Here is a 288,358-nt window from a genome sequence, read left to right as displayed (position 1 = left end):
GCCTGCTTCTGGCGCCGTCTCAAGCAGACGGCACTGGATGCGGATCTGGAAGTTGGACATGATGCTCCAACTGAAGGGGTAAAGGTGACCGTGACGCACATTCTGTTGCGGGACAAATTTTTGGAAGGCATCGATACTGAAATTCGGGAAAGGCTGGTTCTGGCCCGACCCGAATATAATGAGATGTCTATCCCTGCTATCCTTTCCACTCTTGCGGCAATAGAGAGGGAAATGGATAGAAGAAAACAGGACAAGGCCAAAGTTCTTATGTCCCAGACCCCACACGAAAAACCAAGGGATCTGGGTCACAGGAAGGATAGGCCCCCTCCCAGGTGCTTCCAGTGCCACCAAACGGGGCACATGAGGAGGAGCTGTCCCCAATTACCTAAAGGTCGGTGGCAGTTCATTCCTGATGAGTCCTCCGCCCCTGTGACCACCATGGTAAGTAACTCCTATGAATCCTCATAGGAAGTTGACAAATCGGTGTCGGCCCAGGTCCATCTTTTTCTAGAGGAATTAAAATATCCCCTCCCTTGCCTCACCGACACCAGTGCAGCAAGAACCGTCTTGCAAAAACAGGACATCCAAGGCAAGGTACCCCTCTCAGGGGAAAGCCCTCCTAACCCCTGCTAACCTCACTATCAAACGATGCACTATTCTTAACCCAGCTTCTCTTCTTCCTGTGTCGGAAGATGAGAAGGGGGGGGGGGGACAGCAACGACAGTGCTGAATTTTGCATTGCAACCCGACTAACAATACTAACACCTCTTCTGCTAACATGTCTTCTTTGTCCACTACTAACCTCTCTTCCAAAGGACACGACTGCATTTCTTTGGTGGAACTGGAGTCAGCGGCGACACACCTCGTATCACCCCGAGAGTAGCGGTAAGGTTGAACGTCTCAACGGAATCCTTAAAAACAGGATCTCCAAAATCATGGCCGATATCCAAAAACCTTGGCCTGAGTGTCCCCCCATTGCCCTCTATTCCATCCGGAATGCCCCTCGGCAACCACATGGGCTGTCACCCTACGAGGTGTTGTTTGGGGGACCTCCCAAAACAGGGTTGTACTTTCCTCAACAGTTGTCGCCTTTGCATTCACAACTAACAGGTTACGTGCAATCTCTGCAACGGGAGCTGCAGAAGATACACCACTGGGTTTGCAAATTGCTCCTGGATCCAAATGCAATAACGGGTGTTCTTTCTATTGAGCCAGGTGATTGGGTCATCCTAAAGAAACATCAAAGAACCGGACTTGAGCCACGGTTCACCGGACCATACCAAGTCCAGCTGACGACACCTACCTCACTCAAGCTCGAGGGAAGAGACAACTGGGTGCACGCAAGCCACTGCAAGAAGCTTTTCAGCTACACCAGAGAATGAGGGGTGTCATTTTCCTTTTTCTTTTTGTTTGTATGTCTTACATGTGTGTGAACGGAGGAAAAGACAGCAGATACCCCAACCTTTTATTTAAAATGCATCTGTGTTTAGCCAGAACCGCCAACAAAACCAACTGTTGGGTATGCTCTAAGCCCCCACCCAGTCATCACATGTCCGCAATGGCCGCTGTTCATGCCCTATATGACATCCGCGTTGGCATGAAAAAGCAAGGGACCCCTGGTCAGCCCCCACATAGACATTTGTCTGTGGAACTTAATGACACATTTTTAGCAAGTAACATCAGTTTTAGCACCAATATTAGCTCTAGCTCCTGTAGGGCCCTTGTCAGTCCATTATGAGTAACTGGACAGCTAGCCAGCCCTCAGGTGTGCTTTAACATCAGCTTTGGCACAGGTAACAAGTTTGTTGGGACTACCACCTGTGAGGGAGGTATAACTGTCAATCTGACTAACCAGACTTCCCTTCTGAGTAACCACACTGACCGACCAGACCACGTTTGTTGGAAGGACGGATGTGATGTGCAGACTGAGGGAGCAATCCCCCAGTCTGTGCAACTGTTGCTCAGTACCAGAGGCCGAACGAGGAACTCCTCCTGCTCTTCTCTGACAGGTCCATACTATTTTCTGTGTGGTTCGGCAGCCTATAGAACATTTCCCCAGAACGCAAAAGGTTCGTGTGCCCTCATAAAGCTAGTCCCCGCATCCTATGTAGTGATGGATCATGAAGAGTTGATGGTCCACAAGAAGGTAAGGATGGCAGAGACAGTTCGCAGGTAGCTGTTCTCTGAGGGCGACCAAGCATGGGCTTGGTTCCCCTCATGGACAGGTTGGGGAATAGAACTTATGAAGCGCCTGAACAATTTTTCTGTCATCGTGGATAGTATGTTTAACGAGACCGTAGAGGCTGTCAGAGAAATTGCCCAAGAACAACGGCAGATGGGAATTTTAGTGCTTCAGGAGAAGATGGCCCTTGATTACCTTTTAGCCGCCAAAGGGGGGTTCTGTGAGTTCATTGGAGAGGATTGTTGTACTTGGATAGAAGACACTGATGACAAGGTCCAGGCCCATATGGACAAAGTTAGTGAACTACAGGGAAAAGCTAGAGCTATAGCTAGTGAGGGTTGGAATCCGTTCAAGGGTTTGGGAGGATTGGGAGATTTCCTGTTCTCCATCGGATCTTGGTTGAAGGAAGTGGGAGTGTATGTCCTGATGCTTCTCTTTTTCCTCTGCCTCTTATATGCCGCGGTGAGATGTTCCTGTTGCCTCATCGACCGTGTAAACCAAGCTCGGGCAGATGACCACATCTCCATACCCGCTCCTGGGATTCCACTCCAACCACTGATTGGAGGAAGACCTCACCAACCAACCACCTTCTCTGCAGATTACGTCCTGGCTTCCCTCTAATTTATCTCCCTGAAGACCACATTCTCCAAGACCTCCAAGCAAGCTTCAAGCCTCATCATGCTTTGTGTCTGCGATTTGGAAAAATGTCTGGGCCGAGACCAGCCTTGTGTGGCCCCGTCTGCAGGGGCAATTTGAGAATCTGTTGCTGGATCTCCCCAGACCACCGTGGGATCACAAGCCTTATTCTTTTACAAAGAGTTTTATTGAGGGTTAAGCAGAGAAAAAAAAACAGACATTCGAAATACAAGTTCAATGACCAACAATTATAAATTGTACTGGGCAAGTGGAAGCCTTTTCAAAGTATACATTGATAGGTGCATAAACTGAAATGTTTACATAAGAGTCTTTTAGAAAAGGGTGTGGGAAGGAAATGGGAAGGGAACAATAAGTAAACCATTGTAGTTCACCGACAATAAAGACTCTATAAGAAATTGTTTTACCGCATTAACATTATAGAAAACATGAGAGGCACAGAAAAAAAAAAAACCCCTCCAGAGAATGATACATGTTCTAAACCTTGGATGCGTAAAGAGATCTAGGTTGCAAAAATAGTATTGCACAAACACAAACCGTAAAATATGTTTAAAGGCAGATTGGGCAGCAGGATAAAAGAAGACAAACAGTGGGAAGACACAGACAACTACAAATAAAAAAAAAAAAAAAAAAAAAAAAAAAAGGGGGAAGGAGGGCTCCGGGGCGATCACAGCAGACTCCATTCTTATATCGACAGAAGGGACTGATCAAATCTTGAAGGTTGAGCTATATCCAACCAGGGACGCCAAATCTGCAGAAATTTTGTATGGGTATCCAACAATATGGCCGTCAGTTTCTCATTAACCATTATGAAGTTCATCCAATTTTTGACTGCCTCAAAACTAAGGAGAGGAGTTTTCCAAGCTCTCGCAATTGTCAATTTAGTTGCCATAAATAAGTGTGATGCCAGCTGCCGCTCAGAACGGAGGAGGCCCTCCAGTGGTTTAAATAGAAGCGCTTCATATGGGTTACGCTTAATGTCCGTGCAAAGAAGGGCATACACCCTAATCCATAGTCGACTTACTTTAGGGCAAGTCCACCAGATATGGGCCATAGTGCCTAATTGTTGGCATCCCCGAAAACAGACCGGAGAATATGAAGGGATAAAACTAGCTAGACGAGCAGGCGTATAGTACCATCGGTAAAGAATTTTGTAAGCATTCTCAAGGATAATGACATTCCTGGAACATTTGGATATTGCTTGGGTCATGGTCTGCCAATCCTGTTGATCCAAGGACCCTCCTAATTCAGACTGCCAGCGCTGGTGATAGGAGCGAATCGGAGGGGTTCTAGAGGATATAATAGCGGAATAAATCAAGGAGATCAAACCCGGGGCATGAGGTCTATGTCTACACTGGCTTTCAAAGGGGGACAGATGGTAAGGACCCGGGAGCGCGCGTATTAGTGTATTAATAAAGTGACAAAGTTGAAGGTAACCAAAATGTTCCCGTAAAGGGATGTTATAAGAAGAGCGTAAAGTTTCGAAGGTAATTATTTTAGTGGGAGATAGAAGCGAGTGAACGTCATAAAAACCATGTGTCTGCCACCAGGCAAACTGTCTAGGATTATCCCTTCCCGGAGGAAATAATGGGTTATGGAATAGACGTAACAACGGCAAGTGAGGGGAAATGAGGCCAGCGGAGTATTTAATAGAATCCCAAAGACGTAACGAAAACGTCAGCGTCGGGCTAAGGGTAGATGGACGTTGCGAGATAGGAAGCCATGGCAGGGAAGAGAGCGGTATCGGGTGAGAGTCCATCATATCCACAACAGCCCACAAGGGGAAGTGGTGAGATGCATGAACATGGGCCAGAGGGGCAATGTTAGCCGCCAAATAGTAGGACTGGAGATTCGGAACAGATAACCCACCCACACTCCGTCGTGCAAATAAGATATGTTTGCTAATTCTGGGTCGAGAGGAGCTCCAAATAAAAGACAAAAGTTTTCGCTGATGAGTACGAAGTATATGCGAAGGTACTGGGACCGGTAAAACACGAAATAGGTATAATAGTTTAGGAAGATAGGTCATACGTATCGCATTAATTCTGCCGAACCATGATAACGGAAAATGAGACCAAGATGACAATAGCTCGGACAGCTCATGAAAGACAGTGGGAAAGTTAGCCTGGTACAGTCCTTCATATGTCGGGGTAAGCTTAATTCCTAGATATGGTAAGGCGGAAAACCATTGAAAAGGGAACGTTTGTTTCAAAGTCAACAAGAGTGATGGTGGGAGGGTGACCGACATAGCTCTTGATTTGGCAGGATTGACATGTTGTTGTGGTGGTTTATGTAAGGATATATATTACTTATAAAGGGCGTGTCCCTTTCCCTTAGATGAAATATTACAGTGCCTCCAGCCGTTAAAATACGGCAAATATTTAGTAAACCAATAATTTGGACACTTTGATAATTTGATCACCACTTATTATTATACCTTGAATTCTTTTAGCCAATATGATTTCGTACCATACACACAAAATTTGCCTTATAATAGATAAATATAAAAATTTATTTATGTACAAAAATTATATATACATTAACACAAAACGCAAAAGACTGGTGATAAATGAATATTGGTACACACAATCAAAAATATATCCTACCAATGTAAGACACACTAATAATGTCTCTAACTAATTACATCAATCACAAATTTTAAATGATATGATATTTATTAAATTTATTAATAATTAATAATTTCGAATATCTCAAAGGTTATATTCTCGCACGCCGTGGCCATAGGATTGCAAGAAGTAAGCCCTTGATATGTGATACTCTGGTTATTAATATTCAATAAATTATGAAATATGGAAAAATTTATAATATGGCAATAAACAATTTTTTTTTAACAGTAACACAGTATCTAACTACAGATATCTAACTACCCAATATTGTTGTAATACACTAAGGTAATTTTATGATTCTACACAACAGAGAAAGTAATTAATACCAAATCAAATAAACATCTCACCACACCCGGACGTCAGACTAGGCAACTCTCCCGTGGATTTAGCTGGCAGTGGAACGCCTTTAGACTGATATATAGGCAAGTGATAGATTCAATAGGGGAGAATGTAGGAAGTTATAAGTTTAGAGGTTTAAAGTTTTAAGAAGTTTGAAAAGATGGAAGAGTAATTATTTCAGCAGAGATCTTCTTCAGATGTCAGGTCTTTCCATGAGGTCTTTATGAGGGTCTTTTTTTTTCTTAAAGCACATGGGCTTTTATATCCACTAGTCCATTGTTCTAAGATACCTTCCCACCAGGCTTCCTGATTGGCTAGTTGAGAAATGTGTGTACATAAGCTATTTCTCACCTGCCCGCCAGGTGGCGGTCATGTATCACAGAACAATGTGAGCATTTGAGATGACTCATACCTTGGGTGGAATCTTCAGGTAATTTCAGGAATAAAATATACGGCTCTTTCCAGATATAGCAGTGATCATACCTATGATATTCTAAATAGGGACCATGGAATATAGGTGTATATTCAGTTATTCCTACTCGAAATATCATCCTGTTTGTTTCCTGATAAGACATGTAACTAATGCTAGTTTATAATACATCTTACTTCCCATCATCTCAATACTCAAGTTAGTGATATATAGTTCCCATTGCTGAGTATTTAGTGGTGTTTAAAGTCTATGACATCTTATTTATAATCTGTTTTTGTAGTACATTTTTGTCATGATATACAGTGAACTTTTTAAACTTAAATGTCCTGAATTTCACCCCTTTGTTTCAGAATCAACATTTCCTCTGTGTAGGGAAAAAAAATTCTCTATTTGCCTGGCCCTTGTATTGGACTCATGGTAAACATCTGTTAATGCCTTCACCCTTGGTGAACAATAGTATATGGTAATAGTTTCAGAGGTCTGTTGGTTCATCACACTCTACAAGGTTTGGGTAAGCTCTCAGACAATCAGTTTGGTTCCTCTATTGTCATGTCCAGACCTTGTATATGTTTACCTGCTTATTGAAGTCTGAATAATGGTGTTTGATCACCTGTAGAACTTCAAAATAGTATTGTCTCTAGGAGGAAAGAAAAACAATCCCTTCACCCATTCTCTCCAGTTCTTTAACTAGAATTCTTGGTGGTTCAACCAAGACAAAATTAACTCTTAACATCCGGTTATGCTGAGCTGTTTGCCATATACTATTATGTCTTGATAAAAGTCATATTTTTGAGACATGATCCAAAAGCCCACAACAAAATCCCCCTTTGTTTTTGGGGTATAGGCACGCGTAGAGGGGTGTCTGTATCGAAAAACATGAGTGGGACTTTTGGGTTAGAGTGATCGTTCGTCTTCTCCGGTGAAGTGAATGAACTAATAAAAAAAAAATTTTTTTTTTTTTTTTTTATAATAAAATGGCAGCGGTGATGCTGGTTGGTCCTCAACTTGACTCGGCGTCTTTAGATGGATACTTCCGATGACGATCCTGGTCTTGTGATGAGGCCGGCCTGGCCTGGCACATCCACCTTGGGGTCCATGGGTCCACCGCACGACAGGTCTCTTAGACGGTCTCCTAGGCGGGTCTTTTCCTCTGGACTGGCCCTTGGTGGCCTGGGACATCAGGTTATCGTCTCCGGATCGATCTCTGGCATCTGGTCTTTCCCACAGGACATTATAGCTTCCTTCTAGGGTCCGGTCATTGACACCTCCGATCGCCGGTCTGGTCATAGTCTGGGCCTTCCTTTCTAAATTATTAAAATGAACAGTTTAAGTATGGGATATACATAAAATTATGTTACTGGATCCTGTAAGGCAAAAGATGAATTATATGTTTAAAGGAAATTTAATAATGATCTCAATATCTCCAGATAGGAATTGGTGAGTTCAGTCTTCCAACAACTGCAATTGAGACTTCGGATGGCAAGCACGTAATTGGTTGATGTGCACCCATCTATCACTGATTTCACCATACCGGGTAACCTGCAATTTATATGCGACCGGAGAGATTTTATCAATGATAGAGAACGGACCTTTCCAAGATGGAAGGAATTTCCGTTCCTTGATCTGGTCTCTTGCAAAGTTGTATAGATAGACCTTGTCACCAATCTCATATTCCTTCTTGGAGGTTTTGAGATCATAGTATGTCTTAGCACTAGTTGCAGCTCTTTCCAAATTTCGCTGGGCAAAGGCAAAAGCATATTGCAGATGTTTACGTAAATCCTCTATGTACTGGTGTGTGGTGGTAGCATTGATCAAATTTTGATCTGTAGTGCGATACAATAAGTGCTGGGGCAGTACCATCCGTCTACCTGTCATCAGTTCAAAAGATGACATTTTTGTAACTGTATTCGGAGTAGCCCTCAACGCCATCAGGACCAGCGGGAGCTTGACATCCCAATCTTTGCCTGTTTCCTTAACAAATTTCTTAAGGACATTAACGATGGTCTGATTGTATCGTTCTACACCACCACTAGAGGCTGGCCGATAGGCGATATGCAATTTCCTTTTAACCCCCAAAATTTTCCACAATTTGGCCATCACTTCGCTAGTGAAGTGCGATCCTCTATCAGACTCTATCCTCTGAGGTAAACCAAAACGTGAAAATACATGATTTATTAGCAATGCAGCACATGTCTCGGAGCTATTATTTGGTGCTGGTATACATTCGACATACTTGGTGAATAAACATGTAACTGTTAACATATACCGATTTCCTCGTGAAGATTTTGTTACTGGCCCAATAAAATCCATCTGAAGGTCTGACCAAGGCATACATATCCCCCTCTTCTGGAGAGGTGCTCTGTGAGTTGGCTTGGTAGGTTGAAATTGGGGACATATTAGGCAACCTTGGCAGTATTCCTTCACATCACGTAACATATGAGGCCAGTAGGCATAATCCCGCAGGATCTCATACGTGATCTTTTCCCCACGATGACCGGAAGTGGGAGCATCATGGGCATGCTGTAGCATCAGACCTCTAAATTTAAGTGGGACGACCCATTGTTGTACGCCACCCTTTGAGGTTCGTATCAACAATCCCTGGTATAAAGAGAATTGGGATTTGGATTTCATTAAGATACGTAAATCCTCCTTCCCACTATATACTTCCTTATTTATGGGATTTTGGTTGGGATTTTCTATATGACTATAAAACAAGCCAATTATTGGGTCTTCTTTTTGGGCAGTAATTAAATCCTCACTAGGAGAATCGTGACTCCACTGTAATGCATTCGGATCACCAGCTGTTCTGGCCTGTTGCCTGGTGACAGCTTCAACCTGTACGGTACCTAAAAATTGATCAATGTCTAACAGTTCACCGGTGATTGCCCCTTCCTTGGCTAGAGAATCGGCCAGATCGTTCCCTTCCTTCTCGGCACCTAGAACCTTGGAGTGGCCTTTGGTCTTCTTGAAGTGCAGGGTGAGATCATTGGACCTTACCAGTTCATCGATGTGACAAAAGAGCTTACCATGTTTCACGGGTTTGTGATTACTCTTGTTCATGTTGTTTCGCTTCCACCTAGGGAAATACTCCACAAAACTATTCCTGACATAATTGGAATCGATTATGATGGCACACTCTCTGATGTTGAACTCTATAGCCATCTCAACTGCTCTAAGAATTGCAGTAAGTTCAGCAACCTGACTGCTCTTTGGTCCAAGTTTGTATCCCACAGAAATTGGGGTGACACCTTGGGTCCAAACGATTCCAATACCTGCCACTAGTTGGAGCTGTTCCCCATCCTTGTGATGAAAAGCACAACCATCCACATATACACACGGCAGCTGTTTACAGTATTCTTCATCGTAAACCTTGTAGGGAGAGAACAGTTGTTCTTCCAGAAAGTCAGTGTCCGGGCCCTCCATAGCAGGCGTAGTTGCGGAACAATCATGGAGCTCGGCTAGGCCCTGGGCTACTGGACTTTCCTTGTTCTGTTTGTACCGAATTTCAAGAGGCCACCCTTGCAAAGACAAAGTCCAAGCAGTGATGCGGCTATTAGACACATTTCCTCCCTTGATACGTTCACTCTTTAAATACTGTAAAGGCTGGTGTGCCGTTTCAACAATGATTCTCTCTCCCTGAATGTAACTGCGAAAATTCTGTAATGCCCACACGGTGGACAATAGAGCTTTTTCACAGTCACTGAACTTTACTTCAACCGGGGACAAAGTTTTACTGGCATAGGCAATCACCTTACTGACATCAGCACGTTTCTGGTAAAGAACAGAACTCATACTTACCTGCGTAAACCCTGTCTCTAGATAGAAATTTTTACCCCCTTCGGGATATCCGAGACACGGGGCTTGTGTGAGACGTTCCTTTAATTCCTTCATGGCGTCCTCCTGTTTCTTACCCCACGACCATTCGACATCCTTCTTCAGTAGGTGAAGCAGTGGCTTGCTTATCTCGGCGTAATTATCAATAAACTTACGCGAGTAGTTTACCATACCTAGGAATGATCTCAATTCTTTAAGGTTAATAGGGACTTTACAATTCAGAACCGCCTCAACTTTCTTCTTCTGTGGGTTCAAACCTTCAGCAGTAACTTCATGGCCTAGGAAGTTTACCTTCGTGCGACACCACTGGGCTTTTTGTAAGGACAGTTTAACTCCTGCTGCTTTTAATTGGCCCAGGACATGCCGAAGTTCTGTAATGTGTTTGGCCATATCAGTACTTTTGATCAGGATATCGTCCACATATGCCAACGTCCCCCTTTCGAAGGCGTCTGGCATGGCCTTGTGCATGAACACAGCAAATTCATGTCCGGAATTTATGAATCCGAAAGGCATTCTCACCCAACAATATTGTCGATTCCCAAAACTGAAGGCCAGTTTGTATTGGTCTTCCTCACTCACCTTTATGGTCCAATACCCCTGTGCACAATCCAAGGCTGTGAAAACTTGGGATCCTTGGAGCTGGGCTAGACATTGGTCTATGTATGGGACAGGCCATCCTGACATGTACACACGTTTGTTCAGCTGACGGAGATCAGCGCACAAACGCCATTGTCCATTGGGTTTTAAAATACCCAGGATCGGGTGGTTGTAGGAGCTGTGGATGGGCCTAATTATACCCCTTTCATGTAACTTCCTGATAATCTCAGCTAGAGATTCATAGGAAGCTAATGGTAACCTATACTGTCTTACAAATACTGGTGGGGCATCTGGATCTGTTTGGATCCTAGCGATGTGTAGGTCAGTAGTCCCACAATCGTAAGAATCCTTGGCAAAGATCTCTTGGAATTCAAGGAGAAGCTCTCGGAGCAATTGTCGGTCGAGATCACTGGCACACGCGTCGGTGATGGCCACCATCTCTTCCACTAACTCCTTGAATCCAGGAAAGCTTTCCGGCTGACCTATCTCATATGCCTCTTCAAGTTTCGTGGTGAGGTCATTGGGTATGTGATGTGTGTGTGTGTTCTCCTGCCATCCAGGTTCTTTGGGGTACTCTTGTTCTTTGATTGGGTGATCAAAGACAATTGATGTCTCTTCGACTCGACAGGTGCCATCTTTAGAATCGAATGGATAAATGGACTCTATGGTGAAAATACCCTCTGGTAATGAATGGAATGTTTGTTCAATTAATTGTTCCTCCGACAAATATTCATCGGGGATGAGTCCAATCACCTGGTTAGTAACCCCAAAGGTATAATATTCAGTCTCTACCGCTAGACCAATAAGGGTCTCTTTGGGTAAGACGATGTCCTGATTGGACAGATTATGTATGTAAATGTACATCAGGGATTGATGTGTGTTGACTAGGGGCGTGTGTGTAATGTTCAGTCCCTCCCCCTGCATTTTATGGGAGAGGCATACCAATGCATCTGACCCCTTCAGTCTATGTCCCTTTTTAACTTGGATGGGGAGTATGAAGTTATTTATGCCCTTAGGAATTTTAATCTTTTGGGCTACCTGGACTTCAACAGCATAAGGCATCTGTTGCTGGGATTTTAAAGCTAAGTCCAGATTTTGGTATTTTTCGGGGTCCCCCTTTAGTCGACTCCATAAACAGTCATTAATTAGGTCGACTTGCATTGCAAAGCGATGTAATACATCGTTGCCAAAATAAATTTTAGTTTGGGGATTATCCAAGACTAGGAACACATGGGTGGCTGTTTTGTTTCCTACAGTGACGTTTAAGAGACACCTAGCCATTGAATTGTGATCATCAGAGTCATCAAGGGAGTCTGAAATCCAATGACGCTGAGGTGTGGAGAAACGGATCATTTCCATTTCGGTTAGGTGTTTTATCAGCCCATGGCTTACAAAGCTGTGTTCCTGTCTCAAATCTAGCTTGGCATATTTTGACCTATTAAGACCATTTATCCGGATGGGGATAAACAAGTCGCTGTTAACCCTTTCAATACCTGTCAAGAATTGGGTGTGATCTCCCCCTTTTCTTGGTTTATCCTCCTGATGAAAAGATATCGTAAGGATGTCATCTTGGAGGGAAATATCTTTTATTTTCTCTTGGGGAATTCTAAAAATGTGTTCCTCATCTCTTCTGATAGGGTTATGGTCATCAGGTTTGATAACCGTTACATCAGGAAGTTGGCTGTTCCTGAAATGGATTTCTAATGATCCAGGCCTTTCTTCCACCAGGTGGCAGTGTTGTCGGGAATGGGGAGTTTTAAGTTTCCCATATTTAATTGGGGTATTTACCTGTGACCACAGGACTTGGTTCACACAGTCAACTATGGTGTTCAGCCTTTTTAGGAAGTCCATCCCAATTATCATGTGGTGCTGGGAGATACTGGCAATGATGATGGGGTGTCTCAGTTCCTTATTACCCAGTTTCAATTTAAGCCAGGCGGTACCCATGACTTGTAACGGGTCTCCACCTACACCAATCAATGAGCTGTCAAAACTTTTAAGTCTCGGCTTGGTGGGCATGACATTCGCCACTTTGTCAAAATGTTCCTGTGACATGATGGTTGCTTGGGATCCAGTGTCTATTAAACCGACAATCGAAAGATCACTGGCATCCTGCACCTGCACCGTGGCATAATATCTCCCATCAGATTCAGTCAACTCACACATGAAATTGGTGTGGTTGAAGATCTGTGGGCCCTTCAATAACCTATGACTAGCTCTTATCTCACCGCATGTGGTGGACACATCACCCTTATCCTCCCTGGTGGGATTCTTGGACTGTCTCAAGACAGAAGCACAACTAGAAGTTGGTGCTCCGTCTGGCTTGTCAATCCTGATGACTTCCGATGCCGCGACTATATTAGGGGCAATAGATGGACACTGAAAAGCAGGAGAATCATTAATAACCAACAAATGGTCCCCCTTTGCCTGAGAACTAGATTCTCTATTAGTAGGCGTGTCAGGGACGGGGCACACATCTCCTGTCATTTGACTCAGTGTCCTCCCCTGTTGGTTTAAGGCTTGGTTGCCTGTTAATTCTGTGACCCTTGGTTGGTCACAGGAGCTGCTCCTAAAAAAGGATTGGATGGAAATTGAGTGACAAGCCTGTCCATTTGTTCAGCCATTTTGCTGACCTGTGCCTCTATTTGTCCAATACGCTCAGAGGAGTCATTCTGTTGATTCTCCCTTTTCCTATACTTGCGCTTGTATTTTGGACGAGACTGGTAGTGAGACTCAGAGTCAGAACTACTGCTCTGGTCCCGACGCCATTGTTCTCTCTGAGGTTTTGGGGTCTCCCTGTTATTAAAGGGAGCCTGGAGTACTGTATCCCCCCTTTGAGCTTGAGGGTGTTCTTGGCGTGGAGGAAATCTTTGGAAGTTGGAGCTCTTATTAAAATTGGGGTTCTTATTATAATTATGGTTCCTGTTGAAATTGGGGTTCCCATAAAAATTCCCATGTTGGTTTTGGCGAGGATAATAGAACCTCTGAGGATACCATTGACTCCTTTGATTCTCCTCACTGTACTGACCCTTACCATACTTTTTATTCTTCTCACTTCCACTACCGTAGTTTCCTGGCTTTTGCCTATCCTTTCTCACCCACTGGTTTTGGGGTGCAAAGTTATGGACCTCCTTCACTTGCTGGGTTTGAGGTACAAATCTAGGGGAACCATTGGTTTTACCCCCACGGACTACTTCCGCATATGATTTCTTCTCTGCCTGCAAATTTGGATTTGGAGGGGAGACGGTAGTGGTTGCTACTATCTTGGGGCTATTTTTAGGTTCTCTTTTTATCCCGCCCTCACTGGACTGTTGGATCGAGAATAAATAGTCACTCTCTCTCACCAACCAATCAAGAGAGCATCCCTTTCTGTAATCCTTTGCAAGTCCCAATTTTATGTAAGCAGGTAATGCTTCATAGAATAGTGTCTTGAATTCTGGCTGGTTAGGATTGGGATCCTTTTCAGCCAGGAAATAGGCATTTCTGAGGACAGCCAGAAATTCTGCAGGGCTTTGGTGAGGACCACACTTTAAATTGTAGGCCGCAGCCTTGGCAGAGGTTACAGTTTTATAAGGCCCAAATTCCATGTGGCACTTATGTTTAACCTCTCTCCAGGACTGATTGGAATAGGCCCTCAAGGTCTCAAAGAATTGCCGGTATTTCTCTTCAAACACCCATGGCAGCAATTCTATTTTGGTGTGGTCATCTCTAATGCCCAGAATCTCTAACGTCTGTTCATATGTTTTCATGTGTTCGGTGATCTCAAGGGACCCTTTCTTAGAAAACATAGGAACAGTGTCCCTCAGGAACTTAATGACCTTTGGGGTGTCATATCTCCTGAATGACCCCTGGGATTTCCCTTCCTGCCTATATGAAACCTCATATTTTTCTTCAGAGCGCTCTGGAGTATATCTTGAAAGCCTAGGAGGTGACCTATATTCTGACCCTGACTCACTATCAGATATTTCGCTGTGATGCGGGTATCTCCGCTCATCAGCCTCTGGCTTGACTGGGTTGGTCCGTCTTTGGACCCCAGAATTTATTTGGGCCGTCAACCTTATAATCTGCTCCTCCAGAGTTTTCTGCTCAGATTTTATCAAGGTAAGTTCTGACTGGTCATGCTTATCCCCTGGGTGAACTTTACTTTTGACAGGAGATAACCTCTCTGATCTGAAGTACTCCACCTCATCTTTTAAGTCCTGATACTTCTTTTGAAGTTGTTTTAATTCCTGAAAGTTTCTTTCATATAGGTCTTGAGCACTTCGAAAGTCTCCGACCAATCTATCATAATGTTTCTCGGATTCGTCTAAACGAATACCGGCATGACCAAGCTTCCCTTTCAAAGACTCAATGTCCTGATTTTTGCTTTCTAACAAGAGGCGGGCCTCTGACAACTCTTCCCTTAGAGTCATGGTCTGCTGGGCAGCTCCAGCGGTCATGAACCATAACATGGGCCAAGCTTCTAGGAGAAGTCTGTCACGGCTTCTATCACTTTCTGCTCCAGCAAATGCTATTAAAAACCCAACAACCTGGCCCTTTTGGTTGAACAGGTCCTCAAAAGTGCTAATAGCCTGCTTTTTCTCTTCATCCACAAATTCCTTATTGCTATCCCCCAAACTTAATCTCTTGCGGAGATAATCTATTACTTCATTTTCAACATACTTCTGCCAAGCACCGGCAGCTTTCCGAGCTGGCTTCATAGCTTCTTGCTCAATGCCTTGAGCCGCCATATTTTCCTCGTTATGCTTGGAAGAGGTGGATCCGTGATTACTGGATGCCATTTTGATATAAAATATATGTTTGATAAAGTGTACAAATATACAATCACCAGTGCGTTTTGTGTTATGGTACGATTTCTATGAATCTCAGCAGTGCCTCCAAATTTATGTTGTGGTGGTTTATGTAAGGATATATATTACTTATAAAGGGCGTGTCCCTTTCCCTTAGATGAAATATTACAGTGCCTCCAGCCGTTAAAATACGGCAAATATTTAGTAAACCAATAATTTGGACACTTTGATAATTTGATCACCACTTATTATTATACCTTGAATTCTTTTAGCCAATATGATTTCGTACCATACACACAAAATTTGCCTTATAATAGATAAATATAAAAATTTATTTATGTACAAAAATTATATATACATTAACACAAAACGCAAAAGACTGGTGATAAATGAATATTGGTACACACAATCAAAAATATATCCTACCAATGTAAGACACACTAATAATGTCTCTAACTAATTACATCAATCACAAATTTTAAATGATATGATATTTATTAAATTTATTAATAATTAATAATTTCGAATATCTCAAAGGTTATATTCTCGCACGCCGTGGCCATAGGATTGCAAGAAGTAAGCCCTTGATATGTGATACTCTGGTTATTAATATTCAATAAATTATGAAATATGGAAAAATTTATAATATGGCAATAAACAATTTTTTTTTAACAGTAACACAGTATCTAACTACAGATATCTAACTACCCAATATTGTTGTAATACACTAAGGTAATTTTATGATTCTACACAACAGAGAAAGTAATTAATACCAAATCAAATAAACATCTCACCACACCCGGACGTCAGACTAGGCAACTCTCCCGTGGATTTAGCTGGCAGTGGAACGCCTTTAGACTGATATATAGGCAAGTGATAGATTCAATAGGGGAGAATGTAGGAAGTTATAAGTTTAGAGGTTTAAAGTTTTAAGAAGTTTGAAAAGATGGAAGAGTAATTATTTCAGCAGAGATCTTCTTCAGATGTCAGGTCTTTCCATGAGGTCTTTATGAGGGTCTTTTTTTTTCTTAAAGCACATGGGCTTTTATATCCACTAGTCCATTGTTCTAAGATACCTTCCCACCAGGCTTCCTGATTGGCTAGTTGAGAAATGTGTGTACATAAGCTATTTCTCACCTGCCCGCCAGGTGGCGGTCATGTATCACAGAACAATGTGAGCATTTGAGATGACTCATACCTTGGGTGGAATCTTCAGGTAATTTCAGGAATAAAATATACGGCTCTTTCCAGATATAGCAGTGATCATACCTATGATATTCTAAATAGGGACCACGGAATATAGGTGTATATTCAGTTATTCCTACTCGAAATATCATCCTGTTTGTTTCCTGATAAGACATGTAACTAATGCTAGTTTATAATACATCTTACTTCCCATCATCTCAATACTCAAGTTAGTGATATATAGTTCCCATTGCTGAGTATTTAGTGGTGTTTAAAGTCTATGACATCTTATTTATAATCTGTTTTTGTAGTACATTTTTGTCATGATATACAGTGAACTTTTTAAACTTAAATGTCCTGAATTTCACCCCTTTGTTTCAGAATCAACATTTCCTCTGTGTAGGGAAAAAAAATTCTCTATTTGCCTGGCCCTTGTATTGGACTCATGGTAAACATCTGTTAATGCCTTCACCCTTGGTGAACAATAGTATATGGTAATAGTTTCAGAGGTCTGTTGGTTCATCACACTCTACAAGGTTTGGGTAAGCTCTCAGACAATCAGTTTGGTTCCTCTATTGTCATGTCCAGACCTTGTATATGTTTACCTGCTTATTGAAGTCTGAATAATGGTGTTTGATCACCTGTAGAACTTCAAAATAGTATTGTCTCTAGGAGGAAAGAAAAACAATCCCTTCACCCATTCTCTCCAGTTCTTTAACTAGAATTCTTGGTGGTTCAACCAAGACAAAATTAACTCTTAACATCCGGTTATGCTGAGCTGTTTGCCATATACTATTATGTCTTGATAAAAGTCATATTTTTGAGACATGATCCAAAAGCCCACAACAATGTAAACCCGAAAGAGTTGCAAAAGAATCAAGAACCGCGAGCAAGTTGGGCAAAGTAACCCCCGGGTTCGAGATTGACAGTAATATGTCATCTGCAAACAAAGACAATTTATGTTGGGAGCCCACGGCCTCGATCCCCTTAATATCAGGATGCATATGAATGGCTTCAGCCAATGGTTCCAGTGCCAGGATAAAAAGTAAAGGAGAGAGCGGGCAACCTTGCCTAGTACCTCTAGCAATCGAGAACGTAGAGGACTCAAAACCATAATATTTAAGCTTCGCTTGAGGGGATGTGTATAGCGAAGAGATCCATCGTAGGAACGAAGGGCCGAACCCAAAACGATGGAGGACCGATAGGAGATATGGCCAAGATAAAGTGTCAAAGGCCTTGTTAATATCTAAAGATAAGAGCATCATATCAAATTTACGAGTGTGGGCCAAATGTTGCAATTGTAAAATACGTCTGATAGCATCTCCAGCCTGCCTGTGGGGGACAAATCCCACTTGGTCTTTTTTGATCAAACGAGAAAGGAAGGAATTCAATCGAGTAGCCAGAATCTTAGTAAGGATCTTCATGTCGATATTGATAAGAGAGATAGGCCTATAATTTGCCCAGGAAGAGTGATCTCGATCTGGTTTAGGGATCATAACCACATTAGCAGTTAAAGAATCCGGGGAAAAATTTGAACCTCCTTTCACCGCGTTAAACATAGCTGCAAGGTGAGGAGCGAGCACATCAGCTAATTTCTTGTAATATAGTGCCGTATAGCCATCGGGACCTGGACGTTTACCCGTTTTTAGATCTGCTATGGATTGTAAGACCTCAGATACTTGAATATTACGATCCAGCAAGTCCTTATGGGCCGGCGTTAAAGAAGGCAGGGAAAGATGAGATAAAAAGTCTGAAATAGACTGAGGATCAGACCGAGTAGGATCGGAATAAAGTTTAGCTAAACGGTACCGGAATTCTTCTAAAACTGCTACAGGATTGCTCGTAAGGGTATTGTGATGGGTGCGTAACGATATTGGTTTGGGGCGCTGCGCAAAAGAGCGCAGTCTACGTGCTAACATAGAGTCCGGTTTGTTTGCTTTACTATACCATTTCTGCTGAGTCCAACGTAAGGAGCGTTCAGCCTCATCCGTTAGGCAAAGATCTAACTCTGTGCGGGCCTGATCCAACAGCCTACGGTTCGACGGGGAAGGTGACTGTTTAAATTGGGCCGACGCAGAAGCTAACTGCGATTCTAACTGACACTGTTTAAGCTGTCTTGCCTTCTTTCGTCTGGAGGCTATTTGGATAATATGTCCTCTAAGAACTGCCTTGTAGGCTTCCCATAATGTTACTGAAGAAGAGACAGAACCGGAATTTAATTGGAAATATTCCTGAGACTTACGATGTAGTTCCGCCTGAACCTCCCTCAGTGAAAGCAAAGAATCATTCATTATCCAGGAAGAGAAGGCTGGCCTACTTAGGAGAGAACGACAGACCACAAAATAGGTTCATGATCCGACCATGGAACCGTTAGAATAGAAATAGCACGAACTAAAGGGAGGTGTTTACGCGAAACAAAGGCATGATCAATTCTGTAATGAGAATGATGAGGGTGTGAATAATAAGTGTAGTCTTTCCCCTGAGGATGAAATTCACGCCATAAATCTACCAAATCATGGGTAGTTAACGCATGTACAAAAGACTTTGCCGATGTAGCAGGGCCAGAACGCTCCGCTGGATATTTATCTACTGCGGGGTTTAGCACTAAATTTGAATCCCCTGCCATCAAAAGTGTTCCCCGCGGATGTGTAGCCAGGAGAGAACATAAGTATGACAGAAAAGGTCCAGAGTTAACGTTAGGAGCGTAATAGGACACTATGGTAACGTCTATCCCATGGACCGTGCCCTGGAGCAAAAGATATCTACCATTGGGATCAGCAATACGCTTCACACGGACAAACGGCGTTTTACTATGGAAGGCGACCAATACTCCTCTCTGTTTAGTGGGGCCTGTGGCCTGAAATATCTGAGGGTAACGTGCATCAAAAAACTTTGGGGCAGAAGTAGTAGAAAAATGGGTTTCTTGTAAACAAGCAATATCAACTTGACGAACCCGGAGAAACTTAAATACTTTTACCCGTTTCTGCGGAGAATTCATCCCCTGGACATTCAAGGATAGCCAGTTCAGCGACATGGAGACCTAAAAAAAGGAAGATTTAGTCCTTCGTGATCCCCGGGAGCCCTAAAAAAATTTTTTACAAAAACACACATGACAAAAGACAAGAAAAAGGGAGTAAAGAAGGAAGAAACGGACAAGAAGACATCTGATATACGTGCAAGATATCTGAGAAACATTAAGGATAGTGCAAACAATATAACAGTCACCTGTGGGTAAAATACCCACATAGAGGCTAGGTAGCGGGCGGGGCTGAAAAAAAAACCAGACCGCTAACCAGCACGGAGGGGGACACGACTGTCCACCGGAACAACTCGGCAGTAATATAAATTCTAGAAATATTATACAAACAATTTAGGCTAATACACATATAAACCAGCAATCCAGAGCTCGCAGGGCACTGGAGGTCTCAACCAATCTGGGCGAAAAAAAAAAAAAAAAACGCAAAGGTTTGGAATCCCTGAACAGATCCAAAGCCTATTCTAAAAATTGGCAGCAAAAAATAAGAAATCCACGCATGGCGGAACTATATATTGGCAGCCATCTTCTAAACATCAAGTCGCGGGGACTTCCTGAAAACGTTGGACTTGTAGGGATCGGAGAGCCTGGGAACCACTTTGACTGGGAGGAGATTTACGCAGAGGCTGGGAATTCCGAAGGCGTGCAGGGACTGAGGCCTCCTCACTCTGAGATTGTGGCAGTTCCAGATTAAGCTCACGAAAGTGACGTCGGAGATCCGCTGGCAAAGAGGCCTGGAATTGACGCCCCTGCGAGGAGAATGAGAGCTTGAAAGGGAAACCCCATCTGTACTTGATATCAGCCGATTGAAGAATTTGAAGATAGGGTCTCAGGGTACGTCATTTGGCAATCGTGACTGGGGACAAATCCACGAACAGATGAACAGGGTGGCCCTGAAACTCCAGAGTTGAACGATTCTGAGGCGCCTGCAGTAGACATTCTTTAGTGCGGTAATAGTGGAATTTAATAATAATGTCTCTGGGTGGTCCCTCCATGGGCTTGGGTGCTAAAGCTCTATGGATACGGTCAAACTCTAGACGTTCCATAGGAATCCCTGGGGCCAACTCCTGGAAAAAAGCGGTAGCAGTACCCTGCAAATCGGTAATTGCCTCGGGGATTCCGCGGATGCGGAGATTATCCCTGCACGCCCTATTCTCGGCATCCTCCAGCTTATCTTTTAAAGTATCCAGCTCAGCATGCAAATCCTCCACTTCCTGCTCATGACCCTCCAAGACTGTAGTCGCCAGATCCATACGTTGCTCCAATTGATGGGCACGAAGGCCCAACTCCTTTAGGCCTCTCGCCAGATCAGAAGATAATTTACGTGAGGCAGCTGTAACCTCCTCTCGCACTATAGCACGGAATTTATGTAGCAAGGCATCGGGATTGTGTTCAAGAGATTCAACCATCCCTGATGGAAATTTCCGCTGGCTATCGCCATCAGACTCAAGGTCACCTGGGAGTTGGGTGTTGTCGTCAGGCTCAGGCGGGCTAGGAATCAGCTTAGCGGTGTGGCCCCGCGAAGGGGATTTCTGTTGGGCCCGAGGCTTAAGCTTATTACGGGGAGTGCGGTGCATCGCCAGGCGTGGTACACAGGATTCCAAAGCACTGACAAACTATTGAAGTAGTATGTTAGGGTGTAAAAGCCCAATGACCGAGAAAATAATTTCGGTGGCACGTCACATGGAGGTCACTTTGACATATTCCTCCTGGTTCGTGTACGAGTCCCCCTCCGGGGGGGTGTTCACAGAAGACCCATCAGGCGCTGCAGTCAGTAGGATGTAAACGGATGAAATAACCAAGCTAGGTGTGCAGGCTTTGAGGGGGCTAGCAAGAGATATCCCCGGCACCCCTGATGTGTCCCCCTGGGAATGGGGCTAATAATGAGAATGTCTGCAGGCCGCACAAGCCTTATTCATACCACAAGTCTGTTTGTGGTTTTTACAAGAGCCTTCCTGTAGTGAAGCTTCCAACACTCTTGAGGATCATCGCTTCAATCAAGCCCATTTGCGTCGAGTCTGCGTCGGGTCTTGTTGTTTCAGGTACTCCGTGGGGCTTTATTCTCAGGGACAACTACAGGAACTCTGGTCTAAGACCAATTCTTTGAGGTTTTGAGACTACACCCATCAAGCTGAAGAAGATCAAGAAGGGACACGAGGAGAATATGATAAAACAGGAGGGAATGTCATGGAAATTTTGTATTTTTGGTTGAACTTTAAATGTGTCATATATTGGTGTTATTCATATGTCTCTCGTGTGGCTTAATTAAAGCTCTGAAGGCTGCAATTGGGCCATGCGCATGTACAATGTATGTATTACAGTACTCAGCTCGGTAATGGATGAGATGGCAGATCTGCGCTTATAGACCGGCGTGTATACCACCACGGCATTCAATGCGAATGCCTCCGGCAGTAGGCCGCGGGCCTGTATCCACATATCAGCAGCATAGTACCACATGGACTCCGTACCGCAAGGCGCCAAGCAGTGTGAACTCCGTGTGTAGGCTCATGTATATCTTACAAGCCATTACCAACCTGAACTGTATCTGGATGGATGTGTTTTAATAAAGATCGTATCGGGCCCATCCAGATACAGACTGATGTTTCTAGGGAATGCTTGTACAGAGAATTTACATATCACTAGGAGCTAGTAGGACAGAGCATGGGGGGAGGGAGGGGAGGATTGGTGATAGATAAAAGGAAAGGCTATGCTCCAATCGGAATGTACATCCTGTGTATAGGCACTCCCCATTGCATTGTTTTGTGGGAGGGGATTGACCTTATTCATGTGGGGGGGGCGTGTGTCTGCTTGTAAATACAAATCGGAGGCTGGAGTTGGATCCGCCTCTTTGTGAATTCCAACAGCAACCTGAGAGTGTCGCCTGATCATTCCTGGGTAACCGAAACTCTATTTCCCCACATCTCAAGATAGTAACCCAGTTGGAGGGGCAGGAATCGTGTAGTTTAGCTGCAGTCGTGGTAAGCGAGATTCGCACAGCTTTATGGGGATTTCTACGCATCCAACTGCGAGTACTCACGGTAAGGAGAAATTCGTTCAAAGCGAATTTCCAAGACAGTCTCCATTAGAGATATATACCGTCACATTCTGTCCTGCTGACATTGGTTTCACCAGACAGGAAGTGAGGTATGTCTGCAACAGGGACAAAAATACAAATCTATCAAGAGCCCTAAAACCTAATTTTAACCATTGTGGACCTTGGGCCTGTAACACACACTGAAAAAAAAAAAAAATCAAAGGACACAAGGTGAGTGTAGTTTGCCCTGTCTTTCTGTCCTGTTACTGATACTCCCCCCACCTTTGCATTTGCTGGTAGATTCTCAGCTGTAAGGCAGGACGTTTCAAAAATGCTTCTCTTCTTGGCAGCAGCATTTTGGCAGAAAAAACGCCTGATGCTTGTCAAAGTGTCTTAACAAGCGTTTAGGCACGTTTACAAGCATCAAGCGCTTGGGCGTTAATTCATTTCATTGGTCAAAATAATAATTTACAATTTACATCAAGTGTTTTTTCTGCCAAAATGCTGCTGCTTCTGGATTCTCTGGCTCTGGGTTTTTTTTTTCTGCTACTAAAAGCTACTAAAAGTCTACGTGTGCATGGACACATAGCATAACATGGAGAGGTGTTTGGAAGCAGTAAAAATAAACACCTGACGCCCCTAAAAATGGCTTCAAAAACACCCTGTGTGCATGGGACCAAAGATAATAGCTGTCCTATAATTTCAGCAGCTATTCTGGCAGCTACTGTCTAAAAAGGACCTTCTCACAAACACTGTTAAGATGCATGCTAGATAGTAACATTGCTACTTTTGTATTTACTTTGTGTCATTCATCTGCAGATCAAAGGGGTGAGCTTCAATCTGCATATGATGTCTGATAAAATGGTTGCAACATAGTGTACTCAATCCATAGCACCTAGTGTGGCTCCTGGCTGCTCTCTCCTTTCCCTGCATTCTGACAGTTTTCTCTGACATTGGCAATCCATGGTGACATGCTGCTGGACCTTCAGAGGACTTTTATTTTATCCCTTTTGGATTTGATTCCAATCTATTGGGTGAAGCAATATTGCAGATAAGAGGAATAAACTGGACCTATTACTTTCCAGGTTAGCACAGGAACCGAGAGATTTCTTTACGTATGCTTTTGTTACATCTTATTCCACTCAACACTATGATATTAAAATAATTTTCTATAAGCACTGGAGGGTATTATGTAATGATATGGTTCTGGGACCCTTGCTTCTAGAGGCTCCTTTGGTTATTTTTAAGGGGGCACCCCCATTGAGGTTATACGTTGCCCCAGTCACAGTTCCTCCTAAAAATTCTTCCTTTTTCCTTGCAGGTTATTTTCCATGTAGAAAATGCACTGTATTTAAATTTAACACACAGAAATGTAGAAAAATTTATTATTTTCTGTCTATGGCCACAAAGAAATGTTAAAAAATTAACGAATCTTTGACTTGTACCACCAAGAATGTGGTTTATTTAATTCAATGTTCATGTGGGTTACAATATGTTGGATGTTCTGTACACACATTACAAACTAGATTAAAAGAACATATCGCTAACATCAAGAAGGGTTTTTCTATCCATAGTGTCTCTAAGAATTATGCTTTATATGATGATAAGAACCCTGAAGGAACTATTTTAGCTATTGATAAATTTGCTAAGAATTGGAGAGGTAGTCATACTAAATGTGAGATCTCGAAACTCGAGACATGGTAGATATACACTTTAAAATCATATGCTGCTTATGGCCTCAATATAGATTGGGACATAAATGCCTTCATAAATAATAGTTAAATCATTTTTAAGGATATATTTGTTTTTATTTTATTTTTTAGGGGGGAATGTCTCATAAAGATTTTAAGGTTATTTGTTGTTTTTGACTATGGAATATGTATTTTTTTGTGTTTGCTAAAAGTGACTTTTTAATTATTATATTATTATACAGGATTTATATAGCGCCAACAGTTTGCTCAGCGCTTTACAATATAATGGGAAACAATACAGCAACAATACAGTTCAATACAAGAGGGATTGGAGGGCCCTGCTCCTTGGAGCTTACAATCTAGGAGGGAGGGGCTAGTGGTACAAAAGGTAGTAACTGTGGGGGATGGACTGGTAGGAGGAGTAGAAGATTCCATTATTAGCTGAAGGCAGGATAGGCTTCCCTGAAGAGATAGGTTTTCAGAGATTGCCTAAAAGTGAGCAGAGTAGGCCATAGTCTGATAAATTGGGGTAGAGAGTTCCAGAGGATGGGAGAAGCTCTGGAGAAGTCCTGAAGACGAGCATGGGAGGAGGAGACAAGGGAGCTAGAGAGCAGGAGGTCGTGCGAGGAGTGGAGAGTACGGTTTTGGTGATATTTGGAGACAGGATCGGTGATGTAATTTGGGGCAGAGTAATAATAATGTTATCTTAGGGTTCTGATGCAAATTATTGTTGAATGTAACATTTGTTAAACAACCACAAGACCACAAAAGACCACAAAACGCTAAGACCATAAGTGCAATGACTGTGTTTTAGTGAAATACATTATTACAGAAATTAATTTGATTGAATATTAAGATGGATTCTTGGTATTATATCAACTGGCCATTTGGTCTTTTTGTATATGAAATTCTTCCAAAGGTTGAGGTGTCCGGTTAGGTGGGCATATATACATACAGTATATATACTGTATATATATATATATATATATATTTGAATTCCGGTCTTTGGAATGCATATAATTAGTGATGGGATTATGTCCTGTCACATATAGAAAACTCTTTCCGTTTCCGGGCTATGGTAATTATGAGGAGGTATCTCCTTTCTCTATAAAAAGGCACAGTGTCTTGATGCTGGCCATGCCCCTGACAATGTCACAGTTGACGACACACGTTAGGTGGGGCCAGAGCGCATAATGTCATTGCGCACGAAATGTGGTGGTCATCTTATTGCTTTGAAACAAGTCAATTGTGGACATGGTGACATGCTGATTTTAAACTTTTACTATGTACACGCATTACTGCTTGTTTATTAAATATTTATAATCTACTATTGTCAGGGAGCGAGGAGCCAGACACACAAGGAGGTGCAATTAAAGATAGGTTTATTAATATAAAAATAAGACAAGAGTCTATGCAAGTCCAACAGCGGAAATCGTAGCCAAAGCCGGGGTCAAGAGCCAGGAAGAATCGTCGCCAGAGCCGGGATCAGGAGCCAGGAAGAATCGTCGCCAGAGCCGGGATCAGGAGCCAGGAAGAATGGTCGCCAGAGCCGGGGTCAGAAGCCAGGAGGAGTCTTAGCCAAAGCCGAGTCGGTATCCAGGAAAGCAATGAGTAGCTAAACAGGAGCTTGCTGTTGTGCAAGCAACAGGACACGAATGCAATGGACAGCCACAAAGAGCAGACTTATATGTGATAAGCCGCCACCTCCTGGGGGAGGAGCCGCAGAGGGCTGAAAGCATAAAGGATCCCACAATGCTTTGCAGACACCTAAGATGGATACCAGCACATGGAGCAGCACAAGGTCTGAGGAAAGGTAGGACCTTGACAACTATACTATGAGGATTCTTTTTCTCTATTTTGGAATATGCTCTATGAGGTAACACTAGTTTCAGCTGTATTTGCTATAAGCATCATATTGAAGAAAAGATCCCTATGAAGTATATTCTGTCCATTGGTTGTTTCCAGGAAACATACAGCGCATATTGACCTTTCCTTTGTCAATTCATCAATTTATGCTTTATGTATTGTAAACCGCAAAATTGTGCTAGCTGCTAGTGTGGGTTCTACCTTTAGATTTTAGAATAGACCTAAGCTTGATTTTGTTTATTATATATTTAATCCATGGTGATAGACACCCCCCTCGCCCAGCACACAGCAGATGATTGACAGCCTCAGATGCGTATATTTCCCAATAAGACGGTGTGTGTGTGTGTTTTGGAAGGGGGGAGTCCACTCAGGTGTCAGAATACACTCAGCTCTGTGTTGTGCTGTGTAGTGTTTGACATTAGATCTCTGTTCCTGCCTCTTATTAAAAGTTTTTTTCTAATACATTTGATCTTATTTAACCCCTTTTTAATTTATCCTAATCAGCCCGAATCAACTCCTTCTTTCCCTTCTCCCCAAAGTCATTATTTTCCTGATGATTTTTTATTTTTTTTGCTTAGGTTCATTATTTTTTAAGTGCTCATTAAAAAATTAAAAAATTATATATAATATTTCATTTGTAAATAACTTTCCAACTCTGAACCATAATTTTACTGTCATTTAAACAGGACAAATACAAGATAAATGTATATTTTATTATCTCCAGTACAACTATTTTAAAACTAACACAAAAATCAATCAAAATAGAAAAAAAAATAACTAACGCAGATCAAAATAGAAAATAAAAACAAGCCCAAAGCAGAAATCTAAAAAATGCTCTGGTCCAAATGGGGTTTGGTGGCTTATACAGCTGATTCTTAGGCATGTTTGAGAGCTGCTGTAAAGGTTTAGATTTCTTTTCATGTTTGCGTTTTACTTGGTGAATCGCTCTCTTTGGTCTTAAGATTTGTTTGAAGCTACAGAAATTATTGTGTAGTAGATTTCTTCTAGTGCTTACCACCTTTGTAAGGTAATTTTTCTTGGAAAAAAAAAATATATTTATATATATATATATATATATATATATATATATATATATATATACCGTATATATTCCAAACTCTTTGAAAGTAATTTAGTATCTTTTGCTAACATTGCCTGCTTCTGTTCTGTATCCAAGGTGTCAGTTCCCCCGATCTAGAGGGCAATGATGGTGTGCTGTGTACCTGCCACCTCCTGGTTGTTGGCCTAATACTGATACTTCCTTTGAATCATACCAAATAAAATATACGTAGTCCCAATGCGCTTTCATAATATTTCTACATAGATACACTGCTAGATGAATATTAAGGTATAAAATAGGCAGGGTGTGCTTGGGAGCTTCACTGAACAGCCAGTAGTCCAATGACAAATACTTACTTACCCCTCTAATGTAACCTAATACACTAAAATAAAATGTTACAAGGCAAAGGATCCCTATGTGCTTCAACACTTGATAATGTCGCAGAAATACAAATAAAGATTCATGTGGACAACTTAAAGTACAAGATGATAACTAGGTAAATGAGCCATGAGAAGTGATGGATTATAATAGCTCCATCTCTAATTATAATACAATGCTATAACTTTCTACTTGCTCTTATCCATCTTACTTTCAGAGTATTATTATATAATACATTTTTTACTTTTTTGGAGAAAATATATCATGTAAAAAAAAGGTTTTCAGGTGTAAAGTGCAACAGCCTCCAATTCCCTGCAGTTACTCCTGAAAGCTTCCATAATACAAGTATATAACTCTCTTTCTCATAACCCACACCACCATACTCTCAGCTCATCCCTTTACCCTTTTAAATTGCATCAAAAACCAACAGTTTTCTATGTACAATGCTGTGAAGGGAGGTTCAACTTTTTCCTCTGACTCTCTGACTGCTAACGTGGTTATGATCCCAAAACCTGATCGAGATCATTCCTCTTGGGCAAATTACGGGCCAATTTATCTTGTTAACATCGACATGAAAATCCTAACCAAGATTTTAGCTACTCGTTTGAATTCTTTCCTTTCTCGTCTGATTAAGAAAGATCCGGTGGGTGTCGTCCCCCACAGACAAGCGGGGGATGCCGTCAGACGCATTCTACAGTTACAACATCTGACTCATACTCGTAAAATTGATATGATGCTCCTATCTGTAGACATTAACAAGGCCTTTGACACCTTGTCCTGGCCTTCACCATTTTGGCTTTGGTCCCTCGTTCTTGCGTTGGATTTCTTCGCTATATACGTCCCCCCAAGCAAAACTTAAATATTTCCTTTTTGAGTCCCCAACATTCCCGATTGGCAGGGGAACTAGACAAGGTTTCCCACTTTCCCCCATACTATTTATTTTGGATTTAGAACCCTTGGCAGAAGCCATTCGTATGCATCCTGATATTAAGGGAATGGATGTAGCTGGTTCTCAGCATACAGTTGCAAGAAAAAGTATGTGAACCCCTTGGGATTACGTGGAGTTTTGCATGAATTGGGCATAAAATGTGCTCTGAACATCATCTAAGTCACAACAATAGAAGAACACAGTCTGCTGAACATAATACTACACAAACATTAGATGTTGCCATGGTTTAATTGCACATAACATGTAAACATTCACAGTGCAGGGAGGAAAATGTATGTGAACCTTTGGACTTAATAACTGGTTGACCCTCCTTTGGCAGCAATAACCTCAACCAAACGTTTCCTGTAGTTGCAGATCAGACCTGCACAACGATCTGGAGTAATTTTGGACCACTCCTCTTCACAAAACTGTTTCAGTGTAGCAATATTCTTAAGACCTTAAGAGAGCGATTCACACCAGACATCCCAAGAATATTGCTACACTGAAACAGTTTTGTGAAGAGGAGTGGTCCAAAATTACTCCAGATCATTGTGCAGGTCTGATCTGCAACTACAGGAAACGTTTGGTTGAGGTTATTGCTGCCAAAGGAGGGTCAACCAGTTATTAAGTCCAAAGGTTCACATACATTTTCCTCCCTGCACTGTGAATGTTTACATGTTATGTGCAATTAAACCATGGCAACATCTAATGTTTGTGTAGTATTATGTTCAGCAGACTGTGTTCTTCTATTGTTGTAACTTAGATGATGTTCAGAGCACATTTTATGCCCAATTCATGCAAAACTCCATGTAATCCCAAGGGGTTCACATACTTTTTCTTGCAACTGTAAGTTATCTCTGTTCGCTGACGATATATTGTTGTCAGTTACAAATAAGGGGGTTACTTTGCCAAACCTACTTGCGGTTTTGGATTCCTTTGCAGTTCTCTCAGGCCTCCCTGTCAACCCTGCCAAATCTAAGGCTATGTCGATTACCCTTTCACCATGAATGTTGGCAACTCTGAAACATTCATTCTCTTTTCAATGGCTTTCGGCCTTGCTGTATTTAGGAACCAAGCTCACTCTGACTTATGAGGGACTTTATCGGGCTAATTTCCCCGCTGTCTTTAATGATTTGATGGAGATGTTGTCCTCCTGGTCCCACTTTCATGGTTTGGTAGAATCAATGCAATTCGCATTACTTATCTTTCCAAATTATTGTACTGTTTCGAGTTCTACCATTTCCTGTTCCCTCACATATACTGCATATTCATCAGCGGAAACTTCTGTCTTTTATTTGGGGTTCCACTCGACCCAGAATTAGCAAACAAATATTATTTGCCCCTAAGACTGAGGGTGGGTTATCTGTCCCGAATCTTCAGGCTTACTATTTAGCGGCCAATCTTGCCCCCTTAGCCCATCTTCATGCATCTTGCAATATTCACTTGTGGGCTACTGTAGACTTGATGGATTCCCACCCGATACCACTCTCTTCTTTGCCGTGGCTTCCTCCTATTCATCGCCCTTCATTCCTTAGTCCGACGTTGACACTTACGCTTCGACTTTGGTATTCTATTAAATATTCCGCTGGTCTCATTTCCGCCCACCTGCCGTTACTACGTTTGCTACATAATCCATTATTTCCCCCTGGGCGTGACAATACACGACAGTTTGTTTGGTGGCTAGCCCATAGCTTCCATGATGTACATTCCTTGCTCTCTCCCACTCGGATACTCATCTTTGAAACTCTGCACTCCTCTTATGATATCCCATTGCAGGAACATTTTGGCTACCTTCAGCTCCGCCACTTTATTAATACATTAATACAGGTGCATTGGGGACCGTACAGGTTGACCCCTTTTGAAAGTCAATGCAGACATAGACCCCATGCTCTGGGCTTAATCTCTCTGGTCTACTCCACCATTATTTCTTATAGAACGCCTCCGGTTCATTCTTATCATTAGCATCGGCAGTCAGAACTCGGGGGCACTCCGCAGGATCAGCAGGATTGGCGGAGCATGACCCAAGCATTATCTAAATGTTCTAGGAATGTTATTATTCTAGAAAATGCCTATAAGGTTCTTTATAGATTGTATTACATGCCTGCTCGTCTGGCTCGTTTATCCCCACATACTTCCTGACTTGTTTTTGGGGTTGTCAACAAATAGGCACCATGGCCCATATTTGGTGGTCTTGCCCCAAGGTTTGCAGATTGTGGATAAGGGTTTATGCCCTTCTCCGCACTATGTTTCACACAGACATTAAGCGCAACCTGTATGAAGAGCTCTTATTAAACCATTAGTGGACCTACTTCGTCCTGAACAGCAGCTGGCATCGCATCTATTTATGGCTACCAAATTGACCAAAAGATCCCCCTCCTCAGCTTCAAGGCTGACAAAAATTGGATGAACTTTATAATGGTTAATGAAAAGCTGACAGCTATACTGTTAGACACCCGTACAAAGTTTCTGAAGACCTGGCGTCCCTGGCTTGATATAGCCCAACCGTCGAGATTTGACCAGTCCCTTTCGTCGATATAAGATTTACTTATTTTTTTCTTCTTCTTCCGTTGCGGTTCCCCTGGAGCCCTTTCTTTGTCCTTTGTCTCCTTTCTCTTCATTCCTCTCTTTCGTTCTGCTCAGCCTGTTTTCATGATATTTTTGCTGATTGTAATTTTTGTCTTAAGTACCGTACCAGCAATACTATATCCACATGTCGGACTCCATCGGGAGTCCTGAGTATAGAGTACCAATATGCATTCAGCGAGGCTCCATATTCCATCTTTCCTGCCTTCTGTATGCAGATTTAGTGATAATCTTTTCTCTTAGTTTATTAGCTCATTGGTCTCTAAATGTCTACCATTTTTGCAACTTATTGTTTTGTTTTCCTTTTTATATACGGCACTTGTGTACTATGTTTATTTTCTTGTCTATCCATCAGTACATACTCTGTATTATTCATCAGAAAACTTATATGTTTTATTCCTGTTGGTCAGTGCATCTGTTTCTTACTGATTCTCTGATGTTATCTATTCTGCAATAAAATTGTAAAAGAAAAAAAAAAAAGAAAAAAAAAACAACAGTTTTTTTGTAATTTTGTTTACTCTGTCTGTCATGATGACAACTGTCATTGGGGCTAAAAATAATGGAATATTCAAAATCTTGAGACCAGAAAAGAGAGGAGAAATTTTCAAAACCACAATGCCGCAAAACCGATTAGCTTTATATAAAGCACACATTTTTATTAACAAATCGCTTGTAATTGGCATTATTCATTAACATCATAGGTGTATTTCCCCTCTCTCACTTTAGCTTTGGCAGTAGCACAGTTGTTTGGATCAACAAAAAGTTAATTCATTGCAGTTACTAAGTAATCAAGCTCATTCAAGGTTTCACTGTCCTGCTCTATAAGGAGAGGCTCAAGCCAGGGCTTCCCCAGTTGATAGGTTAATATTAAACAGTACCTTTTTTTCTCAGAAATGAATGTAGCAATTTGTATTTAGAAATGCTGTATATAAGACGTTGGCTAAAGAAACCTCTGTATTAATAGCATTCTCTGTTGAATTTAAGCAGTAGAAGTATATGTGCTTTGGAGTCTACAGCAGTGCCACATCAGGAATGTAAATCCAGTAGAAATCTCTGCAAATCGTTAAAATAGAAGTATGGACAAAGCTTTTTGACCATACCTCTATCCACCATCCAGATGTTTGACCGGCAGCTGGCTCAGCCTCTCAGCACTTCCCTTACGGAAGAAAAATATATTTGAAATATATTTTAAAAATATTCTTCCCAAATATACTGACATATATTTGAAATACTACAATTTTGGCCATATTCAATATATTTCAAATTATATTTAAATAAATAAATAAATATATATTGCATGTTGAAATGCGTTTTTATTACAGTATATATGAAAAATATTTGTAAAAATACATTTCAAATATACTGTATGTCTTTAAAAATACAAATCTACATTTTTGGAATGCATTGTATGTAAAAATATACGTTAAAATGTTTTTTTTATACGTAAAAAAATATATATATATTTATTGAAATATATTCTGAAATATATTGAATATGGCCAAAGTTGTAGCATTTCAAATATATGTCAGTATATTTGGGAAGAATATTTTTAAAATATATTTCAAATATATTTTTCTTTCATCTGGGTCCGTTGAGAGCCTGAGCCACACTGGCAACAGCATAATAATCTGTCAAATAGAAAGTACAGAAGCATGGCTTTATTAGAAAATTCAGGCAAGGATCAAAGAGTTCAGCAAGAAACTGGGTATAAATGGCCACTGATGTAGAAATCAGGCAACGAGTTATGCTGAGTTATGGTGGCTCAGGAGGAAGAGTCACTGCCAGTCATAGAACCTAGGGTTGGGATCCTTACATCTATTCTACACTATGCTGCTTTGAGTTCCTCTATTTCCACTTGTCTGCACAGTGCATCATACCTTTTTGTACATGCAGTTCTTAGTGGCTCTGCCTTTCATGCTGTGCCTCCTTCATCTTTGTTGCATACAGTTCCATTGTACACCTCCCTGTAGTATGCAGTGTCTCCCTCCTTCTTTTACATGCAGGGCCTTATTACACACTGTTCCTCATGCCTCTCTGTTGTGCACAGTCTGTCATGAGGCCTCTCAATCATGCACAGTGGCTAGTGTGATTTACATTTATTGCCTCATGCCAGTCTGTTACCTTGTGCTGTTCTTGTAACACAGAATTAAAGTGGCTGTAAACCATAGACATGCAAAATGAACAAAGCACATCCCACTATAGTGTGTACAAGCCTGAGCCTAAAGCATGAGAGCCTCTGATGCAGCCAGTAGGAACTGGAAAAACTGATCAGGCCTCTTTTTCTTGATCCAGCCCCCATCCTTCTGAGACATGAACCATCCACACCAGGATGGTTAAGCATATTTCCATCAAGTATGCTGATGTGTGTAATTGTGCGCCCCCTGAGCATACTATATTGTGGCAAAGTTTTCGCCAGGTGTGAAAAAATGCTGTAAACTAAGAATGCTTTCAGAATTAGAAATGTTAATAGTTTATTTTTATCATTAAACATAATGGAAAGTAAATGAACAGAAGAGAAATCCAAATCAAATCAATATTTGGTGTGACTACCCTTTGCCTTCAAAACGGCATCAATTCTTCAACTCTTCTGAGTACACTTGCATGCAGTTTTTGAAGGAACTTGGCAGGTAGGTTATTCCAAACATGTTGGAGAATTATTCACGCATCTTCTGTGAATGTAGGCTGCTGCAAATCCTTCTGTCTCTTTGTGTAATCCCAGATAGATTCCATGATGTTGAGATCAGGGCTCTGTGGGGGCTCAACCGCTACTTCAGGACTCCTTGTTCTTCTTTACACTGAAGATAGTTTGTAATAACATTGGCTGTATGTTTGGGGTGGTTGTCTTGCTGCAGAATAAACTTGGGTCCAATCACACTCCTCCCTGATGGTATGGCATGATGGATCTCAGCATTGAGGATTCTATTGATCCTGACTAAATCTCAAACCCCATTTGCAGAAATGCAGCCCCTAACTGGCAAAGAACTTCCACCATGCTTCACTGTTGCCTGCAAACATTCATTATTGTACCACTCTCCAGACCTTCGTGAACAACCTGCCTCCTGCTACAGCCAAATATTTCAAATTTTGACTCGTGTCCAAAGCACCTGTAGATGTTGAAACAAGGCTAAGTGACTCAACTATGCATGAAAACATTGGAACTGGGGTGTAGCAGGTGCTCTGAATATTGGCTATTTTCAACAGATTTAACCATTCTTAGTTCATGGAAGGGTCTTCCTATACGTGGCTTTTATACTACATGTTGGACAGTGTGAGAGAGGTTTGAGTGAAGCCACCATTTGTAAATGTGCACCTCTGCACACCTCACATTGGAGGAGCTTTGAGATATATGTTGGCACGACTTGGAGGTGGCATTATTAGTCCTCCTCTGGACACACGTTTATTCAGACATCTGATAGCCATATGAGAATCCATAGGATTACATGCTACAGTCCATTGACGTAGATGCTACCTTTTTTGATGTGTTCAAAAACCTTCAGTCCTCTTGCAAGCTCTTTGAGGAGTTATGCAAATATCAAAATACCTTAATGGGTGGGTGTTAGTCTAGTGGAGAGGGTGTTCTTAGGCAGACTGCTTTGGCATGCAGTCACATTTGATGATGCGCTTCTAAGATTGAAAGAACCTAAAATCCAGTGAATGTCAGGGGTGTGCCAAGGATTGTAAGGATGGGGAGGAAAGCTTTAAAGTAATTGCACACATTGGGAGATGTAAGAGGAATATCCTAAAGCATAAGAAGGTCCCGAATGATTATTATATTAATTTCTCATTGGCCATCATTACTATAAATAGCAGATGTGGCAAATAATGATCATTATAGCTTACTGAACAGAACCTTTTGTGATTAGTCTGTCTTCTTTCCCTGGAGTTACATTGCCATAACACCTAACAGATCAGTTTAATGTAATTTCAGGATTATCCCATGCGCAGTATAAATGGCAACAGGGGTGTACAGAGGTTTGTAGCCCATAGCAAATAATCAGATTTCAGGTTACTGAGTGTCAGCTAACCTGTGATTTCTACTTGCTATGGGTTACTGCACATCCTAACTGTTCAGTGCTACCTTATTGCTGATCTATTATTCAACCTAAAGCCTGAATTCACAATGGATTAAATCATGGTGCACCACTCCAAATTATCCATTCAATGAATGGGGACACATTTGGTAGTACCTTATATTTCTACATGTATGGCAGGAATAGTAGCGGTTGCCTACATCCATTTGATTATTTTTGTCTTTGCAATGTAGTTGAAAGTGGTAAAATTTCAAGAATATTGCCTTGAGGGCCAGTATTAGTTTATAAGGAAACAACACAAATGGTACCCATGCCTATGTGGAAACAATAAAAAACACTGAAGATCCTAAGATGGCTATTAGAGATGAGCGAATCGAACCAGGCGAACCGGAATTCGATACGAATTTCAGGAAAAATTTGATTCGCGTCGAATCCGAATATTTGCCTACTTCGGGTGCGCGAATCGGATTTTTCCCGATCAGCCGGCAAAAGTGTCCCTGCAGAGAGCTCCACTATTTCTGACATTTCTCTGACAGTTCCTTCACATGTACAGCGGTTGAAACATTGTATCTATTAGTTTCCATTTAGGATACAGATGTTTCAACCGCTGTACATGTGAAGAAGCTGTCAGAGAACTGTCAGAAATAGAGGAACTCTGCACATACACTTTTTGCCGGTTTGGAATTCTTATTTTCATCCTACTTCTTCTTCTTCTTCATCCTCATCCTCATCCTCAGAAGAAGAAGAGGATGAGGATGAAGAAGAAGAAGAAGAAGAAGAAGTAGGATGAAAATAAGAAGAATTCCAAGCCGGCAAAAAGTGTATCTGCAGAGCTCCTCTATTCTGCAGATACACTTAGAGGAGCTCTGCAGATACACTTTTTGCCGGCTTGGAATTAATCTTATTTTCATCCTACTTCTTCTTCTTCTTCATCCTCATCCTCAGAAGAAGAAGAAGAGGATGAGGATGAAGAAGAAGAAGAAGAAGTATGATGAAAATAAGAATAATTCCAAGCCGGCAAAAAGTGTATCTGCAGAGCTCCTCTAAGTGTATCTGCAGAATAGAGGAGCTCTGCAGATACACTGCAGAGGAGCTCTGCAGATACACTTCTTCTTCTTCCTCTTCATCCTCATCCTCTTCTTCTTCTTCTGAGGATGAGGATGAAGAAGAAGAAGAAGAAGAAGTAGGATGAAAATAAGAATAATTCCAAGCCGGCAAAAAGTGTATCTGCAGAGCTGCTCTATTCTGCAGATACACTTAGAGGAGCTCTGCAGATACACTTAGAGGAGCTCTGCAGATACACTTTTTGCCGGCTTGGCATTAATCTTATTTTCATCCTACTTCTTCTTCTTCATCCTCATCCTCATCCTCAGAAGAAGAAGAAGAGGATGAGGATGAAGAAGCAGAAGAAGAAGAAGTAGGATGAAAATAAGAATAATTCCAAGCCGGCAAAAAGTGTATCTGCAGAGCTCCTCTATTCTGCAGATACACTTAGAGGAGCTCTGCAGATACACTTTTTGCCGGCTTGGAATTAATCTTATTTTCATCCTACTTCTTCTTCTTCTTCATCCTCATCCTCATCCTCAGAAGAAGAAGAAGAGGATGAGGATGAGGATGAAGAAGAAGTAGGATGAAAATAAGAATAATTCCAAGCCGGCAAAAAGTGTATCTGCAGAGCTCCTCTATTCTGCAGATACACTTAGAGGAGCTCTGCAGATACACTTAGAGGAGCTCTGCAGATACATTTTTTGCCGGCTTGGAATTAATCTTATTTTCATCCTACTTCTTCTTCTTCTTCTTCTTCTTCATCCTCATCCTCAGAAGAAGAAGAAGAGGATGAGGATGAAGAAGAAGAAGTAGGATGAAAATAAGAATAATTCCAAGCCGGCAAAAAGTGTATCTGCAGAGCTCCTCTAAGTGTATCTGCAGAGCTCCGCTATTTCCATTTATGGAAACAAATAGATACAATGTTTCAACCGCTGTATGGAGTGAATGTCCCAGAACTGTCAGAAATAGGCTATTTCTGACAGTTCTGTGACATTCACTCCATACAGCGGTTGAAACCGCTGTATGGAGTGAATGTCACAGAACTGTCAGAAATAGACAGAAACTGTCACAGAACTGTCCTTCTTCTCATCCTTCTCCTTCTTCTCATCCTTCTTCTCATCCTTCTCCTCCTTCTCATCCTTCTCCTTCTTCTCATCCTTCTCCTTCTCCTTCTTCTCATCCTTCTCCTTCTTCTCATCCTTCTTCTTCTCATCCTTCTCCTTCTTCTCATCCTTCTTCTCATCCTTCTCCTTCTTCTCATCCTTCTCCTTCTTCTCATCCTTCTCCTTCTTCTCATCCTTCTCCTTCTCCTTCTTCTCATCCTTCTCCTTCTTCTCATCCTTCTCCTTCTTCTCATCCTTCTCCTTCTCCTTCTTCTCATCCTTCTCCTTCTTCTCATCCTTCTCCTTCTTCTCATCCTTCTTCTCATCCTTCTCCTTCTTCTCATCCTTCTCCTTCTCCTTCTTCTCATCCTTCTCCTTCTTCTCATCCTTCTTCTCATCCTTCTTCTCATCCTTCTCCTTCTTCTCATCCTTCTCCTTCTTCTCCTTCTTCTCATCCTTCTCCTTCTCCTTCTTCTCATCCTTCTCCTTCTTCTCATCCTTCTCCTTCTTCTCATCCTTCTCCTTCTCCTTCTTCTCATCCTTCTCCTTCTCATCCTTCTCCTTCTCCTTCTTCTCATCCTTCTCCTTCTTCTCATCCTTCTCCTTCTCCTTCTTCTCATCCTTCTCCTTCTCCTTCTCCTTCTCCTTCTCCTTCTTCTCATCCTTCTCCTTCTTCTCATCCTTCTCCTTCTTCTCATCCTTCTCCTTCTTCTCATCCTTCTCCTTCTCCTTCTTCTCATCCTTCTCCTTCTCCTTCTTCTCATCCTTCTCCTTCTCCTTCTCCTTCCTCATCTCCAAGGGCATTTAAATTAAAGGTACAGTGTTCTGCACTAATTTAAAGGCTCTCTGAAGCCTAGAAACCCTTTTTATAAGTTAACTTCGTAGCGAATAAATTCGCATCGAATCGAATTTCTTCCTGAAATTCGGCGAATCAGCCGAATCGAATTTTTGAATAATTCGCTCATCTCTAATGGCTATACATTGTGCAAATTTGTATCATTATGGAAGCAGCTGGATCTGTGTGTGACCCTGGTGTTATATACTGTTCAATCTCTTTTTTGTTGAAGGAGCCTGTAGTTAAATATTTTGGCTGCATCCAATCAGATACTGTATATGTATTACTGCTGTCAAAATACAATTTCTCCAAAGTGGGAGATTTTTTTATCTGTGTAGCATAGTTCTGGTTGAATGAAAAAAAAAAAAAAGATCAGAGTATGCCCATCATAGCACTCCTAATATTATACAACAAAATTGTTTAATTGTGCACATCTCCTATAATTGGATTGTAATGTGTTTGGCCACCTTTAGGCTATGAAGAATGATACTAAGGATGACAGACTTTTTTGTTCAGCCTTCTATATAGCATCGATGGAAGAATTTCCTGCTGTGGCTATTGTATTTAGAGATGAGCGAATCGAAGCATCCGAAGTGGAATTCGAGTCGAATATCGGAAAAATTTCGATTCGTGCCGAATCCGAAAAACAGCCTAATTCGGACGCGCGAATCGAAATTTTTCCGAAAATGGCGGCTGACATGTGCGGCGACGGAGCGGGGATGTCGGGGAAGGCGCGCAGACAAGGCGCGCTGCCCCATAATGCATTCCTCAACGACATGTGATCGCATCAGCCAATCAGCAGCCAGCCAGCCAGCACTGTGTAATGGTCGAGGTATATATAGCGGCCATTTTGGAAATCTTCATTTGCCTGCAGTCATTGAACAGAGGCAGACCGCTCTGTACTAGGGACAGGGACAGAGTTAGGGCCACAGAAACGAGAATTGGGGACAGAGAGAAGTTACTTAGGGACAGAGAACCATTACTCAGGGACACAGACTTGTTAATGAGGGCCACAGAATCGTTATTTAGGGACAAAGAAACGCTAGTTAGGGCCACAGAATTCATACTCAGGGACAGACAGAATTGTTACTCAGTGCCAGAGAATTGTTACTTAGGGCCACAGAAACGTTATTAGGGCCACAGAATTTTTACTCAGGGACAGACAGAATTGTTACTGAGTGCCAGAGAATTGTTACTCAGGGACAGACAGAATTGTTACTGAGTGCCAGAGAATTCTTAGGGCCACAGAATTCATTCTCAGGGACAGACAGAATTGTTACTCAGGGACAGACAGAATTGTTACTGAGTGCCAGAGAATTGTTACTCAGGGACAGACAGAATTGTTACTGAGTGCCAGAGAATTGTTACTCAGGGACAGACAGAATTGTTACTGAGTGCCAGAGAATTGTTACTCAGGGACAGACAGAATTGTTACTGAGTGCCAGAGAATTGTTACTCAGGGACAGACAGAATTGTTACTGAGTGCCAGAGAATTGTTACTCGCACAGACACAAAATTGTTACTTGCACAGACACAGAATTGTTACTCGCACAGACACAGAATTGTTACTCAGGGCCACAGAATTCATACTCAGGGATAGACAGAATTGTTACTGAGTGCCAGAGAATTGTTACTCAGGGACAGACAGAATTGTTACTGAGTGCCAGAGAATTGTTACTCAGGGACAGACAGAATTGTTACTGAGTGCCAGAGAATTGTTACTCGCACAGACACAAAATTGTTACTTGCACAGACACAGAATTGTTACTCGCACAGACACAGAATTGTTACTCAGGGCCACAGAATTCATACTCAGGGACAGACAGAATTGTTACTGAGTGCCAGAGAATTGTTACTCAGGGACAGACAGAATTGTTACTGAGTGCCAGAGAATTGTTACTCAGGGACAGACAGAATTGTTACTGAGTGCCAGAGAATTGTTACTCGCACAGACACAAAATTGTTACTTGCACAGACACAGAATTGTTACTCGCACAGACACAGAATTGTTACTCAGGGCCACAGAATTCATACTCAGGGATAGACAGAATTGTTACTGAGTGCCAGAGAATTGTTACTCAGGGACAGACAGAATTGTTACTGAGTGCCAGAGAATTGTTACTCAGGGACAGACAGAATTGTTACTGAGTGCCAGAGAATTGTTACTCGCACAGACACAAAATTGTTACTTGCACAGACACAGAATTGTTACTCGCACAGACACAGAATTGTTACTCAGGGCCACAGAATTCATACTCAGGGACAGACAGAATTGTTACTGAGTGCCAGAGAATTGTTACTCAGGGACAGACAGAATTGTTACTGAGTGCCAGAGAATTGTTACTCAGGGACAGACAGAATTGTTACTGAGTGCCAGAGAATTGTTACTCGCACAGACACAAAATTGTTACTTGCACAGACACAGAATTGTTACTCGCACAGACACAGAATTGTTACTCAGGGCCACAGAATTCATACTCAGGGACAGACAGAATTGTTACTGAGTGCCAGAGAATTGTTACTCAGGGACAGACAGAATTGTTACTGAGTGCCAGAGAATTGTTACTCAGGGACAGACAGAATTGTTACTGAGTGCCAGAGAATTGTTACTCAGGGACAGACAGAATTGTTACTGAGTGCCAGAGAATTGTTACTCGCACAGACACAAAATTGTTACTTGCACAGACACAGAATTGTTACTCGCACAGACACAGAATTGTTACTCAGGGCCACAGAATTCATACTCAGGGACAGACAGAATTGTTACTGAGTGCCAGAGAATTGTTACTCAGGGACAGACAGAATTGTTACTGAGTGCCAGAGAATTGTTACTCAGGGACAGACAGAATTGTTACTGAGTGCCAGAGAATTGTTACTCAGGGACAGACAGAATTGTTACTGAGTGCCAGAGAATTGTTACTCAGGGACAGACAGAATTGTTACTGAGTGCCAGAGAATTGTTACTCAGGGACAGACAGAATTGTTAGAGTGCCAGAGAATTGTTACTCAGGGACAGACAGAATTGTTACTGAGTGCCAGAGAATTGTTACTCGCACAGACACAAAATTGTTACTTGCACAGACACAGAATTGTTACTCGCACAGACACAGAATTGTTACTCAGGGCCACAGAATTCATACTCAGGGACAGACAGAATTGTTACTGAGTGCCAGAGAATTGTTACTCAGGGACAGACAGAATTGTTACTGAGTGCCAGAGAATTGTTACTCAGGGACAGACAGAATTGTTACTGAGTGCCAGAGATTTGTTACTCGCACAGACACAAAATTGTTACTTGCACAGACACAGAATTGTTACTCGCACAGACACAGAATTGTTACTCAGGGCCACAGAATTCATACTCAGGGACAGACAGAATTGTTACTGAGTGCCAGAGAATTGTTACTCAGGGACAGACAGAATTGTTACTGAGTGCCAGAGAATTGTTACTCAGGGACAGACAGAATTGTTACTGAGTGCCAGAGAATTGTTACTCAGGGACAGACAGAATTGTTACTGAGTGCCAGAGAATTGTTACTCAGGGACAGACAGAATTGTTACTGAGTGCCAGAGATTTGTTACTCGCACAGACACAAAATTGTTACTTGCACAGACACAGAATTGTTACTCGCACAGACACAGAATTGTTACTCAGGGCCACAGAATTCATACTCAGGGACAGACAGAATTGTTACTGAGTGCCAGAGAATTGTTACTCAGGGACAGACAGAATTGTTACTGAGTGCCAGAGAATTGTTACTCAGGGACAGACAGAATTGTTACTGAGTGCCAGAGAATTGTTACTCAGGGACAGACAGAATTGTTACTGAGTGCCAGAGAATTGTTACTCAGGGACAGACAGAATTGTTACTGAGTGCCAGAGATTTGTTACTCGCACAGACACAAAATTGTTACTTGCACAGACACAGAATTGTTACTCGCACAGACACAGAATTGTTACTCAGGGCCACAGAATTCATACTCTGGGACAGACAGAATTGTTACTGAGTGCCAGAGAATTGTTACTCAGGGACACCTAATCGTTGAATTAAATAGTATGTCAGACAACATGCAGAGGAGTGGCAGAGGAGGCAATGTTTTAGGAGCGAGCAGACGTGGCAGCAGAGGAAGGGGTCGAGGCAGCAGTATTCGCAGCCAGAGGCCAGTGCTCCCGGTGTCATCCAGCGGTCGTGTCTCCACCGACAACCCTGCCGTCATTGATTGGTTGGCTCGGTCGTCTTCCTCTTCCCAGGTCACCTCTGACACCTACAGCCAACGGTCGGTGGGTACGTCAGACACAACCGTTAGTTGGCATGGCCCGGGACCAAGCCCACTGAAATCACGTGTCCTCTACCTGCCCCTGTCCTTTGCTGTTCCCTCACCAAGCGAAGTATCGCATGCTGTGGGCTCAGCCCCACTGTACAGTGAGGAAGAGCTAACAGAGGGCGGTCAGGAACGGGGGGAGACATCGGCCTTTTCAGCAGCCAAGCGAACAAGTACTGGCGAGGAGAGTGGCTCGGTAGCCGGTCTAGAGACAGGTCTGTCTCCTGACCCAGACGCAGCCGAGGGGGCTAGTAGTGAGGCGGAGACCCTACTTGATGATGAGGAGGTTGATCGCACTTGGCAGCCTCGTCGTCATCAGGCAATTTCTTCCGCATCATCAGGAGAAGAGGGTGGCAGCTTGGCAGCGAGCAAAACAGTCGGTGGGTTGCCCAGGAGACAGCAGCAGGGTCGCATCAGTGTCAGTGGAGCCAAACGTCCACGGAGTAGAGCACCAGCTCCACTGCAGCCTACCACCACGGCCAGTAGTGGTGCCGTTGCGCACGGAGGAAGTAGCAGTCAGCCAGTGAAGAGTAGCGGGGGCAAAGTTTCCTACTCGGTGGTGTGGCAATTTTTCCTCAAGCCGCCCGAGGAAGTAAACGTAGCCGTATGTCGACTATGTGGCCAGAAATGCAAGCGTGGCCAGGGGGCCCATGTTGGGACTACAGCGTTGCGTCAGCATATGCAGCGTCACCATTCGGTGGCCTGGGAAAACCGTGATAAACATACGGCGGTTCTGCCTGCCCCAGCCCCCGCTCCATCACCCGCTCCGTTACTTGCTCCGTCACCCGACGTCGTCAATCGCCCTCTATCAGCCAGTCAAGGCTCCAACACCTCTGCTGAGGGGAGTTGTCGCTCATTGGCATCTTCCGCTCGTTCAGATGCTCCTTCTCCTGCTACTCCTCTTCTCGGATTCCGTCAACAGTCTTTCTTGGAATCCGTATCCAAGAGACAACAGTTTGCGAGCACGCACCCGACGGTGCAAAAGCTGAACGTCCTCCTGTCCAAGTTGCTGGTGCTGCAGTCCCTCCCTTTCCAACTGGTGGACTCAGCACCTTTCCGAGAAATGATGGCTTGTGCCGCGCCGCGGTGGAGAGTGCCAAGCCGTCATTTCTTTGCCCAAAAGGCAGTGCCAGCCCTGCATTCACATGTAGAAGAGATGGTGGGCCAGTCTTTGAGCATGTCGGTCTCTGCCAAAGTGCACGGCAGCGCCGACGTGTGGAGCTGTAACTACGGTCAGGGACAGTACATGTCATTTACGGCCCACTGGGTGAACGTGGTGCCGGCACAGCCGCACCAGCAACTTGGACAGGTCACGACGCTTTTGCCTCCACGTTTGCACGTCCTTGGTCCAGCAAGCATGTCCGCCTCTACCACCTCTTTTTCCGCCGTGTCCTCAGCCGCCACCCCCGTGCCAAGTCCCATTACCCGACCGGCATATCACATGTGCAGGGCGCAACGGTGTCACGCTGTGCTGCACCTGGTATGCCTTGGCGAACGTAGTCACACAGGGGAGGAACTGCTGAGTGTAATGAACAGAGAAATCGACAGATGGCTGTCTCCGCGCAAACTAAAAATCGGAACCATGTTGACTGACAACGGAAAGAACATGGTGTCTGCTCTGCGTCAAGGAAGGTTGTGCCATGCGCCATGCATGGCTCACGTGTTCAATCTGGTTGTCAAGCGGTTCCTAAAATCCACCATCCCACTGCAAGACATCCTTAAAATGTCACGTAAACTGTGCATGCATTTCAGCCATTCCTACACCGCAAAGAACACCCTCATTGAGCTGCAGCGTCAGAACGGAATTCCACAGCATCGCCTGATCTGCGACGTTGCAACAAGGTGGAATTCAACCCTACACATGTTAGACCGCCTTTACGAGCAGCGAAAGGCCATCACCGATTTCCTGATGTTACAAGCGGATAAAGGTACTCCCCTGTGTAACTTAGATGTCAGCCATTGGCAGCTCATGCGTGACACCTGCCGCTTGCTCAGGCCCTTTGAGGAGGCCACGCTATTCGTGAGTCGGCAGGACTATGGGATGAACGACGTCATTCCTCTGTTGCACGTCCTGGAACAAATGCTGTTAACAATGGCTGGTCAGGGTGCGGTAGACGTGGCGCACAGATCTCAACGCCACATGACCCCTGTGGGGGCAGGACAGGAAGAAGAGGAGGAGGTAGAGGAGGACATTTGTGCTCAGGAATTATTGAGTGAAATGGGTGGTTTTTCCACTCAGCGGACAGGAGTGGAGGAGCAGGAGCATCTGGTAGAGGAGGAGGAGGAGGAGACAGAGGACCCAGACGCACCGTGGCAGTATGCTGTGGAGATGGAGGCAGGGAGTCCCTCGCATTCCTTGGCACAAATGGCCCATAGCATGCTCGGTTGCTTGCGTAGCGACAGCCGAATAATAACCATCAGACAGAGGGATGACTTTTGGCTGTCCACCTTGTTGGACCCTCGCTACCGGTCCAAAATGGTGGCCTTTTTCACACCTGCTGAGAGGGAGGCCAAAATTACGTACTATAAAAACCACCTATGTAGTCAGTTGGTCTCTGCCTTTGTGCGCCAACGTCCATCCTCAGACACTGTGGGCCCTGTGCGCTCGCGTTCCGCTGGCATGGCAGCAGGGGAGGGGTGGGGTGGTAGGAGCAGTGGCAGCTCCACCAGCAGCGGCTGCCTCAGTCTGCAGTCGATGATGAGTAGCTTTCTTCACCAGCGCAGTGAGGAAACTACTAACCAGCCGCAGCAGCAGCAGCAGCATCAGGTGGACCTGGAGCAGGAGCTCAAACAACAGGCTTGGGCCTACTTGGACAGCACCCTGCCAACCGAGGTAGACAATCCCCTTGACTACTGGGCAACGAAACTTGACCTTTGGCCCCAACTAGCTGAATTTGCCCTTGAAAGGCTGTCATGCCCGGCCAGTAGCGTGGCATCGGAGCGCGTGTTTAGTGCGGCAGGAGGTATTGTAACTCCGCGGAGGACACGACTGTCCACCCAAAGTGTGGAGAGACTCACGTTTGTGAAAATGAATCAGGCGTGGATTAGTCTGGATTTCAAACCACCAGTTCCTGACACAACTGACTAAATCCGCCATGAATCATGCCTCAAACATGTGCCACTTTCAGGTCTCCTCACACACTGCTGGTGTGTTACATTTTTTGACATAGGGTGCAGGCAGATTACGGGCCTCACATAGCTGCTGCCAGGCCCCTAATCTGCCATGGGCCCCTATATACCGCCTCCTCATGCTGCTGCCAAGTCCAGAGTCTCTCATGGGTCCCTGTACGGCCTCCCATTGCTGCTGTCTCCATCGCCACACTCTGCTGCCATGTGCCACTTTCAGGTCTCCTCACACTGCTGGTGTGTAGAATTTTTTGACATAGGGTGCTGGCAGATTATGGGCCTCCTATAGCTGCTGCCAGGCCCCTAATCTGCCATAGGCCCCTATATACCGCCTCCTCATGCTGCTGCCAGGTCCAGAGTCTCTCATGGGTCCCTGTACGGCCTCCCATTGCTGCTGTCTCCATCGCCACACTCTGCTGCCATGTGCCACTTTCAGGTCTCTTCACACTGCTGGTGTGTTAAATTTTTTGACATAGGGTGCAGGCAGATTACGGGCCTCACATAGCTGCTGCCAGGCCCCTAATCTGCCATGGGCCCCTATATACCGCCTCCTCATGCTGCTGCCAAGTCCAGAGTCTCTCATGGGTCCCTGTACGGCCTCCCATTGCTGCTGTCTCCATCGCCACACTCTGCTGCCATGTGCCACTTTCAGGTCTCCTCACACTGCTGGTGTGTAGAATTTTTTGACATAGGGTGCTGGCAGATTATGGGCCTCCTATAGCTGCTGCCAGGCCCCTAATCTGCCATAGGCCCCTATATACCGCCTCCTCATGCTGCTGCCAAGTCCAGAGTCTCTCATGGGTCCCTGTACGGCCTCCCATTGCTGCTGTCTCCATCGCCACACTCTGCTGCCATGTGCCACTTTCAGGTCTCCTCACACTGCTGGTGTGTAGAATTTTTTGACATAGGGTGCTGGCAGATTATGGGCCTCCTATAGCTGCTGCCAGGCCCCTAATCTGCCATAGGCCCCTATATACCGCCTCCTCATGCTGCTGCCAGGTCCAGAGTCTCTCATGGGTCCCTGTACGGCCTCCCATTGCTGCTGTCTCCATCGCCACACTCTGCCATGTGCCACTTTCAGGTCTCCTCACACACTGCTGGTGTGTAGAATTTTTTGACATAGGGTGCTGGCAGATTATGGGCCTCCTATAGCTGCTGCCAGGCCCCTAATCTGCCATAGGCCCCTATATACCGCTTCCTCATGCTGCTGCCAGGTCCAGAGTCTCTCATGGGTCCCTGTACGGCCTCCCATTGCTGCTGTCTCCATCGCCACACTCTGCCATGTGCCACTTTCAGGTCTCCTCACACACTGCTGGTGTGTTACATTTTTTGACATAGGGTGCAGGCAGATTACGGGCCTCACATAGCTGCTGCCAGGCCCCTAATCTGCCATGGGCCCCTATATACCGCCTCCTCATGCTGCTGCCAAGTCCAGAGTCTCTCATGGGTCCCTGTATGGCCTCCCATTGCTGCTGTCTCCATCGCCACACTCTGCTGCCATGTGCCACTTTCAGGTCTCTTCACACTGCTGGTGTGTTAAATTTTTTGACATAGGGTGCAGGCAGATTACGGGCCTCACATAGCTCCTGCCAGGCCCCTAATCTGCCATGGGCCCCTATATACCGCCTCCTCATGCTGCTGCCAAGTCTAGAGTCTGTCATGGGTCCCTGTACGGCCTCCCATTGCTGCTGTCTCCATCGCCACACTCTGCTGCCATGTGCCACTTTCAGGTCTCCTCACACTGCTGGTGTGTAGAATTTTTTGACATAGGGTGCTGGCAGATTATGGGCCTCCTATAGCTGCTGCCAGGCCCCTAATCTGCCATAGGCCCCTATATACCGCCTCCTCATGCTGCTGCCAGGTCCAGAGTCTCTCATGGGTCCCTGTACGGCCTCCCATTGCTGCTGTCTCCATCGCCACACTCTGCCATGTGCCACTTTCAGGTCTCCTCACACACTGCTGGTGTGTAGAATTTTTTGACATAGGGTGCTGGCAGATTATGGGCCTCCTATAGCTGCTGCCAGGCCCCTAATCTGCCATAGGCCCCTATATACCGCTTCCTCATGCTGCTGCCAGGTCCAGAGTCTCTCATGGGTCCCTGTACGGCCTCCCATTGCTGCTGTCTCCATCGCCACACTCTGCCATGTGCCACTTTCAGGTCTCCTCACACACTGCTGGTGTGTTACATTTTTTGACATAGGGTGCAGGCAGATTACGGGCCTCACATAGCTGCTGCCAGGCCCCTAATCTGCCATGGGCCCCTATATACCGCCTCCTCATGCTGCTGCCAAGTCCAGAGTTTCTCATGGGTCCCTGTATGGCCTCCCATTGCTGCTGTCTCCATCGCCACACTCTGCTGCCATGTGCCACTTTCAGGTCTCTTCACACTGCTGGTGTGTTAAATTTTTTGACATAGGGTGCAGGCAGATTACGGGCCTCACATAGCTCCTGCCAGGCCCCTAATCTGCCATGGGCCCCTATATACCGCCTCCTCATGCTGCTGCCAAGTCTAGAGTCTGTCATGGGTCCCTGTACGGCCTCCCATTGCTGCTGTCTCCATCGCCACACTCTGCTGCCATGTGCCACTTTCAGGTCTCCTCACACTGCTGGTGTGTAGAATTTTTTGACATAGGGTGCTGGCAGATTATGGGCCTCCTATAGCTGCTGCCAGGCCCCTAATCTGCCATAGGCCCCTATATACCGCCTCCTCATGCTGCTGCCAGGTCCAGAGTCTCTCATGGGTCCCTGTACGGCCTCCCATTGCTGCTGTCTCCATCGCCACACTCTGCCATGTGCCACTTTCAGGTCTCCTCACACACTGCTGGTGTGTTACATTTTTTGACATAGGGTGCAGGCAGATTACGGGCCTCACATAGCTGCTGCCAGGCCCCTAATCTGCCATGGGCCCCTATATACCGCCTCCTCATGCTGCTGCCAAGTCCAGAGTCTCTCATGGGTCCCTGTACGGCCTCCCATTGCTGCTGTCTCCATCGCCACACTCTGCTGCCATGTGCCACTTTCAGGTCTCTTCACACTGCTGGTGTGTTAAATTTTTTGACATAGGGTGCAGGCAGATTACGGGCCTCACATAGCTGCTGCCAGGCCCCTAATCTGCCATGGGCCCCTATATACCGCCTCCTCATGCTGCTGCCAAGTCCAGAGTCTGTCATGGGTCCCTGTATGGCCTCCCATTGCTGCTGTCTCCATCGCCACACTCTGCTGCCATGTGCCACTTTCAGGTCTCTTCACACTGCTGGTGTGTTAAATTTTTTGACATAGGGTGCAGGCAGATTACGGGCCTCACATAGCTCCTGCCAGGCCCCTAATCTGCCATGGGCCCCTATATACCGCCTCCTCATGCTGCTGCCAAGTCTAGAGTCTGTCATGGGTCCCTGTACGGCCTCCCATTGCTGCTGTCTCCATCGCCACACTCTGCCATGTGCCACTTTCAGGTCTCCTCACACACTGCTGGTGTGTTACATTTTTTGACATAGGGTGCAGGCAGATTACGGGCCTCACATAGCTGCTGCCAGGCCCCTAATCTGCCATGGGCCCCTATATACCGCCTCCTCATGCTGCTGCCAAGTCCAGAGTCTCTCATGGGTCCCTGTACGGCCTCCCATTGCTGCTGTCTCCATCGCCACACTCTGCTGCCATGTGCCACTTTCAGGTCTCTTCACACTGCTGGTGTGTTAAATTTTTTGACATAGGGTGCAGGCAGATTACGGGCCTCACATAGCTGCTGCCAGGCCCCTAATCTGCCATGGGCCCCTATATACCGCCTCCTCATGCTGCTGCCAAGTCCAGAGTCTCTCATGGGTCCCTGTACGGCCTCCCATTGCTGCTGTCTCCATCGCCACACTCTGCTGCCATGTGCCACTTTCAGGTCTCCTCACACTGCTGGTGTGTAGAATTTTTTGACATAGGGTGCTGGCAGATTATGGGCCTCCTATAGCTGCTGCCAGGCCCCTAATCTGCCATAGGCCCCTATATACCGCCTCCTCATGCTGCTGCCAAGTCCAGAGTCTCTCATGGGTCCCTGTACGGCCTCCCATTGCTGCTGTCTCCATCGCCACACTCTGCTGCCATGTGCCACTTTCAGGTCTCCTCACACTGCTGGTGTGTTACATTTTTTGACATAGGGTGCAGGCAGATTACGGGCCTCACATAGCTGCTGCCAGGCCCCTAATCTGCCATGGGCCCCCGTACCGACTCCTCATGCTGTGACGTTGCAACAAGGTGGAATTCAACCCTACATATGTTAGACCGCCTTTACGAACAGCTAAAGGCCATCACAGATTTCCTGATGTTAAAAGCGGATAAAGGTACTCCCTGTGTAACTTAGATGTCAGCCATTGGCAGCTCATGTGTGACACCTGCGCTTGCTCAGGCCCTTTGAGGAGGCCACGCTATTCGTGAGTCGGCAGGACTATGGGATGAATGAGGTCAAATCGGCCATGGGCCCCCGTACCGCCTGTTCACGCTGATGCTGGTCCCACAGTGTGACCTGGGTCCCTGTACGGCCTTCCATTGCTTCCACTCTGCCATGTGCCACTTTGAAATCTCCTCACACTCCTGCGGTTGTCCATTTTGTCATAGGTTGCTGGCAGATTACAGGCCTTCCATAGGTGCCACCAAGCCCCATATCGGCCATGGGCCCCCGTACCGCCTGGTCACGCTGCTGCTGGGCCCATAGTGTGACCTGGGTCCCTGTACCGCCTCCCATTGCTCCCACTCTGCCATGTGCCACTTTCAGGTCTCCTCACACACTGCTGGTGTGTTACATTTTTTGACATAGGGTGCAGGCAGATTACGGGCCTCACATAGCTGCTGCCAGGCCCCTAATCTGCCATGGGCCCCTATATACCGCCTCCTCATGCTGCTGCCAAGTCCAGAGTCTGTCATGGGTCCCTGTATGGCCTCCCATTGCTGCTGTCTCCATCGCCACACTCTGCTGCCATGTGCCACTTTCAGGTCTCTTCACACTGCTGGTGTGTTAAATTTTTTGACATAGGGTGCAGGCAGATTACGGGCCTCACATAGCTGCTGCCAGGCCCCTAATCTGCCATGGGCCCCTATATACCGCCTCCTCATGCTGCTGCCAAGTCCAGAGTCTCTCATGGGTCCCTGTACGGCCTCCCATTGCTGCTGTCTCCATCGCCACACTCTGCTGCCATGTGCCACTTTCAGGTCTCTTCACACTGCTGGTGTGTTAAATTTTTTGACATAGGGTGCAGGCAGATTACGGGCCTCACATAGCTGCTGCCAGGCCCCTAATCTGCCATGGGCCCCCGTACCGACTCCTCATGCTGTGACGTTGCAACAAGGTGGAATTCAACCCTACATATGTTAGACCGCCTTTACGAACAGCTAAAGGCCATCACAGATTTCCTGATGTTAAAAGCGGATAAAGGTACTCCCTGTGTAACTTAGATGTCAGCCATTGGCAGCTCATGTGTGACACCTGCGCTTGCTCAGGCCCTTTGAGGAGGCCACGCTATTCGTGAGTCGGCAGGACTATGGGATGAATGAGGTCAAATCGGCCATGGGCCCCCGTACCGCCTGTTCACGCTGATGCTGGTCCCACAGTGTGACCTGGGTCCCTGTACGGCCTTCCATTGCTTCCACTCTGCCATGTGCCACTTTGAAATCTCCTCACACTCCTGCGGTTGTCCATTTTGTCATAGGTTGCTGGCAGATTACAGGCCTTCCATAGGTGCCACCAAGCCCCATATCGGCCATGGGCCCCCGTACCGCCTGGTCACGCTGCTGCTGGGCCCATAGTGTGACCTGGGTCCCTGTACCGCCTCCCATTGCTCCCACTCTGCCATGTGCCACTTTCAGGTCTCCTCACGCTCCTGCTGGTTTCCATTTTGTCATAGGTTGCTGTATGGCCTCCCATTGCTGCTGCCTCCACCGCCACACTGTGGCTCCAAACACTGGTTTTGGCCCCGTGACTGGCCAAAGGAGTGAAGTGTGCAGTGATTCTAAGATCGACGGCACTCATCTGCATGTCATACTGACAGACAGTATTATTTCTCTTCCCCAGCAGACTCCAAGGGCATTTAAATTAAAGGTACAGTGTTCTGCACTAATATTAAGTCTCTCTGAAGCCTAGAAACACCCTTTTTTAAGTTAAATTCACAGCGAATTTATTCGACTCGAATCGAATATTGTCCACGAATTCGCCGAATCAGTCGAATCGAATTTTTCATTTCTTCGCTCATCTCTAATTGTATTCTAACAGACGGCACCAGTGGATTTGAAACAGCTACTGTTTAGCTGACAATTTTTCATATGGCTCCTTCAATTTTTTAATTGAAGGATGTTGAACTGGAGGGTGGCAAGAACACCACCCATGGAGAACATTTTAGCTGTTTTATCAGGAACTGGTCAAAAAAAGCTTCTGATAAGTTTGTGTAGAAGTCAGGCCTGAAAGAGCTTGAAGAGCTTAAAATTTCTTGGATTATTAGGGGTCTCTTGGATCTTCTCTTTGAACTTATGTTCTACAAAATTATATTAAATTAGAGGGTTGGTTTGGCTTTTCAGAAAAATTTAAACCTTGACCTAACACTCTAAACCTGATTGGTCAGCATGTGACCACTTTGACCAATGTAAACTCTGATCCATCCTGTAAGCCCTATAGAAAAAAGGGGAAGAAGAATGGGATTTCAAATCAACAGAATGTTACACAGGCTGTTTCAGACGTGACAGCTTATCACCCACGGTAAAGTAAGTACTGGGAGAATGGGATTTAGGGTGTTAGTTCACCTTTTCATTTTTGCTGAAAAGGTTAATCTATACTTTAAGGCATCAAATGAAATTACAACTGTGCGTATCTCAAATGTGCATATTTTTGTGTATCTCAAATGCATCAAACACTTTACCAATTTTGGAGAACATGCCAGTCATTCAGAATGGTGTGGATGAACATTTACAGAGCTGTCTTGCATGCTTCAGTCATTACTTTGCTCTAAAGCATTGCTCTAGTATTGTACCTACTTGTAGTCCACACCACAAATTGGTGCCCACAGACCTGTGTATGCAGCGTCACATACAGTAGACTAGATCATTTAGATAATTTAATAGATCTATAGATATGCACAAGAGTAGCTGGTGGAATGTCACAAGATTGTTTTGAAAGTAGATCTTTTATACTATAACCCTTGAAAAAACAATTATTCTTCAATGAGCCTGAGGGCAACAATTTGCATTAGAAAATTAGATTTTTTTTCTGTATTTCTGCTTTAGTGCAAGTGCAAGGATTATACTTCCCATCACGTGGGTTTCTTGTATAAAGGGTATGTGGGTCTGCATAGTTTAGTAAAATGGAATATAAGAGACCTGTTGAAGTTGGAGTCCATTCCCCCTTCCCCCTTGCTATAGACGTAGAAAGCCACCAATCTGCCTTGGGAGATTGAATGTGATTGGTGATCATATCTGGGAACCTTCATGGCAATAAGTGTCAAAAGTGGGCAATCGTAGCAATACATGGGCAACAAAAGGCCATAATGGCAATACTTGGATAGCTGTGGCAACACATGGGCAATAAACAGGTAGTGATATTAATAAACAAGCAACAAATGGGAAATTGTGCCAATAAAGTGTATAAAATGGCCAATAGTACACAGGAAACAAATTGGCAATGGTGATAATACAATGTTCATGAGCAAAAACACTTAGTGGTAGCAATACACAGGCAAAAAATACTGGAACAATCACAGCACTTTGTGTCTTTCTGTTTATTGTCCTTTTTCTGCCAGCTCTTCTTACAGGTTACACTTTCATCTCTACTTTGTTGAGTGTATTATTCTGTGCAAATATTTAATAAAAAAATGTTGGTGGCAGTTGTTAGACTATCAAATACTGAGTATCAAAGCCTCATGATAGAGCTGCCAGCTTTGTTTAACCTAGATGACATACTGTATATAAAATATTTTAACACTTTGCTTTTTGAAATCAAGTGTTTGAGTCTTACTTGATAAATTAGACTTTTAGGGCTTAAAGTATATGACATACATGGCATATTATGTAACACTTTGTTCTTAGGAATCAAGACTTTGAGTCTTACTTGAGAAATTAGGCTACAGGGCTTAAAGCAGAAATTATGCACTTAATGCACAGTTAGCAAAGCATCATCAAAGGTTTTATATTTATTTATTTTTGTATGAACTCTTACTTGTGCCTCTTCTTTGAATGTGGTGTGTAGAGATGAGCGAATCGAAGTAGGCGAAGTGGAATTCGTTTCGAATATTAGGAAAATTTCGATTCGCATCGAATCCGAAAATAAGCAGACTTCGGATGCGCGAATCGAAATTTTTCCTAAAATGGCGGCGACATGTGCGGCGACGGAGCGGGGATGTCTGGGAAGGCGCGCAGACAAGGCGCGCTGACCCATAATGCATTCATTCATGACATGTGATCGCATTAGCCAATCAGCAGCCAGCCAGCACAGTGTAATGGTCGAGCTATAAATGGCGGCCATTTTAGAATTCTCCATTTGCCTCCAGTCATTCAACAGAGGCAGACCTGGCTGTATTCAGGGAGAGAGTTAGGGACAGAGAAACGTTACTTAGGGACACAGAAACGTTAGTTAGGGCCACAGAATCGTTACTTAGGGCCATAGAAACGTTACTTAGGGCCACAGAATTGTTAGTTAGGGCCACAGAAACGTTACTTAGGGACACAGAATTGTTACTCAGGGACAGACAGAATTGTTACTGAGGGATACAGAATTGTTACTGAGGGCCACAGAATCGTTACTTAGGGCCACAGAATCGTTACTTAGGGCCACAGAAACGTTACTTAGGGCCACAGAATTGTTACTTAGGGACAGACACAGAATTGTTACTGAGGGACACAGATTTGTTACTGAGGGCCACAGAATCGTTACTTAGGGCCACAGAATTGTTACTTAGGGGCAGACACAGAATTGTTATTGAGGGACACAGAATTGTTACTGAGGGCCACAGAACCGTTACTTAGGGCCACAGAAACGTTACTTTGTCCCTAAGTAACAATTCTGTGGCCCTAAGTAACGTTTCTGTGGCCCTAAGTAACAAATCTGTGTCCCTCAGTAACAATTCTGTGTCTGTCCCTAAGTAACAATTCTGTGGCCCTAAGTAACGATTCTGTGGCCCTCAGTAACAAATCTGTGTCCCTCAGTAACAATTCTGTGTCTGTCCCTAAGTAACAATTCTGTGGCCCTGACACAGAATTGTTACTGAGGGACACAGATTTGTTACTGAGGGCCACAGAATCGTTACTTAGGGCCACAGAATTGTTACTTAGGGACAGACACAGAATTGTTACTGAGGGACACAGATTTGTTACTGAGGGCCACAGAACCGTTACTTAGGGCCACAGAAACGTTAGGGCCACAGAATTGTTACTTAGGGACAGACACAGAATTGTTACTGAGGGACACAGAATTGTTACTGAGGGACACAGATTTGTTACTGAGGGCCACAGAATCGTTACTTAGGGCCACAGAAACGTTACTTAGGGCCACAGAATCGTTAGTTAGGGCCACAGAAACGTTACTTAGGGACACAGAATTGTTACTGAGGGACAGACACAGAATTGTTACTGAGGGATACAGAATTGTTACTGAGGGCCACAGAATCGTTACTTAGGGCCACAGAAACGTTACTTAGGGCAACAGAAACGTTACTTAGGGCCACAGAATTGTTACTTAGGGACAGACACAGAATTGTTATTGAGGGACACAGAATTGTTACTGAGGGCCACAGAACCGTTACTTAGGGCCACAGAAACGTTACTTAGGGCCACAGAATTGTTACTTAGGGACAGACACAGAATTGTTACTGAGGGCCACAGATTTGTTACTGAGGGCCACAGATTTGTTACTGAGGGCCACAGAATCGTTACTTAGGGCCACAGAATTGTTACTTAGGGACAGACACAGAATTGTTACTGAGGGACACAGATTTGTTACTGAGGGCCACAGAACCGTTACTTAGGGCCACAGAAACGTTAGGGCCACAGAATTGTTACTTAGGGACAGACACAGAATTGTTACTGAGGGACACAGAATTGTTACTGAGGGACACAGATTTGTTACTGAGGGCCACAGAATCGTTACTTAGGGCCACAGAAACGTTACTTAGGGCCACAGAATCGTTAGTTAGGGCCACAGAAACGTTACTTAGGGACACAGAATTGTTACTGAGGGACAGACACAGAATTGTTACTGAGGGATACAGAATTGTTACTGAGGGCCACAGAATCGTTACTTAGGGCCACAGAAACGTTACTTAGGGCAACAGAAACGTTACTTAGGGCCACAGAATTGTTACTTAGGGACAGACACAGAATTGTTATTGAGGGACACAGAATTGTTACTGAGGGCCACAGAACCGTTACTTAGGGCCACAGAAACGTTACTTAGGGCCACAGAATTGTTACTTAGGGACAGACACAGAATTGTTACTGAGGGCCACAGATTTGTTACTGAGGGCCACAGATTTGTTACTGAGGGCCACAGAAAGGTTACTTAGGGCCACAGAAAGGTTACTTAGGGCCACAGAATAGTTACTTAGGGCCACAGAAACGTTACTTAGGGCCACAGAAACGTTACTTAGGGCCACAGAATTGTTACTCAGGGACAGACACAGAATTGTTACTGAGGGATACAGAATTGTTACTGAGGGCCACAGAACCGTTACTTAGGGCCACAGAAACGTTACTTAGGGCCACAGAATTGTTACTTAGGGACAGACACAGAATTGTTACTGAGGGCCACAGATTTGTTACTGAGGGCCACAGATTTGTTACTGAGGGCCACAGAAAGGTTACTTAGGGCCACAGAAAGGTTACTTAGGGCCACAGAATAGTTACTTAGGGCCACAGAAACGTTACTTAGGGCCACAGAAACGTTACTTAGGGCCACAGAATTGTTACTCAGGGACAGACACAGAATTGTTACTGAGGGACACAGAATTGTTACTGAGGGACACAGAATTGTTACTGAGGGACACAGAATTGTTACTGAGGGACACAGAATTGTTACTCAGGGACACAGAATTGTTACTGAGGGACACAGAATTGTTACTCAGGGACAGACACAGAATTGTTACTCAGGAACAGACACAGAATTGTTACTGAGGGACACAGAATTGTTACTGAGGGCCACAGAACTGTTACTTAGGGCCAGAGAAACGTTACTCAGGGACACAGAATTGTTACTCAGGGACAGACACAGAATTGTTACTCAGGGACAGACACAGAATTGTTACTCAGGGACAGACACAGAATTGTTACTGAGGGACACAGAATTGTTACTCAGGGACAGACACAGAATTGTTTCTCAGGGACACAGAATTGTTTAATTAAAGAGTATGTCAGACAACATGCAGAGGAGTGGCAGAGGAGGCAATGTTTTAGGAGCGAGCAGACGTGGCAGCAGAGGAAGGGGTCGAGGCAGCACTATTCGCAGCCAGAGGCCAGTGCTCCCGGTGTCATCCAGCGGTCGTGTCTCCACCGACAACCCTGCCGTCATCGATTGGTTGGCTCGGTCGTCTTCCTCTTCCCAGGTCAACTCTGACACCTACAGCCAACGGTCGGTGGGTACGTCAGACACAACCGTTAGTTGGCATGGCCCGGGAGCAAGCCCACTGAAATCACGTGTCCTCTACCTGCCCCTGTCCTTTGGTGTTCCCTCACCAAGCGAAGTATCGCATGCTGTGGGCTCAGCCCCACTGTACAGTGAGGAAGAGCTAACAGAGGGCGGTCAGGAACGGGGGGAGACATCCGCCTCTTCAGCAGCCAGGCGAAGAAGTACTGGCGAGGAGAGTGGCTTGGTAGCCGGTCTAGAGACAGGTCTGTCTCCTGACCCACACGCAGCCGAGGGGGCTAGTAGTGAGGCGGAGACCCTAATTGATGATGATGAGGCTGATCGCACTTGGCAGCCTTGTCGTCATCAGGCTATTGCTTCCGCATCATCAGGAGAAGAGGGTGGCAGCTTGGCAGCGAGCAAAACAGTCGGTGGGTTGCCCAGGAGGCAGCAGGTCGCAGCAGTGTCAGTGGAGGCAAACGGCCATGGAGTAGAGCACCAGCTCCACTGCAGCCTACCACCACGGCCAGTAGTGGTGCCGGTGTGCACGGAGGAAGCAGCAGTCAGCCAGTGAGGAGTATCGGGGGCAAAGTTTCCTACTCGGCGGTGTGGCAATTTTTTGTCAAGCCGCCCGAGGAAGTAAACGTAGCCGTATGTCGACTATGTGGCCAGAAAGTCAAGCGTGGCCAGGGGGCCCATGTTGGGACTACAGCGTTGCGGCAGCATATGCAGCGTCGCCATTTGGTGGCCTGGGAAAACCGTGATAAAGATACGGCGGTTCTGCCTGCCCCAGCCCCCGCTCCATCACCCGCTCCGATACTTGCTCCGTCACCCGACGTCAATCGCCCTCTATCAGCCAGTCAAGGCTCCAACACCTCTGCTGAGGGGAGTTGTCGCTCGTTGCCATCTTCCGCTCGTTCAGATGCTCCTTCTCCTGCTACTCCTCTTCACGGATTCCGTCAGCAGTCTTTCTTGGAATCCGTTTCCAAGAGACAACAGTTTGCGAGCACGCACCCGACGGTGCAAAAGCTGAACGTCCTCCTGTCCAAGTTGCTGGTGCTGCAGTCCCTCCCTTTCCAAGTGGTGGACTCAGCACCTTTCCGAGAAATTATGGCTTGTGCCGCGCCGCGGTGGAGAGTGCCAAGCCGTCATTTCTTAGCCAAAAAGGCAGTGCCAGCCCTGCATTCACATGTAGAAGAGATGGTGGGCCAGTCTTTGAGCATGTCGGTCTCTGCCAAAGTGCACGGCAGCGCTGACGTGTGGAGCTGTAACTACGGTCAGGGACAGTACATGTCATTTACGGCCCACTGGGTGAACGTGGTGCCGTCACAGCCGCACCAGCAACTTGGACAGGTCATGCCGCTTTTGCCTCCACGTTTGCACGTCCTTGGTCCACAAAAGATGTCCGCCTCTACCACCTCTTCTTCCTTCGTGTCCTCAGCCGCCACCCCCGTGCCAAGTCCCATTACCCGACCGGCATATCACATGTGCAGGGCGCAACGGTGTCACGCTGTGCTGCACCTGGTATGCCTTGGCGAACGTAGTCACACAGGGGAGGAACTTCTCAGTGTAATGAACAGAGAAATCGACAGATGGCTGTCTCCGCGCAAACTGAAAATCGGAACCATGTTGACCGACAACGGAAAGAACATGGTGTCTGCTTTGCGTCAAGGAAGGTTGTGCCATGCGCCATGCATGGCTCACGTGTTCAATCTGGTTGTCAAGCGGTTCCTAAAATCCACCATCCCACTGCAAGACATCCTTAAAATGTCACGTAAACTTTGCATGCATTTCAGCCATTCCTACACCGCAAAGCACACCCTCCTTGAGCTGCAGCGGCAGAACGGAATTCCACAGTATCGCCTGATCTGCGACGTTGCAACAAGGTGGAATTCAACCCTACACATGTTAGACCGCCTTTACGAACAGCGAAAGGCCATCACCGATTTCCTGATGTTACAAACGGATAAAGGTACTCCCCTGTGTAACTTCGATGTCAGCCATTGGCAGCTCATGCGTGACACCTGCCGCTTGCTCAGGCCCTTTGAGGAGGCCACGCTATTCGTGAGTCGGCAGGACGATGGGATGAACGACGTCATTCCTTTGTTGCACGTCCTGGAACAAATGCTGTTAACAATGGCTGGTCAGGGTGCGGTAGACGTGGCGCACAGATCTCAACGCCACATGACCCCTGTGGGGGCAGGACAGGAAGAAGAGGAGGAGGTAGAGGAGGACATTTGTGCTCAGGAATTATTGAGTGAAATGGGTGGTTTTTCCACTCAGCGGACAGGAGTGGAGGAGCAGGAGCATCTGGTAGAGGAGGAGGAGGAGGAGACAGAGGACCCAGACGCACCGTGGCAGTATGCTGTGGAGATGGATGCAGGGAGTCCCTCGCATTCCTTGGCACAAATGGCCCATAGCATGCTCGGTTGCTTGCGTAGCGACTAGAGATGAGCGAAGAAATGAAAAATTCGATTCGACTGATTCGGCGAATTCGTGGACAATATTCGATTCGAGTCGAATAAATTCGCTGTGAATTTAACTTAAAAAAGGGTGTTTCTAGGCTTCAGAGAGACTTAATATTAGTGCAGAACACTGTACCTTTAATTTAAATGCCCTTGGAGTCTGCTGGGGAAGAGAAATAATATTGTCTGTCAGTATGACATGCAGATGAGTGCCGTCGATCTTAGAATCACTGCACACTTCACTCCTTTGGCCAGTCACGGGGCCAAAACCAGTGTTTGGAGCCACAGTGTGGCGGTGGAGGCAGCAGCAATGGGAGGCCATACAGCAACCTATGACAAAATGGAAACCAGCAGGAGCGTGAGGAGACCTGAAAGTGGCACATGGCAGAGTGGGAGCAATGGGAGGCGGTACAGGGACCCAGGTCACACTGTGGGCCCAGCAGCAGCGTGACCAGGCGGTACGGGGGCCCATGGCCGATATGGGGCTTGGTGGCACCTATGGAAGGCCTGTAATCTGCCAGCAACCTATGACAAAATGGACAACCGCAGGAGTGTGAGGAGATTTCAAAGTGGCACATGGCAGAGTGGAAGCAATGGGAGGCCGTACAGGGACCCAGGTCACACTGTGGGACCAGCATCAGCGTGAACAGGCGGTACGGGGGCCCATGGCCGATTTGACCTCATTCATCCCATAGTCCTGCCGACTCACGAATAGCGTGGCCTCCTCAAAGGGCCTGAGCAAGCGCAGGTGTCACACATGAGCTGACAATGGCTGACATCTAAGTTACACAGGGAGTACCTTTATCCGCTTTTAACATCAGGAAATCTGTGATGGCCTTTAGCTGTTCGTAAAGGCGGTCTAACATATGTAGGGTTGAATTACACCTTGTTGCAACGTCACAGCATGAGGAGTCGGTACGGGGGCCCATGGCAGATTACATGTCTGGCAGCAGCAATGGGAGGCCCGTAATCTGCCAGCACCCTATGTCAAAAAATTTAACACACCAGCAGTGTGAAGAGACCTGAAAGTGGCACATGGCAGCAGAGTGTGGCGATGGAGACAGCAGCAATGGGAGGCCGTACAGGGACCCATGAGAGACTCTGGACTTGGCAGCAGCATGAGGAGGCGGTATATAGGGGCCCATGGCAGATTAGGGGCCTGGCAGCAGCTATGTGAGGCCCGTAATCTGCCTGCACCCTATGTCAAAAAATTAAACACACCAGCAGTGGGAAGAGACCTGAAAGTGGCACATGGCAGAGTGTGGCGATGGAGACAGCAGCAATGGGAGGCCGTACAGGGACCCATGACAGACTCTAGACTTGGCAGCAGCATGAGGAGGCGGTATATAGGGGCCCATGGCAGATTAGGGGCCTGGCAGCAGCTATGTGAGGCCCGTAATCTGCCTGCACCCTATGTCAAAAAATTTAACACACCAGCAGTGTGAAGAGACCTGAAAGTGGCACATGGCAGCAGAGTGTGGCGATGGAGACAGCAGCAATGGGAGGCCGTACAGGGACCCATGAGAGACTCTGGACTTGGCAGCAGCATGAGGAGGCGGTATATAGGGGCCCATGGCAGATTAGGGGCCTGGCAGCAGCTATGTGAGGCCCGTAATCTGCCTGCACCCTATGTCAAAAAATTAATCACACCAGCAGTGTGAAGAGACCTGAAAGTGGCACATGGCAGCAGAGTGTGGCGATGGAGACAGCAGCAATGGGAGGCCGTACAGGGACCCATGACAGACTCTAGACTTGGCAGCAGCATGAGGAGGCGGTATATAGGGGCCCATGGCAGATTAGGGGCCTGGCAGCAGCTATGTGAGGCCCGTAATCTGCCTGCACCCTATGTCAAAAAATTAAACACACCAGCAGTGTGAAGAGACCTGAAAGTGGCACATGGCAGAGTGTGGCGATGGAGACAGCAGCAATGGGAGGCCGTACAGGGACCCATGACAGACTCTAGACTTGGCAGCAGCATGAGGAGGCGGTATATAGGGGCCCATGGCAGATTAGGGGCCTGGCAGCAGCTATGTGAGGCCCGTAATCTGCCTGCACCCTATGTCAAAAAATTTAACACACCAGCAGTGTGAAGAGACCTGAAAGTGGCACATGGCAGCAGAGTGTGGCGATGGAGACAGCAGCAATGGGAGGCCGTACAGGGACCCATGAGAGACTCTAGACTTGGCAGCAGCATGAGGAGGCGGTATATAGGGGCCCATGGCAGATTAGGGGCCTGGCAGCAGCTATGTGAGGCCCGTAATCTGCCTGCACCCTATGTCAAAAAATTTAACACACCAGCAGTGTGAAGAGACCTGAAAGTGGCACATGGCAGCAGAGTGTGGCGATGGAGACAGCAGCAATGGGAGGCCGTACAGGGACCCATGAGAGACTCTGGACTTGGCAGCAGCATGAGGAGGCGGTATATAGGGGCCCATGGCAGATTAGGGGCCTGGCAGCAGCTATGTGAGGCCCGTAATCTGCCTGCACCCTATGTCAAAAAATTAAACACACCAGCAGTGTGAAGAGACCTGAAAGTGGCACATGGCAGCAGAGTGTGGCGATGGAGACAGCAGCAATGGGAGGCCGTACAGGGACCCATGAGAGACTCTAGACTTGGCAGCAGCATGAGGAGGCGGTATATAGGGGCCCATGGCAGATTAGGGGCCTGGCAGCAGCTATGTGAGGCCCGTAATCTGCCTGCACCCTATGTCAAAAAATTTAACACACCAGCAGTGTGAAGAGACCTGAAAGTGGCACATGGCAGCAGAGTGTGGCGATGGAGACAGCAGCAATGGGAGGCCGTACAGGGACCCATGAGAGACTCTGGACTTGGCAGCAGCATGAGGAGGCGGTATATAGGGGCCCATGGCAGATTAGGGGCCTGGCAGCAGCTATGTGAGGCCCGTAATCTGCCTGCACCCTATGTCAAAAAATTTAACACACCAGCAGTGTGAAGAGACCTGAAAGTGGCACATGGCAGCAGAGTGTGGCGATGGAGACAGCAGCAATGGGAGGCCGTACAGGGACCCATGAGAGACTCTGGACTTGGCAGCAGCATGAGGAGGCGGTATATAGGGGCCCATGGCAGATTAGGGGCCTGGCAGCAGCTATGTGAGGCCCGTAATCTGCCTGCACCCTATGTCAAAAAATTTAACACACCAGCAGTGTGAAGAGACCTGAAAGTGGCACATGGCAGCAGAGTGTGGCGATGGAGACAGCAGCAATGGGAGGCCGTACAGGGACCCATGAGAGACTCTGGACCTAGCAGCAGCATGAGGAGGCGGTATATAGGGGCCCATGGCAGATTAGGGGCCTGGCAGCAGCTATGTGAGGCCCGTAATCTGCCTGCACCCTATGTCAAAAAATTTAACACACCAGCAGTGTGAAGAGACCTGAAAGCGGCACATGGCAGCAGAGTGTGGCGATGGAGACAGCAGCAATGGGAGGCCGTACAGGGACCCATGAGAGACTCTGGACTTGGCAGCAGCATGAGGAGGCGGTATATAGGGGCCCATGGCAGATTAGGGGCCTGGCAGCAGCTATGTGAGGCCCGTAATCTGCCTGCACCCTATGTCAAAAAATTTAACACACCAGCAGTGTGAAGAGACCTGAAAGTGGCACATGGCAGCAGAGTGTGGCGATGGAGACAGCAGCAATGGGAGGCCGTACAGGGACCCATGAGAGACTCTGGACTTGGCAGCAGCATGAGGAGGCGGTATATAGGGGCCCATGGCAGATTAGGGGCCTGGCAGCAGCTATGTGAGGCCCGTAATCTGCCTGCACCCTATGTCAAAAAATTTAACACACCAGCAGTGTGAAGAGACCTGAAAGTGGCACATGGCAGCAGAGTGTGGCGATGGAGACAGCAGCAATGGGAGGCCGTACAGGGACCCATGAGAGACTCTGGACTTGGCAGCAGCATGAGGAGGCGGTATATAGGGGCCCATGGCAGATTAGGGGCCTGGCAGCAGCTATGTGAGGCCCGTAATCTGCCTGCACCCTATGTCAAAAAATTTAACACACCAGCAGTGTGAAGAGACCTGAAAGTGGCACATGGCAGCAGAGTGTGGCGATGGAGACAGCAGCAATGGGAGGCCGTACAGGGACCCATGAGAGACTCTGGACCTAGCAGCAGCATGAGGAGGCGGTATATAGGGGCCTATGGCAGATTAGGGGCCTGGCAGCAGCTATAGGAGGCCCGTAATCTGCCAGCACCCTATGTCAAAAAATTAAACACACCAGCAGTGTGAGGAGACCTGAAAGTGGCACATGTTTGAGGCATGATTCATGGCGGATTTAGTCAGTTGTGTCAGGAACTGGTGGTTTGAAATCCAGACTAATCCACGCCTGATTCATTTTCACAAACGTGAGTCTCTCCACACTTTGGGTGGACAGTCGTGTCCTCCGCGGAGTTACAATACCTCCTGCCGCACTAAACACGCGCTCCGATGCCACGCTACTGGCCGGGCATGACAGCCTTTCAAGGGCAAATTCAGCTAGTTGGGGCCAAAGGTCAAGTTTCGTTGCCCAGTAGTCAAGGGGATTGTCTACCTCGGTTGGCAGGGTGCTGTCCAAGTAGGCCCAAGCCTGTTGTTTGAGCTCCTGCTCCAGGTCCACCTGATGCTGCTGCTGCTGCTGCGGCTGGTTAGTAGTTTCCTCACTGCGCTGGTGAAGAAAGCTACTCATCATCGACTGCAGACTGAGGCAGCCACTGCTGGTGGAGCTGCCACTGCTCCTACCACCCCACCCCTCCCCTGCTGCCATGCCAGCGGAACGCGAGCGCACAGGGCCCACAGTGTCTGAGGATGGACGTTGGCGCACAAAGGCAGAGACCAACTGACTACATAGGTGGTTTTTATAGTACGTAATTTTGGCCTCCCTCTCAGCAGGTGTGAAAAAGGCCACCATTTTGGACCGGTAGCGAGGGTCCAACAAGGTGGACAGCCAAAAGTCATCCCTCTGTCTGATGGTTATTATTCGGCTGTCGCTACGCAAGCAACCGAGCATGCTATGGGCCATTTGTGCCAAGGAATGCGAGGGACTCCCTGCCTCCATCTCCACAGCATACTGCCACGGTGCGTCTGGGTCCTCTGTCTCCTCCTCCTCCTCCTCTACCAGATGCTCCTGCTCCTCCACTCCTGTCCGCTGAGTGGAAAAACCACCCATTTCACTCAATAATTCCTGAGCACAAATGTCCTCCTCTACCTCCTCCTCTTCTTCCTGTCCTGCCCCCACAGGGGTCATGTGGCGTTGAGATCTGTGCGCCACGTCTACCGCACCCTGACCAGCCATTGTTAACAGCATTTGTTCCAGGACGTGCAACAGAGGAATGACGTCGTTCATCCCATAGTCCTGCCGACTCACGAATAGCGTGGCCTCCTCAAAGGGCCTGAGCAAGCGGCAGGTGTCACGCATGAGCTGCCAATGGCTGACATCTAAGTTACACAGGGGAGTACCTTTATCCGCTTGTAACATCAGGAAATCGGTGATGGCCTTTCGCTGCTCGTAAAGGCGGTCTAACATGTGTAGGGTTGAATTCCACCTTGTTGCAACGTCGCAGATCAGGCGATGCTGTGGAATTCCGTTCTGCCGCTGCAGCTCAATGAGGGTGTTCTTTGCGGTGTAGGAATGGCTGAAATGCATGCACAGTTTACGTGACATTTTAAGGATGTCTTGCAGTGGGATGGTGGATTTTAGGAACCGCTTGACAACCAGATTGAACACGTGAGCCATGCATGGCGCATGGCACAACCTTCCTTGACGCAGAGCAGACACCATGTTCTTTCCGTTGTCAGTCAACATGGTTCCGATTTTTAGTTTGCGCGGAGACAGCCATCTGTCGATTTCTCTGTTCATTACACTCAGCAGTTCCTCCCCTGTGTGACTACGTTCGCCAAGGCATACCAGGTGCAGCACAGCGTGACACCGTTGCGCCCTGCACATGTGATATGCCGGTCGGGTAATGGGACTTGGCACGGGGGTGGCGGCTGAGGACACGGCGGAAAAAGAGGTGGTAGAGGCGGACATGCTTGCTGGACCAAGGACGTGCAAACGTGGAGGCAAAAGCGTCGTGACCTGTCCAAGTTGCTGGTGCGGCTGTGCCGGCACCACGTTCACCCAGTGGGCCGTAAATGACATGTACTGTCCCTGACCGTAGTTACAGCTCCACACGTCGGCGCTGCCGTGCACTTTGGCAGAGACCGACATGCTCAAAGACTGGCCCACCATCTCTTCTACATGTGAATGCAGGGCTGGCACTGCCTTTTGGGCAAAGAAATGACGGCTTGGCACTCTCCACCGCGGCGCGGCACAAGCCATCATTTCTCGGAAAGGTGCTGAGTCCACCAGTTGGAAAGGGAGGGACTGCAGCACCAGCAACTTGGACAGGAGGACGTTCAGCTTTTGCACCGTCGGGTGCGTGCTCGCAAACTGTTGTCTCTTGGATACGGATTCCAAGAAAGACTGTTGACGGAATCCGAGAAGAGGAGTAGCAGGAGAAGGAGCATCTGAACGAGCGGAAGATGCCAATGAGCGACAACTCCCCTCAGCAGAGGTGTTGGAGCCTTGACTGGCTGATAGAGGGCGATTGACGACGTCGGGTGACGGAGCAAGTAACGGAGCGGGTGATGGAGCGGGGGCTGGGGCAGGCAGAACCGCCGTATGTTTATCACGGTTTTCCCAGGCCACCGAATGGTGACGCTGCATATGCTGACGCAACGCTGTAGTCCCAACATGGGCCCCCTGGCCACGCTTGCATTTCTGGCCACATAGTCGACATACGGCTACGTTTACTTCCTCGGGCGGCTTGAGGAAAAATTGCCACACCACCGAGTAGGAAACTTTGCCCCCGCTACTCTTCACTGGCTGACTGCTACTTCCTCCGTGCGCACCGGCACCACTACTGGCCGTGGTGGTAGGCTGCAGTGGAGCTGGTGCTCTACTCCGTGGACGTTTGGCTCCACTGACACTGATGCGACCCTGCTGCTGTCTCCTGGGCAACCCACCGACTGTTTTGCTCGCTGCCAAGCTGCCACCCTCTTCTCCTGATGATGCGGAAGAAATTGCCTGATGATGACGAGGCTGCCAAGTGCGATCAACCTCCTCATCATCAAGTAGGGTCTCCGCCTCACTACTAGCCCCCTCGGCTGCGTCTGGGTCAGGAGACAGACCTGTCTCTAGACCGGCTACCGAGCCACTCTCCTCGCCAGTACTTGTTCGCTTGGCTGCTGAAAAGGCCGATGTCTCCCCCCGTTCCTGACCGCCCTCTGTTAGCTCTTCCTCACTGTACAGTGGGGCTGAGCCCACAGCATGCGATACTTCGCTTGGTGAGGGAACAGCAAAGGACAGGGGCAGGTAGAGGACACGTGATTTCAGTGGGCTTGGTCCCGGGCCATGCCAACTAACGGTTGTGTCTGACGTACCCACCGACCGTTGGCTGTAGGTGTCAGAGGTGACCTGGGAAGAGGAAGACGACCGAGCCAACCAATCAATGACGGCAGGGTTGTCGGTGGAGACACGACCGCTGGATGACACCGGGAGCACTGGCCTCTGGCTGCGAATACTGCTGCCTCGACCCCTTCCTCTGCTGCCATGTCTGCTCGCTCCTAAAACATTGCCTCCTCTGCCACTCCTCTGCATGTTGTCTGACATACTATTTAATTCAACGATTAGGTGTCCCTGAGTAACAATTCTCTGGCACTCAGTAACAATTCTGTCTGTCCCTGAGTATGAATTCTGTGGCCCTGAGTAACAATTCTGTGTCTGTGCGAGTAACAATTCTGTGTCTGTGCGAGTAACAATTCTGTGTCTGTGCAAGTAACAATTTTGTGTCTGTGCGAGTAACAATTCTCTGGCACTCAGTAACAATTCTGTCTGTCCCTGAGTAACAATTCTCTGGCACTCAGTAACAATTCTGTCTGTCCCTGAGTAACAATTCTCTGGCACTCAGTAACAATTCTGTCTGTCCCTGAGTATGAATTCTGTGGCCCTGAGTAACAATTCTGTGTCTGTGCGAGTAACAATTCTGTGTCTGTGCAAGTAACAATTTTGTGTCTGTGCGAGTAACAATTCTCTGGCACTCAGTAACAATTCTGTCTGTCCCTGAGTAACAATTCTCTGGCACTCAGTAACAATTCTGTCTGTCCCTGAGTATGAATTCTGTGGCCCTGAGTAACAATTCTGTGTCTGTGCGAGTAACAATTCTGTGTCTGTGCAAGTAACAATTTTGTGTCTGTGCGAGTAACAATTCTCTGGCACTCAGTAACAATTCTGTCTGTCCCTGAGTAACAATTCTCTGGCACTCAGTAACAATTCTGTCTGTCCCTGAGTAACAATTCTCTGGCACTCAGTAACAATTCTGTCTGTCCCTGAGTAACAATTCTCTGGCACTCAGTAACAATTCTGTGTCTGTGCGAGTAACAATTCTGTGTCTGTGCAAGTAACAATTTTGTGTCTGTGCGAGTAACAATTCTCTGGCACTCAGTAACAATTCTGTCTGTCCCTGAGTAACAATTCTCTGGCACTCAGTAACAATTCTGTCTGTCCCTGAGTAACAATTCTCTGGCACTCAGTAACAATTCTGTCTGTCCCTGAGTATGAATTCTGTGGCCCTGAGTAACAATTCTGTGTCTGTGCGAGTAACAATTCTGTGTCTGTGCAAGTAACAATTTTGTGTCTGTGCGAGTAACAATTCTCTGGCACTCAGTAACAATTCTGTCTGTCCCTGAGTAACAATTCTCTGGCACTCAGTAACAATTCTGTCTGTCCCTGAGTAACAATTCTCTGCAACTCAGTAACAATTCTGTCTGTCCCTGAGTAACAATTCTCTGGCACTCAGTAACAATTCTGTCTGTCCCTGAGTAACAATTCTCTGGCACTCAGTAACAATTCTGTCTGTCCCTGAGTATGAATTCTGTGGCCCTGAGTAACAATTCTGTGTCTGTGCGAGTAACAATTCTGTGTCTGTGCAAGTAACAATTTTGTGTCTGTGCGAGTAACAATTCTCTGGCACTCAGTAACAATTCTGTCTGTCCCTGAGTAACAATTCTCTGGCACTCAGTAACAATTCTGTCTGTCCCTGAGTAACAATTCTCTGGCACTCAGTAACAATTCTGTCTGTCCCTGAGTATGAATTCTGTGGCCCTGAGTAACAATTCTGTGTCTGTGCGAGTAACAATTCTGTGTCTGTGCAAGTAACAATTTTGTGTCTGTGCGAGTAACAATTCTCTGGCACTCAGTAACAATTCTGTCTGTCCCTGAGTAACAATTCTCTGGCACTCAGTAACAATTCTGTCTGTCCCTGAGTAACAATTCTCTGGCACTCAGTAACAATTCTGTCTGTCCCTGAGTAACAATTCTCTGGCACTCAGTAACAATTCTGTCTGTCCCTGAGTAACAATTCTCTGGCACTCAGTAACAATTCTGTCTGTCCCTGAGTAACAATTCTGTCTGTCCCTGAGAATGAATTCTGTGGCCCTGAGTAAGAATTCTCTGGCACTCAGTAACAATTCTGTCTGTCCCTGAGTAACAATTCTCTGGCACTCAGTAACAATTCTGTCTGTCCCTGAGTAACAATTCTCTGGCACTCAGTAACAATTCTGTCTGTCCCTGAGTAACAATTCTGTCTGTCCCTGAGAATGAATTCTGTGGCCCTGAGTAAGAATTCTCTGGCACTCAGTAACAATTCTGTCTGTCCCTGAGTAACAATTCTCTGGCACTCAGTAACAATTCTGTCTGTCCCTGAGTAAAAATTCTGTGGCCCTAATAACGTTTCTGTGGCCCTAAGTAACAATTCTCTGGCACTGAGTGAAAATTCTGTCTGTCCCTGAGTATGAATTCTGTGGCCCTAACTAGCGTTTCTTTGTCCCTAAATAACGATTCTGTGGCCCTCATTAACAAGTCTGTGTCCCTGAGTAATGGTTCTCTGTCCCTAAGTAACTTCTCTCTGTCCCCAATTCTCGTTTCTGTGGCCCTAACTCTGTCCCTGTCCCTAGTACAGAGCGGTCTGCCTCTGTTCAATGACTGCAGGCAAATGAAGATTTCCAAAATGGCCGCTATATATACCTCGACCATTACACAGTGCTGGCTGGCTGGCTGCTGATTGGCTGATGCGATCACATGTCGTTGCGGAATGCATTATGGGGCAGCGCGCCTTGTCTGCGCGCCTTCCCCGACATCCCCGCTCCGTCGCCGCACATGTCAGCCGCCATTTTCGGAAAAATTTCGATTCGCGCGTCCGAATTAGGCTGTTTTTCGGATTCGGCACGAATCGAAATTTTTCCGATATTCGACTCGAATTCCACTTCGGATACTTCGATTCGCTCATCTCTAGTAGCGACAGCCGAATAATAACCATCAGACAGAGGGATGACTTTTGGCTGTCCACCTTGTTGGACCCTTGCTACCGTTCAAAAATGGTGGCCTTTTTCACACCTGCTGAGAGGGAGGCCAAAATAACGTACTATAAAAACCACCTATGTAGTCAGTTGGTCTCTGCCTTTGTGCGCCAACGTCCATCCTCAGACACTGTGGGCCCTGTGCGCGCGCCATGGCAGCAGGGGAGGGGTGGGGTGGTAGGAGCAGTGGTAGCTCCACCAGCAGCGGCTGCCTCAGTCTGCAGTCGATGATGAGTAGCTTTCTTCACCAGCGCAGTGAGGAAACTACTAACCAGCCGCAGCAGCAGCAGCAGCATCAGGTGGACCTGGAGCAGGACCTCAAACAACAGGCTTAGGCCTACTTGGACAGCACCCTGCCAACCGAGGTAGACAATCCCCTTGACTACTGGGCAACGAAACTTGACCTTTGGCCCCAACTAGCTGAATTTGCCCTTGAAAGGCTGTCATGCCCGGCCAGTAGCGTGGCATCGGAGCGCGTGTTTAGTGCGGCAGGAGGTATTGTAACTCCGCGGAGGACACGACTGTCCACCCAAAGTGTGGAGAGACTCACGTTTGTGAAAATGAATCAGGCGTGGATTAGTCTGGATTTCAAACCACCAGTTCCTGACACAACTGACTAAATCCGCCATGAATCATGCCCCAAACATGTGCCACTTTCAGGTCTCCTCACACTGCTGGTGTGTTCCATTTTTTGTCATAGGGTGCTGGCAGATTACAGGCCTCCCATAGCTGCTGCCAGGCCCCTAATCTGCCATGGGCCCCTATACCGCCTCCTCATGCTGCTGCCAAGTCCAGAGTCTCTCATGGGTCCCTGTACGGCCTCCCATTGCTGCTGTCTCCATCGCCACACTCTGCCATGTGCCACTTTCAGGTCTCCTCACACTGCTGGTGTGTTCCATTTTTTGTCATAGGGTGCTGGCAGATTACGGGCCTCCCATAGCTGCTGCCAGGCCCCTAATCTGCCATGGGCCCCTATACCGCCTCCTCATGCTGCTGCCAGGTCCAGAGTCTCTCATGGGTCCCTGTACGGCCTCCCATTGCTGCTGTCTCCATCGCCACACTCTGCCATGTGCCACTTTCAGGTCTCCTCACACTGCTGTTGTGTTCCATTTTTTGTCATAGGGTGCTGGCAGATTACGGGCCTCCCATAGCTGCTGCCAGGCCCGTAATCTGCCATGGGCCCCCGTACCGACTCCTCATGCTGCTGCCAGGCCCGTAATCTGTCATGGGCCCCTGTACCGCCTCCTCATGCTGCTGCCAGGTCCAGAGTGTGTCATGGGTCCCTGTACGGCCTCCCATTGCTGCTGTCTCCATCGCCACACTCTGCCATGTGCCACTTTCAGGTCTCCTCACACTGCTGGTGGTTTCCATTTTTGTCATAGGGTGCTGTATGGCCTCCCATTGCTGCTGCCTCCACCGCCACACTGTGGCTCCACACTCTGGTTTTGGCCCCGTGACTGCCCAAATGAGTGAAGTGTGCTGTGATTCTAAGATCGACGGCACTCATCTGCATGTCATACTGACTGTCAGTATTATTTCTCTTCCCCAGCAGACTCCAAGGGCATTTAAATTAAAGGTACAGTGTTCTGCACTAATATAAAGGCTCTCTGAAGCCTAGAAACACCCTTTTATAAGTTAAATTCGCAGCGAATATATTCGACTCGAATCGAAATTTTTCCACGAATTCGCCGAATCAGTCGAATCGAATTTTTGAATACTTCGCTCATCTCTAGTGGTGTGCACATCTCAGCGGTTGTGTTGTTCAGCTTCTGGCTGAGTGCATGTGCCATAGCTGCTGGTGTACATCAATTCTCAGACACGAGAGGTCTACATATCCTATGATGCCTTAGTTGCCTGCAGCTAACCAATGATGTGTACTGTTAAGACACATGCTGAGCATGCTAATGTGCTGTGTGTCAGCACATCAGCTTATAGTTCTTCTCCAGGGCACATTTCAGAGGGTGACAACCTGAACCTGCAGAAAGACACTATGACCCAGTGTTGCCACCCAAGAAGAGGAAGTGCTAAAGCAGAATCTTTTTTGGCATGATCACCAGATAAAATAAAACATAATAGAAGACTCTGCTTCAAAAAGAGGATACCCAGAGGTTTTAATTGAAGAAAGGCATGAACATACTACATTTTACCACTTAGGTTTACCTACTCTTTAACAATGAGCAACAGCCGAGGCTGCTTGAGCATTGTGTTGCAAAGAAGACACACATACCCTACTTATTAGTACCATGTCAACCTACCTTATGAAAAGACACAGGTTTTTTTCTTATCTTCTGTGGCCAAAATCATTTCGGCTGTTGGCTGCAATGAGCCCTCGTATTCTTGTATGGAGCTGTTTCTGAGCCTGGAAATGCTCAGAAGGCAGCCCTATACAATTCAACAAGGGCTTACAGCACAGTTGTGGCCAGCAAGGAAGAAGATTTCATTTGGACAGCATGAAAACAAAGCCAGAGCTCAGAGCAGGCCACTGATGAAAATATGCAGTGCAGTGGGGGCTTTTAGTGTAGTACAGGAGAGCTAAGAAGGGTAGGTTAGTGTTCTTCTTTTAAAAGCATGGTAAATAGGCAGTGAATAGAATACAAAATAAAGCAACTTTGACTTTAACATATTTTTACAGGTTAAAGGATAAGTTCACCTTTCATAACATGTTACATGTTATACACATATTAAGGGTGTAACATGTAACATGTTATGAATAGACCAGCCCCCGCTCCCCCACCTTGACAGCTATTAGGGGATTTTCTCCTTATACTAGCTGTCAAAATGTAAAAAACCACGGCCGTGTGGGGCCCTGCCCGCCCGGCATGTCATTCATTCATAGTTCTTTGTGAGTGAGAAAATATAAGTCACGACAGCCTTGGCGACTATCGGCTTGTAGTTCTCAATGAACTACCATGGCGCTGTGGAGTGCTGTGGTAGATTCTTCCTGTCAGTATATCTGTTTGCACATACATCCCGTATGCACTGACAGGTCTGCAGGAGACCTGCATGGCACCTGCAATTTACTGATCGCTGGTGCAATGCTTTACAGGCTCCTACAACAAAAAAAAACCTGCAAAAAAATCTCCATTTATTATTTTTTAGCAAAAGGTGAACTTATCCTTTAAAGGTCAGACTGATGACTGCATGTCTGCTGGTACTCTTGGGGAAAAGAATAAGTCACATTAGATTTTCAAACATGATCCCCATCAATTTCCCAAGAACAGGCCTACATGGTGCATACATGTCATACAGTGGGTATAGAAAAGAATCACCCTTTGAAAATTTTGACTTTATTTTGGATCCATCTCCTGACTTGTGACTATCTACAACTTTATCCTGGAGATCGTTTGACAGTGCCTTGCCACCCATAGTTGATTGTTTGCTTCAGTTGCACCAGGGACTGAAATACTCCAGGAAAGTTCTTTTCATGCTGAGCTAATCAAAATGACCACAGCTGATCACATTTAAATTTAAAATGGCTTTGTGTGCCTTTAAAAAGGTAATTAGCTACACCTGATTGAGTTTACAAGTTATTTTTAGGAGGGGGGTGATCCTTTTTCCAACTCAGTGATTCTGTTTTTGAATTTTGTTTTATTTTTTTCTGACATGTTGGTGTTATATCTTTCACTTGGATGTAATAAGTTGCACTATAAATACAGCTGCATAAAACAAAAACGGTGTCTGTCTTCATTTCAGGCTGCAAAGCAACAAAATGTGATTCTTTTAAAAGGGGGTGACTCTTTTCTGTACCCACTGTACCTGGCCAAATAAGATCCCAAATGCCACATCATCTCTAAAGGCACCAGGGGCGGACTGACCATTTGGAAACTCGGGCACTGCCCGAGGGCCCAGGGTCAGTAGGGGGCCCAATGAGATGCCCCTGGTACCTTTTTTATAGGCTTTTTTGAGTTTGGGCAAGGACACAGGGGCCCCATGATCCCCTATTGCCCGGGGGCCCCATGAATTGTCAGTCCACCCCTGAAAGGCACCCTTAGATTCATTTAGCTCAACACTGATGGCCACGACTATGGAAACCTTAAAAATATCCACATGAGGTTTGCACAGAAAGAACGGATGATGAGTGAGACACAAGAGGACAAAAGGTCGAGAGACATAGAATAGAGGTATGAAAAAAGAAGACAAGCCAGAAGTTTTTCTCCAAGTAGAAAAAGGTAAACGTGTTATGTTTGTGTTAACAACACCTTTATTTCAGGAAGACACTAAGCAAAACAGGTATTAAAATTATTTTTTTCATTTGTTAGTCACAATCAAAAAAACATTATATACGGTTTTGAACAAAATAACACACAAATATACCGTAACGTGTAGCTCACGTTGAAAAGATGGAACGTTTTAAGCCTAAGTGCTAGGATGAAGCAATCTGAGAATGCAACCATGGCAGTGCTACCTGTGACAGTGTATTACGTATGGCTCATACATTTGTAAGCATTAAACTCAGACGCTTATGTTTTTTTCACAATCTATCATGAATCCAATCCTTTCCTGTGTCAAATATAATAAAGATTCATATGTTACTAATACTATCAAAGCTTCCAACTGTTATGATTTTTGAAGCTAAACATACTTTTGCTCAAATATGGCCGTTACTGGTAAGATTAGCAAGGCTTTTTCCACAGCTATTGTCTCATTTTGTGCTGTCTTAAAATTCTCAAAAGGGCACCTAAAGGTGTGTATAACTGCACACTCTGCAGACCTATTGGCTATTATCGCTTGCTATACAGACACAACCTACTGGAGGTCATGCAGATTCTGGATCTACTACTGCATGCCACAGCTGCATGTACAAGTCCTTATGTTTTTGGACTTCTGCTCAGGACCATGAAGTGTCCTGGGTTGAAAGTGAAAACCTTGAGCGATATGACTGGCATTATTCTAAATTGCGCAAAAGTAAGCATTGCATGCTAATGATTTCTAGACAAATATTCATGCTGCCTGCACAGTATAAAGGCTTCCTAGGTTCTAAAAACATGGAGGGTTTAAAAATGGAAGGAAAGAAAAACAATGTAACAGCAATCCATGATGCAGATCACTTCGGTGACATGAAAATCATTTAACGTCCTTATACATTTATTACATAGCATGTTTGCAGTCACAAGTTGCCTTTAAAACATGGACAGTCAAGAGTATATGCAAATCCATGTGTTGCAGTTCATATTCCACATTTGAAAAACAAGACTCTTTTAACACTAAAAAAGCATAAGATATGCAATTCTTAAAGTCTTAAGCAAAGTAAAGACAGGTTCCAAAGTTTGTGCGCGCATGAAATATAATTACTGCATAGTTAATATAAAACACTCCTAATGGTATTGATTCTACTAGGACTGGCAGTGAAAGTTTAAGCTGATTTGGTAATTCAGAGAGAGATTTTACCTCATTTTTTGGGGGTAAATCTGTTCTCGGTCCAGGACCATTTCTTTGATTAGGTGAGTTGAACATCTAATCTCAGACGACTCGATTTAGTCAGCACCTTTGTGAGAAAGACAGAAAGGCCTCTTACCCTGCATCTTCCTACTTGTGGTGAGCTGCCACTTTCTACACTTAATGTGCACTAGATGGCCAAAAATTTGTGGACACCTGACCATCACATAAAAACCGTATGACCAAACCTTATTGGACACCCCTTCAAATAATTGAATATAGGTGTTTCTACTAAAGAGTAATGTAAATGCTACAGCATACAGAGATATTCTAGACAATTATGTTACGTAATGTGCACTCTTAACCTTGGCAACAGTTTTGGGAATGCCCTTTTCTATTCCAGCATGACTATGCCCATGCGCACAAAGCCAAGTTCATAAAAACACGGACTGATTTGTTTGTTGTGAAGAATTGTGAACCAGGCTTTCCAACCAACATCAGCATTCCCACAGACACAGTCCAAGATATGTGGAAAGCCTTCACAGAAGAGTGGAGGCTGTTGTGGCCACAAAGGGGATAATGGCTTCACATAAATTGTGGAATGGTTTTGGAATGGGATGTCCAACAGTCTGATACAGGTGTGATGTTCAAAGATTTACAGACATTTGGCCATATAATTTTTCAGTGACCGGAGGAAGATTTGCACGTGATCTGCCATATTGATGAACTTCCTCCAATCTCTTATATTGGCAGTGTGTATGTATGTTTGTGTGCATTTGTATGAAGGGTAGGAAGTAGAAGGAACAGAACGCTTGTCACCCATGACAACAACCCTGCTGCCAGCAATTAATAAACTATCTATTTTCTTGGTGTTTAACATATTATTTATTTTTCCTCCATTGGGAGTTCAAAGCAGTTTAACACAAATAATCACAATCTTAAATACATTTGTGATCTGCATTTGGGGTGTACAAACCCTAAAAGTTGAATGAAGAATAACAGTATAGAAATATTTTAAGTGCATTGGTATGTCCATTCTATTACTAATATATCAATATCCTCCTGTCGAAGGACTCAGTCATTTTATTGGGCATATTTTAGCAGTTAATTAGACATTGTAGCAGAGAACAACATATTTACAATATATTGATTAAATAATATTTAAAATAATAACATTTTTCTTAAACACCTTTCAACATTATGGGATCTAGCTATGTATTAAAAGTTTGCTGACAAACTTCTGCACAGCTCCAATGAAACTGGCTGTACTCTGTGTACTATAATTATAGCATGTCCCATGATTGTAAGCGCCATCTAGTAGCCATAATGAAGTAACTGTTTCAAACACCTCAATCTGGTAAAAAACGGTTTATGGCCACTAGACGGCACTTACATTCATAGGTGATAAATCATAGGAGATATGGCAAGTTTTGTTGGAGCTGTGTCGATATTTGTTCAGTGATCTTTTTATACATAGATCCCCATAAATATTTCTGTTTTAAGGTTATAATTGTGGTGCATTAGGGTTAGGATGCGGTTTCAAAAAGCAGAAATGTGCTTTAAAATAACGCAGCCAATCCCATGTTAGTTTTTTTTTTTTACTTTTCTCACTACACTAATACCTGAGAACTGATCTCTGTAAAGTACACTTATGTGGCTCTCAAATTTCTAAGAACATTCCCAGGTATCTTTTTCAATTAGCCGCAACAGTACTCAAGATGAACTTAAGCGGACTCTATGGCAGCCAATGTATTATGCATTTTTTTCTTTCAACCAGAGGGTTGAATGAAAGAAAATTCCTCCATTCCCCCATCTACACCTTCCTTGAAAATGGGGGAATCCCTCCTACTGACGTATTGTATTCTGACAGCGGAGAGACTTCCCCACCTTCGGAATACAATAATCAGTGTTGCCAACAGAAGCTGGTGGCTGGTGGCACTCATCATTCGGGAAAAACCTCACAGGCTGGTTGTACACAAGTTGATAAATTGATCTGCTTGTGTACAACCAGACTGCCCATACATGGATCGAAATTCAGCCAGTCCCTGCTGAACCGGCCAAATTTTGATTCATGGCCAAGAACCTAATCAACATGGACTATGTTTAATCCTTATCCTGCTAGCATTAGTAAATAGATAGGAAAGAATACCATATTTGCTTGTTTTAAACATTTTTTTTTACATTTCTTCAGTTGCTTCCTTGTTCCTATGCCTAGACAAATGATGTCATACATCCCAGGAGTCTTCAGGAGGGGTTTTCTCAACTAAGCACACCCTCCTGCCTGTATAACTGAGCTAAGGGCAGATGGATTCCAGGAAGTAAATGCTACATGAATCATCTGCCCTTACTCAATGGCCAGAATGCTAGGGGGTGTTTTTCAAAGTGATTACTCAGCAAAATAAAGCATGGAGACATGGAAGGATGGGGGAGTTTGCTTTGAGTATTAAAAATAAATTAAATAGTGCTTTTGGTTTGCAGTGCTTAGATACAGTGTAGTTTCTCTTTAGGTCAGTAAAATTTCATACAAGGGAAACATATTTATAATTATCTACAATAGAGCAGTGGAAGGTGTTTCAGAGGTATGGGCATAGATATGTTCAAAATAGCACTATCAGCCCTGGTTCACACTGATGTGGTGCAGAATTTGCAGCGTTTTCAGTGTGAATTCCGCACCACATCAGAATCACACCCAATTCATGCAAACCGCTGCTGATGAGTATGTTAAAAGTTACCAAAACCCCAAAAGCGGTCTGCAAAATGCGGTGCGATGTGCAGAATCGGATTAGATAGTTGTGAATACCTATGCAATCCGATTCTAGTGCGGACCAAAAAAGGATCCTACATGTTTTTGGTTTGGGTGTGGTGCGAATAGAGCCATACAAAAGCTACAAACGCACTGCATACAAATCGCATGTGATTTGTACAGGAATGCAGTGTGTCATTGTACCTTGATATTTTAGGGCCATAGACAACAAAGAACCACTGTACAGAATCGTTTTCAGCTCCTTTCTAACAGAACAGTATTAATCTTTACAAATCCCCTGATAAAGATGAATACTAGTTGTAAATTATTACTTGTTTGCTACATACTGGTGCCAGCCTTCATTAAAGCATATATTGTGTAAATTAAACATTATTTTAGACACACTTTTATTTTTGCTCTTACCCTCTTATTAATAGTTACCGATAATTAATAACATGGAACATAGAATAACATGGATAATAACATGGAAACAGGAGCTACATAAAGTGCTTAATTTACAAAAGCAAAGGATGCTGTTTGCTTTGTAAAGTGAATGTTCCCTTAACTAAGTGAATTACAGTGAAGCTGAAGTCATTCATCTAAATTTCATACAAAAGGCGAAATTCTGTTTTTTTTATCTTGCTCATGACTGGATATACAAATGGAACTGATCACTGTATTTCTTTAAATTCACTTTGCAATATGAACATACACGTGATAAGTTAACTCTTTAGCAAATCAGCCCCAAAGCATACAAGCAGCATGAAATGAAGGCAGATACAAAAAGTTTTGTCTTCAGAGTCATATAGAGGTTTATAATCTAGTGTGCAGATTTCTGGTCATTAACAGAAATGAATAAGGTGATGGGGTTGATTTACTAAAGGCCAATAGATTGTGAACTTTGCAAGTACAGTTGCACTCTGTAAGTGCAGTTGCTCCAGAGCTTAGTAAATGAGAAGCTTCACTTTACAAGGAGTACCCAATCACCTGCATGGAAAATAGAAAAACAGCATTTTTGCTTGCACATAATTGGATGATGGAAGTCAGCAGACCTTCCCCTCATTTACTAAGTTCTGGAGCAACTGCACTTGCAAAGTGCACAGTCTAATTTGCCTTTAGTAATTCAACCCTATGCATAAAGAAAATCTGGAAAAGCCTAATCAGAGACTGGGGTAGTCCAATTATAGTTGCAAATCATACTATTTTAATAACTTATACAAAATCAACAAAGTAACGTGTGGCAGTTTTCTTACTTGCAAAGCTTGCTTTTCTGCATGAAGAAACTTACTTTACAGATTACAATACAGTATACTTTATATTGTAATGCTGTAATAAGGAGATTCTCAGGAAAAAGAAAAAAAATGAATATATAAGTGTGCTATACACCTAAAAAAAAATATAGTGTGTTTCTGAATTGCTTGAAGAAGTTTTTCACTTTGTAGAAAATGTTGATCACTTATTTAGTCGACTTCAAGAAGCAGTATGGAATGGAATCAGTGATCCCTTCTTGAAAAAACCCTTTAATTTGAAGACTTGAATCTCTCTTTGCCAATGTAATGAAGCTCTTAGGAATCCTGAACCACTCCTATATCAGTATCAGTGTTCACATTTCACCTCTAGTTTTGTTATAGCTGTAATTTAATTATTCCATGTCAGGCATCTAGTGGAGTGGTTTGCTAGTAATGTTGATACACAGAGGAGTCTAAACTGGCATTCTCTATGTATATTCAGTAGAAAACCTATTACTGATTGACAGGATTGAAAAAGGGTCATGTCCGATTTATGAGCAGTGAGGTTAGGTTCAGGTGCGGATTACAGGCTATTGACTTCTATGGAAATTGTTTCGAAACCGCACATCATCAGTTGTGAACAGGGTAAAATCCTGACCTGAACCTGATCTAGAGATGTCCTGAACTTGATGTAAAGCTAACCTGAACCACTGAACAACTACTGTATCAAGTAGGTGTGAAACCTGAGCTTTAATCTGCACTGCACACGTGTGAATCAGAACTAAGAATTGACTTCAGAGTTAGGATTTTTGAGAAGGCATTACCCCATGGAGCCTGCAGCTAATTAAGTCAGTGCGGGCTTTAGTTAAAGCTCTTTTGGAGTTTGTTAAGAATATTTTGATACTTTATTATCCATAGTTTGGAAACACTTTTAGGCTTACAAAGTACCTGTTGAATTTTTCTAATTCTCATACTGTCATATGTTTTCTCCACCTGGCTCTCCTGCTGTCTATTTTCCTATACTTGTAAGTATTCAGGTCCTAAATGGTGGTGGATCCATGCCTACTGGCTAGTTTGCTTAATATGTCCAGCATTACTCTCTCACTGCTTACAGCAGCAAAATCTGCTTGTTTTTGAAAATAAGAAGCTAATTGCATAGTTTAGAACTAAGAGACAGACGTTTGCCCAGAAGCACTGCAAAAAGCTTGCCGATACTGTGTAATATACAAGTAAATTTGCCTTGATTCTCTGCCTTTAGTATATTGGCAACAGCTTGCATTACTTCTTGCTGAGAATTGCTTTTTAAACCCAGGGAGATTTCATATGCAGGGCAGCAATGTTCCTACTATAAAATTTATCTGGAATGAGAAATGTGTGTTTCCCTTTGCTATCAGACCGGTTTATTACTTTTCTTCTCTTCCAACTGTAATTATTCACATTGGGTTTGAACATGACTAACTGCTGCTCCAATTATCTCTTTAAAATAGTATTATATCCTCAGCATTTGTAGTTTAATACATTGGGCACAATAAAAGAGACACTCCTCAGTAAACTATTTGTTAAAATTCTTACCACAGCACTTCCAGTTTACAACTTTCATTGCAGCTGGCTCCTGCTCTCTCAGTACTTCTTCCCTGAACTTCTGGTCTTCTCAGGAAAGAATTAACAGTAAACAGCGCAGTCTTCAGTCAGTCTCTTAGCATGGAACAGGGAGGGTGGAGGAGAAGAGAGAAGCCTTACTATCGTAGGCTACAGGGCTGTGGGTTTTCCATTGATGTAAACAATATATGGAAACACTATAGTCCCTACATGCAATGGCAGCTCCATAGGAGGCTGCTAGTGAATAGAGGCACCCTGAAAAAAGAAACTTGGGGCAGCAGTCATGGCATGATCTTAAACTGGAACATAGAGAAGAATAAAAAGATGAAACATACTCAGTAACCAATTAAATCAGCAGCTGAATGTGCTTAGAAACTGATGGTTTACTATCACTTTAAGGGTACCTGGCACTGTATTATTGCATGTTACTGCATCAGAAACATCATGTCAATTCTGGCACAATGAGGCATCATTCTGCTATTACTTAGCCATTGTAACTTACTATTCAAATTCTGTGTATATATCAGTCTTCAAAATAAAGTATATAGAGCACACATATAAACTCTGCTTTCTAACAGATTACAGTATATATTTAGAAAATACATGGGGTACTTGCCATACTTCCCATCTTTTGTCTGTCATTGGCATTTTGCTAAAGGCCCATTAAAATGAAGATTTTTTTGATAACTGTATGCAACTAATTTACAGTATGTAACGTTGGTTGGGACAAACAATAACATTACTGGGGTGCTTATAAATGTCACCCTCTATTTTTTTTTTCAATACTGTTCTTACCTCTGCACAATCAGCTTTGCCAGTATCGTAGTTCACCCCAAATTCTGTCACCAAACACCAGCATTACATGTAGTAACCCCAAACAGTTATCAGAAAGACACTTTGTGAACTTGGATAACTGACTCCTGTAGGTCCAATAAAATGTTTATTATCCAGATTTTAGTTACTGACGCCTGCTACAAAGATGACTTATTAGGTTTAGTATTTGTGATGCACATAACTTAATTTTTAAAATATAAGGGGTGTTCAAGTCAAACCAGGACTTTTAATTTTACAGGTATAAAAAGTGATACTATTGTGGCTTACTACATACAGACGTAAGTGGCAAATGTATCATATTACTGATAGGGGGCGCACATGTCGTGGGCCAGTTCAGAGACCGTTTTTAAAGATGGCAGAAAACAGTGATAGTGCGTGTATGGAACAGCGTGTGGTGATGAAGTTTCTTGTGAACGAAGGCGTAAAACCCACGGATATCTATAGAAGACTACAAGCACACTATGGTGATAAGATGCTCAGCAGCAGTAAGACATTTGAATGGGATAAATGTTTCAAAGATGGCCGTACATCTGTCAGTGACGATCCCGGTCATGGTGGTTCCCAGTCACAGCAGTCGTTCCTGTGAACATTCAGCACGTGAAACGCCTGATCCTGGATAATCAACGCATAACCTGTTGTGAAATTGCACAAGAGCCTAATCTTTCTGTGGGAACGGTGAACACAATGATGACGAAGTGAAGCAGGCTGTCCTAGGATGGTTCAGGCGTACTGACAAATCTGTCTATGCCGGAGCCTTCCGGGCATTAGTTAAATGCCAGGATAAGTGTATACATGTAGCAGAGGAGTATGACGAAAAATAAATGCAGTTTCCACTCCTTAAAATTTGTTCTTTTATTATATAAACTCAAAAGTCGCGGTTTGACTTGAACACCCCTCATATTTTAATACGTGAAAATTGATATTTAGTAATGTTATTTAATTTGCCAAGCTGTTTGCAACAGTTGGGTTTTGTGATTCATAACTTTCAAGGCCGAAGGTTAAAAAAATATATAAAACTGTGTATCAGTTTTTTTTCTCTCTTACTGAACACTGTATTTATCACTATATTAAATTAAATACATTTAAATAAGTTAGTGAAAATACAGAATTAAGTTTAATACATTTTTTAGTTTCCCCACTCTATTTATGATTCTTAAAATCTACTCAACATGCACACTTAATAACATTTTAGATGGTGTTGTTCAAAACCTGAATGCTTTAACACATGAATCCTAAATACTAAATCTACTTTTGTCTTAATAATTGACCCCAGTCATAATTGATCTTAGCAGTCCAGCAGGATTGTTTGATCTGGCAAGTAAGCCTGCAAAATTTTATACTTATTGGACACTGGGATAGGGTTAGGTTTGTGTGTTTTATATGGTTCTTGGATAGTGTTACACTTTCTCTGATTTGTGTTTGTATGCTTTAAAGATGTTTGATTCATGATTCTCTTTTACATATTTCACATACTGTGCTTAAATGTGTTTGATGTATCACTTGTATTGGGTTCTACATCCAGTTCTTCTTGCTGAGATTTTTTTTCTATTATGGCCTTAATATTGGTCTGTGATGGTCCCATTATGTATCCTGAGAGTTTTCCCTAGTAGACTGTTAGTTTTCCAGGTGAGTAAAGCTCAAGATGTGTTTCTGAATATTTCCAAAGATGTGCTGGGTCCTGATTTTTTTTTTTCTAATTATTAAGTCATTTTTCTGGAATGGAGCCATTATCAGTAAACCTCATTTTGTTTCAGTTAAGGCTGTTTTACAAACCCTGCTTTATTGTGTCATCTTGCCAAAACATTTGGATTCCACATATCCATGTCACATGAAGATTAGGTCTCCCACACTTTATCACTAAACTGTCAACTTGTCACATTTTCTGTGTAGTGTGGGTGAGGCACTCAGCTCCTGGAATGCTGGGTTTGCAGTTTAAACCAGCCCTGTTCAGTCACACACAAGAAGATGTGATTGGCTGGTCAAGACAACCCAATTGGCAAGAGCAATTCAATAGCCCTTGTAATTAGTAGGAATGGAAGATGCCATAAGCATGTAATTACAGGCAGGTAATGTAATCTCATAGATGAGGCACACCTTTCAGATCACTACCTTTAATTAGCAAAATTCACAGTATCCTAAAGCAAATTACTTAGTCTTCAACTCTCATATCATTTTCATATTGAACTTTCTAGCTCCACCTTGACCAGCAGCAGAGGCAGGCCCATCAACCTTACGGAATGAATACTCCACCGAGAAGTTATTTTTATGCTGTCCTCTTCCTCTGCTCCAAACAAAGAGAAGAAGAAAGCAAAATAGTACTACTCCCAAGAATGTAATACATCCCATGGCTGTTGACACCAAAATTGTTTTTAGGTCCAGAGTAAACTTCAAAAAAACATGGGTGTCATTGTGAGAGGTATCATTATATTCTGATAAATACAATGTTCGGTTGGAATATGGAGAGTTGTCACCTTTTACAGTCAATGTTGCAAAGTAAGTATCATTCCCTCCAGCATTAGTTGCAATACAAATATATGTCCCACTATCTTGTACTTGAGCATATCTTATCTCCAAGGTACCTTCTGGCAGGACAGTAGATCTTCCTACACTCCTGCTTGTAATCATCCTTCTCTGTGGTGAGACCCAGACAATAACTGGAACAGGTTCTCCATCTGCCTTACAGTGGAACGATACTGCCTGACCTTCATGGGCTGTAATGTGTTGCAGCTTTCGGTCCCTTATTTTGGGTTTTTGGCATGTGAAATATTCAAAAAGTATTGAATCTGGAAAATCGCACAAAGCATTGCCTTGAATCTCAACAGGAGAAGCACAGACAGGTTGGTGACCATCAAAATTGAGCGTTTTTCTTCGTTGCAAGATCCATAGTAGTCTGCAATCACAAGCAAGTGGATTGGCATCCACTCTCAGTGTCTCTAAAGTATTCACTGATTGAAAAGTGTTCTCTTCCAAAGTTAATAGGAGATTATTGGAGACATTCAAGAGTCGGATCTGTCTCAGGCCATAAAAAGCTTGGGATTCTACCATAGTGAGAGAGGCTCCTACTATGTGAAGCTCTCTGAGCCTGATTATGTCACGAAAGGAACCCCGCTGGATGATCCTAATAGGGTTGTAAGAAAGATTTAGGTATTCCAGGTAAGTAAGACTTTTTAGAGCAGCACCTGGTACTGATGTAAGATTGGTATAAGTGATTGAAAGAGAGGTAAGATTTAATCCTTGAAAGGCTGTTGGACAAACATCCTCTAGAAAAGGCCAGCAGTCAATTTCTAGTTGTTTGAGGCTGGAAAGTTTTTGAAAGTTTTGTTCTTCTAAATTGCTGATGCCCAAGTGACGAAGTTTAAGGACCTCAAGACCTTGCAGATAAGACAGTGAGTCGGCAGATATAGAAGTTAGGTTGCATTTTTCAATTGTTAGCTGTTCTAGTCCTACCAGTCCAGAAAAGGCTTTCTGTGAAATATACAACAGTTCATTGTCTCCAACTTCAAGGCTTTTCAAATTCCGCAGATCCTGGAACATGAAATCCAACAATATGACAATTTTATTTTCACTAATATCCAACAAAGTCAGATTGCCAAGTTTGTTGAATACCCCAGCTGGAATAAGTTTCAGCTGATTACCCTTCAGCTTCAAGGTTTGTAGGTAGAAGAGGTTGGCAAATGCCCCTGGCTCAATAACTGAGATAATATTTTCACTAAGATCCACTTCTTCCAGTTGGGGAAAGGATGAAAATTCACCAGGATTCAGGCAGCGAATACGGTTCTTACTAAGGTCCAAAAGCTTTGTTTCAGAGGGAATGCCATCAGGAATTGCTGAGAGGCGCTTACGGTGACAGATAACTGATCGGATTTGTGGTGTGCATTCACAACGGCCAGGACACCCCAGTGCATTTTCTTCTGAACACAGTAGGAGGAGATGGAATACTAAAATGGAGGGCCAGCATGATGCCATTTTACTAGGCATCATACAATGAGAAGTGCTAACATTTTTGCAGACACCTAAAATCAGAAATAAAAACAAATGAGAAAATTAAAATCAAAGAATTTTATTGAAATTATAAACTACAACAAATTATTGCATTATTTACCCTAACCTGCCATTCCAGTTATTAATAATTATATATGGATGTATGAACAACAAGAAACAGAAATTATTGGTGTACAAGGTGAGAACTAGTTTTGCATTTCACTTGTAATTTGTTCTCACATACCATGGAACATACAGTGGCCATAATACTTAACCTGGGATTACCTAGTATAATGTTACTGCTGGTACTGAAAAAGCAACACTTAGTCACTGGTCACACCGCTGCAATTTAAAATCGTGCGATTTGTGTGCAATTTCAGCACAATTTCAGGTTCGATTTCTGAAGACTTTTTTGCTACTTGTGAAGATTTTCAACGATTTCTTACAATTTGCAGCATAATTTCCATTGTATTCTATGTATGTGAAATCACAACAAAACTGCAGAAAAAGTAATGCAAGAACTACTTTAGAAATTGCGCTGGAACAAATTGCAAATGTTAAAACATCGACATTCACATTCATAAGATGTGATTTCAGGTGTGATTTCAATTCCCAGATTGCACCTAAAATCGCACCGGTATGACTGGGCACTTACTGTAGAACAGATTTTAAAGCCCATGTAGAGATTATACTGTGTTGGGTTTGTTGATTTCAAGCAATGCACACAATATGACAATGTTCTGGGTTACAGTAATCAAATCACAATTTTGTTTAAACTAATTTATCAAATTGGTATTATATATGTTAGAAAGCAAGGTGTTTAATTTAAAGAAGCCCATTTCTCCTGTTCAGGCCTATGGCTGGACCTAGGGGGGCTTGAGGGGGGCTTCGCCCCCCCCCAGAATTCAGTTACACCCCCCCACATGCAATTCCCCCCGCCATGTTGTGCCTGAAGAAAGCTACCTAAAAAAGGAAGACTGGCTGCAGCTGTGAAGCCAGAGTGTCTATGACACTCTTGCACAGCCCAACAAGCAAACTCCCCCCTTCTCCCTCCCTGCACACATAGGACAGGAGAGAGATCTGTCCCCCATCCCGTATCTCTGTTCCACCCACACTGCAATCCCCTATGTTCAGCCAGTGCTGTGACTGACAGAGGGGATGTGTGGGTGGGAGATTTGAAGCCAGCAGCTGGTAGATCCATCATGGACGCATGATTGATGCTGCTCCTGAGCCTGCAGATCCTGGGGTGAGTGAGCAGTTCACTGAATACTCCCCATCACCCTCCTTTCTGTCCCCCATCTGTTGCTCCCCCCTTCACACACTTGCACAGCAAATTTCATGTCCAGTTAGCACTCAGGGACAACTGAAATCTGATGTAAGGGGGCACTCCACTTGATTCTGATGTAAGGGTGTACTCCGCTGGATTCTGATGTAAGGGGGCACTCCAATGAACTCTGATTTAAGGGTGCACTCTGCCAGATTCTGATGAAAGGGGGCACGCAGCTGGACTTTAATGTAAGAGGGCACTCTGCTGGAATCTGATGTAAGGGGGCACTCCACTGAATTCTGATGTAATGGGGCACTCTGCTGAACTCTGATGTAAGAGGGCAGTCTTCCAGATTCTAATGCAAGGAGATACTGCATTGGATTCTGATGTAAGGGGCACGGCGCTGAACTCTGATGTAAGGGGGAACTCCACTGAACTCTGATGTAAGGGGGAACTCTGCCAGATTGTGATGTAAGGAGGCACTCATCCAGATTCTGATGTAAGGGGGAACACTGCCAGGTTCTGATGTAAGGGGGCACTCCACTGGTTTCTGATGTAAGAGAACACTCTGCCAGATTCTGATGTAAGGGGGAATTCCACTGGATTCTGATGTAAGGGGCCACTGCACTGAACTCTTATGTGAGAGGGCATTTCACTGGATTATGATGTAAGGGGGCACCCTGCCAGATTCTGATGTAAGGGGGCACTTCACTGGATTCTGATGTAAGGGGGCACTCTGCCAAAGGCGGGCATGCCGCTGAACTCTGATGTAAGGGGGAACTTCGTTGTACTCTGATGTAAGGGGGAACTCTGCCAAATTCTGATGTAAGGGGGCACTCTGCCAAATTCTGATGTAAGGGGACCTTACGCAGGATTCTGATGTAAGGAGGCACTCTGCTGAACTCTGATGTGAGGGTGCACTCCACTGGATTATGATGTAAGGGGCACTTCACTAGACTCTAATGTAAGGGGGCACTCTGCTGGATTCTGATGTTAGGGGGTACTTTGCCAGCCTCTGAATGTAAGGAGGAACTCCACCAGATTTTGGTTTAAAGGGTGACTCTGCTGTAAGGTGGGACTTTGGAGGCACAGATGTAAGGGAGGACTCTGATGTATAGGGGAAAGACTGGGGACTTTGATGTAAGGGAGGACGTTGATGTGAACATGGCACTCATTCTGACCACTGCACTCCATATGTTGTTTTGATTTTTACATGCTCCTGATCCCTGCACTCTGAACATTATGCTGTACATAGACCTGACTAAGGTGTTCATTGTCTCAACAGTTACTGGTTCTTCTTTAAGGTAGGTTCAGTAAGGCAGACTTTTTAATTGTAAACCAGGCAGATTATTTTTATGAGTATTGCTAATATTGTCAAATGTTTACATATTGTTTATATAGTTTAAGTGTTTTCCTTTAGAAACATATTATATGCCCTCTGCCCCTGCTGACTGCCATACTAACCCTATTGTTACTTTAGCATTTGGGAAAAGCTTCAATTCCATTATGCCACTTAAATCAATACAAGTAAAAAAAATGTTTTGTTAAATACATTTTTTAATTTAATAGCGCTTAATTTACCCTTCTCAGCCCTAATTCATTATTTCTTTTCTTTCCCCCTTAGCTATTATTTCTTGCTGTTTTTTTGTTTATTTCTATCTTTGAAGCTATTGATATTTAAATGTTTTTTTTTTCATTTTTATTTATTTATTTTCCTAATTTTTTAAGTGTCACATTTGAAAAAAGTTTTATTGTCATTTTGAACAGGACACATTACAGAATAAAATATTACGTTTGTTACTTTTCTTGTCTATGCAAAAACAAATGTAAACGTTTTTTGCAAATGTTGGCAAAATAAAGGCTTGTTTTCCTAAAATGACATACAGGTGAAACTCGAAGAATTAGAATATCGTGCAAAAGTTCATTTACTTCAGTAATGCAACTTAAAAGGTGAAACTAATATATGAGATAGACTCATTACATGTAAAGCAAGATAGTTCAAGCCGTGATTTGTCATAATTGTGATGATTATGGCTTACAGCTCATGAAAACCCCAAATCCACAATCTCAGAAAATTAGAATATTACATGCAATCAATAAAACAAGGATTGTACAATATCAGACCTCTGAAAAGTATGTACTCAGTACTTGGTTTGGGCATCTTTTGCAGCAATTACTGTCTCAATGCGGCTTGGCATGGAAGCTATCAACCTGTGGCACTGATGAGGTGTTATGGAAGACCAGCATCTTCAATAGTGGCCTTCAGCTCTTCTGCATTGTTCGGTCTCATGTCTCTCATCTTTCTCTTGGCAATGCCCCATAGATTCTCTATGGGGTTCAGGTCAGGCGAGTTTTCTGGCCAATCAAGCACAGTAATCCCACGGTCATTGAACCAGGTTTTGGTGCTTTTGGCAGTGTGGGCAGGTGCCAAGTCCTGCTGGAAAATGAAGTCAGCATCCCCATAAAGCTTGTCTGTGGAAGGAAGCATGAAGTGCTTCAAAATCTCCTGGAAGGTGGCTGCGTTGACCCTGGACTTAATGAAGCACAGTGGACCAACACCAGCAGATGACATGGCTCCCCAAATCAACACAGACTGTGGAAACTTCACACTGGACTTCAAGCATCTTGCAGTGTCCTTGGTTTCCAAATGAGATGCAAAAGTTGCTGTCATCAGAAAAGAGGACTTTGGGCCACTAAGCAACAGACCAGGTCTGTTTTTCTTTAGCCCAGGTAAGAAGCTTCTGGCGTTGTTTGTTCAGGAGTTGCTTGACAAGAGGAATACGACATTTGAAGCCCATGTCCAAGATCCGTCTGTGTGTGCTGGCTCTTGATGCACTGACTCCAGTCTCAGTCCACTCCTTGTGAAAGTCCCCAACACTTTTGAATGGCTTTTTCCTGACAATCCTCTCCAGGCTGCGGTCATCCCTGCTGCTTGTGCACCTTTTTCTTCCACAGTTTTCCCTTCCACATAACTTTCTATTAATGTGCTTTGATACAGCACTTTGGGAACATCCAACTTCTTTTGCAATTACCTTTTGAGGCTTTCCCTCCTTATGGAGGGTGTCAATGATGGTTTTCTGCACAACTGTCAGGTCACCAGTCTTTCCCATGATTGTGATTCCTACTGAACCAGACTGAGAGACCATTTAAAGGCTCAGGAACCCTTTGCAGGTGTTATGGCTTACTTAGCTGATTATCATGAGCTGTAAGCCATAATCATCAAAATTATGACAAATCACGGCTTGAACTATCTTACTTTGCATGTAATGAGTCTATCTCATATATTAGTTTCACCTTTTAAGTTGCATTACTGAAATAAATGAACTTGCACGATATTCTAATTTTTCAAGTTTCACCTGTATCTTACCTTAGGTAATAACAAAGTTATTGCTGGATAAACAGGCCCATAGCCCATGGATTTAAGACCTGTTAAGTGAACCTGTCAAGTGTTTGTACAGTGAACCAGTAGGAGAACAACAGACTTCAGCTCATTGTCTCTGTAAAGCCGCTGAGTCAGGGGACTCTGTTGGTCCAGAAAATGGATCAAAAACTGCGATACTAAAGCCTACCATACATGGGTCGAATACCGAAATAATTTTTTTCGAAAATCTTTTCTAAGAATTTTTGTTTGAATATTGACCCATTAGGCCGATTTTCATTTGCCATCGAATTTGAGTGATCGGGCATGTTGGAAATTTTTTGAAAAACAAACACATTTCTAATCAATGATAGAAGAATCGTGCATGAAATGTAATTGAAAAAGAAATGAGCATGAGCTGTGACCTAGAAAAAAAGGAAATTTTTGGCCGCAAAAATTCTGTAGCAACATGAGGTCAAATTTAAAGGCTTGGTTGGTCAAATTTCAAAATTAATAGTGGCACTGTCAGATTAGAAAATGCACAACATTTCCGATTTTCTAAAGAAAATTTCAGTAGCTCAGAATTCAACCCATGTATGGCCTGCATTAGGCCCTTTCAACATGTGTTTACATCTACCAATATCAGTTGAACATGTCCCTCTTCCAATATACAGTATATGCTGAATTGAGAGGCATCACCTTCAAAAGTAAGAGACAAAAAAAAAAAAACCAAGAGCTTTCAAATATATTTTTCCAAGCAAATCTACTCTCTTTCACCTGCTTCCTGCCCCGCTCACTGCATGTACTGCTGGGTGGGACAAGCGTCATTTTGGGAGTGCGTATGGGTACGTGCATCCCCTCATGTGCCTTGTATGTGTCATTCAATGACAGTCTTTGAAAGGATAGTGTTAGGGAATTGTGCTGCTCTAGTGACGGTATGTAAATAAAAAAAAAATTGTAAATTTTTTTTATACTGTCACCAAAGTAAGTTGACATTGTGCTGCTGTGGTGGTGATCATGTATAATGGCTGGCCACTCTGATATCACTGTATGTCAGTGCTCCCAGACATTTTCAATGATCACCGCAGTGCAATGTCACTAGACCAGTGTTGCCAGTCACCTCAGTGTTCGTAATCACAGCACACCAGCCACAGTGTCCCTAATCACCACTATACCAGTCAGTGTCCCTAATCACTGCTACACCAGTCAGTGTCCCTAATCATCGCTACACCAGTCAGTGTCAATAATCATCGCTACACCAGTCAGTGTCCCTAGTCACCGCTACACCAGTCAGTGTCCCTAAGCACTGCTACACCAGTCAGTGTCCCTAATCATTGCTACACCAGTCAGTGTCAATAATCAGCGCTACACCAGTAAGTGTCCCTAATGACCGCTACACCAGTCAGTGTCCCTATTCACTGCTGCACCAGTCTTAGTGTACCTGAGCACTGCTACATCACTTACAGTGTCCCTAATCACTGCCACTCCATTTACAGTGTCCCAAATCACCAACACAAAGTCACAGTGTGCCTGATCACTCCCACAACAAGCACAGAGTCCTTGATCATTGCTGCACAGTCCCTCTATCCCTGATCACCGCATACACAGTGTCCATGATCACCACACACTATACAGTGTCCCTGATCCCCACACACTATACACAGTGTCCCTGATCACTGCACACTGTACACAGTGTCCATGATCACCGCCGCACATGTCACAGTGTCCCTGATGACTGCCACACATATCCCAGTGTCCTTGGTCACCATCACATCACTCATAGTGCCAACAAAAGGAGTGATGCTTTCTGAAGAGCGATCCGTGTTTGAAGTTCTCTTCACTGAGCATTTAACAGGCAGTGAAGAGGCATTGTATCTCCTCCTCACCACCAACTTCAACCCCTTGGACCCTACACAAGCACCCCCATTCACTTGAATGGATTGTGTTTGTTGCGGGTACATGGGGTATAATTGCTGCCAAAGCTGTGAAGAAAAGCATCAAAGCTGCAGCATGTGTAGACCCCTGGCCTACACAGCAAAAGGGGTAACACTTGAAGGGTTGTAAAACTGAGGCTCAAGTGCAAGATTTTGCCACCCCCAAGCTCATTTGTGAATGAGCTCAGTCACCAGACCAGTGTATGCCAGCAATGGTGTTCCTTATAATCATCACATTAGTTCCAACTGTCGCCAAACCAGTGCAAGCAAGCAATAGTGTTCTTGACCACCACTACACAAGTCCCCATGTCACCAAATCAGTGCAGCAAGCAACGGTATTCCTGATCACTGCCACACCTGTGCAGTGTTTCCTCTGCCTGCCTCACCTATACTGACCCTGGCCTACATATTGGCCACCTTTCTGCCTGCTGCCTGGACCAATCCTTTGCCTGTTTGCTGACCATGTCTCTGCCTGCCGCCTGAAATGACCCATCTGCATAGCCAACTGACTATAGGAATAGGGACTGCTATAGGTGACTCTACACTAAACTATATTCCCTAACCACTCTTATATAGGCTGCCATCATCGTACAAGATACAATATCTGGTACATAATCAGTCCAAACAGTGATAAATTCTTACATATGTGGTATCTCCATACTCGGGAGGAGTAGCAGAATGTGTTTTGGGTTGTAATTCTAAGTATGCCCATGCTATGTGTAAAAAATATCTTATTCAATTTACAACTTTGTGTAAAAAAATACAATTTATTTTTCTTTCTGTATTTTCCAAAAACTTGTGGAAAAAAATGAAGTCTTCAAATGACTCACCATGACTTAAAAAATACATTGTGGTGTTTATTCTCCAAAATGTGGTAATTTTGTGTGTGTTTCTATTGTCCTGGTGATCTGGGGCCTCCAAAAATGTGACAGGGAAATTAAGGCATTTTTGGTTTTTAAATAAAAATGTGCACTGTAAATGAACAGCAAACTATGATCAAAGATTCTTACTCTGGTGTAATGTAGCATTCATTTCCAATAATATTACTCTTAAACTTGTTTATAAATTGTATAGCATTTCAGATTTGTCAAAGCATGTGACACCAAACTATTTGGGGTAATCAAATTTATAAAAGAATTATACAAGCTACAGGTTGATATAAACACATTGGATAATACGATAATTGCATAACAAATGGGGTTTAATGAGAATTAATGTGAGGTTAGGCATTTGAATTCCAAAAATATACAGACAACATACAATCAGGAAAGTAAAATTGAGATAGTTGATGACAGAGGAGGAGGTGTCGGGTGCCCTAATACATTTATAGATTTTTTTTAAATGTGCAGCAAATGTCAGTTTATGGTTTATAAAGCCTAATATTTAATTGTATAGAATGAAGTTTAGACTGCAGAAACATGGTTATTTTGTCTCTACACAATGCAATCCTCATCTTAAAAATACAGCATCAATCTTAAGCTCTAGATAACAGAGGTAGTCTTCTCAGAACTGCACTGATTGTAAAGAAGGGTAACTAAATTAATAAGAGAAGTAAACGACCTGTAAAGTATTGAGGTTGAATGTATTTACCCAGAGAAAATGAATGGGTTATTATCAAATATTATACTGCAAATAGCATATATAGGAGATTCAGAAGAATCAATTGACTTTAAAGGAAACATTTTTAGGGCACGTATTTTTCTCAGGGCTACTCCACTCTTCAGGCTCGGTTCACACTACCGCAGCTTGGGATCTGACTCGTGAGACCCCCAAGTTGCACGACATGTGAAATTCCATGTTAGTCAATGACGGGTGGACTGACCATTTGAGCACTTGGGCACTGCCCGAGGGCCCGGGGTCAGTAGGGGGCACCATGAGATGCCCCTGGTACCTTTAATTGGCTTTTTCATAGGCTTTTTTGGGTGTGGGCAAGGACACAGGGGCCCCATGATCCCCTATTGCCCAAGGGCCCCATAAGTTGTCAGTCCGCCCCCGGTCAATGACAGTCCTCTTAATTAGCACTACCTGTGGTCATCACAGAAGACAAGGGGGCACTCTTTACGCCTGGAGGAAAAGAAATGTAATCTCCAAACGTGGAAAGGTTTCTTCACAGTGAGAGCTGTGAAAATCTGGAATAGACTCCCTCAAGAGTTGATTCTGGCCACCTCAGTGGATTGCTTCAAAAAAGGCCTGGATTGTTTCTTACACAGAATATAACTAGATACTAACATTTATAGGTAAAGTTGATCCAGGGAATATCCAATTGCTTCTCGGGGGATCAGAAAGGAATTTTTTCCCATGCAGAAGCAAATTGGATCGTGCTTTGATGGGTTTTTTGCCTGCCTCTGGATCAACTGTGGGTATAGGATTATAACTTTTTTTTTTTTTATGGTTGAACTGGATGGACTTTTGTCTTTTTTCAGCCAGACTAACTATGTAACTATGTACAGAAGACGCTCTGACTTTACAAAAGGTTCCTGTACTACTTCCAGGCTACTTCTATCTGACTTGTGCCCTTATACTTTAATAGAAGTCACCTCCAAGCCAGATCATCATCTATGTTGATGTGATTTGAATCCGACAGGAAGATTACCCAGGCATTCGCTGAAAGTTGCTTCAGAGTAGTACTCAAGTTGCCTGGCAAAGTCGCGTGACTTTCAGGTGGCAGTAGTGTGAACCGAGACTCAATCTGTGTGTCTTAAAATGTTTTTTACTTTGCAACTTGTCCATAGCACTACTTAGACATTTACTTCAACAGGAAGTTTAAACACTGCATGTCAAGGTGTTGAATAGACCCCACATGTCACACATCACAAAAGGTGCTGTATGATACAAGGCAGACTACACAGCAAAGATCACTAGGGAGATGCTCTTGAGCTAAGTATGTTCTATTATTAAAGAAGTGGATAAAGGGGTGGAACCCTAAGAAAGATAAGTATGCTAAATTATTCTAATAAAGAAACACATGGTCTTTCAGATAAATGCCCCAGTGCTCTCCCACAAAGAAATCCATATAGATCGAAAACTGGTTTAGAGGCACTTACGGGTCTTGCAGAGGAGGAAGATCAAAAACAGCAGTGTTTTTATTGTCAACTTTTCGACAAAGCTCAGTCCACCTTTCTCAAGGTACTACAATATAGAAGTGAACAGACTAATAACCTAGTTATGACCTCACATAGTGCAAGGGTTAAAAGACACATACAGGGAAAAGGTAAAAAAAAAAATCACAAAAGGAGTAAAACACAATATATCATCAAAAAAAACCCCAAAATCCTAGCTGAAAACAAGTTCCTAGATAAAAACGACAAATTGAAGAAAAAGTGGAAGAGGTGATTGTAGCCGTATTAGTGCATTTGCGACAGAAACAATTGAGTACTGTCCGTGATACTTTTTTTATTTGCACTAACATACAATTTTGAGGACACGCTTTTGGGGTATGTCCCCTTCTTCAAGGCCCAAACAGTACTATACAAATCACAAAATTTTAGCAGAATGTTAGAAGAGATGAAAAAAAAAAGAGGCTAGAGATAAGACACAGCGAAAGCAAAATGGGGGGGGGGGGGATACTACACTCACACAGAGGGAGTCAGGCTTGAGCTGATAGTCATAAAACTGTTGGATAATGATTGAGGAATCCCATGTCCAAATTAAGGCCGTTATCTCTTGTGTCAAATAGAATTATCATTCTTAGTTCAAAAGTTTTTCTTTCGTGAATGGATTTGAAATTTCCTTTAAGAACTAAAATATTGAGGTCTCCCATTGTGTGGTCTAGTTGTGCGAAATGGTGTCCCACAGGTGTGCAGAAGTCATCTTCTTTATGTTCCTTGATGGTATGTCTGTGCAAATTCATCCTTGTTTGCAACTTCTGTCCTGTTTCGCCAACATAAGATCCTTTGCTGTATTTTCTGCACTGGATAAGGTACACAACATTACTAGAGGTGTGTCAAGGTCCTACCTTTCTTCAGAGCTTGTACATCTCCATGTGCTGACATCCATCTTGGGTTTCTGCAAAGCATGGTGAGAACCTTTATGCCTTCAGGCTTCTGCGGCTCCTCCTTAGAAGGGTGTGGTTGAGCACATTTAAACCTGCTGTCTGCAAGTGCTCTCTGCATTAGTGTCCTGTATGTTTCCTTGTTGCAAGCTCTTGTTCTGTTCTCGTTGCTCTCCTGGTAACCGACTCGGCTTGGACAAGACTATTCGCTGCTTTAACCCTTTACCTGACCTCCCGTTGCTGAACCCGGCCCGTGACCTGAGTATTCTTTGCTTACCGTCTAGTACTGTCTGCTCCGTTGTTATTGACCCGGCCTGTCTGACTACGCTACACGTGTTCCCATCTAGCTCCCACCAGCTGTACGCCATTGGCGGCAGTCGTTACCGCAGCTGGGGTAACTCGGGGGCCGCGACCTGGTCTCAGGCTGCGTCAAGTCCATCCCCACCATCAGGGGCCCTGGTGAAGGGTAGCCTGGGGCTTAGACTCTGCGCCCTGAGGGACTCTGGTCTGTGGGTAGTGGCGGTCGTCAGTTGCGGCGTGACCATACTATAGGCCTGCCTGCCCATTCCATCGTTCCTGCCCCGACAAGGTGCAGCTGTATGATCCGGAGATATTGAAGATCCCTTTTGAGTGTGTGACACTTTTTGATAGATTGATTTGGTTGCACAGTTTGCAGCGTTTTTTTATTGCAAGGTTTGCTTCCATTATTTGTGACATCTTGATCAGAAGGAAGTTTCCTTATTTCCTTATTTTTGAGGTTTGAGGGTTGTCTTATCCAACAGTTTTATGACTATCAGCTCAAGCTTGACTCCCTCTGTGTGAGTGTTATCTTCCCTACCTCCCCCCCCCTTTTGCTTTTGCTGTGTCTTATCTCTAGCCTCTTTTTTTTTTTTTTCATCTCTTCTAACATTCTGCTAAAATTGTGTGATTTGTATAGTACTGCTTGGAACTTGAAAAAGGGGACATACCCCGAAAGCTTGTCCACAAAATTGTATGTTAGTACAGAAAAAGTCGAACAAACGAAGCAGGTAATGAATAACAAATTGGCTGCCATAGTACATGGCAAACACCAGGCAGGCATGGACCATCCATATTATGGATTATATATATATATATATTGTTCTTTTTTATTGAACTATTGTGTTTTACTCCTTTTGGGAAAAGGAGTTACAGATGACTGTGCCTGTATTTCAGCATGGTAAGTAAAGGGGCATTTCACTACTTAAGAGTATTCTAAGAAAGATTGATTCAAAAACAGTTTTTGAAAAGTCCTTTACCATATTGTACAATATTGTTCCACCATGCGAAAATACCTGTTTTGTCTTCCTTAAATTTAAATTGCAATTCCACCCTCTTAAAAAATGTATATCGTCACATTTTTTCATGTTAGCATTTTGGAAACAATTTAATTTATTATGCAAATGTTCAGACAATGTAATGTATGTTCTAGTATGTCTTTTCTCTCTCTCTCCCTGCCCTCTCTCTCCCTCCCTGCCCTCTCTCTTTCTCCCTCACTGCCCTCTCTCTCCCTGCCTTCTCTCTCCCCCACCCCTACTCTCTCCCTCCCTGCCCTCTCTCTTTTCCTGCCCTGTCAGTGTGACCAGACCCTGTCCTCTCTCTCCCTACCTACCTGCCCCCTCTCTCACCATGTCCTCTTTCTCCCACCCTGCCCTCTCTCTGCCTTCTCACTCTGTCTCTGTCCTCTCTCTCCCTCTCTCTCCCTCCCTGCTCCCTCTCTCCCTCTCTGTTCTCTCTCTCTCCCTGCCCTCTCTCTCCCTCTCTCTCTCCTTCTCTGCCCTCTCTCTCTCCCTGCCCACTCTCTCTCTCCCTCTCTACCCTCTCTCTCCTTGCCCTCCCTGCAAACTCTATTTTCCTGCCCTCACTGCCCTCCCCTGTCAGTGTGACCAGACCCTGTCCTCAATCTCCCTACCTGCCCTCTCTCTCTCTCCATGCCCTCTCTCTCCCTCCCTGCCCTTTCACTCTATCTTTGTCCTCTCTCTCCCTCTCCCTCCCTTCCTGCCCTCTCCCTCTCTCCCTGCCTTCTTTCTCTCCCTGCCCTCTCTCAACCTCTCTACTCTCTTTCCCCTTCCCTACCTTCTTTCTCTCCCTGCCCTCTCCCTCTCTAATCTCTCTCCCCTTCCCTACCTTCTTTCTCTCCCTGCCCCCTCTCCCTCTCCTTCCCTCTCTCTCTCCCTGACCTCTCTCTCCTTCCCTACGCGCTTTCTCTCCCTGCTCTCTCTCTCCCTCCCTCTCTACCCTCTCTCCTTCCCTACCTTCTTCCTCTCCCTGCCCTCTCTCTCCCTCCCTGCCCTCTCTCTCTCTTCCTGGTTATGGGATAGGGGCGCTGACAACCCATGAGCCCTGTATCTTGGTACTGAACCCACTGAACAGCAGTGGCAGGAAGATGTAGGGAAGGAAAGGCAGGGAGGAAGAGTCACATTTTATGGGTCATTCAATTATATGTGTAAACATGAGACTGAACTATTGAGCTCTGGAACTAAAGCTTTTTCAAAAATTTCTGTCACTCTTTAGCTACCACATTCAATTAATAAATAGTAAAATTGTAATAAAATGAATTAACTGAATTATGAAATTAATAATATTTTCATAAATACATTTATTTTATGAATATATTTTTATTTAATTAATTAAGACATAAATGAATAATTTTAAATAAATGCTTAAATAAATTAATTGAGACAAAATACAAAATAAATAGCAACATTTTAAGTAATTCACTCAAAAAGGGTAAGAGGTTCAAATGGGATTATTTAGTAAAACACAGTATATCCATTTGCTTATCCGTAGCATTGGCTGTTAGCACTAAAGTATATGGTAAGATTTGTGTCAATATTTTATGATACAATTTCAACCTATACAGCACAGCACGGTTTTAAAAATCCTGAATGATGCATTTTTAATGTGGCAAGCCCCTTTTGGCTTGCAAAGATGCCTTCTATTAGGATACAAGAAGTGCACATAAATTGTATAACATTGTGTTTTACATGTAATATAGCAAATATAATTGCATCTATGTTCACTTGTTTACAAGAACCATTTTATTTATTCCTTCGAATGCTTCAACAACTTAAGGCTGTATAAAATATAGGATATGCTGTTTGTAAGACTAAACTGTAAATAAAGATTAAACAGCATGTCAATGAAGTAAAAATCATGTTCTGCCTCCAGCAGGGAGATTTAATAAGTTGTCCTGCCTGCAATAATAAAATTGGCCACTAGGTAGAACCTGTAATAAATGTACTGTTTTACAGAAACTAGAGAGTCTTTAGGTAAGAGTTAATAAACATTCCCATAATTCTGAGAGAAAGGAAAAAGATGCATCTTGGGAGCTCAGACTCCATCTTAGAAACTGGGAGAGGAGCCAGCTATCAGAGTACATGTCGGACTAAAACTTGCATCCCCTAAAGGCAGCATTGCTGAGGAGAATTACTTATCGCTATCTATAGCCTAACTATTCATTGTGTTTTCTGTAAGTATTTATGTTGATTATACTTCTGTACTTCTTATCTGTTGTTCCTTGTAGTTTTACCCCACCCTGTTTTGTTAATAAAGCCTCAAGATTGCATTCAGTCTATCTTATTGCAGAATAGGAGGGTTTAGCTGCACGTCGAGTTACACACAAGGAAACATGTAGAGAGGAAAGGAAAAATCATGTTGAAGTAAGCCCCACAGGCATAAGATGAAAAGAAAAAAAACAATGTAGGGATTTCAACAGAGGATATAATAGTGTATGCACAGCAGTGGCATACCTGGGTCTGCTTTGGGTACAACCAGCTGGTGCATTTTTGACCATACATTATAATTTTACAATTTTAGGTATTATTAACCTCCCTGGCGGTATTCCTGAGTGTAGCTCGGGGTTAATTATCAGTACCAGAAGCGATAACCCCGAGCTACACTCGGGATTACCCAGCAGCATTGCTCTGGGATTCCCTGTTTCACTTACCTTGTCCTTCGCTCCCGCAATGTCCCCCTTGCAGCGTCCCTTGCCATCTCCTCCAGCCGATGCCGGCAACTGTCTTCTGGAATCCGGTCCCTGCGAGCGTCGAGACGTACGGCGGCCGGAACCGGTGGGAAATTTTAAAATTTTAAAAAGTGACATTCACGAAATACACTAAAATCACATAATAAAACATTAATGTATCAAACCATTTCACATACATTTTGTCCCTAGTGCTTTGTCCTGTGCCCTGCCTGCATTTTTTACTGTTATTTCAGCCTTGAAACGTCCATGGCATCCAAAAAGCTTCCCTGTATGTCAAAAGCGGTTTTAGACCAGCTAGAGAACATGATTCATAGGGAAATTCGTCATCAGACACTGAAAACGATTTTGCGACTAAGCTCAGTGATGTGCAAACTTGGTGCTCTATTTCAAATTTCAGTATTTTTGGTTTGATTATATTATTGAATTAAATTTATTATTATATTATTATTTTTTATGATTATTTATCATATTATAATTTATGATTTCGTGTTTCAAATTTTCTAATACCTGGGATGTTTACTAGACTCTTGTTTGGACAGATTTCAGTGAGTTATTCCTAAAAATTACAGGCCTACAATAAAAAAACGACATATTGCCATGCAAAAAAAGGTACCGCTTTCAGCACAGAAATATTGACATAATCATACCGCTAAGGATGTTAAAGTATTAACCCCCCCCAAAAAAGTTATCACTTTTCATTCTAGCCATTCATAGATATTTTGACTGCATTTATTTCTTTTTTAAACTTTTTTCCTTTATTTTAACCTGTTTATCCTGCCATTAAGTTTGTTATATTTTTTAACAGACCAAGTAGTCCAGATAAAGTGGCAGTTAGAGGGTTGAGACAAACCATTTAACACTCACAGGAGTGCTTACAATGGTCAACTTTTATTCATTTATGTACGAGTGGCGTTCAAGTCAAACTGGGAGTGGAGACACCCTAACACAGGAAGTGTTTTATTAGCTGGATCACTGGGTGAAAACAATAGAAGAAAAAGCCTAAAACTAATGTAGCTATCACATCTAAGGATTGGTAAGCTGCAATATATTACATCTTTGTCTTTGGGTTTAATATTGCTTTAAGTCACTGCTGTCTAGGGGATAGTGATACTATAATTTAGCTTCTGTATGCCTGTCATTATTATTATGTTTCACCATGGTATACTATGTGCAAGACTTTACCAGTTTTATTTTTATATTCTAGGATTATATAAACGTTATCCAGGTAAAGAAAATCTTCACTAACTTTTTCTGCCCATACTTAAGGGGTCTATTTGTAGTCAGATTTACACAACACATACATTCATGCAACAGTTACCTAGTTCACATATTTTCCTAACTCAATCTAATTAGAACAATCTGCAAATACTAGGTGAAAACTGTGTGAAAACCTTTATAAAATAGACTCCTTTGTATTCATTTGTTTAACAATTGTTATTGGAAATAATTTTGAGGAGACTGAGGGGATATGATATCAGTGTCAGATATGCTAGGTATGCCATAGATGCAAACTAATAATATTCAGAAAATTGCCTACTTCCGGAGTCAGTAAGAAAATGGAGATGTTCCTAGGGACATACTTGAAATTGAGGTTTTATCTCCCTAGCTGAGCAACAGAGGAAGATATATGGTTCTGGCAATCCAGACTACAAATTTGGAGAAAAACTGAAATTATGTTTGGGCGACAATAGACTCCCAATTGATCAATATATTGGCTGTATGTAAAATATTAACGTTGGCACAGCAGGTCAGAAAATATCAGAAATATGGCTGTAATAGAGATATTCGTTTGCTAGTTTGTATGTCTGGAAATGGCTGTTTCTGCTTAGGTATTCTTACATAGGTGTTCTGTATGTGAGGCAGACCATTTTTCTGTTTGCTTGTCAAAGCTTATGTTTGAAAGGAAGAACCAATATACCATTTTTTCTTTACAGTAATTATAATCAATATAATTAAAATAATGTAATGCTTAATTCATCTATTTACAATTATTACATTTTACTATGTTGATCGTTGAGTTTGCCCAGCCCAGAGTGAAACAAACAAACTAGTAGTTTGCTACTGCAAATTATTGGTAGACATTGGATTGGGCGCTATAATCCACACTTCAGATACCATCTCAAGGGTCAAAATTTTCTTCAAGTTGATGCCATCTCATTCTCACAAAAAGTTGTGCAGCAGAGAGTCAGCCTTCACCACCTGGGGGCTATTCCCAATATAATACGGCTACATTTACCTGTTTAGTATTCAACAGCTGTTTTCAAGTATACCAAAGGCACGCTAGATTGTCTTTCTTGCCTAGCACAAATAATAAATGTAATCTTTTGTTTTATTATGCTCAGTCCTTGCTGTCTAGAGCCTATAAAATGATCACCAATGGCAAAAAATTAATCTTAAAATTAAGGGACAGGGCATTGAACGCTTGGTAATTTGGTGCAGAGGGAGACCTTCTGGCAGGTTAAGATATTCCTCACAATGATTTTGGCTGAATAAAGAGTGCTGGAAGACAGCCCAGAGTACAGTGCTACCCTTTTTTAACATAAATGTCCCAACAGTTCGTATATGATTTGAGCATTAACAGAAAAGCAAAATATTTTTTAACATATCTGCTGCCACTGCTGAGGGCATGGTGAAAAATGCCTACGGCTGCCAGAGATAAGGATCTTGCATCTCTGCCAGAAGCACTGTAGAATCTCCTTCTATCTGACCTTGTAGGATATAAGCTTAGCCTTGTTGTTGAACAGTCTACAGAGAACCTGGCTCATCCTCAACACAATCAAACTGTGGATTTTCTAACTCTAAATATGAAATGTCAAGGGGGAATTTTCAAGTGCCAAAAACCTGTGCAAGCCATAAGAGCTCAATGGCGGACTATGAAGGATAACTTCAATAGCAAATTATGTTAATAAAACTCCAGCAGAAGTGAAGCAAGAAAGATTTCACATTAAGTCTAATGCTGTCCCTTGGGCATATCATGGAAATTAGTAATTGCTTTTTTTACAGTATGTATATTTGTATATTGGCTTACATATTTGTTAAAAAAATAAACTGTGATAATGGACAAGGGACAGTACCATAAACAGAGGCTTTCTCTTTGAGGAATAAAAATTCTGATGTTCTGTGGATAGAGCTGGACCCATAAGGTAATCTTAATTGTATTGTTATCATAAAGTATTAATGTTGATTTAAACGATCTGGTTCCATGGCAGGCAGATTCTACACCCTAGAGCATGGGTGTCAAACTGGCGGCCCTCCAGCTGTTGCGAAACTACAAGTCCCATCATGCCTCTACCTTTGGGAGTCATGCTTGTAACTGTCAATCTTGCAATGCCTCATGGGACTTGTACTTTGGAAACAGCTGGAGGGCCACCAGTTTGACACCTGTGCCATAGAGAATCTTCATGGTTTCCTTGGCTTGTACCATAATGTAACAAAAATGGAAGTTGAAGTGCCAAACTACTATGAGAGACATTCAAGTCAAACTGGGACTTTTAATTTTATAGGTATAAAAAGTGATGCTAGCATGGCAGTACTACATGAATCAGTAAGTGGTAAATGTGTCCTGTTACTGATAGGTGGTGTACATGTCGTGGACCAGTCCAGAAACCGTTAATCATGATGGCAGACAACAGTGATAGTGCATGCATGGAACAGCATGTGGTGATGAAGCTTCTTGAGAATGAAGCCATAAAACCCACAGATACCTACAGAATACTTCAAGCACAGTACGATGATAAGATGCTCAGCCGCAGTAAGACATTTGAATGGTGTAAACATTTAAAACATGGCTGTACGTCTGTCAGTGACGATCCCACCCGTAGTGGTTCCCAGACCACAGCAGTAATTCCTGTGAACATTCAGCGCGTGGAACGGCCGATCCTGTATAATCAACGCATAACCTGTCAAGACATTGCACAAGAGACAAATCATTCTGTGGGAACGGTGAACACAATGATGACACAGTTATGCAGGATGGTCCTAGGATGGTTCATGCATACTGACAAATCTTTCTATGTCGAAGCTTTCCAAGCATTAGTTTTTATGCTGGAGTAAGTGTATAAATGTAGCAGAGGAGTATGTAGAAAAATAAATACAGTTTCTGCTCCCTGAAATTTGTTCTTTTATTATATAAACTCAAAAGTCCCAGTTTGACTTGAATGCCCCTTGCACTAAGAGGCCCAGATGCAACTTTCTTCTAAGGGCTCATGTACACTACTGCTCCTAAACGTGAGGTTTTTTTGCAAAAGCCCCTGAACTCAACTCAATAAAAGCCTATGTGTCCATGTACAGGAGCAGCAGAGTTTAGGGGCAGTTAAACGTTTCGGGCAAAAAACGTTATATGTGTAAACGTGTGCAAACACGTCTAAACGTTATTTGCGTTTAGCGCTTGGGCATTTATCCATGTCAGTTGAAAATACTGTGGCCAATTACACGCATTTTTGCCGTGTTTAGCATTTTTCTGCTGCCAGAAGAGCTAAACATCTAGGGAAGTTCATGTGTTCAAGAAAAGTTAGGGGGACAATCCAAAGAGTATCCAGTGCATTTCATGGGTCCAAAAACAAGTGAGCTGGACCTTTAATGTTATTTCTTTCCAGTGTGATTACAAGCATAGGTCTTGTCTGCAGATGTAGTAATGCCCATTTTCCAAAAACATCAAAATTAGAAGGGCTACTTTGTATGCTGGGTATTATTGTCTGACTGTGGTCTGTAAATATTATAAAAAAAGAACATTATTTTTAATGGTGCATATTTTCAGCTGTATTTTTATAACAATTGTAGAACTTTTTTTTCTTATTTACTTTTTTATTTACTGCAAATGTGGGATTTTTAAGTTTTTTTTAATTGTGGCCATATAGTGTATATATTCAGTGTATATATATATACACATATATATACACACATATATATATATACACACATACATACATACACACACACACACATATATATACGCACACAATATCCATTCACGGGAGCGCTGCTCGGGAGCAAGCCTACTGGGCACTTGGTGGGGGGGGGGGGAGCCAGGAGCACCCAAAAAGAAGAGGATTGCGGCTGCTCTGTGCAAAATCAGAGCAGGTAAGTATAACATGTTTGTTATTTAAAAAAAAAATCCTTATTTAGAATCACTTTAAGAAGTGTTTTGTGGGTACACAGACTGAATCATATGTGTACTGTGAGTAGGCTTATGCTATGTTTAAATGCTATGTTATGCTATGTTCATATGGGCCATGCCCAATATTTAGCGCAATTATGGCCCACACATTTTTTTAGCGCCATGCTCTGTGTTTACGTTTTCCTCTTTCCAGGTGTTTCCTCTTTCCTAACTCATGATACTGGGAGGTATGGTCTTGTATACAAATAGAACCATACAAACAGGTATAGGATAACCTGGCTGCTTGCTAGCTGGAGGAATACTTTCATATATGAAGCCCTATATTATTATTATTATTATTATTATTATTATACAGTATTTATAAAGCGCCAATAGTTCTCTCAGCACTGTACATTACATATACAGTTGCAAGAAAAAGTATGTGAACCCCTTGGGATTATGTGGAGTTTTGCATGAATTGGGCATAAAATGTCATCTAAGTCACAACAATAGAAGAACACAGTCTGATGAACATAATACTACACAAACATTAGATGTTGCCATGGTTTAATTGCACATAACATGTAAACATTCACAGTGCAGCGAGGAAAAAGTATGTGAACCTTTGGACTTAATAACTGGCTGACCCTCCTTTGGCATCAATAACCTCAACCAAACGTTTTCTGTAGTTGCAGATCAGACCTGCACAACAATCTGGAGTAATTTTGGACCACTCCTCTTCACAAAACGGTTTCAGTGTAGCAATATTCTTGGGATGTCTGGTGTGAATCGCTCTCTTAAGGTCATGACACAGCATTTCAATCGGGTTGTGGTCAGGACTCTGACTGGGCCACTCCAGAAGGCGTATTCTGTGCTGTTGCAGCCATTGTTTTGTTGAATTACCTGTATGCTTTGGGTCATTGTCCTGTTGCACCACCCATCCTCTGCGGAGCTTCAGTTGGCGGACAGATGGTCGTACGTTTTCCTGCAAAATGCCTTGATAAACTCTGGAATTTATTTTCCCATTAATGACAACAATCCGTCCAGGCCCTGAGGCAGCAAAGCAGCCCCAAACCATGATGCTCCCTCCGCCATGTTTTACAGTGGGGATGAGGTTTTGATGTTGGTGTGCTGTGCCTTTTTTTCTCCACACATAGTGTTGTGTGTTCTTCCCAAACAACTCAATCTTGGTTTCATCTGTCCACAGTATATTTTGCCAGTAGTGCCGTGGAACATCCAGGTGTTCTTTTGCAAACTTCAAACGTGCTGCAATATTCTTTTTGGACAGCAATGGCTTCCTCTGTGGTGTCCTCCCATGTACTCCATTCTTGTTTAATGTTTTCCTTATTGTAGATGTGTCAACAAAAATGTTAGCATGTGCCAGAGATTTCTGTAGGTCTTTAGCTGACACTCTGGGATTCTTCTTTACCTCATGCAGCATTCTGCGCTGTGCTCTTGCAGTCATTTTTACAGGATGACCACGCCAAGGGAGAGTAGCAACAGTGCTAAACTTTCTCCATTTGTAGACAGTCTGTCTTACCGTGGACACATGAACATCAAGGCTTTTGGAGATACTTTTGTAACCCTTTCCAGCTTCATGCAAGTCAACAATTCTTGATCGTAGGTCTTCTGAGAGCTCTTTTCTGTGAGGCATGGTTCACATCAGACAGTGCTTCTTGAAACCAGTAAACCCAAAACAGGTGTGTGTTTTTTAAGGGCAGGACAGCTGTCAGCAACACATCCAATATCATCACATTGATTGGAGTCAAGGTTTGCTCAATCCTGGCTCCAATTAGCTCTGGGAGAAGTCATTAAGCTAGGGCCTCACATACTTTTTCCTCCCTGCACTGTGAATGTTTACATGTTATGTGTTATTAACCATGGCAACATCTAATGTTTGTGTAGTATTATGTTCATCAGACTGTGTTCTTCTATTGTTGTGACTTAGATGACGTTCAGAGCACATTTTATGCCCAATTCATGCAAAACTCCACGTAATCCCAAGGGGTTCACATACTTTTTCTTGCAACTGTACATTAGACAAACATTTAGCAACAGTTATTAGGAAAAACTGTGACATCTGGTTAAAAGCATTCACATAAAGATGTTACATTTTTGTGAATAAAATATTTTCGAATAAGATCTCTGGAAAAAGGAGATTAAAATACATAGTGTGAAGGAAGAAAGGGAAATACACATATACAGGCTAACCTCGGTTTACAAACACCTCGGTTAACGTAATTTTCGGTTTACAAATGAAAATCCATTGAAAATAAAGGCTCGGTTTACAATTTTTTTTCACAATACGAACATATTAATTGGTTTTCAATGCATTTACAAATTTTTTTTTAATCATGTCTCTGTACAGTACTAAGCCTTTAAAGTGTACTGAATAAAGAGTTTTGAACAGAGAAGACTTTTTTTTACTTTTTTCTAACCTCCGGAACGGATTAATTGGTTTTCAGTGCATTTAAGAATTCATTTTTAATCATGTCCCTGTACAGTATTTATGCATTTAAAGTTCACTTTACAAAGAGTTTTGAACAGATAAAAGACTTCTTTTTACTTTTTTCTGACCTCCGGAATGGATTAATTGGTTTTCAATGCATTCCTATTGGAAACAGCGTTTCGGTTTACAAATTTTTTGCAATACGAATAGTCCCGCAGAACAAATTAAATTCATAAACCAAGGTACGCCTGTATGTTGCAGAGTTAATACAGATAATACAAAATGTATGCACAAATTAACACTATCTTACTATACTCTTATAGTTTCTCTGAATTCTGTCAAAGCTGACTGTGAGAAGTTGATTTACTAAAGGCAAGCAGGTTATTCACTTTGTAAGGGAATTTTCACTTAGCTTAGTAAATGAGGTGAAGCTCTGCTAATTTCCATAGTCCAATCATGTGCAAGCATAAACAATTCCTTTCACCTTTCCATATTAACTAAGTGAAGTGAAAATTCCCATGCAAAGTGAAATTTTTTTTTTTAAATATTGGATATTATGTCCTCTAAACTTCACATCCCAACAGTCAATCTCAAACCTTCTTTATGCAATAGCAATGTATTGCCTGAATATTTATCCACTCCACAGCTAGAATGTGGCATAGATTTGCGATTACATATCTAGGTCAAATTCTTGTGTGTGGCAAGATTAAATCTTTTGATCAATTTAGGATTGAATTCAGTTTTCCAAACCATGTATACTTTCATTATATCCAACTAAGGCACAGTTTGGGGATGTGATAGGTGAGGTGCCAGATAACCCTATTTATAAATTCAAAATTGGCAGCTTTTCCTACAAAAACCTCATGTGAGGGACACAGAGGGCCCCATGCTAGATGACGAGCGGGAGGAAGCTCACAGCTGTACCTTCAGCTCAAGGCCTGCCTCACTCCAGTTCATATTTCCTGATAAAAACCTACTCAAAGTCCACTCTGTCCCAAAAGACAGGTTGCAAGTGGCACCTTTTTTCATCTAGTGCGGGCATGTCCAGAAATCCAGTCTTTCATGATCTTATGATGTCTGTTGTTGGCTTGGACCCAAAGGCATCATTGAATATGTTAAGATAGACCTATACACTAACGTTTTCTTCTTGAAGCTTTATGTATTACCAAAAACTGCAATCTTTGCCTCCCATGTTATTGCAATGGCTGAAAACTGTTAACAATGTTCTACTTCTTAAGAGGGTTGTTTATGAACCTAGAGGCTTCCCTGATAAAAATCAAAAAAGCTGGGACAGATGGCTCTCTTCTTCTACCTGTAAGCTGTTATCATGATCTCATCATGTGCCTTTGCAATTATAGTGAAGGCATTCTTCAGGCACTTGGGGATTCACCTACTTCCACTGCTGCAATTTTGGGCACTTACAATGGTTTCTTGTCTTTTCACATTACATATACACAGGTCAAAAGCGTGATTGCTTTGACATTGAATTTTATTGTTCGAAAACTATTTTCCTTTCAGTTCATTATTCAATATCTTTTTGTATACTGGACATGTATATTCAGTGCAGCAGGGAACTGTCAAGCATATTTTTACTGAGATATCTGTACAGTTGCAAGAAAAAGTATGTGAACCCCTTGGGATTATGTGGAGTTTTGCATGAATTGGGCATAAAATGTGCTCTGAACGTCATCTAAGTCACAACAATAGAAGAACACAGTCTGATGAACATAATACTACACAAACATTAGATGTTGCCATGGTTTAATTGCACATAACATGTAAACATTCGCAGTGCAGGGAGGAAAAAGTATGTGAACCTTTGGACTTAATGACTGGTTGACCCTCCTTTGGCAGCAATAACCTCAACCAAACGTTTCCTGTAGTTGCAGATTAGACCTGCACAACGATCTGGAGTAATTTTGGACCACTCCTCTTCACAAAACTGTTTCAGTGTAGCAATATTCTTGGGATGTCTGGTGTGAATCGCTCTCTTAAGGTCATGACACAGCATTTCAATCGGGTTGAGGTCAGGACTCTGACTGGGCCACTCCAGAAGGCGTATTCTGTGCTGTTGCAGCCATTTTTTTGTTGAATTACTTGTATGGTTTGGGTCATTGTCCTGTTGCATCACCCATCCTCTGCGGAGCTTCAGTTGGCGGACAGATGGTCGTACATTTTCCTGCCAAATGTCTTGATAAACTCTGGAATTTATTTTCCCATCAATGACAACAATCCGTCCAGGCCCTGAGCCAGCAAAGCAGCCCCAAACCATGATGCTCCCTCCGCCATGTTTTACAGTGGGGATGAGGTTTTGATGTTGGTGTGCTGTGCCTTTTTTTCTCCACACATAGTGTTGTGTGTTCTTCCCAAACCACTCAATCTTGGTTTCATCTGTCCACAGTATATTTTGCCAGTAGTGCTGTGGAACATCCAGGGACTCTTTTGCAAACTTCAAACGTGCTGCAATATTCTTTTTGGACAGCAATGGCTTCCTCCGTGGTGTCCTCCCATGTACTCCATTCTTGTTTAATGTTTTCCTTATTGTAGATGTGTCAACAAAAATGTTAGCATGTGCCAGAGATTTCTGTAGGTCTTTAGCTGACACTCTGGGATTCTTCTTTACCTCATGCAGCATTCTGCGCTGTGCTCTTGCAGTCATTTTTACAGGACGATCACGCCAAGGGAGAGTAGCAACAGTGCTAAACTTTCTCCATTTGTAGACAGTCTGTCTTACCGTGGACACACGAACATCAAGGCTTTTGGAGATACTTTTGTAACCCTTTCCAGCTTCATGCAAGTCAACAATTCTTGATCGTAGGTCTTCTGAGAGCTCTTTTCTGTGAGGCATGGTTCACATCAGACAGTGCTTCTTGAAACCAGTAAACCCAAAACAGGTGTGTGTTTTTTAAGGGCAGGACAGCTGTCAGCAACACATCCAATATCATCACACTGATTGGAGTCAAGGTTGGCTCACTCCTGGCTCCAATTAGCTCTGGGAGAAGTCATTAAGCTAGGGCCTCACATACTTTTTCCTCCCTGCACTGTGAATGTTTACATGTTATGTGCAATTAAACCATGACAACATCTAATGTTTGTGTAGTATTATGTTCAGCAGACTGTGTTCTTCTATTGTTGTGACTTAGATGACGTTCAGAGCACATTTTATGCCCAATTCATGCAAAACTCCACGTAATCCCAAGGGGTTCACATACTTTTTCTTGCAACTGTATATGTCAATTTTATTAGTCTTAGGGGGTAATATGTTATTTTCTTGTCAAATTCTCTATTGTACAAACACCTGTAATAATTCTGACTGGGCTTTTATCATGTACAAACTCTGCCTAGTCATTGTACTGGTGTACTTTTTCGAAAATGTTTTTTTGTCCGTTAGGGGGAGAATTAAAGATACAGGAGACAATTCCCCTGCAAAGTTAAAAACGTATTTGCCTTTAGTAGATAAACCCCCCTGTCTCATATTAGGACAGAATGGGATAGACTCAGGACCTTCTTTCTGCTCTCTGATAAATGTGTATTTTCAATCACGTTATTGATACATAATATAGTTGCTAACCGAAAACACAAAAGAAAGCCACCAACCTTGAATCAAACCTAATGTCTGCAAAAATGTACATTAAATCTAGAAGACCTTTTTACAGAATGCATATGGAAATGCACATTAAAATGTATGTACAATGTATATAATGTGTGAAAAAAATGCATCATGTTCTATGCAAAGAGATATAAAAAGGCAAGTGTTTGTAAAAACTAACTAGTGTATAAGCCTTAATATTTAATTTTAAAACAACACCAATCCTTACACCAATATACATGTTCTGTTTTGTTTTTAGACAATTAGGCCATGACACTTCTTGGAAACCACAAGTTTAACCACTTAAGGTTCACCCTATATTAGTGTATCTGCTACAGGGCAGCCCTCTTATGCAAAATCATATATATATATATATATATATATATACGTGATTGTGCATTTCTGGCAGGGAAGGGGGGGGGGTGTGCTTCACCGCCGGATCGCTTCTGCTGTGAATACTCAGAGCAGAAGCCGATCTGTGAGTGCCAGTGAACAGATGTCTATCGGTGGATAAATGTCTGCTGGCACCCGCCGATCATCGGTCAGGATCAGGGTTGGACTGAACATTTGGAAACTTGGGCACTGCCCGAGGCCCCAGGGTCGGTAGGGGGCCCCATGAGATGCCCCTGGTACCTTTTTCATAGGCTTTTTTGAGTTTGGGCAAGGACACAGGGGCCCCATGATCCCCTATTGCCCGGGGGCCGCATGAGTTGTCAGTCTTCCCCTGGTCAGGACACAGAAAAGGACTCTAAAGCAGAGCTCAGTTCTTAGAGGAGGGGGAGTGAAGGATCATGTGTCCCTGCAAAGCTGGGCACACGATCCTTCACATCTCCTAGAAGAAGTACCACCTAGTGTACACCAAACACAAAGCTAGGCACACAATCCTTTGATCACCCTAGATGTTTAACCCCTTCCCAGCCAGTGTCATTAGTACAGTGTCAGTGCATATTTTTAGCACTGATCACTATTTGTGTCATTGGTGCCCACAAAGTGTCAGTGTAAAAATGTCTGCTGCAATATCAGAGTCCCACTATAAGTTGCTGATCTCTGTCATTACTAGTAAAATACATAAATTCAAGTATATATCCCATAGTTTGTAGATGCTATAACTTTTGTGCAAACAAATCAATGCATGCTTATTAGGATTTTTTTTTTACCAAAAATATGTAGCAAAACACATTTTGGCTGAAATTTATGAAGAAATTTGATTATTAAATGTTTTTATTGGATATGTTTTACAGCATAAAATAAAAAATATTGTTTTTTTTTTTAAATTGTTGGTCTTTTTTATAACACAAAAAGTAAAAAATGCAGAGGTTAACAAATACCACCAAACAAAAGCTCTATTTGTGGGGGAAAAAAATGACATAAATTTCATTTATGTAAAGTGTTGCATAACTGTGCAATTGTCAGCTAAAGTAACGCAGTGCAAAAAATGGCCTGGCCAGGAAGGGGAGTAAACCTTCTGGAGGTTTAATATATAAATATATATATATTTATGGAAAATCGCCACAGGGCTGCAAACAGTTTGCATTTATTCACGGCATTAAGTCTGGTACCAGTTTAAACAGAGTGCATAAGGTTATTATAGAGTAAAAAAAACAGCATTACTGAATGAGATTTATTTCATTCAGTGCACTGAGTATGAAGGATATTCTGACCTCTGTGTCACAACTGCCGGCTGTGCATATAATGACTTGTCATTCTGTTGCCTAACAAGATTCTGGATGTAATGCATCTCCCTGTTTTGTGCGCTAACAGACAATGAAGAATTTGGGAAGAGAGAGAAAGAATATCCTACTTGAAGGAACACAAATCTGTTGGGTGGAAGGAACGGTAAGCATTCACTTTCTTTTTTAAAGGGAGCTTGTTTACTATGGAACTTTAGTTTGAAGACCAAAGCATCAAGGACCTGTGCAAATTGGCCTTTATCCACATTGGATGGGTCCTATGTTCCATATAGGGTTGCAAAAACCACTGGAATGCAAAAGATATGAAGGTCTAACAAAGTAAACTGCAGGTCAAATGCACCTCCCAATTATTACTGAATGATCTCAGACTGATGCTATTGATACAGGCCCAAAGTCTGTTCAAATCAATTAAACAGGACGCTACTTTCAGCTGTGTAGTACTTCTTTGTATATGATTATGTCTCATAGAAAAGATACAGTTGATATTAGTTTTTATGTACTGGATCTGGGTTGCACAACTCCAGAATTAAAACACTTCCAGTGTAGTATCCCTCTAGATAACCATGGGGAGCTAGTGTTCAATCTTTAGTCAGGGGCTCAGTAGCAACCTGGATGTAATAGTTAGCACGGTTAAATTTGGGTCAAGGCTGAGAGGCTCTGCAGGTCAGTTCCCTGATACCTCCCCCTGCTCTAGAATCTTGGAGAAGATTCTAGAAGCAGTGGGTGGGGTGAGGAGGGGCTGGCCTGCACAATTAGGGGGCCCTGGCCAATCCCTAGGCAGGAGGCTTGGTATGGGGCCAGGGCAGCCCTTAAATGTGACAGAGCCTGCTCAGCAGCAGGAGAATTCGGGTGGAAGATGGAATGGGAAGGCTGAGGTGCAGGAGCCTGGAAGGGGGCCCAGTTGGGAAGGAGCTCATCTCTAGGCAGTGGTGCTGGAGAGGAGGAAAGCTCAGACTTTATCGGCTCCCAGAGCGTGGACCACCTGTGCAGCAGGAAAGGAGACAACCCAGCAGAAGGCCTGAAAGCAGCCACCAACCCACCAGCTCCTAGGAACAGGACTACATAAGTAATCCTACACCCCCTGGCCTAGTTAAGGCAAAAGAAGCACTCTGCTGGTAAACTGGATTAGCTTCTTGCCTGGGACTGTTCATCTTAAAGTGGCAGGCACTGGATTCCCTGCCAATGGATTCCTTCAAACAGCTGGATAAAGAAGGATTATCTGGGATCTGGGGTGGTACATCAGGAAAGGCTGGATAGCTCTCCAAGAAGAGAATTTTGTTGTGTAAAGACTTGTACATAGTTCCAGGAAGTTGTCCTCAGCTGCAGTTCCCTTGAGCATCCCATATACCCCTTACCCCATCCAAGTTCAATACCGCTAATAAAAAAAAAACAAGCTCAAGGACTGATTACTGTCTCCTGGATGCAAGTCTGTGAGGAATGCGTGTTGCCTGGCTGTGCAGGACTATAGGGGGACCCAAATCTCTAGCGACTCCTAAGGGGGTAGTGCTATGCTAGGATATCTCAAGTTCTCTCTCAAAGACAGAAATAGAACCTATGATGTAAGTTCAGTACCAGTTTATGTGCAAAAAGTAGGCCAGTGACAAAAAGCTGACCTAGCTAAATTTGGCAACAATAGGCAGGGGCATAACTACAGATCATAGGGCCCTTGGCAACCACCCTACTGTCATTGATCTTAGCATAAAATATGTTTAAATCCATAAAATACATTTAAATCAAGGACAGGCAGCAGGAGAGCTATCAGCATTGTCAGTACTTTACTAGGGGTCAGTGCTGTGGACGGAAGTTGTTAGAAAATAGGGGGCATCCATGCAGGGAATTAACTTTTTTTACATTTTATTTTCAGCTAACTACACTGCCCTTGGTATCCTCTGTTTTTCAGTATCTCTGATCTTAGGGCCCAGAGTGCAATGTAGAGGGATCAATTGTAAAATTGGAGCTGTAGTAGGGAGCAGGAGCCGCATAAACGGATGCCTCCTCTGTAGTGCTGGCTCCACTCCCATGTGGAGTGATACCAACTGCATTCCACCTCTTATCCCGGCTAGTGGTCTCCAGAGTGGTGCCAGCAGCAGGAAAGAAGAGATCTTCAGGTCAGTGTGAAGCAATATACTGGGCATAATAGTATTAGGCTGCTTTCACACCAATGTGCTGCGGTTTTCCCACACCGTGGGTGCAGTTCAGTGTATTGGCAGCTTTCCTGCGGGTTTGCTGCGCTTAGCCATAGACTTCTATTATATCTGGCACTCCTCTGAAAAGCAATCTGAGTGTGTTTCACAGGTGGTGAGAGGGCTCCTCACCACCTGATTTAAACCCATGATTGCTGTGCAATGCATGCGATTGTGACACGGTAGCACGACAATAAAGATTTAAATCAGGAGTGAGGAGGCAACACTGGGCGACACTGTGCCCAGGGATCTTTGACTTCTCCCATGTTGTTTAGGTAGATTTCCACCTCTTTAAGGTTGCTCTATAACACTAAGGCAAACATCTTGAAACTTTTTTTTTTTCCAGAACTACAAACAGCTTTTAGTGAGTAGACATACTGAGATATTTTGTACAGCATAATAAAGACTATGGGGTTGATTTACTAAAGCCAAATAGACTGCACCATACAAGGTGCAGTTGCACTCTGCAATTGCTCCACAGCTTTTTAAATGAGATAAAGATTTACTTTGCAAGGAGTACCCAATCACATGCAAGGAAAATTGAAAGAAAGCACTTTTGCATGGACATGATTGGATGATGGAAGTCAGAAGAGCTTCTGCTCATTTATTAAGCTCTGGAGCAATTGCACTTGCAGAGTGCACAGTCTATTTGCCTTTAGTAAATAAACCCCTATGTTGGGCATAGAGAGCTGATTTCAGCGCTGGCCAGGATGATCAAAAACTCTGATGGCAATAAGTCTACGCTACTCTGCACAGCTAAATAAATCCATCTTACTGCACAACTTCCAAAGGAGGATCTGTGACTAGTGACGATGATCCTGAAGACTCCTGTGCATCAAACATCAGACCGAAAAAGAGGGTGCAGGTCAGTCTCAACAGCAGCCTCTGCAATAATAGAGTGATGGATGTGTTATCGTCAAATTCACATGGTTTTTCTATGTTTTAACAGCCCCCTTAACTGTCACCTTTCCACCCCCAGGCCCCATTGTGACTGTTTGAGAAGGTGAAACCTAATAAGAATATCAACAGAGAAAGTGAGTAGGGCTGTTCTCATTTGAGGAAAAATTTCAAATATTATTTACTACAGGTACTTACATAGTGCTGTCAATTTATGCAGTTCTTTCCACATTTATTAGGCATTCACATCAGACTCTACCCTCAAGGAGTTTACAATCTAAGGCCTAACTCACATTCATACACACAAGGGCAAATTTACCTACCAGCATGTCTTTGCAGTGTGGAAAGAAACCCAAACAGGCAGTGGGAGAACATGCAAACTCTATAAGGTAATGCAGTTGGGATTTGAACCTCTGACCCTAGTGCTGCTAGGCAGAAGTCCTAACCACTGACCCACTGTGGTGCCTGATAGAAAGGTAACTGTCTGCCACCAAAAAATCCCTCCAAAAAACTGGCCTATCAGCACCCCCCACAAATTGTATCCCTTTACTGCACAACAAACATCTTGTATAAAAAGAACAAATGATGACCTCTCACAGTGTTATCAGTGATACATCATAACCCATGACAACGAATTAGAAAATGTTTTTCATCACTGTAAGATGTTATAAATTGATTCTTAACTGGCTTTCATGTATTACACTTTGCCTTATTGATTTAAAAAGGTGTATTTGTCATTTCCAAATCTTTACACTATTAACACTGATTCATACAATTTCCATCTATAACTGCTGATATATGTTTTTCTACACTGAAATCCAGGTTCGTATAATATACCAGTATAGTCTCTGACACCCTTTGCTTTGGTTTCATGCTCATCACATACAGTTTTTAGGAGGCTTCCCACTACAAGTCCTATCCTCTGTGGGATATGCATAGGTTAATTCTTTTGAAAAGATGAAAATGCAGGAAATTTCCAGCTGCAAAATGACATCTGTTGCTTCTCCCTAATCCTGTCTAATGTTTGAAAAGCTGCAATATTATGTTACATACAAAGCTGAGAGATATAATCTGTACGAGCAACTTCATCAGGCTGCTTCTACTGTCTCACAGCCTCCAATAGATTGTGTTTTGTCATTTTAATCCACTCAGTTATTTTCTACAAAATATACAATGACACCAGGAAGATATTATATGGGCATTAAATTGCCTTAGTTCTGAAATATAAAGTGATGGGGTGAAAAGAAGAACATGAATTGAACGTGTTTTAATAAGTGAAATCAATAGCAAGCGTGGGTTTTTAGTATTTTGCATTACACAAAGGGTTTGATTTACTAAAACTGGAGAGTGCTAAATCTGGTGCAACTGTGCATGGTAGCCAATCAGCTTATAACTACAGCTTGTTCAATTAAAGTGATACTAAATACACACTGTTTAATGTACTTTATCCCTTCTTTCTGTATGTTAGTGATGACACTGTAATTATTTTAATTAAACAAAAAAAATACCTTTTTCCTAATCAATATACAGCTGTCACATGACCCAGATCTTTTCCAACCTGTCTACAGGGAAACATAAGCAGGAGGAGCTTCTAGTCCTCTACTGCTGGTCACATGTTTAAGATAAAAAAAAAGCCTTTGGAATACAGAGTAAAAAAGTAAATAATTCATATAAATAAAACATTTGAACTCATCATACTATATATATATATATATATATTTTTTATTATTATTTTTTTTAATCAAATCTTTATTATTTTTTGCCAATGACATGGTGTGTCCACATTTCTGCCAGTCACAGGCTGTGTTACGCCCCTCCAGCTTGTGTGTTAGAATAACAGGGAGGTGAAGCCTTCATCAATAAAGATTTAATATTGTGTTTAGCTGGTTAGTGGGCATGGAGGAGGGAGTTGTCTGTCATTTACCACTGTGTATACACCCACATTTGTGACTCTATAGTCACATGGGCTGCTCAGACATGATAGGGAAATGCTCAGCATAGAACCTCACTGAAAACTGAGCACGTGAAGAGTTGGCTCTACAGCTGCAAAATCCCCAGCTGAATTGGGAACATGCACAGAAGGAGGAGATAGAGAACCAGGCTTTTTGCAGAATACCGAAAACGTGTCTCATATTGACTAAGTGTGTATGAACAGCATGTTACATAGTTAGTCTAGCTGAAGAAAAACAAAAGTCCATCCAGTTCAACCCAAAAAAACCCACCAAAAAACAAACAAACAAATAAACAAAGTTAGAATGCTACACTCACAGTTGATCCAGAGGAAGGCAAAAAAAACAGCAAAGCATGATCCAATTTGTTCCTGCAGGGGAACAAAATCCTTCCTGATCCCCTGAGAGGCAATCAGATATTCCCTGGATCAACTTTACCTATAAATAGTAGCCAGCTATATTCTGTGCATCCAAGAAAGAATCCAGGCCTTTTTTAAAGCAGTCCACTGAGCTGGCCAGAACCAACTCTTGAGGGAGTCTATTCCACATTTTCACAGCTCTCACTGTGAAGAAACCTTTCCATGTTTGGAGATTACATTCCTTTTCCTCCAGACATAAAGTGTTCCCCCTTGTCCTCTGTGATGACCTCAGGGTGCATAAAACTCTACACCGAGTTCACTATATGAACACTGATGAATTTATACATGTTGATCATATCCCCCCTTAATCTCCTCTTCTCAAAAGAGAATAAAGTCAGTTCCTCTAATCTTTCCTCATAGCTGATCTCTCCATGCCTCTTATTAGTTTGGTTGCCCTTCTCTGTACTTTCTCCAGTTCCCCAATGTTCTTTTTGTGAATTGGTGCGCAAAACTGAACTGCCTATTCCAGATGAGGTTTTATTGATGATTTGTACCGGGGTAGAATGACATATCTCTCTCTGGAGTCTAAACCTCTTTTATTACAAGAAAGGATTTTGCTCGCTTTAGAAACTGCAGCTTGGCATTGCATGCCATTATTAAGCTTGTGATCTACCAGAACCCCCAGATCCTTCTCCACCATTGATTCCCCCCCAGTTGTATTCCCCCTAGTATGTATGATGCATGCATATTCGTAGCCTCCAAGTGCATAACCTTACATTTAGTAACATTAAACCTCATTTGCCACATAGTTGCCCAATTAAACAGTGCATTGAGGTCGGCTTGAGAAATTGAAGACTTTCTGTAGGGACGTTATTCCACTGCACAGCTTGGTGTCATCTGCAAAGTCTGAAATGGGATTTTTAATCCCAGACCCTATATTGTTTATAAATATATTAAAAAGTAAGGGTCCCAACACTGAACCTTGGGGTACACCCCTGATGACCCCAGACCATTCAGAGTATGAATCATTAACCACTACTCTCTGAATACAATCTGCACCATATTTTGCACTCTTTAAATTTTAGTAAATCAACTCCAGTGTATTTTAACAAGGGATGTCCCAAAGAACCTATTATTGCCTAAATATGGTATATTTGTTTCTTTTATTAAAGGATTGATACACTTAGAGGTCTATTTATTAAAAAACAAAAAGTTGCATAGCTATTCATCCAGTGAATCTGCATGTACATTTGTTCTGTGCAAATTAAACAAAAAACAAGTGCTATTAGACTCTTTTCTCTAGGAATGTTGTTATATTATGGCCAGTGGTAAAATACCACATTATGGGCACTAGATGGAGCTGAGAAGCATAGAAATTACATGTTTTTACAAAAAGAGTACAAAGTAACATTTCTAAAGAGTGCTAGTGGGAATTAGCAAATTAACCGCTTGCCGCCCTGCGACTGTGTATATACGTGTGCAGGGTGGCAGTGGAGCGCAAAACCACGTTTAAAAACGGGTTCCGCGCTCCCGACACTTTCGCCGGCAGGGGGTGCGCGCGCGTGCTCCCGCCGACCCGCGGGTGACACTATTTGATCCAGGAGGGATCAATCATTAGATTTCAGCCAGTGATTTCTGGCTGAAATCACATGATCGGTCCCTGTCCTATCCTGTCCTGTGTTGACATACACACAGGGCAGGATATGATGTCATTCTTCTCTGCCTGGACACATTCCGTTCCAGACAGAGAAGAAGACATCCAAAAACTGAGTACACAAGCACTACACTACAGTTAGAACACTCTAGGACACATTTAACCCCCTGATCGCCCCCCCCCCTCCAGTTAACCCTTTACTGCCCTGTCACCAGTGTTACTGATCAGTGAAGCGATTTTTACTGATCAGTGTCGCTGGCGACTTCCGAAAGAGTTAGCGCCCTTCCCAGATAGCGCCAGATTGCCCGCCAGTACACCAGTAATCCCGTTTAACCCCTTGATCGCCCCCCCCCCCCCAGTTAAACCCTTCACTGCCCTGTCACCCAGTGTCACTGATCAGTGAACCAATTTTTACTGATCACTGTATCAGTGTCGCTGGCGACTTCCGATAGAGTTAGCGCCCCTCCCAGATAGCGCCAGTTTGCCCGCCAGTACACCAGTAATCCCGTTTAACCCCTTGATCGCCCCCCCAGTTAACCCCTGCACTGCCCTGTCACCAGTGTCACTGATCAGTGAACCAATTTTTACTGATCACTGTATCAGTGTCGCTGGCGACTTCCGATAGAGTTAGCGCCCCTCCCAGATAGCGCCAGATTGCCCGCCAGTACACCAGTAATCCCGTTTAACCCCTTGATCACCCCCCCCTCCAGTTAACCCCTTCACTGCCCTGTCACCAGTGTCACTGATCAGTGAACTAATTTTTACTGATCACTGTATCAGTGTCGCTGGCGACTTCCGATAGAGTTAGCGCCCCTCCCAGATAGCGCCAGTTTGCCCGCCAGTACACCAGTAATCCCGTTTAATCCCTTGATCGCCCCCCCCCCCCCAGTTAACCCCTGCACTGCCCTGTCACCAGTGTCACTGATCAGTGAACCAATTTTTACTGATCACTGTATCAGTGTCGCTGGCGACTTCCGATAGTGTTAGCGCCCCTCCCAGATAGCGCCAGTTTGCCCGCTAGTGCACCAGAAATCCCATTTAACCCCTTGATCGCCCCCCCCAGTTAACCCCTTCACTGCCCTGTCACCAGTGTCATTGATTACAGTGAACAGATTTTTACTGATCACTGTATTAGTGTCACTGGTGACTTCCGATAGTGTTAGCGCCCCTCCTAGATAGCGCCAGTTTGCCCGCTAATGCACGGGATTTTTTTTACCAAAAACATGTAGCAGAATACATTTTGGCTTAAATTTATGACTAACTTTGAGTTTACGATATATTTTTTATAGCTGAAAGTAGAAAATATTGTTTTTTTTCAAAATTTTTGTGTTTTTTTTGTTTATAGCGCAAAAAATAAAAAGCGCACAGGTGATCAAATACCACCAAAAGAAAGCTCTATTTGTGTGAAAAAAAGGACGTAAATTTTGTTTGGGTATAGCATTGCATGACCGCGCAATTATCATTTGAATTAGTGCAGCGCCAAACAGCAAAAAAAGGCCTGGTCATTAAGGGGGGTAAATCCTCTGGGGCTCAAGTGGTTAATGTAACAGTTTTTGGCTTACATTGGTTACTTTCACATCTAATTGCAGGTATGATTTTCTAGAATTGTTATATTGTATCTCTTGTTACAAAGATGTATGTATTTCCTATGCTCCCTAGCCCCATCTAGTGGCCATAGCACAGTATTTTTCTATTGCCGATAATAAAAAAAACTCCTTCAGAAGACAAGATAGCCTAAACAACATTAATTTTTGCCCCATTTGCACAGAACAAAAGTACATGCAGATTCGCTGGATGAAAATCTATGCAATTTTTTTTTATAAATTTCAAGCTAGATCTATGAGGAAAAGCTGTTAATATTACCCGTTTTGTGAATACATATATAATTTTCCAATGCTTGGGGTATTTGACATTACATTACATATACTGTGATGGAGATGTCCCATTGTGTCTGCCAGTGTTTCAGTGGAATTATTTGATATGAGATCATCTGCATATGAATGTTTCCCCCCATTAGGACCAAAGTTTAGTTGAGTTAAATTGTTACTAAACCCTGCATTCACTATATTTGGTCTCCCACAGTACACAGAACATGAAAGTGTAACTATTTTAGTAAATATAAACTGCTAAATACCTTTTCTAATCAGCAGTCTTGTGACTTCCATCAGTGTTCAGCAGAGCACTGGTTACAGCTTGTAGGAGGAGTTTTCATTTTGCTTTAGGAGGATGCAGGACCCCTGACCTCTGTCTGGAAAGTGCTGATTGTCTCTGTGCTGATCACATGCACTCTCCCTAAAAAAAAAAACTCTCTGGCAATACACACCAAACTGAGCATGTGCAGCTTGCTCCTGAGCCTCTGCTTTATCAGGAGATATTTAGGAGACACTGGAATAAGGGGAGGATCAGAGAAGACAGGATCAAACATTCTTTTTCCACAATGTGGAGGATTAACCCCTTAGGTTCCACAGTGAGTATAACAAGCATGCTTTACTGTATATACAGACTGATTTTACTGTTGTGGGTTTAGCAACACTTTAAATTGTATAGCCTTCCCAGAAGAAATTTGCATATAGTCATGTACATCTAATCAATTACACTGTGCAAACCGCTGTAGATGACCTGAAAATATAAACCCTGTCCCAGCATAGGAGCTTACCCAGTGTTGAGTTTGTACATATTAAACCACATATGTAATAATAATAAAACTACAATAAAAAACAGATACATAAAACAGCAGCTCTATTTCTGTAGTTTATTTGTACGAACAGATAACTATGTTAAAAATGTCCATAACCAACTTTCAAAAGGGCATGCTCATCTGTGCCATTGGCATCAACCAGACTTATGGTTGGTGGACTTTTCAATAACAATAATCTCAAACAAGGTCAGGTTCATACCCTCATGGTATCAGAAACATTTCATCTCAAGACTACCTACCATAGCACCTGCAGATTTTTTACTAAGGCTCTCTGCTTTGTTTCAGTGTATGCTCTTAGGACAGCTTGTCTTTTAGTAATGCAAATTGCTTTCACCAATGATCCTGCACTGAACCAGTAGGGAGTACCCTTTAGAGACAGAAAAGTCAAACAAAGAGGCTGATTTACTAAAGGCAAATAGTCTGTCCACATTGCAAGGAAATTTGCCTCAGAACTTAGTGAATATGCTGAAACTCCAGAAAGGAAATGAAAAGGAGTTGTGGCCAGCAGCAACAGTCAGGTTTCACCTTTTGTTTTATGAACAAATGAAACAAGAACACTCAGCGGCTGTAATTGCAACACATTCACTTTTTCAGCCATGCAGAGTAATTATTTTATTCATGTTAAACCATCATGAATATTGTTAGGGTGTCATGAAGGAGCCAGTTATAAATTTTACAGTGGGGAAAATTATTTGATCCCCTGCAGATTTTGCCCACTTACAAAGAAATGAAGGGTCTATAATTTTTATCATAGGTGTATTTTAAATGATAGATATAGAATATCATCCAAAATCCACAAAAACCCATGATAAAAATGTTATACATTGAGTTGCAGTTCAGTGAGTAAAATAAGTATTTGATCCCCAAGCAAAACATGACTTAGTACTTGGTGGAGAAACCCTTGTTGGCAATCACAGAGGTAAGACATTTCTTGTAGTTGGTCACTAGGTTTGCAAACATCTCAGGAGGGATTTTGGTCCACTCTTCTTTACAGATATTCTCTAAATCCTTACGATTTCTTGGTTGTCGCTTGGCAACTCAAGTTTCAGCTCCTTCAATACATTTTTTATAGAATTAAGGTCTGGAGACTGGCTAGGCCACTCCATGTCCTTAATTTGTTTCTTTTTGAGCCACTCCTTTGTTGACTTGGTGGTATGTTTTGGGTCATTGTCATGCTGGACAACTCATCTGACCCATCTTCAGAGTTCTGGTTGAGGGAAGAAGGTTCTCATCCAAGATTTTATAATACATGGCCCCGTCCATTGGCCCTTAATGTGGCAAAGTTGGCCTGTACCATTAGCAGAGAAACAGCCCCAAAGCATAGTGTTTCCACCTCCATGCTTGACTGTAGGGATGATGTTCTTAGGGTCATAGTCAGCATTTTTCTTCCTCCAAACACGGTGAGTTGAGTTAATGCCAAGGAGCTAAATTTTGGTCTCATCTGACCACAGCATTTTTCCCACTGCTTCTCTGAATCATTTAGATGTTTATTGGCAAATTTCAGACGGGCTTGTACATGTGCCTTCTTGAGGAGGGGGACCTTGCAGGATTTCAATCTATGGCAGCATGTTGTGTTACCAATGGTTTGTTTGGTGACTGTTGTCCCAACTGCCTTGAAATCATTCACAAGCTCCTCCCTTGTAGTTCTAGGATGATTCCTCACTTTTCTCATGATCATCCTCACCCCATGTAGGGAAATCTTGCATGGAGCTCCAGACCAAGAGCAATTGATGGTTATTTTGTATTTCTTCCATTTGCGTATAATCGCACCAACAGTTGTCTCCTCACCAAGTTTCTTGTTGATGATATTGTATCCCATTCCAGCCTTGCGCAGGTCTACAATCTTGTTCCTGATGTCCTTTGACAGCTCTTTGGTCTTGCCCATGGTGGTGCCCAAGAAAAGTTCTGTGGACAGGTGTCTTTAATAGTAAGAAGTGTATGCGAGCGCACATGAGAACAAATAGCCGCTAAGCACTCAAGGTAACCAAAAAACCTCAAACGGACAAGATAATAAATGTGCAGCGCTAAAATAAATAGGTACATAGAAACATCAAAATGAATATAAAATTGTTCATAAAGTGACTATCAGTGCACGTAGGAATCCTGCGTTCATCTAAAATTCGGTGCTTGTGCAATCAGGTATGGGAGAAATGTGCACTCACCGGAACGCATAATAAAATGCGCATTAGTATATTAAATCCTGATGTCATCAAGGTCATCCAAATCTGGGCAGGAATGGGGTTGAATCCCTCACAGGATGGATAAGGGTCCTGGGGCCTCTGATGTAAAACGGAAGGGTGCCAGAGATCCCTTTAAGGGATGGATGGGTGCAGCTCACCAGATGTACAGGGGGCTCCCTCTCTGGAAACTGGATGCTGGGTTGTCTGCAAATGAATACTCCCCCCTTTTTAGACAAAGCAGACCAGACCCAGGGCAGACACGTGGGGTAGTCACCTGGAAGACAGACAGGGCAGAGTTGAGGCCTCTCTCATGCCTCTCCAGCACAGTAACAACACGTAATGAGTTGTCATTAGGAGCACCTTCTTAAATTAATAGGACTAGTCTGTGTACCACATAAGCATATAGCCAGTCTGTGGGAACTAGAATTATTGTTGGTTGGTAGGGGATCAAATACTTATTTTACTCACTGAACTGTAAATAAATTTATTAAATTTGTATCGTGTGTTTTTTCTGGATTTTTGTTTGATATTCTAACTCTACCATCTAAAATACACGTATGCTAAAAATTATAGACCCTTCATTTCTTTATTAGTGGGCAAACTTACAAAATCTGCAGGGGATCAAATAATTATTTTCTCCACTGTACATCTATATCTGCATGACTGCCAGACTAGCTGTGTAGCAGTGGCTCACTACATTGATGTCTGTGTGGTCAGGCCACTACAGAACAGTCATTGAATCACTCAGTCCTCATGCACACGGGGCGTTTTGATAATGCTGGTAACGTTAGCTGTGTAAAGTCACGTTAAAAACATGAGTTTTTCAGCTTTGTTTAGCATTTTTGCATTAGCGTGTAGCAGCGTTTTACCACGTTTTGCCGTGTTTTTCAGTAGTAGAGCGTTTTCACAGCTAAAAAACTCCTCTAGAAACCCACTAGTCCTGGGTTTTTTTTCCAGCCAAAAAACGTCCCTGTCAAAAAACGCTGATTACAGTCTATGTGTGCATGGACACATAGGATAACATGCTGGGGGGTTTACTGGCTGTAGAAAAAACCATCAAAAGCCAAAAACAGCAGCTGTAAAAATGTCCCATGTGCATGAGGACTCATAATTACCAGCATGTGCAATCAAGCCAATGTGATCCAAGGCAGTCCTGAGTAGCTGTTTGTTTTACCGGGAGGAGAAGATAGAAATGAGATTTTATGTACACATTACTTATAGTTCTATATATGAAAATATGATACAGCTTTCTCTGTAACAGGCGTGCTATCTTCAGCATTAATTACAGTTGTTTCATACATGATTGCATTTCCCTTTGCTTCAACCAACACGCTGCATTACAATTTCTGCATCTCTTTTTTTCCCAAGGATTATAATATGGCAGTTTATTTGCTTCATGCCTTTACGCCTTCTGTATTACCAAACAGCTAAATCCTACAGAGCATTGCAGGATTTATCTCTCTGGCATTAGACTGTGTAATATCATGAAGCACAAACGGATTTTATGGGGGATGGAAGGTTACTTGACCTGGATGAAAGGTCTATGACAGTGAAGGCAGTCATTGTCAGTTTCAAGCAATCAACAGTATCTGTAAGTTATACTTTTGACAAAGCATACAATGTCTCACATTGGATATAAAAATGTTATATGCACCTAGACACCGACACTATAAAATTACAACTCTTTGGTTAAAACATTTTTTACTATATCTCAGCATGAACAAAGCTAAGATGACATTTCCTGCTGGCTCCTCTGCTGTGGGAAACAGCCCTGGGTACCATATCTATAGTTACTGCACCAGGCCAAAGGGCAGATTTGTTACAGTAATGAGCAACAGCAAGAGACCTACTCAATCCTATACTACTGATTTCTATATTTCCTGGCTATCAAGCAGAGTGATGGTGTTGGTGGTGGTGGGGAAACAGTGGTCTAATTATCTTAGGGCTGCCAATGACATTTTTTTAACCCTTGCCTAATCTGTATATTTAACTATTTTTAAACCGCTCCGGTCCAGTCAACAAAGGCTCTGAATTGTGGAAGCAGTAATGCAACCAATAGGTGCCCGTAGCTCAAGTGCTGTCGGCTCTCCCACCTCTCCCCTGCAGCAGCAACTGACTGACACAGGGGAGCAGGATTTGCAGGATCACATGACTGGACTGAAGCGGATTAAAAACTGGTAAGTATACAGATAGATATAGTTAGGCTTTTCTTCAACTTCAAGGCTGGATTTATACTGTTCTGTGTGCATGCAGCACACACAGTAATGCACATGTGTAGGTGTGAATGTGCCCATAGAGTTTCCCTTTGTCTTGCACACTAAACTGCTGCAAATAGATGCCAACCAATCACAAAGGAACTAATGGGATTTCTACCTGACATGCATTTTCATGCAGCAAAATGCAAACGTTTTGCTGCATCAAAATGGACACGTGAATAGGCCCTAATGTTGATCTAGGCAATAAAAGCTTAACTTCTTCACACCGGCCGAAAGTAAATGTGCGGCCTCCCGGCGTCTGAGCCCTGCGCGCTCCCTGCACACATGTCCGGTACTCACGGAAAGGTCCCGATCTCCTCTTTCGATCGGGACCTTTCCCGATCATGTGACCGTCGTGACAGCACGTCACGGTGGTCAGATGACTCTAAACCCCGCCCCACCTCCCAGCTTCTGAAACTCTTAAAGGGCTGGGAGGTGCCGGCGTGAAGGGGTTAAAATATTCTGTTATAGACCTGTGTCTTTTTTCATCCAGATTAACTATGTAACTATTCATTCTACTTCCTTTCTTTCTCATCACCTAGTCTTTACTTTGCTTAACCTCCCTAGTGGTCTAGAGAATAAACAGGTGGCGCACACATCTAGTGCATTATCCAATGTTTATTCAAAGTTATAAAGGATAAAAACATACTCACAGACGAAGCATGTATCTAAAAAACATTTGCATAATGACAATGGCCACAACGGCAAGCAAGGTGTTCCAACTGTCAGTGCGGTCAAATTTCTGACGCGTTTCGGGGACAAATTCCTTTCCTCAGAGCTATTGACCAGCCTCTTGTGATGATGTGTAGTGGATGATGGGAGCCTTGTGGCCATCTTCATTATGAAAGTGCTTTTTAGATACATGCTTCGTCTGTGAGTATGGTTTTATCCGTTATACCTTTGAATAAACCTTGGATAATGCACTAGGTGTGTGCGCCACCTGTTTATTTTCTATCCAGTGGCTGATCTCCCCATCTGAGGAGGGCTGCACCCCTGAAGCATTTCCTTTGGTTGTCGCTGCCCTGGTTCCCTTGGCTTCCCTTTGGCTGTGCACTTCCTGAGGCACTGGAGAGTACATACGATATCCCTGGCGGTCTAACCAATCAATATTTTTGAATGTCAAAGAGGTACATTGTTTTGCATGGAAATTTGTTGTTTTATATTGTAGGCCTGTAATTCTTAGGAATAAATCACTTATCCCTTTCAAGTCCGAACACTTTTACCCCCTTCCTGTCCAGGCCAATTTTCAGCTTTCAGCGCTATCACACTTTGAATGACAATTGTGCGGTCATGCAACACTGTACCCCTATGGATTTTTTAGCAGAAAAAAAGCTTTATTTTTGTGGTATTTATTCACCACTGGGATTTTTATTTATTTGCTATATAAATGAAAAAGTCCAAACATTTTGTAAAAAAAAAAAAAAGTGTTTCTTATAAAATGTTGCAATTATAAAATGTTGCAATCACCTCATTATAAAATGTTGCAAATAAATAATCTTTCTTCATAAATCTTGCCCAAAATGTATTCATCTATCTTTTTAGTAAAAAAAAAAAAAAAAAAAAAAAATAACCCAAAATTAGTTTATAACCAAAAATTATAATTTTTCAACAAATGTTTTACTTTTTTTTTTTTTTTAACCACTTGCCATCCAGAGGATTTACTCCCCTTCCTTACCAGGCCTCTTTTTGCTACTCGGCGCTGCACTAATTCAACTGATAATTGCGCGGTCATGCAATGCTGCACCCAAACAAAATTTACCTCCTTTTTGACACACAAATAGAGCTTTCTTTCAGTGGTATTTGATCACCTGTGCGCTTTTTATTTTTCACTCTATAAACAAAAAAAGACCAACAATTTTGAAGAAAAATGATACTTTTTACTTTCAGCTATAAAAAATATATAGTAAACTCAAAGTTGGTTATAAATTTAGGCTAAAATGTATTCTGCTACATGTTTTTGGTAAAAAAAATCCCAATAAGTATATATTGATTGCTTTGTGTGAAGTTATAGCGTCTACAAACTTTGCTATAGATACTGCAATTTACGCCATTTTTTTGCTATACAGCGCTACGCTAGGTTAATGGACAATTGCGCGGTCATGCAATATGGTACATAAATGTAATTTATGTAATTTTTTTCACACAAATAGAGCTTTCTTTTGGTGGTATTTGATCACCTGTGCACTTTTTATTTTTGGCGCTATAAACAAAAACATTTTTGAAGAAAAAATTTTTTTTTTGAAAAAAGCAATTTTCTCATTTCGGTCATAAAAAAATATAAAAAAAAAAAATAAAATTTCGTCATAAATTTAGGCCAAAATGTATTCTGCTACATGTTTTTGGTTAAAAAAAATCCCAGTAAGTGTACATTTATTGCTTTGTGTGAAAATTATAGCGTCTACAAACTATGGTATATGGAATTTACACAGCATTTACTTTCTGACTGCCCATCACATTTCATGAGGTGCTAAAATGCCAGGATAGTACAAACACCCTCAAATGACCCCTTTTCATAAAGGGTGTCTACCTAAGCTATCTGTTGAAAGGCATATTGTGTCCATGGAAGATTTATTTTTTTTCCACAAGTTTCTGGAAAATGACAAAAACATTTTTTTTTTTTTTACACAAAGTTGTCATTTAAATGATTTATTTCTCGCACAAGCCATGGGTATATGTGGAATTACACCCTAAAATACATTCTGCTACTTCTAACGAGTATGAGAATACCATGCGTGTGAGACTTTTTGGGAGCCTAGCCACATACAGGAGCCTGAAATCCAATGACCACTTTGAAAGCCTGAAGGTGCGTAACTTCCTCATTTCACTTCCTCACTACCTATCACAGTTTTGAAGGCCCAAACATGCCAGGATAGTACCAAACCCCCCCAAATGATCCCTTTCTGGAAAGTAGACACCCCAAGGAATTTAAAAAGAGGCATGTTGAGTATTTTGCAGATCTCATTTTTTCTCACAAGGTTTTGAAATATAAAAAAAGAATAGAAAAAATGTTTTTGTTTTTTTTCTTCATATTCCAAAAACTTGTGGCAACAAGTTAGATCTGCAAAATACTTACCACGGTTCTTATCAAATTCCTTGGGGTGTATACTTTCCAAAAAGGGGTCATTTGGGGGGGGTTAGGTGCTACCCTGGCATTTAAGGGCCTCCGAAACTGTGATAGGTAGTCAGGAAGTGTAATGAGGAAATAAAGCCCTTTAAAAGCCTGAAGATGCTTATTGGATTTTGGGGTCCTGTACTTGACTAGACTGCCAAACGTTTCTCACATGTGGTACCCCCATACTCGGGAGAAGTAGCAGAATGTTTTTTGGGGAGTAATTTCACATATACCCATGGCATGTGTGAGCAGTAAATTATTTAAGTGACAATTTTGTGTAAAAAAAAAAAAATTTTTTATATTTGTCATTTTCCAAAAACTTGTGGTGAAAAAAATTAATTCTTCTATTGGTTCAACATGCCTCTCAGCAAATAGTTTGGGGTGTCTGCTTTCCAAAAAGGGGGGTGGGGGTGTTTTATGCCCAGCATTAGAAGTTTATGCCACACATCACTCACTCTTCTAACCACCTGAAGACCAAGAATTTTCTGACACTTTTTGTTCACATGAAAAAAATCAGTCTTTTTTGCTAGGAAATTAATCTAAACCCCAAACATTATATATTTTTTTAAAGCAAACACCATAGTGAATAAAATTGAGGGTACTACAATTTTTTATAGCACATAGTACTCACGCCGCGTGTATTTCAAAAATACACTTTTTTTACTTTTAATGCACAAAAACACAATATATTGGCCAATTATTTGGTAAAATATAAAAGATGATGGTATGCCGAGGATATAGATACCAAACATGACATGCTTTAAAACTGCACATGCCCCGTGCAATGGCGACAAACTGAATACGTTTTTAATATCCATAGACAATGTTTAAAAGCCGTTAGAAGCTACCATTTTAGATTTACAGAGGAGGTCTAGTGTTAGAATTACTGCCCTTGATCTGAAGTTCGTGGCGATACCTGACATGCATGGTGCAGCTGCTGTTTCCATACTGGCACAGGGTCAACGCTCATGAACGCAGGTGCGCGCATGCACGGGGGCGAGGGTACTTTTTTTTTTTTTTTGTAAGTTATTTTGATTTTTTTAATTATTTTTACACTGTCCTTTTAATTTTTTTTTTTTCTATCACTTTTAATGCTATCACAGGGAATGAAAATATCCCCTATAACTTCAATGGGCATTGTCATATATTCTTTTTTGAGAAATCTGGGGTCTATCAGACTCTGGATATCTCCTCTGCCCTTACATTATCTAATCAAACCAAAATTGGTGTGATCAGATGCTTTCCCAATTTACAAATGGCGCTGTTTATATCCTGCGAAACTGAAATGATGAAATGCTTGTACCTTCCAACTTCTTAGGCTGTAGAGGTGATTGGCACCATTCTGGTCTCCAATCAGCTCTATGGTCAGCTGGCTCAGGACTGCCCGAGAAGGCAGTGGAAGGCAGCGGGGGAGGGGGGGGGTATTGTCTCCCACTGCTTGTAAAAGCAATCCTGCAGTTAATTAGCCACTAGGATTGCTTTTACATGAAAGCTGATCGCCAGATGAAAAAAATTATACCAGGATGATGCCTGCAGCTGTAGGCATTATCCTGGTATAACCACTCAAAGTCCAGTGATGTACCAGTACATCGCTGGTCCTTGTTGGGTATACATGCTACATTCTTTTGTTTTTTTTTTTATGCAGCCTGTTGACTGAATGAAAAAAAGAGAAGAAATCTCTGCCAAAAAAAAGTGTGTGGTATGCCCACCATTAGAATGTACCGCCCTGCATACACGCACTTCTAATGGTGAACACACATTAGGTCCCACTTTGCCACAAGCGCCAGTTCCAAGATTGAACAAATGACTAAATAGTGGCACGCTTGAATAAAAATTGGCCACGTATAAGTGGTACCCCATATGGAAAAAGGATGACACCAAGTCCCAAACTATCTTGCCACTGCTCCCCATGTAGTCTGGGCATCGGGGGGGGGGCTCCACGTGACTCTCTTTTCCCTCGTAAAACCGAAACTTATAAGTATAGCCTTTTTCCCTCTAACAGGTCTTCTACATCTTGACCCCATATCTGGCATGCTTGCAGGGGAGAAATTGTTTGAATGCAAGGCGGCCAGAAAAATTAATTAGGGACTCATCAACGCAGATGTTTTGCTGGGCAGTATAGACATCTGCAAATGTTTGGTTAAGGTGATTTGCGAGGGGCTGAATTTTGTGGAGCCGGTCAAATTCAGGGTCACCCTGAGGATAACAGAGTGTATTGTCGTTGAAATGCATAAAACACATTATGCTCTCATATCTATGCCTGGCCATGGCAGCAGAGAACACAGGCATATGATGAATCGGGTCTGTGGACCAATACAACCGCAATTCATTTCTTTTAGTAATGCCCATGTTGAGGGTTAGGCCCCCAAAAAAAGTAAATCCGGAAACCGAAATGGGTTTCCATGAGAATGGTCTGGCAAGGTTTGAATTTTGTTTGGCGGCGATAAATTGTTGTGCATATAAATTGCTTTGATCCACAATCAATACATACAGATATTCCGTGAAAAACAGCTCCAAAAATCAAAGGGAGTAGTTACATTTTCTATTTCCACCTGAATTCTGGGTTGGGCAGTGAACGGGGGAAGTACAAGTGCTGCAAAATTTGTGGACTGCCAATCGGGATTTGCAAGCACATCCGGAAGGATATTAGGGGCTCTACGGGCCTGTGTGCGAATTCTTGGTGGCTGCGAGACAATACTTGTGCTCGCCACCACACCAGCTTGTACTGCACTTATGGGACTCACCACGTCACCAAGTCATACTGCAGTGCTGGTATTATTATACAGGATTTATATAGCGCCAACAGTTTGCTCACAATATAACGCGAGACAATACAGCAACAATACAGTTCAATACAAGAAGGTTAGGAGGGCCTGATCCTGGGAGCTTACAATCTAAGAGGCTGCATATGAGAGTCATCAAAATTTACCAGCAAGTGCTAACAGTGATCAGGCCTGATTCTGTGAACACTGCGGTTTTGTATGTAATATATCAAGTGACAGTGACCTACTGACACTGCACTTGCTGGGGGAGAAGGGGGGGGTAAGCTTAGGGGCTAAACGCAGGTGCTGGCAGGTGCCGGGGCTGATCCTGTTAACACTGCATTTTTGAGGATGCTATACTAATGTGAACGCTGGTATAGTACTGATCTGATCAAAGATATTGATCCGTTCAGACAATATACTAGCAATGGAGATTTATTGTGTATGAGCGTGTTGCTGGCAATCAAGGGGTTAAATGTGATGGCTGGTGTACTGATGGGCAATCTGACGCCATCTGGGAGGGGCGTGAAAACCACGGGAGCACAAAGCATGTATATATATGTGATTTTGCGCACCTGTGACGCCCTGTAGCAGTATTTCTGCTATAGGGTGGTCAGGAAGCGGTTACAGAAGTGGTTTGTGTTAGGTTGTTGTGTTACTTTAACACAGTTACAAGCATAACTCCCAAAGGTAGAGGCATGATGGGGACTTGTAGTTTCGCAACAGCTGGAGGGCCCCCAGTTTGACACCCCTGCCAACATTGCTACTCCAGAAAGCATCTGCTCAAATTGCCCTGAATACTACATACATTGCACTCAGCCCTGAGTAGGTTATGGCAGAAGTTTAACCCTTCCTGGCATAAGAAATACAGTCAACATGCATTTGGTTAAATATTTGGATTGCTATGCATCTTTCACCTAAAATTCCATCATTATATATTTTTTGAAGAGGTAGGTTCTGCTTTAAATAGGTAAAGTGATTGTAAACGTTCACTTTTTAAAAAAAATGGTTTTGCACAGAGCAGCCTGCCTGATCTTTCTCTTCTCCAGTTCCGCCAGCACTCCTGGCTTCTCCCCCTCACCGAGTGCCCCCAAAAGCAAGCCACTTGCTATGGGGGCACTTGTTCGTGCTCACTCCCGAGCTGGTCCATACACACACACACTAACCTTATACCCCACTCCCGCCAAACTAGTTGTGATTGACAGTAGTGGCAGCCAATTGCTTATGACTCTGTGTCTAAGCCAATGTGGAGGGAGAGGGCTGAGAAAACCTCTGCTCTCCTGCGCATTGCTGGTTTGAGATTGGGCTCAGGAAAGTATAAGGGGGGGGGTTGGGAAGAAGCTGCAAACCAAAGCCAATTATGATTAAGCACGAGATTGTATGAAACGCGTTAACAGGTCCTGTATTCATGTCCTGGTGTTTTGTGTGTTCTATGGATCAATAAATATACACTATATTCATCAATCCTCAAGTCCCGCTGTGTAAGTCTATGGAGCGCTTCTCCATAGACACACAGCTCAGGTGCATGCAGACACTGTTGTGCCTCCATAGCAAGCGGCTTGCTATGAGGACACATGAAGAGAAGGAGGAACCACAATCGCCGGCAAGGGACCTGAGAAGAAGATCAGGGCGGCATTGTGCAATATCACTGCACAGAGCAGATGAGTATGATATGTTTGTTATTTTAATTAAAACCATTTTTTTACTTTAGTAACACTTTAAAATAGGTTGAGGAGCTACTATGTACAACGTAGTTAGCTGAAAAATATTATTAAAAGTTAAAGCGGACCTTCACCCGGAACTGTTAGGAATGGACTGGCCAGCAATGGTGGGACTCACCTGCCTTTTGATCTGCAGTACCAGGGCTGGCCAGCGGGTGTTCCCTGCAATCAGAGACTCAACTTTGCAGCCAGCTAACACCTGTAACTGATGATGCTGGGGTATTTAAGGGATGGCCAGACCCACAGACTCTGCCTTGGTGTTGTGTTTGTCCTGGGCCCTGTATCTGTCCTGCATCCTGTTTCTGTTCCTTCGCTGACCCTGATCTGAACTGCTGCTGACTTCTCCTGCTCTGATCCTGGCTTGTGACCCTGACCACCCCTCTGTCTGACCCTCTGTACCTCGCTGCTTGCTACCTGCTGAACCTGGCCTGTGACCCCGACCATTCTCTGCTTGCTCCCCCCGTACCTACCTGCCCAATTGATATTGACCCGGCCTGCCTGACGACGCTTGCTTGTATGTACTGTTATCTGTGGGTGGTTGGTTTGGTTTGTTTGCACTGTAGTATGTTTAGTATTGCCCTGCGTTTATGTTTGTATGGTTAGTGTTAATAAATTATATTGTTTATCACATTTCTGAAGTCTGCGTTTCCCTGCATCAGTCACACATCTCTGGTCATACCTGGGAGCCCTGACATTACACCAAGGCCAATCCTGACCAGAAGTGGCTGCACAGGGAAGCCATCTTGGCTTGTTGATGGGAAGGATGGATCTTGATGAGGTTGAGTATTTATATCTGCTAGTGTTTGATGACAGGGAGTATGCTTATCAAACTCTGAAGGAGTATACCCGGGATGAATTGCTAGAATGTATACGGCTCGCTCATGTTCTAGTAGATCAGGGCACAGTGTTCTCTGAGGTGCAGCCATTGATTGAGGTTTGTGCAGAGTTGGTTTCATCTGGTTCCCCCGAATGCAGGGATGAATTTTTGCCACCATTTAGTGCAGACCAGGTAGAGTCCCTGGTGTGGTTATTAGAGGATGATGTGGGTTACCTTTTGGAGCGTTACTCCACATGTTCACCACAGACACTAAGAGATTGTATCAACGCAGTGCAGTCATTGACCAGACAGGCTTTGTGTAAGCTCAGCTTTGTTCAACCCCTACTGCAGACATGGACAGACTTGTTGCACCCAGCCTCAGTCAGCTTACAAAGACCCAGTCCTGCTTCTAACTCTACTCCTGTATTCCCACCAGCTCCTCCTGCCCTGCTATCTACCGCATGTCAGTCCCCTGTTCCCACTCGCTGCACCTATCCTGCCTTTAACCCTGTAAAAGAGCCCTCTGTAGCAACTGCTCCCTCTCCTGTTCCATCCTCCAGTTTTTCTCTGTCTCCAGGTGCTCCATTCGTTTGCAGACCTGCGTTTACTTGCAGTGCTCCAGTAGTTAAAACCAGAAAAAAGCAAAAATTCTTTCCAACCAATACCATCCTGCCAGTATCCAAACCGGTGAGCCTGCCTTCCGTGACTCGGCCTGAAGCCTCTACTCAGCCTAAAGCCTCTACTCAGCCTGAAGCCTCTACTCGGCCTGATGCCTCTCTTCAGCCGGATGCCTCTCTTCAGCCGGATGCCTCTTTTCAGCCGGATGCCTCTCTTCAGCCGGATGCCTCTCTTCAGCCGGATGCCTCTCTTCAGCCTGAAGCCTCTCCTCAGCCTGAAGCCTCTCCTCAGCCCGATGCCTGCATTCAGCCCGATGCCTGCATTCAGCCCGATGCCTGCATTCAGCCCGATGCCTGCATTCAGCCCGATGCCTGCATTCAGCCCGATGCCGCTACTCAGCATGATGAACTGATCCAGCCCGACGATCCTATTAGGCCAGTTGACTCGATGCCCGCTGTTGATCCAGATGATCCGGTACCTGATCCAGTGCCCGCTGTCGTGCCAATTGACTCAGAGCCCGCTGTCATACCTGGTGACCCGGTGCCCACTGCCTTGCCAGATGACGCGGTGCCCGCGGGCAAGCCAAATGACCTGATGCCTGGTGACCCAGTGCCCGCTGTCCAGTCAGACGATCCAATGTCTGACCCAGTGCCCGCGGTCATACCAGTTGACTTGGAGCCCACTGCCTTGCCAGATGACGCGGTGCCCGCTGTCGAGCCAAATGACCTGATGCCTGGTGACCCGATGCCCACTGTCCAGCCAGACCATACAATGTCTGACCCAGTGCCTGCGGTCATACCAGTTGACTCGGAGCCCACTGCCTTGCCAGATGACGCGGTGCCCGCGGTCGAGCCAAATGACCTGATGCCTGGGGACCCGATGCCCGCTGTCCAGCCAGAGCATCCAATGTCTGACCCAGTGCCTGCGGTCATACCAGTTGACTCGGAGCCCACTGTCGGGCCTGGTGTCTCGGTGCCCGCCGCTCCGCCTGGGGGCCCGAGACCTGTTGCTCCGCTTGGAGGTCCAGCGCCCGCCGCTCCGCCTGGGGATCCGGCGCCCGCCGCCCCGCCTGGGGGCCCGAGACCTGTCGCTCCGCCTGAGGGCCCGAGACCTGTCGCTCCTCCTGGGGGTCCGGCGCCCGCCGCTCCGCCTGAGGGCCCGAGACCTGTCGCTCCACCTGGGGGTCCGGCGCCCGCCGCTCCGCCTGAGGGCCCGAGACCTGTCGCTCCACCTGGGGGTCCGGCGCCCGCCGCTCCGCCTGAGGGCCCGAGACCTGTCGCTCCATCTGGGGGTCCGGCGCCCGCCGCTCCGCCTGAGGGCCCGAGACCTGTCGCTCCTCCTGGGGGTCCGGCGCCCGCCGCTCCGCCTGAGGGCCCGAGACCTGCCGCTCCGCCTGAGGGCCCGAGACCTGTCGCTCCATCTGGAGGTCCGGCGCCCGCCGCTCCGCCTGAGGGCCCGAGACCTGTCGCTCCGCCTGGGGGTCCGATGCCTGTCGCCCCGCCTGGGGGCACGATGCCTGTCGCCCCGCCTGGGGGCCCGATGCCTGTCGCCCCTCCTGGGGGCCCGATGCCTGTCGCCCCTCCTGGGGGCCCGATGCCTGTCGCCCCTCCTGGGGGCCCGATGCCTGTCGCCCCGCCTGGGGGCACGGTGCCTGCTGCTCCGCCCGGGGGCCCGGTGCCTGCTGCTCCGCCCGGGGGCCCGGTGCCTGCTGCTCCGCCCGGGGGCCCGGTGCCTGCTGCTCCGCCCGGGGGCCCGGTGCCTGCTGCTCCGCCCGGGGGCCCGGTGCCTGCTGCTCCGCCCGGGGGCCCGGTGCCTGCTGCTCCGCCCGGGGGCCCGGTGCCTGTAGCCCCGCCCGGGGGCCCGGTGCCTGCTGATCCGCCCGGGGGCCTGGTGCCTGCTGCTCCGCCTGGTGGCCCGCTGCCTACTGCTTCGCCTGGTAATCCGATGTGCCTCTGCCCGGAGTCCTGCCCGATGTGCCTCTGCCCGGAATCCTGCCCGATGTGCCTCTGCCCGGAGTCCTGCCCGATGTGCCTCTGCCCGGAGTCCTGCCCGATGTGCCTCTGCCCGGAGTCCTGCCCGATGTGCCTCTGCCCGGAGTCCTGCCCGATGTGCCTCTGCCCGGAGTCCTGCCCGGTGTGCCTCTGCCCGGAGTCCTGCCCGGTGTGCCTCTGCCCGGAGTCCTGCCCGGTGTGCCTCTGCCCGGAGTCCTGCTCGGTGTGCCTCTGCTCGGTGTGCCTCTGCTCGATGTGCCTCTGCCCGGAGTCCAGCCCGGTGTGCTGCTGCCCAGAGTCCTGCCCGGTGTGCCAGTCTTTGATATCCCGCCAGTTGCCAGACCCGGGCGGTGGAACATTTTGCCCAGCTAGGACTGTTTGGAGCGTCCTGAGGCCGCTCCTTGAGGGGGGGGTACTGTTAGGAATGGACTGGCCAGCAATGGTGGGACTCACCTGCCTTTTGATCTGCAGTACCAGGGCTGGCCAGCGGGTGTTCCCTGCAATCAGAGACTCAACTTTGCAGCCAGCTAACACCTGTAACTGATGATGCTGGGGTATTTAAGGGATGGCCAGACCCACAGACTCTGCCTTGGTGTTGTGTTTGTCCTGGGCCCTGTATCTGTCCTGCATCCTGTTTCTGTTCCTTCGCTGACCCTGATCTGAACTGCTGCTGACTTCTCCTGCTCTGATCCTGGCTTGTGACCCTGACCACCCCTCTGTCTGACCCTCCTGTACCTCGCTGCTTGCTACCTGCTGAACCTGGCCTGTGACCCCGACCATTCTCTGCTTGCTCCCCCCGTACCTACCTGCCCAATTGATATTGACCCGGCCTGCCTGACGACGCTTGCTTGTATGTACTGTTATCTGTGGGTGGTTGGTTTGGTTTGTTTGCACTGTAGTATGTTTAGTATTGCCCTGCGTTTATGTTTGTATGGTTAGTGTTAATAAATTATATTGTTTATCACATTTCTGAAGTCTGCGTTTCCCTGCATCAGTCACACATCTCTGGTCATACCTGGGAGCCCTGACAGGAACTCTGATTTCCTCTCCTCTGACTCCTCCCCTTTCCCTGTTACATAATAATATAAACAGTTTTTTTTAAACAATAAATACCTGGCAGAGACATGTGCGGGTTCTGTGGGATTTCATAAATGTGTAGACGCACCATGGTCTCTGCCATTTTCTATAAATCTCGTGGCATTGTCTGCCCATGTCCAAGGTACTGTATATTGGTCAAAGATGGTGGCATGTTAACAGAGAGACCAAGAAGAGATTTGGCCTGGAAGGACAATACAGCTGGACTCCACTGACTAGTATGTATTTTTTATTTACATACAGGAATAAGGTATATACATTCATATAACATTTTTTGCTAGGGAGGGTGCAGTTCCTCTTTAAGCACAGACAATAGGAGCTGTCAGCATAGTCAATTCACTACTAGGGATCACTGCTGTGAATAATTTGTCAAGGAAGTACAACAGTGCATGGAAGTTAAAGCAGAGTTCTAGCCGTTTTTGTGTTTATTAAGTCAGCAGCTACAAAAACTGTAGCTGCTGACTTTTAGTAAACACATACTTAGCTGTCCTGGGGTCCAGCGATGTGCTCACCCATGCTGTCCCTTCTCTCCTTGTCTCCTCCACAGCGCCGGCATCTCTACTGTGTGCACCAGTCTGTGACAGCTTTTGGCTTCACAGCTTGGTGCCCACTGCGCATGCACAAAATGCGCTACGCCTCTTGATTGGTCCAGCAGTCTTCTGGGACCTGTGAAAGTTCCCAGGAGACTGTGGGAGGAAGAAGGGGGCCGAACTTCCATCTCACTTCGCAGTGAGAAACTGAGCCCGAAGTGGGAGCAGGTACCTGTCAAAACCAGGTATCCACCCCCCCCCAAAAGTGCCAAATATGGCAGTGGAGGGGGGTAGGAGGCAAACAAGCGGAGCTTCCACTTTTGGGTGGAACGCCACTTTATATTGTTATAAACCCAATAAAAAGTATTATTTTGCAGCTCACTGATTCTTCGATGTGGTGGCTGCATTCGTTTTCTCTCTTTTATTTTTATTTGGTGACCTTGACACTAACATATTTCCTGTCATAGAGTGGCTCCTCTATATATGGAGCGATGGAGCCACCTTTGGACAACAACATTGTCTAGATTGGGTAGTGCCACATGGACAAGTAGATTTGGATAGACTTTACATAATGAATAACAAAATTAAAGTCTATCTCCAACTAAAACTTTTTAAGCAGTTACAGAAGCAGTGTTTTCCTTTTGGGATGGAGGTTTTACATAAATAAATAAAAGCTGATCATTGTAAGTATCCATGCCAGTGTTAAATGGTTTGTCTCAGCCCTCTAATTGCCACTTTTGGAAGGAAGTTGAAAAATAACAAACTTACTGGCTGGACCACCAGGTGAAAATAAAGGAAGAAAGCCTAAAAAAAATGGCTACTTCCATCATATTTAACACAACAGTAAGATCAGTCTGTATAAGCAGTAAAGCATGCTTGTTATACTCACTGTGGAACCTAAGGGGTTAATCCTCTGCATTGTGTAAAAAGGCTGTTTGATCCTGTCTTCTCTGCCCCTCCTCTTGATGAAATGGCCACCTGATATAGACTGAATCCGTAGTCACATGCACATGCTCAGTTTGGTGTGTATTGCTAAAGAGGTTTTTTTGTCTTGGGAGAGTGCATGTGATCAGCACAGCGCCAATCAGCACTGTCCAGACAGAGGGTCAAGGGTTTCACATCCTTCTAGAGCAGAAAGAAAACTCCTACAAGCTTTAACCAGTGCTCGGCTGAAGTCACAAGACTGCTCTAACTGCTGAGGAGAAAAAAGGTATTTAGCAGTTTATATTTACTAAAATAATTGCATTTCCATGTTGTGTGTACTGTGGGAGACCAGATATAGTGAATGCAGGGTCATGGGTTTAGTATAACTTTAACGATTGGTAATCTCAGCATACAACATTTTTGCTTTTGGGTTTAGATATGCATTAAGTATAGAAGAATTAATGTGACAGCTGATATCAGTATTATTTTGGTAATAGAATGTGGTCGGAGATCGTAGATGTAGGATATATGCTGATTACCAGAATTGAAGGATTTAGTGCTCATTACAGATACATATTACCTAACTAGCCTGGAATATACAGTATATATGATGCAGATGCAAAGAATTGTAGATGTGCCCTTTTGAAATGATCATATCAGTAAATTTCATGGAATGGCGCAGACCTAGATATAAGAGTATTGCCTTAGGAAAGTCTACACAGGAACTGGTCACTCATGATGGGACAGAAATAAGTATTTGTGATTTGTTCCATCTGTTGTAATACAGCCTTAAAATAGAAAGTATGTGTTGTTGAATTGGATAAATGATGTACCATATGGTACAAAAGCCACAGTATTTAGGCTAATATCAGGTTTTAATCTTGACATCTTTAATTATGTTTACACATGCACAATACATGTCTGTATTTTCTACCGACCCAATAATCAGCTATACAAGGATGAGAAATGATTTGCCAGTATAGCAGTGTACTCTAATTGGTATGCACCAACAATGGACATGGAGTAAATCTATGCAGCCTGTAATCTTCCAAAGCACTCCACAAGAGCATAAAAAAATCCTGGCACCAATATCCCTAGCAGCATGAACATTGTATTTCTTTAAAATAAATGGGTCTTATATACGAAAAGGAAATGCACAAAAGCAGAGCGAAATTGCTATATAGCTAAATAGAATTTTTGCAAACCAGGATGAGCAGGCAGACTTGCTCGCATCCAGAGGTTGTGACCCTCTTTTCTGATCTGTTACAAGTCTACATCCACGGCATGCCTGTGTTGAGGTCTTACGTAGTTTGCAGTGTGCATAGAATATCTGAATAATGCTGCTTTTCTTTTCTCCAAAAAGATGCACTAAACAATATGTCAGGGTATACTGTTGATATGTGTGCAGTCCACTCCACTCATGCAACATTGTACATGCATCAGTAGATCTAGCCCAATATATTTGCAAATTTACACAACAGTATGGCTATGTTAACACTAGTGTGTTTTTGTGCAGGCTAGTTTCAGTGCATTGCACTGCTTTTTGTTCCTATTTTGTAAAGTTTATTTTAAGTGTCACACAGTAGCATTGCATTCATATCACTGTACAGCAGCATGGTACTTTGTGCTGCTGTGCGGTGACATGCAGAGCCATCCAACATCCTGCAGAGAAATGCAGACATGCTGCACTGCATTGCACCACACATCTCACCAGCGTTAAACAGGGCACACAGGTTGTGTCACGATCTGGGTCAGATACCAGTTGCTACAGCAGTTGTAAGGCTTACCTGAAACCAGCAGGATTGGTACACCAGCGGCCCACCCTGGGAATAACGCAGGCTCACCTTTGAGAGGTGGAACTATGTTTAGAATTGTTGTATGCAAACTCTGCAGTGGGAAGACAGTCCACCCAGTCATCCTGAAGATAAGTGACAAAGGATCGAAGATACTGCTCCATTGTTTGATTAGTTCTCTCAGTCTGACCATTAGACTGGGGATGAAAAGCAGAGGACAGATTGATTGTAACACCCAAGGCTGAGCAAAAGCTTTTCCAAAATTTCGACGTAAACTGCACAACTCTGTCAGACACCACATCATCAGGGATTCCATGCAGTTTCTCGAACCATTAGTTCTGCAGTCTGTTCAGCAGTGGGCACCCCCTTCACTGGAACAAAATGGGCCATCTTTGTGAGACGGTCAACCACCACCAAAATGGTGGTCATTTCTTTTGAGGGAGGTAAATCTACCACAAAATCCATAGAAATAGACCCCCATGGTCTCGATGGAACAGGGAGTGGCTGAAGCAACCCCAAAGGAGAGGCTCGGGTAGTTTTATTGTGTGCACAGGTCAAGCATGAGGCCACATAGCATTTGACATCCTTGTACCCCGGCCACCAAAAGGAACGTGACAACAGTTCTTCGGTTTTAGTAACTCCAAAATGCCCAGCAAGTTTGGAATCATGAACCAACTTGAGAGCTTCCACCCAAACAGATTCAGGTACATAAAGATGATGTCCTTGAATCCAAAAGCCATTTTTGTACACCAGGTTCATGTCCGTAGGAGGATCATTGAGAAGTGGGCCATTCTCATACCCCTCTTTGAAAAGACTCAAGAATGTCTTTGCACTTGTGGCCCCTAGGAAATTCTTTTGTGTTAGGATGGAACGTTCGGAGTTGCCCTCCAGGGGAGGCTCAGACAGCATCCTTGATAAGGCATGGGCCTTACCATTCCTCGATCCCGGTCGATATGATATAACAAAATTAAATCTGGAAAAGAATAGAGACCAGCGAGCTTGTCTAGAAGACAATCTCTTGGCCGAACGAATAAATTCCAGATTTTTATGGTCCGTGAGAACAGTTACAGGATGATTAGCCCCTTCTAGCAGATGCCTCTATTCAGAAAAGGCTTCTTTAATTGCCAGTAGCTCTTTATTCCCAATGTCGTAATTTCTTTTGGCTGAGGACATCAAACGGGAGAAGAAGGCACAAGGATGAAGCTGCATCTTTTCACCACTTCGCTGAGACAGGATCGCTCCCACGGCAGAATTGGAGGCATCCACTTCCACTGTAAAGGGTAGTTCAGGAACCGGATGTACCAAAATTGGTGCAGAAGTGAAAAGAGTTTTTAGTTTTTCAAATGCAGCTTGTGCCTCAGAGGTCCACACAAAGGGTACCCCTTTTTTTGTAAGCTGTGTGATTGGAGCTATCACTTTAGAAAAGTTTCTTATAAATTTTCTGTAAAAGTTGGCAAACCCGACGAAACATTGAATTTCCTTAACATTTCCAGGTGCTGACCAATCTACCACTGCTTTGATTTTCTCGGGATCCATGCTCACGCCCTCTGGAGAAATGATATAGCCTAAGAACTGGATCTGGGTTTGTTCAAACTCACATTTTTCCAATTTAATGTAGAGTCTATTCTTCCTTAATCTTTCAAAGACTGTGCAAACATGTTTGCGGTGCTCCTCCCAATTATTGGAAAAGATAAGGATATCATCTAGATAGGCAATCACAAATTGGTCCAACAGATCACGAAAAACATCGTTGACAAAATGTTGAAATGTTGCAGGGGCATTGCAAAGTCCAAACGGCATCACCAAGGACTCGAAATGCCCATACCTAGTTCTGAAGGCAGTCTTCCATTCGTCTCCTTGACGAATGCGGACAAGGTTATATGCCCCTCGTAGATCAAGCTTGGTAAAGATCTTGGCAGAGCGAAGTCTTTCCAACATTTCAGAGATCAAAGGTAATGGATAGCGGTTTTTAATAGTAATTTTATTCATGTCTCTGTAGTCAATGCATGAACGCAAGGTGGAGTCTCTCTTTTCAACGAAGAACAGGGCTGCCCCCGCTGGAGAAGTTGAGTGTCTAATAAAGCCCTTCTCCAAATTCTCATCGATCCACACCCTGAGTACTTTTAATTCAGGTTCCGACAGATTGAAGAGGCGGCCAAAAGGTATTTCTGCCCCTGGGAGCAGCTCAATGGGGCAATCATATGGGCAATGAGGGGGTAATAAATCTGCATTCTTCTTGTCACAGACGTCCCGGAACTCATGGTAATGTGTGGGCAAGTTGTCATATGACTGGGTAGCCACTATATCACCTTGCGCTTCCTTGGTCGATGATGAACTTGGTCGGCAAGGTTTTTTGCAATGTTTTTCACAGTGGGAGGACGTAAAATCTATAGTCCGTGCTCCCCAGTTGATGGAAGGATTGTGAGTGGAGAACCAAGGAATGCCCAGGATGATGGGAAACTTGGGTGATGTAATCAGCTGAAAGCTGATGGTCTCACAATGGTCAGCCTCAAACAACAGTTTCAGGGGGACCGTTTTATGGGTAACAGGTCCTGAAGATAAGGGTGACCCATCAACTGTCTCCATATCAATAGGGGTAAATGTGTCTCTTGCTTCAATATTATTGCTGTTGGCAAACTCTATATCCATAAAGTTCCCCCCCGCCCCGGAGTCCAGAATAGCTGAGCAGGAGATTTCACGGCCCTCAGATACAAGTTTAATAGGGATAACAAAGTGAGAAAGTAGTGAGTTCACTTTCTTCTCTTCAGAAATCAGTGGGGAGACAGACTGGCTTATAGAGTTTATGTGTTCAGGCTCAATCACATCAGTCACAGCAATAGTTCTTTTAACCTTGTTAGGACAATTAATTGCATAATGACCAGAATCCCCACAATAAAGACATAAGTTCTCTGAACGTCTTCTCTCTTTCTCCTGGATGGAAATGGATCTCTTGATCGCATCAACCTGCATAGGCTCAGGAGTGTTAGAACCCAGAGAGACTCTTGAATCCTGTTGAACAAATGGACTAGCAGAGAAATGCATGCCCCTATTACTTCCAAACATTCCCAACCTCTCCTTCCTCCCTTCTGTAAGCCTTTGATCGATTCGGATACACAATTGGATAAATTCCTCAAGATCATTAGGCAAGCTCATCCTTTACCTGTTCAGAAAGCCCTTGGCGGAACTGGCTCTTTTGTGCTGCAGGGTTCCAAGTGGTATCTGCCATCCAACTTCTGAATTCGGCTGTATATTCAGTGACCGAGCGTCTACCCTGCCGTAGACTATGCAATTTTGCTTCGGCAGTAGCACAACGGTTGGGATCATCAAAAACCTGATTCATTGCGGTCAAAAAGGTATCAAAATTATTCAGAATGTTATGGTTCTGCTCTATATAAGGGGAGGCCCAAGCTAGAGCTTCCCCAGTCAGAAGCCCAATAATAAACATTACCTTCTTTTTCTCTGAAGGAAACGCAGCAGGGTACATTTGGAAATATACACAACATTGATTAAAGAAACCCCTGTAGTGGCGGCGGTCTCCATTAAACTTAGATGGTTGTGGCTGGGGCATATGTGAGCTAGGATCATCTCGGTTCAGCAGTTGTCTCTGCAGAGCCTGAATCTCCCCCTGTTGCCTTTCTACTATACCTTGCAGTTCAGAAAATTTTTCTTGGTAGGTAACACCAAACTCTTGCAGCTCTGAAATTTGCTGCCTGACAGGAGCCATGGCATTTGCTATAGCGGCCTCCATGTTTAAGGCCAGATTATTCTATCACGATCTGGGTCAGGTTCAGAGACCAGTTGCTACAGCAGTTGTAAGGCTTACCTGAAACCAGCAGGATTGGTACACCAGCGGCCCACCCTGGGAATAACGCAGGCTCACCTGAGGTGCGGGGTCTAAGCATCCACCGGTCTTCCCCAGAGCTCCTAATGGTGGAGATGGATTTGGCTGCGTGTGAATGCCAGGTCGCAGATCTCAGGATCACCCCACCAGGGAATGAGTAGGCTGGAAACCAAAGCGGATCAAACAGTTCAGGGATCAAACAGAAGTGGAGTCAGTCACAAGCCAAGGGTCGGTCACCAATTGTAGTAGATAGGATGAGGCAGAATCGTAGTCAGTAGCAAGCCAAAGGTCGGAAACGTAGATGAAGACAGCAGCAGGAACAGTAAGCAGGATATTGGCTGGTAAGGCACAATAATCTGGCAACCAGGAAGTGCAGAGACATGGCTTTTATAGGAAGTTCATGGGAGGAGCAAGGAGTTCAAGGTTCAAGACAAAACAGGGCAAAGGCAGGATCATCCAAAGAATTGTCAAGGGCACTGTCCAGCATTCCAGGTGGCTCAGTGAGAAGAAACACTGTCCCTAACTGCAGAAGGCCCAGGTTCGATTCCAGGCCCTGACAGGTTGTTTTCTGGTTCATCATAATCCTCATGTGCACCAAGGGGTCCACAAATCCACACGTTTGCACTAGGGGTCCATGTACATACAGTAAAAAAAATTATATATAAACCTTGTGTGTAAATATATTTATATATGTATGTATATATAGTAAATCTATACAATATACAGTAAGTACACCCCATGAAAATTGTTGATTCTTTCAACATATTTGAACATATAAACAATAGATTCAAATAGTACCTATAAATAAAAGTTATATACTTTTATTTTATAATATTATATTATAATTATATATTAATTTTATAATTTTAATTTAAAATATTATTTTAATTACCTAAATTAACAAAAATGATAACTTACCAATGGAAAAAGGATGCACACCCATACTTTTACCACTACTTTAAATCCACCACACACATTTACCATCACTTCAAAGAAGATCAATGATTAGAACCTTCTTAGGAACTATGCAGGTGGAATCTGTATCGCTCAAACCTCAAGCATCTAGGATCTGGTGTTCTATTTGCTGTTGACATGAGTGATGTCATCTTGCCAAGATCAAAATAGCTTTCTAAACCTGGGTAGACACGGGAAATGTTAGTTCAGCAGGACCTGGCTGACTTACAGCTCCTTGTACAGCTCCTTGTCTGACAGAAATCAGTGTCACAACCAGCTTCTGTTGAAAAGGCATGCAGGAAAACCAGCATCCGATTAGTGCTGGCAGCCAATGTCTGCGAACGCTGATCAGTGTGTCCTGGCGGGGGTGGGGGGGCGTCCCCTTGTCATAACACAATAGCTCAGCAGGGAGATTGCTGCACTGGGGGGGTATTTTTGGTCAACCCTCTTGGTTGAATGAAAAAAACTTCCTGCATAAGGCACCCAGTAAGAAGGTTGTGGATGCCTATGAGCCGGTGATTGTAAAAAAAATCTCAAAAAATGTTGAAATTTATCATTTCGCTATAAGGAAAATATTCTACAAGTGTCATTGATTTTAAACAACTGTTTGTCGAGGACTGGCTGGCCCAGCAAATTCAACCCAAGATCTTTTAATGCTAAAAGAAGTCTCCAAAAGCCACAAAATATCATCAGGTGCTCACATAACACTGGCCTAGTGTTCTCTTCGCTATTGAAATGTGTGGTGACATCATACCAAGGTCAACAGAGGTTTTTAAGGTCCTCAGAAAGAAAGCTGTGGATACCTGTGGAGTCTAGTAAGGGATTAAAAAATTGGCTAAATGATTTGAAATCAATCTTTCTACTGTAAGAAAAATAAATTACAAGTACTTTATATTACAAACAACTGTTAATTTGACCAGGACTGGCTGGCTCAGCAAATTCAAACCAAGAGCTGACCATTTAATGCAAAACGAAGTCTGCAGTTGGGTGTTCAATTGAATCTTGCAACAGTTGGGTTCAACGAGTATACAGGCGAAACTCGAAAAATTAGAATATCGTGCAAAAGTTTTTTTATTTCAGTAACTGCAACTTAAAAGGTGAAACTAATATATGAGATAGACTCATTACATGCAAAGCAAGATAGTTCAAGCCGTGATTTGTCATAATTGTGATGATTATGCCTTACAACTCATGAAAACCCCAAATCCATAATCTCAGAAAATTAGAATATTACATGCAATCAATAAAACAAGGATTGTCCATAGAACAATATCGTACCTCTGAAAAGTATAAGCATGCATATGTACTCAGTACTTGGTTTGGGCCCCTTTTGCAGCAATTAGTGCCTCAATGTGGCGTGGCATGGAAGCTATCAGCCTGTGGCACTGCTGAGGTGTTATGAAAGACCTTTTAAGTTGCATTACTGAAATAAATTAACTTTTGCATGATATTCAAATTTTTCGAGTTTCACCTGTATATCTACAATCAGAAAGAGATTGCACCTGGTCATCCTGCATGGGAAGTGTATTAAGAAAAAATCTCTCTGTTGAAAAAAGATCAATAGCGCAAGAACACAGTTTGACATTGAATATCTTTTCCTTCTGGAAAAATCTACAAGCAATTTTAACGGTACAGATTTTTTTTTCATAACAAACATGTCATACTTACCTGCTCTGTGCAATGGTTTTGCACAAGGCAGCCCCAATCCTTATCTTCTCAAGTCCCCAGACAGCACTTCTGGTCCCTCCTCCCTGCTGAGTGTGCCCAGAGCCAGCTGCTTGTTCTGGGGGCACTTGTTCTTGCTTGCTTCTGAGTTGCCTATACACACAAAGTGTGGCTCAGCCTCGTGCTCCGCTTCCTCCCTACTAGGTGTGACTGATCAAGCCAATGGCTCCCGCTGCTCTGTCTCAGCCAGTGAGGAGGGAGAGACCCAGGAGAGCTCTTGTGCACATCTCTGGATCCAGCTTAGGGTGGAGGGGGAGCTGCACACTGTGGTATTTTACCCTCATACATAGAATGCATGAAGGTAAAAAAACCTTCAACCTTTACAACAACTTTAAGTCTGATCAGTCATTCATGGAGTTGTGTGCCCCTGGTTAGATCATGCCCCTTTTATGTTTTTATCTAGTGATACCCCAGTGACAAAGGGGTTCATTGCAATTTAATGATTCCCTTCTTTCAACTGAGGGATCCCTACTACAGACAAGTCAAATCTTGGAAACTAACGCAGGCACTGTTTCCTCTTCTGTAACCATATGGAAGACCTACAAAACCACAATGCATGGGCACCTGATTGAATTAGCTATCAGACACAGAAAGAAAAACACAAGTAAAATTTATCAACTAAATCTTAAACTTGAACAGCTGGACTCTGCCCTTAAATAAATTATGAAAAATCTTTAATGTCCCTCAGTTAAAAAAGAATGTGGCCTCATTCTGGACCACAAGGTTGAAAAATATTTGAGATGGAAGAATGGAAGAGGCAGAAAATATACTCCAGACTTTACAAACCAGGATAGATACTAACTAAAGGATGGAATGTCCTTTCCACCTATCTTTCCTCCATTGGGCTTTGTGCTCCCAAAGGAAGCCAACCCCTAACACTTGTGAAATACCTGAAGACACTTTATGCCTACCCTCCCCCATTCTTGCTTTACGGCTCATGCTGTTCATCAATTTTTTTCAGAATGTTGCACATTTCAGATGAAGCAAAAGATTTGCTGAATTTAACCATTTCACAAAATGAAGTTCTTTCTTCTATTAAGTCCCTGAAGACTTCTAAAACCCTGGAGCTAGGTATTTTCCCCCTTTATATTATAAAAAAAAATGTGCACCTCTTATGACCGCATAACTTGCCCATATATGCCATTTGCACTTTTTTCTTTATTGGTCAAAACTGGGCAAAGTATAGATTCTAATAATTATAGACCCATCTCACTACTCATTTTTTTCCTTAAATCTTAATCAACAAAATGTATCCCCCAAAGGCAAGATAATGATAATGTTGATAATGTATAAAAAAAAACTATTTAGTTGATTGGATCTAGCTGATTGCAAAAAACAGCTTCTTACTTTCTCAGAGGTGAAATAAAGGGTATACAGCATAATGATTAATGAATGTTTGAAGAGTCTCCTGGCAGACAATCATAAGAAATTTTTACACATATGGGAGCTATAGATCGCATTCTATCCCTCAGACATGGAAGTCGTTAGCTTCAGATATTTGTAATTTGTGGTGCGTAGAGGCACATACTTTGCGCTGGGTTTTACCTCTTGCTTTGGCTGTCTCTCTCTTTCTCTCTATATATTAAAATAATCGTTTGACATTGCACAGTGTCCTGAGCTTTGAAGAATAATATTATCAAGTGTAAAAGATTTTGTGTAGCTTCTCTTTCACAACTACATACAGTATGTCTTTACCACTTCACAAAATAAATCTTACCAATCCTCCTGTTTAAAAGATTAGCTAAGAAGATATTGCCACTTCAATATGCCTCCAGTAACAGCAGGATGGTGATTGTTCCTTTTGAACTTTTGAACACAGCTTCTGGTTTATAAGATAACTGCATGAAATTGTTTTCACTCTTGCAGAACTTACTGGAGTTTTATTTGATACTAGGATTTTACTAAATGGATCATCAGTGGCTTATGTGTTTTATTCACATTTTGATTGATGCATGATTTTATGCAAATGTAAATTACATTATACTTCCTTATTCTTATATTTAACCTTGTGTTTCTATTCTCTACACATCTTTACATTCAGCATGGAAAACAAAGTTGTCCACAGTATTAAACTTTGAAAAAAGTATTTGAACATTTACCACTAATGCAACATTGTACAATTCTAAAATAAGTATTATAACAGTACTCTGGCCAAATTGTTAGACACAATTGGAAAAGATGTTTTTGTGTTAAATAACTTGTAATTGTGGTCACCCATATTAATGTTCATGGTCTTGGGATTGGTTGCCCCACAACCTTGTGTGGGTGTGATGGTCAAGTGTACACAAACTTTTGACTATAGATTGTATTTTTGGGTCTACTGAATGTTTTGACATACATTTTTCAATGAAGGCTTATGCATTTTTTCATGGTGAGTTACATTTCAATTGCTCAGCTTTACATAACTGGATATTTTTTTTTTCACAAATATCTGCCTGATGTTTAGCAGGGAATGGATAAAAATATGACACATGCCATTAACTTGCCCCTTTTTTTAATCAGAAAAAGTTTATTGAGAAAAACAAAGTTGCATCCAAAATAATAAAAGAAGTTTGAATTATCCTTTTAAAGATGCATATCCATGGGCTGTTGTCCTATCCTAGCTCCATTTCCTAGTGTGTCCCTAACCTGGGAAATGTAACCAGCTAATGAACGCTGAACTCACATGGTCCATAGTCTAGGTCTGTGACTGGCTTTTTTGTGTTGAAGGATGATCTTTTTATTGCAGTATCTGGACAGTTTTAGAGGGCTGATTGTTCTGTCACGGTAGTTTACGTTTTTGGGGTTGTATTCGATATGTGCAAGGAGAGATCACACAGATACTTATAAGTATAACATTTAATAAAATTAATGACAGATGACAATAATATTAGAAAATAATACTTAACTAAAGATGCTGTTTCCACCATAGGTCCCTTCCATTATATGGCATGCCGCTGTGGATGAGTATCAGACACGTGCCTGATGGCAGTTCCAAGGTATGACAGTTATTTCCAGCCTAGCTGTGTGTTAAATACTGGAGTTGAATGTAAGAAAAAGGCTAACCCATCACCTTTTGAAGCAGTATGACCTTCTAAGAAAAAGGGCACATTCCTGAAAGGAGATTAGTGGGCTGGCTTGTCCATACAGTCAGTTTACAATCACATTCCTATGCCCTGAAGTCATTTAAGGTAACCAGACTAACCAAGATATTAGTGGCTTTCTTAGATATTTGTGAAGCCAAAATTAATAAGGAAATTTGCAATTTTCCCATCACTGGTTCACACTAGGAATCACGCAGGAACACTCTGTGCATTCCTATGTGATTCAAATACAGTTCTGTGCACTGCAGCTTCAGCCCTTTCATTTTTAATGGGCTAAAATTGCACTGCACCAAAAGGAGTGTTGCACTATTCTTAGAAATGCATTGCAACTGGATCATATGGCACTTTTGTATCAAGTGATTCAGCGAGGACAAATGCACTGCATTTTTAACCTGCACTTGGGGTGTCATTACCATTGCATTGATACACGCTGCAGATCGCAAGGTCAGTGCGGTTTGAATGCAGTGAGGAAAGGTCAGTGTGTTTGTGAACGGGCCCTTATAGTCAAATAGGATTTTTAAACACTTAACTATTGTTTGATACCCTCTTCTACATTTATTAAATTATACTTCATAACTTTCTTGCTGGCTTTTTTTGGATTGTTCTGTAGCCTTTATTTTTTACAGTTGTCCTTCAGATACACTGTCTAAATACTTTTCTTTTTCAATTCAGAAAATACAGCAGAGTTTAATGACTCAATGATAAAGATCATCTGTAATTCAATTAAAATGTTTAGTAACTGTATTAAAGAGATTAAATTTTCACTTAAATCGTTTTACATATTTATGAAAAAGCATGTTTCCCAATAAAGAAATAAAATCTTAGCAATAACCTTTGTGGATTACAGGTTTCTGACACTCTGTAGGGATGTAGGTAGAGGCCTAGCCACTACCATGGGTCCGAGGCAAATCTTAAGGTATTCATAGTTTTGATGAATTTTTGTGCAGATTTGCCTGGGAGAATTTTGTAAATCATGATGCAGTGCATAGCCTTTGAACTATGGCAAGTAGGCTTAGAAGGGCCAATAAGGAGTTTGTTGGATAAGGCAGGCCCCTGACTTTAAAAGGAGCTCAGAGCATTCGTATTGTCAGTGTACTGGAAGCTGCTGTAAGGAAAGCTGACAAACTGCATTGGGAGAGATTAGAGTCAGTTAGGAAAATATATATTCATTCTGATTGCTAGCAATCTTTTGGGCTACTCAGACTACAGTATTCATATGTTACTAACCATCTGTTCTAAGGGCTTCCTTTGGTTCACGGGAAAAAAAGAACTGCCTCATATTATATCACTCACATTCACCGCACCCCCCCCTTATCCCACTGATAAAATAAAAGTTAGGCATGCACCAGCTAGGCCTACTATCCCAGATTAAAACTGTCCTGCTGCTGTCCAATTTTACACTGCAGTTTTCTCTGCAGTATCCTAAATTGTGCAGTAAAACCCCATCTTGTTCTCCTAGTCTCTAATAAGCTTGGGCTAGCCTTACTATTTTTAGTTGTCCTGCTGCTTGCCGTTTTACACTACTAAGTCATCTGTAATCTCTTCTTCTAGTGAAACACCTGCCAGTACTTTTTTTTAGTGCATTTCGAAAACGACTTCTTCATTAAAAATGCGCTGCTACTGGCCATTTTACACTGTGATATCATCTGTGATTTTTTAATTCTTAATGAAAGTTTGATCAGTTGGTCAAAGTTTGATGAAAATATATGTTCCACTGCTAAAACTACTTTACAGTGCCTTTTTTTTTTAAACCTAAATGAATCAGGTTGAGCTCTTGCTATTGACAGCCATAGATTATGTAATTTTCTTTCCTGCAGCCTATGGTTGATTTCCCCATCAGCACAGTCAGTGGTAGTGCCCAGCTTCCCCTGCCCTTTTGACAGTAGTCTGCCCAGTAGCCTACAAATGGCCAGAATTTACCAACAAGATTCCTCCCCTGAGACCTCAGTGGGACATCCAGCCAAGTTTGGGTTCATGGAATTTCAAAAAGGATTTGCTGTATATTTGGCAGATTTGCTTATCCCTACTTTTGTGTCCCACACAAACAAAAGCTCACATAGTACTGCAAAGGTAAAATTGAAGGTGTTGTCCTTCTCTCAACTTCTAAATGGCTGTTGATAATCATAAAGTAGAAGTTCACCCCATGGACCCTGTCTAAGCCACTAGTCATTCATTTTATACATCAGACACCCGTAAGGCACAGTGTCAAAAATCCACATAGAACACATTGACAAGTACTTCTTTACTCAGTAACATACAGTAAATCTATTTGACAGATTTGGTATTTTCTAACTCCATGCTGGATGTTATATATAGTATACTATTATTTTCTGTTACCTTTTCTTGGATGTTATATATTTGACAGATTTGGTATTTTCTAACTCCACGTTGGATGTTATATATGGTATACTATTATTTTCTGTTACCTTTTCATAATAACTTTTTGAACAGATGTAGCACCTTTGCTAGGCACCATACCAGACTGTAGCAAGTATTTAAAATTAGATGAACGTTTTTAGGAATAATGATGAATAATTTGAGCTCTGTGAGAACTTGTAGAGGTGAGTTAAATGAATCATAAGTTTTCAAGTTAAAGAGATTTTCCAGGCAACAACTGAAAGCAGACAGTGATATATTAGCTATTTCTCATTCATTACAACTGCTTACTCAAGTTCTTTGATTCATTTCAATTATAATCCAGTGACTAATGTGTTCACTGAGAATGCAGTTACCAAAGTAAGCACCGTGTAACTTACTTCTTCATACTTTCCATCAGCACTCACATTCAAGCTTATACAGGTTGGTGTCTGTGAAAAGCTCTTAAAGCAGAACTAAACTCTGCAAGTTACTCACCTCCATCTTCCAGCAATGCGACAGTTACATCCCTCACCGGCCACAGTACAGTCAACTCCCCCCAGGCTACACCTGGGTGCTGGGTTTTTGGTTGGCCAATGAGGGGTGATGTGATCCCAGACATGTCTACAGGAGGCAGTCATTCTAGAACAGCTGGAGCATAGTGGGAATGCATACGCAGCTCATTGTGCAATAGAAGGCAGTGAGTACGCAGGTAAGTATGTCTTACTGCAGAAGAAACATAGCATGCCTTTTCTGCAATATAGAGCTGCCTACTCTTTAATTTTAAGTTTAGTTCAACTTTGAGCACTGACCCCTGGCTTGGTGAGCTAAAACGATACCTGTATGAAAGAATTAAAATATCAAGAAGTTAGGACGTACTATGCTTATGAATTTCAAAAGCTCCTTTTTAACTTAACTGGTTTATATATGTCTCAATTTTTGATAAACAGTATATAGCAGTGTATTTAGCGTGAGCATCAATGATGAAAAGTGTATTAGTAACATCACTTACATTTGTATACATATACACAGATGTATTGAAAATATGTAATACATTTGTACTGTCCCTGCCATCTGTTACCAGTTTCCCTATATTTTTTTTTTTTCGTGAACGGCATTATCACATATTGATAATGGACCTCTTGTACCTGGACACCTAAGAATGCCACATTTTTAGGTATTTAGGCATTTCTTTTATTGATCTAAATATTGTTTCTAATGGGCTTGTACACACAGATGTGTAAACTTGTGGTGCGTATAGATCAGCAACATTTATTTTACAAAAATCTGTGCTGCTGCACAGTATTTTACACACATACACATGTGCGACACAACCCAAGAAAAGCTAGAATTTTTACACATATGCACGCAAAGGTGCAACATGTGAATACGCACATTTATTGTACAGCCCATGCTTGCATTTTCCACAGGAAATTTATGCCAGTAATCTGATGTTCACACACCAGTAGCATGTGCAAGTACCCTTACTGTTACTGTTCTTAAAATATGCTTTAGGACACATATCAGTCCTCTTGTAATTGACAAATGACTTACTGAAAGTAACATGACTAGCAGGAAACTGGCAGAAAAATACAGCCAAGAAAAGAAAAGAAAAGAAAAGAAGAGAAAGGAAAGGTTCCACGCTGCCGAGATCTATTCAGGCTCCCTTTTCCATGAAGTAAACCTGAGCTTTGCCCATGCATGGTTTACTTTAATGCAGACCTCACCATTAGCACCTAATAACCTTTCTTTCAATCCCCTGCTGATTCAGACATACTGTCACAGAGCGAGACACATGCTCCTCTACACCCCATTGTAACAGGTATTTCCTTTGCTTCCTGGAACCATAATGAATCAATAGAGAAGCAAACAAAGGTAAGTACTGTGTAACATGAGGGTTACATGAGGATTAAAGTGAAAGTAAAACCTTTTTTTTTCTAGTTGTTAATAGCGTGGAGAGGAATTGCTACACTTGTCAGTTTTTATTGCTGTCTGTACCCCCTTTGGGAAAATTTACCCTCTCTATTTGTCCTGTTTACTGTGCTCATCAAACTTGAAAGTAAAAGAAAATCCCAAACTTTGGGTTGACACAAGAACATTAACATAGTGAAAATCCTCTAATATGGATACTAGCTCAGGTGACCATGGTGACACCCCAGGATTCCCTCTCTTTGGGGGGATTTCCTCCCACTTCCTCTTTTGGCTATGGGGCATGAAATGAAGGCAAATCTTCCCTAAGGAACATAGCTGGCAAAAAAAGCTGACAAGGGTTATAGCCCTCCCTTTTTCTATCCAAAATGAAAAAAGTTTTGCCTTTAGTTACACTTTAAAAGAAAACATGTTGCTTTTTTCCTGAATGAGCAAACTTTAGGTTTTTCATAAGGCTTGAGACATTTATTGCTTCCAGGACTTACTGATTTAGGATTTTTTTGCTTATATTCAGGCACAGGAATCTGAGAAGAGGATGTTAACTGAGGCCTGCATTTTAACAGACATTTAAGAAGCGAGGGAGTTCAAGAGGCAATAGCAAATAATTATAGACATGTAGCAAACCAGGTAGCAGAACAAGCAGAAAAACAGGACAAGGTAAAGGCTAATAAACATAATGCAGAAAACAAAGCAGAGATACCCCAGAAGCAGGGAAAAACAGCATAAGGCAAAAGCACAAGGATAGACATACAAGACAAAAGGGAGGAGGAAAATAGTCAACAGGTACTAGAAGCAAACAAGACTATGACACAAGCAAATCTAGCCAGAAACATCTGACGGTGGTTGGAATTGTGTGTCCACTGTACAACCATTTCAATTTTCATTCAGGAATAGCTTATAATAAAGAATGGTATTTACCGACTAGTCTTGTACAAGATGAAATTATAAAAGCATCAGCAGTACTTTTATATAGAGCTGTTTAATATACTAGTTATGCTCTTGAGGTCAATCAACTTATTAAATGAGGAGTGGTCAACAGAGCAGTAAGAAACTTCTAAAGAACTAATGAGGGTATGGTGTTTCCTATTAGGGGGTAGCAAGTAAAGGCCAAGGATAACCATCTAACGTATTGTGTTTTGAGGGGCAGCCTCTATGTTTTTAAACAACCTGTTGATATGGTAGACTAACATTATTATCCATTTACTATTGAGATATAATAGGTGGGAGGGCCTGTATCCAAAATGTAGCTATAAGCTTTCTGGCAGCAGTGTTTTTCAGTAATGTAATGACCGGTATGAGTATCAGGGTTGGGAATGTTAGTAGACAAACATTTGGGTCTAAATGCACTGGGGAGCCATATCATCTGTTGGACTGCAACATTGGTTTTAATATAATACATTTATGGATTTTCACTGTCTGGTTTTCATAGGACCATCTGGCCTGCTGGAGGTCATCTTGGAACATCAAGTGAATCAGTTCACACAGCAGGGTATTTGTAACAAGAGGTCACAGATAGCAATTCTTCTCCTGAAGGATGTTTTCACATAGGCCTCCCGATATAACTTGTGGGGGTAGAGGAGCATCTTCTCAGACCTTCTGGTGATGTGAACATTATGTGGACATTAAAATGACTGATTTCATAACTTACAACATAATAGGGGGCTATTTCTGGTCTCTTATTTCTCTATGCTCCATAATATTCTTTTAGATTTCTGTGTTAGTGCTCTACTTTCTTTGTAAATAAGTAAGACCTTTACTTCTCTGAGCGTTGTGTTTATTTTTATAGCTAAAATTATTATATTAATCACCATTAATATTATCAGTGCATTGGTAGACTAGCTAATTATAGGAACAGACAAGATAGTACATATTTATCATTTAAGAAGGGGGGAGCCCAAAACCATTCCCTATTTATTTAATAATCACGACATATTCTACACAATATTATTTGATTAAGAAATTTATAAACATTGGCACAACATGCAAATGATAGGGTCTTGGGGCCGCTGCTACCTGCAAGATCCCAAATTGTATATAAAGGGGTTCCCTCTCTGAGAGATTGGATAGCCCCTAATATACTTGAACCCCCTAGTAGGACTTTTTTTTTTTTCATAATTTGACAGGTTATTATAAATGTAGAAGATGCTCAGTTTGTGCCATCAATGGCAGTAGGGATAGGAGAGTTAAAGTCTTCACCTCTACAGCCATTCTCAGACATTTTATATTAAACCATTTATTACCTGTATGACTATTAATGTTGTCTATATGTTGCAGTACCTGTCTGACCTGCAATATGTGGGCAGGACTACATGGGCCCTGCATGGCTGTTTGAGCGAACATATTGGTAACATTAAAAGAGGCTTCAAGGGCCATTCAGTTCCCAGACACTATGCAGCTGAACATAGTAGTGATCCGTAAGGTACCATCTTTTTAGGTATAGACAAATTCATCCCGCATTGGAGCGGGAATGCATTAAAAAGAGAAATTTCAAAATTGAAAACAAGATCGATTCACAGTGTAAAATCTTTTACTCCACATGGCCTGAATGTGGATTGGGATTGCCTTTATAGACAATGCCTAGATTATTTTGTAGTTCACTCCCTTATTTTAGGTCCAGTGTAGCTTTACAATACATTTTTGGCTTATGATATAAAGTAATTTCTGAGGGACATGGCTTTTAACATGGAGGGGCAATTTTTATACGTTTCTATAAAAAATTATTTTGAATTATCATATGGACATTTCTGTATATGTATGTAATAATTTATAGTGTTTTTTATTGCTTTTATGTTATAACTTTGTATAATGTGACTATTTCCTTCTCTCTTTTTTTAGCTGCAGATTTAGAATCAATAGTATAGAGTTATTTTATGATTATTACCTTTGATATGTACTAGATAGCTCTTTATACATTTTGCAGCATTGGATGTGGAGTAAACAAATAAAATCGAGGCTTGGTTAACCGCATTGAATTTGTTTGGAAACTCCAAACTGAGGCTTGGTTGGTCGTGAGATATGCCTTCATTGTAGCTCAGATTGAGGCCTGGTTACGGCCTTAGGTTTCTAAAGCCCGAGGATGCAACATGATGCCTGTGCCCCGGACAACCTCACATATGACGAAACGTGTAGGGAAGAACTGCATGCTGGTGTCATCACATTCCTAAGTGCGGTTGGTATGTGTGATTTGCAGCTAATAGGATTATTATATTGTGCAATTCTTGTTTAAACATTGCAAGTGTGATCTTAATTTTAATAAATGGTGTGAGAAGATTTTACACTTTGGAAGTGTTTTGTCCTATGATTTTATATGAGCATAGAAGGGATGGTGATATGTGGAGTGTCATCATATGGATATCGGTATCCCTTGGAGAGCATCCCTAGCGGTGTGGTGATCTCTACTAGAGTTGATACCTACGAGCCTTTGTGACCTTTCTTTAAATAGAAGGTCATTTGAAGCTGGTAAGCTTGCATTTTTACAACTTAGGTGGCAGTTTTCACATCACTGTCTTTCTGACCCCAATGGTGACGTACTTTCACCTATATTCATGAACACTTGGAAACAGTCCCACAGATGCTGGCCCACAGTATCTACAAGCACCGGCCCACAACACCCACAGACGCTGGGCTCTACAGCACCTACCGATGCCTAGCCCACTGCACCTACAGACGTTGGCCTACACCACCTCCAGATGCCGGGCCCCACAGCACCTCCAGATGCCGTGCCCTACAACACACCCAGACGCCATGCCCTACAGCTCCTCCAGATGCCGAGCCACAGCACCTACAGCCGCCGGGCCACAGCACCCACAGACGCCGGCCTACAGCACCCACAGACGCCGGCCTACAGCACCCACAGACTGCCACAACTAGCCAGCAGCTGACCCAGCTGCCCACCACTCTCACTGTCTTCCCACAGATGAACACAGATAGACTCCGCCACGGCATGACAGACTCTCCGCATCAATACGCCCTGATGTGAAACCTTTCACCTCCTCCAATTGAGCAGCACTCCGCTCACCCTAATATGTCACCTGCACTCCTCCTCCTCATACTCCTCTCCTCCATTCCCAAAATCTCCTCCCTCTACCCCCCTACTCCCCCAAAACAGTGCTCCCTCACTACTTCCATCTCCCCACTACGGCTCTCACTACCTCTTCCTGTTACTCCACTCTCCCACCGACCCACACGCCACCACTAACAGACCCACACGCTCCTGCACATCCTGCTCCCATGCCGCCTTCCTCGCCCTTCTTCTCCTAACCACCGGGGACATCTCCTCGAACCCTGGTCCCTCATCACCTCACTCCCCCACTAGGCACCCTCCTACTCCCACTAGCCGCTGCAACCCCCTCAACCTTATACCTGTCCCCCTCCTCCCCGCATCCACCCCTCCACTCTCGGTTGCACTCCTGAACGCCCGATCGGTTTGCAACAAGCTCACCTCCATCCATGACCTCTTTATCTCCCACTCCCTCAACCTCCTAGCAGTCACCGAAACCTGGATCCAAGCTACTGACTCCACCTCCCCTGCGACGCTCTCCTGTGGAGGCCTCGCCTGGACCCACTCACCCAGACCGAGCGCTCGTAGAGGTGGTGGGGTCGGCATGCTCCTGTCACCGCTGAGCACATTTCAGGTCCTCCCAAACCCCCCCTCTCTATCCTTCTCCTCCTTCAAGGCCCACTGCATCCGGCTCTTCTCTCCCACCCCTCTGAGGATTGCAGTAATCTATCGGCCTCCTGGACCTGTATCCCGCTTCCTCTACTCTGAGCTACCCACCATCATCCTTGGTGACTTCAATATCCCTATCAATGTCAACAACCCGGCTACATCCCAACTCCTCCACTTAACCTCTTCTTTCGCACTCACACAGTGCACACAGTCCTCCACCCACACCGACGGGAACACCCTGGACCTCGTTTTCTCTCATCTCTGCACCCTCCACAACTTCACTAACACCCCCTTCCCTCTCTCTGACCACAACCTCATTACGTTCTCCATCTCCCCAACCTCACACCCCCCCCCCCAAAACGTCAAACCATCACCATTGGCAACCTCCGCAACCTGAACCCGGCCCCTCTCCACTCGGCAGCTGACCATCTGTACGACAGTATCCTTCCACTGTCATGCCCTGACCTGGCCACTACTGGGTACAACGACTCGCTGTCAGCTGCCCTAGACTCCTTAGCACCCCTAACCACACGTAGCATTAGACCCCGACCGCTTCAACCCTGGCAGAACGACCACACTAAAAATCTCAAATGACACAGTCGCATGCTGGAGCAATTATGGCGCAAAACCAGATCCCCTCAAGTGTTCTTCCTCTACAAAGCCGCCTTCCTCACCTACACCTCCTCCCTCCATGCCGTCAAGCAAGCCTACTTCGTAACCCTCATTAACACCCTCTCCTCCTGTCCTCAGTGGCTCTTCTCCACTTTCAACTCCCTACTCTCTCCCCCCCACCCCCACCCAGTACCTCACTCACCGCCCACGAGATTGCCAATCACTTCCAAAACAAGATTGATGCAATCCGTAAGGACATTGCCAATACTCAATCTACCTCCCCATCTAGCCTCCCTCCCACCATTACCCCTCAACTCTCCCCTCCTCTGACCTCGCAACCGCCCTGCCCCCCACCACACATAACATCCCTCACACTATCACCTCCCCAACACTCCGCTCCTTCAGCCCTGCTACCACTGAGGAGGTCACTAAGGTCTTCTCAGAAGCCCGCCTCACCACTTGCCCCCTTGACCCTGTCCCCACACAACTCCTCCGGTCACCCTCCTCCTCCATCCTACACTCCCTCACCCACATCTTCAATCTCTCCCTCTCTACTGGCGTATTTCCCTCCCCCCTAAAGCACGCCACATCACCCCCCATACTCAAAAAACCCTCCCTGGACCCCACCGACCTGAACAACCTTAGACCCATCTCCCTACTGCCATTCACATCCAAGCTCCTTGAGCGCTTAGTCTACAATCGCCTAAGCTCCCACCTCACTGACAACAACCTCCTTGATCCTCTACAGTCTGGTTTCCGTTCCCTACACTCCACCGAAACCGCCCTACTCAAAATCACTAACAACCTGCTAACTGCCAAAGCTAATGGCCACTACTCAGTCCTCCTACTCCTCGACCTCTCCGGGGCCTTCAACACAGTTGACCACCCCCTCCTCCTTAATAAACTACACTCCCTTGGCATCAGAGACTCTGCTCTCTCCTGGCTTTTCTCCTATCTATCCCAACGCTCCTTCAGCGTTACCTATAACGCTACCACCTCCCCCTCTCTCCCCCTCTCTGTTGGGGTCCCCCAAGGCTCTGTCTTCGGGCCCCTTCTTTTCTCCATCTACACCTCCTCTCTTGGCAAACTGATACACTCCCACAGCTTCAACCATCACCTCTACGCCGATGACATGCAAATTTACCTCTCCACCCCTCACCTCACCCCTTCAGTCTCCGCCCGTATCACCCACCTACTGAACGATATATCAGACTGGATGTCGCTCCATTTCCTCAAATTGAACCTTTCCAAAACCGAGCTCCTAGTTTTCCCCCCAGCCCGCGCCCCCCCCCCATCCTTTCCATCACGACCAACAATGCCACCATCAATCCCACCCTGCAAGCCAAAGTCCTAGGTGTCACCCTAGACTCAAACCTGTCCTTCCAACCCCATGTCCAATCGCTCGCAAATTCATGCAGGCTCCACCTCCACAACATCTCCAAGATACGTACGTTCCTAACCCCAGACACTACTAAACAACTAGTTCACTCCCTTATTATCTCACGCCTGGACTACTGCAACTCCCTTCTCACCGGTCTACCCCAACACAGGCTATCCCCGCTTCAGTCTATCCTGAACTCAGCGGCCAGACTCATCCACCTTACCAACCGCTCCACTTCTGCCACCCCCCTCTGTCATTCCCTCCACTGGCTTCCGATTGCCCAACGCATTAAATTCAAACTACTAACATTGACATACAAAGCCATTCATAACGCTGCCCCAAACTACCTCACCTACCTGATACCCAAATACCACCCAACCCGTACTCTTCACTCCTCACAACACCTCCTACTTTCTAGCTCCCTGGTCTCCTCCTCCCTTGCCCGACTGCAGGACTTCTCCAGGACTTCCTCCATCCTCTGGATTTCTCTACCCCAATTCATCAGACTGTCACCTACCCTCCTCACCTTCAGGCGCACCCTGAAAACCCGTCTCTTCAGGGAAGCCTACCCCACCCTCACCTAACAGCTGATCTCCTCCGCTCCTCCTACCACTCCATCCCCCACAGCAACTTCCTCCTCTACCACTATCCCCTCACTCCTAGATTGTAAGCTCGAAAGAGCAGGGCCCTCGAACCCCTCGTGTATTGTTTTGTTACTGTATTGTCTCATGTACTGTCCCCCACTATAATGTACAGCGCTGAGCAAACCTTTTGGCGCTATATAAATACTGTATAGTAATAATAATAATAACTGAATTTCACACATGTAGACTTTTCATATATTTTGGCAATCTTTATTTTGCTGATATGTTGAATAAGCACATTTATTTGTGTATATGTTTGTCATGCACTTGTTACACTAAGGTTTTATGCACTTGGAATAAGTTTTGTCTGAATAAGTTATAGCATGGCTCTATATTACAATTAGGGAATTTTATCACTTGCTGTTAGTAATCCTGAATTTTAAGATTTGACCAAATATGGTGGTAAAAATAAAAAAGGCTTGCTTACATTTAGAACATGTAGGGCCATAGAAAAGTTACATTTTAGAGAGACATACATGTTTAGTGTATGTTAATGTTGGATGAGTTCATCTAAGAGTTTTAGGGAGATTTATTTATGGGCCATCAAAGCTTCATGTTACTAAACCCTACCTAAGGGTTCAACATCAGTCTCCCAGGGTGTTTTATTAAAGTATACCACTGCTGAAGCTGTTGGCATTTTGGTTGTTGGTATAGAGTTAAAGCCAATTTAGGAAAAGCAGAGTCTGTAAATATGTTATAAAGAGGGTTATCAGAAAGCTCGGCTGGCAGGGATCAAAGCTGTATTTGGGCTGCATGGCTAAGCTGAAAGTATCTGAACAGCATATGATTAGGTAATTAAAAGTTAGCCTTTAGCTGTGAGAAAAATGTTATTGTCTTTAATAATATGAACCAAGTTTGTAACTCCCAATCTGATTTGTCTGGATATTTGTCTGCAGTCTCTGGTCATCTCCTGTAGTATGTCCGCAGTCTCTGGTCATCTGCTGTACTATGTCTGCAGTCACTGGTCATCTCCTGTACTATGTCCGCTGTCTCTGGTCATCTCCTGTAGTACATACGCAGTCTCTAGTCGTTTCCTGTACTATGTCTGCAGTCCATTGGTTCAGAATATTTTTTTCTTGTTTTCCTCCTCTAAAACCTAGGTGTGCCTTATGGTCAGGTGCGTCTTATAGAGCAAAAAAATATGGTATACAGTTGGAACATGTCTCATTTAATTCCCCGACATCTATGGTCTAGTTGTCTTTGCTATTTGGTGTCATCATACCAAGGTCTCTATGGTCCTCAAAAGAAAAGCTGTGGATACCAGTGAATCGGGCAATGGACTAAAAAGTTGGCTACATGATTTGAAATCAATCATTCTACTGTGAGAAAAATAAAATACTGTATATTACAAACAACTGTTAATTTGTCCAGGACTGGTTGGCTCAGTAAATTCAAACCAAGTGCTGACCATTTGATGGTTAACAAATTCTAAAGTTAGGTGTTCAAATGCGCAACAGTTGGGGTCAAAGTGCATACATCTACAATCAGAAACATGCTGCACCATCTAAACCTGCATGAGAGATGTGATAAGAAAAAGCCTTTGTTGTCAAAAAGAACATTAGAGCAAAACTACAGTTTGCTATGGATAGGCAAAGACTAGGCCTTCTGGAGGTGCTGAAGGATGATCATGGTAGAAATTTTATGGTGTGGGGTTCTGTGTCTGGGCGGCTTGCAATCATTAAGCCAACTATATATGATGGGCACTGAAAGACATAGAGCATTTCAGTGCCCAGCACCCTGCTGCTACTCTATTGCTCTTTGGTGGCCAACAAATGGTAGATCTATTCCAGCACGTGGCAGGCTGCACATGGCGGGTTCGCAGGAGGCATGCAGCCTGAGGACTGTGAGTTGGGCACCAGGGGTTTAACCTCCCTAGTGGCCTGATTATGTCCATATTTGCTCACAGCGGTAAATTTTTTTGCATGGAAATATGTATTTTTTTTATTGTAGGCCTGTAATTTTTAGGAATAACTCACTGAAATCTGTCCGAACAAGAGTCTAGTAAACATCCCGGGTATGTTAAAATTTGAAACACAAAATCATAAATTATAATTTAATAAATAATCATAAAAAATAATAATATAATAATAATACATTTAATTCAATAATATAATCAAACCAAAAATACTGAAATTTGAAATATAGCACCAAGTTCGCACATCACTGAGCAAAGTCGAAAAATCATTTTTAGTGTCTGATGACGAATTTCTCCACGAATCATTATCATTCAATTCTGCAAGTGGTTCTAATTTACTATCGCTGTTCTCTAGGGACGCTTTTTGGACGCCATGGACGTTTCTCAGTTTCCAGGCAGAAAGAACAGTAAAAATGTAGGCAGGGCACAGGACAAAGCCCTAGGGACAAAATGTATGTGAAATGGTTTGATACAGTAATGTTTTACTATGTTATTTTAGTGAATTTAGTGAATGTCACTTTTTGTAACTTTCTAATTTCCCGCCAGTTCCGTCCCTGTACGTCCCGACGTCGCAGGGGACGGAACCCAGAAGACAGATGCCGACATCCGCCGGAGGACATTACAAGGGACACTGAAGAGGGACATCGTGGGAGCACAGGACAAGGTAAGAGAAGAACAGATCCCGGACCAGCGCCGCATGGTAAGCTCGAGTGTAGTTCGGGGTTACTGCTTGTGGTACTGAAACTTTACCCCAAGCTACACTCGGGAATACCGCCAGGGAGGCTATGCCATATGCAGTAATCTCCAGTAGCCCATTCTATCAGAATGACTGAATGACAGAAATACAAAGTAGTTTTCATTAAAAAGCAGATACCTTATTATTTCAAGGTTAAATGCAATGAAAACCTTGCAGTACCACATCTCTCTTTTCTCTCCTAATTGTATTTGGAATGCAGTTTTAAGCAATATCTTACTAAGAATGAAGAAGTTCAAATGTAGATGAGCACCTTTAGTTTTAAATTAAAAACATGTAGAAAGCTTTTATCAGAAGAATTAGCTAACTGTCTTCTCTGAAGGATGATGAAGGTCTTTAGCTTTATAGGATGAGGCAGGATTTAGGCAGATCTAAATTTTATTCTGGATGGTTTGCAAATATGGTAATAGGGATGATTTTAAATTAAATTTAATTCATAGTAACATCAAATTAACAAAAATTCCACATAATATTTCAAATAGAAATTCAAGTGAGGTTTTGGAAAAGTACTATATCTGCCTGCATACTTATTCTCCCTTAAACACTGCATGCACTCTGGCTTCAAAAGGTAATTTACGCCATTTAGAACACAGCACACAAAGAAATCTTAGTCAGGCTGCCACACATCCCCGGAGTCATTGTGCCTTCCTAGCAAGAGCAAAGCCTTAGTTCTCTTTGCCTGTAGGCTGCTTGTAGGTAACATTACCACTATGCTCTGTCACTGCATTTAAATTAATTCCCCATAATCTGTTAAAGGACTAGCATATTCAAGTTAATATTTTTTAGCAAGAAAAAAGAAGTATGCTGGTTTCTGCTGAATTCTGGGGTAAGATTGTACAAAGTGGGTCTCACCTATTCTAGTACTAGGAGTACAGTACTAGGAGCTGTGGTTGTTTTACTACTGCAATATATTCCAATCAATCAGATAAACATTTAAAGTAAAAGTCTTGTCTAGCAGCATAAACTACAGAAAACCAGCTATTACCTTTGGTAGCCACGAAACACTCTTTCGTGTGCCTTTCTAAAAATATTTTACTTTGTCATTGGGGACCTGACTTCAGAGCTAAGCCTTGGCAATTTTCATCTAAAGTCATGGAAATCAAGCCCCAGGTTACAATGTGAAATGACTTTCAGATATAGGAAGTCTGAGCTGAAAAAGATTAGCAAGGTTGTTTTTCTAATATATCTTAGCCTCCTGGAGACACATTAAAACAAATAACCTAATATTTTAAAAGGGAGTGTTTTTTTCCCATTTCAAAGATTTTTATTGTATTTTCAAAGTAAGTTCAGTTAAAGGAGGAAGCATGGCGAAGAGAACAAACAAGAGAGGCACAAGGCACTAATTACCAGTAGGCGTTACAGTGCAAATGTAATGTGTGTGTGACACCTGCCTCAAGTCAGGGTGGAGTTAGTGTAACAGTAGCACTTGCCTCATATATGGTTTTGTACCATAGGAGCTGTTGTGTAAGCAGTTGATGGATAAATTGCCTGCTAAACAGGAAAACATGGGTAGATGCAAACAACACTTTGCTCCAGAATTGGAATCCAGCAAATGAGGGTAAGGCTCCATGTACACGGGACATTTGGAAAACACTTCTGAATGATGGAAACTGACTACTGGAAAACGTAGGTTAAAAAACATCTGTTTAGCCGCATTTGCATACTGTGTTTATGCGAGTTTATGAGCATTTGCGTTTAGAAACGTTTTTTAAAGATAACCTCAGGAGACCTTCCAAAATGCCCAGAATGCACTGAAAAACAGTAAAAAATTAACAATTTTAGACATTTTGAGAGAAATAGAGAGAGCAGAAGCAAAGAGAGCAGTATGTGTTGAGATTATCTGTCTTTTCTGGTTGTATTCACTATGGATCCCATCATGAGCATAATGCAGCACGTTCTACCATCTGTTTCTTCATGCAAAACCTAGAACTGACTGCGCTGGTTTACTGGGCCCATTTGAATACATGGAAAACACTTTGCATGCATTTCTGTTGAAAAAAGGCTCTGTACAGCATCTGGATATGGAACAGTTAAAAAACACTTCTAAACGCAAACGCTTATAAACGCGGTTAGCCGCGTTTACACATGTTTACAAGCATTTGGCGTTTGAAACACTGATAAAATCTACTCCTGAATGCAACTTTGGTGCATTAAAAAAAACGACTGTAAACGACATAGTGTACATGGACACATAGGAAAACATTAGGGAGAGTTCAGGGGCTGTTAAAAAAACGCAGAAAAGCCCCTGAATGTCAGTTTATCAGCTGCAGTGTACATGAACCCTAACTATGAACTACAATACCCCAGAGTGAAAGACAGAGTAAGGGATAAAGAGAAACAGGACAGAGGTAAAATGAAGACTGGTCACAATCCAGAGAAGGTGCGGGGGGAAGGGAATGAAGTAGGGCAGAAGAGGAAGGCAGTTGTCCACTTTGTAGACCAGGGATCTAGCTTTCAGAGATTATGGTTACAGTACAGTCAGCACAGTGGGGCCCATAGAGTTGAGTTTATAGGTAATCCATGAAAATTATAAATACGTAATGTGAATCACTCATATATATTAAATAATTATTTGATCATTAGTGCTGCACGTTATGTATTTATTTTGCTTATCTGGTATCACAGATGTGTGCTAGCTGCTCATGATCATTAACCCAGAGCGGGGTAGTGAACTATTTTTGTGAATCCCTTGGGACTATACTTTCATGAAATTTTTATGAGTGTAATTTAGGATACTATAAAGGTTTTCATTGATCATAAGGCCAAGAAGATGGCTTTTGACCTCAACACGGGATAACTTCCACCTCCCAAAGCAAAGCTATTGTTTTTCTGCTAAAAAAGTTAATGTTGCCAATTTACAATTGTGTTTATGTAGGCTCTCAATTTTATCATGGAGTAGAAAAATACAAGGGTCATGCTGTATCCATATGTGGAGTAGAGTATGAAACACTTTGGACCAGAAGGTAATATCAGAGAGGCACATTCACCAGATGTTTGATATCACTCATCTCACTACATCCCCAACAGCACTTGTTGGATGCTAAAAGATGTATGTGAGCTGCTCTCTGAGAGGTGAGAGAAGGTTTTGGTAGCTAGTAAATTGTTTTTGATAACTGGGAAATATGATACCCACTTGTTATATTGGAGTGGACTATGCATAAAGGTAAAAAACCTTTTCTGTGCAGTATCCCCCCCAGACCCCCTAATACTCACCTAAGCCCCCTCTTGATCCAGCAATGTGCACTGGAGTATCAACTATCCCAGGACTCCCTCTTCTCATTGGCTGAGACAGAAGTGGGAGCCATTGGCTCCCGCTGCTGTCAATCACAGCCAGTGAGCCAATGAGAAGACAAAGTGGGAAGGGCTGAGCCACAGCTCAGCTGCTTGTTCTGGGGGCACCTGACAAGAGGGAGGGGCCAGGAGCGCTGGTGGGGAACCCGTGAAGAGAAGGATCTGGGTTGCTCTGTGCAAGGCCACTGCAGAGAGCAGGTCAGTATAATGTGTTTGTTATTCTGTCTTTAAAAAAAATAAGCCTTTAGAATCACTTTAAACCTGCCCATAGACAATAGAGGACAGTCAGGGGTGCAAATAGATTGTTCATTCCTAGCCTGTGAAGACACACTGCTGACACATTCAGAGAAAAATGCCAATTGTTCAATTGTTAATTTCCCCAAAAAGATTCAACCACTCAAATTATTGCCCAGCCTATCCGACTGGATGAAGAAACTGTCATTTTAGCTCAATGTATACCATAGTACTACTGCAAGATTATATCATATGTAAAATTAAAAAAATTTCCAGTTCACAAATGAATGACAACCTTGCTCCCTAAATTTTGCAAATTCAAGAATCCCTTGCAGTGTCACTTGTAATAGAGGGAGAGCAATTGCCATTAAAATGTCTGGTGAGCTGTTTCTATTACAAAAGAGTTGTTCATCATTGCTATGTGACATCAGCCTCAAAATATATGTAAAACCACTAAAATCACTAAATTCTCAAAAGCAGGTGAAAATGACAACATGAAATTCAAGCCTGATTGCTCATTTATACCTTCACCAGCACAGGTATCAGATGCAATTGAATACTTATAAAAAGTGGCTTCTGAAGCTGGCCATAGATTAATCGAAATTTGGCTGGTTCAACAAGGATTGGATGAATTTCTATCCATCTATGGCCGTTTCCACTTGACAGATGTCAATCTAACGAATGTCGAAAAATCATCTCAATCAAGGACTGTAGTCAATCAATATTTGCAACAGTCCATTACTCCCAGATATATTGTATTATTATTATTATTATTATAATACAGGATTTATATAGCGCCAACAGTTTGCTCAGTGCTTTACAATATAACGGGAGACAATACAGCAACAATACAGTTCAATACAAGAGGGACCTGCTCCTTGGAGCTTACAATCTAAGAGATTGTATGCAATGAATACATAGCCACTTTACATCCTGACGTTAACAGAGAGCAATTACAACTTTATTGATTATTAACTGCTTTCCCGCCGCCCTATAGTAGAACTACTGCTACAGAGCGGCAGTCTTGTGGAAAATCACGTGTATATCTATCTATATATATATATATATATATATATATATATATATATATATATGTGATTTGCATTTCCGGGTAGGGGGTGCAGGTAAGGCGGCACCATTGGTGGCTACAGATGTCAATCACAAGGTCCCGGCCGAAGATTCCCCACCTGCACCCAGCGATCACCATGTGGAACTGACAGGGAAGAGACCTGTATGTAAACAACACAGCTCTCTCTCCTGCCAGTGAGGACACGCTGCTGTGTATTCCTCTGCACAGCAGAGAAATACACAGCAGCATGTCTCCCTAGTAAAACACACACAGCACCAGGGGTGTATTTGCCACGAGGCAAACAAGGCGTTTGCCTATGGCAGCACATTTTAGGGGGCGGTGCCGCCGCCCCCCCTTCCAACGAAAGGGACATTTAGTACAGGGGGCTGGGGTGCTGCTGTGTCTTACCTGGCTCCGGTCCCAGTCCCATGACGATCCAGTCCAGGAAGTGCTGCTGGAGGAGGGGTAGAGAGGTCCATAGGTCCGGTGCCTGGACGCGATGTGTGGGCGGGATGACACCCTCTGCAAGCTCCGCCTACTCACCGGTGATTGTGCGTCAGAGCTGTAGCTCAGGAAAGGCACACAGGCAGCCAATCACCTGCGAGGAGGCAGAGCCGAGCAGCAGCGCGAACATCGAGTGAGGGAGTGGCCGGAGTAAATGAAGGAGGACAACTGACCGCCCAGTAAGTGTGCCATGCAGATGGTGCTGCTGCAACCAGGTATGCTGGCTGCAGCAGCACCTAGGCTGGAGCAGGAGTCAGCAAGTTAAGTGTCATTGGTGTCAGTGGGAGGAATAGTGACCCATCATTAGTGTCACTGATACTAATGATGGGGCATTATTCCTCCCACTAACACCAATGATGGGGCACTATTTCCCCCCCACTGACACCAACGATGGGGCACTATTCCTCCCCCCACTGACACCAACGATGGGGCACTATTCCTCCCCCCACTGACAGCAACTATGGGGCACTATTCCTCCCCCCACTGACACCAACAATGGGGCACTTTTCCTCCCCCCACTGACACCTATGATGGGGCACTATTCCATCCCCCACTGACACCAATGATGGAACACTATTCCTTCCTCCACTGACACCAATAATGGAGTACTATTCCTCCCACTGACTCCAATGTTAGGACACTATCCCCCCCCACTGACACCAATGACGGGGCACTATTCCCCCCCCACACTGACATCAATGATGGGGCACTATGCCTGCCTCCCCACACTGACACCAATGATGGGGCACTATTCCTGACACCAATGATGGGGCTCTATTATTCCCCCCACTTATACCAAGGACAGGGCACTATTCCTGACACCAATGATGGGGCTCTATTACTCCCCCCACTGACACCAATGACGGGGCACCATTGGTGTCAGTGGGAGGAATAGTTCCTCACCGTTGGTGTCAGTGGGAGGAATAGTGCCCCACCACTGTTGTCAGTGGGAGGAATAATGCCCTACCGTTGGTGTCAGTGGGAGGAATAATGCCCCGCCGTTGTTATCAGTGGGAGGAATAATGCTCCACCATTGTTGTCAGTGGGAGGAATAATGCCCCACCGTTGGTGTCAGTGGGAGGAACAGTGCCCCACCGTTGTTGTCAGTGGGAGGAATAATGTCCCACTGTTGGTGTCAGTGGGAGGAATAATGCCCCACCGTTGTTGTCAGTGGGAGGAATAATGTCCCACTGTTGGTGTCAGTGGGAGGAATAATGCCCCACCGTTGTTGTCAGTGGGAGGAATAATGCCCCACCGTTGTTGTCAGTGGGAGGAATAATGCCCCACCGTTGTTGTCAGTGGGAGGAATAATGCCCCACCGTTAGTGTCAGTGGGAGGAATAATGCCCCACCGTTAGTGTCAGTGTGAGGAATAATGCCCCACCGTTGGTGTCAGTAGGAGGAATAATGCCCCACCGTTGGTGTCAGTGGGAGGAATAATGCCCCACCCTTGGTGTCAGTGGGAAGAATAATGCCCCACCGTTGGTGTCAGTGGGAGGAATAATGCCCCACCATTGTTGTCAGTGGGAGGAATAGTGCCCCACCGTTGTTGTCAGTGGGAGGAATAGTGCCCCACTGTTGTTGTCAGTGGGAGGAATAGCGCCCCACCGTTGGTGTCAGTGGGAGGAATTCACGGACTTTCGTGAATGATTGAACTGCAAGTCCCAGCAGCCTTAGCGGCTGTTGGCTTGTAGCGTTCAATGAACTACCATGGTGCTGTGGAGCGCTGTGGTAGTTCATTAAATCTTCCTGTCAATATATCTGCGTGGTTATACATCCCGTATGGGCCAGCCAGGCAGATATTCTGACAGATCTACAGGAGACCTGCATGGCACCAGTGATCTGCTGATCGCTGGTGCAATGCTTTCCAGGCTCTTTCAAACAAAAATAATAAATGCACATTTTTTAACCTGCCAAAAAAATTTGCAGTTTTTTTTTGTCTAAGAGGTAAATGTATCCTTTAAACACTTATCTTTGTATTTTTTCTGCAATTATTCATTTGTGCATTTTGGTTTGATAACGTGCATATTTTATTAGATGTTTGGAATGAACAACACACTGTATATAATGTTATCTATTTATAGCAGCGCAGCATTATATTATTTTATTCTATTATTTGTGTCAGTGGAAGGAATAATGCCCCGTCATTGGTGTCAGTGAAAGAATAGTGCCCCATCATTGGTGTCAGTGGGAGGAATAATGACCGTCACTGGTGTCAGTGGGAGGAATAGTGCCCCATCATTGATGTCAGTGTGGGAGGAATAGCGCCCCATCACTGGTGTCAGTGTGGAAGTAATAGTACCCCATCATTGGTGTCATTGGGAGGAATAGTGCCCCATTGTTGGTGTCAGTGGGAGAAATAGTGCCCCATCATTGATGTCAGCGGGAGGAATAATGCCCCACCGTTGTTGTCAGTGGGAGGAATAATGCCCCACCATTAGTGTCGTTGTCAGTTGGCGGAACTCTAATAGGAAGAGGTGGACCCTAGATAGGAAGGGGTGGGGTTTACAGATGAAGGGGTGGATCTTAAACAGGAAGGGGTGGGACACATTTAGATGCGTGGGGTGCCCGATTTTAGTCTTGCCTAGGGCAGCACAAAACCAAAATACACCATTGCACAGCACATCATGTAAAACAGCACACTGTTAACCCTTTGATCGCCCCAGATATTTACCCCTTCCTGCCAGTGTCATTAGTACAGTGTCAGTGTTTTTTATTAGCATTTCTCACTGTATTAGTGTCTTTGGGATGTCAGTGGCAGTTAGCTAGTTCCCTCCAGTGTCAGAGTGCCCACCGCAGTCCAGAAATAAGTCACTGATCACCTCCATTACTAGAATTTAAAAAAAAAGAAAATTCCAGTATATATACTGCCATTTGTAGACGCTATAACTTTCACATAAACCAATTAATTTACATAGATTGGGATTTTTTTTTTAGCAAAGACATGTAGAATACATTTTGGTCTAAATTTATGAAGAAATTAGATTTTTTTTATTTTTTTACTTGATATGTTTTATAGCAAAATCTCAAAAATAGTGTTTTTTTTTCCTCAAAATTTTTTTTTTATAGCACACAAAATAAAAACCTACAGATGATCAAATACCTCCAAAAGAAAGCTCTATTTGTGGGAAAAAAAGGACATACATTTCATTTATGTACAATGTTGCATGACCGTGCAATTGTCAGTTAAAGTAATGCAGCGCTGTATCGCAAACAATGGCCTGGTCAGGAAGGGGGGTAAATCCTCTGGAGGGCAAGTGGTTAATGTTACTTATACACTGGCTACTTTCCAATCTCTGACAGTTCACTAGACATTGATGTAGAATATATGCATTTTGTGCTGATGCTTGCACAGCTGTGCATTTTTAAATAAGTGCTGCAATCACATATCTACAATACTTTTAAAGCTTTGCCATTTTACCTTGACCTTTACAGTTTTATATGTTTTCTGCTGCATAGTTCAACCAATAAAAAAAAAAAGTTATAATCCTATACCCACAGTCAGGGGCGGACTGACAACTCATTGGTCCCCCAGGCAATAGGGGATCATGGGGCCCCTGTGTCCTTTCCCAAACTTAAAAAAGCCTATGAAAAATCTATCTCATGGGGCCCCCTATTGACCCCGGGCCCTCGGGTAGTGCCTGAGTTTCCAAATGGTCAGTCCACCCCTGCCCACAATTGATCCAGAGGAAGGCAAAAAAAACCAGCAGAGCATGATCCAATTTGCTCCTGCAGGGGAAAACATTCCTTCCTGATCCCCCGAGAGGCAATTGGATGTTCCCTGGATCAACTTTACCTATAAATGTTAGTATCTAGTTATATTCTGTATATCTAGGAAAGAATCCAGGCCTTTTTTAAAGCAATCCACTGAGCTGGCCAGAACCAACTCTTGAGGGAGTCTATTCCACATTTTCACAGCTCTCACTGTGAAGAAACCTTTCCGTGTTTGGTGAATAAATTTCTTTTCCTCCAGACGTAAAGAGTGCCCCTTGTCCTCTGTGATGACCTCATACATGTTTTATTACACACATGCCAGGGCAGATGTCTACTTTGTACTATTATTTTACTACAGAAGAGGAAATAGCCTAAAACAATACAATAAGAACGTGCAACCAGACGGGAAAATAGAGAAGGTTGAATTTTGCCCCAGTCTCACAACAGCTGTTAATTTCCACAGAACAAATGTGCATTTAGTTTCGCTGGATAAATAGCCATTCAGCTTTTTTATATATAGACCCCTTTGAATATTGTCATTCATTGGCTAAAAAAAAGTTGTAGCCCTGATCAACCAGTTAGTTTTTTCCAGTAACCTGCACTGAAAAAGCACAATATTGATCCCAAGTTCTTTTTTCAGTTTTATAAATTTAGTCCCATGTTGTTTCGATTTCTAATTATCTTACTGCATCGGACATGTACATAAATGACACTGCGAATAGCTGAAATTGGATGATAAATTGTGGAGAGCAAAAAACTCACTGGCTAATGAAGAAGCTTCCTAGTCCTCCAAATGTGCTCCGCTAACTTGTCATTGTGCAATGAAACTTCAAATGTTTTTCTGTGTGTGTATTGTTTTTAAGTCTATTCACTTTGGAATTAATTAAATTTCAAAACTGCTTAAACTGAGAACAAATCAAGGCTGTTGTAAGGCTGTTTGTAGTGTGTATTATAGATATGATAAAAGATGAAATCCCGACGGGAGAGGAGCTATAGCACATCTGCCCTCTTTTAATGAGTGTCCAAACAAGCAAACAGCATGCTTAGATTCATTCCCCTCTGTTTGGGTCTGTATTAATGAAGTCATTGCCAACAGGCTGTTAATTATGATTTGCATTTTCTAAATGTGCGCTGGAAAAAGCTGTTTTACACAGAGGACAATAAATCTGACTTTTCAAACATGCATCACGACTAATGTGAATGAAACATGTTTCGAAATAATTAAAATTTTATGGTTATTTTGGTTTCATGCTGTGTAAATGGCCATTTGAATATCAGACACATTCCAGGGAATTAACTAAGTTGCCTGCGCCATGATAATAGGATAGGAAACTATCGCATGTGGTGTATGCCACATTAACAGAGCAGACCGACCTGTTTCTGCTCTGTCTGTTCCACCCATGCCAGTTTCTATTTCAACATGAAATAGAAACTGGTTCAGGTTCTGCACCTAATTAATTAAGAGATTTGCACAGTTACCAATATAGAAAACTGCCGCAAATCCCCACCAGGTTTAACTTGGTGTACAGGATGTGGGCTGTCAGCAGCCTTCTGTCTGCTCTTGCAGTAATTGCACTATGCGAGCAGAAACTGCACAGCCCTCCTCCTCCCTGGATAGGGATGGGCAGAGATATCGGAGCATGCAACTCCAGTTGTATTGGTCAGTGCCATGTTTGCACATACAGCATAGAACAGGGAGTAGATCAGTCTTAGTTAACAAAGGGGTTGACATCCTTTTTATTAATTAGGAGCAGGATCTGCTCTATTTCCTTAGAAGAGCTTATAAGAGTGGTGCAGGAATACAGCCTGACCAACTCTTGTTAATTCCCCCATTATGCACATTAAAAGGAACCGATAGTGTAGTTTCTGTACAGCTGGCCATACATGGTTCCGTTTTTTGAATACAGCCAGTGGGCTGAACAAGATAGACTGAACTGATTCCTCCATCCACACATTCAAAGTGGATGGGGGAATCCTTCCTGCTATGCTATTGTATTCTGACAATAAGTAGATTCCCCTGCCACCAGTATAAACAGATCAGCGCTGCAGCCATTGGCTGCAGCTGCTGATCAAGTGGCTTTTATCCGACAAAGCAGTTGAACAGAAGTCAATTGGTTGATCAACTTGTTGATCATCTGTTCAATTGCAGAGGCCACACAAGGACCAAAATTGGGCTGAACCAGCCAAATTCCAATCGATCTGTGGTCACCTAAAGCAAATATTTTCAGTTACAATTGTAATGTTTACCCTAAAATAATTTTCATGTTTACATTTTATATACTTGCCGTGCTATATTTCTTTTATATTATCAACAGCATAGTTGTGTAGATTATCCCTCTAGTAGCTGTCTATAGACATCACTCCCTTCTCAAAAATCGAAGAGAAAAATCCACTTTGTTGGCAGACTTAATCAGAGAAGAACACTAAGGCAATATATCTGCAGCTTACACATATGAAGTTGTCAACTTTTCACTGATCCATTAACACATATTTAGAGATTTATCTTTATAATTAGCTAAAGACTTTATAAAAAGTAAAAAAGGATAATGGAGGTTTCCATTAAAGCTAAACTCTAGGCATAAAACACCAGTTCCCATAGGTAAGCAGGGACATGCATAAGTACCACCAGTCCTCCTGCAGGGGGGCCCAGGCCTGCAGGGGGCCCAGGCAGCTGAGTGAAATGGATGTGGGCAGGGAGGGTGATCGGCACAGTGGGGGGGGGCAATTATTTGAATCAATCCTCTGTATGGCTCTCTCTTCAGCATATAAAAGCTGGATTCTTCTCCTCTCCCTCCCACTGGCTTTCATCTGCTGCAGAGACAGCCATAGAGCTTCTGTCCTGCAGAGAAGCATGGTGATGTAATTTGCGGTTATGGCGACGATCTTTGTTTACAAGTATCCATGCTGTTTGAGCCCCTTTACTCTTGTGAGTGCATCCTTTGCTGTTTTTATGAAGTTTTAATAAATTAACTTTACTGCACTATGAGGGGCCCCTTTCTTTTATTCACCCATACATGATATCCTATTGGTTCCGGTGATGTGGAGCTCTCATTGACCAGGACACACAAAGAAAAAAGAGGATTTGGAGTATTGCCTTATTTGACCTATGTGATGTGGGTCAACCAGTGGAGGTGAACGTGCCATCCTGGTGGTGGTGGATATCACATGTATATATTAAAGGTGAAGATTCACGGAATTACACCTCTGTTATTCACTTTATTATGGACTGTCACTTTGTATTTATTCTCCCAGTATCTATATGATTATATATTTTATATTTATTTTTTATAATTTTTTTTTTTTTGTGCATATTACATGTTCATCAGTATATCACTGATTTGTGGTTGTATGCCCCATGCTATTGGGCTATTTGTTCCTTATTTACACTATTTGGTTTGTGTCACTAATATTTGTGTGGTATTACACATATTTTTTTCCATTTAATAAGGACATTATTACTAATAACCATGGATTGAGTTGGATATATAATATATCATATTGTCGGGATCCACACCAATGTCTGATTGACAGCTGGCTCTAGCTCTCAGTGTGCAGCTTAGAGCTGAGCTACTCCCACTCCCTTTCCTGCTTAGTGTGAGGGGCAGAGCAGAGATTGGTGACTGGCAGTCACTGCTGTCTGCTCCGAGAAGACCAAGAGCTGAGCGATCAGCTGTCATGTGATCGTTCAGTTCTCGGTCCTAAAGCCAATGTGGGACAGCTACAGCATCATATCAATGTTGCAGCATAGAGTCTTAGTAGAAATTATGACCAGTACATGCTGGGACAATTCTGAATATAACTGTAACAGTGAATTAATTAAAAATGTGCTAAAAGGAAGATTTATTTTCCTTGAGCACACTTTTCATACATCACACCCATATCCTCCAGGCTTTTTAAATAATGTATCTCAAACTAACATGAGTGTCAAACTGAATATGTGCACTCCTATTTAACCACTTAAGCTCTCTAACTTGTATAGTTCTTGGGAACCACAGTCATTTTTACATTTCCACTATGGGCCTATTTACTTGATGATATCTGCTTAACACTTTTTGTAGCCAAAATGGGATGTAACCTGTATTTGTTACATGCTTCCATTGACATAGCATTGCCATAGCATGCTGGGTGAATGGTAACATATAACAAATTAATAGTGGGGGTTCTCAAATTTTGCTGCAAAGGTGTAAATACACTTTAATATAGTAAAGTAATACATGCATTGTTTTGGAGAAAAAAGAAGCTTTCTTATGGCAATTTTGTTTTGCAAAAATGATTTGATTTTCTACAGAATTTATGGAGAAGATGATAAAAAGATGATTTTTTTTATGTTTTGACCAGCGTTAGTTTAAAACATTTTTAATTGTAAATAAAAAGTATACCTTTATTGTATAATTTGTCCTGTTTAAAATGACACTAAAATGATGTTTTGTTTTGGTACAAAGCATGGCAAAGATATTTGCACATTTGCACATTTTCTTGTCATGTGGCTTTGAAAAATGACATTTATAAACTAGTGAGGGAAGAAAGTGAGGGGAAATCTCCAGTGGGGACACTGGAAGCAAAAGAAAAGCTGAAGGCAAAAAGCTTTTGCTGTGCTCTCTCTGTAGAAAACCCATCTTTTTAAATGCTGTAAACCTTGTGTCATTTGTGTATCCTGTATTAAATGTTTATTTGTAAAACAAAGATTTTATATATAAAAAAATAAAGCACCAGTTAAAAAACATATTTAAGTGTTTGTCAAGCTAAAAGTGTTTTTTTTTTTTATGTTATCTGGGTCTCCATTAAAGATGTAATGCCCTCCTAGTTAGCTAGGGGGAGTTATAATCCTGATTGTCAGAGTGGAGGGCTTAGTAGCAGCCTGGGTGTGATAGTCAGGAGGTTAAATTTGAGTCAGGGCTGAGAGGCTCTGCAGGCCAGCCCCTTTGGAATTTCCCTGCTCTAGAGCTTTGGAGGAATGTCTAGAGGCAGTGGGCGGATCTGAGGAGTGGCTGGCTTGTACTCTTGAGGGATCCTGGCCAATCCCCAACAGAAGGCTTGTCAAGGGGCCAGGACAATCCTTAAGGATAAGGGAGCCTGCTCAGCAGGAGGAGTATGAGGAAGGCGGTAGAAGAGAGAGGTTGAGGTGCAGGAGCCTGGGAGGGAGCCCAGGCTGGAAGGGGCTCACCTCCAGGAGAGATGCTGGAAAGGAGGAAAGCTGTGGACCCCTGAGAGAGGATCACTTGGCAGCTGGGAAAGAGCGGGCCAGCTTAAAGGCCTGGTAGCAGCCACCAACCCAACAGCAGCACAGAAGAAGGACTCACTGAGTACACCTACACCCCCTGGGCTAGAAAGGGGAGAGAGCATTTGGGTGGGAAACCTAAACTCGCTCTTCACCTGGAACTATTGCCCTTCTAGTAGTTACTACTAGATCCCTGGTCCAGGGATTCCTTCATACAGCTGAACTGCGGAGCATCTGGGTTTGAATAGGTACATTGGGAGATGCTGGCTAGATCTCCAGAAGAAGATTTTTGTGCATGGGACTTTTAATAAAGTTTCAGGAAGTTTGTCCTCATTTGCCATTCCCCTTGGGCATCCCATATACCCCTTACCCTATCCAAGTTCTAAACCTCTAAAAAAACTTTGAAACAAAGCTCAAGAACTGGTTTCTGCCTCCTGGTACAAGTCTGAATGGAAAATGTATGTTGCCTGGCTGTGAAGGACTATAGGGGGAAGCAAAAGTTCAGTGACTCTTAAGGGGGTAGTGCTACAAAGAGATTTCCTCTCACTTGCATCCTGTTTGACAATGTTTTATAAGACAGGCAGCAAGAGAAAGTCTCCAACAACAACAAAGACTGAAATAAAAATATATTTTTATTAGGAGCAGGAGAAGACAGAAACCCCTTTTCAGAGTTTTATTTCTGTCAATGACTTTGTTAGGGTTCATGTACACGGGGCGTTTGTAAAACTCTTCTGAATGATGGAAACTGACTGCTGGAAAACATAGGTTAAAAAAATGTCAGTTTAGCCACGTTTACATATCGCGTTTAGCCACATTTATGCACGATTGTGTTTAGAAGCGTTTTTAAAAAATAACCTCAGGAGACCCAAATGCCCAGAATGCACTGAAAAATAGTAAATTCACTAAAAAAGGCTACTAAAATACCACATGAGTAATTTTATCAAGTCATGCGGTATTTTAGTAGTGAAAAGCATGCATTAATGTTTCAGCTGTCAGCAGGATTCCCAGAATTGCCGGCAATTAAAAAATAATAAAAAACAGCTTGGGGTACCCCCCTCCCATCCATACCAAGCCCTTTGGGTCTGGTATGGATTTTGAGAGGAAGCCCCACGCCAAAATAAAAAGAAAAAATGGCGTGGGGTTCCCCCCAAAATCCATACCAGACCCTTATCTGAGCGTGCAACCTGGCAGGTCAGGAAAGGGGGGGCAAGCAAGCCCCCCACTCCTGAACAACACCAGGCCACATGCCCTCAACATGGGGGGTGCTTTGGTAGATCCCCCCAAAGCATCTAGTCCCCATGTTGATGGGGACAAGGGCCTCTTCTCCACAACCTGATGACATCACCCATGTGACCCCACCCCCATGTGACATCATCGACCTGGGCATGCTGGACACTGATGTCACATAGGGGCGGGGTCACATATGTGATGCCCCACCCCGTACATATTTAAGAACTGTCAAACAAGCTTCTGAGCAGATGGCCGGGGGCCAGCGTTGGTAGCGGAGCCTTTTTTTTTTCTTTTAGGGCAGCGGCGGTGGTGGTGGGCATCATGATTGATGTTGGGTCTACTTCGGGGGACAGTCTTTTATTAAAGGACTCTGTCAAAGAATGACTCCTGTCTTTTTTCACACTACAGCTTTTTTTTTTGTGAATGGGTAGCCGTACTATGTACCCCATACTCATTCACGTGGGGGGGGCAGGATCTGGGGGCCCCCCACCTGCAGACCCCCACAACCACCGGCCAGGGTTGTGGGGAAGAGGAGGGGGGACCCCACGCCGTTTTTTAAAATGATTTTTTAATTGCCGGCAATTATTTCGTTTACATTCAGCTGTCAGTGGGAACCCTGCTGACAACTGAAACATGATGCATGCTTTTCACTACTAAAGATGTTATCAAGACATGCTGTATTTTAGAAGCCTTTTTTAGTGGATTCAAATTGTTTGTTTTTTTTAAAAAATGCTATTCGGTATCCTACCGTATACTCGGATGCGGTAGGATACCGCTTAGTGAATTGTGCCCTGGATATAGCCGTGTTTACAAGCATTTGGCGTTTGAAACTCTGATAAAATCTACTCCTGAATACAAATTTGGTGCATTTAAAAAAACAACTGTAAACTCAACTGCCTGTAAACGACTGTAAACGACACAATATACATGGACACATAGGAAAACATTAGGGAGAGTTCAGGGGCTGCTGAAAAAAAACGCAGAAAAGCTCCTGAACTTGAGTTTATCAGCTGCAGTGTACATGAACTCTTATAGATTTTCCTTCACTTCACTTTCTTTCATTTTTCTGAATGGGGTTCCAATCCATCCCCACTATATCCAAATGAAAAAAAGAGTTCTTTACTGCACAAACACCTTAACTGATTGAATGGAATTTATTATGGTTTCCCTTTAGGAATTAGCACTCTTTATTATATAACCATTTAAAATCTGGGTTCATAACTGATCAGAATGCATTGTTCTCATTTATTTTAATCCTGTGGATTTAACATGCTTAGAAAAAAGAGGAACATGATTTATAGTTTGTTAATGAAGGAGAATTTTTGGAATGCCAAAGACGTATTGTAAATACAGTATATGTGTAGGCAGGGGTGGACTGACAACTCATGGGTCCCCCGGGCAATAGGGGATCATGGGGCCCCTATGTCCTTGCCCAAACTCAAAAAAGCCTATGAAAAAGGTATCAGGGGCATCTCATGGGACCCCTTACTGACCCCGGGTCCTCAGGCAGTGCCCGAGTTTCCAAATGGTCAGACCGCCCCTGTGTGTAGGTGGATGCAGCCTTATAAGCACATTACACATGCGGGTCCTGCTTAGTAGCACAACACAGTGACTGTGCTTCACTTTTCCCAATTTGTTTGAAAACAGCAGACCCCCTTTCTGGTTAAATGAGCTTAACTCAATAGTCCCTAATCAGGGTTTCTAATTTTATACCCTGATATGCAGATGATAAATTGAGGAAGTGCTTATAATCTTGTAAATGAAATGCAATAACCAAAAAAATATGGCACAGCAAGCAAGTAAAAATGACTTTCATTTAAATGTTACTAATAATAACTTTAAATATGTACTTACTGAAATTACACTATAATTTCTCTTTGATTTGCTCCTGTCACTACATTTCAGCAAGAAAAGCACACTATGAGCAGAGTAAATAATTTAGAAAGCTATATAGTTTATAAAGTACATTCACCGTCAGGTAATGTAGTCTGCTTTTCTGTACATGTATCTGTATTTTTTGCACAGTGCATAAGCTCTAAAAAAAATGTTGCAGAAAATAACACTATCAGCAGCAGCCAGAGTGGATTTAAAAATGAAAGGCCAGTTCTTTCAAACAGTTGTATTTGCATTTTTATGGAAAAAAACAGCTAGAACGTGGACAGAAGGATGGTGGTGGATTAGCGTTATTCATCCCACTACTATCAAGTGTAAGTAAAGTTGCTGGGGTAGAAACTGCAACATTTTCCTGGATACAAAACAATCTGAAGACAGTGCCCAGACATGTGTGGATCAATAAACAATTTAAGGATATACTGCACGTGTCTTACTTCTTGTCAACGGAGATGCTCTATTTAAAGCAAACCTCTCACAATCTGCCTACCTAGATACTGTAGATCTCCCTACTCTCTCCTCTGCACAGAAGGACAAGTTGGAGGAGCTGATTTCTCTTGATGAGCTTAAAACTGCCATTATGGCTTTACAAGCGGGTAAGACTCCAGGCTCTGACGTGCACTCAGTTGAATTCTTTATGGAGCTTTTGGCCCCTAAATTTCACTCTACCTTACTTGAAGCATTGGAGACTGGTACTCTTCCCCCTCCATGTTTCAAGCAGTTGTTGTAGTTATCCTAAAACCAGGTAAGGACCCAACTCACTGCTCTTCCTATCGCCCCATTTCACTTTTGATCTCTGACTTAAAAATTTTGGCTAAGGTCCTGGTGGGATGGTTACAGACAGTTATTACATCCTTAGTACACAACAATCAAACAAGGTTTATGCCTGGCAAGGGGATGGACATTAAAATCAGGAGACTGTTTACTAATCTTTTAGTTTTGGCGTTTCTTGGCAGTGATGGAGTGTCCTGTCCCTTGATGCTGAAAAGGCCTTCGATTCTGTGGAGTGGGAGTACTTATGGGAGGTCCTCCGCAGGTTTGGCTTTGGTCCAGTTTTAATTTCCTGGATTTGCAGTTTGTACAACAACCTCTCTGCTAGAATTCGTACCAACTATCACCTCTCTTTAACTATTTAGAAGGACCAGTCAGGGATGCCCTCTGTCTCTGGGCCTCTTTGCCCTGGCTTTGGATCCCCTGGTGTGCCTAATATGGTCAACGGAGGAGGTGGCGGGGTTGCTCTCCGCTGAGGGCTTTGCACCGAAATCTGTTGCCTCCCCTACAGATAGTAGATACTTTTAAGTATCTAGGAGTAGTGGTAAGACAAGACTTAATGTTTTATCTGACCGACAACTTATTCCCCCTCTTAACTTCTTTTCAGAGCCGTTGTTATCTATGGTACTCCATTCCCCTTAGCCTTATTTGGATTAGGGACATTTTAAAAATCATGTATTTACCTAAATTCCTTTATTTTTTTAAACAGACCCCAATTCCCACCCCCAAGTCCTTCTTTAGGAAACTGTTCAATACTGTTACCGCCTTTATCTGGGCTGGCAGAACTGTCAGGATCTCACACTCTATTCTCCATCTTCCAATTATTCGTGGAGGCCTGGCACTCCCCAGTTTTTTGTAGTACTACTGGGCTGCAGTTCTTATTACTGCCAGGTGGTGGTTCTTTCAGCCCCAAGATAACGCTGCTGTCATACTGGAGAAAGCTTTGCTGTGCTCTTATGCTGAGCTTAGCAACCTGGCCTTCTGGGGGACCTTTCTCTAATCCTGCTATTACAATACCAATGAAAATGGCACTTCAGATATGGGTACAAACCAGGGATTAGTATTTCTCTCCTGGAGTCTACTTGTCACACATTTCATCGTGGGGTAGTACGACCCTTCCTTGTTTTTTCTCTATTCCTGACCCAGCTTTATGGGCTAAGAGTGGAATCAAGACTCTTCAACATATTATGCCCAGAGGCACCCTTTTACCTTATAACGACCTTAGACAGCTTTATGCTCTGCTAAACTATATGTTGTTAATCTACCTTCAGCCAAGACATGTGACCACGGCCCAATTTTTCCAGCTTATTACCCTTCAGATGGACCCCCTTGAAAATATGCCGCTATTGGAGGAACTTCCTAAACCATTGTCCACTCTCTATGCTCAACTGTCCTCTCTTTCTACTCCTAAAATTCTGAAACTATATGACTGCTGGCATCCTTGACTGAGGATGATTGGGAAGACTGCCTCCTGCATTTTGTCCCTACCATGATATTGGCAAGGGATCGGCTCCCACAACTGAAATTTGTTCATAGGGTGTATTATAACCCACAATGACATGCTGTAATATACCCAAATAAGCTTGCCATCATTGTAACTTGGAGGTGAGTTCCTACCTTCATATGTTCCAGTCCTGTCCAGGGCGGACTGACAACTCATGGGGCCCCCGGGCAATAGGGGATCATGGGGCCCCTGTGTCCTTGCCCAAAATCAAAAAAGCCTATGAAAAAGGTACCAGGGGCATCTCATGGGGCCCCCTACTGACCCCAAGCCCTCGGCAGTGCCCGAGTTTCCAAATGGTCAGTCCGCCCCTGGTCCTGTCCCAGACTACAAACTTACTGGCAAGGAGTGGTTGACACTGTTAATGCTCTTGATGGTTTGTCTATATCTAGGGACCCTATAGTCTTGCTATTGGACCTCATAGATATGCTTGCAATCCCACTAAGCACACTAAGCTGTTTCTTTTCTACATCCTATACTGTGCGAGGAGGGAAATACTCCTCAAGTGGAAAACTCACTCCCCACCTACACTCCCAGACTGGAAGGTTGCCATTAATGCATCCTTGCCCTTGTACAATCTAACTTATGCTAGCAGAAACTATCCCCATACGTTTGATAAGATCTGGAGCAAGTGGATTGATGCTCAAGGTTTAACAATATGCCTCTGCCTTTCTTTGTTTCATGTAATCATGTTTTGAATGGTCACTCTCTTATCTTGATTACTGATGTGCCCCCTAGATGTCCTTACCAACCTCCCCTCCTCCCAGGGGTAACTGTCCTTCCATTTCTTTTTTGTAACCCATTTATGACAGTTGAAAACATTGCTGTTACAACAATCATCATTGTAACAGCAATCAAAGTGTAAAAAAAATCCCTGATTGCCTCCCCAGAATAGTACAGTGTTACTATGGTGACACTGAACTACTCTGATGATAGTAGGTAAAAAAAAAGTACAAAAGAAAACAAAAGTTTTAAAAAAAGTTAAGAAAATTTAATTAAAAATTATTTAAAATGCTTTACATTTTTTTTAACATACTGTCACCAGTCAGTGTCCCTGGTCACCGCCATATGGAAAAAAAAATCAAATTTTATTTAATTTCTTTATTTTCAAAAAACTTGCCATGCCTCTTACTTAACTATCTACTTTCCAAAAAAGGGGTAATTTGGTGGGTATTTGTACTTCTCTGGCATTTTAAAGGTCTCAAGAAATGAGATAGGCAGTCAGTACATCAGAACTGATCAATTTTTAACTTTAAAACAAGCCAATTAATATAGACTCATTGGCAATTTTTTTTTTACCAAAGACATGTAGCAGAATACATTTTGTTCTAAATTTGTGAAGAAATTTGATTTTATAACAGAAAGTAGAAAATACTGTTTTTCTTCCAAAAATGTTGTTGATAAAATACCACTAAAAGAAAGCTCTATTTCTGTAAAAAACATTATATAAATGGCATATGAGTACAATGTTGCATGATTGTGCAATTGCCAGTTAAAGTAGTGCAGTGCTGAATAGCAAAAAATGTATCTGGTCATTAAGGGGGTAAAATCTTCCGTAGGTCAAGTGGCCACCATTTGACTTTGAAATAAATGTTATTTCCCCCCAAAAAACCCACATTACGTGTTAGAAATCAGTTTGAGAAGAATTTGCCATCCTGCTCCTTCGAATTTTCCCATCACTACAGTAAAAACTGAATGTTGATTTCACCCTGGAAACAATTCAAAAAATTGAACGAATGCTCTTAAAATCAAAAATGTTTAACATAATTCTACTAATTTATGGTCAGCTTTAGAAAAGCAAAGAACCTGTACAAAGAACAAAAACATTCTGTCCTTAGCACATTTATTATATGATTAAAGGCACTCTAAAGTAAGCAAAATAATTCTAGCTGATTGTGTAAAGTATTTTTGAATGTGCAGTATTCATAAAACAGTAAAAGAAAATTTTTAAACTTCTAGACAATAACAATTTTTTGTCCAATCTTTAAATAGCACATCTCATGCAAACGTCTGTGTACAGTTTATCTTTCCAAGTCTTTTCTTTCTGGGCAGTAACACCCATATACATGTGTAATTCTGAAATCTTTCCCTGTAATCAATACACCGACAAGAGCTCTTGTAACAGGTAGCTAACAGACGAGGAAAGGTAGCCTGAGAGTCAAGCAGCAGTGTATAAAAGAAAACTAACTGCACTACAGAATATAAGATTGGCAATAGTGTGATGGTCCAGACATACATAGGAAATACAATAATAATATTCATAGAGTGTCAGAAGGATCTCTAATGACAAGAAGTAAGGCAGTGGTGCATTTGACAGATTATTTACATCTGATATCAAATCTGACTGCCTCACTGTTCATTATGCAAAACTGAAAACATAAAAAAAACCTAATAAAATCTAATATTAACCACATCATGTATAGGAAGTCAGTTATTTACCTCAAATTAAATCTGGACTATGACAAAATGCTTGCAAATTGACAAAAAAAGTTAATTTTAGCAGAAAGTCTAGATTGTGGCTAAACTACAGCCAAAATCATTGGAAAGGCACAACTGAGTTCCAAATATACAGTACTTTCTTTTTATAATCCTAAATTATTAAAATATTCCATAAACAGAAAAAGGTACAAAAACATGCATCTTCGGAAACCCAAAAATACAGAATAAGGAACTGTGGATTCCCCAAATATCAATTACATAATAATATATTACATAGTACGTATTTTAAATCAAATTACAGAAAATCAAACTTTTAGAGAAGTATACATTTTCTTTTTTTTTGTAGATACATACAAATTTAGGAGTAACAGAAGAACAGACAGCACATTAGAACCAGGCAATTAATCTAAGACAGAGACAGCACAAGCCCAAAAGGATAAAGGCATTGGCCTGACACCCGTCCACAGGATATGAAAATAATGATCTCAGCTCAACATGTTTTTGTGCCTATAGCAATTTTGTTTCCCATAGAACTAAATATTGGTAGTGATGTTCTGATGCATGTGGGACTTACAGAACTAAAATTTCCAAGGAAAATTAGGCAGGCAAAGGGACCAGAAGCACACAGAGAGATAGAGGCACAAGGTCAAACAGTACAAAGTAAGTGGGCTATAAGACAAAGGCTCAGAATAAAGGGAAAAGTGCTGAGGATAGGAACAAGGGATTACAAGGAAACTGAAGACATAGTGAAGGTACTAGAAATAGGAGGCATAAAAGACAAAAGGAACAAAGAAGGTCAAAACACAGAGGGGTTGACTAAAGGCAAATTGACTTCATTTAGCAAGGGAATGAGGTGAAGCTCTGCTTACTTCCATAATCCAGTCGTGTAAGCAAAAAAACAGTGTTTTTTTTATTTTCCTGTACATGATTGGGTATTCTTTACAAAGTGACACTTCACCACATTCAAAATGAACAGCCTATTTGCCTTTAGTAAATCAATCGCAGAGTGTCAAAACTGGATTTATGAGATACAGGAAAATACAAAGAAGAGCCACAAAATGGTCTAAGAGACAAAGCTACCAAAAGAACAGGCAATACAAAGTGACAGGAGAAACAAAGAGGTACTAGATACTTGAAATAATAAAGGAGAGTAAATATAATGTATAAACAGTTGGCCGTGGAATATTTAGTAGCAAGGAAATTTCATGGATGGACTTATTGCACAGGTGGCAACCTATCACGGTATGACGCTTGAATTCACTGAGCTCCTGAGAGCAACCCATTCTTTCACAAATGTTTGTAGAAGCAGTCTGCATGCCTAGGTGCTTGATTTTATACACTTGTGACCATGGAGGTGATTGGAACACCTGAATCCAATGATTTGGAGGGGTGTCCCAATACTTTTGGCAATATAGTGTAAATATATATATATATATGTGCGGCAGCCTATTACATTAGGGTGTGCATAACAAAGTTCAAAGCCCAAAGCTGGGGCAAATGGTGGGTGTGGCCACATTGTGTTTACAGTGGGAGGGGCTTAAAGGGTCCTTGTTAAAACAAAAGCCTTCCTGTACCCATAAAATATGTTTTTGGTCCTCCCACCCCCCAGCAGGGCGCTTTCACACCAATGCGGTGTGGTTCTCGCACAGCATGAGTGTAACACATTGTACCCACAGTTTTCATGTTGGCTAGCTGCAGTTTGCCATAGACTTCTGTCCCATGGTTTTGGTGCGCTTCCCCAAACCAAAAACTGAAAGTTTGAAGTTCAGAGGTCAGTACTAAGTGATGCAGAGTTCAAATGTCAACACTAATTGAGGCAGAGTTCAGTGCTAAGTGATGCAGAGTTTAGAGGTCAGTGCTAAGTGATGCGGAGTTCAAAAGTCAACACTAATTGAGGCAGAGTTCAGTGCTAAGTGATGCGGAGTTTAGAGGTCAGTGCTAAGTGATGCGGAGTTTAGAGGTCAGTGCTAAGTGATGCGGAGTTTAGAGGTCAGCACTAAGTGATGCAGAGTTCAGTGTTAAGCAAGGCAGAGGTTAGGGGTCAGTAGTGACACAGGGTGCAGTAGTAAGTGACTGTGTCTCACCTCTGCAATGCTTACCTGTGTTCTCCTTCACCCTGGATTCTGCACATTACTCAGGGTACTGCAGATCCTACTCTTCTCCCCCTTCTCCTATTCCTGGTTAAGTAGGTGGGGCTAAATTACAAAAACATAAAAAAACTTCATAGCGCAAATGGAGAATGGAGAGTGATTAGGTCCCATGCAAAAAGCCGTAGTCTCTGTATGGTAGGTCCAGGTGTGTTAATCCACCTCTATAATGGCTGCAGCTCTTCTAATGGGGTATTGGATGTCTCTGTGCACTAAATCAACAAACAAAAAGAAGGCACCGCCATCTACTTATTGTTTAACCACTTGCCAACTGTGCTATAGCCAAATGACGGCTACAGTGCGGTTGTCCAGTTCTGGGAGGGCATTATATGACATCCTCCCAGAACGCACCCTCCCGTGCACCCCCGGACACACACACCCGGCGATCTCCGTGATATAACCGTGATATAACCGAATGAGGGCTACAGTGCTGACGTCCAGCATGGCTTGCACCTGGCACTCTCTGTGATTGCTGTGTCCTGTTTGCAAAAAGTTATAATAGAAACAAAGAAAAACTTTTTTTTCAAAATGTTTGCAAATTTTTTTGTTTATAGCACAAAAAATAAAACACCCAATGGCGATTAAATACCACCTAAAGAAAGCTCTATTTGTGTGAAAAAAATTATAGAAATTTCATATGGGTACAGTGTAGCATGACCGCGCAATTATCATTCAAATTGACCTGGGCAGGAAGGGGTATAAGTGCTCAGTAGGCAAGTGGTTAATTAAATTGATGCACTTAGATAGCGGGCGCCTTCTGTTTATTTACTGTTTTGGAGCTAAATTACAGCTACTCATAGCCCCGTCTACTGAGCAAGAAAATAGGAGAAGGGGGTGAAGAGCCAGAGCTGCAGTACCCTGAGTATTGTGAAGAGTCTTAGGAAGAAGACCAGTAGAAAGTCAATCCTCTTTCTGTGTCTTCCCTGCAGCTGCACTTTCCACAGGCAGCTACAGAGGAAACACTGTTTGTTTATGCCAGGGAGGATTGGGTACTAAAGGACAGCATGGGAATACAGGATGGGGCTATGTTTGGCTTGTAGCCCCACCCCCACCACCACTGCTGCACCACTCTTTTAGCACCCATGCCCTCCCTATAGAAAGACAACCACCATCAATCACAGCCTCTCCTCTCTACTCCCTGTGGCAGCCTTTACTACCCACCCTTCCTTGGAATAAACAGTATTTTCTGTAGCTGCCTGTAACTTGCGCAGCTGCAAGGGAGACACAAAAGCTAGCCAGTGGAGCAATGTGCTAGAATGGCTCAAAGATTCAGCTTGGATTGGCAGGACTCCGGGATTTAATTCAAATCTCAGGATGGTCCCACCCAATCCAGGGCAGTTGGGAGGTATGTAGACGGGGTGATTAGGATGTGCCCAGGCACATCCAGCAAATCCCATGCGCATGTATAAGAGGAAGTACTGGAGACCGAAAGCTTGGGGAAAGTAGGGAAGCAGAAAGCATAGCAGAGATACAAGGCACAATGAGGCTAATAGTTCTAAAGAGGTACAAATCATTTAAGATGAGGAGACTGAAAGAGGAAATAGAGGGAGCTATATGTGCACAGAAATAAGGGCATAGACTTTACCAAAACGGGAAACAATTGGCAAAAGAATGTTTTAAGATCAGATCTTATAAAAGCTCACTGTAAACGGATGATAATGTATTCAATCAACTTACTGTAAATCAACCTAAATAGAAATTTCAGATCCCGTGATTGTGGCTCTGCCTCCTCCACTGGAGCCACCATTTTCAACAGTCCAGCTCTTAGGACATGGCCAGATCTAGGGGGGTGCTGGTGTGGACTGCACGCACCCCTCCAGGTTTCAGTAGTGCCCCCCCTTCCTAGAAGCCAACCATCTGCCTTCTTGCTTCCACCCTGGACACTGTGCCCATCCACTGTACTGCTTCTCCCATGGCTGAAACACAGCTGGTGTAATGTGTGTGTGTGGGGGGGGGGAATGGCAGGGGGCAGTAACATCACTGAAGCTGAGCATCCAGGTACTGCCCCACTGCAGTCGCTAGTGCTCACATCAGCGGTTCCAGGGAGAGTCTGATCAGGCTCTATGCACACACTTGAGGCAAAAAAAAATTCAAACTGCTGCTGGGGGGGGGGGGGGGGTAGGAGGATTTATGGTGGTAATAGTACAGAAAGGGGGAATTGGTCGGGGAGGATAGGGTCTATGCTTGTAGGGGTGTTAAGAGCATTTGTGCTAGAGGGAGAGGTTGGGGGTGGAGGATTTATGCTGGCAGGGTGTGGGGGGGTAAAACTAGAAGGAGGGATTTGGGTAGGGGTATATAGAATCTGTGCTTGGAGGGGAGTTTGGGAAGGGTGGTATAAGTGGATTTGTGCTAGAATCAGGGATTAGGGGGGTAAGAAGTATTTATGCTGGTAGCACCCACACTGTTAGGCAAAATCTGTCCTGTGCGACTCACTAATCCCTGATCTCTGAACTCTGCATCACTTACTAATGACCTCTGAACTCTGTCTCACTATCTACTGATCTCTGAGCTCTGCCTCACTTACTACTGATCCCTGAACCAGGCCAGGATCTAGGGGATGCTGGGGTGGGCTTTGCACCCCCAGATTTTACTTGTGTCCCCCCAGATCTCTGAGAGTGGATACAACTGGTCCATGAGACTTGATGGGGACAATTGATGTAAAGGGGCACTCTGATGAGGACATTTTATATAAGGGGCACTCTGATGAGGACACCTGATGTAAGGGTGGAGTCTGAGGACTGATGGAAGAAGGGACTCTGATAGGGACACAGGTTCTGTTTAAACATGCTAATACATACTAGTGTTCTCTCTGCACTACCTGTCAGATATTATTTCCAGGTTGTGACTCTGTGGTAAAGAAGCATACTGAGTGAACAGGGAATACTGGTTCCGTGCATCTCTGTCACACTATTTTCATTATGTCCCTTGGCTTTTTTTTTACTGCATCTCCAGATCAGATAGGCTAGATCTGGCCCTGCCATGAACTCCACTGCCAATATTCAGCAAATGCTAGTCACAACCAATAATTGTCACTGCACTTTCTTTTTCACAGGCAGGATAGCCCAACTTATGATCTTGCACACAGGCACACACAATGTGTTCAGAAAACACTCTGATTGCCAACCTTACTGGGCAGGTGCAAAGGGCACCATCTTGTGTCGATCTTGTAATTTGAGAGAGCTGAACCCCCTATCCACCAAAAAAATGTCTATAGCCCTGAGTGTGTAGCTGACTGTTATGTTGCAGTTCTGACCTGTGAAATTCCCAGATCAGAATTGCAGCACAGCTGCAGTAGCCAGCTACACACTGTGCTGTGGCTGTGGGTAACATAATGCAATGTCAGCTATTTGTTGTGTGGGAGGAGGAGATCTGCCACCTGTACCTGTACTGTACCCAGTCTGTGTGCAGTGCAGGGATGGGAGGAGTAGCTCTGCTGAGTACCCTGCCAGCAGTGACCCCTGTCCTCTTTTATGCTGACCCCTGTCCTCTACCTTGCTGACCCCTGCACACTGCCCTACAAACGAATGGCCTCCCATCATCTGCCCCCCAGAAAAATGTTTAGTGCACCCTCGCATCAGAAAGGCTATACCCATATCTTTGGACATGACAGAGCTCTGCATTGAATTTGAACATGCACTGAGCTGTGCTCATGCTTGCCCAGGAAAAGAGGTTCACAAACCTCCTTCACTGAGCCATCCATGCAGGTTTGTGCAAGGAAACCTGTGTGTGGGCAGATGGACAGAAGATCTCTGCTGGGTCTGGAAGCCTGGCAGTGACCATTAGCACAATTGTGCATGCGTGTTCTACATCATTTTTGCCTAAAAAAATAAAAAGCACTTAAAAAATCCAATCATGATAGAAGGAGGGGGTGGGATCCCCAGTAAAAGTATAGCCAAAATAGCTTTGGCTATATTTCTTCTTTAAGTAAATGGGGTAAATTTAAAGAGCACACCGAAACACTTCTTTCAACAGTTCAGTGGGTAGTGCAAAATACCTAAAGGTTATATTGTATATCGTTTGTTGATGAGTTATTCAATATTTAGAAACAACTGCAATGAAACTGTTCACTGACTACTTTTGCTAATTTTCTTGTGTTTGTCTAAGGTATAATGTTTAGGTTTCAGAAAAACAAATGCTCCATTATGACAGCATTTTCCCTGAGCAACAAATACCTATAAAACATTGTGCATGGAACATGAATATGAAATCCACATTAAAAGAGATTTGGGATTTAGCTTGAGTCTCCTCCGATGAATAGCATAGAAGGGTCCCACATTTGCACTTATTGTAAACTATAATCAGCTCTCTGCTCCAGGTATAGATAACATAGGTAATTATTATCAAAGAAGGATAAGGCTAGCCATACACGTTAAGATGTTTCTCCTTCAATTTCTCCATTCACACTAAACAGTGTGGATGAAGAAATCTCCAGTGTTGACTGTTGTAGTAAGAACAGTTGTAGTATCTGTACACTGTCGAAACACCTGAACAGTGACTGCATCTGATTGGCTATAATAATACATACAATTTTTTTTTTGTGCTTTTATTAATTTTGTCCTCTAGTTTTATTTGTAGTATAAACAGTAAAAAAGACATGCATTTTTTTTTATTTGTTAATAACTTTGCTATGCTTCACACCAGAAACAAACTTTTGCTGTCAAGATAAACTGGACAACATGCAGAATAAAATTAGCACTTTATACTTATGGTAACACTTGTTTTCAATGTGGCTGATTTACTAAAACTGGAGCTTGCAAAATCTGGTGCAGCTCTGCATAGAAACCAATAAGCTTCCAGGTTTTATTGTCAAAGCTTAACTGAAACAACTGAAGTTAGAAGATGATTGGCTACTATGCAGAGCTGCACCAGATTTTGCATGTTCCAGTTTTAGTAAATCAACCCCAAAGTGTCCCCATGTTCATCCATCTCCTAGATTGTAAGCTCCAAGGAGCAGGGCCCTCAAATCCTTCTTGTATTGAACTGTGTTGTTGCTGTATTGTCTCCCGTTATATTGTAAGCGCTGAGCAAACTGTTGGCGCTATATAAATCCTGTATAATAATAATAATCCAATCCATGACCAAAAAGTGATTTTCTTTCCCTATTTGTTACTTCTTTGTGCCTATACAGGAAATGATATATCTCTTGGAAGACAATTATTACCAACAGAAATAAAAAAATCCCCCCCAAAATATATGTTTCACCTCCAGGGGCGGTCTGACCATTTGGAAACTGGGGCACTGCCCGAGGGCACGGGGTCAGTAGGGGGCCCCATGAGATGCCCCTGGTACCTTTTTCATAGGCTTTTTTGAGTTTGGGCAAGGACACAGGGGCACCATGATCCCCTATTGCCTGGGGGCCCCATGAGTTGTCAGTCCACCCCTGTTCACCTCTGTATAATACATAATAAAGTTAATGCTGAATTAATAAGCCTATAGTTGAAATGGCTGTGGGGATTAACTGGTTAAATGATTCTGTAAATTATGGATGTACTTAGAGATCATGTTGTATTATGCATATGACAGTCACAATTCTACATGAGTCTACCACCATTTGTCACTAATTATTTCATGTTATTGTAATTAGCCAATTAAATCAATTTGTGTGTTCTCTTTGTGTGCAAAGTCCCATTAAAATGCATAGTCCTCCAGTGAATACGTCAATAGAGAATCTTGTAGCTGTCTTCAGCAGCCCCAGCATCCACTTTCCTTCCTATTCTGCAGCTGTGTCTAAAGTCAGCCAGATGACGGACAAAGATAAAATAAAAATGTTTTTGCTTTGATGGTGCCAACTCTTTCTAAACTTGCCTATTCACTACTAACTGACAAAAATGTTATGGAAAATCCAGCTGAGACTTTCATATGTTCTTTAACCACTTGCCTACTGGGCACTTTTACCCCCTTCGTGCCCAGGCCAATTTTCAGCTTTCAGCGCTGTCGCACTTTGAATGACAATTGTGCGGTTATGCAACACTGTACCCATATGAAAGTTTTATTATTTTTTTCACACAAATAGAGCTTTCTTTTGGTGGTATTTAATCACTGCTGGGTGTTTTATTGTTTGCGCTGTAAACATGTTTTTCTTTGTATCAATTATAAAATTTGCAAACAGGTAATTTTTTTCCTTCACTGATGTGCGTTGATGAGGCTGCACTGATAGGCGGCACTGATGGGCATGGATAGGCAGCACTGATGGCCACTGATAAGGTGACACGGATAGGCAGCACTGATGGGCACAGAAAGGCAGCATTGATAGGCGGCACTGATGAGCTGGCACTGATGGGCAGCAGTGATGGGTGGCACTGTAGGGCACAGGTGGGTGGCACTGCTGAGTGGCACAGGTGGGTGGCACTGCAGGGCATGTGGGTGGCACTGATGGGCACAGGTAGGTGGCACTGCTGAGTGGCACATGTGGGTGGCACTGATGGGCACAGGTGGGTGGCACTGCAGGGCATGTGGGTGGAACTGATGGGCACAGGTGGGTAGCACTGCTGAGTGGCACAGGTTGGTAGCACTGATGGGCACAGGTGGGTGGCACTGCTATGTGGCACAGGTGGGTGGCACTGATGGGCACAGGTGGGTGGCAGTGCAGGACACATGGGTGGCACTGATAGCCCAGGTGGGTGGCACTGATAGCCCAGGTGGGTGGCACTGATGGGTATAGGTGGGTGGTACTGCTGGGCACAGGTGGGTGGTACTGCTGGGTACTGATCATCAGGGCACTATTCATCAGTGCCCTGATGATCAGTGCTGATCACTTCTCCGACAATTGCCGGTTAGGACACAGCGATCACCGGCGGCACTGAGTGTGCGCCGCTGGGGTGCGCAGGGGAGCGTGTTCTGGAATTATGTCAATGGACGTCGTCCCAAGATTTCACAACCACGCTGTAGCTGTCGTTCAGCTATATACAGTCAGGTCCATAAATATTGGGACATCAACACAATTCTAACATTTTTAGCTCTATACACCACCACAATGGATTTGAAATGAAACAAACAAGATGTGCTTTAACTGCAGACTGTCAGCTTTAATTTGAGGGTATTTACATCCAAATCAGGTGAACGGTGTAGGAATTACAACGGTTTGCATATGTGCCTCCCACTTGCTAAGGGACCAAAAATAATGGGACAGAATAATAATCATAAATCAAACTTTCACTTTTTAATACTTGGTTGCAAATCCTTTGCAGTCAATTACAGCCTGAAGTCTGGAACACATAGACATCACCAAGACGCTGGGTTTCATCCCTGGTGATGCTCTGCCAGGCCTCTACTGCAACTGTCTTCAGTTCCTGCTTGTTCTTGGGGCATTTTCCCTTCACTTTTGTCTTCAGCAAGTGAAATGCATGCTCAATCGGATTCATGTCAGGTGATTGACTTGGCGCTTGCATAACATTCCACTTCTTTCTCTTAAAAAACTCTTTGGTTGCTTTTGCAGTATGCTTTGGGTCATTGTCCATCTGCACTGTGAAGTGGCGTCCAATGAGTTCTGAAGCATTTGGCTGAATATGAGCAGATAATATTGCCTGAAACACTTCAGAATTCATCCTGCTGCTTTTGTCAGCAGTCACATCATCAATAAATACAAGAGAACCAGTTCCATTGGCAGCCATACATGCCCACGCCATGACACTACCACCACCATGCTTCACTGATGAGGTGGTATGCTTAGGATCATGAGCAGTTCCTTTCCTTCTCCATACTCTTCTCTTCCCATCACTCTGGTACAAGTTGATCTTGGTCTCATCTGTCTATAGGATGTTGTTCCAGAACTGTGAAGGCTTTTTTAGATGTCGTTTGGCAAACTCTAATCTGGCCTTCCTGTTTTTGAGGCTCACCAATGGTTTACATCTTGTGGTGAACCCTCTGTATTCACTCTGGTGAAGTCTTCTCTTGATTGTTGACTTTGACACACATACACCTACCTCCTGGAGAGTGTTCTTGATCTGGCCAACTGTTGTGAAGGGTGTTTTCTTCACCAGGGAAATAATTTTTCGGTCATCCACCACAGTTGTTTTCCGTGGTCTTCCGGGTCTGTTGGTGTTGCTGAGCTCACCGGTGTGTTCCTTCTTTTTAAGAATGTTCCAAACAGTTGTTTTGGCCACGCCTAATGTATTTGCTATCTCTTTGATGGGTTTGTTTTGTTTTTTCAGCCTAATGATGGCTTGCTTCACTGATAGTGACAGCTCTTTGGATCTCATCTTGAGAGTTGACAGCAACAGATTCCAAATGCAAATAGCACACTTGAAATGAACTCTGGACCTTTTATCTGCTCATTGTAATTGGGATAATGAGGGAATAACACACACCTGGCCATGGAACAGCTGAGAAGCCAATTGTCCCATTACTTTTGGTCCCTTAACAAGTGGGAAGCACATATGCAAACTGTTGTAATTCCTACACCGTTCACCTGATTTGGATGTAAATACCCTCAAATTAAAGCTGACAGTCTGCAGTTAAAGCACATCTTGTTCGTTTCATTTCAAATCCATTGTGGTGGTGTATAGAGCCAAAAATGTTAGAATTGTGTTGATGTCCCAATATTTATGGACCTGACTGTAACTGTATAATAAGGAATTAAAAAAATGAAAGGCATGCAATCGAATAACCCAAAGTTAAAAACAAGACAAAATAATTAGGACACAAGTAACGAAGAACAATAAACACCGTTAGCGAGATACAGAAATCCAGAGACAAAAGTTCTGGTTCTAGTATAAAGAGGGCAGGCCTGAAGGCTTGTGTACTATGTTGTGCCTGAAGAACACAGGGTGGGTTGTGTTAGCTGTGCAGGAGATCTTTGCAGTCAGCTGGTAAACTACTCCTGTTTACTTGACAAAGGGTTTGGTGAGGGAAGCGTGGATGAAATTATTTATGTCAGACAGGCAGGTCACTCTGGTTCTCCAGCTGCATTGTGCAAACATCCAAAGAGAAACTGGAGAACTTGTAATACATGAAAGGGACAGAAACACTATATCTGCCCCTGCAGTTTACCCAGTACAGAAACACAAACAATGGCACTTGGAACCAGAGTATAGCGTACAAACACAGCTCAGACTCAAAACCCCTAATTTACAAGAAGATAATTATATCATGAATGTTGTGCATGAATGCTCACTGTATATCCTGGCAGCTGCCGTGGTTGGCATTAAGTATCTTATTATACTTTCGCCACTGAAGCCCACAGTTTTCATACATTTTGCAGCTAAAAGTACGCTTTTTAAAGATGGTACAGTAACTAAACTATGAGGTAATGTTCACCCTTAGGCTTAAGGATATTGCAATGGCCAATGCCGGTCCTCAGGAGAAATTAAAAAAAATAGCGATTTGGCCTGTTTGGGAAACCACTGATGTGTGATTGGATAGCAGAAATGCCTGCGGGTAAAAATATCAGAGCACTGGCTGACTTTCAGATGGGAATCTTAAACCCACATAGGTCCCAAATGCCATTAACAATACTTTATGACGTGATTAAAGAAAAACACATTCTATATTTGTAAAAATGTAAGATTTTGTTTAACATCCCTACAAACTTCTATTACGGAAATTATACTGAGAAATCTTCATAAATAACCGACTTCCAGTTTTTTTTCTTCAGGCAGTGAAATAACTAGGCTAACTTTGTGTTTCCCAAGCATGTCTTTAAAATAAAATGATATGGCTTTGGTTAAATTTAATTTTTTTAAGTTTAACATTTTTCTTAAATTGATCATTTATATCTGTTTTTATTATGTGTTTATAATCTTTTTAAACATGATATACACAGCATAGGATTCCCAAAACATCTAATAATTCCCAAAACATCTGAGAGTATCAAACATTGCCTGTCTTGAAGCTTGCTTTGTCTAACAGAAACCTGGAATGGTGGCATCCAGTAAGTGATGAACCAATTTTCTTACTCATTTATATGTAAAATTTTTAGCTTGAGCTATTGATCTCTGTAAACAACAAATTTTAGAACTGAAAGTAAGGAAAAATAGACAAGTAAATGTGAAAATAGCTTAAAGTTTCTCCTGCTAGCTAAAAAAAAGAATACAGAATATCATTAAGTAGTAGTTCATAAATACCTGACTAAATAAATAAAATAATAATATAGTAATAAGCTCTAATGAGCAGGGCCTTCTGATGCCTTCTGTATTACTTTGTATTGTAAGTACTGTCCAGTATAATAATAATACTAACAATAGTAATTAAAAAATAACAGTAAGGCCTCATGCACACTCCTAGAAGCTGTCCACCTGGCAGCAGTGTTTCTGCAGAAAAAATGCCTGATACTTGTAAAAGTATATAATGCTTTTGCAAGCATTTAGGCCTGTTTACAAGCATCAAGCATTTGGACATTAATTTATTTCATTGGCCAGAATGATAATTTATTCTGGCCATTGAAATTAATTAATGCTCAAGCACTAAACACACCTAGCCACATTAAGCTTTTTTTCTGCCAAAACGCTGCTGCTCCTGGATGCACTGGCACTGGGTTTTTTTCCATGCTGGTAAACGCTACTGCTACTAAAAGCTTTTAAAGGTCTATATGTTCATGGACACATAGGATACTATGGACTGCCATTTGGAAGCAGTAAAAAAGAAAAAAAAACCTGACGCCCCTAAAAGTGACTGGAAAAATACCCTGTGTGCATGAGGCCTAATTGGAAAACAAATTGGCCTTGGTTGTTTAAGTTGCAATAGTCCAATAAAATCCTATTGTCTTTAGGCATAACAGGTTCAATGCCCTTTTTCATTGAGCATGTTTTCTTTTGTTGCTGGATAGTGTTAGGGATCCGAGTATGACCAGAAATGTGTGGGAACACAGGTGTAGTCAGGGCTGGAGAGGTGGAATGGTCATGCAGGTCGTTTGGTACCGTTAAGCACCGCCTGGTGGCGTCTCTAGCAGCCCACAGCACGGGGTTCCTCAGGGCGCGGGGTCTAAGTCCCAATCTGCTTATTCACCAGGGCCCCTGATGGTGGGAATGGACTTGGAGCAGACTGAGACCAGGTCGCGACTCCTGAGTACGTCCGGCAATGGTAGAGAGCGTCATCAAAGGTGTGCGGGGAAAAGAGCCTGACGTGAAGAGGCTGGCAGACCTGGTAACAGGGACAGACCCATGCAGGATGGATGGATTGTCTGGGTAGCATAAGGCATAGTCAGGCAGGCCAGGTCAGCAAAGTGCGGGCAGCGAGGTACCGGAGGAGCAGGCAGAGAATGGTCAGGGTCACAAGCCGGTTTCAGTAACTCACGGGCAGCGCGGTACAGAGGATCAGGCAGAAGGATGGTCAGGCAAGCCAGGGGTTAAACAGGAGACGGTCAGCAGGGTCAGGAACAATGCAGAGGTCAGCAACCGAAGATTCACAGGATACCAGGTACAGAGGCTCATGGGAAACAAACACCAAGGCACTGATTGCAGGCCTGGTCCTGCTTAAATAGACCTCCTGCAATCAGCCTCAGGTGATGGCTTGATTGCAGGAGTGAGACCCTGGCTGCTGAAAGCACCCTCTGGTAGGAGCTGGTACTGCAGCCCACAGAGCAAGTGAGCCACAGCACCACTAGTGGTGAGTCCATTCCTGACAGATAGAGTAGATGTTTTTTGCACAGCCTGTTGCTGTCTTCATACACTACAGTCATAGCTAGCCGACTGCATGTTTTTTCACAGGACATATTACCTATTTTGTGCTGGATGTAATTTGATGTTTTTAGTACCTTGCTCTGTCCACATTTACTGTAGTCATAGCAGGCTGCATGTGTTTTTTCACAGGGCATAATTCCTAGTTTTTGCTGACTGTAATTGATATTTTACACAGTCTGTTATTGTTCACATGCACTCCAGTGATAAATGTCTGTGGGGTAATTGGCAATAATCAGAAGGGAAGGTAGCGAAAGGAAGAATAAATAGAAACAGGTGAGAAATAAATAGTAATTACTATCAAAGAATACATTTATGGTACATTAGTCATTGCTGCCAAAGTATAAAAAAATTTAAATATGTGTTATTCGCCTAGATTGTAAGCTCGAAAGAGCAGGGCCCTCGATCCCCTCATGTTTTGCATTGTATTGGTATTGTTCTGTCACATGTTCTGTCCCCCTCTGTAATGTACAGCGCTGAGCGAACTATTGGCGCTTTATAAATACTGTATAATAATATAATAATAATTTTTCATTACCATCATCCTTTCTATCAAGAATTGAAGGTTCAGGTCTTGGATTATCTCCCTGATTGCTGGAGAAGTTTGTTTCCATTTCCTAGCAATGTTTAGTTTAGCTGAAAGAAATGTTGGCTCCACGGAAATCACAGACATTTATGTGGTGCTATTTATGTACGGCTAATTCAGCTATAGTAGTTACAGATGTTCCAGTATTCTCTGCTATAATGGAGAAGAGTTTATTCCCATAAATCGAAGAGACTTGCAATACCACATCATATAAACCAGAAATATGTGTTCTCCCCATTGTCTCAAAAACACTGCGGGGAGTTGTGTAATAATTTTTGATAATTTAGCAGGGATGGGTAACACTTAGTTCCCAAAGATTGGAGCAATGCAAGGATTGGAATATACAGTACTTCCAAGTTAAGTACTCCACTGAAACATTTGAAAATTATTTCCCTATGTTGCTTTCCCATTTAAACATAGTTGGTGTTTTGGACAAATGCAAATTATGCTTTCATTTATTATAAAATAACAATATAACTTTGCAGGGTTTGTTGGGTTTTGGAGATAAGGGTAAGTATAGACCAAGGCAGATGGAGTCAGAGAAACTGTAATAAATGGGAAACGTGTAGAGAGCTGTAGTGTTTTTTGGATGGAATGTGGTATTCCTGGGAGAGGGAATCAAATGGTTTAAGTAAGTCTTTTTGATAAAAGTCAGATAGTGTATGGTTACTCATTTTATTCCAGAGTCCTAAATAAAGTAAAGCTTGACAAGGGAATGAGAAGTTTGTGTGCTCAAGCTGCCTTGTTGGGTGGGAGACCCAACTTCTGCCAGGCAGCTTGTATAGCTTGAATAGTTGGTAAGCAGTTATTTGGAATGACAGGTCATTGCGTGATATCTAGCGGAAGATCCATACAGTTGTCCCCAAGCAGAAAAATGTATTACTATATTGGTCGAATTTGTCTTTGCTGGAAGACCAGCAGTACTTCCATTAATCAAGCGTCGCACTGATAAAAATCAGGAAGACAGATACCCCCAAATGGCTGCAGCTGCTAATCAGTGTATTCTGACAGTGGCAAGTCCTATTATCATAATACAATGTCCCAACAGTAGGGATTCTTCCATCCACCTCATTTATGTGGACTGAAGAACTTTTTTTCTTTGTTTTATTCTTTCAGCCGGTTGGCTGAACGGAAAAAAAAAACCTGTATATGGCCATCTTTACTTTGCCAGGGCATACCATACTATAACATGGAAGAAACTTGCCTGCTGCTTTTGCGCCACAGCTCAGAAGTCAGGATGTATTGCAATGTTGATTCCAATACACTGTAACTCCTTCATAGATCTGGCAGCTTTGAGAATATTTTCTTTATCTCTGAAGTTCAGGATGCGGACTATTAGGGGTCTCAGGGGACATAAGAATGCGATGTGTTGTTTCAATGGCAAATAAATGACAAAATTGTCTATAACCTTTTTCAGCCATTACAAAAAAAAATCCTCAGGCTGTTTATCCACCATTGCTCAGGAAGGCCAAGCAAGCGAACATTTTACAGCCTCATGTGGTAATTCCAATCCCCCATCGTTGTTTTTTGCTCCATTCGTTTTTCTGTGCATTTCTCATATGTCCCATTAAGGGTTGCACATTACCCCTCAAGTTATTTCCTGGCCAATTAGCGTCGCCCTTTCCTTCATATTCTGCACGTCTTGCTTGATAAAGGAGAGATCTATCCTAATACAATTAATATAATCCATTAGGATAGTTTTGAATTGCTGTATGGTGACTATAATTTGTGTTAATGATACCACCCCTTTCTCTACAGCCTGGACATCTCCCCCCTTAGCAGCAGTAACAGGAAAGCTTACTTTTAGGCATCAATCTCTCATCTTGGCATGGTTGAGAAGAAGGTAGCTTTCTTTCCTCAGTCTATCTGGCCAAGGCCTCCGTTGAGATGCCTTGTGGCTACACATGCTCACTGCTAGTGCATTTTCCATAGGTTCCTTGGTAAACTTGATCAGACCATGCCCTAGGCTCTTAACCTCGGTTTAACCAAATTTGACCATTTTTGTGACCCAGGCAGGGCAGGTGACCTGTCCAGCATCAAGTCTGAGTCAAAAAGCAGGCAGAACCCACCAGAATTTAAAACAATATCTTGTGCTAAGTCTAGGCTCAGGCACTGTGCTGTTTACAAAGAGAGGGCGGACAGGCCTAGTGCATTACCATAAAAAATGTTTAATAAGAAATAAAATAGGTGTTGTACTCACAAAAGAGAATAAAGTCAAGGCACATCATAAAAGAACAGCTGGGTCAACACCGCGCTGAGTAACAATCCGTAATGGGGAGTGTAGACATCCAATAGGCTGACGCGTTTCGAGGACTTGCCTCTTCCTCAGAGCTCTGTCTACACTCCCCATTGAGGATTGTTACTCAGCGCGGTGTTGACCCAGCTGTTCGTTTATGATGTGCCTTGACTTTATTCTCATTTGTGAGTACAAAGCCTATTTTATTTCTTATTAAACATTTTTTATGGTAATGCACTAGGCCTGTGCACCCTCTCTTTGTTCTTTCCTCATTCAGTATATTTGGATTCCCCCGGTCCATTTGAGGGCAGCAAGGTGTGCATGTTCCAGGAAATTATTAATGTGGTTGTAGCCTGCATCGAGTCCATCCCCAAGCGCAGGAGCATTTGTGTTTGCTGGTTCACTGTGCTGTTTACATCTGGATATTCAGCTCCACCCCCTAGTAAAGTTTTAGGCCCATTTCACATGGGCGTTCCAGTTGCCGTTTTTCATCCATCCGCTAATGAATGAAAAACAAATATTAATGCAACTCTATGGGCAAGCAGATGATCATCCGTTGACATCCGTTTATTCTACTTCCGTTAACATCCATTTTATGAAATTGAGGAAAGCCCTTTTTTTGTTTCGTAAAAAAAGGAACTGATGAAAAACGGATGTAAACAGACAAATAGTCCATTTTTGCATTGGTAGTAGATGTAAAAAAAACTGATGTAAGAAACTGATGAAAAACTGATGTAAACTGATGAAAAACTGATCGATTTTTTCTTTGAAAAAACGAGACTAAACTGATGTTAAAAAGGGAATGCCCGTGTGAAAGGACCCTAAAATGTGAAATGTGAATTTAGCTGGAATTTGAATATTGGTCTACAATAACTGATTGATATCAAGCTCTTCAATTGTTAGAACTTAGCTACTTTTTTTCTGTTAAATGGGGACTTTTTCCATTTATTTTGTTTTAGATTATGTTTAGTTTGCAGTGATTACAGCAAATGTGGCAGACATTTTTTTGCATGTATAAAGCGTTACTTGTTTAGTCAACCAACCCCAGTGATAAAGACAGTATGCTGGCACGTAGTTGGTAGCTGTGAGTGTATGGTAACAGTTGTAGGATAGGGTGTCTTAGGGATTGGCACGGATTACAAAATTGTGAAGAAAGACTTTTGGTGGCTGGTTACAAGGACTGTACAGATGGTGTAAATTGCAACAGAAGGCTATGGAGTAAGGTACTGATATATGTTTGGGAGTAAGGTTGACTGAGTTGTAGTTATGGTTGCTATGAATAACAGATATGAGATACTTTGGGAATGATGATGTCTGGGGGCAGGAATTGGTTGTTGTAAATTAGCTGTGATTGAGAATGACTAGGCTTGGCGTAAGAGGTGAACAAAATTCAACCTACAATTCCCTGTCTTACTAAGGAATGTACAGCACTAATACAGTCTAGCGGGCCCTTTTATGAATATACTGAATCATGCTCATAAAACAGGGTTTATCATCCTCTAACAACCACACCAGAGACACAACCTCGGATGCAATAAAGGAAGGTGAAAAATCACCACCGCTAGAATTATCAGGTAAAGGCAGGTCAGATTGCAATCAAGCAGAGCTGCCCCGATCAACAAAGGAATGAGCCACATTAATGTGTTCCAACAAATGTCCACTAATTGGTTCCTGCAGTATCTGGCAACAATATTCCTTATCCTCCATCACTATCAACACATAGTATATGACATCATTTGGATGCATCCTGATACAGGCTTATACAACAGTACAGCAAGTGAAATACAATCAATCCACTGATCCACTGTATGTGGATGATGGCACTCTAAATTATTTTTATTAATATATCTAAGTACCTTTTTCTTAATCTATATACAGCTGTCACATGGCCCAGCTTTTTCCCAGTCTGTCTGTAGGGAAACATAAACAGAAGGAGCTTCTATTCCTCTGCTACTGGTCACATGTTCAATGTAAAAAAAAACAGCATGGGATACAGAGAAAAATAAATAATTCATATCAATAAAACATTTTAAATTGTCATAATATACTGTATATATATATATTTGAAATAATATCTTTATTTTTTTTTGGCAATAACATGGTGTGGACACATTTCTACCAGTCACAGGCTGTCATACCCCTTCAGCTTGTGTCTTAGAATAACAGGGAGGTGAAGCCTTCATCAATCAAGTTGGGCATGGAGGAGGGAGGGAGGGAATGGGCTGTTAATCACCAGTGTGTATATGCCCACATGTGTGACTCTATAGTTACAGGGGCTGCTCAGATGTGATAGGGAGGAAATGCTCAGCATAGAAAGTCATTGAAAACCGAGTATGTGCAGTAGCTGCCAACACTATTCTGCAAAGTCCCCAACTGCAGGTTTTTTGCACAATACAGAAAACAAATTCCATAGTGCATGAGTGAGTATGAACAGCATGTAATACAGCAATTATTCATAGTTTTTTAAGATGTAATACATTTTCAAAGAGTAGTGGTTAATGATTCATACTCTGAATGGTCTAGGGTTGTCAGTGGTGTACCCCAAGCTTCAGTGTTGGGACCCTTACTTTTTAACATATTTATAAACGACATAGGGTCTGGGATTAAAAATACCATTTCAGTCTTTGGAGATGACACCAAGCTGTGCAAAGGAATAACGTTCTTACAGGATGTCTTCAATTTACAAGCCGACCTCAATGCACTGTTTAATTGGGCAACTATGTGGCAAATGAGGTTTAATGATGATAAATGTAAGGTTATGCACTTGGGGGCTAAGAATATGCATGCATCATACATACTAGGGGGAGTACAACTGGGGGAATCAATGGTGGAGAAGGATCTGAAAGTTCTGGTAGATCACAAGCTTAATAATGGTATGCAATGCCAAGCTGCGGTTTCTAAACTTAGCAAAATCCTCTCTTGTATTAAAAGAGGTATAGACTCCAGAGAGAGAGATATCATATTACCCCTGTACAAATCATTAGTAAGACCTGATCTGGAATATGAAGTTCAGTTTTGGGCACCAATTCACAAAAAGAACACTGGGGAACTGGAGAAAGTACAGAGAAGGGCAGCCAAACTGATAAGAGGCATGGAAGAGATCAGCTATGAGGATGAGGAAAGATTAGAGGAAATGAATTTATTCTCTCTTGAGAAGAGGAGATTAAGGGGGGATATGATCAACATGTATAAATACATCAGTGGTTCATATAGTGAACATGGTGTACAGTTATTCACCCTGAGGTCATCACAGAGGACAAGGGGCACTCTTTACGTCTGGAAGAAAAGAAATGTAATCTCCAAACACGGAAAGGTTTCTTCACAGTGAGAGCTGTGAAAATGTGGAATAGACTCTCTCAAGAGTTAGTTCTGGCCAGCTCAGTGGATTGCTTTAAAAAAGGCCTGGATTGTTTCTTAGATACACAAAATATAACTGGATACTAACATTTATAGGTAAAGTGGATCCAGGTAATATCCGATCACCTCTCGGGGGATCAGGAAGGAATTTTTTTCTCTGCAGGAGCAGGATCATTGGATCATGCTTTGGATCATGCTTTGCTGTTTTTTTGCCTTCCTCTGAATCAAATGTAGATATAGGATTAAAACGTTTTTTTTTTAATGGTTGAACTGGATCGACTTTTGTCTTTTTTCAGCCAGACTAACTATGTAACTATGTGAGTTTAACCGCCTCCCGCCTGCCATATAAGGTAATGACGGGCGCAAGGCAGTTCTCTCGTTTTGGGAGAACGTCATATGATGTCCGCCCATTTTAACCGCGTATGCGCGGCTCCGGGAGTGCGCAGCGTGGTGATCGGTGCTGCGCTGTGTCCCTCGGACACAGTGGATCACCGATCAACGGAAAGAGCCGAAGATGTCGGCTCCGTCATGTGATCAGCTGTTGTTAACCACAGCTGATCACATGTAAATAAGGAAATGACAGTTATCGGCATTTCTCTCCTCACAAGCTGTCACGCTGACAGCTCGAGAGGAGAGGAGAGCCGGTAATCGGCATCCCTCAGAGGGGACATGTACACTGATCATCAGGGCCCTGATGATCAGTGTAGCCCCAGCAGTGCCACCTGTCAGTGTCCATCAGTGCCAGCTGTCAGTGCTCATCAATGCCACATCAATGCCACATATCAGTGCCTACCAGTGCACATCAATGTCACATATCAGTGCCCATCTGGGCTGCCTTTCAGTGTTACCTATCAGTCCCCGTCAGTGCCACCTAACAGTGCCAGTCAGTGCCACCTATCAGTGCCAGTCAGTGCCGCCTATCAGGGCCATATATGAGTGCTACCTTTCAGTGCCCATCAGCGATGCCTGTCAGTGCTCATCAGTGCCACCTACCAGTGCTTCCTCATCAGTGCCACCTATCAGTGTCCATCAGTACAGCCCATCAGAGCCCATCACTGCAGCCTCATTAGCACACATCAGTGAAGGAGAAAAATCACTTATTTACAACATTTTATAACAAAAACTAAGAAAAAATTTTTTTTTCAAAATTTTCAGTGGTTTTTGGTTTGTTTAGCAAAAAATAAAAACCCCAGAGATGATTAAATACCACCAAAAGAAAGCTCTATCTGTCTCAAAAAAATTATAAAAATTTCATATGGGTACAGTGTTGCATGACCACGCAATTGTCATTCAAAATGCGACAGCGCTGAAAGCTGAAAATTGGCCTGGGCAGGAAGGGGGTATAAGTGCCTTGTAGGTGAGTGGTTAATGACACTTTAAAGGCATCTCCCAACCATGTAATTGAAAGTGTTGGTGTTTTCCCATGTCACCCCTGAAGTCACATTAAAAGAAGGAACTTTCCCCCCCCGTAAGGTATTTTTTTAAAGTTTTTTTTTTGCATTGGTACATGTCTGCCATGCCAGTGCCCAGTTCCCCGTGATCTTTGTTTTACAGTCCCTTCCTCTAGCTGTGAAAATGGCCCGAATTGATTAAGAAGATTTGCTTCCCCCTTAGGATTTCAATGGGGTTCATCTTAAAGTCTGGCATTTTTCGACAAATTCCATGCTAACTGGACCCCTATTAACAACTATTAACAAACGGAGAGGACAAGAATTTTGAGCTAAATAATGAATTAAAGTAAATTAAGTAAACTGCACTGAGAAGCCTGCGACAAATTAATGCTATCCTTATCTACAGTTTATAGTCCTATTTATTGTTGTATACTGTGAAAATAAAAAAGCATGTTGGTGATGCCTGAGCTTACTGTAGTGACATAATATTGAAAATGTTATTTTCTATAAAGAAAGATAGGCACAATTTGCTAGTACCATTAATAGTAATTTTCATTCAGCACCAGATTTGTGTAATATATTATGGACCAAGTTCAGCTGCTCAGTCAACTGCTATGGAGATGCAATGAGCTCATCAATAAAATATGACAGAAATGTTTTCCTGCTCTTTGCGGGTCATTGTACATAGCTTATGACGGATGGACAATGAATGATGTGATACATGGAAACATTATTAACATGATCCTAATCTGTCTTACATCTGCATGTTTTAGCCGTTTGCACCCTCTGGTTCGCTTCATCATTTACCTTTTGTCGGGGGGATATTACTTGCAAACAATTATAACAATTGCAAACAGTATAACAATTACTTGGCACACTTTCTACTCTGTAAGACAAAGATAACTGGCACTCCAGGACTGGCACAAGTCACTGTAATGTTCTCAGTTTGGCCTTATCTCATGATTTGACAATACCGTAGGTTAGCTAAAGAAAAATATAATGGGTTTGGGTCAATTTGCCTTTGAGGCGTATATCAAAGCAAAAGACAATGTTTTATCCCTTTAACCCTTTAACAGCCAGAGCATTAAAAAAAAATTACACACATAAGCCTAAAACGTGCATATTGCATATGTGTGTAATTTTTTTTTGGACTTAAGCCTAAAACGTGCATATTGCATAAGTCCATGTGTAAGGGAAGAAGGGGGTTGGTTGAGCCAGCAGATTTCTGAATATATATTGTCGCGAACGTGCACACCAGAGGCAGGACGCAGCCTTCATTTTGTTAAGAATCTCCATGGACTTAAGCCTAAAACGTGCATATTGCCTAAGTCCATGTGTAAGGGAAGAAGGGGGTTGGTTGAGCCAGCAGATTTCTGAATATATATTGTCGCGAACGTGCGCACCAGAGGCAGGACGTTGCCTCCATTTTGTTAAGAATCTCCATTTTCTCCCCTCATACTTTTCCCCTCCCTCTCTGAGAGGCACAGTGACATATGGCAGCGTGTGTGTGTGTGTTAAAAGTGTCACAGGCCAGAGCCCAGCAGGGGGGCTATGAGCTGTAGGACCCCCAAGGGAGCTGGGGCCTCACTGTCCAAAGAACCTGTAAACTGTAGCACCCCTCCACGGAATGCCGATTACCGGCTCTCCTCTCCACTTGAGCTGTCAGCGTGACAGCTCGTGAGGAGAGAAATGCTGATAACCGGCATTTCCCTGTTTACATGTGATCAGCTGTGATTGGACACAGCTGATCACATGACCGAGCCAACATCTTTGGCTCTTTCCGTAGATCGGTGATCCGCTGTGTCCGAGGGACACAGCGCACCGCCAATTGCCGCGCGCTCCCTGAGCCGCGCATGCGTGGTGAGAATGGGAGGGCGTCATATGACATCCTCCCAGAACGAGAGAACCACCTTGCGCCCGTCATTGGACTATATGGCGGGCGGGAGGTGGTTAATATCACTTTCAATTACAAATAAAAGTAATACAACACATCAACTGGATGAGAATGGTAGCTTAAATATTAAATCTTTATTGAAATAAAATTAATAAAATAAACAAATAATAGTACAACAAAGAAGCACACAGTCAATAAGCACTCAAACACAATCAAATTAAACACAACAAAGTCACCCCTTTATAAAGAGGTGGGGAGCTCATTGGGCTGACGCCAGCCGAACAGCAGCTTAACATGAGGTGAGCCACCTTATATAGTGCACCCCAAAAATTCTAGAAGGTTCCAAAGGTCACATGACTTATTCAAAATTCCCACCCAAAACGTATTTAAAAATGTAAAGAGACAGTGTGCCTGAAATTGTAATAACCTACGGAGAATAATAATCTGCAATTAAAAGGGGGGAAGTGGCAGCTGCATGCCCGTGAAGTGAACAACATAGCCTCAAGTTTGCAAAAACAAAACAAAAAAAACCAACATTATTTAACTAGATTAGCAGAACTAAAACCTACTGTCCATTACAGCCAAGGAACTGCCATTTTAGCCTCTGTTTCATCAGCTGATGTGAGCAGCTATGACACTAACCATTTGAGGCCTTGACAGTTCAATTGAAAGTTAATATAGGAACACTAAGGGATTTATATACTAAAACTGGAGAGTGCAAAAATATGGTGCATAGAAACTTTCAGGTTTTATTGCCAAAATTTAATTAAACAAGCTGAAGTTAGAGGCTGCCATGCACAGCTGCATCAGATTCTGAGTGCTCCAGTTTTCATAATTCTATGCCTAAGTAATTAACAACTATCATTCAAGGCATGCCTTGAATGTAACATTTTGGGAAATGGTGGGATTAGTTTGGTTTTAAGTCTGATACTTTAAGGATGACTACCTCCCTGCATGTTGATCTTAAGAAGATATTGGAATATCCATGGCTAATTTAAGACTTTACTGCAGAGGATAGGGCATCAAGTACAGTATATTCAAAAAGGGAGGGAAATAAATGTATTGTTAAACTAGTTTCAATGCCAGAAACACAATACAGTTGTTGAACCCTTAAACTCTCTAACACAATCCTCTCATTTAACCCTAAAATGTATTTTTGTGTTGCAGGGGACCATGTCTGACCTTGTCTTGGGTATGGGGTCCCCCAGGTGAAATATCCTACTCTCCCTTTTGTGTGAGGACACCAATGGAGTGACCCTACCTGGCTAACCTGTACAGGTTGACAGTCCTGTGTACACCTGCTTCAGGGTTTACACCAACCAATCTTGCTTTGCCCACTTGGGCACAAGTTTCATTTCTGAGAGATATCTCTATACAGAGGCTGGAAGAAGAAGTCCACACTTGAATGAATTTTAATATTGAATTTTGAATTTTAAATGAATAGAAGCAGAAAAATTTTACATAAATCCACCATCCCTTCAAGGTGGCAGCACTCAACTTATTAGTTACAAACAGTTCTGCATAATTTAGAGAAATGTTGCAGGAAAATTGAAAATAGAGACTACCCGCTCACAGAAGGGATGTTCCAGTATCCAACATCCCAAAACATGTTCTGACAACCACTGTCCTACGATGATCATTTAGTCTTTACACTCCTCCAGGTTTCCCCTCTATGAATAAGGCCTAACTATCTACAGTGCATGTTGATTTGGTCTAGTCCACCCATAGAGAAGCTTCTTATCACTCACATTTTGGTAAGCAACTAACCCAGGAATCTCTCTGCCTTCCTAAGGCACCCAGGGTGACACTTTTCCAGCAATGTTAGGGATAGCACTTACCCTAATGACTCACAGTAGAAATTAGATAGGGACATAGATACATCTTATTTACACAGGTTAGAATACGTTTTTAAAAAGGGGAAGGGAACTCTACTTTAAATCTTCTCTTACTCCTTGCTATGGGGACAACAATGAGCCACATGCCCTACCGTACAACACCTATGCCCAGTAATAAATTATTGTTTTACAGCAAAAAAAGGTCTTCTTCATGAAGATATTGTGTTACAAGAATTTTTCTCAACAGAGAGGAATGGGCATTTCTCAGTCGGACCATCCATATTGCTGTTCTGCATGAAGACATGAAATGGTTACCATTGAGGCGTTCAGAGCCAGGAAATAGACAGGTACCCCTGCAGTGAATATTTCTCCAGGATTCAGCTGGCTACACAATGCGGGACATACTTCATTACAGAAGAGTGATGTCACCAGAACTGTAGGGATTTTTTTTAGCTTTAAGTTTACTATGTGGACCATGTACGTATTTATACAGGATGGACATTTTCCACTCCAGGGTGGGCATTTTCCAATAAATTCAGTTCAGTTAAAACTTCCACATATCTCCCTTTGCTACTTTTTTTTCCTCTCTTCTTCCTGTTATCCATGCTGGTTAGGGGTTTAATTTAGACTCTCATAATCCACTTTAGTTTTATGTTTGTTTATTGATATGATGTTTCATTCTGTTATAGATGTCCTGATTTACCCACACTATTGTTCTGCAAACTGATGTTAGACTCAGGCACTGGCCCGCTCAACATCTTTGGATCTGTGTTTCATGGTCTTTACACATGTAACTGGTTGCCTTATCCTTTCTAAAGGCGCAGCTCGTGTTTTTGACTTTTGTACTTATGTGGGTTTTTGGAATGTTTCTGTTTACCTTATTTATTAGATGAGTTATTATGACCTGTATTCTTTGTAAATTTTTGATTACTTTGAAAATAAAGAATGCATAAAAAAACTTCCACATATCCCCCATGCCACTTATTTTGCTGTAAGGGCAGATTCAAGTATTTATACTACTTGCATTAAAAAACTATTTAAAATGCAATAATGCATATACTGTAAAACTACATTCATTTGTGTCTGATATCTGCCTGAATATCAGCTTTACCATCAAAAACTAACCACTCTCCTTTAGGCTAAGTTCACACTCATGCGGTGCGGTACATCGCATGTGATTCGCACAGGAACCGCACTGCATTCCTGTGCAAATTACATGTGAATTGTGTGCGGTGCGATTTGAACCATACATTATGTATGGCTCAAATTGCACTGCATCCGTACCAAAAAGGTGCAGGCCCCTTTTTTGGGTCCGCACTAGAATCGGATTGCATGGGTATTCACACCTATGCGATCCGATTCTGCACATCGCACCGCGTTTTGCAGACCAATTTCAGGGTGTTGTTAACTTAACCTACACACCCGCAGCGGTTCGCATGAACGGGGTGCGATTCTGATGTGGTGCGGAATTCGCACTGCGAATTCCGGACCGCATCAGAGTGAACCCAGGCTTAATGTAATTTGCTTTAGAAACAAGCAGACATACCGAACTCTTTATACCATCTAAAACACAAGTGAAAAGTGTGTCAAGTAAACCCAGCTCATTTTAAAATGTATGATGAAAATTATTCTTGACTACTTTCAATAAAAATCAAATGTAGCATTTTACAGGCAAAATGACAGTGTGCACCTTCTCATAGATCACATTGCACTTTTGATGTACTTGTTTTTATTTCTTGAACAACATATAAATAATCCACTACACAAAAGTGAAATATAGCTTCCACATGTGATTTTAAAATTCTGATTAACCTTCACCCTGGCCAGCTCAATTCCTTATGTAAGAAGCTTCAGCACTGTGCTCTTAACAAAATCTGCCATGAAAGCATCATGCTTTCACCATTATGTACATGACAGCAAAGGAGAATGAACCATTGACTTTTTGATTGGGCTAGTTAAAATAAATTATAGCAAATGAATCACATAAATCAGATCTGCTTCCAGCATCTGATCTATGAGAAATCAATAGGAATCACCAGCTTTGCATTCATCTTCTTCAAGAACCAGCGCTTATGTAGTTCATTTGCCAAGTTAAAGCACAAATATTGTTTGCATTATCTTATTTGCAATGCAGATGTTGAAATGGCATTTATCTTTCCATTTTCTTCTATGCTAAGTCCTCACAGATCAATTCTAAACTATAAATCATATTTTTTTAGGTTATAGGAACCAGTGTTATAGAATTTGTAGCTGAACAGTGCGATGCTATTTTTAAGAACTATTTGTTTCCTTTTTGTTAAATATTTTTCCACTTTAATAAAAAAAAAAAAACAACACCCCTAGACTTTGAACTGTTCTGAGTTTTTGTGGTGCAATGCAGCTTCTGATAAAAGAACATGCTGGTTTCAATTGGTCTTGAAACAGCTAATCAGCAGGGGTCCGAGTTGGTGACTGTTAAATCTATGCACTGCTTTATCCAGCACAGAATTTCATTTGTAAATCAAATAATATCACATCACTCCTCCTATTCAATGTACAAAATGTTGAATAAATGAAAAACCTAACAGTGATGTGAATGTACTGTATATGCAAAGTACTGTGTAAATGGACAGCACTATATGAGTCCCTGTAATAAATAAAAAATTAAACAGAGAAACTGGGAATCCCTTTTGATTGCTGGAAATGGTATGCGTGCCTAAGAAGTCAAGCATCTGATTCCTTGACACAAATACCAGTTATTAGGAGATTAAATTCTTTAGCATCTACCGGGTTAACTGTGTTCCTATCAATGTGTAAAGTGTGCTGTTTTTACTAAGGGATGTGATTGCTTTTACTCCCTGCATTGCAGGGAGAAAAATAACAGCCACTCATAGAGAGCCCTGTGTCATCTGTCATTCGCTCTGGCTGATCAGTGGGTCCTGGCCATAAACCATTAGCTAGGGCCTGCTGACCAGCTGATGCTATAGTGAATGAAAGCACAGCCGGTGCGGCGGGCGGCATGCAGTATTTATACGTGGGGTGGTCAACAAGTAATTAACATGCAAGAGAGTTACTGGAAATATATTGATCTTATCAAAATTTATTTCCTAAATGTATGGACAATACATCCTACTAATTGTATTTTGCTGATTGAACCTTTTTGTTACCTTAAAGTGTTACTAAACCCACAACAGTAAAATCAGTCTGTATATGCAGACTCCTCTTGTTGAAATGACCACCTGATACAGACTGAACCCGTGGTCACATGCACAGGCTCAGTTTGATGTGTATTGCTAGAGAGGTTTTTTTTTTTTGGGGGGAGGGTGCATGTGATCAGCACAGGGCCAATCAGGACTGTCCAGACAGAGGGTCAGAGGTTTCACATCCTCCTAGAGCAGAAAGAAAATTCATAGCCCGTGTTTATACAGGAGTGGTGAGAGAAACTTCCCTGCAGGCATCCCATGCTGAGTCTCAGTGGTAGGAAAGGAGAGAAAGTGGTGGTAAAATTTGAAATCCCCACCACTTTCTTTCCTCTCCTTGGAGCGATGACAGTTCAAGCTAGAGGACTTTTGATTGGTCAGCACTGTCCCATCCCCCGTCCCGCTTTCTCAACTGTCCTACCACTGAGACTCCACATGTGATGCCTGCAGGGAGGTTTCCCACACTGCTCCTGTGTGAACCTGGGCTATGACAAGCCTGGGCTCACACAGGAAAAACCGCATGCAATTTGGACAGGTATCGCATTCCTGTTTAAATCGCATGCTATTCTTTGTGGTGCAAATTGCGTCCATTAACACAAATCGCACCGCAAAGTATCTGTTAAGGTATTGGGAGTACTCATGAAAATACTCGATATTGGCACTGTGTCATCTTCAGTATTTTCACCCCTGCTCAATTTATCTTTTTTGAACTTGAGGACACCTTCCCCTATGTTATGGAGATGAAAAAAGAGAAACTGTTTTATTGACAAGTCCCAAATTTATGACAGTTTTTTATTTATGGATTGGAATGCAACTATATTGTTTTCAATGGAGGCATTCAAACAGGTGCATAAAAATGCACTGCCTTCAGATCTGTAACACAAAATCCAAAAATCTGCATATAAGGACATGCATATACCCATCAAAAAAATAGAGAGGGGAGAACAATGATTACACCTTAAAAATAGATATATTTACTGATCATTACGCAGAAAGTTTTGTTCCTTGCCTTAATGATCATGATGTTTTACGGCCGTGTGAATGAAACTTAAGACCTTATCCGCACAGGCGTATGAAAATAAGAAGCATTTTTTCTGTCAGAATTTGGAAGAAAAAACACCTCTATTGTGTGTATGACATTTGAGAGTAAATTAATTTATTCTGGCCATTGGAATACATTTTTTTTTTTTTAAATGTAAATATTTATTAGTTTTTCATTTTTTACAAAAAAAACTTCCATAAGAAGAGATAACAATACATATAAATATTCCATACATTTCTACCTTGCCCCTTCTAATAAATCTTTTCTTTCCCTCCCCTCCCAACCCTTTCCCACCCCCCTTCCCCCTCCCTCCCCTTTGCGCGTTCTATACTCTCTCGAGGCCCAATAGTTTCTTAATTTATAGTTTTCTACACTTCTCTTTCAGTCCTGATTTTTCCCATTTTTCCCATCTTGTATAGTATATTTCCATCCTATCTTCCTGCATATAATAAGATTTTTCCATTCTACTTATCTGATTTACTCTGTTGATCCAGTCTTCCTCCTTCGGCACCTCTGATTTTTGCCAGAACTTGGGTATCAACCCCTTTGCAGCATTTAAATAGTACCATACGCCTGATTCTTTATATTTATTTACTGTGATCCCAACATTATGTAGGAGACATATCGTTGGGTCTAACCCTATGTCATTTCCAGTTATTATTTCTATTGAGTTAACTATTATCTTCCAGAAAGCCTGAATTTTCGGACATTGCCACCAAATGTGAAACACTGTGCCCTCCTCCCCACAACCTCTCCAACACATTTTAGAATTCTCCCCCCTCATCTTGTGCTCAATACTCGGTGTAATATGCCATCGTGTCAAACATTTATAGTTAATCTCCACGTCTCTCATACTAACATTCTCGTGTATCAATCTATATATCTTGTTCTGTTGGTCCTCGTCTAACACCACCTCCATATCTCTTTCCCATTTCGTTATAAAAATTAACTTTGTGTCTGTGTCTAATTCTGTGAGTATTCTATAAACGTTGGCAATTCCGTGTTTCCCATCTCTACGTGTTTCCAACAACCTTTCAAACATATTCCAATCCTTTTTTAATCTCAGGGGTTTTGGTAGTTTTCCAATAAAGCATTTTAACTGATGGTATTTCCACTCGTCTATTCCAATAAAACTTTCTCCCTTCTTCTCTTTTAATTCTTTAAATGATCTCAATTCCCCCTTTACCAGTACATCTCTCAATTGGATATCTTCCCTTTTAAACCATCTACCAGATATCTCATCCTTTCCTGGGGGGAAATAATCAGAATTTACAAGAGGCATTAATAAAGAATTGAATTCCCATTTCCTACTTTTGTGTAAATTATCCCATGCCCTTAAAACATTTAAAGTGTAAATACTTGTGCTTTCTCTAACTCTTCTAAGATGTGCTGGAACCCATATCATCTTACTCAAACTAATCCCACTCAATTCGTTTTCAATTTTTACCCAACTCTTCCCCTTGTGGTTGAATGTCCAATCATAAATTCTTGCTAAAATTACTGCTTTATAGTATCTCTTGACATCAGGTAGTCCCATTCCCCCTTTCTCTTTAGTTCTACTCAATATTTCATATGATATTCTTGATTTTTTGTTCCTCCAGATATATCTTATTAACATTTTTTTCATTATCTTAAAAAACACCTCTGGAAGTTTAATTGGGACCATTTAGAATCTATACAGTATTTTAGGTATGATTACCATTTTAACTAGGTTTATACGTCCTATCCATGATGGGTTTCCACCTTCTAATATGTTTAATTCTTCCTTGATCTCATTTATCAAAGAAATATAGTTTAATCTATACAGTTGTTTATATGAGATAGCAAGTTTTATTCCTAGGTATTTTAAATCTTTTTCTCTCCATGTAAAGGGGAACTCTTTTTGTAGCTTTTCCTTTTCACTCTTTGGTACGTTGATGTTCAAGATCTCTGTTTTTGTTGGATTAATTTTTAAATTTGATAGATCGCCATATTCCTTCAAGATCTTCATTATATTTGGTAATGTTATTCGAGGGTTGTCTACATAAAACAATAAGTCGTCCGCAAAGGCCGCTACTTTATGCTCTGTATTTTCTATCTGGATTCCCTTTACCGCTCCACTATTCCTTATCGTAGACAACAGGGGTTCCAATGACAGAACAAACAGCAAGGGGGACAGTGGGCAGCCCTGTCTTGTTCCACTGGACATTCCAATGGATTCCGACCTCTCCCCATTTACCGTGATAATTGCGATGGGCTCCCTATATAATTTACCTATCTACTCACGCATTCTCTCTCCAATCCCCAACACTTCTAAGTTGTCCATCATGAAGCCCCAGTCCACTCTATCGAACGCCTTTTCGGCATCAATCGACAATAGTACCATCGGGGCCTTCCCTTTTCTACTTTTCTGAATGAGCATCAGTGTTCTCAACCCGTTGTCTCTACCCTCTCTCCCTGGGACAAAGCCCACCTGATCTCCGTGAATCCATTCAGGCATTAGATCTTTCAGCCTATTTGCTAGAACCTTTGCGTACAACTTAGTATCGGTGTTCAATAATGAAATTGGTCTATAGCTAGAACACTGGGAAGGGTCTTTTCCCTCCTTTTGAATGAGTACAACATGGGCCTGAAGAGATTCTCTTCTCCCCTCCATCCCTCCTCCCAGGTCGTTCATATACTTCTTTAGCTTAGGTAACAATATTTCACTATATTTTTTATAGTACTTAACTGTATACCCATCCGGTCCTGGACTTTTTCCACCCCCTGTACTTCTTAATGCTACTTTTATTTCATCCTGGGAAATTTCCGCGTCCAAGGCGTTCAATTGTATTTCACTTAACTTTGGTAATCCTGCATTTTTTATATATATCATCCTTTTTTCGTTAATATCCTTTACATTTTCCTTTGAAGAGCCATGGGGACTGATATTATACAGTTTTCTATAGTATTCCGTGAACACTTTAATAATCTCTTTGGTTGAATAAACCAACTCTCCTTTAGGGTTTTTTATCCTTTCTATATAATTTCTATTTTTCTTTTTATTCAGAGCTCTCATTAAGTATTTTCCTGGTCTGTCGCCCCATCTATATCTTTCATTTAGTACTTTATTATATACCCTTCTCCTCTCTTCGTCCATCAATCTCTCTAATTCATCTTTTTTATCCATTAATTTCTGTCCTATTTCTCTTGCTATTTTCTTCTTTTGTATCTGCTCTAAATCCAGGATGTCTTTTAGGAGCCCACTAACCCTCTCTCTTCTTTCTCTTTTCTTCCTTGCTCCCATTGCAATCAGGATACCTCTTATATATGCCTTGTGGCTTTCCCATACTGTGGCTGTCGATACTTCCTCTGTCTCATTCTCCTTAAAATATAACTTGATCTCTTCCCCAATCTTCTGTGCTATGTCCTCATCCATAAGAAGGGCCTCATTTAACCTCCATCCTAAACCTCCCGTCCACCGTCTTCCCCATCCTATTTTCATTGTGACAGGGGCATGGTCCGAGAATGTACTCATCTCTATTTCTATTTTAACCAATAACTCTATGAGTTGATGATCTATTAAAATATAATCCAACCTCGAATATATCTCATGTGCCTTAGAGAAGAAGGTGTAGTCTCTGTCTCTCATATGCATTATTCTCCAAGTGTCCACCAGTTGGTACTCGTGAATCGCTTTCTTCAAAGCTCTCAGAGACCCACCCCCCTCTCTCCGCACAGGGGAGGTTGCATCCTTTTGGGGATCCATACAGAGATTTAAGTCTCCTGCTACTATCAAACGCCCTTTTTTAAAGTCCATCAGTTTTTTCAACAGACCCTTCAAATAGTTCTCTGGCTTTTTGTTGGGGCAATATATATTGGCTAATGTACACTCGATTCCCTGTAATTTACCTTTCAAAAACAGGAATCTCCCCTCCGGATCAGTTCTTCTATCCTCCAGTTCAAATCTCATGTTCTTTGCCAACCCTATTGCCACTCCTTTTGCTCTTTTAATTGGGGAGTCAGCGTAGTACCATGTTGGATAATATTTAGATTTTAATTTCACATTTGACTTTCATCTCAAAATGTGTTTCTTGTAAAAATACCACTGACGTTGCCCTATGGTGTAACTCTTTAAACAACTTAAATCTTTTCCCAGGACAGTTCAACCCGTTCACATTATATGTTATAACCTGTATTTCTTCCATCCTTCTTAAATCTATCTATCTCTCTTCTAATATACCTCTTCCTATTAGGCCCTTCTATCGTGCAGTATTTTAACCCCACCTCCCCTCCCCCCTCATCCTCCCACCCGACACCCATCTCCCACCCCCCATCCCTCCCCCCCTCTCTTTTTTTTCCCCTACCCGTTTTTAGGCTTATAAACTGCCTACAAATCATTTGTGGATCTGTTTCCACCTTTGATTTAAAACTTAGGGCGTAAGCTCCGCCCATGGACGGCTCGCCTCTCCTCCAACCCCCCCAAAATCTCCTCTCTCTATCCTCCAGGCTCAAGAAGAATCTTTACTTCCCTCCCTTCACCAGAGCGTTCTAAAGGACCTCGACATCCGGAGGGGAGAGACCAGGGGCGAGAGATGGAAGTGGGAGAAAAAAAAAAAAAACAATTTCTACTTAATTCTCCCTCCTTTCCCTCCCCAACCCCAAAGTCTTCCTCCCCCTCCCCCCGACCCGCTGCCAGTCCTCTTTTCTTGAAACATCTATATCTCCTTTATCTTTTTCTTCTTCTTCCCACCCCGCTATCTCCATTCTTTGCAAATCCAGTCTCTCGCAAAAGTCTCTTAGTTCCTCTGGAAATCTCAAATAGGCTGTGACCCCATTTTTTCAGCCAATTAGAGATGCTGAGATACCCCATCTATACTGCACATTCTGTTTCCTCATTTGCTCCAACAGGGGTCTCAGGGATCTCCTTCTCCATAGGGTCTTTACTGTTAAGTCCGCATAAATTTGAATAGTCAAATCTCCATACTTAATTAATGATCTTCCCTTGGTCTTCTTCCAAATCTCATCTTTGACCCCGAATTTTTGGAACTGGACAATTATGTCTCTCGGTCTTTCCTTCTCAGTAGCCTGTTTAAGCTTTCCTATTCTAAACACTCCATCTAATTTGATCCCGTCTGTTTCTGGTCTATCTCTTATGGAGTTCAAGATTTTTTTCACTAGTTCATATAGTGTTTCGCCTTTTGCAGACTCTGGAATTCCTCGTACCCTAAGGTTACACCTTCTTTCTTTATTTTCTTGGACTTCCATCCTATAGGTCAATTTTTTCTGGGTGTTTTCCAATTGATTTATTTTTTTCCTTAAATTGTCAATGTTTTGGGCCTGGATTTTAACTTTCTCCTCTGTTTCTTCTATTCTTAATAGCAGGTGCCCTAAGTCTTTTCGAATAGCTGTCATTTCATGTTTTATCATTTTTTCCAAATTCTGAAACATTTCTATCATCTCCTTCTTATTTGGTGCTTGTAGTTCCCCATCTGATTCTCTTTTTCCCGGGCCATCCTCTATTTGTTGGCTGCAACTGCTATTCATGCCCAATGATAATCTCGGACTATTACCTGAACTAGTGTCCATTTCCCCTTTTGTGCTTGTGCCCTGGGCCCTTTCTGGCGTAATATTTCCATATGATGTGAATTTCTTTATTGTTCCTGTTTGAGACCCTTTGGCCCTGCTGCCTTGGGACCTTTATTCTTCATATCCTCTGGAAATTTCTTTTATTAATTTTTTCTTTCTGTATCCTCAAGATGGGATTATACTTCTTTAAAATTGCTGGACTAGGCACACTTGCGATTTTTTATGTTTTATTTTCCTAGGACACCTGGGCCTCCTCTCTTCTTCTCTTCCAACCCCTGGGAATCCTCCCTTCTTTCACCACCTGGTCTCCTATGTCACTCAGGGGTCCCCAACACAATAAGCCCCCAGTAGCTCTCACTCACCCTTCCCTTCTCAGGACGGTGGTTCCATGCTTATGTGGAGGGCCATCACTGCTGCTCAGTCCTGGGGGGGGGATTCCTCAGGGTTTCCGATGCTGTATTATTTTTCTTTCCCCTTTCTTTCTTCTTTCTTTCTCTCCTTTCTCCCCTTTCCTTTCTCACTCCTTTCCTCCTTAGGATCCGTCCCAGGGAGGCAGGATGGGTTTCCTGGGATTCCTGGGCCCACCAGGCCCAGGCACGGACAGCCAGCCAGGGGGGGTGTAAGCAGCAGTGAGCGTCTCCCAGTCACATCAAGGAGGCAGCCGGCTTCCACTTTCATCCGACTCTCCTTTCTCCTGTCAGCCTTCGGCCGACCGGCGTCCCTGCTTCCCAGGGATGCACTGCGGCTGGTCATGTGTCCCGGCCGCGCCTCCTCGTCTCCCGGCAACCAGGCTCAGCGTCCCAGTCTCTCTCCACTGCTCTCCGGCTCCTCCAACCGCGCACCGCTGCCCATCAAGGGAAGCCCACCCGGCCGAGGTATGTCTCCGCCATCTAGGGCTTCACACCGCTGGGGGGAATTGAGGCCGAAAAATAGGGGGGGGTCGGTCAGGGAAGGCTCGTTGCAAGAGCTCCTAGCACGAGCTCTCCGCCGCCGCCATCGTCAGGCTCCGCCCTCTGCGAGCAGTGCATTGGAATACATTTACTTGCATACGCATGTGATTAGACGTGTACAAAAAAGGTGATGCTGATCCCCTGGAGAGAGTTTCATGTTGTAAAAGATAGAGAGCTACCTTGGCTACCAGGGTTTGGCTTTCCATCCTCCCACGGAGTGTGGATTAATTTCTTTGGATCGTTAGGGAATCAGTTACTGCAGGTATTTGGCATCTATCAAGCTATATACTATTCTGCCAATTCTTTGTGGGCTACCTGTTCCTATAGTTTTTAGGAGGATAGCCATGGACTAGAGATCTCCTCTTCCTCGGGCAATGTGGTTTGTGGGCTTCTGTGTGTACCTTGGTCCGGGAGCGCTCGGCAATATCCGATCCCATTGTGCCCGCTTCTCTCGATCCTTGATTTGAGCAACCGGCAGTATAGTGCTTTCCCCTCCTTTGAACCCCTGAAGAAACCAACTTGGCAAAATGTTTCGGGATTTACCATCTTACCACCTTCCTAAATTCATGTTATACTCAATGGTGACCTTTTGGTCATGGTCAGTCATTGTTACAAGAGGGAAGGTGTGAAATGGGGTTCACTGTACTGAAGGGCTTATGTTCTTACTTTGTGCAGTGTATAAGGAGCATCCATATGATATTCATATACTCATATACACTGCACAGTCTTGGTCTTTTATAAAATGCTGAACAGTGTTGCAAGGCCACAACAACTAATTGACACAATCGATAATAAAAACGGTTGTCAACAATTTTTTGTTATCGATTTGTTGTTCAAACAATTAGTTGGCCTGCATTTTACATAGTACATAGTTATTCTGGCTGAAAAAAGACAAACGTCCATCCAGTTCAACCATTAAAAAAAAAGAAAGTTATAATCCTACACCCACAGTTGATCTAGAGGAAGGCAAAAAAATCCAGCAAAGCATGAACTAATTTGCTCCCGCAGGGAAACAAAATTCCTTCTTGATCCCCTGAGAGGCAATCGGATTTTCCCTAGATCAACTTTACTTATGAATGTTAGTATCCAGTTATATTCTGTGTATCTAAGAAAGAATCCAGGCCTTTTTTAAAGCATCCACTGAGCTGGCCAGAACCTACTTTTGAGGGAGACTATTCCACATTTTCACAGCTCTCACTGTGAAGAAACCTTTCCGTGTTTGGAGATTAAATTTCTTTTCCTCCATACATAAAGAGTGCCCCCTTGTCCTCTGTGATGACCTCAGGGTGAATAGCTCTACACTGAGTTCACTATATGAACCACTGATGTATTTATACATGTTGATCATATCTCCCCTTAATCTCCTCTTCTCAAGAGAGAATAAATTCAGTTCCTGTAATCTTTCCTCATAGCTGATCTCCTCCATGCCTCGTATCAGTTTGGTTGTCCTTCTCTGTACTTTCTCCAGTTCCCCAATGTTCTTTATGTGAAATGGTGCCCATAACTGAACTGCATATTCCAGATGAGGTCTTACTAATGATTTGTACAGGGGTAATATGATATCTCTCTGGAGTCTATACCTCTTTTAATACAAGAGGGGATTTTGCTCAATTTAGAAACTGCAGCTTGGCATTGCATTCCATTATTAAGCTTGTGATCTACCAGAACTCTCAGATCCTTCTCCACCATTGATTACCCCAGTTGTACCCCCGCCCGAGTATGTATGATACATGCATATTCTTAGCCCCCAAGTGCAGAACCTTACATTTAGTAACATTAAACCTCATTTGCCACATAGTTGCCCAATGAAACAGTGCACCGAGGTCGGCTTGTAAATTGAAGACATCTAGTAAGGACGTTATTCCACTGCACAGCTTGGTGTCATCTGCAAAGACTGAAATTGTATTTTTAATCCCAGACCCTATGTCGTTTATAAATATATTAAAATGTAAGGGTCCCAACACTGAACCTTGGGGTACACCACTGACAGCCCTAGACCATTCAGAGTATGAATCATTAACCACTACTCTCTGAATACGATCTTTTAGCTAGTTTTCTATCCATTTACATATGGATATTTTCTAAGCCTGTAGACTTTACCTTACACATTAGTTGTGTGTGGGGAACTGTGTCAAACGCTTCTGCAAAATCCAAGTATACCACATCCACCGCCACCCCTCTGTCCAAGGTTTTGCTCACTTCTTCATATAAAGAAATCAGATTTGTTTGACAACTTCTGTCTTTCATGAATCCATGCTGAGCAAGAGCTCATCTATGTGGTCTTTTATTAAACTCTCCAGTATCTTCCCAACTATAGAAGTTAAATTAACATGTCTATAATTACTTGGTAAAGATTTTGACCCCTTTTTAAATATTGGCACTACATTGGCATTACGCCAATCCAGTGGTACTATGCCAGTCATTAAAGAGTCCCTAAAAATTAGAAACAACGGCTGTAAAATAACAGAGCTCAATTCTTTAAGACCCGTGGGTGTATGCCATCCGGTCCAGGTGCTTTATTCACCTTTATTCTGTCTAAATATTTTTGGATCATATCAATTTTGAGCCAATGTGGATCATCTGGAGCTGTGTCAATGCCATGCCCATTATGGAGAAGAGCTCCCCCATGCTCCTTTGTATACACAGAGCTGAATAAGGTATTTAATAAATTTGCCTTCTTTTTGTCCCCAGTCACCCACTCTAGATTATTTTGTAAAGGGCCTACAAGTTCGGACCGGATCTTTTTACTATTAATATATTTGAAGAATTTTTTGGGGTTGGTCCTGCTATCTTTTCCAATCTGTCATTCGTTTTCAATTTTTGAGGTCTTTATTTCCTTTTTGCATATTCTGTTATATTCTTTGTAATGTTCAAACGATGATAGCGTTCCTTCATTTTTATATTTAATAAAAGCTCTTTTCTTATTATCTATAGCTTTTTTAACTTTGGCCGTAAGCCACATACAGTAGGTTTGATTTTTAGCCTTTTAAACTTGTTGCCCATGGGAATATATTTTGCAGTGTGCTCTCATACAGTCTTTTTGAAGAACTCCCATTTCTGTGTTGTGTTCATCGATGCCAATATTCCCTCCCAGTCTAAGTCTTAGAAAGCAGCTCTCAGCCTTGGAAAATTAGCTCTCTTAAAATTGAGTGTTTTAATTTTCCCGTATGTGCTCGCTGTTTACAGCTAACAATAAATGAAATCATGTTATGGTCACTGCTACCCAAATGTTCTTTTATATGGACATTCGTAATAAGCTCTGCATGATTTGAGATTACCAGGTCCAGCAGAGTATCATTCCTAGTTGGGGCCTCTATGAACTGTACCATAAAATTGTCCTGTAGTAGGTTTAAACTTTTTTGCCCTTTAACTGTTCCTGCAGTGCCATTACTCCAGTCAATTTCTGAGTAGTTAAAATCCCCCATTATTATCACTGTCCCAGCCCATACAGCAGGGCCAGATCTAGCCAGTATGATATGGGGGTACAGTAAAAAATGTCAGGGGGGCACAGGGTACGAGGTCTGCAGGGCAGTGTATCAAAACAGGAATCAATAGCGGGGTGTACTGGGGGTCAAAAGGTCAGAGGATAGGGTTTAGCAGAGCAGAGGGCAGGAATCAGCAGTTTGTAGGGCAGTGTACCGATTGACTTCTGTACAACCAGCCTCCAGGAAAATTTCCACACGACCAGCACCACCAGTTATAGCTGACAGCACTTATCAGTGCTAAGTGATAAGTCTCTCCACTGTCAGAACACAATACCCCAGCGAGAGTGGGAACCCCTCTGTTGAGCAAAAAATTACTAATGTATAGACTGCCTTACTGAGCCTACCATAAGGAAGAATTTCATTAAAACCAGCAACTGTTGAGACAATGAACACCTTGGTCAGGTCTATATACTGTATATCAATGCATAATGTACAGAGTACAGGGGTTAGGTGTAAGTAATATACAAAACAACATAAAAGTGCAACAGTTAGGATGAGTGCCACATTCACATCAGTGTCCCCAAAGTGCCACCACCTTACTCCAGAGTCGGTCAGAGTCTGGCAGAGTGTCCCCTTACATCAGATTCTGGTAGAGTCCCCAACTTACATCAGAGTCTGGCAGAGTGTCCCCTTACATCAAAGTTTGGCAGAGTGTCCCCTTACATCAGATTCTGGTAAAGTCCCCTTCTTACATCAGAGTCTGGCAGTGTCCCCTTACATCAGAGTCTGGCAGAATGTCCCCTTACATCAGATTCTGGCAGAGTCCCCTTCTTACATCAGAGTCTGGCAGAATGTCTCCTTACATCAGATTTTGGCAGAGTTCCCTTCTTACATCAGAGTGTGGCAGAGTGCCCCCTTACATCAGATTCTGGTAGAGTCCCCTTCTTACATCAGAGTCTGGCAGAGTGTCCCCTTACATCATATGCTGGCAGAGTCCCCTTCTTACATCAGAGTTTGTCAGAGTGATCCCTTTAAACATACTTTAACCACTGGTGGGCAGCTGGCAAGAAAAGGCTAAAAAAAAAAAATGCCCTTGTTGTCAGCTCTGAAATGTGCATGCAGAGTTCCAAAGGGAGCCAATCAATTAACTGCTGGGCACAGCCTCAACTTGTGTGGTGGGGTGTGTGAATATAAGTTATTACTAGTAATGGTTGATCAGCAACTTATAGCAGGACTGCGGGACTGCAGTGGACATTCTGACAGTGGGGGGGATCTGGCTTGGTGTCACTGACATCTCCAGTATCACCAATACAGTGATCAGTGATAAAAAAAAACCACTGACACTGTACTAATGGCACCGGGCAGGAAGGGGTTAACATGAGGGGCGATCAAAGGGTTAACTGTGTGCTGGAAGTGTTTTACTAGGGAGAAATGTCTGTGTGCTTCACTGTAATCACACTGTTCTGGATGGCTGTGCTGTGCACAGCCATCCAAAACAGTGTGCCCGAGCTGACAGGGAGGAGGACTGTTAGTAAACAAAACGGTCCTCCTTCCAACCAGAGATCCTCGGAAATCACCGGGCACTGGCAAGTAATTTCCAAAACGAGCAGACCTGAAGCGGTTAAAGCAGATGGTGAGGAGGTGAAACAACACCTCTTCACTGCCTGCCAAATGCTCTCTGAAGAGCGATCCGAATGCAGATCGCTCTTCTGAGACCAGTGCTCATGTAAAAAGGCTCCTAAAGCCATGCTGGGGATTGACATAAAGGTGTTAAAACAGAAGCATCACAAAGGTATGAGTGAAAACCCCAGCAGTTTAGCCAACTAGCAGATTGCCAGCTATACCCAATAGTATTAAAGTTGTCCCTGAGTGTTAACTGGACATGAAGGGGGGAGGCAGAGAGAAGGGAAGGAGATGGGGAGAGTTCAGCATTGGGCAGAGCTCAGCTCACTCACCCCATGCTGGTCTGGTGGCTCAGGCAGTCTTCAATCTTGCAGCCACCATGTAGTTGCCAGCTGTAAAACTTTCAAGAATTGCAGTGTGGGCGGGGAATACATGAGGAGAGGGGCGGACAGGGGCCCCGGGCAATAGGGGATCATGGGGCCCCTGTGTCCTTGCCCAAACTCAAAAAGCCTATGAAAAAGGTACCAGGGGCATCTCATGGGGCCCCCTACTGACCCCGGGCCCTCGGACAGTGTATGAGGAGGTGCACATCGATCTCTCCTCTCTTGTCCGTGCAGGGAAGGGGAGGGGGCGTGTGCTGGCTGGGCTGTCACAGACACTAGACTTGATAGATGCAGCCAGCCGCTGCACACAGCTTGAACTGATGGACATCATCCACAGGTTGCCTGGGTGGGCACAACTGATATCTGGGGGGGCATAGCCCACCCCAGCACCCCCCTATATCTGGCCATGCCATGCAGCCCTTTTGATCTGTGCAAGGAGCTGAGTCTCCACCTCCTCATTAACACTGGATGGCCTACAACAAACTCCAATGATTACCTTTGTAGTACACACCCCCATGTGCAGTTCCACCCATAATGCTTCAGCCTCATCACACTCTCCATCAACTAGGTCCTCTTTCACACTCTCTCTGAGATCACTTCTCACATAGAGACAGACACCACCACCTTTCCTATTTACCCTGTCTCTCGGAAAGAGAACATAGCCAGGAATATTAATAGCCCAGTCATGTGAAGAGTGAAGTCAAGATTCAGCAATACCAATTAAATCATAGTTATCTTCATGCACCAAAGCTTCCAACTCACCTATTTTGGTTGGCAGACTTCTGGCATTGGTGAACAAACACTTTCATTCGTTGACACCTTGCTCACATGTATTTTGCATATTTTTTATTTTCATACAAATGGTACCAATTCCACTGGTTGTTTGTAACATGGGAACCTTCTTATCATCTGCCATAGCCTTCCCCCCATCTTTCCCCATTCCACCCACCAATAAGTACTGACCCCTGTCTGATCTGTCTACCCCGTTATAATCTAATTCTTCCTCCCCCCTCGATCCTAGTTTAAATACTCCTCCAGCCTTCCCATAAACCTCTCCCCCAGCAAAGCAGACCCCTTCCATTTAGGCGCAGACCATTTCTAGCATATAGGTTGCACCCCAATGAAAAGACAGCTTGTAAACACTCCTCATCAAATACTCCTGTATGGCCATCAAAGCTAACATAAAAGGTACTTTTATAGGCTCAACAAAATGCTGAATGCTTGCATAAACTGCGTTTTTTAAGCTCCATGTGCATGAGGTCTAATAAGTGGGTTATTGAGAGGATCACCAGGTGAAAATAATGGAAAAAAAAGACTGAAAAACACATATAAGGACTAATGGACAAGCAGCTTACCAGTTCTCAGTAGCTGCATTTGTTTTCAAAAACATATATGATTGTGGAGTGAAAGCAATAATTCTAGGGCCATCATTTATGGCTACCTCTAAACTGATGACCTGTAAAGGCTTCTAAAGCGCTGCCCATGGACAATTTGGGGTAGCTTGATTTTTCATCAAGCATGTGTTTAGTGTTTGTGTGCACTAAAATTAAAGTGTATTTTGCACTGAAAATATAGATTTGATAAACAGTAATGCAATTATCATGTGCCAAAAAATTGTAATTAACACCATTTTATTCAAAAGGCTTCCAGAAAATATTCTTGGGGAAATTCATAAAAAGTGTAAAAGACACACTTTAAAATTCTGTCGGGGTGCAGCAGCAAAAGTGTTGGCGTTTGTGCCAAATTCATGTACCTGTCATAGATAGGTCCATACATTGGTCCATGTCTGCACTGCCGGGGAAGAGTCCTCATTGAACCTTCCTTCCTCTGTGCAGTCACTCCTGACCTCCCCAGCCGCTGTGCCCATCACACTGACAGTCACTTGGCCAGGAAGCTTTCTACTAGGGGTTGGCAGAGCCTGATGTGGAAAAGAGAGACTACTTCCCCCTCAGGTCTGCTTAACTTTTAAATAGATGGATCCATAGTAACTATTGAGTCCAATAGTGGCTTTTGAATCCAACCACTGTCAATCAAAAGTAAAGCAGATTTCATTGGGAACTAATCTCTCAGTTCCCCATCAGGCTCCATCCACTCAGTGATGAGTCATTTCTCAAATATCAAATTCTCAAATTGCTCCATTTGGATAATGACATCAGCTGTATCCCTAGTCCTTTTGTTTAAATTTAGCTTCTGGGAATTTGAAGGACAATTAAAACTATGTGTCCTTTGAAGCATGCGTAACTTATTTAGAGGGTAACTGTACTTTGGCAGGAGCTGTCTTTTAAAGGATGGCCTCCACTTCCCCAAATGCATTGTTGTACCATTTGAAATGAAAGGCCTCCAAACAAACCATGCCATGGTTCTTGTGTTAATGTGTATTGTGGTAATATGCATTACTGCAAAACGTAAGCATGACGGGGGCCCTAAAGTAGGCTTTTCAGTAACAATAAAGTCTGTATTCCTGAAAATAAAACTGACAGATCACAATAAATAGAAACAGTGTAAACAATACTTCTTTGCACCCTGGTTTGAATAGATATTATATTTTAAATAATTAAAAACGTAAGTAGAAAAGTAGATTATTATTATTATACAGGATTTATATAGTGCCAACAGTTTGTGTAGTGTTTTACAAAATGAAGGTAGACATTACAATTTGGTACAGGAGGATACAGAGGGCCGGGCTCATTAGCTCCAATCTAGCGTGGTATTTCAAGTCGTATGTGGCTTTTTATCAGGCTAGGTGAAATTGCATGTTCCAGGGCTAGTTCACACCATGGTGCAGAGACGTCAGTGCAAGGGCACAAGAAACAATTGTTCTCTATGTGCCCTGTTCACACCACAACACTGGTATCACATGCAGATTTTTTCTGAGCAGGAATCTGCAACATGTAGAAAAAAGTCATGTGATATCAACACTGTGGTGTGAACAGGGCACATAACTGACGAGCATGAAAACTGATGTCAACGTGCATAAAAACTCAGTGAAACACACATGAAAGCTGATGTAAACGGATGTGAATGATTTAAACTCATGTCTCAGCAAATGAAAACTGTGGTTTTCCCATCAGTCCTCAAGCATGTATGGTGTGAGCAATCCCTCATTCTTCTCACTTTCTATTTATATACATTTCCACCATCAAAAAGGACATGTGTTTATGCCAGACATTTTGAACAGGAACTCCGGATAGGGAACATTGTGGAATTCCCATCCAAGCTGCATTTTAGAAGAGTAACATAGAACAAAAGAGTGGTAGATCAATGGACCTCAACAAGAACTTCTGGGTACACATCACAGCCTTGCCCATCCAGATGGCATTTATACAATATCACCATGAAAATAGACAGTAAGCAAGAACAACTGAGTACAGTCCATGAAACTTTTTCTTTGGACTAACAACCACATTTTCAGGACAGGCTATCAGGGTGTACCTAAATGTGTCATGATAAACCTAAATAAATATCAGTGTTCAAATTATATAAGCATAACATATTCAAATATTCACATAGATCAATACAATGTGGATAAAACAAAGTCCATTTATAATTATACTAATTCCCAAGAAGGTTTTGTACTATGGAGAAACTCTTCTCCCTCTTTTGCCTTACATGACAATACCACACAGAGAAGATCTCTTGCTGTCCATTAGCGGTACTCCTGTATACTATCGAGGCTGCTGTAGGAGCATCTTTACTATCGGAGGATAACATACTGAGTAAGCACTTTCTGACCATTCTTATTACTAGATGTTCATTATGTGCAGGTAAGCATGCATCCCATTACCACTTTTGGGTGGAGGTTTTAATCACTGGTACTCTACATTACTTGGATGAATTGAATTTCCCACACATTTGCACTGGTCAATATTTGGAAGGGACTTTTTCTTTGTTCACATGGACTTTTCCTTTATATACAAACTTTGTTATATCCACATTGTATTGATTTATGTGATTATTTGAGAATGTGATGCAAAAACTGGCGCAGCTCTGCATTGAAACCATCAGCTTCCAGGTTTTTTTTATCAAAGCTTAATTGAACAAGCTGAAGTTAGAAGCTGATTGGCTACCATCAAAGATGCACTAGATTTTGCATTCTTAAGTTTTAGTAAATCAACCCCAAAGTTTTAGCAGAATGTTAAGTAAGACAATCTCCGAGCGTTCTGCTAAAACTTTCTGTATTAGTACTGCTTGGATCTTGAAGAACGAGGTACACCCCAAAAGCTTGTCATATGCCTTATATTTATCTTGATATAAACACAAGTTCAGTGCTTAAAGTGAGGTGACAATGAAAAATAAAGTCCACTTCTGTACAAGGCTCTTTCAACAAGTCTCCACATAAATCAAAATTTTAAGGTAAGTTCAAAAAATGTTTAATAAAGGTGACAATCTCAAGTAAGGCCCTCTTAACAAATTTGTCTTTACAAATTTGTAATTCCAATAATTCTCCAAACTTGTGAACACCTTGTGATCCACCATGTGTCCAATACACAGGCTTTCCATAGCAAATGGACTCTTTTACATGCAGCAAACAGTCAACTAGGCATGTATTTCAAGGGGTCACCGCCCAGAATGTTATGCACAACCTTGCCCGGATCCAGTTATATGGCAGTCACAACCTCAGGCATGTATTACTCAGTCCGCTCCTTGGTCTTTTCTATCAGACCCTCATTGGGCTCCCCTGTATGCTCTCCCGATGCCTCAGTCTCCCACACATAGCAACATAATCCCAGCTCAGACACTGTATGATATTCTTTAATAAAATGAGCAGCCATTGTTTGAGCTGTCAGTCTTCAACAAACTACTGATTCATGTGAAGATATTCTGTCATTTGCTCTCTAAATTGTCTCCCCAACATATAGAAGTGGATTTGAGTGAATTCTGGACATTACTAAGGTTATCACATAGACTCTTCCTCTTATTATGAATAATCTTTATTACATTAGGAGGTAAGTTGATAAAACTGGTCACAAAAGGAACACATTTCAATTTTCTCCTTTTTTATGGATCCTTCTCTGCCCCATCCCAACATTGTTCAATCCAAAAGTTTATGGGAAAAAACACTCATTTGTGTGGATGGAGGAATCTGTTAATTTTTTTTGTTCAGACTGCTGGCTGAATAATAAAAAAACTAATCATTTATGCCCAGCTTTAAAGTGGTTCTAAAGCCAAAATTTCTTTTTACCTTAATGCATTCCTTGCATAAGGTAAAAAATGCCCCATTACCTGTTCTAACCACACCCACCCTTAAGCAACTACTTGGCTTCTGTCATTTCTATAGTGCGATCTCAGCTGCGTCACCATTCCCCTCACTTCCTGCTTTCACAAGACACTGAGGGCAGTGGGAGCCATGGGCTTCTGTTGCTGTCAGTTGAACTCCTGTGAGGAAGAAGTGGCTGTGTATGTTTATTGATGCACACAGCCTGGTTGGGAGCACATTTGTAAGGTGACTCTATAGCCCCCAGCTTGCTTAGGAGGCACCTGGAGGAGGGAGGAGTGGAAAGCGCTGGCAGGATACTTCCAGAAGAGGAGGTAAAGGCCTTTTCTGTGCAATATTGTTGGACAGAGCAGGTATGTATAGCATTTTTAGATTTCTAACCAAAACGGTTAACCTTTCGTATCACTTTAAGGTCAATTATCCAATCTGACTCACAGACATATTTATGTCTCTGACAAAGAACCTTTGTATTGAACATATAGTCTTAATACAGCGTCAACAACATGGTTGAGAGGAACAAACATGGAATCCATCCCCAAAACCATTGGCCACCCAGAAGGGCATACTTGATCCTTATGTACTTTCAACATCACGGTTGAGAGGAACAAACATGGAATCCGTCCCCAAAAGCATTGGCCATCCAGGAGGGCATACTTGATCCTTATGTACTTTCAACATAATGGTTGAAAGGAACAAATATGGAATCCATCCCTAAAAGCATTGGCCATCGAGGAGGGCATATTTGATCCTTATATACTTTTGGTAAGATAAAACGCAACTATGTCTGTAGAAATCTCACCAATTTTTCATCAATAATTCCTTTTTCAATGGCTTTCGAAACCAACGCCCATAATGTTTCTTTGTATGTCAAAAACAGGGTCACTATCTAGTCTACGCTATGCCAAAGTATAAGATAACATGATGTAGGCTTGATTAACATAGAAATCATGGTTTAATAACCAGTATTTTCTCTTTGATTATGGCAACCTCCTTCACTACTTCTGTTACAAATCGTTCCATACTAGATGAGTTTGGATGAAAATGAATTTTAATGAGCTAGGTGGAGATAAGTCTGTAGCCCACAGGCTCAAACAGTCTTGCCCTACATCTGAAGAAGGCCAAACAGGTGCTGTAGAAAAAGGATGTTTCAATCTAATTCTGCAAAAGAAAATCTCTGAAGTTACAAATCTAATTTAATAAGAATAAGGGGAAATAGTCAGACAAAATGAGAATCCTAAATCGAATACGAAATGTTGTTCCTCAGTACTGTAAATTTCAACTGGAATTCCAGGCTATTGCTAACTATGCTTAAATCTGTTGCCACCCACTTCTAAATCCTATTCTAACTACCATGTGAAAGGAAGACACCTATACGATGGAAAGAAAAAGTATGTGAACCTCCTTAGAATTAACTGGTTTTCTGCAGTATTTTGCCATAAAAAGTGTTTTGATCCTCATCTACTGTAAGTCATAACAATAGAAAAACACAAATGTGCTTAAGCTTATAACACACAAACTATTCTGCTTTCTCGTGTCTTTATTGAACACACCCAATAAAAATTCACCATGCTGGAGGAAAAAGAAAGTGAACCCTTGGGCTTAATAGCTGGCCAAACCTCCTATGGCAGCAAGGATTTCAATCAAGTGCTTTTGGTAGCTCCAGATCAGACCCGTAAAACATTCAGAAGGAATTTTTGACCATTCCTCTTTACAAAACTCTTGAGGTCATTCCACAGCATCTCTATGGGGTTAAGGTCTGGGCTCTGACTGGACTACTCCAAAAGACACATTTTCTTTTCTGAAGCCAGTCTACCACAGATTTACTGCAATGCTTAGTGCCATTGTCTTGTTGCATCACCAAGCTTCAGCTGGTGGACAGCCACCCTGACATTATCCTGTAGGATATTTTGGTAAAGTTGGGAGTTCATTTTCCCCTCAAAATTGGAAAGCCGTTCAGGCCCTAAGGTCGTAAAGCAAGAGCAAATCATGATTTTTTCTTCACCATACTTCACCATTGGGATGATGTTTTGATGTTCAACAATTCAAATTTTGTTTCATCAGTCCACACAACATTTTACCAGTAGCATTGTGGTTTTTACAAGGTGCTCTTTGGCAAGCTTCAGGCACGCAGCAATAATTTTTTTGGAGAGCAGAAGCTTCCTTTGTGGTGCTCTGCCATGGACAACGTGCTTGTTCAAAGAATTACATAAAGTAGATTCATAAACAGACTCATGTTGGCTTGTTGATATTTTGTGAAAAGTGATCTGGATGCATGAGGCTGTAACATACTGTATATCCACATATTCTCCTTTCATTCTGTTGGTCTATCACCCTTTTATTCTATGTTATTCTGCTTAATTGAAGCTTGAATAGACAAGATTTGGTTTGTGATGTGAATCCACAAGTTTCCCATCTGGTCCACTTGTCCTTTTCCCTCTGATTGGCTGGCATAAACACATTTCTGCTTTTTGATTGTAGAAGATGTATATAAATAGAAAATCAGAAGAATGATACATGCAAGAGCTCCTAGCTTGATTAAGAGCCATATACAGCCATAAATGTAGATCGGAGCTATTCTATTTTTGGGTGATCTATTTCTGATTATTTAAAAAAAAAAAAAAAAAAAAAAAAAAGCCCTATTTTTAACACCTGGGTGAAGATGAAAAGTATAGTGTACACTGAGTGGAATCCTCTGAACTAGTCTTTATCCTGGCACCAGGTATTTTTAAGGTGTGTGTTTTGAGACCAAAAAATAAACAGAAGTGGTATGAATATATATTTATATAAAAGGCCTTCCTTTTATTATTAAAAAGACATCCTTGAGCTTCAGGCAAGTAATTTTGCCTAGTCTAAGTTAATATCACCAGTCTGCTGGAGGCAGTAGAAAACGTTTCCTCAATCCTCTATCTTCACTGATCAGAGCACAAAATTGTGACTTTCTACCAACTCACAAGTTTAGGGGCTGGAATTTTGGACTAATCTGGTCAGAAATTTTAGAACACAAAAGAAGTGAACAGGAACCAGGATGTACATAATTTTGTCATATCTGAACCAGCATCTGTGTTCAGAAAATAGATGCTAACTATGGATGATGTCTGAACAAATATGGTGCCATCCTTCTAAAGGAAAAAGCAGATAAAGGCATTGTCAAGGAGAGTGTTATGAACTCTATAAGAGTTGATAATACCTGGAAGGGTTACACTGACACATTACTTTGTATACATGCACTTAATATGAAAAAATACATTTGATGCTAGGTTCAGTTTAAGGTTAGGTTCACACTATTGCAGCTGTACCTGCACCCACAACCACCCACAGCTAAAATGTGCTGCTCTTTACAGACGAGCGAGACTGCCATTCATTCTTAATGGCACCCCCACACATCTAAAACCGCAGTATGTTTGCCAGTGATCGAACTGCCAGCAAATTCCTGGCCACTGCGGTTTAAAAGTGTTCAGGAACCTTTTCCCGCATGAAATGCAGGCACAGCAGCCCATTCAAATGAATGGGCTGTCGTGCCCGAGCAAATGTGGCTCACAGGAGGCAATAGTGTGAACCTAGCCTAAGTATTAGTTAAAGTACATACAGTATGATCAATTGTGACACCAGCCATTTGACAGTTTGGTGACAGCACAAGCAAACGTGACAGTTAGCATTCCCAACATGCCGGGAATATAACTGTTTTTTTTAAACAGTTGGGTTTAGTTCTGCTTTAAAGTGGTTGTAAAGGCTCAGGTTTTTTACCTTTGTGCATTCTGTGTGCAGCAGCCCTCCTCCCCCAACCCCCTCTAATACTTACCTGAGCCCCATCACGATCCAGTGATGTGCACGAGAGCCTCATCTCTGTCTGACTCTCCCTCCTAATTGGCTATGACAGCAGAGGGAGTCATTGGCTCCTGCTGCTGTCAGTCACAACCAGTAAGCCAATGAGGAGAGAGAGGGGGTGGGGCTGAACTTCAGCTCTGTGTGTAAATGGACACGCAGAGCAGCATCTTAGAAGCAAGCCTGCTTGGGTGTCCCTATAGAAAGCTGCTTACTCTGGGGGCACTTGGCAGGAGGGAGGGGCCTGTAGTGGTGGGTTTAAGTTTTTTGCTGCCCTAGGCAACACAAAAATCGACCGCTGCCGCCACCTCACCCACACTTCCCTGCCCCCCAGTGGTACCGCCCCCCTGAAAAATGCCGCCTTGTGGTAAATACGCCCCTGCTCTCCACCAAGTATAGACCCCCCGTCCCTCAGTACAGACCCCCTCTCCACCAAGTTTTTTAACTTGCCCCCCCCTTCCCGGTCACTCTGTTCCCCTCCTCTGCCCAGGCACAATATAAGAAAATTGGTAAAGATCTCAGATCAGCACAGACATGCACAGCAGTGTCTCTCTTCCTCCTGTGTACATGTAGACAGCGGAGGAGAGGGAGGCGGTTTCAGTGCGCTCTGCTGGTAGCCAGCCAGGGACAGAGCTGTGGATCAGTGTCGCTGGTGCGGTGTCAGCTCTGGTACCCCTGCCAATGGATGCTGCTTTGGTCCGCCTCCCCATAGCAACACCACTGCATACACAATGAACAGAGATGAGCGCTGGCCGCTCCCAGTCCCAGCACTCAGATCACTCTGATCAGTGGAGGCTCCTTCCTCATCCGGTCACTCAGTTCCTGTTCTCTACCAGCTCTGATCTGGTTGTGTGTACCCTGCAGATAATGGCTCCTGTGTGCACTGCCATGTCCTGTGTCACTTCTGCCGGGGAAGGGGGGTTGGTGGGGGGTGTTGCACCGCCCCCGCTGAAAAATGCCGCCCTAGGCAAATGCTTTGTTGGCTTCACGGTAAATACGCCCCTGGGGGCAGGAGTGCTGGCCGGGGGGGACCAGAGAAGAGGAGGATCTGCTCTGTGAAACAAGTGAAAAATTTCAATATTGTTAACATTTTTTATATCACTCACTAAGCAGAACATCATAAACACTCGATAAGCTTACAAATCAGTATACTGTGTGACAACTATTGAATTTACATTTGATGCTGTTGTTCTTTCTGCTCTATTGCTTTGTGCCAGAATATACTGTGTATTCTTTAACAGCTAACACACTTAGAGGCAATATATATTTACCATTTTACAATGTGATCAAGTGTATTTCCTTGGCTATCCAATGAAGGTAGGAGAAAACTATCATCCATTTGTATTTATTATGGATTCATATTCTAAAGTCCATGAAAAATTAACTTAGTTGTGATTTTAACAATTAATTGCCTATTTTGTCACATTACAATGGTCAATCACGTGCAGATTTTAGGTGTTCTGCATAAAGGCTACTGCAATATCGGCTCTCCTTCTAAATGCTGTGAGAAAATCAATACCAGCACAAGCCTCTACAGATAGCATTGTTTTCAGTCTATTGACAGAATTCTGAGTGTAAACTTACGCTGAGTAAATAGGAGGAGTAAAACACAATTGCTCTGCTGCACTCTGTGCTGTACCTGCCATTATTTCTGCCTCTGCAGCATACATATAAATGTTTTTTAAGCATTAACCCATTCTGGTAAGATTTTTAGATCAAGCTTATCACATTAATGTATATACTGTATCCATGAAAAAATAAAATCTTTCAATTATATTTAAGATAAATGTATTTTCCTGCCTAACCTGATTGGGTGTTTACCATGACCACAGGTTTGATGATGCTAGAACCTTTATTACATTTTCTGGAGAGCCGTGATACCTTATCATTTTACTTGGAGAGGATAAATAATTGATTTTATGGAATCACCTAGTGTTTCTTATGGAGGGCCCTGCCTCCCACCTCCTATTCATTCCCATGCACATATTTGCAGTAGCTCTGAGATGCTGTAGATGAGGCATTTGCACCAAAGTCCCGTGTTCGTAACTTCGCTAAATTGGAAAGGGGGGGAGGTTTGGCTGCCAAACACAGAAGGATCTAGGCAGGTGAATGTGCCCTGATTAGACTGACTATATATACAAAATTAGGTCATGTATATATGATAGAATATACATTTAAGTAATTCATTAAAATATTACATTACATAGTTACATAGTCTGGCTGAAAAAAGACAAAAGTCCATCCAGTTCAACCATTAACAAAAATAAAAAGTTATAATCCTATACCCACATTATGCAGCAAAAAATCATTTGTTTATGTTTATCTCTACATTATACAGCATAAAAATCAAGAACTTCAATGATACAAATTTCATGAAAAAACTGACATTCATGGATGAAGACTAATAAACAATGACAATTCCTTAGTTCCTCTGATGACCCCCATGATCACACAAGGTACTTGTACTACGTACAAACTGGACACAACAGCACTCAACTACAACAATACACTCCAACTCTGCCTCTTAAAGTGAAATTAGAGCAATTTGTTTGGTAAAATGAGATGCTGACAAAAGGCTTACATACTCTTTGTTTTTTAATTTTTCTACTCTGTGCTTGCTCCTCATACTGTCTCCTGGACGCACTGCCGCAGGTATGTGGGTGTGAGTGCCCTGTGCCGGCTGGACCTATGGAGTCCTGCTGGAGTCACCACTTCCTGCGCACTACTGTTTTGAATCACAAGCTTACATGCAGTCCCTCCCAGCAACGCACAGGCAGCATGAGGGACCACACATGGCAGGGGACAGTATGAGGAGCAAGCATAGAGGAAAAAAAAACCACAGCAAGAGCATTATTTCAGGTACTTATACAGCACTGTAAAGTTATGTAGCACTTTACATATATATTGTACATTCACATCAGTCCCTAACCCTCAAGGAGTGTACAATCTAAGGTCCCTAACTCACATTCATACATACACATATTAGGGCCAATTTAGACAGGAGCCAATTAACCTACCAGCATGTCTTTGGAGTGTGGGAGGAAACTCATGTAGGTGCAGGGAAAACATGCAAACTCCAGGCAGGATTTGAACCAATGACCCTAGTACTGCCAGGCAGAAGTGCTAACCATTTAGCCACTGTGCTGCCCACATGATGATGTGAGCAGCATCTAATTTTACATATATATTGTACATTCACATCAGTCCCTAACCCTCCAGGGGTGTACAATCTAAGGTCCCTAACTCAAATTCATACATACACATACTAGGGCCAATTTAAACAGGAGCCAATTAACCTACCAGCATGTCTTTGGGGTGTAGGAGGAAACCCACACAGGCACAGGGAGAACATGCAAACTCCAGGCAGGGGGTGCCATTCCTGGGATTTGAACCAACAACCCTAGTACCACCAGGTGGAAGTGCTAACCACTTAGCCACTGTGCTGCCCGTGCAAAGATGTGATCAGTATCTAGTTTTACAAAAAACAAACAAAATGGTGGCAATATCTTTTTTTTAACCCTCCCTTATCTGTTATGATGGGTTGTCTTCAATTCACATACTCTCCTGCCCAGAAGATCCAGCATTGTCCTGATGTGATCCACTGTTCAGATGTCGCTGCCATCTTGGTCCTCCTCAGTAATTGGGAGCTGGTTGCCTTTTCCAGGTTCAGCTAGCTGACCCCAGATGACACATGCCAACTCCACCTATCTGTGTGAGTTGATGTGAGCAGCATCTAATTTTACATATATATTGTACATTCACATCAGTCCCTAACCCTCCGGGGGTGTACAATCTAAGGTCCCTAACTCACATTCATACATACACATACTAGGGCATACCTGATGACACATGCCAACTCCCCTACTCCTGCAGACTCCTGGGATATGTGACGGATTTCCCAGGAGGTTGTGGTAAAAGGGACACATTATTCTTACCTAGGCAAGAATAGCAGTGGGCTGGGGAGGACTAAAAAAACCAGAGGAAGTGAGAGTCCACTTTAGGTTTAGGTCATAAATTCCAAACTATAATTCCAAGGTGTGCTAAGTTATTACATTGTAAAATAATCATTTTATTTCACCTGTGATTGTTTTGAGAGAGATAAAAAAACATGTCCTGGAAGTGGTACTTGAGGACAGATTGTAGGAAACCTACACTGCAGTCTTCCGTACTGTGCTATAACCTACCTAGCATATGAAGTACCTTCAACATCTTAAGATAGTCTTTGTGTGTGGTATTCTGAATGCTCAGACAGATAAGTGGAAAGATCTAAGAATTGCATGCGCTCAGCAACCTATATGATACTAGAAAACTATATAAAGAACATTACAGCATAAATTGATTCTCAGTAGCATGGAAATGGAAGACATGTCAGCCACTTGTTCTCACATATTCAATACAGTTGACACAGCTCAGTTGATAATCCCTGTGTTCCCTGAGGTTTAACAGTGGGTAACTCTGTACTTTGTGTCATGTACTATCAAGGCCACATTGGTATGTAATAGAGCAAAAAAAAAAAACATATACTGCTTACATTTCACATAGTTCTTTAATAAAGAGAAATTTCACCCATGCCCATGAATTTTACTTTACATATACCACTTACAGGACTTTTGACACTCATTTATGCAGAATAAATATTCTTACAAACCCAATAAATCCTGTGCAAAAATTATGAGTGCAGCGCTAATTAGTATATAATAGAACCGTAATACAATATATACTCAATCCCCAAAATAAATCCAAGATACTCAATACATATACAGTGTCATGCATGTATTCCCTCAAGGGGAATACCTCATGCAAAAACGTGAAAATAAAGTAATATATACTATAATAACATATATACTAATAATAAACAGTGCCACACAAAAAGTGCACAAAGGAATACACGATAGTTCAAATACGAGAAAAGTCCAAAGTAAATATTAATAATACTGATGATGCTGTGCTTAATGATGAACTTCACACTCCACTCTTCATGCAAAATTATGTGCAGTGTACGTGATTCACACGTGACAATCCTTAACAGCCAAAATGCCCCCTCACCTCCTTCCTTAGACCCCAAGGGGCCAGCACGCTTTCAGGATCACACGATCCTATCAGTATGGATCACTCTCTAGAAAATATCTTCCTCCTCCAGCGTCCACCAGTTTAGCAGCCAGCTCCTCCCAGGGTCATAGTAAGACACAAGCAGAGACCCCCCATAGTGCAACCAGTAATTTTATTGGTAATAGGTATAAAAAGTAGATTTCCACTCACAAAACAATGAATCTTCCAGCCTCCTACCACATGCTATGGGTGTACTGCATGGGTATACACAGGGTGTTCCAATATGGCCCCCACACCGGAAATGACGTCACCGCGATTACCGGAAGCTCCTCCCCACGTACCGACTAGTTGCGTCACGCCCACTTCGGCCCACTTGGAACACCCTGTGTATTACCCATGCAGTACACCCATAGCATTGATTGTTGACGGAGCTGACAGGGGAGAGGTCTGACTGTATGTACACAACACAGATCTCTCCCCTGCCTGCACAAATAGGCTGCACTAATAGGCTGATTTATATTGCTCTGCACAGCAGAGCAATACAAAGCAGTTTGTCTACATAGTAAAACACACACAGCACACAGTTAACCCTTTGATTGCCCCAGATGTTAACCCCTTCCTGCCCAGTGCCATTAGTACAGTGTCAGTACTTTGTATTAGCACTGATCACTGTACTGGTGTCACTGGGGATGTCAGTGATAGTTAGTTCCCCCCTCAGTGTCAGAATGCCCGCTGCAGGCCCACTATAAGTCACTGATCACTGCCATTACTAGTAAAAAAAAAAATAGAAATTCCAGTAGATATACCACAATTTGTAAACGATATAACTTTCACGTAAACCAATTAATTTATACGTATTAGGATTTTTTTTAGCAAAGACGTGACAGAATATATTTGGCCTGAATTTATGAAGACATTTTATTTTTAACATTTTTGTTACTGGACATGTTTTATAGCAAAAAGTCAAAAATATTGTTTTTTTTTCAAAATTGGTGGCCTTCATTTAAAATAAAAAACTCACAGGTAATCAAATAGCACCGAAAGAAAGTTCTGTTTGTGGGAAAAAAAGGACACAAATTTAATTTGGGTGCAGTGTTGCATGACCGCGCAATTGTCAGTTAAAATAACGCAGTGCCATATTGAAAAAAATGGTCTGGTCAGGAAGGGGGGTAAATCCTGTGGAGAGCAAGTGGCAAAACTATGGACAGTTAGATAATTTCACATCATCATGCAGAGACTCATGCTCATTACAATTTGGTGAAACATGAAAGGCCTACTTTAAACCTTGCATTTCATGGTGATTAAGTGATATACAACCTTAGGATGGTCATACACTATACAATTTTCTGTCCAATTTCTGCCCAATTTCCTTTAGACTTACCTTCAACTATGTAGCACAAGGGCCTGCTTAATTGGATACAATTTAAAGTGTTGTTTAGGTTTGACCCCATATTATACGGTTTTTGGTAAATCTAAAGCAATTTTCGAAAGGAAATTGTATAATGTATGGCTGGCCTTAGGCTCCATGCACACTGGCTTAAAAAAACACAGCTTTTAGAAGAGTTTAGCGTTTTGCCTGGAGAAGAGACTAATGTTACGCTATGTGTCCATGCATAAGTGGTTAGCACTTCTGCCTGGCAGCACTAAGATCATTGGTTCAAATCCCAACCACAACACCACCTGCCTGCAGTTTGCATGTTCTCCCTGTACCTGCGTGGGTTTCCTCCAGGTACTCTGGTTTCCTGCCACACACCAAAGACATGCTGGTAGGTTAAATGGCTCCTGTCTATATTGCCCCTTGTATGTATGAATGTGAGTTTAGGGACCTTAGATTGTACACCCCTTGAGGGTTAGGGACTGATGTGAATGTACAATATGTATGTAAAGTGCTGTGTAAATTGATGGTGCTATAGAAGTACCTGAAATAAATAATATTAGGCAGTCTAGCAGCATTTTCTGAGCTCAGCATTTAGAGGTAGAAAATAAAACCTTTCTGTTTTGCATTTGAGAGCGTTTTTCTGGTGGGCAAAAGCTAAATGCTTCTAAATGCTACTTAATGTTCCTAAACGCTCCTAAATGCTAGTACAAAAAATGCTCAAAATTAGCATTTTTTTCTGCAAAGAGCACTGGCGTGGGGCACTATTACTCCCACTGACACCAAGCATGGGGTACTATTCCTTCCACTGACACCAAGCATGGGGCACTATTCCTACCACTGGCACCAATTGTGGGGTACTATTCCTCCCACTGGCACCAAACGTGGGGCACTATTACTTCCAATGACACCAAGCATGGGGTACTATTCCTTCCACTGACACCAAGCGTAGGGTACTATTCCTTCCACTGACACCAAGCATGGGGTACTATTCCTTCCACTGACACCAAGCGTGGGTACTATTCCTCCCACTGACACCAAGCATGGGGTACTATTCTTTCCACTGACACCAAGCGTGGGGCACTATTCTTCCCACTGACACCAAGCATGGGGTATTGCTCTGTTTACTGATACCAATGACAGGGGATAATTCCTCCCACTGATACAAACACTGTGTGCAGTTCCTCCTGCGCCTCCTTGTCCCAGTACCCATCTGCTGTGTGTGATGCTCAGTATGATACCTTCCATGCCAGCAGGATTTGCATGATAGCCAGCAGCGGGCAGGGTCTGGTCTTGCTCTTTGTGAGGAGGTGCTCTGCTCCTTCCAGCGAATCTATGTGATGTGAGCAGGGGCGGACTGACCATTTGGAAATTCGGGCACTGCCCGAGGGCCCGGAGTCAGTAGGGGGCCCCATGAGATGCCCCTGGTATCTTTTTTATAGTCTTTTTTCAGTTTGGGCAAGGACACAGGGGCCCCATGATCCCCTATTACCCGGGGGTCCCATGAGTTGTCAGTCCGCCCCTGGATGTGAGATGGAGCGGTCCCTGGCTGCCTGCACCTCCAGTCCGTCCCCATTCTCTGGGATCCCGGTAAGTCTGTCTACCGGTTCTCGGGAGCGGAGAAGAGGTTGTGTGCGGGGGTGTGCATGCGCCCGACATCACCATAGCAACATTTGACACCGGAGTGGCCATCGGATACAGACAGCTAGATGAGCCACAGGACACAAGCACTGGGGGGGCGGGAGAACTTCATACAGAGTACAGTTGATAGGTAAAAGAAAAGGGAGTGATAGAAGGTGCAGGAGCAGTCAGTAATAGGCAAGAAGTAGCCAACAATAATACTCGCCCACCTCGTTAATTCCACTCGCAAAATGCGAGCAGGCGAGTGGCCCTGATTTACACCCACACCTGATCGCACAGGATTGGCAGCATTTTCCACACCACATTCGTGTGAACCCAGGCCTAATCTCTGTAAAAAAAACTGTATGTGTTGTCACCTTAAATAAGGTATGCCTACATAAGTTAACTTCTTGTAACATCCTCAAAGTGGTATTAAACCCAAAACAAAAAATGTCATATATTGCAGCTTAGCAATTATTAGATGTGGTGGCTGCATTAGTTTTCTTTTTTAAGGGCCAGTTCACAGTACAAAAATGCATCCTGGATACAATTTTGCTTACAGTTCATACTACACTCTGTTCAGGTGAAGTTTTCATGCAGTTTGCTATGTTTCAGTACAGTTCTGTGCAGAAAAAAATGCAACATGTTCTACTTTTTTGTCTACATCGGAAACTAACTGGAACTGACTGCATTGGTGTGAACCATGGCCATTGGAATACCTGGAAAACACTGTGGATACATTTTTGATGCAGAAAAAAAAAAACGTACTGGACTGTATCTTTTCTTCCATCTGTTTCTACCTGGTGATCTTGCCAGTAATAAACCTCCTGTACTAGAGTGCCCCCACTCTGGAAGAAGGAGCACAGGGGGCACCTTTGGACAGCAGATTTGTCAGCCTGGGGAGAGTGGAGTGTTAGATGTACTAGCATATTTAGATACACCATTAAACTGAAGCCAAACTCCAGTTAACACTTTATAAGCAGTTACAGCAAACTGTTTTTTTTTTTGTCCATTGGGGTAAAGGTTTTACATATATAAATGCTAATCATTGTAAGCACCCCTGCGAGTGTGAAATGGCCTGTCTGAAGTCTCTAAATGCTATATCTGCAGGAAAGCTTGTTCTGTTGAAAAACAACAAACTCACTGGCAGGATCATCAAGTGAAAATAAAGGAAAGAAAGCCTAAAAAATAAATTGTAAGCTCTAACGACCAGGGCCCTGTTTCCTCTTGTACCAAATTGTATTGTAACTGAAATGTCTACCTTCATTTTGTAAAAGCGCTGCGCAAAGTGTTGGCGCTATATAAAAGTTTTATTAAATTGTAAACTGCAATATAAGAAATGTTTGCTTTTGAGTTTAATACCATTTTAAGGTCCATTTACATTGACATTGTCTTAGAAAAGCAATCTACCTCCTGAACCTGTTTTTTTTTCTGCCAATTGGGGATTTAGGATGGGAATGCTGCACCACAAGTGCAAGCCAAGTTTTTGCTCAGTCCCATTCACTTTGGTGCATCATGTTTGGTGGCGGCTGAATGTGACACACGGTAAAGTTTTCACCCTGACTGCGATAGCGGGTAGTAACATGGGCAGAAGGAATTTTTTCAACTGCAGAAGCAAATTGGATCATGATGGTGGAAACCTCCTGCGCTTAAACCTAAAAACCTTTATCTAGTCTAAATAAATAACGGAAGCTGCTAGCATCCAATCATATACCCAAATGATTCAAGATATAAAAATACGGAAGTGATGCAGCGCTACTCTGATGATAATATTGATAATACTATATAAATAAACATATAAATGAAAAAGTGTATAAAAGTGACACAATGTGCAACAAAAACAAACAAAAACATACAATGTGCAACAAAAACATAAACAGTGACCTGATCCTCCAGGGATCTATAATAAGTGAACTGATCCTAAATGGATCCAAAGCAGGGGCAGACCGGCGGGTCAGTAGGGGGCCCCATGAGATGCCCCTGGTACCTTTTTCATAGGCTTTTTTGAGTTTGGGCAAGGACACAGGGGCTCCATGATCCCCTATTGCCCGGGGGCCCCAGGAGTTGTCAGTCTACCCCTGATCCAAAGTGTACACAGTGAATGTTGAACCACTCAAAAGATGGTAATTTCAGATTTACCAATACTGATCGTATGGTATAATTGTGCATACAACCAAAGTTAGAATCCAAAGTGATAGTGTAAACAGATCAAGCAAAAACAGATCAAATTGGATCATGCTTTGCTGGTTTTTTTGCCTTTCTCAGGATCAACTGTGGGTGTAGGATTATAACTTTTTTTTTATGGTTGAACTGGATGGACTTTTGTCTTTTTTCAGCCAGACTAAATATGTAACTGGGCAGTCAGGGGGCAGTAAAACCGCAGCTCGACCGCCTATTTTTATTGCCCTTTAGCTGCCTGTGCAAACTTAGCTTTTAGTTGTAGGAAGCAGCATCTGCGAGAGAATGGCATACCAGGCTCTCTATGTAATATCAAACTGAGCATGAGAGACTGTTGTTAGTAGACTATGTGTGATGTAATGTTCCCGACTGCCTGTGAGTATGGCCGTTCTGATCAATGTACTGTTATATTCTCTTGTAATACTTTTAGATGGTAAAATATTCACAATATAAATTAGATATATTTTAGATTGCGTGCCCTTGTTGCAAGGCTATGGTAATAGGCTGCTAAATACATATATTATTTGTACAAGGTAGGAACACACCGATACTAATTGCATATGTATCAATAAAGGCGAAGAAGACGCCGAAATCTGGCAAACTGTGTATATAGAGTGACATAACCTGAGCGCAGGATGAGGGAAAACATTTGTAAACATTGATCTCCATCAAGGCACCATTCATGCATTCCTCCACACTGCTGACAACCTGATCTGTGAAATCCTCTCACCTAATCACCCTGAAGTGTCTCTGACAACCAAAGTCTCCTTTTTTTTTTTCTTGAATGTGACCATTGCATGGTGCTGGTTTCAGTTGTGCCATTGACACACATTGCAGGCTCCCTCTTGACAGCTCGCTGCAATTCTCCACACCACTCCAGAATAATATACTGCAGATCTAGTCTTTCAACTACTAAAGCCCTAAACCTAGATTTCTACTGCAAGTCAAGGCTGCAGTGCAGCTGTCTAGAAGAGCAGAACATTTTGTCAGCCCCCCCCCCCCCCCCCCCAATGCATGCAACCCTCTTCTTACCCAACACTTTGAGGTCCAAGGCTCACTGAGCTTGTAAAGCCTTCCGTCTGCTCCTCATCATCTCTCTTAGGCTGTCTCCTGTCATGTCAATGTGGTGGCTGTGTCCTAGTATCTGGGTTGTGCGTCCCTCCTCCCAGTCACTGTGCTCTGTTCCATTGCTGCTCATACAGAACATGCGTCTCAGCCAGTGACTCCCTCTCCTGCCCTCCCTCCTCTCATTGCTTTCCCCTCTGTCTATTCTCCTCTCCCCCTTCTCTACTTACCTATTGTCCTCTGTCTCCCTCAATGCTACCTCATTAGCTTCCAGTCGCATTGACACTCAGTAACGGATTATTGGAACTTTGTAGCGCTAGGTGGGAGAGGTGAACACTGTTAGGCTGCGCGCTTAAGCGTTTTTACAGCATTTTTTTGGTGCTTTTTTTCTTTGTTTTAGCCAATGCAATGCTAGTTGCTAGGAGGAGTGGCAAAAAACCACACGAAAATCGAACACTTTTCACTCATTTGTGACTCTGCCGCAAAGAAGCTCCTGTACTTTAGCTTCAAAGTGACACGATGCTCAAGTGTGAATCATCTCCAGAGGATATTAACACCCCTGTCACACCGGTCTGACTTTGAAATCGTGCGCCTTCCAGTGAAGGAGCGCCATTTCAAAGTCAGATGCTGTTCAGGCTTTAGATGCGACTTGCAAGACACGGATGTCTATGCAGGTTGCGCCTGAAGTAGTGCACGCGCTACTTTAGAAATCAGTGCGGTTCTGACCAAGTCGGAATTGTAATGATATGACCAGTGGTGTATTTAGGTTTCGTGCTGCCCTAGGCAACACAAAAATTGGCTCCCCCCCCCCTGCGGAGAGACCCTGACACCGACCAACACCTCCCTCCTCCACAAAGAGAGCCTGACATTGACCAACAACACCCCAGCCTCCCACCCCCAGCCGAGAGAGCCTTCCACGACCACCCCGCCATCCGTAGAATGGCAACCCCAACCCGGGAAGAGATAAGACACTCACCTTACACCATCAAGCAGCTTACAGCCTCTCTCAGATCCCACCTGGTCCCCATGCTGCGTGTGTCCCTTCTTCCATTCCATCTTTCGTGGGGCGGTGCTGCCCCCCCTGAAAAATGCTGCTGCCCCCCTGAAAAATCCCACCCTAAGCAAATGCCTTGTTTGCCTTGTGGGAAATACACCCCTGGACCGCTTTAATTGAGGACAATAGGGTGCGACTTGCCATGCAATTTTCAACTCACATGGCAAGTCACACCAGGTGTGACCGGGGTGTAAGGGAATCCTTATGTTGAATATTGAAGGAAGTCAGGTGTAAACTAAGGGTTAAAGTGTTACCAAACCCACAACAGTAAAATCAGTCTGTATATGCAGTAAAGCAGGGGTGTCAAACTGGCAGCCCTCCAGCTGTTGTGAAACTACAAGTCCCATCATGCCTCTGCCTTTGGGAGTCATGCTTGTAACTGTTAATCTTGCAATGCCTCATGGGATTTGTAGTTTAGCAACAGCTGGAGGACCACCAGTTTGACACCCGTGCAGTAAAGCATGCTTGTTATACCCACTGTGGAACCTAAGGGGTTAATCCTCTGTAAAAACTCTGTTTGATCCTGAGTTCTCTGATCCTTTCTTTCTGCCAGTGTCCCCCTCTTATCTCCTGATAAGACACTCTGCACATGCTCAGTTTGGTGTGTATTGCTAGAGAGACCTTTTTTTCCCCCTTGGGAGAGTGCATGTGATCAGCACAGGACCAATCAGCACTCTCTAGACAGAGGTCAGGGGTCCTGCATCCTCCTAGAGCAGAAAGAAAACTTCTCCCACAAGCTTTAACCAATGTTCTGCTGAACATTGATAGACGTCACAAGACTCCTCTAACTGCTGATGAGGAAAGATATTTAGCAGTTTACAGTTACCAAAATAATTGCACTTCCATGTTGTGTGTACTGTGGGAGACCAAATATAGTGAATGTAGGGTCCTGGGTTTAGTAACACTTTAAAGTATTATTTTATTTATTTATCACAAGTACTTATATAGCGCTCAGGGGCGGACTGACAACTCATGGGGCCCCCGGGCAATAGGGGATCATGGGGCCCCTGTGTCCTTGCCCAAATTCAAAAAAGCCTATGAAAAAGGTATCAGGGGCATCTCATGGGGCCCCCTACTGACCCCGGGCCCTCGGGCAGTGCCTGAGTTTCCAAATGGTCAGTCCACCCCTGATAGCACTGTCAATTTATGCAGCACTTTACATATACACTCACTGGCCACTTTATTACATACAGCTGTTCAATTGCTTGGTAACGCAAATTGCTTATCAGCCAATCACATGGCAGCAACTCAATGCATTTAGGCATCTAAACGTGGTGAAGACGACTTGCTAAAGTTCAAACCAAGCATCAGAATGGAGAACAAAGGGGATTTAAGTGACTTTGAGCATGGTATGGTTGTTGCTGCCAGATAGGTGGTCTGAGTATTTCAAAAATTGCTTATCTGGGATTTTCACACACAAACATCTGTAGAGAAATCGAAACTCATCAGACCAGGCAACGTTTTTTTTAATCTTCTATTGTCCAATTTTGGTGAGCTTGTGCAAATTGTTGCCTCCGTTTCCTGTTGTTAGCTGACAGGAGCGCCATTTCAAAGTCAGATGCTGTTCAGGCTTTAGATGCGACTTGCAAGACACGGATGTCTATGCAGGTTGCGCCTGAAGTAGTGCACGCGCTACTTTAGAAATCAATGCGGTTCTGACCAAGTCGAAATTGTAATGAATGATATGACCAGTGGTGTATTTAGGTTTCGTGCTGCCCTGGTCTTATGCTGCTGTAGTTCATTTGCTTCAATGTTCGACATGTTGCATGTTCAGAGATGGTATTCTGCATACCTTGGTTGTAACGAGTGGTTATTTGAGTTACCGTTCCCTTTCTATAATCTAGAACCAGTCTGACCATTCTTCTCTAACCTCTGACATCAACATAGTATTTTCATCCACACAACTGCCGCTCACTGGATATTTTCTTTTTTTCGGACCATTCTCTGTAAACCCTAGAGATGGTTGTGCATGAAAATTCCAGTAGATTAGCAGTTTTTGAACTACTCAGACCAGCCCGTCTGGCACCAGCAACCAAGCCACGTTCAAAGTCACTTAAATCCCTTTTATTCTCCATTCTGATGCTCAGTTTGAACTTCAGCAAGTCGTCTTCACCACACCTAGATGCCTAAATGCATTGAGTTCCTGCCATGTGATTGGCTGATTAGCAATTTGTGTTACCAAGCAATTGAATGGGCGTACCTAATAAAGTGGCCAGTGGGTGTACAGTATATTATAAATTCACATCAATCCCTACTCTCTAGAACAAACTTTCTCAATCTTTTCAACACAGAGGATCCCTTGAAATATATTTTCAGTCTCAGGGAACCCCTACTAAATATGACTACAACTCATGATACATTAGTGCAATGGTCAGTGGAAAGAATGCTCCTTACATTGGAGGTCATTGGGAAGAATTACCTCTTTACACATAGCAAAAAAGATCATTGGTGCCAGTGGGAATATATCTGGGAGGAAGAAATGGCTCATTGCTCAAGGGACCCCTAGCTAGCTCTGGAGGAACCCTAGGAAACCTGGTTGAGAAACCCTTCTTTAGGAGCTTACAATTTAAGGTCCCTCACTCACATTCATACACACAAGGGCCAATTAACATTGGCCCTTGTGTGTATGAATGTGAGTGAGGGACCTTAAATTGTAAGCTCCTAGAGAAGGGTTTCTCAACCAGGGTTCCTAGGGTTCCTCCAGAGCTAGCTAGGGGTTCCTTGAGCAATGAGCAATTTCTTCCTCCCAGATATATTCCCACTAGGGTTCCTCCAGAAGTAGCTAGGGGTCTTTGGAGTGTGGGAGGAAACCCAAACAGGCACTGGGAGAACATGCAATCTCCACGCAGGTAGTGTCATGGTTGAGATTTGAACCAACGACCCTAGTGCTTCTAGGGAAAAGTGCTAACCACTTAGCCACTGTGCTGCCCAAAGCAGAACTAAGCCTGGGTTCACATACGTGCGGCTCCGTATATCGCATGTGATTCGCACAGGAAACGCACCGCATTCCTGTGCAAATCACATGCGATTTGTGTGCGGTGCGATCGGAGCCATACATTTTGTATGGCTCTATTCGCACCACACCTGCACCAAAAACTTGCAGGACTCTTTTTTCGTTTCCGCATTAGAATCGGATCGCATAGATATTCACACCTATGCAATCTGATTATTCACATTGCACTGCATTTTGTGGACCGCTTTCAGGGTGTTGTTAACTTAACATACACACCCGCAGCGGTTCACATAAATGGGGTGCGATTCTCATACGGTGCGGAATTTGCACTGAAAACGCCGCAAATTCCGCACCGCATCAGTGTAAACCAGGGCTTAAGGCACATTTTTTTCATTTTGGATAGAGTAAGGGAGGGTTAAAACCCTTGTCAATTTATTTCCTGCTATCGATGTCCCTTTGGGGAGATTTACCTTCATGTCCTGTCCCGTAGCCAAAACAGGAAGTGAGATATAATCCCCACAAATTAAGGAAATTTCTTGGGGACACCCAGGTCACCAGAACTAGTGTCCCCATTGGAAAGTTTCCCCTCTTTTACTTTTCTGGAGAAAACCCAAAATTTGGGGTTTTCTTTACTTTCACTTTTGATGATAATGGCAAACAGGGCAAGTAGACAGGGTGAATCTCCCTTCTGAGGGTACAGATCACAGGTGTGTCTGCGGTTAAAATCGCTTAAAAATTTCAGCCTACTCATTGTACAGAGTAACATATGGCACAGTCCTTGTACAGCACAAATATACAAGGTGTGACAATTTAATTCCTGGAATGTCCACAATGTGGCACTATGGTGGGGAGTCACATAGCTACTGACACTCAAGCATGTTCTGAAATGTTCTAACTTGTACTCTCCTGCGCTACAGACCATATGACTCAGCCGTTACAGAGTAGTAGAAGAAATAACACGTGTGTGCATTGTTCTGTTGGTGGAAAATGAATGACAGGAATCTGGAGCAGCTGAATGACATCACATTTTGTGTGAAAACTGGAAAAAGTGCAAGTGAAACGTTCTTTCTGTTATAACAGGCGTATGTTAAACATTCCATGAAGAAATCAAGTGTTTTGAATGATATAGGCGGTTTAAGGATGGGTGGGAGGATGTCCATGATGATGCAAGAAGTGGGCAGCAAAAAATGCAAAGAACCCAATGCATATATGAACAGAGTGCGAACCCTTGTATGCCGAGATTGAAGATTGAGCGTGCAAATGATGGCAGAAGTACTGAACATGAACAGGGAAACAGTGCGGAAGTTTCTAACAGTGGATTTGGGAATGAGAAAGACTTGCACAAAGATGGTGCCTCAAGTCTTGACAGAGGATCCGAAAGAATGTTGCCTTCAAATTTATCCGATCTTATGAAGACATTTTTTTACAGGTTTTTCCAGGAATTAAATTATCATACCTCATTTTTAAGTACTGTGCCACAAGCAAGAGTCTAATGGTTCAGCAGTGTTCACACACAGAGCTCAGGAGTCAAGATTGCATAATGCACTGTGTGCAGGGGTCTCTAACAGACAGATCACAGGTCAGTAGACAAAGTACAATACAAAATTACATCTCTCTGCAAGCCAAATCCCCCCCCCAGCACAGATACCCTTACTTGTACAGTTCCCCCAAGTACAGACCCCCCCCCATTACAACTCCCCCCCTCCCACCAGCAGGTACTCCAGTGCACACAAACAATGTCAGTACTTGCTGCTCCAGTTTGGACTCCCTGTGTAGTGTAATCACCGCATGAGCAGAAAAAGGCTAGGTTCACACCTATGCAGGTTGCGTTTGAACTGCTTCTGCATTGTGTATTGTGTTGGATTTTTGCACCTACGGTTTTGACATGTTTTGCGGGGTTTTCTTTCTTTTTCTTGTTGCTAGGCAGATTTAAAATGCAAAAAGCATAAAAAACGCTGCAAAAATACAGCAAAAACTCAATACATGCCATGTTTTCATTGAGGTCTATAGAACCAAAAACGCAACTTTTTGCGTTCAAAAAAGTCTCTGACCCTTTCCAAAAAACACACTGGGTGAAAATGTACAGATGTGAACCTGTCCCATAGGAAATCATGTTAAATGGACTGTACTGCGTTTCTGCAAGACGCTGCAGAAAACGATTAGGTGTGAACCTAGGGCAGTGTTTCTCAACTCCAGTCCTCATGGACCCCCAAACAGGTCATGTTTTCAGGATTTCCCTCAGATGAAACAGCTGTGGTAATTACTAAGGCAGTGAAACTGATCAAATCACCTGTGCAAAATAATGTAAATCCTGAAAACATGACCTGTTGGGGGTCCATGAGGACTGGAGTTGAGAAACACTGACCTAGGGTAAGGGATGGGAGCTGTCTGCTGACAGTTTATAACCCGCATGCCAGGTATGCCCTGGAGGGGATCTGTGGCAGTTTTTTATATTTAAAACTGCAGCAATTATTTATTAATTAGGTGCAGACCCTGCACCAGTTTCTATTTCATTCTGAAAATGAAACTGGCAATGGTGGCAGAGATAGACCTTAAAGCGGAGTTCCAGCTGAAAAAAAATAAAAGTCAGCAGCTACAAAAACTGTAGCTGCTGACTATTAAAATACAGACACTTACCTGTCTCTCGGTGTCCTCACCACAGCTGGTTTCACCGGCCGTCTTCTCTCCCTGGCACTAGCATCTTTAGTTTGGGCACCCGGCTGTGACAGCTTGCAGCTTCACAGCCGGGTGCCCACTGCACATGCACTGCGCTTTCTGAATGGCCTCATAGTCTTCTGGGACCTGTCACGTGTCCCAGAAGACTACTGGGAGGGAAAAGGGAGGACAACTTCTGTTTCTGATCGCCTAGGCGATCGCAGCGGAAGTGGGAGCGGATATCTGTCAAATTCAGGTACCCACTCCCCAAAGGTGCCAATCCTTATTGGGGAGCAGGGGACAAAGGCTTAAAGTGGAACTTCCCCTTTTGGGTGGAGCTCCATTTTAAACAAGTCTATCAGCTTTGTTAACGTGGCTCACAGCACTTGTTTCCTGCTCCATTATAACATAACATGGGAAGTGAAGTTTGTAATTCATGAAAGGTTGTTGGGAAGGCTGGATACTAGATTTCTATCAGGATCAACAGGTATTTTTCTATACCTGCAGAAACTGTAGTTTGGTATGCTTTATTTATTTATCATTTTGAAAACCATAGTTCCATGCTGATCCACTGGCTGCAGTACTCTTAGAGGCACAAACGTGGAACAAGAATGTGGATTAGGAGTTCGGAGTTTACTCTCACATACTGATCTCTCTCTATGCTTGTTCCAGCTCAATGATTCAGAAAGTACTGAACTCAGAGACAGGCAGCAACTGGCATTCATAGAAGCAGATCGATGATGGCAGTCTTCATATTTCTTTTAGTATGGGTTTCCTTTACAAATCTGTTCTGAAAGTCAGAAAAGGACATGAATCACAGCAGTCTGGGCTGCAGCAACCTTTCTTATTTATTAAACTGTAGAAGGGGGTCACTTCAGTAGCAGAAAAATTCACCTCTACCACTATTCAGTGAAAAAGAAAAAACTTCTTCAGCCCAGAGTGTTTATTTCCTTTCCTGGATGATTTTCCAGAGTGCAACAAGCCACACATCACCCCGGAGTTTTGCAGCAGAGCCTGTGATGAGCCACTCACCTTGATAGATACACATTTGTATATTTTCAGACATTCTTGACTCCACACATCAATTTTGAAAATTCCTCTTTACGAAAATATGGCTGTCTTTTTGGTTTCATCCTGTGTTCCCTGTTTTTCTACTAAAGGATAAGTTCACCTTTGGGAACATGTTACATGCTCCCAATGCTGCGGGTGCTGCCCGATTCCACCCCCCCCAACCTCATGACAGCAGTATGACAGAAGTTCCCCATACTAGCTGTCACTTTTTAAAAACAGCGCTGCCGTGCGGGGCTCCGCCCAAATGGCCATGCCATTCATTCACAGTGTTCTGTGAATTAATTAAATACAAGTCCCAACAGCCTTAGCAGCTGTCAGCTTGTAGTTCTCAATGAACTACCATGGTGCTGTGGAGTGCCGTGGTAGTTCATTGAATCTACCTGTCAGTATATCTGCTTGTCCATACATCCCGAACGGCTCAGCAGATTGCTGGTGCAATGCTTTACAGGCTCCTGCAACCAAAAATAATACATGCTAATTTTTTTACCTGCAAAAAAATGTGCATTTATTATTTCTGGACAAAAGGTGAACTTATCCTTTAATTGCATATGTTACTTAGATTTATGTGTAATGATTACTCTGTAGAGCTGTATCAGTACTGATGGCAGTATATAGATATTTAAAGAAACACTATCACCTTGTCACCAGGGCTAGGTGAAGATGTTTCTGCAAAGGCCCCAACACCGACAATTTTATATGCACCCTTCCAGTGCTCCCTTGTTTCTACTTTCTCCTCCACAACTGTCTGGAATACTACACAATTCAGAGTATGAGACAGCTGATTCCATTGGTCACCAAAAGCAGTCATTTCAGTGCCTGCTTTGGAGAAGGAAGGATGGATCTCTGGTAATCTTAATATAGGGAGTGGAGGGCCCTTAGCAGAGACACTGTTACTTTGCCCTGCATGGGCAAAGTGACAGTGTCTCTTCATAGTCTAGCTCTAGGCAGCCTTGTATTTGGTTTGGATACAGACAATGGATAGAACCTCTTTTAGATTTTCTGTCCTTGTGACATCAGGAGAACACGTGTCACAGATCCAAATAAAACTTACAGAGGTTCAAATCCATCTCCACTGCTACTACTTGTTGTTCATGCCCTGGGTAAGGTGATATCCTATGCCTTACTGTACTTGTTACAGTTGGTCATCCATAATAAAAATTGACAGGAAATCTCCCCAGCAATAACAATCTAACATATGTTGTAAACCTTCACCACTCTTTCTAAAACAAAAAAAAACTTTTGCCTGAAGTCAAGCATTGTCCAAGGTGAAGACACACTTCTTATGCTTGAGTGTCACTTTACCTTGATCACTTCTGTATGTCCCTGGTTATTGGCATTGCCATTTCATTATAGCTCAATGAACCAGTGGGCGATTCAGCCTGCTGCCACTGTTACAGAAATCAATAGAACAGTTTTGAGTTGACTTACACCTCACTATTCAAGTGTTAGTTTGTTCAACATTTTGAACAAAGAACCACTCTTTTACTGGCCTTAGCTTAAAGAACGAAAGTATGAATTACAATTAAAAAGTCCTTGCAAATGGCACACTGCTACATCTGTTGTTCTGAAATTTTGTTACTGTACGTAGATTATAAACCACAAGCCATTCAAGTAATTCTTAACATTTTGGTCAACAAGCACTCAACCTCCCCTTACCTGGATCGAATAGACTCTCCAAGATCCCCACAGTGTCCGGAATAGGGATGCAGAACACAATCCACTCCTCACCAGACCTCCAACGATACCTAACACTTGATAACCACTGTATTCACTTCACCACATAGACTCACATCACAAGAAGCCACCATTTTATGATTACTCCAAGGCCTTGCTCTCGTGACTCCCAAGGCCAGGTCCATAGGCTGACCCTGCACCACATCAAGTTCCAAAATGGGGCAGCACAGTGGCTAAATGGTTAGCACTTCTGCCTGGCAGTACTAGGGGTGTTGGTTCAAATCCCACCCACACCACCTGCCTGGAGTTTGCATGTTCTCCCTGTGACTGCATGGGTTTCCTCCCACACTCCAAAGACATGCTGGTAGGTTAATTGGCTCCTGTCTAAATTGTCCCTAGTATGAATGTGAGTTAGGGACTTTAGATTGTATGCTCCTTGAGGGTTAGGGACTGATGTGAATGTACAATATATGTATGTAAAGTGCTGTGTAAATTGACAGCGCTATATAAGTACCTGAAATAAATATAGATACAAAACTCCAAGGTGAGGAACATAAAGCACACTTGTCCTCCCATGGATCAGAGCTACTGTCATCTGCCACAGTTACCTGCTTCCACTCAATTTGGCTGCTAATCATTATAATGCTTCCCAACCTTAAAGGTTAAAAGGTGTCCCAACCTTGAAGGTAAAAAATATACCTGTTGCCAATATGCAGCACACATATTTCTGGACAATTTCATGGAACAGATGATGGAAGCCCCAACCAGGTAAAAAGATTCTCTTGGATCTATTAATTACAAACAACATAGATTGTGGTGTAATCACATTTGTCATAAGTTACAGGAAAAAGAAGCATGTTGGTATGACAAGAACTAAAAATTTAAAAAAGTTAACAACAATAAGCTGCGATCCTTACTGCATGACACTCAATGGAACCAAATATGTGCAACAAAAAGAACACCAGGCAAGTGGGAGTTTAAGATGAATTAACCAATTGCATTAGTCATTTCATTTTATTGGGTAACATAAAATAATACAATGAAAACCTATGTGGCTAAAATCTAGTGTAAAAACATTTATAAGAATAAACAGGCCTTTGAAAAGTACAAAGTAGAAGGAACACCCTCAAGTCCTTAAGGAACGTAGCTTAGTCATGACCAATATTTGCAATATTTATTTTCACCTTAATGACTGCAATGGTACCAACTGATTGACGGTGAGCAGTTCAGAGTATGAGACTTCCCCACCATCAGTGCCAGTGCCAGCATAAGGCAACTTAGGCAGCCACCTGAGTTCGCCAGCATGGAGGGAGAGGGGCTGTAAAATCCCTAAAAGCAGAGCCCAGTATCTGAACCCCAGAGCGAGGCCTAGTGCACTTGGCTCCAGTGACTTGCTTGGCAGTGGTGCACTGGTGTGGGTTTTTTGGGTCATACACACTGCGATTACTCTGTATGGCATCTCCTCCTCTCTCTGCCAGCTGCCTAACACTAGCACACTGACCGTACCCAGTGCAGAGCGGAATGAAGCCCCCTCCTCAACTCTGATATTTTCCTGTACATAGGCAGTAAAAGGAGCCGGGGAGGAGGATGTACACAGTTATGCATGTGCCATGCTGATCTGAGGTCTGTAGTGAATGCAATAGAGATGAGAATTGTAGAGGAGGGGGCCCAGGGAAGGGGGTGAGGGGGGGCAAGTTATCAAAGATGAATACTTGCATTGATTTGGGGGGGTAAGAGGATGCTCTGTGTGTTAGGGGGTGCTTTAGGAGGGAAGAGAACTTGTGCTGGGAGTGGGCAGGTGGATTTCAAGTCCTCTCCCCTTCCAAAGCACCCCCTAGCACATAAAGTATTCTCTTACACCCCCCCATCATAGAGATGCTGGCTGCTACAGAGGGGACAATCATGGTGTCTGGGACCCTGGGCAATTGATTTGGGGAAATGATTCAGGGCAATTGCCCTAGGTGCCCAAACTAGTGCCCCCCTGCCAGGCAAATTCGTTCAGCCGAATGGTGGAACTTTCACACCATGAATCACACAGGAATGCACTGTGCTTTCAAGTGCAATTCCCTTGCTTTTGGGGTGCATGGCGATTTCAGCCCATTCATTTTGAATGGGCTAAAATTGTGCTGGTCTGCACCAAGAGTTGTGCATGTGCTACTTTACAAAACGTACAGGAATCAGATCGAATATTACTTCTGTACCATGCGTTTGGGGTGTTGATAATTTGAGACAAACTGGAGCTCCCAACTGAGTGTAGAAAACATACACAGAATGTGAGTTTCCTTCAGAGCGTTCTGGTGTGAACAGACTCTTAGCCCAGATGTATGAGATTTTGTTCACATCTCAGGAAGATCCCACCGAAACCAGGACAGTTGGGAAGTATGGATTTGTACTAGAAGGGGAGAGGATTTATGCTTGGTGGGGGTATGTACTGGGAAGGAGGATTTGGGTAGAAGGATTTGTGACAGAACTGGGGAGAGCACTTGTGTTGGTGTGGAGTATTTGGGGGAAAGAGTATTTGTGCTGGGGATGATGGGGGGGGGGGGGATTTGACTCAGGATATGGGGGGAAGGATGCGCTGGAAGGGAGGACCTGGGGAGAGGATTTGTGCTAGAAGTAGAGAAAGGGTTTTTTGCTGACGGGGATTTGTCCTGTAGGGATTTGAAGAGACGTCCTTCACATTGCACCCCATCACAAATACGGACTCAATTTGAAGGAGGTACCAGCGCAGCTGTAGGCAGTGGGGTGAGGGTTGCCATGATGGAGAGGAGGGGCGAGTGGCAGGAGGATGGTGGGGGGCACCAAAATGCACCTTCACCTGTGTAGATAAAAATCTTTGCGCCGGCCCTACCTGTTATCAGAATACACTAACCAGCTCTACCAGCTATAGACGGTGGCTCTGATCACATGGGGAAAATCCAACAGAGTGGCTGTAGAGAAGTCGATCAGTAGAATGACTCCTCTACAACCCATACATCGAGATTTTGGTAAATGCATGGCCAGCATTAGTTTCATTTTTAGTTTCTCAACTAGAAATAGCCATACCACACCTAAATGATCTTGTCGACTGAAGTATGTTTTCTTTGAATGCATTGTAAAATTAGCATAGGATCAAATAAAATTCACTGCAATAATATATTTTTTTCTTGCTCAGATCAAGATCGATGTTCATGTAAAACATTTGCTTGGTGTAGATGGGTGATCAAAGAGAAATTCATTCTTAAATGGAATATTAAATCATATCCTTATGAGGGATCATATAAAAAAACTAATCAAGGTAAACTTCAGTGAACTTTTTTGCCCTTCAGTCTGGTTCAATGTTTCTAGAATTGAATCAGTTCATTGATTGTTTTTTAATTTTTCTTTTAGCTGATATTTAATATGTTCAAGTAATGAAAAGTCTGCTCTAGACACCTTCAATTATAGAAAAGTTTGTTGACCTTGGATTTTGAAGAAAGAACTTGCTCAAGCATGTCAGCGATGAAGATCTTTGTGTGTCTCTTGCTACTAATTGCATCTGTTAATTAGCCCCTTTATAATGGATTTAGGCAAGTAACTAGCAAATAAGTACAGAGACCTTGACATCATTACACCAGATGTACTCCAGACTTCATATTGCACTTGGGGTTATTAAACACCTCATTAAAAAACAATGTGTATGCTTTCATCCATGATTTCTATTACCAATCTGATTAGGTTTTCAAATACACAATGGTTTTATTGACAAAAACGTATGTACCGGTGAGTAATGTTTTTTATGTGGACACTTCAGGAACATGCGAGAGCAGAAATATATTACTAAACAGAAACAATTTTTGGATTTGATCTTTGTAACCTTATCTATAGCCTTTCACTACTTCATGATGAAATCATTTGAAAATGAATAATTAAAACAGACCATGACATTTAAAAAAAAAACTTATGCTTGGGCAGTACTAAGATGCAGATGTGCAATAAAAAATAACTAAAGTATATAACTACTTGATAAAATTAAAGTACACTGCAGTCAAAATGAGTTGCTAAGTTTGGTTACCTTATGCTCTGGTTGCTGGAACAGAAACCACCATGTTGCCTAATTGCCTTTTTACCACTTGCCCCCCGCCCTATAGCAAAAATACTGCTACAGGGTGGCAGTCGCGTATATATACGTAATTTGCATTTCCTGGAAGGGGGCACCAGGGATTGGCGATCATTGAGTAACACTGACAGGGGAGAGACCTGTGTGTAAACAAAACAGGTCTGTCTCCTGCCAGCAATAACATGCTGCTGTGTATTTGTCTGCAGAGCAGAATACATTTTGGCCTAAATTATTGAAGAAATTAGATTTTTTAAATTTTTTACCGGATATGTTTAATAGCAAAAAGTCAAAAACATATTTATTTTTCAAAATTGTCGATCTTTTTTTGTTTATAGCGCAAAAAATATAGCATGCAGAGGTAATCAAATACCACAGAAAGAAAGCGCTGTTTGTGGGAAAAAGGCCATAAATTTCATTTGGGTGCAGCGTTGCATGACCATGCAATTGTCCGTTAAATAATGTAGTATCACAAAAAATGGCCTGGTCAGGAAGGGGGGGTTAATCCTCTGAAGGGCAAGGGGTTAATTAGAAAGCATAGCCCATCTCCAACTCCTGTCTGCCCTCTCCCACTAGTATACTGTCCATGTCTGGCATCTGTGAAAAGGATGTGAAACAATGTCACTAAAGCACCTGGAATCTCGCCAGCACCACTAACATGCGTTCCCTATGGAACATTATAAAAGGTGCGTAATTTCTTCCTTCTGCCTGCATTTCTGCCCAGAAGGTTACTTATGAGTATCTGTATAGCATAGACCCAAACCACCTTAGCTGATTACTGCAGAAACTGCTGCTTTAGATTGGGTCAGGCATCTACCCAAGCAACTAACGTGGGATATTTCTTGGGCCTGTATCGTGGTCTGAAGATAGTGGCTCTGCTGGATAGGCTAACTATAGAATAGGGTGGGCAGATTTGTGGATATTGGTTGTCTAGCTATGGAGTAAGGGGTGCTGGGTGAGGAAGGAGGGTTGAAGCTGGCTGTAGAATGTTATGTTATGTTATACTGTCCACAGAACAATCCTTAACTAAAGGTTGGTAAGTCAAGAGAATAAAATACCTGCTTGGTAGTTCAATACGTAAAACATGAGACTGGATAGTTTAATACTGTCTAGCCATTCTCCTTAAAACATGTCCACATTTTGCCACTGAACACTATGGGGATGATTTACTAAAACCGGAGAGTGAAAAATCTGCTGCAGCTTCCAGGTTTTATTGTCAGAGCTTAATTAACTAAGCTTAAGTTAGAAGCTGTTTGTCTACCATGCTCAACTGCACCAGATTTTGCACTCTCCAGTTTTAGTAAATCACCCCTTCAAATAGCACAATAATTCTTTCTGCTTGTGCCGTGGATTGTCCCAGTTATATTACCATCCTAACAACTATACTGATTTACAATTAGGTTTTAAATACATACAGGGATTGTACAGTTCTGTAGTTTTATTTATATGGTTATTGTTATTGTGTGAGTATCTACCAAACCCTTTTGCTGGACGTCTAGTGATCTTGTAATGTATGCTCGTGATGCAGCAGAGGAATTCTCAACTGCATTTATTGCTAAGATGTGGTGTCGCTATAGTATTGAAAAACTGATGTTTAAAAATGTTAGTACCAAGATATTTCTCACAGCTACCAATCAGATTCAGCCCTGATTTAATAGTATGAATCTGATTTGTGACACAAGAGACAGGGAAAGAGGAATATACAACATCACCCAACAAGAAATATATTTTTGATCTAAGAATTATAAACTGTTATTCTCCACCTGGGGAGCTTGGGCCCTATTACAGCTGTGAGGAATGCAGTGATTCAAGATTATATGGGAATTTGTATTCCGTTACGTCGTTTGTTTTTCCTGAACAAAGGAAGACTACTATGTATGTGGACTTAATGTCATATCAGTGATTGCGTCATATTCCCTCACAGTGAGGAAAATACAAAGACAAATCAATATTGTGGGCGGCACAGTGGTTAGCACATCTGCCTTGCAGTAAATAGGTTATGGGTTTGACTCCCGACCATGGCGCCTCCTGCATGCAGTTTGCATGTTCTCCCTGTGCTTGTGTGGGTTTCCTCCAGGTGCTCTGGTTTCTTCCCACACTCCAAAGACATGCTGGTAGCTTAATTGGATTCTGTCTAAATTGGCCCTAATATATGAATGTAAGTTAGGGACCTTAGATTGTACACCCCTTGAGGGTTAGGGACTGATGTGAATGTTCAATATATATGTGTAAAGCGCTGCGTAAATTGACGGCGCTATATAAGTACCTGAAATAAATAAATAAATATTCCAGTTATTCAGTATCTGGGTTAACTTCTCATTTTGATAGTGGTATAGTCATATACTCTAAGTAACGCTTGATTTTATTACCAGTCTTTTGTAGTATAGGTATACTTTTATAATGCATTTTCCTCATCGTATTTTTATGCAAGTTGTAGCATCCCCAAATTATGCTTTTTCTTTTCTTTGTTTTTAGCATACTGCAACATACACTATAGTGCCAAAAGTATTGGGATGCCTGCCTCTACACCAGTGTTTCTCAACTCCAGTCCTCATGGACCCCCAACAGGTCATGTTTTCAGGATTTCCCTCAGATGAAACAGCTGTAGTAATTACTAAGGCAGTGAAACTAATCAAATCACCTGTGCAAAATAATGTAAATCCTGAAAACATGACCTGTTGGGGGTCCATGAGGACTGGAGTTGAGAAACACTGCTCTACACGCACATGAACTTTAATGGCATCCCAGTCTTAGTCTGTAGGCTTCAATATTGAGTTGGCCCACCCTTTGCAGCTATAACAGCTTCAACTGCTCTGGGAAGGCTGTCCACAAGGTTTAGGAGTATGTCTATGGGAAGGTTTGACCATTCTTCTAGAAGCGCATTTGTGAAGTCAGGCACTGATGTTGGACGAGAAGGCCTGGCTCGCAGTCTCCACTCTATTTCATCTCAAAGGTGTTCTCTGCTCTAATTCATCCCAAAGGTGTTCTATCGGGTTGAGGTCAGGACTCAAATTTATCCGTGTCTTTATGGGCCTTGCTTTGTGCATTGGTGCGTAGTCATGTTGGAAAAGGAAGGGGCCATCCCCAAACTGTTCCCAAAATGTTGAGAGCATGAAATTGTCCCACATGTCTTGTTATGCTGACGCCTTAAGAGTTCCCTTCACTGGAACTGAGGGGCCAAGCCCAACCCCTGAAAAACAACCCCACACCATAATCCCCCCTCCACCAAACGTTACACTTTTTGGCCATAGAGGTGATTGGAACAACATAACTCAATCATTTGGAGGAGTGTCCCAATACTTTTGGCAATATAGTGTACCTGTTGGAGGTCAAATGGATGACAGGACATTCCCTTTACCTCTGGTCTGTAGCACCCTCCTAGTTTAGGTAGGGGGAGCTAGATCCCAATGGTTAGTCAGGAGCTGAGTAGCAGCTCAGGTGTAATAGCCAGAGGGGTCAAATTGTGGTCAGGCCTGCAGGCAGGCCCCTCTGGAATTTCCCCCTGCTCTTAGGTTTTTGGAGGAGCACCTTGGAGGCAGTGGGTGGATCTGAAGAGTGGTTGGCTGCACTCTTGAGTGACTTCAGCCAATCTCCAACAGAATGCTTGGCAAGGGGCTGGGACGCCCTTAAACGTGTTGGAGCCTGCTCAGTAGCAAGAGAAAGTCAGGAGGAAGAGCAGCAGAGTAAGGCGTGAGGCAGAGGAAGGAGGCTGCCAGGAGGCCTAGCGGGATGGGTCCTGTCAGCAAGCCTGGAACTGGAAAGGAGGAAAACTTGGAACTCACTGGCCCCCTGAGGGAGGACCACCTGTATGGCAGGCAAGGAGCAGCCCAGCTGATAGGCCTGGTAGCAGCAGGCAAGTGGTACAGGAGAGAATCTGAGTGAGTATACCTGCACCCCCTGGGCAGATAAGGTAAAAAGCACTCTGGTGGGAAACCAGGTTAGTCCCCTACTAATGATTGTTTACCTCGTTTAAAGGGATAGGAGCTCAAGAAAGTCTCCAGATTGCTGGGTAAAGAGGAGTTTATCTAAGGTCTGGGGTGGTACAACAAGGAGACACTGGCTAGCTCGCCAACAGAGATTGTGTTGCAGAAGAGAAGCTTGTGAATAGTTCCGGGACGTTTGCCCTGAGTTATCGGTTCCCTTGGGGATCATACAGTGGGGCAAAAAAGTATTTAGTCAGGCACCAATCGTGCAAGTTCTCCCACTTAAAAAGATGAGAGAGGCCTGTAATTGGCATCATAGGTAGACCTCAACTATGAGAGACAAAATGACAAAACAAATCCAGACAATCACATTGGCTGATTTGGAAAGAATTTATTTGCAAATGATGGTGGAAAATAAGTATTTGGTCACCTACAAACAAGCAAGATTTCTGGCTCTCACAGACCTGTACCTTCTTCTTTAAGAGGCCCCTCTGTCCTGCACTCATTACCTGTATCAATGGCACCTGTTTGAACTTGTTATCAGTATAAAAGACACCTGTCCACAACCTCAAACAGTCACACTCCAAACTCCACTATGGTGAAGACCAAAGAGCTGTTGAAGGACACCAGAAACAAAAAATTGTAGACCTGCACCAGGCTGGGAAGACTGAATCTGCAATAGGCAAGCAGCTTGGTGTGAACAAATCAACTGTGGGAGCAATCATTAGAAAATGGAAGACATACAAGACCACTGATAATCTCCCTCGATCTGGGGCTCCACGCAAGATTCTCACCCCGTGGGGTCAAAATGATCAGAAGAACGGTGAGCAAAAATCCCAGGACCACACGGGGGACCTAGTGAATGACCTGCAGAGAGCTGGGACCAACGTAACAAAGGCTACCATCAGTAACACACTACGCCGCCAGGGACTCAGATCCTGCAGTGCCAGATGTGTCCCCCTGCTTAAGCCAGTACATGTCCGGGCCCATCTAAAGTTTGCTAGAGAGCATTTGGATGATCCAGAAGAGGATTGGGAGAATGTCATATGGTCAGATGAAACCAAAATAGAACAGTTTGGTAGAAACACAACTCATCGTGTTTGGAGGAGAGAGAATACCTACTGTGAAGCATGGGGGTGGCAACATCATGCTTTGGGGCTGTTTCTCCGCAAAGGGACCAGGACGACTGATCCATGTACAGGACAGAATGAATGGGGCCATGTATCGTGAGATTTTGAGTGCAAACCTCCTTCCATCAGCAAGGGCATTGAAGATGAAACGTGGCTGGGTCTTCCAACATGACAATGATCCCAAACATACCGCCCGGGCAACGAAGGAGTGGCTTCGTAAGAAGCATTTCAAGGTCCTGGAGTGGCCTAGCCAGTCTCCAGATCTCAACCCCATAGGAAACCTTTGGAGGGAGTTGAAAGTCCGTGTTGCCCAGTGACAGCCCCAAAACATCACTGCTCTTGTCAGGAATGGAGATTTTTTATTATGTATTGATGTCATACATATCCATCAGACTTATGTATAAAAGTATAAATATAAATAAATAAATAAATACAAAACTCAACAGAAAGGAAACTAAAATGTCCCAACAGTCCCTGGGGAAAAAAAAAAAAAAAAAAAAACTCAAACATAGCCTGAACGGCTCATAAATAAAAGTCCATAACCTGAAAGGAAAAAACGGAAACTATATACAATATTTACAGTACAAGGCCTTTATGGCCGAGACCACATGACTAAGAGCCTTTATGGCTCAGACAAAAACATAAACCATATGCAATTTCCATATTCAAACCTGCTGCTTACGGCCTATATGGCCTAAACTATATACAAAGGACCTAACCATACCATTATATACACCACAGGGGAGGGCTAAGGAACCCGCAGATCTTCCACGTCTGACCCCTACAACCTACCATGCAAAAGGCTACCAAAAAGATCCGAACGCAAAAATCTAGGGAGTGCTGAAGGCAGAAACTAGGGACAGACCCCACCACCCGAGATCAACAGACCGCAGCAACAGGCTTGATGTTCCTCCACGCCTCCATCCAAGCTCTGCGTCGCAGCCTGTCTTTCTCAAGACCCTGAATTTTCCCCACCTCACCAAGGATGTCACTCGCCACCACCTGAACAGGGAGGACCTTCTGCCGAATGGAGACCTGACACCGTGCCATCCAAGTGTGATAACGGACAACTAAGCTGACTAAAAACAGGGTGTCCAAATTAAAACCCATGCGACTCTCGAATGCTCCGTACACCCACTCCGCATACGACATGCGATGGAGGAAAGGAACACCCAGAGCCCCTCCCACCTGTTTATACACCTCTACGTTAAAGGGGCACTGAAGCAAGAAGTGGTCCATAGTCTCCACTTCACCCCCACACTCCGACCTCGGACAACCACGGTCATCCGCAGGACGGTACTTCAGGTTACCCCTCACGTAGAGCCTGCCATGGAAGGCGAGCCAGGCCTGGTCCCGCAACTTCAGGGGGATCTGCTCCAGATTTATCAACCGCAAACCCTCCCTCATAACATGGCCCGGGCAATCTCTCAAGGCCAGCGGCGCATGGAAAGCAGATGCCACAATCCTCTCACCCAGGAGCCTCCTGGGGAGGGACCGGACCTCCTCCGCAGTCACATGCCACCGCCGGAGTAACTTCAGGCACGGGGCCACATAAGCCGGGAGCTTACCATGCTTGACCCGCAGGCTTCTCACTGGCCCGCCACTCTCCCAACTGTGCAGAAAGGGTCCAAACCAGATCCGGAACAGTCCTACCCATGCAGGCGGTCTCTCTGCCAGCATGTTACCAAAGTTATGTTTCAAGAACATCAGAGAGAAAAAGACCACCGGGTTGACCATACCTAGGCCACCCTCCCGCCTGGATGAGTAAGTCACGTCCCTCTTGACGAGGTTCAGCCGATTCCCCCATAACATCTGGAAGAAACCGCTATAGATCCTCGTATAGAGCGATTCTGGCAAGAGGCAAACGAAGCTGACGTACAAAAAGACTGGGAGCAGGAAAGTCTTGATCAAATCAACCCTTTCCCTCAAGGAGAGCCGCCACCCCTTCCAGCATCTCACTTTGACCTCGGCATCCGACAGCTTGGATTCCCAATTTTGCTTGCTGTAATCAGCAGAGCCAAAATTGATGCCCAACACTTTGATGTTCGGCTGAGGCACTGGGAAGGCGTCCGGGAGTGAGAAGCTCTCACCCTCCCTACCCATCCAGAGAACTTCACATTTGTCCTGATTGACCTTGGAACCTGATGCCTCGGCATACTGATCCATTACTGAAACCACCTCCTGCGCCTCCTCCGGTCCAGAAATGAAAACAGAAACGTCATCAGCATAAGCCACAACTCTCAAAGGCGGATCTCCAGTGGCACCCACCAGCACCCCACTCACCGCCCCGCCATCTAGCCTCCTGACGAAGGGGTCGATGGCAAAGGCATAGAGCAAGGGACTCAGCGGGCACCCCTGGCGCACCCCAGATCCAACCTCAAAGGGCTGCCCAACCCAACCATTCACCAACATGAAGCTCTCCGCCCCTTGATACAATGTCTTCAACCAGCCGATGAACCTCCCCTCCAAACCATACCGGTCCAGGAGATGCCAGAGGTACTTGTGATCAACTCGATCAAAGGCCTTTGCCTGATCCACTGCCAGCAAGTACTTTCCCCATCCTTCAGCCCTACATCGCTCCAGAGCCTCCCGGACAGCTAACACCGCTGTAAAGGTACTCCTGCCCTGGACCGAGCAATGCTGCTGACGAGAAAGCAAACTGTCTGCCACTGACGACAAGCGCCAGAACAAGATCTTCGCCAGAACCTTTCTATCGACATTGAGGAGGCTGATGGGGCGCCAGTTCTCAATAGCCGAAGGATCTTTACCCTTTGACAGGAGAATAACTGCAGACTGTCTCATGGAAGGAGGGAGAGATCCCTCATCCAGACAGCTGTTATACACTTCCGCGAGACGAGGTGCCAGGCGGGATTTAAAAGCCTTAAAAAATTCGGCAGTCAGACCGTCTGGCCCAGGAGTCTTTTTAATGGCCAGACTATCAATCGCTCTGGACACCTCTTCTGCAGTAATCTCCCCAGTCAAACTCGCCAGAGGGACATCACTGTCCAGACCAGGCGTGGATTCCAAAAAGCTCGACATCCCTGTTCGGTCAAGGTGTTTCTCACTCAGTAAATCCGCATAAAAGGACCTGGAGACCTCCAGAATCCCTGACCTGGATTTAGTCAGGGACCCTGTACTATCCCTCAGAGCAGAGATTGTCTTAACTGCTGCACTCTGTTTGCAATTCTGGAAAGGGTCAGGCGAGTGGTATTTCCCATAATCCCTCTCCAGAACCAAAGAGGCACGCCGATCATACTGGAGTTTCCTAAGGAGAAGCTTCACCTCCGAGATTGCCCCCGAATCTCCACCGCTAGAAACAAGGCGGTCGAGCTTCCTCCGCAACTGCTGGTAGGCGTTATACTGTTTAAACTGCCGTCTCTTACCAACGGCCTTGAAAAACCTGCTGATCCGCACTTTGGTGAGCTCCCACCACTCAGACTTACTGCCGCAGAAATCCAGCACCGTCTCCTGCGCCTGAAAGAACTCCTCGAAAGATCGTCTCACCTCCTCGTCCTCCAGCAGAGATGAATTCATCCTCCAGATGCCCTTTCCTCTCAGCGGCGTGTCTGAAATATTCAAGGTGACAGATAGCATAAGGTGATCGGAAAACTCCACCGCCTGACACTCAGAAGGCAGAGTTCTCCCTCAAAAAAAACCTGTCTATCCTAGTCTGGCTATTACCTCTCCTAAAGGTGAAACCCGTGCCGTCTGGGACACTTTGAATCCAAGCGTCAACCAGACCTGCCTCCCTGACTATAGCATTTAGAAAATTGCTATCATATCCCAGCCCGTCAGTGAAGCCTCTCCTGTCCTTGGGCCTAGTAATGGTGTTAAAATCACCTCCAAAGACTACCAGCCGGGATGTAAAGAGGTAAGGTTTAATCCTCGCAAAGAGGTTCTTCCTGTCCCACTTGGACTGTGGGCCATAGATATTAATGAGACGGAGCTCATGCCCCCTTACGAGAACATCCAGAATCAGACATCTTCCGATCTCTACCTCAATTATCCGCCGACGCGTTACCATGCCGGTAAAAAGCACCGCAACTCCGCTGTAAAGCTCAGCCGCAAGAGACCAGTAGGAGGGCCCACGCCTCCACTCACGCTTGGCCAGATGGACATCAGCCAAGGTGGGCAACCTGGTCTCCTGCAAAAAGAAAATATCAGCTTCCATCCCACTGATCAAAAATAAGGCTGTTTCTCTAGCACTTACAGACTTCAGGCTGGCAACATTAATGGTTGCTACCTTTATCGGAGCGGGAACTGCCATTAAGATAATTGAGAGGGACGTTTCTTAATCCTCCTCTTGACTTTCTTGGCAGGGTCCCTCACTCTCTTAAGAGACCCCCCAGCATCCTCGTCCTCCATCGGGGAAGCGGGATCACCTGACCCCTCCTCCTCCCCCGACAAAGCCCCAAACCTATTCCCCAGGGCCACCTCCCCCGCCTCTAAAGAGGACACCGACCCTGCTGAGGACAAAACTGGCTTACTCCGCCTAACCACCAGGGACCACCCCTCCTCCACCTGAGCCCCTACTGGAGCAGAACCTTGGGACTCCCGGGACTCCCTACCGGGCCTCCTACTCCGCCGCAGTGGCAAGAGCAAGGGGGGAGCAGACACTGAGGGACTAGACCTAGCCTCAACCATCCCGGCCCCTTTAGCAGCCTCCCTCAGCTGTTTCTTAGTCCTGGGAGGAGGAACCGGCACACAAGGGGGAACAACAGGGGACTCCAAAGGGGTAGACGAAACAGGGGGGACAGAGACAGGAGGGGCCACAGAAACCTCCCCTTCCCTCACAAGGGCCGCCACAGCAACCAAAGCCGCTCTCTCCAATGCCGCCTCCGCCTCTTCAGCATCTATCCGATCCAACTCTGCTTCAAGCTCCCCCACCGGAAGGTTGTGGAGGGCCTCCGGGCACTGGTTGTATGAATGCCCGAGCTCCCCGCAGAGATTGCATCGGACAACATTGCAGTCCCTGGCCAGGTGTCCTATTTCCTGACACAGGGAACATCTAATGACGGGGCAGGTGGCCGCAAAATGCCCCTTGCCCCCACACCGGTGGCAGACCCTCGGCTGACCCGCATAAAAAATTATCAGGCGGTCCTTCCCTAGAAAAGCGGAAGAGGGAATGTGCTGGAGCACATTTCCAACCACCTTTAAGCGGACGGTGGTCGTCCACCCACCTGTCCATATTCCCCTCTCATCCTTGATCTTCCCAAGGGGCCCCATCACATCCCCATATCTACTTAGCCAGACCACAATATCTGATGCTGGGATGGATTCATTTCTCACCAGCACCGTTATTTTTTTAATTAGGGACTGGCGAGAGACGAGCCTCGGGGTTAGGCCCACCCACCTAGGGCTGGTGACAAAGGTGGCCTCATACCTCTGCCAAAAGAGGTCCAACAATTCTGGCCGCATGAAGGACACGTCATATTCTCCAGTACCAACTGGAGCAATAAACGCAAAAATATCCGCAGCACGGAAGCCCATTTCTAATATGCGGTCTATGACCTCTCTCCTGCTAAGGGGGGGGCCCTCCCCTGACCATTTCAGCTGAACAACATTTCGCCTTGCGGCGGAAGTGGGTAGGTTACCTGCCCTTGCCCGGGCCGATCCCACTGACCCCTGACCTCCCCTAACTGCAGCAGAGTAACGGAGCCCTGATCTAGCCCCAGGGGCACTCAACATCAAGGGGGCATGACCAGGGGAAGCCGCCACACCAGCAGCAGCAACTGAAGGGGCAGATGCTGATGAGCCATGACCTGGGGGAGCCCGGGGCTGGGGACCACCCATACCAGCAGGAGAACCCACCTGAGCCGGACCCGCAGGAGCCTGGACCTGAGAACCTGGAGCCCCCTGAGGAGAAACCGGGGGACATACTGGTTGCACACCAGAGGCCACCATGCCCCCCAAAGGGGCGGGGCCCAGTGGGACCACCACCGGAGGGGAAACACCCTTAGCCAGGACTGTAGGGCTAACCTGCACCTCAGACAATTTTGCAGGCATTATACCCGCTACCCCAGTGTCCAGAACCATCTCACCAACACAATCAGCAGAGTCCTTCTCCCCTTCCAGTGGCTCCCCTGCCTTTGCCAACACGTCCTTGGGGATGCGTTGCAGCATGACAAAGGCAGCATGCTCCTTCACCACCGGCTTAGCCGGCTTGCGGGGGATGACATCACTTTCAGCTTCTTCCTCAGAGTCCTCGGACGTAAACCTGAAGTCGGCTCCACGCAGCTCTGCAACCGCCTCTGCCAGGAACTGCAATCCGCCCACTATCTCCTCCTCCTCCACCTGGGTCCCCCAATCCACAGGCAGCTGCCCAGGGGGGAGGGACTCTGATGATCCTGCCACCACGCTGTCTTCCATTTTAGACGCCATTTCCTCTGAGGGTGCTGTGGGCTCAACCTGCCCCTGCTCGCCTTCCACCAGCAACTCCCCCGACAATTCCTCCACCGAAGAGGCCTCCTCCACCGGACCCCGCATCGCCGCAACACTGCGGCTTCTTGCAGCCTTAAATCTCGCTTCATTCAGATACTTCTCGCTTAGGACGCCGCTCTGGCGCTGCAGCGCCGCCACATACCTCCCCTGCTGTGACACACGAAGTTCCAGCGCCTCCAGGTCCGGTTTCATGGCCTGCCGCTTAGTAGACCATACACGGTCGTAGGATGACCGGAACTTCTTTAGCTCCAGAGTCAGCTTCTGGAGCTTGGCTTCCTCCTTGTCTATTAACCTGGCCCGAGCGGCCACACGGTCCCGGTAGGCAGAATAAACTTCCCCCTTCCTAGGGGCCATTCCCAGGTCCTCTACTGGTGGAAAAGAGAGGCCGGTACTAGGCCCCTCCAGGGCCTTCTCCCCGCTGGACCCAGGCCCAGGATCCGCCAGCCTGCCTGGGCTGGGCAGGGCACTTTAGCCCCAGGCTTCTCGGGCCTTTCTGGAGCTCAGCAGACAAGTGCAACACACCCTCTCTCAGGAATGAATTCACCAATAATGGTGGGACTCAGCTGCCTTGTGAGCTGCAGTACCAGGGCTGGCCAGCGGATGCTCCCAGAAATCAGAGACTCAACTTTGCAGCCAGCTAACACCTGGAACTGATTATGCTGGGGTATTTAAGGGATGGCCAGACTTGCAGACTCTGCCTTGGTGTTGTGTTTCTCTTGGGCCCTGTATCCTGTTCCTGCTCTCTGTTCCTGTCTGATTCTCTGCTACCTGTTCTGATCCCTGGCTTGTCTGACCATCCCTCTGCCTGACCCTCTGTACTACGCTGCCTGCTACCTGTTCTGATCCCTGGCTTGTGACCCTGACCATCCCTCTGCCTGACCCTCTGTACTACGCTGCTAGCTACCTGCTGAACCTGGCCTGTGACCCCGACCAATCTCCGCTTGCTCCCCCTGTACCTACCTGCCCAATTGATATTGACCCGGCCTGCCTGACGACGCTTGCTTGTATGTACTGTTATCTGTGGGTGGTTGGTTTGGTTTGTTTGCACTGTATTATGTTTAGTATTGCACTGCGTTTATGTTTGTATTGTTAGTGTTTATCACATATCTGAAGTCTGCATTTCCCTGCGTCAGTCACACACCTCTGGTCACACCTGGGAGCCCTGACATTACACCAAGGCCATTCCTGACCAGAAGTGGCTGCACAGGGAAGCCATCTTGGCTTGTTGCTGGGAAGGATGGATCTGGATGAGGTTGTGTATTTATATCTGCTAGTGTTTGATGACAGGGAGTATGCTTATCAAACTCTGAAGGAGTATCCCCGGGATGAACTACTAGAATGTATACGGCTCGCTCATGTTCTAGTAGATCAGGGCACAGAGTTCTCTGAGGTGCAGCCATTGATTGAGGTTTGTGCTGAGTTGGTTTCATCTGGTTCCCCCGAATGCAGGGATGAATTTTTGCCACCATTTAGTGCAGACCAGGTAGAGTCCCTGGTGTGGTTATTAGAGGATGATGTGGGTTACTTTCTGGAGCGTTATTCCACATGTTCACCACAGACACTAAGAGATTGTATAAACGCAGTGCAGTCATTGACCAGACAGGCTTTGTGTAAGCTCAGCTTTGTTCAACCCATACTGCAGACATGGACAGACTTGTTGCACCCAGCCTCAGTCAGCTTACAAAAACCCAGTCCTGCTTCTAACTCTACTCCTGTATTCCCACCAGCTCCTCCAGTTACAGCCCAGTATACTTGGCTATCTACCGCATGTCAGTACCCTGTTCCCACTCGCTGCACCTATCCTGCCTTTAACCCTGTAAAAAAGCCCTCTGTAGCAACTGCTCCCTCTCCTGTTCCATCCTCCAGTTTTTCTCTGTCTCCAGCTGCTCCATTCGTTTGCAGACCTGCGTTTACTTGCAGTGCTCCAGTAGTTAAAACCAGAAAAAAGCGAAAATTCTTTCCAACCAATACCATCCTGCCAGTATCCAAACCGGTGAACCTGCCTTCCGTGACTCAGCCTGAAGCCTCTACTCAGCCTGAAGCCTCTACTCAGCCTGAAGCCTCTACTCAGCCTGAAGCCTCTCTTCAGCCGGATGCCTCTCTTCAGCCGGATGCCTCTCTTCAGCCTGATGCCTCTCTTCAGCCTGATGCCTCTCTTCAGCCTGATGCCTCTCTTCAGCCTGAAGCCTCTACTCAGCCTGAAGCCTCTACTCGGCCTGATGCCTGCATTCAGCCTGATGCCGCTACTCAGCATGATGAACTGATCCAGCCCGACGATCCTATTAGGCCAGTTGACTCGATGCCCGCTGTTGATCCAGATGATCCGGTACCTGATCCAGTGCCTGCTGTCGTGCCAATTGACTCAGAGCCCGCTGTCATACCTGGTGACCCGGTGCCCACTGCCTTGCCAGATGACGCGGTGCCCGCTGGCAAGCCAAATGACCTGATGCCTGGTGACCCAGTGCCCGCAGTCTTGCCAGACGACTCGGTGCCCGCAGTCTTGCCAGACGACTCGGTGCCCGCAGTCTTGCCAGACGACTCGGTGCCCGCAGTCTTGCCAGACGACTCGGTGCCCGCAGTCTTGCCAGACGACTCGGTGCCCGCAGTCTTGCCAGACGACTCGGTGCCCGCAGTTCCGCCAGTTGACTCGGTGCCCGCAGTCTTGCCAGACGACTCGGTGCCCGCAGTCTTGCCAGACGACTCGGTGCCCGCAGTTCCGCCAGTTGACTCGGTGCCCGCTGTTCCGCCAGTTGACTCGGTGCCCGCAGTCTTGCCAGACGACTCAGTGCCCACTGTCGTGCCTGGTGACTCGGTGCCCGCCGCTTCGTCTGGGGGCCCGAGACCTGTCGCTCCACCTGGGGGTCCGGCGCCCGCCGCTCCGCCTGGGGGCCCGAGACCTGTCGCTCCGCCTGGGGGCCCGAGACCTGTCGCTCCACCTGGGGGTCCGGCGCCCGCCGCTCTGCCTGAGGGCCCGAGACCTGTCGCTCCATCTGGGGGTCCGGCGCCCGCCGCTCCGCCTGAGGGCCCGAGACCTGTCGCTCCGCCTGGGGGCCCGAGACCTGTCGCTCCACCTGGGGGTCCGGCGCCCGCCGCTCCGCCTGAGGGCCCGAGACCTGTCGCTCCACCTGGGGGTCCGGCGCCCGCCGCTCCGCCTGAGGGCCCGAGACCTGTCGCTCCATCTGGGGGTCCGGCGCCCGCCGCTCCGCCTGGGGGCCCGAGACCTGTCACTCCGCCTGGGGGCCCGAGACCTGTCGCTCCACCTGGGGGTCCGGCGCCCGCCGCTCCGCCTGAGGGCCCGAGACCTGTCGCTCCACTTGGGGGTCCGGCGCCCGCCGCTCCGCCTGGGGGCCCGAGACCTGTCGCTCCATCTGGGGGTCCGGCGCCTGCCGCTCCGCCTGGGGGCCCGAGACCTGTCGCTCCGCCTGGGGGCCCGAGACCTGTCACTCCATCTGGGGGTCCGGCGCCCGCCGCTCCGCCTGAGGGCCCGAGACCTGTCGCTCCGCCTGGGGGCCCGATGCCTGTCGCCCCTCCTGGGGGCCCGGTGCCTGTCGCCCCGCCCGGGGGCCCGGTGCCTGTCACCCCTCCCGGGGGCCCGGTGCCTGCCGCTCCGCCCGGGGGCCCGGTGCCTGCCGCTCCGCCTGGTAATCCGATGTGCCTCTGCCCGGAGTCCTGCCCGATGTGCCTCTGCCCGGAGTCCTGCCCGATGTGCCTCTGCCCGGAGTCCTGCCCGATGTGCCTCTGCCCGGAGTCCTGCCCGATGTGCCTCTGCCCGGAGTCCAGCCCGATGTGCCTCTGCCCGGAGTCCAGCCCGATGTGCCTCTGCCCGGAGTCCAGCCCGATGTGCCTCTGCCCGGAGTCCAGCCCGATGTGCCTCTGCCCGGAGTCCAGCCCGATGTGCCTCTGCCCGGAGTCCAGCCCGATGTGCCTCTGCCCGGAGTCCTGCCCGATGTGCCTCTGCCCGGAGTCCTGCCCGATGTGCCTCTGCCCGGAGTCCAGCCCGATGTGCCTCTGCCCGGAGTCCAGCCCGATGTGCCTCTGCCCGGAGTCCAGCCCGATGTGCCTCTGCCCGGAGTCCAGCCCGATGTGCCTCTGCCCGGAGTCCAGCCCGATGTGCCTCTGCCCGATGTGCCTCTGCCCGGTGTGCCTCTGCCCGGTGTGCCCCTGCCCGGTGTGCCCCTGCCCGGAGTCCTGCCCGGTGTGCCGCTGCCCGGAGTCCTGCCCGGTGTGCCAGTCTTTGATATCCCGCCAGTTACCAGACCCGGGCGGTGGAACATTTTGCCCAGCTAGGACTGTTTGGAGCGTCCTGAGGCCGCTCCTTGAGGGGGGGGTACTGTCAGGAATGGACTAGCCAGCAATGGTGGGACTCACCTGCCTTTTGATCTGCAGTACCAGGGCTGGCCAGCGGATGCTCCCAGCAATCAGAGACTCAACTTTGCAGCCAGCTAACACCTGGAACTGATTATGCTGGGGTATTTAAGGGATGGCCAGACTTGCAGACTCTGCCTTGGTGTTGTGTTTCTCTTGGGCCCTGTATCCTGTTCCTGCTCTCTGTTCCTGTCTGATTCTCTGCTACCTGTTCTGATCCCTGGCTTGTCTGACCATCCCTCTGCCTGACCCTCTGTACTACGCTGCCTGCTACCTGTTCTGATCCCTGGCTTGTGACCCTGACCATCCCTCTGCCTGACCCTCTGTACTACGCTGCTAGCTACCTGCTGAACCTGGCCTGTGACCCCGACCAATCTCCGCTTGCTCCCCCTGTACCTACCTGCCCAATTGATATTGATCCGGCCTGCCTGACGACGCTTGCTTGTATGTACTGTTATCTGTGGGTGGTTGGTTTGGTTTGTTTGCACTGTATTATGTTTAGTATTGCACTGCGTTTATGTTTGTATTGTTAGTGTTAATAAATTATATTGTTTATCACATATCTGAAGTCTGCGTTTCCCTGCGTCAGTCACACACCTCTGGTCACACCTGGGAGCCCTGACAGCTCTAGAGGAGATCTGCATGGAGGAATGGGCCAACATACCAGCAACAGTGTGTGCCAACCTTGTGAAGACTTACAGGAAATGTTTGACCTCTGTCATTGCCAACAAATGATATATAAGAAAGTATTGAGATGAACTATTGATATTGACCAAATACTTATTTTCCACCATAATTTGCAAATAAATTCTTTCCAAATCAGCCAATGTGATTGTCTGGATTTTTTTTCTCATTTTGTCTCTCATAGTTGAGGTCTACCTATGATGCCAATTACAGGCCTCTCTCATCTTTTTAAGTGGGAGAACTTGCACAATTGGTGTCTGACTAAATACTTTTTTGCCCCACTGTATACCCCCTTACCCTCTCACCACCTCATCTCAGTTCAAATACCGCAATAAATAACAAAACTAAGGCTCAAGGACTGATTTCTGACTCTGAATGCAAGCTTGTGTGGAGAATGCAGATTGCCTGGCTGTGCAGGACTATAGGGGGACCCAATTAATCACCAGCCCCTAAGGGGGTAGTGCTACATGTGTAATACCCTCTGGTGTGACAGACATAGAAGGACAAGACCTGGTACAGGTGCATATGGTAGGTGTAGGTCCAGGGAATGATCTGAAGGCAGACTGAATACTGCTGAGATTCTAGAGAGATTCAGATTGGATCTGTGTAGAATGCTGGTCCACAGCTTGAGCACATGAACTCACAGGAGCAGAAAGCAGATTTATAGTCAGGATGAGCAGGGAACAGTCACAGCTGTGCAACAGATGTACCAATTTGAAAAACAGAAGCTAAATTATTATTATTATTATTATAGAGTATTTACGGTATATAGCGCCAAAGGGTTTGCTCAGCGCTGTAATCAGAGTCAAGGCCAAGATAAGGGAGGGAGGTACTAATGCAGCAGGCAGAAGATGAGGTCTTGTCACAAGCAAAGGTCAACAAGAGGAGATACAGATGAACAAAAGTCAGGAGGCAAGTCAGGTCAAACAGTAGATAGCATAATGCAGGTCAGGCTACGGGCCACAGGAGGTGATGGCCACTCAACAGCTCTTCTAGATTGTGCTCAGCTTTAAATAGCCCTTTTGGGGACAGTGACAGACATGTGACAGACCAGTGACAGACATATGTGTAGGATGCTGTCACAGTATTTATGGAGTTTGGGACAGCGCCATAACATATGGATCGGCCATAACAAATGGTCCCCATGGTCCCTTCAATACCTAGCACAAAGAGGGTTTGCCAAGAAGCCCATTTTAGGCAGTTTAAGAGGAGTGTAATGCACTCTAAGTAGTATGTACAGTTGGGAGAGATGCTGTGACACATTCAGGGAACTATAGCAGACCACCTCCATAGCCTTTTCCCATTGTTCTCCGGTGAATTCCCACACACTCATTGTACTCTGGCTTTACATGGGTATTTATCTAGGTAGAACCGTAGTAACTGTAGGTAGCAGTTTGAAATAAAGCCCCTAATGGAAGAAGTTTGTTTCATCACATGAACCACTGGAGTAGGAGAAAGACAAAAGTCAGGGGGAACAAATTGAGCTGTTACAACATGTCTCAATTGCAGATATGCAAATAAAAGTACATCTGCAGAGGGGCACCAAATTTAGTTTGCAAAGCAGAGAAGGTTACCAACTTGTCACTGTCAAATACCTGTGTTACATGTGTGATACCATAGCCTTGCCACTTGGGTGCGTATTGAAGCTTGGCCAGTTCAGGGTATGTGGGATTATGCCAGAGAGTACTAAAGCTGGTATACCCTGTGACCCCTTGCAGTTGTTTGGTTTTATGCCAGACATTGTGCATCAACCTATATATGGGAAAAGATCTATCGACCTGCTAACCACCAAAGCTAATGGACACTATTCAGTGCTCCTACTCCTTGACCTCTCTGCGGCCTTTGACACAGTCGACCACCCCCTCCTCCTCAAAAAACTACACTCCCTCGGCCTCAGAGATTCTTCTCTCTCCTGCCTCTCATCCTACCTGTCACAATGCTCTTTCAGCGTTACCTATAATGCTACCACCTCCCCCTCACTCCCCCTCTCTGTTGGGGTCCCTCAAGGCTCTGTCCTCGGGCCCCTTCTCTTCTCCATCTACACCTCCTCCCTTGGCCAACTCATACACTCTCACGGCTTCAACTACCACCTCTATGCCGACGACACACAAATCTATCTCTCAACCCCCCACCTCACCCCCTCGGTCTCCGCCCGAATCACACACCTACTGAGCAACATATCAGACTGGATGTCGCTCCACTTCCTTAAACTGAACCTCTCCAAAACCGAGTTTCTTGTCTTCCCCCCAGCCTGGACACCACCCCCCACTGACTTCTCCGTCACATCCAACAACGCCACCATCAAACCCGCCCCACAGGCCAGAGTACTTGGTGTCATTCTGGACTCCAACCTATCCTTCCAGCCCCAAGTCCAATCTTTAACAAACTCGTGCAGACTCCACCTCCGCAACATCGCCAAAATACGCACATTCCTAACCCCAGAAACCACTAAACAGCTCATCCAATCCCTCATCATATCACGACTCGACTACTGCAACTCCCTCCTCACTGGCCTGCCTCGCCCCTGGCTATCCCCGCTTCAGTCGATCCTGAATACGGCTGCCAGACTCATTCACCTTTCCAACCGCTCCATCTCCGCCACCCCTGTCTGCCAATCCCTCCACTGGCTTCCGATTGCGCAACGGATCAAATTCAAAATCCTAACACTGACGTACAAAGCTGTCCACCATACTGCCCCGTACTACATCACTGACCTAATATCCAAGTACCGCCCAGCACGCACACTCCGCTCCTCACAAGACCTCCTTCTCTCTAGTTCCCTGGTCTCCTCCTCCCATGCCCGCCGTTGATTGCGGTAGAATTGTGGTCAGAGTGTATGATGCTGGCAATGACCTTGTTCAATCGCATAGCTAGTATTTTTTGTAGGATTTTTATATCAGTCTGTAGTAAAGAAATGGGCCTGTATGCAGTGGGGTAAATACCCTAGGCAACAAAAAATTGGTGCCCTCCACAGAAAGAGCCTGACATAGACCAAGAACACCCCTGCCGTCCACCCTAGCTTTCCACTACACCAGCCACCATCCCCCATGGCGAGAGAGAGAAAGACACTCACCTTCACAGCTCCAGAAATCCCCAGGAGAGTTGAACTGTGTATACACCATCATGAAACCCACAGCATCTCTTGGAACCCACCAGGTCCCCATGCCACGTGTGTCACCTCTTCCATCCCTTCTTCCAAGGGGCAGTGCCCCCCCCCCCCTGAAAAATGCCGCCCTAGGCAAATGCCTTGTTTGCCTTGTTGTAAATACACCCCTGCCTTTATGAGTTGGGGTTACTGGAGGTTTTGCCCAGCTTCAACAGTAGAACAAAGGGTGGCCTGAGCCATGAAATTTGGCAACCTCCTGAGACTTATTGCCTCATTGTAAGTTGCAAGCAAATGAGGTAACATGTAGTCTGCATATTCTGAATAGATTTCCATTGGGAGCCCATCTGCCCCTGGGGCTTTTGAAATGGGGAAAGAAACACCTGCCTCCTATACTTCCTCAATAGTGATAGAAGAATCTAGCAGGGTCCTTTGGGAGTTGGACAATTGTGGCAGCCACACAGTTTGAAAATAGGCCTGCAGTTAATCAGAAGGACAAGATACCTTAGGTTGGTATAGAGTAGAATAGAACGAGACCAGCTCTACTATCACCACATCAGGGGTATTCAATAGAGTGCCATCTTGAAAGTGCAGAGCAGAGATGGTTGGGCAGTAGTTTGTGCTCTGACAAGTTTAGCTAGGAGGCGACCAGCTTGTTCCCCCTCTGAAAAATAAGCTTTTTCTCCACTACGCAGTGCGCTAGACTCAGGTATGCTTCTTGTGCTGCCTTAGAGGCCTCCAAAGGGTCAGAGATATATTCCCGTTCCTTCCTCTACATTAGCTGCGACAACTGTTCCTCCTGACATCTGCTAATAATTTTAATAGCTGTAATCTCTGCCAAAAAGATACCCCAGTGGAAGCATTTAAAAGCATCCCAACGCATTAAGGGGTCATGAAGGCATTGTGCATAAAAATTGGGTGATGCGAGCTGCCAGTATGTGAGGAAATTAAGTGCAATCATTTTCCATGGAGTACTATTAAGGGAGGAATTGGGCCTAACATTTTCTACCACCACTAGAAAGGAGTGGTCTGAGCTGCACCCAATGGCATATTTAATATCTTGAACCAGAGTGTTAGATATGGCCGTTCCCAAACAAAGATCAATCCTGGACAAAGTGTTATGCTTTTTGAAAAAACAAGAGAGACTTCAGTATGCAGTGGGTTTCCCGCTCTCCAGATATCCTACCTCCTCCATGAAGCGTGTCAGAAGAGTACCACTACTGGTGAGACCCATGGCCACAGGAAGATGACTAAGTGATAGTGGACCACCCCTTTGAAGTCTCCCATGACAAAAAGGGGAAGGTCTGGTCTATCCAGCAAAACGTCCACTAGCTATCACAGAACCAGAGTAGAGAAAGGAGTCGGTACATAGACCAAGGCCAAAATACATCGAACTGCATATAATTTACAGTGTACAAATCTAAATCTACCTTCATGGTCAATACTAGAAGAAGCATCAGCTCTATGGTCAGCCAGCAGAACCGCCGGCTGCATTCTCGGGTTCCCTGGTGGGATGGGAGAGTCCTAGAAAGCTGTGGAAGGCAACGGGAACATCCCTTCCTGCTCTTGTAAAAGCGATCCAGTAGCTAATTAACCACTAGGATTGCTTTTACATGAAAGCTGACTGCCAGCTGAAAAAAACTATACCAGATGACGGCATCATTCTGGTATAACTACTCAAAGTCCAGCGATGTACCAGTACATTGCTGGTCCTTGTTGGGCATATATGTAATGTTCTTCTTTTTCATGAGCGTGTTATCACTGAAATACATGAAGCGCATTATCGTCTCATATCTATGCCTGCCCATGGCAGTGGAGAACATGGGCATATGATGAATCAGGTCTGTGGACCAATATGACTGCAATTCATTCTTTTTTGGAATGCCCATGTTGAGAATTAGGCTCAAAAAAGGTTTACATTTGGAAACCGTGATAGGTTTCCATGTGAATTGTCTGGCAAGAGCTGAATTTGGGTGAGCAGCGATGTATTCTTGTGTATATAAATTGTTTTGGCCCACACTCAACTGATACAAATCTTCTGTGAAAAACAGCGGAGGGGCTTAATGCTAGTGCTTGCAATTTGCAGTGAATAGGGCCAATCCTGCTAACACTGCATTTTTGGGGACACTATACTAAGGTGGTAGATAGTTCTGTTCATGATCAACATATTGATCTGTACAAACACTATACTATACTGTGCAGCACAGTGGCTAAATGGTTAGCACTTCCGCCTGGCGGTACTAGGGTCGTTGGTTAGAATCCCAGCCACGGCACCACCTGCCTGGAGTTTGCATGTTCTCCCTGTGCCTGCGTGGGTTTCCTCTGGTTTCCTCCCACCCTCCAAAGACATGCTGGTAGGTTAATTGGATCCTGTCTAAATTGTCCCTAGTATGTGTATATATGAATGTAAGTTAGGGACCTTAGATGGTACACCCTTTGAGGGTTAGGGACTGATGTGAATGTATAATATATATGTGAAAAGTGCTGCGTAAATTTATGGTGCTATATAAGTACCTGAAATAAATAAATAATAATAGTGGGGGTGATCAACATCCTATAGTGTGAGTGTGATAGTGTGTAAGCAATCTAACACTAGCTGACCCTGACACTATGATGTCTCTAGTGACAGTAATAAAGTAAACAGTGAAAACTTCTATATACTGACACTGTACTAATGTTACTGGGTGAAAGGGGCAATCAAAGGGTTAAATCTGCTAATCTAACGTGTGTGTAAAAGGTAGTGTTTTCACTCACAGTGTGGTGTTCTCCCCTCTCTCCCTGGACCAACAGGGAGTATCCCGGTGGGGGGGGGGGGGAACACATGCGGGCTCACGCCCAGAAATAGATCACAACGTAAGGGTACATCACTTTGCTCAGAGCCGATGCTCATCCATGCATTGTAAGCAGGTGGTGGTGGAAAAAAAAACCTTAAAACATATATATTTTTACTGTTTAAAAAAAAATACTTTCATCAGAGTACTACTCTGGGGAGGTGATCAGGGATTAATTATTTTTTTTACACTTTGCATTGCAGGTGCAATAATGAATTGAATTGTCATGAATGGGTTATTATTATTATTATTATACAGGATTTATATAGCGCCAACAGTTTACAAAAATAAGGTAGACATTACAGTTACAATACAATTTGGTACAAGACGAAACAGAGGTCCCTGCTTATTAGAGTTCACAATCTAGGAGAGTTCATGACAGTTCAAAATACTAGCGATCTGTGATTGGCTACAGCTAATTACATGGTGCAGGGTGCTGTGATTTGCCCATGTACCATGTGAGTGTTGTAGGCCAACCACAGATTGATTCACAACAGCTTTGCTGACATTGTGATCATCAGGTCCTGATTACTGGGATCCACATTCCGATGTGTCCGGTGGACACATTGGTTGCAGGGGGGAGCGCTGTGGTAAGCAGCTTTGCCTATGCATACCAGTCGGCAAGTGGTTAATTTAAAAAAAAAGCAATGCTATAAAAATATTTAAGAGAATCTCTTCTAGATCAAGTGGCTTTTGTCACTGTCGGGAGGCACAAAATAATATGATTAAAACGTTGTTGCTTATGCAACATGCTCAGCTCTCTTCTATTCCTATGTGCCTTCTATCAGTTGATGTGGAGAAGGCCTTTGATAGGGTCAGCTGATCATTCCTACGGAACTCTTTGTCCCAAATAGGACTGGGCTCCAGGATGACCTCTAGCATCTTGGCCATATATTCCTGCCCCTCTGCAGGGGTGAGTGTCAATGGATCTCTTTCCCTATGGTTCCTGACCCTCATCAAGGCCCTCTCCTCCAATCCTCGCCGACTCTTCTCCACCTTCAACTCTCTACTCTCTCCACCCCCACCTCCACCCAGCACCTCACTCACCGCCCTTGAGATTGCCAATCACTTCAAAAACAAGATTGACACAATTCGCAAGGACATTGCCGCAACTCACACGCCCTCTCAACCCGTCCCCTCTCACACAGCTACCCCCTCATCCCCCCTCCCCCTCGACATTACCCGCAGGGACTTCGTCACTGCTCAAACTCCCTCCGACCCCGTTCCCCCTCACTCAGCTACCCCCTCATCACCCCTCTCCCACGGCCCCACCACTGCTCTGACCTTTTCTCCCACCCCACCCTACATTCCTCATACTGAAGCTCCCCCAACACTCCACACCTTTGACCTTACTACCATTGAGGAAGTCTCCAAGATCCTCTCTGATGCCCGCCTCACCACCTGCCCCCTCGACCCTATCCCTTCACAATTCCTACGACTGCCCTCCCCCTCCATCCTACGCTCCCTCACCCACATCTTTAATCTCTCCCTCTCCTCCGGCACTTTCCCCTCCCCACTGAAGCATGCACACATCACCCCCATACTTAAAAAGCCCTCCCTGGACCCCAATGACCCGAACAACCTCAGACCCATCTCCCTGCTCCCACTTACATCTAAACTCCTCGAGCGTCTCGTCTACACCCGCCTATGCTCTCACCTCAATGACAACAACCTCCTCGATCCCCTACAGTCTGGCTTCCGCCCCCTACACTCCACCGAAACCGCCTTACTCAAACTCTCCAACGACCTTCTAACCGCCAAAGCTAATGGCCACTATTCAGTGCTCCTACTCCTTGACCTCTCTGCGGCCTTTGACACAGTTGACCACCCCCTCCTCCTCAAAACACTACACTCCCTCGGCCTCAGAGATTCTGCTCTCTCCTGGCTCTCATCCTACCTGTCACAACGCTCTTTCAGCGTTACCTATAATGCTACCACCTCCCCCTCACTCCCCCTCTCTGTTGGGGTCCCTCAAGGCTCTGTCCTTGGGCCCCTTCTCTTCTCCATCTACACCTCCTCCCTTGGCCAACTCATACACTCTCACGGCTTCAACTACCACCTCTATGCCGACGACACACAAATCTATCTCTCAACCCCCCACCTCACCCCTTCGGTCTCTGCCCAAATCACACACCTACTGAGCGACATATCAGATTGGATGTCGCTCCACTTCCTTAAACTGAATCTCTCCAAAACCGAGCTCCTTGTCTTCCCCCCAGCCCGAACCCCACCCCCCATTGACTTCTACATCACATCCAACAACGCCAATATCAAACCCGCTCTGCAGGCCAGAGTACTTGGTGTCATTCTGGACTCCAACCTATCCTTTCAGCCCCAAGTCCAATCTTTAACAAA

The 288,358-nt window shown here is 43.6% G+C and overlaps 1 protein-coding gene across 3 annotated transcripts; it reads right to left on the bottom strand.

Annotated features, from left to right (window-relative positions):
* Positions 1-74,289: 74,289 nt before the first annotated feature.
* LOC149469716 (leucine-rich repeat and immunoglobulin-like domain-containing nogo receptor-interacting protein 3) lies at positions 74,290-250,182 on the bottom strand. 3 transcript variants are annotated; one of them, XM_089668757.1, is made up of 3 exons: positions 250,012-250,182; positions 104,138-104,328; positions 74,290-85,905 (listed from the first exon to the last, which is right to left on the bottom strand). In XM_089668757.1, exon 3 carries the CDS (start codon positions 85,871-85,873, stop codon positions 84,056-84,058), a length of 1,818 nt encoding a protein of 605 aa, XP_089524883.1. In that variant the 5' UTR covers positions 85,874-85,905; positions 104,138-104,328; positions 250,012-250,182; the 3' UTR covers positions 74,290-84,055. The 3 variants fall into 3 exon arrangements, with proteins under 3 accessions (XP_089524883.1, XP_089524882.1, XP_089524884.1); XM_089668756.1 differs by lacking the exon at positions 104,138-104,328; XM_089668758.1 differs by lacking the exons at positions 104,138-104,328; positions 250,012-250,182 and adding an exon at positions 100,391-100,493.
* Between the last annotated feature and the right edge of the window lie 38,176 nt (positions 250,183-288,358).

Source organism: Staurois parvus, unplaced genomic scaffold (assembly GCF_062004578.1).
Source record: "Staurois parvus isolate SC_StPar_1 unplaced genomic scaffold, SC_StPar_1.0 ptg000062l, whole genome shotgun sequence".
Classification (NCBI taxonomy): Eukaryota; Metazoa; Chordata; class Amphibia; order Anura; family Ranidae; genus Staurois; species Staurois parvus.
This window is presented reverse-complemented; position numbering and strand designations above follow the sequence as displayed.

Excerpts from the sequence above, each read along its gene's own strand:
- LOC149469716 (XM_089668757.1), bottom strand. The coding sequence starts at position 85,873 with ATGATGCCTAGTAAAATGGCATCATGCTGGCCCTCCATTTTAGTATTC.